Here is a 288,358-nt window from a genome sequence, read left to right as displayed (position 1 = left end):
CGTTATCTACATGCCTCGCAAACTCTGTATTCCCAGTCATGCCGTCCTGCCACTCAACATGAGTCCTGCTTCTCTCTGTCTGTGAGCGGCATTCTTAGAGGAAATGATGGCTCTCAGCGGATTTAAAAAAAATCCATCAGCCCTTTTTCCGAGCTGCCAGAGCTGAAGATTTGTGTTATCACCAGCGCATGCATGTCGAACGAGGCTATTCCCCGCTGAAGAGCATTGTACGGCGGCGGCATTGGCGCTACAAAAGATGACATCACACGCAAAGTGGGTAAACACTTCTTGACATGTTTTCAATATGATTACATTAGAACAAGCAGCGTTTGATTGAAAAGCTAATATTCAAGCCATGCAAATCATCAATCACAATGAGCGCCATATTAATTATTCAATAAAACAGTCTAATTCAAGAATCAATGTTGGGACCGGGAGTGAGACGAGAGGGCTCCCAGCAGAGAGACAGAGGGGGGATAATAAAAAAGGAATAGGGAATTACCCCTCTCTCAGAGCTGTGGCCCCACTCATCCCCAGCTGTCAAAAACAACTGCCACGCTTCGGTTTCATCTCGCCAAGTTTAAAGATGATTTTGGAAATACTTGATTTTCCCCACCAAACTCGTTAGGTCTTTGTTCCTCATTAGTTGCGCTTTTTCTTTTTTCCCCCCGTTCTCCTTTCTCCTTGCCTACCTGCCTCTTTACATTTCCCAATTCCTTTTCTTTTCGTCAAAATTATCATTATTCACTCTAACGCCTCACGCTTGCAGTTTGAAGTTTGGAATTGGGGGCTGTGATCTCCAGCAATTACCGACCAGGCCACAGTTAATATCAGGGTATTCATTATTTACATTCCCTTAAACAAACTGATCAATCGGCCCTTCTGTATGGGACCACTATAACGAAGGGGGCTAGAGCTGGCAGGTCTAATCTCATGTAATACAAAGCCCTCTGATATATTCCACTGATGTACGACCTCAAAGCTCATATGGCTGATTTTTTGGGAGGGTTGTAAGGGTCTCATCTAGTAGTTCTGAGATATGCAATATTGATGTCATAATTGAACCCAGAAGTCCATTCAAAGTTGAAGACCATTAAGGAGCTTAGTTTAGTTGCAGTCCCCTAACGACTATCTCCTGACTTCATCTGTGATTGACTTGAGTTGAACACGAACAGCTTTCCTTGATCACACTTTCTAACTTTCTTATATTCTGATGCTGTAACCCAAATCCAGTGCTTAATTGTGCAGTTATACATATCTTTAATGACTGTACATTATATACTGGAAATAAATTGAAACAAAAGAAATTCATACAATTTTTTTAACTAGAAATGCTAATTTTGTTTCAGAAAAGTTTGAACATTGGCAAGAAGTTTTAAAAGTATTAGTATGCCTAGTTTGTATGTTTTATCTATCTATCTATCTATCTATCTATCTATTTTGTTAACTCTTAAAACCTACACTTTTTTGGAACCTGTGATTTCTGTTTTGAAATGCTGTTCTGTAAGAGTTTTTAATCCATTAACGTATCCTAAAAAAAAAGAAAAAAAAAAAAAGAATCGCGGTCCAAAAAAATATTAAGCAGCACAAATGTTACCAACATTGATAATAAATCAGCACATTTGGTGTGGGTGTGGGTGTGGCATCAGGCCTCGGAGAGGCTTTTATTAAACAAAATAAAATAAAGTATCCAAAGGGGGTAAAAGTGTCCAAAAATAAACAGGGGGGTCAGGTGTCCTCGTCGTGCTGCGGGGTTTGTGAAGGAAGGCAGTGTTCTGAAAGGAAGGGTCCGGGTATGGGGCGGAGTCCGGCGGCTGCATGCGCTCCCCTCTCAGGACCGGGGCGCGAGGGGCGGCGGCTTCTTCTAGCGGCTTCGTCCTTCTTCGGCCGCTTCCGGGGGGATAGTACGGCCCGTCAGCCGTCTCGCGGGTGCGGAACTAGATCCATTCTCGACGGGAATCGTCTCCCGAGGAGCGGCGCGCTCGGCATTTAAACAGCGGCGGTGATGAGGCTCTATTCAGATCAGGTGCGCCTCATCACACGCCGCCAGCCCTAGCTGTTTCAGCGCCCCTCCTCTCTCACACACCCACTCCCGTCGGGAACCTGGTGAAGGGCGACGAATACGGGACGGGGTGGTGATGATAATAAGGGGGGAGGCAGCCGACTCGTCACTATATATATATATATATATAAGTAAACTGTAAACTAAATGTCTTTCAGATCTGGGCAAACAGAGGTCTGAGATTCCCAGACTTTGTATATCCTTGTTAATAGAATCCAAAATAGAATCAGTTGCTATTTTGAAATGCAACTCTGGTCCTCAGGGTCCTTATGTAGACAAGGTCATTGTCTATGGGAGTGCGGAAAAACCAGGACGAGGGGCATTAGTGCAATTCTTTGACCAGCCTGGAGCCTTATACACAGAGTTGCATCTGAAAGGCTACACCACAGCCCCTCGCCATGCATGTTAAACTATACACTGACTGTCAACAATCACACAGTTATTAACAGCTACAGCCTCCACTGTATTTATTTCTATAATTATATCCCTAGAGGGAATCTCCGTGGCATGTCAGACCTAGCCGTCTGTGGTATTCATGTGCAATTGTTTGTGTATATGAGCATACATTGTTAAACTGAGCAGTCTGACAATATAAAATGGAATTGTACAGCTGGACCTACACTGAATTAACATCAGATTCACAGATACGGTATTATGTCATATTTCACTGTCAGACCATGATCCTCTGAGGCTTGGAGAGGGCTGAGTTATTGGCTTACTTCAGACTGATGGATACATAGAACGTTCCAGTCCTTCACAAAGGGAAGTATTGATTGGTGTTGGCTTTGTATTCGCTCTCCATTTGTTGATCAGGCTTTGGGCCTGCACAGCATGACACATAACAGTCAATGCTGGGTTTCGGACATTGGTCAGTAAGATGCACAGAGCATGTGGAGGAGAGTGAACACAAAAAATGGTGCTGATGGAATACTGGTAACTCGTATGGACCAATGGAAATAGTGCTGCTGACTTTGCAGCTTTGCAGCTCTTACAGAATACCCATTAGTGTCTGAATGTGATATAGATTTATTTAATACAACTCAAAAGTGAGACTTATTTTATTTTTATTTTACAAAACTTCTCTTAAATATGTACTTATTTATTAATTGGTAACTTTTTAATTGCAGGTCTTACATAATAATACCCATATTTGTGTCCGAAGTGAGATTTTTTTTTTTTTATTTACAAAAACCCTTATTTTTATTTATTTATTTATTTATTCAGACCAATGTTATTTTAATATAACTGAGACAGGATTATAGTTTTTATTAATATTTCTTTTTTTTATATATATAATTATTTTTAATGAGTCATTGAAATAATATAATAATTAATCATATATAATTAAATTAAATTAATTATATTTTTTATATTTTAAAATTATATTGTACTTTTATTAATTATTATTTTAATTATAGTTTTTATTCATTTTATTTAAGTTTTAGTTTGAGATATTTTAGTACATTAAACTGAATTAAAATGAATTTGAATAGCTGAAATAAAATGTTTTTGTATTATAATCTGTTAACTTTTTTAATGGTTTTAATTTTTTCTTAATTTAGTTTCATTTCAATTTTAGTTATCTATAATAACCCTGATTGATTCAGGCTACTTGGATTGAAGGGTTGAACTGGAAATAGCTTCATTCCACTAGTCTATTACATTATTGCAATTTGAAACTTTGCGTATGGAGTCCCCACTCACTGTTCTTTTCTTTTTCTTTCTTTCTTTCTTTCTTTCTTTCTTTCTTTCTTTCTTTCTTTCTTTCTTTCTTTCTTTCTTTCTTTCTTTCTTTCTTTCTTTCTTTCTTTCTTTCTTTCTTTCTTTCCTTTCTCTTTTTTTATACAGAGTTTGTCTAATGTAAAATAATACTAACAATAATAGTAATTATTCCGTTTAAGAAAATGGCAAATCATTATCCCAAACTCTAAACTGAAAAAAAAAAACATCAGAATTGTCAACACTGTATCTGTGTTCCACAATTTATAAACAAAGAGAAAAAAAAATGGATTCTCCTTTTCATGTCTGTTCTTGGAAATAATTATAATGAGATGAAAGAGTTTAAATTCTTTGCCATGTTCTCTGCAGTTCAGAAATGTCCCCATTGTCAAAAATGGAGATTGTATTTTATGTGGCTGTCATCTCCTGTGCTCTCCCTGTCTCCTGTCTCCTCCTCATTCCCACGCCAGAGAAATGGAGCAGGGATAACAGCGGTAGCTAGAGACGGTGAATTCCCTGACAGCGTGGCATGACGGGAGAGGAACTGTATTGGCATGTTGATACCATGCTGAGTTCAATCTAAGTGCCAGGCTCTCCCTCCTATGCAACTGCATAGAAAACAGGTAGACGTCTGCATAGGCTGACACAGTGGACTACGATTATTAAAAAAAAAAAAAAAAAGTAAATATACACAGTAGGAGGTGTCAAAAGACCTGAACAATATCCTAACTGATCAAACAAAAGGGTCAAAATGGCCATGAGTTTGTACCCTCACACCCATGTGAATCCACTCAGCTAAGTCTCACTATACTTACCTTTAAATAAATTATTTGATACAATTATACTTATTGTGTACATACATGATATTACATTGTACTTCCATTAAAAACAATAGCTGCATTCTACTTCTACCCCTTTACCGACCACGAAACATGTCCTCAATCGTAACCATATCCCACCTCAATATCAACAAAAGTGTTCTGCAATGTATTATTATTATTATCTGTATTATTTATTATCTACATAAGGATGCCATTAAGTAGCAACAGATGACTGCTAAATTATTGATTCAATCATTTCTGATTCTAATTGGTTGAATAAGTGAATCAATTGAATATATGAATCGATGACTCACTCGGTCAAAATCGCTGATTCATTCAGAAATGAAACATTTGAGTGAGTCATTGAATCAATCATTTAGCATGTTGATTCAAAACACTGATCCAGTCAGGAACACTTTGTGGGCTACTCTGTGAACTATTTTCGTTGGTGGAGCAAAAATAGAAAAAAAATGCTATAAAATGTAAGTAACTCAATATAAACTTGTTGCTGATCATTGAACCTGTTTTATAACAGCAATATCACATACTATTGTGCAATTGTGAGTATCACCAGTATTGTGATCACCTGTGTTCTTGTGCCTGATTGAGCTTAAAAATATATATTTTTATTGTATCTATTTATATTTTAATTGTTTCTGTATTCCTTAAAGAGGTCATCGGATGTCCATTTTCCACAATTTGATATGATTCTTTAGAGTCTTTAGGCCCCGTTTACACTAGTGCATTTTCGTTTTAAAACGCATAACTTTTGCTACGTTTACATATCGCTTACACTACTCCGGAATTTTAAAGGTGAAAATGCTGCAGCCCCCGTTTTAGTTTGAAAACTCCGGGGTTGCGTTGAGACTTTTGAATGTGCGTGTGGTACAAAGTGCCTATTTTGGAGTGCCTGTGTTTGAAAGTTAAGAATAACCAAAAAAGATACTGGAGACTGTCAGGATTGGCTGTTTAAAGCTGTAAAAGTCATTTTCCTCTGTGCAGGGTCTGTGCGAGGCCCTTGTGTTAGCTTTAAGTGAATCCCCTGTTGCTGCTGGCTCTGAAGTGGAAAATGTACTGGTTCTTATTTAATAGGGAAATCAAGCAAACTGCTTATAAAATGGCCATTTATCATTCTCTGGCCCTAATTGGTTTCCTGTGTCCATGTGGTGCAGTAAATTGAATGTGTCCTTTCTTTTGCAGCCCAAGCGTTGCGAATGTGGTAATCAGTTGCGTTCAGCTCTAGTTCATATGGGCAGAGAAAATATCAAGCTAAACATGCACACCACATTCCACTGGCAATTAATGTTCATTACGACTTCAAGGAGGAAAAACAGTCAGGTTGCTTTGTGCAGAATTTTTTGTTTTATTGGAGAAGTGCTGCCAGGCTGTGTCGAGGTATTTTGCATCATTAAATATCCATGGATGGGCTCCTACACCAAGAACTGACCCTATGAGTAGTGACCTTGCAAAACTTCAACGGCATATGTGATTATGCTGGAATTTTTATTCTTGTCGAATTGTCAAATATTGACTCAGCCCTAATTACTTTTACAACACTCTGTGGGACGTATATTCCAGAATATTCCACAGGTTGTACAAGTTCCTCTGTGCGCCATATTTTTTCAGCAATGCATATTTAGCAGGTGGCACAAATCTTCCCATGCAAAGCTGTAGTGTTTATGTAGCAAAGTTATAATGAGGTCTGTAAGGGGACCTAGTGAGGTGGGCAAGATCACGGGGTGTCCCATTGGATTTATTTGGCTATGTAAAGCACGTGGACAACACAAAGCTTGTGCCACTATAAGAGAGGTAATTGGTGGACTTGGTGCTGATAAAATAATACGGTTAAAACAAGCCCACATCCTGCAAATTCCCAGGAATGCTGTGGAGTTAGTGAAACCATATGAAAACATAACAAAGCACACGTCCCACAAACTCATTAAGCAGCACCAGCAGAAGTCATTCATCATAGGCCTGTATGAGAAGGCTTCACACCCTTGGCGAAGACTCCGGAGGGAACCAGACGGGGCTCGTAGGTTAATGAAGGAAAGAGGGAGCTCCAGCAAGCCAAAGGCTCGGCTCGCTGATGGCCATTCCAGATCAACCTGGCCCACTCGCAGCTCTGGAGAAGAGTCAAGACGTACAGTACCTCTACATTAGCTTCTACCACATGTTCGAGTCGGTCTTCTGTCCGGTGCAAGAACAAGTTGTCATTTTACAGGAATGTCCATATGGACTGTGTCTTGAATAGATTACAGGTGTGTATGGAGTCACTGAGTACTTTTGCACTGCAGGCAATTATAATGTTTGGAGCTGTCAAATACATGTCTATATTGGATGTGTCTCTTTCCTGAGGATACACAGGATATTTTGAATTAGTGGAGACTGGGGCTAGTTGTCAAAATGGCTATGTTTCATTAAGTATAAAGTTTTAAAAGTCAGATTTTGCAATTCTATGTTTTCTTTAACAGCGGTTTTGTATGTTGGTATCAAACACTTAATTCAAGAAAGATAATTTAAGGACTTTAAGCTAAAATTATAACATTGTCATGTCTTTGCTGTAGCAATAACAAGTAAACATAATAAGCAAGCTTCAGGAAAGGGTTATTGTAACCAATGAGCATAAATTATAACTGAAAGGTTCAACTGAGTATATTTCATAATTTGTTTTTTGTTTTTTTTCAGTAATTAAAACATTAATACTGTTTAATGGTAGGTTCCACTGTGACAACATGCCGCTATATTGATTAACATGGGTTCTTAGGCTTTAACAGTGGGTATATTCAACAGCTGTTTGTAATCAAGACTTTAAAGTATGTGCTAGAAATTAGTTACTTTCGTAAATGAATGAGCAATTTTACTGGAGTAAAAAGTGTGACAACTAGCCCTGTCTCCCCTAACTCTCATTTTATTTTTGTCATGTGTAATACAATATTTGTTGACTGAAACAATGGATTGATATTTTTGTATGTAACACTGTACATTTTTGATGTTGTCATAAATTGTTTTGGCGGTTTATGAACTCTTCCTTTTCTTTTTCCAGTTTTTCCAGTGGATATATTCAACAGTTTTTTGTATTCAAGACTTTAAGGTATGTACTTAAAATTAACTTAAAAATAAGTGAGAAATTTTCACTAGAGTAACAAACTCCAGTCTCTTCTACTGTAAATCTCATTTTCTCATAGCAATATGTCTTTTTTATTTTCCTCACTCTTTTAGAGAATCTATCATTGGATATCATGGAACGAATGAAGTCTAGTCACAAAAGGCTTATGCGAATTCAGTTGTTGTTGTAACGTAACTAAGCAGGCTGTAAACACCGCATAAACATTGTTTGGAAATTGGAAAGAACAAACATGGTAAGAGGCATGATGATGAACAGCTCATGGTTTGTGTTTTGCCCTGCTAGGTCACACAATTTAGTTTCTTTTTACCCTTTTTTACCAGCCTTAATGCTAGTTTACAGCCAAAGGGTAATAACTTCAGAATAGGGTGTTCTTTCCATGCAAGTATGAATCTCAACTAGCCAGGGCCCAAGTCCATTGCAGCGTATACTGAATCCTAATGGTCGACTAAGAAAGCCTGACAGCAATACTTGACATGGGCATTAAATCATTGCCCCAAGGAATCCTCCATCCTGCATCTCCTGACAGGAACACTGTCATCTCTGCCAGGGCATTTCCTATGCCTCTTGACAACACTGGATCTGAATTAGTCATTGTATTAGATGTAAATTGGTGCTGTTCAAGGATAATAATGAGCACCAAGATACATGTCGGTGTCACTGACATGACGCCATTTTGATACTGTCTCCCACCGGTTTATTATGTCTAATGGTATTCAGGCCGTGGCTGGCCGGAAAGTTTATTTTCAGTTTATGCACTTGTATTTTTGTGTTTGTTTGGACACTTCTCGGCACAAAGTGTCCATAGCAGAGCTCTTCTCAGAGGGTCAGTCTGGCAGTGTTTATCCAGCTGTCTGCATGATGGCTGACGGCTTCCCACTTGACATGGTTTGGCATTAAGGCTGACTAGCCAACAAGTCCGACTGCATGGGCAGCTCCATGCCACAAAATGGCATCACTTCCACTGCGAGGTGAGACCAGACTATAGCTGTTGGCACTGCATTATTCACCGCGTGCATATGATCGCAGCCATATCATTGCGGGCTTATGTTTAAATGTTTAAATACGTATTTGTAATAAAATGGCAGCTGTGACATTCTCCCATTCCCTTTTTTCTGCACCAAGCTGGTTTACGAGCTCCCACGGTTTAATGTAGATGGCTGTGGGTTATTATTAATTAGGCTCAAATTATAACTAAGTGCAGTGTAATTAAAATCTGATAAATATTTGATGCTATTTTTATTACAATAATCGCAGCCTCGTTAATATGTAAGCAATGTGTTCCGAAAATAATTTCAAATTTGTTTTGTTTTTTTTTCATTGAGGATTTTCTCCCCCCGTCGAATGGCTGACAGACACACTTTTTCATTGAAAAGAATGAAGGGCATAAACCGATGGTTTGAGCGAGATGGACAACATGTGCTTTATATGGAGAGAGGGAGGTCTTCCTGCCAGACTCCTAATTGAGGCCATTTAGCAAACATACATTCAGGAGGCTGAATGCTGAAGTATGAGCCAGAGGCTCTGTTGAACCATTAGCATGTATTCCCAGTTGCTCAAGTTAGCGAAGGAAAAATAGAGGTCTACCACTGAAATAATGTCTGCCAATTACCGCAGTACATAGTAGATAAGGATGTGTTTTACCACTGAAAACTGACAAAATCTGCTGGTGTGAGAAACTGCCTCAGCGCTGTGAGTGGAGACTGTGATCAATATCGGTCAGCTTTGTCCTCTATCAGGCTTATTTAGTATTCAGCTAACCGTTGTGCACTGTTTTTGTGCATTATAGCTCATATGAGTCTTTATGAGTGCTTTTCCTAATAAAATATGTAGTGCAAGAAGTCGGTCTGCTCGTAAGGTGTAAAATCCCGGTGGCCTCGTAGACCTGCGCCGTGCTCAGGTAGAACTGAGGTAGAGCTCTGATGAGTTCCTGGGAGCAGTCAGAGGGCAGAACATGACTTTTGTCAGATTCCCAAATGGAAGGGAAAAATGTGTCCAATGGTGAACAAAGGCGATTCGTCTCTACGGAGTTTGCCCCCACATGATTTCAGGTCTAAGTTGTCCTATCACATGTCTGAGTTAATTTCGTGCAACAGTGCTAGACTATGGCAGTTCTGTCAGATTTATGTGGAAGTTGTAGGTTTCAATTCTGGGGATTCATTTCTGCAGGCTAGCACATGAGCACTTGAAAAGCTGTGAGATCGCCCCTTTCAAACATTATCATCCTCCTGTTGTATAGATTTTCCTCCCTGATGGCCAGCATTTGAAGAATTTATTTTTCTCGCTAATTACATGACAATGGATTTTTTCCCCCCAATCCGAATGCAGAATCGAATAGATGGTACTGAAAAAGGTACACTCGCTCTGCCCTTTATGTGTGCTTTCCTAGTGAATGTGCTGATTGTGTTGCCTTGTTTTTTGTTTTTTTTCAGATGTTGCTTTGAAATCCCGTCCTCTTGTGTCTCCTGCTGTTTCCCTGTGTTTTAAGTATCAGTCATACAGGTTAGGTAATGCACAATAGTGACTTGGATGGCATTGCGTTTATGATGGAAATACTTGTTCACTTCCAACCCTAGCACTCTGTGTAAGTGAAATTGACATGTCTTTCAATACATGCTGAAAGTGTGTTATTGAAAGAGACATCTTTTATTCTCTAGCTTTTGCATCACATTCACTTGGCCACATACTCTGATCATTGTTCTCCGTAGGGGAGGCAGGGCAAATTCAGCAGACTCAGTCTAATAAATAAATAAACAAACAAACAAATTGATTGATGAAGTATGTGTTCAAAAGGTTACTTTTTTGGCTGGAAAGTTCACTGCTTTTTTCTGAGGCATTATCAATATTCAGCCTCTGTTATAACATGTGAAATGGGATCATCGCATAAGATAGACAATCACACATACAGTATAAAATAAGAAGCCTGTACACCGACTAGATTCACCAGCTCTTATTAATATTTAAGCATGAAAAAGTTGACTTTGGTCTTTGAAGGTGCCCTCTTGTTTTGTTTTTTTAAACCTTTTGGTTTCATCGTCTGTGCTGTGCACATTCCAAACAACTCCTTTAGAGTTCAAATAATCTTCAGATGTGTATAACTCACTATAAAATATGTATAATGTACATACAGCTTGGGGTCATAAAATGTTTTAATGTTTTTTAAAGTCTGTATTAATTTGATCAAAAATACAGTAGAACAATATTTAAAATAACAGTTTTCTATTGTTAATATATTTTAAAATGTAATTTATCCTGTAATCCTGTAATGGCAAAGCTGATTTTTATGATAGTTCATAATAGAGTTTTTATAGGTTTTAAGTGCTTTTTATACAATAATAAAATACATAGTGCAAGGAGCTGTTGCTCAAGAAACATTTCCCATTATTATCAGTGATGAAAACTGATTGAAAAAGTTATTTTTTTTTTTTGGAGAAACCATGGTAATTTTTTCATGTTTCTTTGAATAGAAAGTTCAAAAGAACAGCATTTATTTGAAAGAGAAATCTTTTAACATTATTGATGTCTTTTCTGTATTTTATTTTATTTTATTTTTTTATCACTTTTATATGCTCTTGCTGCACAAACATATAAATAAATAAAAATCTTACTGACCCCAATTCTTTGTGTTTATAAGACTGGAAGAATATTGTAACAAGAGCATGCTATGTGTTGGGATGTGCCTACTTTTTATGCTAAGTATTTTACTGGTATTTGCACTGTTTCTGTGGGTGAAAGTTGTTGCTTATTGACATTAATCAATAATAATAATCAGTTTCTCTTATGTTATCTTATTTTTGTATGTAGCTAACAATTGGATAACCTGTCTAGACTGACCAGTTAAAACTGCATTTTTCATGTTGTTTAAAAAAATATATAGTTTAGTTTGTTTTGAGCTTGGGTTAGCATTAACCCCCGTTAACCCTGACAGCGAGGAAATCGCTGGAGGTCACCAATGCATTACAATGTCAGCCGTAGGCAGCAGATCTGCACTTGGTAGTTGCTGTATAACGTTTGCTGCTGCTCATATGCAAAAAGTTCAACTTTGCTCATGTCACCAGAAATGGCCAACTCTGAATGGCTTGTTGCTGCAAATTGCTGTAATTGTGAACATTCCTTCTGATGCGATTAAAAAAAGATTGATATGTATTTATTCTTGATGTGCTAGCTGTACTTTCTTTTTTCCATACATATACATAGTGGGAAGTTTCTGTACCATCTGGATGGTCCTTCTCAAGGCCTGGATGTGAAGGTGCGGCAGGCAGCGCATGAGAGTGATGGATCTGGAACTGGAAGCAGTGAGGTGAGGGTGGGGCCTCGTCTCTCTCCCCGAGATGTGCATGAGATGCTGATACAGGAAGAATCTGACACGTGTCTTCCTCACGCATTTTAATGAGTGTACTGCTTCTGTGAAGCTATTAAACGAAATGAACCATTTGAAAGTGAATTTTAGATTTCCGGTCAAAGCGCTCTCTTCCAAGAATGGGTGAGAGGATTGGCGATTGTCGAGTGCCCCTCTCCTACCCCCCAGTATCCACACTAGAACCTCTCGCACACAGCATGGATGATCAAAAGAGGCCAACGGCAGACGACCATTATGCCAATGACACTACGAGTAAGAGTCTGGAGAACAAAATGACATGACAGCCATTAGGGTTTGAAAGTGGGACTTTAAAGGGAGGCTGAAGGATGAATGTCAGGAGGAAATCAAAGGGAGAAAGTTAAATCTTCATAACGTTCACCACTCTCCACGAAAAAATAAGTTCTTTGCAAACTAGCTCCCATTCAAGTCCAAAAACACGAAGACGAATGTGTCCATGTAGAATAAAGCAGATGAGGAAGTTGAGTCTGGAGGTTCATACATGAAAGCTAATAGGGCAACGAAACTCCATTGTGCAGGTGGTTGATCATTAGCGGACAGGTTTTTTAGTCAGTGAGGAGATGCACAATGATATGCTGTGCACAAGTATCAGGAGCTCAAATGATGTGCTGGCTTCTAGACATGAAGTTATGGAGAAAAGAAAACATTTCCAAACAAAATTGCCAAGTTGAACATCAATTGGATAGAACAATGAATTCTGAGATGCTTCCCCAGGCCTTTTTCTACTTCTAAGCCTCCTTTTTAACTTAATTGCCAACAAAATCATAGGCCTCTGCGTTCTGTAATGCCGTTTGTGCAGTTTCTAATTCCCCTCCTCAGTCAAACGCCACATTATGCCAATGAATGTGGCTGATCAGCTGGTTTTTCTGGCGCTGTCCATGCGGCTCATCTCTCCCTGCCAGTGCAAAGAAAAATGCATCTAATGTGTCTCCATGTCACATAATCAAGGATTTTAGAGTGTAAATCTTTGATCTGGGAGAACATTTTCTGATAGTATCAACCCCCCACCCCCTCTTGGCTGAAGTCTTCTGATCTCCCTCCAATTACTGGTGTCAAATGAGTCTGTTTACAGGCTGATTGGATGAGTGCTGTACTGACAGTGCACCTCCCTCTCCCTAGAAAGCCTCATTCCGTCGTCGGCCACCATCGCACCGATAGCGAGGGCCCCGGCACACAGCTGGAGCTGTTTGGAGCCGCTTCAGAGCCAGTTGTAAGGCGGCCAAGTCGGGGTCTCGTGGGCCGTCCATCTGGTGTGACAGGGCAGGCTCTGGGGCTTGGCTGACAGAGAGTGAGAGAGCCCACAAACCGTACAGAGCCTCACAAATCTTTTATTTATCGGCCTGCTCGGCTCACATTTGCAGTAGTTAGTTAATATGCAGACTGGGCTCCAGGACTTCAAATGGCGCTGTGGAGTGAAGCTGGCTGGATATTAGGGGAGGGGAGGTGGGGGCTCCTCAGCCAGGCGGCCCGCTGAGAACTAAAGGGGGGAGGAGGTCACTGTCCAGCTGCAGGGGAGATCTGGGGCTCTCGTATTCAGTCGTCTTCATATTCATAGCTCCCATCATCATCATCATCATCATAATGAGAATCCCAGCTTGCTTGCGATGCAAAGGAGATCTTAAAAACCATATGACTTGCATCATCACTGATTTTTATGCTGTTTGCTGTGCCCTTAAGGGCAACTCCTGAGGAATTTGTTTTTATACGCAACAAACGAAGCCTGCAATTAAGGTTTCTTAATTATTCCAGACCAACATAAAGGAAATACATGCTTTAAAGGGATAGCTCACACAAAAATTTAAATTGTGTCATTTACTTCAAATCTGTATGGCTTTCTTTTTTCTGCAGAACACAAAATATTTTGAAAGATGATCGAAATATGTTTTATATAGATACAATTAAAGTCAACAGAGTCCAAAACAACACTGAACCCCATTGACTTTTAATGAATAAAAGTTATTTATAAAATAAATAAATACAAAACATTTTCTTTTTTGTTCCACAGAAAAAGACGATGAGTAAATAATGACAGAATTTTCATTATTGGATTCATTATCCAACCCCCGCTCATTGGAAATATTTGACTCTGGCTACATTTTTGCAAAACCTGAAATACATTGCTCCAGGTACATTGCACTGCACATTTCAAGCGACATGACCACAAGAGGCACTATAAGCTAAATATTTTTTCTCCATTGCAGATGCTAAATTGTTAAATTTTCTCTGAAAGTTCAATTTGATTGTGGCAACATTTTATGTATCACAAACATTTTATTGCAACCATGCTACTTTAGCTTCCTTCCAGCTCGCAACTCGTGTTTCACTTGTACCTAAGGACTCTGCAGTGCTGTACCAGGTGCACTACTGAGCAATTTTACTACATCAGAAAAGTCTTACATATGGAACTGGTTATGTGATCCAAATGTCAAAATGTATTAGTTTACAAATCATGCACTTTGATAAAAGTGTTTTGAGGTCATAACATAGTATTGTGCAAGGAACTATGTGAAAAACATTGCATTATATTAATCAATATGTAGTCCTAATCAACCCCTGTAATCATAATTTGTTGATGTTTTGCTGCCAAAGCATATTTTTGCAGGGCTTTGCAGAAATGTAGCCAGATTCACAAATTTCCATTGAGAATGGGTTGGAACTATTCCTTTAAAAGTAGTAGGAAAGCATGTGCAGCTCTCATTTGCATAGTCAGTGTCAAGCATTAGCATGAATTCTGGGATATTCCGTGCTGCCATCTAATGTTTTGATATGTGAGTGCATTTGGGCTGACGCTAAGTATAAGTAATCAGTGCTGGGAAAATGTGTAAGATGTCTGGATTAGAAGAAAAAAAAGAGTAAAGCTAATAATAGTTTTTTTTCACTCGGTAAGAAAAAAGCCTTTACTTGAGTCAAAATATTAACATTTTATTTTTTCACTTACTAAAAAGTCCTTTAAAGAAATACATTCTGTTCCAGGGAGACAGTTCCATGCTAAAGGAAGGTCAAAACAGAGCTCCGCGTGACATTTTCTTCAAATTTATGGAGTAACAGCATGTCACACTGAATTGTCATGCGATGACACCAATTTGACGTGATGGCTCTTTACGGCTGTCCCTTTCCTGTCATATAATGCATGCACAGCAGATACAAGAGTTCAACAAGCGCTCCAAAGGGGCTATCTTATCGCTCACAATGCCACATACACAGACATTGATGCAAGTGAAAGCCTTCACCAGCCCACCAAACGCTGAGAAAACAGATTTGACAACAAATTTATAAAATATAAAATCTCCAGCGCGCACATGAACGCACATTTTATTCAGTAGATATATTGTACAAACGCTACGCCATTAAAACCGACCACTCGTCGGGCCACTGGGAATTTAGAAAGAGGTGAAACGGTGCAGCCTTTCTGTGGCGTTCATGGGAACACAGATGCCAGTAGCACGTCTGTGCTCAGAGCAGCCAATCTCAGCAATTATTAACTAGGTGGCATCGGGAGCGCTGCTTAGGCTCTTCAACAGCTCCCTGAGCTCTTTAAGGAGCTCAAGACATATTTTCCTGCAGGCCCTCTGGAGCATCGCTCTTCACACATACACGCTCTCCCTCTCTCGCCTTGTCACTCGTCCCTCTCCTCCTTATTTCTCCGGTTGTGTCCTCTTGGATCCAATTTGCAACTTAGCATCACCCCTGTTTGCTGGTTTTCTTCTGGTCTTATCTTATCTTGTTACACACTCTTCAGGCTTTGTGGTTAAATTATGTATTAAGGTCAATGTCAAAACATGGAAGATATGTAATCTACAGGGAGTTTCCTTTTATTCATTATTACAGTGAAGGCTGAGCACAACTGTCAGAGAGCCGAGGATGTGCGCAGCATGGAAGCTTGCTGCACAGAGGGGCTCTTCATAGCCCCTTCTCCCGCCTCTCTCCCAGGACAGACCCCTTGATAGATTTACCCAGCTAACCCATCTCACTTAAAAAGTTCTCTCTTCTCTGCTCCAATCTGAAAGCTGTCAAGCGCACCTATATAGCGGTGTCATTTATCTAAAGGAAGACGCACGCACTTGAGACGCGGGAAGATGTCATCCGTTCAGTTGCGTTTTGGGATCTTCTAACGGGAGACTTGCAGTTGGCTTGCGGGTGGGATGCGCTTTCTTTTTGGGAGGATCTCGAGGAACGTGACACCTTTGTACGTATATATGTCTCAAATTAAACTTAAGTGAAATTGGGAATGGGACACCTCCGCTGCATTTGTCTGAAGGTGTACCGCTCATGCAAATGTGACCCCCTGGCAGGCTGGCGTCCGCTGTAGGATCCGGGACCCGGACTGATGAGTAAATCCCATCTCTTCGGCATGCTTAGCAAAAAAGCAAAAAAAAAAAAAGCTTGATAAATTTGAGCCAACTCTCTCTGGGGCAAGCATAATTATTTTCTGATTAGATTAATTCAGTTATACTTTGGTCCTTTCCAGAGCCACCGGCGTGCCTGGAAGAAGCGCACTCAGTCATGCTAACAATTACACAATTAGCTGTGCAGTGCAAACCATGCAGGGAAATTCAGCTCCAGCTAACAATCCACCCTCCTACATGCATCGACCATAACAATTATCATTTGTGGGGTTTTATGGTTCTCCGATGCTGATGGGGGTTGGAATAATGTGAGTTCACCCTGATGTTTATCCCACCCACTCCTCTCTCATTATTTCTGCTCCATTGTGAATACCATAAACGTCTTGATAACCGCAATGATAAACAGTTGAGACCGAGAAACAATTGTTCCCATTATGGGGAGAGTAATTGAGAATATCCCTTTCTCAGTGCTTTGTAGATGCTCTTCAGGGACACATTGTCCAAACGGTCAACAGCAGCGATATTTTTTCATTTAGATTCACTTGTGAATGTGATTACTTACAGAAGGATCCTTACTGGCTCTCATTATGCCTGTAATATAAAATCAAGATCTTTATTTTATATTGTACAGACACTTTCAAACACAATTACGTCAATGTAGAATCTAATATTAGCTGTCAATTACTGATTTTCATTATATCTTCCTTTGTTTTCCTCACGAATAACTCCTGCAGGTTTGGAACGATGTGAGAGTGGGCAAATGATGACAGAATTTTCATTTTAGGGTAAACTATCTCTTTAAAGTGCAACATAAAAGTGTAGTGTCTGGCCGCTACCCTGTGAGACTCATTTGGCGACACCATAAAAACGTTTTAGATATTTATGTATTTGTTGACTTGAATACAGCCATGATGCAATTATAATGATGCAATATTTACAGTCGCTAAAAATGCGCTCAATCCACCACCCAGATTCAGTGAGCCGAGCTCGTTCTTGTTCAACACGGCAACGCAATGCAGCAGCTCTCAAATGACACAAATTTGTTTCTAAATACCAAGTGTTTGACATGGAGGCCAGGGAGAAGTCTGAATTTTTTTTGCAGACGGTGGACCTCCTATACATACCTGATCTCATGTCTCTCTGGAGCATTAGCATCTCTTTGTTTTGCTGAGTAGTTTGATGATAAACCCTCTGTAGCCGAGCCAGAATTCTCAGCAAGCTCATGACCTATCCTGAGGTTTTTTTCACAGACCGGACATCCGCAATGAGCATGCATTTTAAATTAAAGTTAGATGAAAAAGTAAAAACCTTCACATCTGGCCAAACGCAAATGAACATAGCCTGCTGAACTAATCACGCTCGTCCAATGCAACAAGACAGGCGATAGAAGCCACGTTTTCTTTTTATCCTTGCTTTCTCTCCTTCCTCTCGTCCTAGTGGAGTGATAGCACCGATGCGTTCTTAACCTCGCGTGTAGAGCGTGGAAAATAACTTGTGACTTGTAAGCCTAATTAAGGAGTCCTCCCTGACCTGCACACCCAGGCCTTGTCAGAAATCTAACACCAGAGCTGATTCAACATGAGCTACACACCGGGCAGGACCCAGCACTAATGAATACTAATGAATAATAATTACAGGCTCTTTGGCACCCAGACGCACTACAGGGACAAATGCTAATACGCTTTAAATGTACACGGCTAGGAATGACTAGCGGGTTCAACATGCGGCAGATTAGCCGAAGGGCCGATGCAAACTCAAGGTGAAGGATGAAACATTTCTCGCGGACGAAATTATGAGCATATTGGTTTGTTTTTCGGTTATGCAGGCGAAGCCATTGATCTAGAGAATTTAGGCCACATGAGAGCAGACGAATCTTGGGATGTGGCGCTCCTAGCGTGTCTGTTTGTGACACCTTTTAATTGGCAGCATTAGAGCTCATCAGCGAGCAGACTGTTGTTTGTGAGAGTGCTCTCTCCTAACGCTTTTGTACTCATTCTCACATGGCAGGGAAATTAAACTTTGTGGTGTTATTTTTTTTCCCCACTGTTTATTCTTTTGATCTGTGTGTACATTATTCGCAGCTCTTTGAATTTAAATTTCACTGTCATGTTTCTCTTTTCATCACACTAATGGTTGCAGCTCTAATAATATTCAGCTTTTAAGTCACTGCAGAATGTTAATTAGATTCTCTTTTTTAATTAATACGTCCCTGCAGGTTTCCTTATCAAATCATTTTTACCACCGTAAAATCACGCACTTTGTGTCAATAAATTACTGTAAGATCTTAAAAATAAAATGACATTGAAAACAATAAGGTGTATGAGAGCTATGTTTACATACGCAGCATATTGCTTAATGTACTGCATATGTGATTCAGAAACTTCCAAATCTAACCTGAGAAGTCATAATGCTTAGCATTCTCTTGCGAGGTTAGTGCAATGCGGTTACCTTACGCTTGTATTGCTGGGGTATTAGTGCTAATGTGTGTTGCTCTGCCTCCCTAAATGCTAGTGTTGTCCAGCAGCTTCTACTGTCCCATCTATCATCTTCAGCGGTGAGCCAAGGATTCTGGGATAGAGGAGCCACGTACTGGGCTGTGATAATGAAAGGTCACAAAGGGGGTGGAGTGTTGAAATTGCTTTACTTTACAATGAAACATGCTCAGCCCAAGCAGTGCCATACCCGAGGAACGCGGTCTGAAGCAGAGGTAGAATTTCAAATGGTCTCATGGCCGCTTGTTTTTTTCAGCACTGCACTGAATGGAAGATGCCGAAGCCCATTAGGCATTCACGTGGGTTTTGGGTTGTCACACTTTGTATATTATTCGTAAGTGAAAATTATTTGTTCTTGTAGTTTCGTTCATTGGCTTAATTTTTCTAAAATTCTGTGAAAAGTTCATAGTCTTGATTAAATCAAATTGAATTTTCAGTGCTTATGGCAAATATAATCTGTTTGCTGTTTATTTGTATATTTTTTAACTTGATTATAACTATTTGAATTCGGAATTAACATTTTATGTTTTTGACATTTAGCACCATTTTCTGTTTTTATCCTAATGCAGTAAACACTGCATGTCAGCAAAATGCACTTTGTGTTTCAGTTTAACGTAATGGGCTTCCACATATTTATTATCAAAATTTGCTTATATGCATTTATATAAATAAACCTGTCTTCAATGTGAAGTATCAAAAAATAAATTGGCGAAGTTTCTCCCAAAAATATGTGTGGGGGGGGGGGGGAACATTTCACTGTGTTCACTGAAGAAAACTGATATTCACAGACCAGAAAAAAATATATATATTTGGCATTTATTATACTTTATAATGAACTGATTCACATCTTGCTGAGAGGTAATTAATACGGGGAAATCTTGAATTAAAGATGTAAATCTTGACACTTTGGCAGGGGGGCCGGTAAGGGACAGTAGTCTCCAAGGCCTGAATTATTCTTAGCATAGACCAATTAACACCATGTATCTTCTTTTATGTTCAGTTCAATTAAGAGCCTTTACGGTTTTTAAGTTCTTTTCTTCTTTATAGTTGGAGAGTGTCAGAAACACAGATCAAAGCCAAACGCAGCAGTCCGTACACCATAGGTAAATCTGCTTTGCATAAGAATCTGCATGTTGCTACAAAGGTTTTCATTCCACTTTTGCATGAATTAAAAAACAGGAAGGGAGCAGAAATGAGGGAGAGAACCCCACAAAGCAGTCTATTAATCTGCTCTCAAATTTCCCTATATGTACTACTCTGACAGCTGAGTACCTCGATAGCTCAAACCCCAGTAGACCGACACCGGCTGTAGAGAGCTATTTTATTTTTTGTCATTCCACGACCGTTCCTTGTGTTTTATTTTGATTTGCAACGAGCCGGCCAGAGTTGAAAGTAAATGAATAGGCCTAAATAACTGGATTGTGTCTTTTTTTTTAAACACTTGAGTTAAAGATAATGATTTGTAGTTTATTTGTTAATAGTGATACGGGATCAACAAGCTGTTATTTGTGTTATTTTTGGAGGCAACCAATAAAAGAGTATTTGTCTCTGTCCTCTTCATTCTTTTGTGTTTTAGTTTTCTTTTTTATTGGACTGACAGTCATGTTTTTCTCACCACGGGAGCTTCACACTTGATGTTGAAATTCAATTTCAAAACCTGTTTAGAAAATTACTGCACTCACTAATTTTCCTGCTGAGACGAGTGTCATGACTGCTTTTTGCTTATATTTATTTTACATTGGCCATTAGATTTCATTCTTAATTATGCTTCCCGGGCAGATGGATGGTTTCTTGAAAAGATCTCTGCTGCATGCTGTGTTAGAATCATCCAATGATATGGTATGGTCAACATATATCATAATCATATTGAGAGATGACGTCCAGGGAGGGGCACAGTCTCAGGGTGGATAGATGCTTTCAGGGCAACATAACACAAACAACCTGTTTTTCAGCACCCTTAATTGCTGCGCTTTAATTGTATTAAGCAGTGAAATATCAATAAATCAATGGGCAAATGAACTGGGCAACTATGAGCAATGACTGTTTAGTGTTGCTCTGTATTATTCTATTGATGGTCCACTAACGGCCGTCCTTGAGATATTGAATGCTATTCAACCCAGGCGCTGACATCATAATAGAAGGCAGCATTGAGCAGTCTGGCCGTGTGGACAGTCACTCTCTGCGGCATGTTTTTCTCACATGTAGACTTGCTTTTGGAACCCTAGAGTGACAATAGTTTAATGAAGTGTACATTTGGACTTTTATGTGAATAAATAATAAGTAAAAAAAAAAAAAAAAGTAAAAAAATCCATTTTTATCTTTTCATATAATATACTGTCCTTATTTATAGCTAACATGCATTGTGCTGCTGATCTGTCCCAGATTGTCGCTTAGCTGCGAGATCTGGTTATATGGAACTGTTTAATGACACAAGAAAAGAAATTGTATATATATAAAAATGTGTTAAGACCATTACATAAGCTGAATTATTCAAGAATCAAATGTTTCAGCTTTCTGGACCTATAAAATAATGTATATAAGATATAAAACAAACATGGACAACTAGACCCGGTGTGCCCTAAATATAGCCTATATTTCCATTTCAGGACAAAGAAGCAGTCAGTGACCCTGTCTCACTGGTAATAAGTTTGACAGAAAGGCTTTTAATGTTTGATATCTAGAGAAATGTAAAAAGTCATGTAAAAAAAATGTTGTCAGTTTGTTCTTGACCCACTATTTTTTAAGAATTTGTATGATGTGTGTTGTAATAAAAGCTTTGATGTTTTTTGTTCTTTGGCAAGTTTATTTTAAGCCTATTTTAGTGCTCTTTCACCTTCATGTGAGTGTTTTTGACTGTTGACAATTGCCATTTTAATCTAATGTTCAAAGAATATTTTTTATAAGATAGCAGGCTAGTTCAAATATCAAAATATTTTGGCATGTGTGATTTCTTTGTTGGTTTGTTTTCCTAACCTCGGTGTCTCTTAAGTATTATTAAGTAAAAAAATCTTTGCTCTGTTGTCTTTTTGAAGATATAAATAGCGTGTACTGCCATCTAGTGGAGTAATTATGCAACAGCGTTTTTCAATTGAACTTCAGACACTGCACGTGCTAGTCATTCAACTTCTGATGAGATGTTCCAGTGACAATACATACATTTTTTGCTATAATATTCAATCCGGAAACAAACAGGCTTAGCCTGAGAAAAACTGGCAAATATTTCTGGCACTTGTGTAATTATGTATAATGGTGCTGTGGCTGAAAACAATTTTAAGAAAGCCGACGTTGATCTGTATTAACGTGCGTATCCTTTAATTGTCTCGCAATTTGAGTAAACAAGAACAAAGAACTGCGAAAACGAGCAAAACATTTATTTATTCGAGGATTTATTCGCATATCCTGCGTGCACTAGCACAGTTGGAATCAGTCAGGCTTGTTCTCGATGGCCCTTTTTCCCTGCTGTGAACAACGTGCTCTGTCAGTGATTAGCAATAACATACAATGGATGCAATTTCTGTAGGAGGGCACACGTGCAATATCACACCTTGAGTAAGCACAGGTATGCGCACACATTTCTGTTGCCTGTGCCTCCCATACACAGGTACAGCCAGTTTAAGACATGTTTTTGATATTCCACATCTGAGTGATTTCATATGCCTGTATACAGCCTCCTGCAGATGCAGATTTCCACAGATGCTTGAGAAGAGCAAAGCAGGCCATCACTGCAGTCTCCACTGTCTACATGCTGCACAGGTACACATGCTGCCTGCTCCCAGGGTTGCTAATGTAATTGCTTTACATTGATTCTGTCTGACTAGACGGCTTGTTTTCATCCTTTTTCAAGAAGCAGTGCCAAGGCTTTAGCCTCTTGTGACGTGAAAAGTATGTGTCCTTTTCAGCACGTATCAAACAGATACTTCCTCACACGATACGATGGCTGAGAAGGGTATACTGTCCTCGAAAATATTTAGTTTAATGTCTCATTTTACCATACAGTCAGCCATATCTGTTTCCATGGTATCGTACATTTGTAACTGAAGCACTTTGAGTGGATTGACTCACGGCCTAATTATAAGAACTAGATCTTTACATCCCAGACGTCATGACAAACGTCTCTGAGAAGGTGAGGTGGAATAATGTTTTAGGAATAAGACAGAACACGTTTCCATGAGATCATGTGATCTGACAGACACAAGGCCCCTGAGCTGCAGATATTTATACATATATTTCCATAAAGCATTGAAATTTTGAAAGAAAGAAAAAATACTAGTACATTTGAGAATGAATTACAAAGAACATTATATATTTATGTTTTTAATTTAAGTTAATATATAGCCTATATACATATACACACACTCACACTATATACACAGAGACCCATACTGTATAATATGTATGTAAAATTCACATATATATATATATATATATATATATCAACCTATACATATATCTCTGCACATGAACCAGATGGAAATACTTGTTAGGGTGAACATTTGGAATTTTTATCACACGTAGCGAAGATGCTCACAAATTAGATCCTGCTGTGGTCAAAGGAGACATTCTTTGGCAGAGATAAAGAGAATATTGCCTCTATTGAAAGATCACAGTTTGCTGCCTTTGATAAGACATCACTGAATTTTCATGCTCATTAAAAAAATTACATTTCAATGTGTGATTAATTTCATGACAAATTGTTGCCCGTTTAAAATAATAATAACATAATCTCTCACATTAAATGGTTATTATTAATACTTAGGCAGAAAAAGTCATTCAACATGGTATTACTGGTGACAATTTGCCTCATGTTCAATTCAAGCTCTAATTCTGTGGGCCATTAATGGTTGTTAATTGCAGTCTCTTTCATTTTATTGCTAGCTACTTATTTTCCTGTGCATATCGGTGAATAGATGGTGCTTTTTACCTACACAAAAAGCTAGATCAACTGTAAAATGTATAACTTTAACCTGGTCTGCCTAATTGGATCAACGGTGTTTGAAAAACAATTAAAGACTATTTTCAGATCCCTCCTCTTTATTTCTGTTATAAATGTGACTAAATAAACTATGGCCTTTTAGTTTGCCCACTGTACAGCATTCAGCTCAAATTCTGCAGATGATTCATATTCTAAAAATCTGAACGTGAGCTGTGCTGAGCTCAGACTGTAGCCCTGAATGACAGCGTTTATGACATTTAAACTGTATTTATACTTCCATTGATTTTCATGATGCAGAGGTGAGTTCAATTCTCAATCTACTCCTTGTCGCTCACATCAATGAGACATTACACCACTGTAAATACATCTGAACCACAACCACCACAGTCTGCCTGAGCACAGATCCACTGATAACTATGATGGGAGTTGTTGGACTGATTCTTCACGCAGTCAAATCCAATGCCGTCAAATCTTCTCCTGCTTTTTCTGAATTATTCAAAGAGATCTTGAAGCAACAGAGGCGTCTCGACAGCGAGCAAAGCTCCCTATGAGAGAGCTTCAAATAATGTGAAATGAATGATGAAATTCTAGGAGCTGAAATGAAAGAGTGATATGATGCGTGTTCAAAGGTGGGGCCCTGGTCCCCAGGCCCCTGGGGGCTCAACCAGCTTCTTTTACCTTTCTTAACCAGGGATGAATATGCTGTAACATCTTTGGCAAAATTAACCTAAACCTATTTCCACATTCACATGGCACGTCAGGGAAAGAAACGGTTCTTTGTCCAGCATTATGGGGGCAATCGCATGACTTTTGTTCTCATGTTTGAGGAAAAATACCTAGATTGAAATCTCAAGTCAATTAATAGATGAAACACATTTTTCTAAAATAGGTTACTCACTTTTGTAGGAAGCATTTAGGAGGCAATTTAGTTAATGCATGAAATAATTCACACCGTGATGTAATGTCCATTGCTTTTTATCTTGAAAGGAAACTGGCTTATCTGCCTTTAAATACAGTTAATAACACATCAACAAACAAATAGCTTTGAATAGCGCAATGTTCTTCGATTAATATTGATGACATGCTACTTGACCTTGGTACTTGAGTGTGATTAAATAAAAGGGATATGCACATAATTATGTTTACAGTTCAGTACCTTGCTGTAGAACAAATATAAAACTTCTATGTAAACTCAAAATGGAAATGTATTTTTAGTGTAGTTCTCATGCAACATGCTTGTGAATCATATCCAGCACTCAACAAGACCTGAAAGGTTTTCCAAAATTAAAAACAAAACTAGATGTTGTGGTCTTGCCTGGTGACTGTAGCCACAGAAAGATGTGTTTCAGAAATCTACCCTGTCATCTGATATATAGGTAATGTGTTTTAGGCATAAATGTACTAACTGATATATAATTCTTCTTTAAATGTTGTATGACCATACAGGTGCTGTGGGTGTGTGTTCTAGTGAAGTACGATCTCTGCAAGTCATACAAACTGTAAAAAGTGATAACCTGCAGCCATTTTTATTTATTTATTTCATTTTGTCAATGTACTCATTCCCAATATTCATTGTTTATACAGACACAATGTATTTTCTGAAAAGTAAAAATAAAAAGACAGGTGCAATTAGAGCATAACTAAAAGATGGTGTTTTTCCAAAAGCATTGTCTTTTTTGAGCAATACAATTTCCCTCCGTATACTGTACCGTTAACATTAATACAGCATGAGAAAATCTCCATGGATTTTCAAAGGCATAAGCGTTGTTCCCTTTTCCCATTGTGATCTCAAATAAAGAATCCAAACATCTGAAAGCAATTGAAGTGTCTTGTGAAATCCATTCTTCCCACCAAGCATTGATTTATTATGTGAATTACATATCTAAATGTTTTTTTGAATAAAGAGGGCGTCCTTTTGTGCTTTTATTAAAAATGATGAGGTACAGGGTGGAATAACTTTTTAAGGATTTCAGACTGTGCTGTAGATCATATGGTTTTTGTGTTTCCTTAAGCATGATGTTAATACAGTTGTAGTCTAGTTTAAACAATTTATACTATGGTTGCAAGAATATCATTACATGAACAAAAAAATTATTTATTTTAGGTACAATGCCTAATGTGGTGTTATTGTAAATTTCAGGGACATTGTAGGGGGCTCCATATATGACTATTTTTTCATCAGTCTAATATCATTAGAATTAATACTTTTTTTCCGGATTAATACTTTTTTTTTCATTTCAACTGCACTTCGAGACCTTTTTATTCAACGTCCAATTTAAATAATAATCTGTTTTTAAACAGAATATGTCTACATTTGAAATGAAATAAGTAAAGCAAGTGAGAGTATTCAAATAGAAACTTAGTTTACTTAATAATATAAATACTTTTGGGGAAGCACAATAGATGAAAAATAATAATAATAATTTTGTAGTTGTGGTGATTTTGTCAGCAAAATCTAAATGCTGTCCAAGAACATAGATTGAGTAGGCTAATTGTGTTTGAACAAGAATATTTTTTCTTTCACTTGCTAATGATGGCAAAACATTGCATGGGACTGCTGAGTAATATTCCTCCAGTAACTTTACCTTCACCTTAAATCTTTCCTTTTAAACAGTGATTCGTTTGGAGTCGAGCAAGATCAGAAAGCGTTCGCTTCATCAAGTGACTCTCGTTATTCAAATCTCTATTCCATTCAAACGGTAACAGTTCGAACACGTTCTTCTTGCGAATCGGCTCGATTGATTCCTTTAAACGAACCGCTTCAAACGAACGAGTCGTTCACGCATGAACTCTGCTGCTCTCGCGATATAAACTTTCCCGGTTACCTGAGGAAACGAGAGTTTGATTCAAAGTGTACCCATTTGAATGAACGAAAACAGCCAAAACTCATCCTAATAACAGAAGGTAGAGTAATGCCAACCAGTTACCTTTAATTCTGTGGACTTTAGCGATTAAAAATACGTTTCTTTGTCTAAGTTATGGAATACTGGCGGTGTTTATTGAGTTATTTACTCGTTGTCCGTTAGCTGTGCACGTTTATGCTGCGTGTAGTCCGCTAGCAACAGCAACAAACCATCTTATTCTGACACAGTTTAGCTATGGTTCTGTTTAAACGCTTTCCTTTGGTTTATGTGTGGAATTGTGAGAAAAATAAAGTGAATTTAAATGAGAAGATTATTTTCGCTGTGTTCTCTAGTTTCGTCCTCCTCCGCGGTGGGATGTTTAGAAACCAGTTTAACGTTACCATAGTTACTGCAGTTATTAATATTGTAACATGCGACATCCCTAAAACCTTTCTGCCATCGTGTTAAATATGTTAATTATGACAAAAGATGCTAATACCAAGTCACCACAGTTTTTCAGTGCGAACACTAAAAGTAACTAATGTTTTGGTAGGACTTGACGTTAAGTTACTAATATTGGTAAAGAATACATTAATTCAAGAAGCTTGGTTGAGAGTGAAGATGAGCAAGCAGCTGTTTATGTTCTGAGTGGCTTGTGTGTAAGCATGAAAAATAAAGTTAAAAAAATTCAGCTAAAGCTTGGGCCATTGTAAAAAGTTTCAGTTTTTGTATGTTATGTGGCAAATATTTCTATGTGTTAGAAAAAAAAACATATTATTTTTCATTAACATGTAGCTTATATTTTCATATGCGTAACAGTTATTTTTTAGTATATGCAGACATAAAGCTGCATGTGTGTAAATAGAAATAACGATCAGTAATCTGTGAATTGCGTAGTGAATGCTTCAAACATCTAAATTTGAGGGTTTTGACTGTCCTTTCTGATTTATTCTTTAGGTTATCTTTATCTGTTTGGAAGGATCTTGGCTGCATGACGCAAACCAGAAATGGCATCACCACAAACGCTTCAGCCTGTCCTGAAGATGAAGGTCGATGAGCTCTTCCTCTTTTGGTTGAGTGAACCGAGTACTCAGGCAATGCTAAAAGACTACCTCAACAAAATCAAGAATGGAGAAGAAATAGAGCTAAGCCATGCTGATTTCAAGGGCACAAGCACTTTGGTATTAACAGAAAACAACAACAACATTGCCTCAAAGATTAATGCGACAGATAGAATGACTGCGGCCCTTGGTGCCCCATGCAGCCCTCCTTCAGCCACCCTGCCATCTGCGAGTGGCAGCAATAACCGAGTGGGAGCGAATGCGAGGGCCCTGCGACGCTCTGTCAGCACTAAGAAGGTAAAGCATCCGTGCTCAGCACTCTCTTTGCAATGCAGTAAGACCCCAGTTCTGTCACCTTGCAGACTTTTATATCCAGGCCTGATTATCAGAGCTTGATGCTTGCTTTTCACCTGTGATTCTAAGTTTAAAAATGTGGGAGTGCAATCAAAATTGATCAAATAATAAATTTTTGGCATTCCATATACAAGACTTTTACAAGCAAAATTAAGTACAAAGAGTACAATTTTAAAATATTTCTGCCTCAAACTGTATTTAATAATTATGTAAAAATGTATTAAATAATTACATTATGTTTGTCTCATATGTAGAACATGTAATGGATGGAACCACATTTTGACTTTGAATGTGCAGCACTCACATTTAATAAAATCAAAGCCTTTTAAAGTTTATTAATCAAATTAGGCTGTATTGCGATTCCTGTTTTTCCATCCCCAAATTTAAGACCCCTTAAAATAAGACATTTATTATGTCATTTAAAACACTTAAGACTTTTTACAATCTTAAATTTAATAAGTGATAATTCTCCAATTTTTAACGACCTACAGGTTTTTTTAATTCAAACACGTGCTCCTAAATACATTTTACATTTTGCACACAATCTATTTTGAGTTGCAAATGCATGTGAAAAGCTGTCGTGCCCTGATTAGTCTAAAGAAATGTGTGTTATGTTAACTTTCATATAAGACAATTTCAAATCCATTAATCCCTCATATCACACTAAAACAAACATTTTTCTTTTTTTTTCCACTAGTTAATATTTAATGTGGTAAAAAGCATTTGCCAAATGTGTTTCTACATGTTAATATAGAAACCGCTCATTTTAAAGTAGTTTTCTAGCACAGTTTAATAGGAAATTTCAATGAATGTTCTCATCAGTGATGGTTCTACACATTTTTAACAGCCATTTTGCCACGAAGAGAGGGTTAAACTACTTTTTCCCAGTTTAGCCACAAGAGGATGCTGAATGGCTTTTGCAGCTCCTGGTCAGTGCATGTAGGGCTCCTGCTCTGGTCAGATGAGCCCTGTGAACCCTGCTTGTCTTTTGTGTAAAGAAATCCTGTTCATGTGTGGCCAGAGGTGGGCGAATCTCTATGCTGTCAATCCCTGGAATGGTAATGACTCTGTCATCATGAGCTGTCCAGCGATGCTGGTGGACTTTGCTGCTGAGGTTTCAGAGCCTGTAAATTGGATTATGCAGGGATATCTGTAATTAAAGCAGTGCCTCCATGATACTTCCTGCTGTCAGCATCACATCAATGTGTCGTTAAATTCACACACATCTTATTGGCCCAATAGGAAGAAGCTGATATCAAGAAGGCTTATTCATAAGTTACATTGATGCACCCATGGAAATGAAAAAGATTGAGATAAAATTAGCTTTTGATGTGAAACGCAAGAAGTCCCTGTAATTTGGACACAACACAACAGAGGACATTTTCTCTGTCTTTGAAAAGTCTTATTTCAGTCACATACGAAATTTGTTCAAAGTTTGAGAAAAGATAATATAGCAAAATATGAGAAGCAGAAACTGCAAACTTAGATTTTCTTTAAGGATGACAAATAAAGTTTCATTTTGAGGAAAGACATCTGTTTGCAGTGAATGTAAATCATGAGTAGGGACATTATCTGACCAGTGAGATACTTTGTGAAATGCTAAGCAGATGTGTCTAGGCTTTGATTTCTATGTCCAGTTATTCGCAAATGCTTTGGTGATCTTACGTGCCGATGGAACAACTGTTGGGATTTTATGTTTTTGGCATGGTACAATCAACATGTGCCCACAACTTGTCACAATGTATTACAGAGATTTTGATCCCATATGTTCTATTTTAAGAGGCTAAAGGGAATTCCAGAATACAAATACATTCTCCAAAGTATTAGTTAAAAATTCAGCTAACGTCATGCTGATGCTCGTCGGAACAACTGCTCCAACTCTGACACAGGACACCGGTAAAGATAGCCTTGGTTCCAATGTGCAGGAATTAACTACTGGAAATTTGGCTTACACTTCATAGGCAGTTTACATATTTGTTCATGGTGTAATACAGTATGCATAAATTCAGTCAGATGCTGTTAATGGTCAGAATAATTGGGTGTCCGTCATCCCTGACTCCTGGTTGCAAGGTGAGAGGTCATTAAGGCATGTTGCTTAATTAACTTATGTTATACATTAATGTCTAAGGTGGAGAACTTGCCTACATGGTGAGAAATTTTTTTCATTAATTAAATTTTTTCCTGCTTTTCATTTCTAAGTTTTAATATTCAACATTTAATATTCATAAAAAAGTGAACACTAAAAAGTCAGTTTAGTAAAAGTAAAAAAACAAAATACTTTCTGCATGTACCATCCCTGCAGTTTAGTATCTTTCCTTTAAAGTATGGTTAATTAAAAGGATCCATTTTGTCAGAAGTGTTGGTTCTAATGAAGTTGTATATTAGAAATCAAGAGCATTTTGTACTCTCTGAAGCACATTTCTGCCTCGTTTTGGTTCTTCCCCCTTTTTCTACGTTCAATTGATCTGCAGTTACAAGGGGATTCTGACTTATAGCTTTTATTTGAAAGTTTGGTTTGACTTTTGATAGGAGTTTATAACTCTTACAGCCTCCTATCGGAACAGTTATCACATAGTGTTCATATTTTTCTCCCCTCCAGCACTTGAATTGTAGAATGTTTGTTAGTGCTCCTCACTTTTGCCTTGCTGGTCATCCTCTCTTCAACCACTTGGCCTTACTGACTGGACACAGAGCTTTGTTTGGAAATTGGCACTGTCTGCGCGGACAGCTGCCACCTCTTGTTCAGGCAGATATTTTTCTCGTTCTGTTAGTACCAGCTTACTCTGACAGTGGAGAGTTGTTTTACGTATAGCACAAACAATGAGCCAAATGGAGGGGAAAGTGCTGGTAGGAGAAAACTTTCCAATAGACCCAGATGACAAACAAAAATATTGATAAGTTTACTTTGGCCCTTATGTTGTTTTTCCCTGTTTATTTATGGACTGATGAGCAAGGACTTCAAAAGCAGTTAGTGAGAAAATTGGGCTTATCAAATGTGTGCAGTATCCTGCAATTGGACAACAACAGGAACTGTTTCTACAGGAATGAGTGGAAGAATGTGGACTTGATGATCTGACATCTAAAAATACTTATTTAAGCCAGGCAGGGCTTTATTTTTGCACCACTTTGTTTGTTAGATGCTCTGGCTCCAAGCCTTTGGTGCATATTCACTCACTTTTATGGCAGATCAGTTGTCACTAAAGTCTGCTTTTATTAATCCAATTAGTTTTCAAAGCAATAATGGGCATAAGAAAGGAATTTTCAGATGCACAACACCCAGCCTCAGAGGTTGAGTTTCTTTGGATCAACACGGTTATAGAGAATTGATGTAATTGCAGTCAGTCTGGGAGCGGATGCTTGTTAAAGGACTGAAGATACATTTGTTTCTTGGGGTTGCCTAAACAGAGCATGTTGGGTCTTTTAATAGTCCTCAACTGCTTCAGCCATCATTCTTTGAATTCAATACTTCTACTCTGTGTTACTAACTAAGACTTGTCATCTATAATAAGCCACGGAATGGCTGGAAGCTGTAGCCTTGGAAAGCAAAATAAACAAAACACAGGCAGTAATACATGTTTAGGTTTTTTTTATTTTTTTTATTTTTACATTTCAGAGAGGGCCAATTCAGGCTTTGTGCAGTTTTGCTATAAAGAAATTAAGTTGACCATGGGCAGATGGTTAAAAGATTCATTAATTCATGACATGAGGATGCTATAACTTCATGTTAATTGAGTTCTGTGTGGGACTGGTGCAAATTCCTTAATAGAAATTAAACTACATTAAAGCTCAGTAATAGTGTTTTTCCTAGAAACAACTATCTTTGTCGGTCGCATACATGTTAGGGATGTGCATCTCCATAACTGAGCCCGATGCAATACGCATCTCTGCATAGCCAACAATACAATACATTAAAAATACATGTGAAGCAGCTATTGATGTGATACGATTCACCCCTATTACAATGCAGTTCGATTCAACACAATGCGGTTCAATGCAATGCGATGCAATGGGGAAAAAAATATAATGCTATGCAATTCAGTATGGTACAAAATAAATGGATTGCTTTTATTTCTTTGATTCAGACAGACAGCCATGTTAATCTACATTCTATGTGACTCAGGACACGCCTTGGTCTCCGTAGTGTTGTGATACGTCTTATTCATGTAGCAGCAGTGATGATGAGAGAATGCACTTGAGAAACTGTTTAGAGAGGAGCAATCCGTCTACATATAAAATATTGGTCACAAATTATTGGTAACTTTCTATATAATAAGTATAGTGTATCTACTAATAATTATAAATTAATCGGTTTTACAGATGCAAATATGTTAGAAACATGCAATACAAATGCCAACTTGTATCCGGTGCACACTTTTTTGAAATTGATGCATTGCATCGTTAAATTTTATGCAGATGCAAATCAGTGAATCTTACCATCCCTAATACATGGTGATCCAAATGCCTTAGGTGGGCTAATTACTAGGGCTGTAGTCAACCAAAGAAATGCTTAGTCGACCAAAGTCCTGTCCTGCGCAACGATCAGTCGACTAAAAAAAAAAAAGACGCGATGTTTTGCATTTTGATTGAACATTTATTAAACAATTTTCATAGAGCAATTATAAAACAACAACGAAAAAACATCAATACATAAAACTATAATAATAATAGCTACAATTCTTTGAAAATTAAGTGATTTTTTTTTTTTAACTGCAAAGTGAGGAGCTCTGTCCTAGGTCTATAGTGACAGTCACAATCGCGCACCTGACCACACCACACGCTACAAAAAATATAACTGCTAAAACTGCCAAATAATGAAAAATCCTAACAAAAGCTCTCGTTTATACAGGCTGTATATTCTTCTTTACTTTCAAAGCTATGGGTTAACTTTTGTCCAGCCGATCTAGGTGTTTTAAAACAAACGCACAAAAAACCCAAATAGCCTAAAAAACAACCCTAAATAATAGGCTGCATGCCTATAGATTTATTTTCGTTTTGTTACATTATTTAGGCTATTTTCAAACGCGTCAAGTGTACAAATAAAACAAAAACATAAGAAAACACAATCCTATATTCCTTACTGAGCGCGAAGCAGCAGTGCAGCCAGCCACAGGTGAGGTTCCCGAGTGTTCGTGGTGCGCTAAACTGTGGCGCTGTTATAAAATAGCCTAAATTAAAGCATTTAAAGTTGGGGATAAAACATAGGCTAATTATATTTAGAATACAGTCATATATAACTGCTAATAAAGGAATAAATATCAAGGAGTAAATCAATGAAAATTTATTTATTGGTGAAAAAAAATAAAAAATTATGCAACTGGTCGACCAATGAGAATGTCAGTCACCAAGACGGCATCGACCGGTTAGTCGACTAAACGACTAAAGTTGACAGCCCTTCTAATTACTGATGTTGGTTTATTAATAATTATAAATCATTCATAAAATTGCTTTCAATGTTAATTATCTAAACATGGTGCTTTTTGAATTTGGCTCAACAGGTAGCTGCATTACACATGTTATACAGTGAATATTGTATTGAGATGTTTTAATTCCCCTATATAATGACTCCGATTCAGAAAAGGCCCATGTTTAGTGGTCTGAGCTCTGCACTATTCCTCTAATATCCTGCACATCTCAGTCACTCCATGCAGATGATTGGTTGACATTGCATGTTTCAGATGCAAAGTTCTCTTATATCAAATTAAAAAAAGAAAAAAACTTGAGGGGAACTAAATGATGATTCAGTTTCAATTTTGGAGGAATCTGTTTCTTAGTAGCTGATTAATCTTTAGTTTGCTTTTGTAGATTTGAAGTATGCTAATCTATCAGAATGTTGCATCCTATTGCAGTTAATCTGTGTTGTTCTTAGTAGCTGCTGTATCTCCTGGATACAGAATCACAGGGTTCCAAGTGAGCAGGTTTGTCTCTTTACTTAACCTCTATGAGAGCAGTGGAATGCACACTGAAAAGGGCAGATCCACACCCCCCCTCCACCGCTCTCACACAAACACCCTCGTACTATCTCCCCAGTGACTTTTCAGGACAGGACTGCATGACCTCTGCCAGCCACTATTGAATGTATGGAGCAACAGGCAGGGCTGTGATTCAGGCTACTGCACGGCTGAAGCGAGCAGCTGCCGTTCACCATTAAGAGAGCTGGTGCTCTGATAAAGACAGGCAGAGGAGTGTCCTGTGGTGGGACAGTCACTGAGCGAGATTATCCTGACCCTGGAGTGCGTACTGTCTGCCACACTGGCTCCATTAGCTGACAGCAGTATGAGAATGAAGGAGATCTCTTTACGGCAGGACCCTGACCTAAGGAAGGAGCTGGCACTGCTGGCACGCGGCTGCGACTTTGTGCTACCCTCTCGCTTTAAGAAGAGGCTCAAAGCCTTCCAGCAAGGACAGGCAGGTTGTCTTATATGTTCTGTGTGAAGCCATCAGACTGATCTTGTTTGCGTGATGCTATTACTATCAGTCTCATTAGGGAAGTGATATGATGTTAGCGTTTTGTGGTATTAGCTGTACCATTGTAGTTTTTTTTAATAACTGAGCGGCTAGAGGATTATGTGTGGTTTTAAGAGCATCCAAATGTTTAGGATTGAGCAGGAGGCTCGGTCTGCCCTATGCTGGAGTTGATGATGGTCATTCCCTTTTATAGACATGGCTGACACTGACTGGAGAAGGCAAGATTAAACGCATCATCTCTCTCAGTGGGTTAGACTGAGCAGAATTCCCTGCATGCCACATCAGAGAAAGACTTTCCAAATGCGTTCAAAATTCCATGCAGGGTCCTAAAAGTTAGTGAATTTGAAAGCTGCTTTTTGTTCTGTTATTGATGAGTAGCAGTGGACTAGATATATGTTACTAGACATATGTTATGGATGTCTCTAGAATGAGATGAGGTAGTAAAATAGTTAATCTATCACAAGAGACTGAAGCAATAAGTAAATGGTCAAAATTACCACATGACACCTAAGCTCCAAGTCATCAGATTTTTTATTTTCTTTGGACATGTTTACGGAGAGCAGATACGGCTGCATGTGATCGTCTTATTTCTGCATAAAATACAGCTGCACAGTTAATGACAATTGAATTTTCAGAATGGCCATGTGATTTTATTAAACTACAAAAAGCGCTGTTCTTTTCGTAAACTTAATGATGTTATCTATATTGTACCGGTTTTTGTTGTTTGTTTGCTTGTTTTTTTCAATTGTGTAGTTGAAAATAATTTTATTACATGGTCTTTTTGTAATGTTTGTGTGTTCTAATTTGACCCAATTGCGATTTAGCTTTTTTTTGCTATATTTAAAATGTTATGAAAAATCTTGGAGCTGGTTTTTGTTCATGGCTTAGAAATATTTACAGAAGTTTTTAAAATCCCAGTTGGAGAAAATAATAAGAAATATGTTGGGATCCAAGGCTGCTAAATAATTGGGCATTCATTGTTGCTTTCTATGATATAAAAATGCGTTTTGTGTATACATGTCATGTTTTTCCATGCTGAGTTAATGAAATGTAATGTGAAGACTACATTAGAGTTTTGTTGACCAAGAGGTTAATAATGGATTTGGAACAAATAGCATATTAAAACTGGGATCACAAATGGGATCATTATTTATGCCAGAATGAAGTATGACAGTGAAGGTTATGAATATCTGCTTCTATATCACAGTAAGCAAATATTTGCCACCTAAAATATTGACATCTCTCAGGATAAAACGGCAGCACAGAAGGTCAGGTTGGCTGGAGCCTACATGTCCATGTTTTTGTCTAATACAGAAAAGCCAAATGGGTCTTGTTCAGTGTAATGTTGCTTATTCTAGAGAGTGGGCTTTGATGGATTTTTTTTCCTGTGTGGAAGTTCTACGGGGTCAAGATCTTCACAGCTGCAGCCTGACACTCAAATAGTTGAGGTTTTAAGTTACTCTGGGAAGCTGAGCCTTTGGAAAATCAGTGATAAGAGGAATTTAACCACAAGTGTTCACAAAACATTTGGGCATGAAGGATGTTTTGTCATTTGATAAAGCCATCATGCTGTTGTTGTGCACACTTGGGTCACGTTTTCTCAAATTCCCCACCAATTGTTTTTAAAAATGTCTCCGTAGAGTTTTCATCCACCCAACCTTAAAGCCTGTTCTGCAAATTTCAAGGTTTTTTTTTTTTTATTCTTGAACATTTCAGGCAAGGCTTTGTCAAGTCAACATCAACATTTGCCTCTGATTGTTCCTCTTCTTTTTATAAACTCCATGCTTTAAACTGATTTTTTTAGACCATGTCTAAATACTTGATTGTCGAATGTATAACCAGTCCAGTAGTTTATTTCTGATGTTGTTTACCATACCAAGTTAATCTGTTTCCAACAGTAATGTTTGAAAGTCTGAACCTGCAGTCCATCACAAGTTATCAATTTTGTAACTGTTTAAAACTGTTCTTTTTACAACATGATAGCAAATAGATTTGACACAAGGACAACAGGTTAGCACTGGTTATCACACTGTAGAGAGATTCCTGTTTAACTTCAACCAGACTCAGCCAAAAGTCATAGTTGTTTGTGCATTATGTACTAGACCTTTTTTCTGTCAACAGGTGGAAGAGTTTTTTTTTTGTTTTATCATTCTGTTTTAAGGAAATGTAACAAACCTTAAGGTAAAAAAAATTAACATTTAAAATGCTGAACGAAAAGGGCTTACCCTCATTTCGTATTTAGTTGTCATGAATGAGTCACAGCTCATGTTTCAAACCATTATCCACGTTAAATTTTCTTATCCTTCATGTCATCACATGGTACAAATATCCCAAAAAATATTTCAAGCCTTCTCCTGAAAGTCATCCACAAGGGTGTGCATCTGTCAAAATTGTTTTAAACTGTGTGTTTTACGCACTGAGGCGATTTAATTAAGCCATCACTGTGAAATGCTGATTGAGGTGCAATTTTCAGAGTAACCATACATCTCCCCCACGATGAGTCTTGTGGCTAATGGTTATTATTTCTGTCTTTTTCAGCTGGCGCAGGCTAAGAAAGAGGAGCCCGTTACACCAGCTTTAAGTGAAAGCATTCCAAAGTTCTACTTCCCTCGAGGACAGCCCCAGGCCAATATCAACATAGACAATCTTATTTCCAAGATAGAAAAAATATTTTCTCAATTTCCTGATGAAAGAGTCACTTTAAAAGACATGGGGCTGGTCGCCAAGGTAAGTGTGGTTTGTAACGTGCCACCTTTATCCACTTGGCAAATTGTTCATTTTGTGTAACTAACGTATAACTGTTTACAAGTTTGAAGGTTTTACTTTTCCTTTAGCCAGTGGAAAAATATCACCACTGTTTATATGTTGAATTACTTATCCTGAATAGAACCCGTCTAGGTAAACGACGGGATTCAGGAATTTAAACAAAATGATTTCTAAACACAATCATTGCTAATTAGCCCCATTTATAGTTTCTACAGCACATGAAAAAGATGTAGTCATAATGTCCTAGCACTTAACAGAAACCTCTGATTGAGCTCAATTGCCCGTTTAAGAGAGAATGGTTAGTGTTGCAGTTTATTTCTGAACTCTGTTACATCCAGATCTCAAAACTTTGTGGTCTGTTTGGCACTTATTTGTTTAGATAGAAATATAACAGTCATTTTGAAATTCATTACGTCTTGATCTATTTTGTCATCCTGACGTTGCAGTAACAATCTATTTCTGTGACACTTTTTTCTCCTTGCAGGCCTGCGAGTGCCCACTCTATTGGAAAGCTCCATTGTTCCATGCTGCCGGAGGAGACAGAAGGGGATATGTGTCCGTTCACAAGTTTGTGGCAATGTGGCGAAAGTAAGACAATAGTTCTCTTCTGCCCTCTCACATTAATATCGGCAGGGGTCAAGGGCTGCACATGATGCTTTTTAACAAGTGTGTTAATGTCCTCTTATCAAGAGCTGAAGTGCATTGAGCTCTGTGTGTACAATTTTGGTGATATTATTTTGTACAATGATACTGCTGTTTATTTTAGGTGTCCCTGCATTGCTTTGTGATTTATTTATTTAAAATTTTTGTGTGTGGCTGTCTTGTATATACTCATTCAAGTTTTTAACTGAGGGGGTGTGAAAATTCTGCAGAGAGCCCTTAATATGCACTGGAAGTTTCTTAAATTATAATTTAATGAAAAAAATAAACACATACCTATAATGATATACCTTCTATATCATTAATGTATGATGTCTAGAAATACATTGACGTAAAGATTTTTAATGAGATTAGTGTTTGACTGAGCATCTGGGTGGGAGGTCTATGAATCTGTAAAGGTTGAAAACTCTTGTTTTAAATCATTATTCTTCCATCATTGCATGTCAGATCTGGCTGAGCGTGAATTCTGGAGCCTCATTTGTAGATTCCAATAATCCGAAGACATATATTTGAAGTGAAGGGTTTTGGAGACCATATTGCTCTTTGAAAGGGTGAGAGGGAGCCTGAAACCATCTGTTTCCTCCCCACAGAGTGCTTCAGACCTGTCATGATGACGCATCCAAATTTCTTCACCTTCTGGCCAAGCCTGGCTGCAATTATTTGGAACAAGAGGACTTTATTCCATTCCTGCAGGTACAGAGTTCTGGAATAAGAGACCTACCACGGCGAACACAGACACACACAGGTCAAAATGCACCGAGCATTGATGATTTCAGCATTATTCCTTTATGTACTTGCAAAATTCCAAAGATGACGCTTAATGTTATAAAATAATTGTGCACAGAAGTGCATTCTTTGAGTTCAGTGATGGACATGTCATTTATATTCACTGGCAGGATTGGCCGTGCACACTGGAGATGTATTCTGGCATCCGCACTTTAATTTGTATTGTGTAGCTTTACCAATTGCTTTGACCGTTTTGATGAATGAAAAAAGTATTGTTATGGAGTAGATTGGCCTGTTCCCGTCTGCTCCTTTACAGCAGTGATTTATGTGTTTTTCTATTGTTTAATTTCACACGGGGAAGGGTCAAAGAGTCCCGCACCTCCCCCAAAATAAGTTGTCGTAATTTATCGCCTTTTACGCTTGTATACCAGTTTTTGACTATGAAACATGCATGAGTAAAATCTTTGTTTCTCTGCTGAAGAATGCGCTAGATGGAAAAGCCAGCAGACCATATGTATGCAGAGAGTGAGACTGGATGAAACTGATGCACAAGCTAAAAACTGGACTTGGCCTTAAAATCACCCCTTTGTTCTTCAAAGTTTAATACCTTTAACATTTCCACACATCTTGTACCAACGCATTAGCCTCTGCAAGTGGACAGACAAAAATGATTCGCCTTTTCTCTGTAATCTAATCCAGAGCCTCTTTGCACACAAATGGATTTAATATTGCTGTTTTTTTTTCCTCTCCTGTAAGCCGTGTCAGTTATTATATGCTGACTTTATATTGGTGTGTGAATCATTTTTATACCTTTTTGTTTTTTTAATAAAAAGGATGTGGTGGATTCACATTCAGGTCTGGCATTTCTAAAGGAGGCTTCAGACTTTCACTCACGCTACATTACCACTGTAAGTAATCCTTTCAGTTGTGTATTTTTTTAGTAATTCAAATGCTTTTTGTATATTAAGCGTGGATTTGCACCATTTAAATAAAACCTCAAATAACCTGAACAGACTGTATATATATATATACACTGTTATTATTTTAGTGCACCATAAGTCTGGACAGTTTACAGATCAGCACCGTCTTGTTGAATTACTTCAATCAACCTGATGTTCAACAAAGTGCTTTTTCTGCCAACAGGTAGTCCAAAGGATATTTTATAATGTAAACCGCACATGGACTGGAAAAATAACATGTTCTGAACTCCGGAGAAGTAGTTTTCTACAGGTAAATATGTTATGAGTTTACATCTAGGACTGCAGTGGACATTTGTCAATTCATTTTCATGTTTATTAATAAACGTAATTGGAACCAAAGTAACAGAAAATAATTTGGTTGCTGATTTGGTATTACTTTTATTATTATTATTGTAGGTTTTAAGTAATATGATTTTGTTGAAAATAAAGTTGTTTTGGAATTTCTACTACTGATTTTTCTAAAATCAGGCTGGCCAATCTACAATTTAGGTGACTAAGCTTTTCCGTTGTGTAATGGTGAAAATGTTTCCCAACAGAATGTGGCACTTCTGGAAGAAGAGGAAGAGATTAACCAGTTGACAGAGTTCTTCTCTTATGAACATTTCTATGTCATCTACTGTAAGTTCTGGGAGCTGGACACGGATCACGACTTGTACATAGACCAGAGAGACCTCATGCGACATAATGATCAAGGTACCCATCCACCCGCTGCGCCCTTAAGACTATCACACTCTTCTGACATGCTGTTTAATGATTGGCTGCTTATTGCTGGAGGTGACGTTAAATATCCCCTCCAGAAGCACTTGACTGCATATGTTTCTGTTTGCTGCAGAATGAGTTTAGTAAATCGAAAGAAGTGCAGTGAAATTTTAACATCAATTTCCTCTAGCATGACGGCATGTCTGGCACTCTAATCATTTTATCTCCTTTCAGGCAGGGTCAATAATCATTGTCTTTAAAATGATAAAATAAGGATATTAAATCACTTTTCTTGCGGTTGCAATTTATAATATTTACAACCTTTGACGGTGAATTATTACCAAGTTTAAGCATTTTCTATGAATAAAGGAGAAGACTGTGATGTGATTTTTCTGCTCTCTTTGACAGCCTTATCCCACCGAATGAGTGAGAGATTATTCTCAGGAGCTGTAACCAGGTACTATCTCATTTTTCAGGCATTCTTTTGTTTCTCTCCCATTTTTGAACGTTTGCGTGTCATGTTGCATTATTATATTATTATTATTATACTCTGATGCTCAGGAACAGAAAGGTTCAGAAAGAGGGCAGACTGAGCTACGCTGACTTCGTATGGTTCCTCATATCTGAGGAGGATAAAAAGACTGAGACCAGGTAACTGAAACTACCTTCCTTCACCTTTTTTTTTTTTTTTTATTATTGCTTATAGATGGTCTAAAAAAATTGGGGGGGGGGGGGGGGTGTTGAAATTCATAGGACTGCAGTCGTGGCCTAATGGTTAGAGAGTCGGATTTGTAACCCGAACGTTGTGGGTTCGAGTCTCAGGTCCGGCAGGGATTGTAGGTGGGGTAGTGAATAACCAACACGCTCTCCACCCTCAATACCACGACTGAGGTGGGACCCTTGAGCAAGGCACACCGAACCCTCAACTGCTCCCCGGGCGCCACAGCTATGGCTGCCCACTGCTCCGGGTGTATGTTCACTACTGTGTGTACACTTGGATGGGTTAAATGCAGAGCACAAATTCTGAGTATGGGTCACCATACTTGGCCACACACCACTTTCCCTTTTTTCCCCTTTCAACTTTCTTGATAATTTATCAAGTCTTTCTTTGATTAATCTGATAAAACAATCTCCCAAAAAATGGAACACTAACATGTAAAAACTGAAGGCTATAAAACAAAATTACTTTGAATATAATTTTCGTTACATTTATTTTTACAGTATTATTTACATAATCTGCTTTTTATTCTTATGATTGTTGATTGTGTAGCATAGAGTACTGGTTTCGCTGTATGGATCTGGATGGGGATGGAGTTCTGTCTATGTATGAGCTGCAGTACTTCTACCAGGAGCAGTCTCAGAAGCTTGAGGCCATGGCCATTGAACCACTGCCTTTCGAGGACTGCCTGTGCCAAATGTTGGATATGGTTAAGCCAGAAATCCCAGGTATTGTTTGAAATTATGAATAACTTAATGTGTTGGATTGAATTTCTTAGACTTGGCATGCTCATCTGTCATCATTCTGAAGTAGTCACACATCCTAGCTAAAGTGAGCACAACCGTAAAATTACTTGCGATGTGTTTGCTTTATTTTTTTTGTCAGGAAAAATCACTCTCAGGGACCTGAAGAGATGTAAACTTTCCCATATTTTCTTTGACACCTTCTTCAACATTGAGAAATACCTAGACCACGAACAAAGGGATCCCTTACTGGCTGCAAGGGTAAAAAATAACAGATAATGTTTTTCATTTTATGGTTGTTTTGGTCACTTTGATTTAATACAATTGGTGTTCTGCATATGTAATTTTATAGGATGCTGAGACAATGGGACAGGAGATTTCTGACTGGGAGAGATATGCTGCAGAGGAGTATGATAACTTGGTAGCGGAGGAAACTGCAAACGAGCAGTCCAACAATTGGTAAGGCTGTTTCTCACGGTTGAACTGCCCACAGACCACGATATTATCACTGTGCAGCATCATAGATGAGCAAACAACACTGAACTTCAGCTGCGAACAGCCTCTTTAAACTACAGGACTTCACCTCATGCAGCAGTTTTAATAACATCAATCCACTTTTGTCATTTGCTGCATTGTCACTGTACTAAATCAGTGATCAGAGAGCTGATGAGGTATTATGTGACGCTTTTAGGATCAGCACAGACTTCTAATGGCAGGATGAGTAGAGTTGAAACAGGTAAGACACTGTAGGTGCAGGGTTGAGGTTCCTTCTGTATTCTCCCCCACTTCTGTTTCTCGTGGTGTCACCTGGTCACCGTTTAAATCATCACATAACAGATTAAAGTATGTTTTACAGTTTCGGAAAACTAGTTTTGTCAGGTGTCTTTTCAATGGCATGCGTTCACATGTCAGTTCCTTAACTCTTTTGCCCTCCAGTTGGTTCTAGAATTTTTTTTTCCCCATGTGTAGTTTCCCCATATTAATATCCCCTCTCCGATTTTCATAAACTTAAGCGTTCAATCAAAGTGCAGGACTGTGTATGTTATAAATTCCAATATAAAAGTATGAACTGCTCTTCCCAAGGATTGTGAATGATATAATTGAATAAGTCTGTTACAAAACATTCAAACTGAAAGGGCTGGGCGAAATGCATTTTGTCATTTACAATTGTTTGCTTTCTTTTCAGCAATGACAATGTTCTAGACCCAATTGAGCACATTACATGTGCTTTTGGCCTGCGGAATGAGAAGAGACATCTCTTTGAGATACCCAACCCTCACTGTAACCTGGACCTGGATGAATATGAATACGAGGATGATTTTGAATGACAGCCACCACCACACAACACAAGTAAGGCTACCATCTGCTAGTGTGTAGAACAGGAAGTGGACCAATCCTGCTCTCCAGTACTGATGTCGCCTGGTTCAGCTAACCAAGGCTTGAGAGTGTACAGATAAGCTCCCCCAGCCACTGGATACCAGACAGTAAACCAGCAGTCTGACGAGGATCTGTTTAGCAAGACAGATTGTGCTGGCCCAGTCTATCAGTCAGTCTGACATCAATGCACAACCAGCTTTTTGAAACACATGTAGCGGCACTGTAGGTTTCAAGCAACTACACTGAAACCAAACCGGTACACTTGAAATTTTGAATGTGCACTAAGTTTATAAATATTTCAATATTTTTATGCACAGAGTTGGCCAATAAGACATTCCAGAGATTCACCAAAGTGATTTCATGGATGGCTTATTTCTCATGGAGCTCTGTCGACTTGCCTTATGTGTTTGAGGGTCACATTAATATGAAATAATACAGTAACTAGACTCTGACATTTTACTGTCTGTGTGAGAAGCGTTTCTAAATTATAATGTATTATGTATTTGTAAATATTAGTTTGCCTCGTTTGTTCAAACATAAGCTTTAGTCCAGCTAAATGTTTTCAACAAATCATGTTTGTATTATTTCTATAGAAGTGCTTCCTAACAATGTGCTTTTATTACTGTAAAAATGAACTTTTTCATCTGTTTTAAAGAGTTCAATAAAGTATTGAGACAAAAGTCACACATTCGCTGCAGGATGTTATTGCTGTTTAACCAAGGTTAATGTTTACATTTCTGCAAGTCAAATTCATTTGAAATATTTATGGAGCAACCTGTTTTCATTTTAATTAAGGCATAAACATAATAGCCGTGACCAAAAATATAATATAATAAAAAAAATCTAGCTGCTCCTCAATTTACAACACAGGTGTATCTTATTTGAATGCCTGAATAAACGCCACGTTATGATTCAGCAATGCACAAAATGTGTGTGATTTAAAAGTACACAGGGCAACAAATATTAAATAAGATTGGTCCAAATTGCAGTATTTTTCTTTTTGCACTACAGTTAGCAATAAATGAGTGTTTTACACATCAAGATTTGAAAGTGCATCATTCCGTCTTTTTAAGCCCACATAGGCTGTGCAAAAACTTCATTAATAGCAATGCACCGTGAATTTACATTCTTTACTAATATTTCAGCACCGCCTTTTTAGATCTCAATATGATCATGATTATCATTTTAAATTTTCATATACAGAACATTATGTAGTGCAAATGTTGTCCTTTAACAACATTAACAAGACAGTAAATACAAAACAAACAAAAAACAGATCCATGATGACAGATTAGCCATCAATATCTACAGTATCCACATCCACTTCATCACTACTCCTTGGAACTTTATCAGACATGAGACTGCTGGTCAACTGTTCTCTGCTCAATGGGGCTTGTTGGACTTTTGAGTCTTCGGAACTTCACATGGAAGAAAAATTTAATAGTATGTTATTCAATTGACAGACTTTTCATAAGGTCAATAAAAAAAAGTGTATTTTGACCTCACCTTTTCAGAAGCTTGTTTCCCTTTGGTTCTGAAGAAGGGGAAAGAAACCTTTGGTCCCCTGTTAAAAATAGAAATCAGTCAATTATAATTTTAAACTTCACATGAAATTCATAATTCTTAGTAATGCTACTGGATATACCCTAAATTGTTTGTGGATATACTTTCTGATATTTACTAGTGACATCAGCAAATACTGCTGCATTGTTATTTTGATCTGCTGACTTGCAAATTAAAGCATGCAATGTTACACCAATTGTTTTAATTTGTTTAATTTTGTAATCTTTTGTTTTTACTAATTTATACTATTATGAATAAATGTGATATATATATTGTGTGTATATATATACATATATATATATATATATATATATATATATATATATATATATATATATACACACACACACACACAAAATGATTTATGCAAGTATAGTACAAATTAATAAAACATTTAAATGATAAAATTAACCTAAAGCTGAAAAAGTTCTTGCCCATGTTATTTGTCAACAACCCTTTTACATATTGCATTATTAAAAACCTGGACCTAGGGAGTGACCCACTGAGAGTTCATACCTTCAGAGTTGATTTGTTTGACAGAGGGTGATCTGGAGCGGTTGGTGAGGGAGGGCTGTTTGTTGGTGTCAGAGCTGATGAAGGAGATGGCATCTTCTCCCTCAGCCGTGCCCATCAGAGACGCTCTGTAGTAAATCAGTGGCATCCAGCTCTCCTCTCTGTTGTTAATGACCTGCTCACCAGCAAACTTCTGCAAATAACTGTAGCTGGGGAAGAGACGACCAGTTTAAAGATGTTAAGATCCAAATTGCAAGATGTCAAGGTTGCAGAATTCATTTTAACTTTAACTTACATAGTCTTCTTGTCCGGTTTGAGCAGTTTGCTGGAGAATTCGCTGAGGATGGTGAGGTATGAGATGTACGGTGGAGAGTGTTTCTCAGACTGCTGAACGAACCCTTTGAAAACAAACTCAATGCCGTCCCTGCACAGAGAAACCAGTAAGAGAACATTTCCTTTTAAGACCTCAATATTCCCTCTCCTATCTATCTATATCTGAATCCTAATATAAGACCAAAACTACAGCAGGCAAAATGAATTTTTCAGGCCTGAAATAACCAAAGACAGGACTCTTCTGTACTGGCTAAATTAAGCATGTGGTGCAGCATCTTGACGTAACTATTTTTATTTGCGGTCAAACATCAGACTGTTTTAGCTGTGTCACTATGCCAGACATGTGATGTGAACTCGCTGACACTGAGTCAGCAGCAGAGTGGACTGTGCTACCTGTGGATCATGGCCAGGGACTCGCGGGATTTGATCTGGTCCCATCCGAAGGTGAGTGAGAAGCGTCTGGCCAGCTCCTTGATGCTGCTGTAGGTCTGAATCCTGGAGCTGCATGTGTTTCCTCTGTCCTGCTCCTGTTTCAGCCTCAGATACAGCTGAACACACAGAAAATGCATGTAAGTCCATGCACATGACAGATAACAAAATCGGTCCTTATTTTTATCGCATTATTAATGATTATCTGTGATCACAAATATATTGCAGCTTAATTTTTCTTTTGATAATTAAATTAATAAAAAATGAATGGAAAGAATTGTACATTGTTACAAAAAAATTATATAAAAAAGAAATAGTTATTTTCAACTTTCTATTCATTAGAGAATCTAGGTTTCAACATGTATATAAAGCAGCCCAACTGTTATCAACATTTATAATATTTAAAACTGATAACAGAACGGTCTCTTGATATCAGCATATTAGAATGATTTCTGGAGGATCATTTGACACTGAAGACTTGAGTAATGACTGCTGAAGTGAAAAGAAACGAGTGAAATAAATTACATTTTATAATATAGTCATGGCCAACAATATTGGCACACTTGGTAAATATAAGGAAAATGAATCTGCATTGTTAATCCTTTTGATCTTTTATTAAAAAAAAAAAAAAAATCACAAAAATCTAACCTTTCATTGGATAATAAACATTTAAAATGGGGGGAAATATCATTATGAAATAACTGTTTTTCTCTAATACACATTGGCCACAATTAACGGCACCCTTTTATTCAATACTTTTTGAAACCTCCATTTGCCAGTTTAACCAGTTTTCTGACCCCGAAACTCAACTATTTTCTGCAATTCTCCAACTGTGGTCCTTGGAGAGTCTTTGTCCACTCAAACTCTCCTCCTCACTGTGCATTAGGACGATATAGACACACATCCTCTTCCAGGCAGTTTTGTAACATTTTATGTCGATTGGAAAGTCTTAATTATTGCCCTGATGGTGGAAATGGGAATTTTTACTGCGCTAGAGCTTTTCTTAAAGCCACTTCACTAATTTGTGAAGCTCAATTATCTTTTGCTGCACATCAGAAATATATTCTTTGGGTTTTCTCGTTGTGATGGATGATTAAGGGAATTTGGGCTTTGTTTTCCCTCCTATTTATATTTCTGTGAAACAGGAAGCCATGGCTGGATAATTTCATGTTCATAATCACCATGGAGTGCACAAAATTGTGAATATGAATGGGAATATACTTCAGAGATATTTTACTCATAAGCTTTCCTGTAGCTCAAATAGTAGAGCACGGCACTAGCAATGCCAAGGTCATGGGTTCGATTCCCAGGGAAAAGCAAGAGCTGATAAAATGTAAAAACTGTAACTTGAATGCAATGTAAGTCGCTTTGGATAAAAGTGTCTGCTAAATGGATAAATGTAAATTTAAGAATTTCTAGGGGTGCCAATAATTGTGTCCAACGTGTATTTGAGAAAAACATTTCATAATGATATTAAATTCTTATCCAATGAAAGGTTAGATTTTTGTGAATTTCTTAAAAGATCAAAAGGATTAACAATGCAAATTAATTGTCACAGCCTTCTTTGATCATATTTACCAAGGGTGCTGATATTTTTGGCCATGACTGATATAATATTTTTTATCTATTAAAATTGATCATATATTAAACAGAAACCAGTTATTTTAAATTCTAAAAATATTTATATTTAACAATATTACTGTTTTTATTGTATTTTTTCTTAACTAAATACGTAATAGATTACCTTCAAAAACAGAACAGTAGTGTACAACGTATAATTTAAATCTATATATTAAATGGAAGCATTGCTCACACATGCATACACAGCTCTTTAGACTTTGCTTTGTTCTAATATATATATATATATATATATATATATATATATATATATATATACACATCTCAAAATATTTATATATCAACAGTTTTTTTTTTTTTTAGAACAAAGCAAAGTCTAAAGAGCTGTGTATGCGTGTGTGAGCAATGCTTCCATGTCGTTCCTCAGCACAGGATCTACCATTAAGTGATTCAAGGAGTGAAAGAGCTGCTAGAACATTCCCCACTGAGCATGATGGGATGGCAGGAGGGTGGATTCATTGGGTCTCTGAGGTGTTGACAGCTGTAGGGGCCCATTCGAGAGCAGAGAGCACAGGGGCCTTGGATAACCGGCTGAGCAGATGTGCCACACAGAGGCACATCACATGAGAGAGAGCGCCGGTGAAGGACTGCAGCCTCCATACCTGCTGAAGGCACTGCACCAGCGTGCGAGCGCTTTCCATCTTATCCATCTGCCGTGTCCTGTTCAGGGTCTCTTTGATGATGTCGCCGAAGTCATTGTAGTACTGCAGGGGAGATATGACAGCAGTGAGCGATACAGGCTCCATGTCTGCCATATGGCTTCACGCCTAGGAATGCATGCCTGTGGCATACTGAAAGCACATTACCCATAAGTCTGTCTGGCCCTCAGGATAAGATTCTGGAAGTGTAGCCTATTAGTCATGAGAGGTATAAGGTTTTTTTTTTTTTTGAACTTCTAATATGGTGAACAATTATGCTCAAACATACTGTACATATGTCATACTCATGCAATGTATCATACTCCACTTCATGACTTCATTATTAGAGGAATAATCTGGTCAAAAACTATTTTTTGATGTCAATTATCACAGATAAGTGACTAATGCAATTCTGGACATCTTTGGGGTAAGCAGCATCAGGCTTGTATTTTTGTTAAAGAAATAACATGAATTCTTCTTCAAGGGTGCTTTCACACTTGGTTGATTGCCTGGTCCGAACCAGAGTTCGATTCCTCCCCCGCTGGACTGCGTTCATTTTATTTTATTTGGTCCGAACCGCGGTTCGTTTGCGTCATCAAGCCAGCAGCTGTTTACCCCGTTGCTTTGTAACGACGGCGCAGGAGAAGGCGGCAAAGTGCATAACATTGCTCTGCACTCTTATATATTTACGTTCTTGAACCGTTCGTTTTGTTTAAAAAGCTTCAGTGCATAACGGCACTTGGTACGTCTGTCTTACGATTGTACTGCAAATGCTCTAAAGAACGCTAAAGGCGAACAGAAATTAGACATAGCACAGTCACGCTCGTCAGGAAAGTGAGTGAAACACACACAAACAGACATTTTTATCAAATAAAATGTCATTAATAGCAGTTCACTTCCGCGATTTGTACGATTGCGTTCACATCAGCAGCAAACCGTACTGAGTTCACATGAACCGTACCCCAGACCACCTTTTTTTAAGCGGACTCGGGTACAGTTCGCGGGTGCGCACCTGTGTTCAGAAGACAGTGTTCACATCATCCAAACCAGGGGTGTCCAAACTCGGTCCTGGAGGCCCGGTGTCCTGCAGAGTTTAGCTCCAACCCTAATTAAACACACCTGAAGCAGCTAATCAAGCTCTTACTAGGCATACTGCGTCCATGCAGGTATGTAGAGGCAAGTTGGAGCTAAACTCTGCAGGACACCGGCCCTCCAGGACCGAGTTTGGACACCCCCGATCCAAAAGAACCGAACTCTGACGTCAATCGAACCCGGGTGTGCACCAAAAGTGCTAGTGTGAAAGCACCCTAAAAGAACTTAGCTTAGACCCTTTTTCTGTTAGTAAACATTGTGGCGTTTTTCTGTGGGCGGAGCTTAGGTGGAGCCAGAAAGATTCCCCTGACCGCTTCACTAATGCTATCTATGAAGTCTGTTTAGCTTGTTTTTTAATAATAACTGGAGAAATTCTGATTTTACCTGCATATGTAAAGTATAGATGCACTGTCCAGGACCGCGATTGATATTTGAAAAGGTTAACTTTAACGGATGAAACCAGATTGGCTGACCTGCACACGCTTTCAAAGCATGGACGATCTGACAGGATTCCAGTTGAGTGACTCTAACGTGTATAGTTAAGACAAACTCACAGTGTCCATCTAGTCATGAAGACGCACCCAACATCACAACAAGATTATATTTTAAGCTCCTTGTGTAGCCGAATCTGCGCTGGTTTGAATTTCCCGCCTCCATGTTGCGCTTTGTTTTGCCTCCAGCTAGCGCTGTGACGTAATTGTGACGTCGGCCCTAAAAGGGTCTATATAAAGCTTTATAAAGAGTTAAGATATTCAGTTGTTCAAATTATTCTGCTGAGGATAATCTCCTCTCTGATTTTAAAGTTTTAGATTAATATACACTTGCCATTCATAACTATGGAGTGGGTAAGATTTTTAAATGTTTGTAAAAGAAGTCTCTTATACTCACTCACCAAGGCTGCATTTATTTTTATCAAAAATACAGTAAAAACACTAATATTTTACAATATTACAATTTAAAATAACTATATTTTCTATTCTATTTTTAAATATTTTACAATGTAATTTTTTCCTGTGATACAAAAGCAGAATTTTTTAAAGCTGAAACTTCACAAATTTTTCAGGATTCTTTGATGAAAGTTCTACAGACAGTATTTATTTAAAATATATTTTTGTAACGTTCTAAATGTCTATACTGTCACTTCTAATTAATGTGTTCTTTGTTCCAAAAAAATGAAAAATCTTAATCACCCCAAACTTTTGAACTGTAGTGTATGACATGACAATGTTTACACAGTTTCTGTGTTTTGGCTTTTGGAACATATTTACCTTGCATTATTAATGAAATATTTAATCATATTAAAATATTACTAAAATGTATGTTTTAAATATGTTTTTATACTGTAAAAATTTTTTTTTGTGAAGAATGATAAATTATTATATTTGATGATAATATTTTACACAGAATATTTCTTTAAGTGAAGTGTTCTCAGAAAGTAAGATTTCCGACATATCTCTGCTGCTGAAAACTCAGCTGGTTCACACAAATCCACTCTTACACTGAGTGGCTTTGAAACTTAGGCCAGTTAATGCCGTATGCTGTTTATTAAACCCAAACACTGTAGGTGAGGGTCTGCATTATAACCACCCTCAGCCACTGACCCACCTATTGCCAAACAACAACCTTCATTTATTACCATCTATTTGCTTTAATGCATATTCTAATACATATTAGCTCTAAGCGGTCAAGAAATGTGCCACTGTCGAACAGTTCAGAGAAGTGACCACTTGCTACCGGGAGGAAGCTGTTCAAATGTGGGGTTTGCGGCACTTGCCAACTTTGCATCATTTGCCTCAACTTTTAAAGCTGTCGTTCAAAATGATGTCATTCAGAGTGAGCATGTGTGCGTGTAGTTTTCTCTTCGAAGGCCTCATCAGGGAATGTTGGCTGCTCTGTGCTGGCTGAGCCAAACGGGCATTCCAAACATGTCAGCATGTCAAACACACACAGCACTGTAAATCCAACCTATCGTAAATTCCAAGCCTAAGAGCTCCAGTTATGAAAAGAGGAGCCAAATGAACAAACCACCTCCATCTAATACTAAACAATATGCTAAATACAATTTTTTTTTACGCTACTTATAAATGTAATACTATTTCATATATGTGTATATTTTTTAACTAGAATATTAAAAGTTTGGTAAAAAGTCATATTAGCTGTGAACACCGCTAATTCCTGTTGAATGCATGTTGTGGTGCTATTCCATCAAACTGCGGTGCTTATCTGTAGAACTCATATTGAGAAACAAACTACAGATTAAGTATAAGATCATCTCTGAACAGATTAGAGTGAGAGAGACAGGAAACCTGCGTGATGAGTGAAGTGTCATACCTTCACATACTGCTTGAAAACCTCAGCAGCCATGCTCATCTCTAGCACACTGTGCTCTATCAGCTTGCAGTACGCCGCCAGAAGATTTCTCCGCCGGTGCAAGTCTTCCAGCCGTCCGTCTCCACACTCACTCTCACTGACTGCACAGACAGACACAGAGAGAGAGAGAGAGACAGGTTGAAACAGAGGGGTTGAGATTCAATAAGAGAGCACTATAATTATGATACTCAAATCTTATAAATGAAATGCTTTCCTGAGGTGAGCTAAAGTTAACAACATTTTCTGCTCTGGAAACAGAATGTGTCTGTCGTCGTCCTGCCTGGTCCTGAAGCCATCACTTAATAGAGAGGTTTGATAACAGCATTAGTGACGTGAAGAAAATCCAATAACTAAATTGCTTTTTATTACATGTTACCAGCAAAAGCTTATATTGCATTTTTCAAGAGGTAAGGAATTTGTGCCAGCACGAATCGACGACTCTCTGAAATATTTATAGAATTGATACGATTTGCTTCACTCACACTTGATTTCTAATCAAATACTCCAAAATCTGATGTCATCTCATACACTGCTTGTGTTTCTGCAACACACGGCCAAAAACAACACAAAAACTAGTTTAGGAGAGCTAATATTGATTTTTCAGCATATGTAGTCATTTTGGATATGCCAACCAAAGCTTCTTGGCTTTCGTGTGGGCTTCTAAATATAATTCCACAGGGCTCTGTGTTGATCAAATTACCTGTTCATTTACAAGTGCAACTTCTGTAAGATCTCACCTAATAACATCTTATGGGATTATTATCATAATGCATTATCTGTTAGATTTACACTCTTTGATTCGATGGCATGTTTGATAGGTCAGTGAGAAGGTGGGGGTGCAATTGGATTAACTAACCACAAACAAATACTGTGTTCTGCTACAATGATTTTCACTAATAGAAGGAGAATGAGGCTGATTGTGTTTCTTTATGTGATTATTTTGTGCCCAACATAGGCAGGTGTAGGAGCAGACTGCCATCTGCTGGTGAAACTGAGACTATTCTTATCTATCAGGACATCTTAGTATATATATATATATATATATATATATATGTATGTTTGGGGTTGGAAAGATTTTTTAATGAAAAAAGTGTTTTATGCTTATGTATTTTTCTGCATGTATTTGATCAAAAATGAAGTTTAAAAAGTACTGCATAAGTAAATTAAATATTATATTATTATTTGTAAAATAGCTATATTATTTTATAATATATTTAGAAATGTCATGCATTCCAGTCATGTAAAAGCAGAATTTTCAGCAGCCATTACTCCAGTCTTCAGTGTTACATGATCCTTGAAATCCTTATCCATTTTAATATGCTAAAAATAATTTCTCATAATGTTATAAACATTATGTGTATATATACACACACACTCATATATAGATGGATTTAGCATTTTTGTTTTTATCTATTTTAGTCTAGAAAAATACCTATTTACCTCTATGAGATAGGAATTATGTAGCTGTTTTTCCTTGCATATTTCTGACAAACAGCACATGTCACTGTGTCACTCACAGCATCACATATAGAATGAGACAACCTCTGTCTCTCAGGGAAAGTGCGTCTGTCACAAAAGCATCAAGAGCGGTTGTGATTTTGTTCCTCATGTTTTCGTCTCTGTGGTTTAATTGGGCCCAGGGGAGGGGGAGCCCACACATAAAAAGTTTGTCCCTGGCCCTGTGAATTTTATGATACCCATTGGTATTCCAGATAATCATGTAATGGTAAATTGTCCACGAAAAATAAATGGCATCAATGTTTTCTTTAGTATATAGTTTGATTTGAATGCAAACTGCTCATCAAGTTATCGGCCAACAGGGAAGCACTTCATCAATTTCATCATTTTATCAATTCGCCACAGCTACTTTTTATCCTTTGGGCCCTCCCTTAAAAGCATCCTGTGCGCACATCCAATGTTAAGTGTATCATTGATTTCCAACAAAATGAAAGTTCTTTTGTTTTATACACTTTTTCAAAGAAATCTCAGTTAAATCTTAAAAGAACATACAAAAAAATTATCTAAAGGGCAACAACTCTCTAAACACTTAACTAACACTGGATCTGTTGAGGCCGCCCACATGGCAACCCACAGCAGAGCACAGGCCAAACAAGAACCCTTAAGATTTTCGGAAATGAAACGAGAAAAAAACCTTTACTACTGTGGGTGTCCTGCTCAGGGCTGATGAAGACATGCTCCACGACGAAGGAAAGAATAGCTTTCTGGAGTTTGGGATCAGGGGTGTACAGCAATGGAGTGCCTGCAGATGAATCCCACATCTGAAGCTGGTAATTATGAGCTATGAGAACATCACTCAGACACATGAAGGCCTTTGTGAAAAACAACATAAAACAGACAGTTCCTGGTCAACAGATGTAAAGTAGACAATATAACATAATAAATTCTTATCTAAAATCTACTATAATCCTAATCAATCTAATTATATCTTTCTCTTATATAAATAAAACTGAAATAAACAATTAATCAAAAACTCATGGCTGGAGATGCTAAAAAAAAAAAAAAACAAGATGCAATGCAACAGCTGAAGCTTTCAGTTTTGTTTTGTTTTTGTTTTTCATTAAAACTCAGTGCTTTACTCGTCTGCTACAATTAATTTGGATGATTACCTGACATAATTCACTGATATAATTAACTTTATTAAAATTACAGCCCTAAAAATCTATCAAATCAATTCACTGAGAACATGGACAATTCAAAGCGGTCTTGAAATAAACAAAGATTGTCCGGAACTTCCATTTGTTTTAGTTTCAAGTGTGTTTTTCTGCTGTCAGCTGGCCTTGGCATGGAGTGAGGATTCATTAAAACACAACGCAGGTGCCAAGGGCACTCCGCAAGAAATTAAAGTCAAAACAAACAGGATTCAAATCATTCCAACGCATCGGCCCACTGGCACACATGCTACAGCTTAACGCACACAATACGCTAGTCTGATGTGCTTGGAATAATCCACTTTAAAGAAAGGGCTGAATCGAGTGCTATGCTGTGAACAGAGAGATAAACATGATGCTCACTTGCTCTCGTACAAGCTGCTCAGCGTGCGAGAGACAGCGGTGACATTTCTCACAGAAGGCACGTAGATGGCTTCTCTGCTGGAGGGCGGACTCCTAAAACCACACACAAACACACATATCCATAACGATGACAATTATTTTCCTATGCAGCTTTTGATTTATACTACAATTGTAGTTGTAATGAGCATTTTGCTCAATTTATTTAATTATTACGCATACATATGACCATAATGATTGAGAAAGTACACAAAGCTTTGACATCTTGGGGAAAAGTCATATGAGGAATAGAGAGAATATAACAGTAAAATAACAGACTGCAGCAGGGCTCTAACTGATGTAGACTGATGAAAGTGTCATTGTGTGCAGTGCTGCCAGTCTCTTGTGTAAAATATTCTTTCATAATTATGTGGACGTGCCGGATCGGTTCCTCCATCCCACGTAGTCACAATATCAATTCAGCTAAATGACTCTTTTGAATCGGACATACATCCCAATTTTATGCTGAACACGTCTTTTTTTCCCCCTCACCTCAGGTCGCCATTGACATTAGAATTGCAGATTGAGCTGAGCTGCCGCCTGGGCCAAAAATTGCCGCCTGCGCTGTCAGTTATTGATGACGAGGCCAGAGGAGAAAGCGGGCATTTCTGAGCCAGCACTGAGCAAATCTTACCTACAGCAGCCTTAATGGCCACCAATATTTCACTGCATAAAGGTTAGAGGTGGGGAGATATGATTACCCCGTGCACTGCATGGAAACACAGGTCTAATAAGAAGCCCAGCTATTAGCAGTGAGACGTCCACACGAGAGCGCAACCATTACGCCCCCTACAATCCATCACCAGCACCGACTTTTCCTAAAGACTCACAATCAATCGCTTTCTATCACTTATTAAAGTCCGCTGGACATCACCCCCGAGCCTCTGTGTTGATATTTGAAATGCAATGTGGCATGTTTAAAGGACACGGCGCTTTGTGATGGATCATACGGCAACTCTGTAGACAGAGTCTTGCATGCCTAAAAACGCTTGTTTAATTAATCACCCTGAAAACTCTGGCCTTACGTCTGTGCTTGTAGATATTACCATTCAAAGCATGATCTCAGCCGTTTATGACAGCAGTCACAATTCAGTCGGAGTGGAAGAGAAAGGTAGATGGCTCACCCTGGAGGTCAAACCTTCTCCAAAGGTGTTGAGCTTCCAAAGGATGCAGCTATACATGCAGCGCACAGCCTCAATTGTCACCTACAAGAAATACAGATTAGAAATTAGAGACAAAACCTGTTGAAGGAATAAAGGAGTAGAGGGTTCAGCACAAGGCTAATAATGTTACCTCCATGGGAAGACCACCATGTTTTATCTCCACATCCAGGAGTCTGGTCCCCAGCTCATACAGGCTCCGTTTAGACAGATCCTGAGCACTAGACAGATTTGATAAAGCACAAATAAAATAAGAATAATACATTTGAATGGCATCAGACAAAATGAAGACACATTAAGACACAGATTTTATATTGAACTCTTTCTTTGTACAGATCCGAACTGATCAAGTAGTTGTTAATGATGTAATTAAAAGCATCTGTGCATCTCAGTATCTTGGTGACATTTCCAGAATGTTCATATAACCGAAGTAAAATGTTTACTGAAAAACGTTGCAGAAGTGGTGTTTTCACAATGTAATGAGAATGTTAGGAAAACATTCTTAAAACATAGCTTTGTCAGCAGGGATGTAAAATGCAGTTTGATAATTAAATTGGTCAAAGAAATGTGCTTATCGCAAATATTGCAGAGTGTATGTGGATAGAAAAAACTAGAAACTGCTTACATATTGAACGCATTAAGTTTCTTCAGTGTGGACAGAATTTCCAAAGTGCTGTCCTCGTTTGCAGTGAAACAACCATCCTGTACATGAAAGGAAGAATGTTTAATTAGAGTCCATTCTGCTGTATAAGATTCAGTCATAAATCTGTCATGAATCAACTTGATGTCAAGATCCATTTAAAATGCACGTATGTATCTGGTACAAGCTTGTATAAGAACATCTAGAGTTTTTAGTGGTCCATTACTGTACTCACACTCAGTGATTCTCCTAACCGTGTTCCCAGTGTGTCTGTCCAGTGCTGGATGAGCCGGTCAAAGCTGGGCCGGGCCAGAGAGTGCCAGGGCAAATCCTGAGCACAGAGGCTCTGGTAAGAACGAGCAGTTGCCTCCAGCAGACCAACATCTGTGTGTCTGTCCACCGCAGCCTCCAGCTCAGCCAGCAATGCCTGCACACACTACACAAAACACAAATATATATAAAAACCAGACACGAAGTGCTCTAGAAAACTCTACCAAATAATACATAGACTACCGTTCAGACGTTTGAGGTCATTTTTTTTAAGGAATTAATAGTTTTATTTAGCAAGGATACATTAAATTGATCAAAAGCGACAGTAAAAACATTTCTATTTCTAATGCATGTTCTATTGAAATTTCTATACATCAAAGAATCCTGAATTTTTTTTCTTCAGCATTAAATCATACACATATGCATAAATAACACAGTGAAGTCATAAGTGCATCAGATGACACACAAACACTCACCTGTGAGTTTTCATGATCACAGGTGTCCGTTTGGAAATACTGAGGTATTTTTAGAAGGGAGGTGAGTTTTTCAGCATCCTCTGAGTACTAGAGGATGAGATCAGACAACAAGTTAATTAATGAAGAAGCGGTTTTGGTATAAATGAACAGTGCAGTGATTTCTCTTTTACCTTGGATAACAGCTCAGGCAACACTTTAATGAAGTGTTCAGTGAGTTTTGTGCAGTCATCAATCTGTAACTTTTTCTCTTTAGTATTTATCACCTAAATAAACATAGATATGTAACTAGCAACAAGTAACAGTACCACAAAGTGTTGGATGTGTCTGTAAGAAAGTGAACAGCTGGAGTATAAACATATAAATGTAAAATATATCTGACAGCCCTGTGGCATCTAATGGAAGATGCAACAGGAAGTCTTACCTTTTTACCTGCTCCTCTCCCTGACAAAGGAGGACCCTCTGCAGCCTGCCTTACTGACGCCAACATGAGCTCAATCACAAAGGCCTCCTCAGCACTGCTCAGAGCTGTAGTTAATGCAAGCCGCACAGCACAAAAAAGTCAGTTTGCTCTCTCACAGTGGAGTTTCAAATAGAGGAGATAATGCTGATAGAAATCAGTTCTTTTTATTTCTATTTCTAGTAATCATAAAAACTACATTATTAGAGTTATTTGAATATTTAACTTATTGTAGTTGTACATATACTTGTAAATATTTGTTAAAGGATGGAAATCTCTGCTTAGCTGTAATAAAAGCTACTGATAATGCAGCATTACAATAAAGAAGCATACTGGAGTGTATACTGGAGTGTGTACTAAAGTTCTAGTACTAGCCTTGTTCCTGACAGGATGTGTGAGGTAAGAGCAATGAGGTAAGACCGGTCCAGTCCTTCAGCAGAGCTCCTGCACTGTCCCACAGACTATCCACGAGGTACAGCACATGCTGGTGCAGCTATGACAGAAAGGAGAGAAAAATAAATCATCATATTAGTGATCAAAATAGCTCCATGAGCCTACAAACCCAGGAAAACGCTGCAAATGTGTATATATATATATATATATATATATATATATATATATATATATATATATATATATATATATATATATATATATATATATTTATATACACACATATACATATAAATATATATGTGTTTATGTGTGTATATATATATATTTTTTTTTGCTTGGACAATAAGTATTTAAATTTACTAATAGGAAATAAAAATGTTATTTAAATATCCTGTTTAAAAATAGGAAACAATATATATACAATATAGTTTAGATGATTTTCTTCTTTACATTTTATCTCTTATGGATGCCCTTTTAAAAATGTGGAAATAAGCAGAAATAAATTAATGCAAACTCTTATTTACGTGAGGTAAACATTCGAACAGAGGTCAATTAGCAAAATGATTAGTTGTGCAAACCCTAACCCTAATTTATATAATATATATTTTAATAAAACCATTTCAATACCATAATAATAGCCTATTTAAAAAAATTATGTGATTACTTGATTAATAAAACAATTAAATTACCACACAACCTTAATGTTTGTCACAGGAGGTAATCTGTCTAGGGCTTTTGAAATAATGCTTATATTTATTTCATTTCGTTTTTTAGAATTTTATTTCCATTTTAAATCCAGGTTTGCCAGCACAAACACCAGATCTCAGAGCACATGTACTTATAATCTTATTTTTAAGCATGGCACACTTTGAGTTAACATACCTCATTCTCGGTGTGGAAGTGGATCAGGGCTCGGACTCTAGCTAAGACTAACTCTCTGTGCCTCGCCTGATCAGAGGCTCCATCTCTGGGCTTTGATAATTCATGGTTACTGAGCAGCCTAAGAGCAGAGAAATGACACCATGATAGCAAATCAATTAAACTAAGCAAATTACTTACAGCTATCATTTACATATGTACATGTGGCACACAAAAGGGGTAGGTTTTATAGAATGACAATGAACAAAGACCTGTTATAGAGGAATTCACCAGCAGTGGTAGCTAGAGGTCTGTGGGAGCAGTACACAAATTGGAAGACATTCTTGTGGTCATCAGGACTCAGAACATCCTCACAGGATCTGACACAAAAGGGAACCATTTCAACAATTACATGAGGAACAGTCAAGCATACGCTTCACAGAGGAAAAGTTAAAGCATGGATGATCAAACTCAATGAGAAATAGTCAGCATGAGGAGCAAGGGGAGATACTTACTGAGAGATGACCATAAGCAATCTCATGGCCTGTATGGCCACTTCATGATCTTTATCCAGAGTCATGGAGATCATCCTCTCCTACAACAGAAACAGCATTCAATCGCTCATGTAAACACTTTTAACTACCCGCTATGAGAGCAATTTTGTCTCGAAAACCTACAAAAGGACTTGAGTTAAAGACCCACGATGCACTTAAACAGCTCTTTAAATCACGGTTGTGCTGATGCGCTTGTTGCCGTTAGTGAGGGTACGGTGAGAGTGGGGTCCTGTGGGAAGCTATCAGGCCAGTGAGCCCAAGGCAAAACCTGAAGGGCTTTACAGCCTGTCAATCAGCAATCATGCCCTCCTGCTGTCCCAATGCAGCTTTACTGGACCTTAACTTAAAAACTGCCAAAGAAGTTTATGGACCGCGTCCATTTGAGAAGTTTGGGCAAAACAGCAAGACCGTAAGAGCTGGAGGACAAACGTACAGCCAGTAAACAACTCTATAAACAAAGTTTATTTTTCTACAGCAGTTACTCTCAGGTACAGTTTGAGCTTAAAACTTCACTATGTCCTAACCGCGTATGTGATAGACAGTAGTCATGAAAATTTGATATTTTATTCTAATCACCTGTGATGGCAACAAGTTGAACTTTTGTAAGGTGCTTGGTTACTTTCTGTAGCATCATGTTAAGTAGCTTCATCCATTTTTAAGTATCTTTGAGCCATTCAGCTGTGATGCACACAACTGTATATCACACATCAAATATGTTCTGATTGGATGTGAATGTGCCATGGCTTACAGAATTTTTTGAGTAGAGTTCACAGACACATTTTGCAGAAACTGTTGTGCCTGACTAGGAACATGACGAGTAGTTCATGCAGCCATTTTGAGGTGTGAATAGTGTGTTCACAATGAAAATTACAAGAAGACACAAGTGCACTTTAAATACACAGATGATGCACTTAATTGCCTGAAAAAAATTAAGTGTGCACTCAGCAGTCGCAGCTTTCCTAACTTAGTGGAACGGAAGGGGCTATCAGACAAAATAACCTTTTAAAATTCATACACTACAGGATACATAGTACATAGTGTGTCATTTGGGACACAACTATAGTGTGAGAATGTGGAAGCAATCGTTACCTTAAACCGTATCGTGAAAAGGTCCATTTTGGAACTACTTTGATCCTGATAAAGTGCCTGTAGACCCAGCACGCATTTCAGACGCACATCAGGTTGCTGTAGAATATACAAAAAATAAAACAGGCAGTCAAATATCAACTCAACTCAACAACAACTGACATTGGTAAACGTCTAAACATTTAAAAATAAATTGTTCTTTAAACACCTGGCTACTGGCTCACCCACCTTGTCATGCATCATCCATCCCACATACTTCAGATAGCTGTCGTTCAGAAACACTGAACTATACAGCTTCATCCACACTGTCAGTTCCTCCATGCAGATGGCCCTGATTTCAGGAATCACGTCTCTGGAAGTCACAACGCAGTTATAATGGTACGTAGTTTTTATTTTATTTTCAAGGAAATGAAAGCTAGTGTGGTTAAAATAAAATCACCTGTATCTCTTCAGGAAGACTCCTTTGAAAATGGCATCCATCATGTTCTCAATTTCACATTTCCTGTCCTGTAACTGAGGAATGAAAGTGATTCATTCAGTTTGTTTATTCACATGATCCTTGTCTTTCCTCTGGATTTTTCTGACTTTACTGTTTCCTGTACAACACCACCACCATTCAAATGTTTTGTGGTCAGTAATATTTTTTTTCAGCAAGGATGAATTAAATTGATCAAAAGTGATTGTAAAGACATTTATGAAGGATGTACTTTTAAACTTTCGATTCATCTAAGAATCCTGAAAAAAAAAAGTATAATGGTTTCTGGTTTAAAATATCAAGTAGCACTGATGTGAAGAAATATTTCTTGAACACAAAATCAGCATATTAGAACGACTTCTGAAGGATCGTGTGACAATGAAGACTAGAGAAATGGCTGTTTAAAATTTAACTCAAATATTTCTTTTAGTAGACATTTCTAAGCCTGTTTGAATTGTGCAAGTCAGTTACATCAGGAAGTGTTAGAGTATCATATTTACAATGTTATTTAAACCATGTATTACATTATTTTAGTTATATTTACTCGCCAAAGCCAATTTTTACTCAAACTTGGCGAGTGTGAAAGATCTGTGTATAGAAATGTTTAACTCTGTAACCAGACATGCTGTCACTGTCTAACCTCACTGATCTTTCTCTGGATCCTGTCCAGCCTCGGAGAAGCCTGTTTGCTGGCCATCTTGGCCAGCTCGACCTCGTACAGCCGCTGACTGTTATCGACACTGACACTGAGGTTGAGAGCCACATTCACCAAAGCACTGAGCAGCTTCACTGCTGCAGAGACACACACAACAGCAGCAAAACATTAGCTTTCGGAATATCTGTGTGTGTGTGTGTGTGTGTGGTTCAGGTCAAGTGGAATTAATCATCGGGGCGACTTACCTGCTAGCGTACAGGTGTGCCTGAAAGCACGAACTCTGGAATCAGAGAGCTCTGTCAGCAGTGAAATGAGTGTGTTCAAGAGGTAGTCGTCAAAGATTACACAGTTCTGACACTGGGCCACTAGCACCGATACAAATTCACAGAAGTGTGAACGAAACCTCTTCCAGTACAGGCCGGACATGATGAGGGGATACTCACCACTGTCCTAAGGAGGATGGAAAGAGGATCAAGATTGAAAAATAGTTTTGATTTTAAACTGAGTTATACACTACTGTTCAAAGGTTTGGGCTCAGTAAATGTTTTTCAAAGAAATGTATACTTTTATTTAGCAAGGACACATTAAATTGATCAAAAGTGACAGTAAAGATGTTAGCAGTGTTACAACAGATCTCTATTTCAAATGAATGCTGTTCTTTCAAACTTTTTATTCAAAGAATCCAGAAAAATGGTTTCAACAAAAAAAAGCAGCATACTGATTAACAACACTGATAATTAACAACAAATTTTCTTCTTGACCACCAAATCAGCATATTAGAAAGATTTCTGAAGGATCATGCGACACTGAAGACTGAAGTAATGGCTTCAGAAAATTCAGCATCACAGGAATAAATTGTTTTAAAATACATTAAAATAGAAAACTATTTAAATTTAAATTGCAATAATATTTCACACAAAAAAAGTCAAATGAGGCACCAAGGACAACATGATCATAACTTGCAAAATTATGTGAAGTGCCCTGAACCGTACCATGTCAAGAGGCCAAGTGACAGTTAAAATCCATGGAAATGCTAGGAACTTCTTATATTGTAAACCTGTGTCCTGTGATTTAAAAAAAAAACACACACACACACACAAACTAGTAAGAGCAAGAAACATGGGAAAATAATCAATTATGAGCACGCTGGATGTCTAACCTCATCCAGATCCTCCACCAATTTACTCATGACATCTGTACCCTTTTTGCTCTGAAACATCTCTGCTGTTACCATCCCTACAAAAGCACAAACAGAATTCACATCCTGAACTACAATATACAACACACGCTACAGAACAAAAACAAACTACTGAAAATGAACTACTTCTATTTATCAACACTGCTATGAAATGAGGTTCTATTATGAAAGAGAGTACAGACATTACGAAACTTGCCTTTGCATCCTGAACACTGGATAAAGAAGCTGATGAGATCGAGCAGTGCTGTGTCTCTGTCGCCAGTATATGTGTCAATCCAGTCATCCACCACAGCCTTTCACAAAACAAACCAAACATCCATATAATAAAGATTTGTATAAATCAGTATGGCCTAAAATGAACTTTGTGACCTTCCAAGTAGTTATCTGTAGCAGGGCTGATCACGCTGGACACACCTGCATTGCATTCCTGCCCATGCTGACCACCTCAAACAGTGTGACGGCCTCCACGTCTCCATTTTTGAGCTGTTCGTTCTCTGCTCTGCCCAGGCTGCCATTACTGCTCTTTGAATGCTTTCTTTTGGAATTCTCAGAGCATTCCCGGGCTTTCCTCTTTCCTCTCTGCACATGACAAAATATAGTTCTAAATTAGAAATGTTCTTATAGTAAATCTCAAAAGAAGTCTGTTCTACTGCAATAAAAGTATTTGAGATGTAAAACCCTTTTGTTAGTTTTTTTTTTTTTAAGCATTGTGGTTTTAGCAGCTCTTACCACAGTCTTTTGTCTGTTTTCATTTCTCTCACTTGAAACGTGATGCACCGATGCACAGGAAGAGACGTCAACTACTGAGTTCTCTCTGAAAACAGGATGAACAGGCAGTTGTTTATCTGTAGAACACCTTGAATAATAAAATGTAATTAAATTGGGATATTTCAGAATAAGCCTGCATAAAATCTAAAACTGCATTGAGTCTGTTTTATGATGAAAATGCAGAGGTAGTTTTCAGGTGTCTCACTTTTGCACCGATCTGGACAGTAAAGTTGGCTCTGCTATCATCTCCTCTCAGATCATAGCTGGACTAGAAACTGATGCTCTTCTAAATTGCAACAAAAGAAAAACAATTTAGAAATGTTAATGATAACTCAATTGAGTATCATGCGAGTGCATCAATGTTCCTATATCATTGACAAATACTACTGTTAATATTTGTTAGACACCAAATATCACATATAAATACACTGTCATATGCAATTTAGAATAAAACTTAACACTATGCATCTAGAAAGCGATCACATACCTTTTATCTACCCAGTTCATTTCAAATCGAAAAAACAAGATCTAAAATATTGGCATCTTTGGTATCTTGTTACTTACCATCAAGGATGTGTGTTCATACTATGCAGCCTAACCCAGTGGTTATCAAACTTTTGGCATTAGCAGTATTATATAATTTATCAATATAAGGCCATATTTCAAAGCAATACTTCCTTAGGTACTGTGTGATGTTCGCAAAGTTATTTGTTTTTAGATATTTTCGATTTCACAAAAACTAGATTAATACATTTAAGAGCTCCTGTTGCAGTGGTTTTCCGTGATTATTATAATATGCAGAAAAACATGTACTATACTAAATGCAAACGTGCAAAATGTTTGTCAAAATATTTAAATAAAAAATATGTCGCTTCTACTTAAAAAAAAAAAAAAAAAACACGTCTTAATATACAGTTTGGATGCAGACATGAAAATAAATTCGGGTTACACACAAGGTGACCTAATCTTGGATGTCATTGGCTGAGATGCACGTCAACAAATCAAAACCAAACACCTGATTGGCTAGTTCGAGTGTCAATCGGAATTCTTCCATTTCTCTGTTACTGTGCCACATTGAAACAAAAGCCTCTTATGAGAACCTGCAGTTCATTCATCTGAATGTGTGAACCGGCTCGAAACATTAACAAAACTGTCAGGTTAGGAACAAGGCTAGCATGCCCCTGAGTTTATTATTTAATAAGCACAGAAAGGGCAATCGGGATTTAGTGTTTGCTGACCTCTTGGCTTTGTAATAGACTTTTTGTTATATATATCAAAACAACTATGCAAAACCGCGAATGTAGCTTAATAAATCTTACCGTCATCTTGATTGGAGGATTAATGTAAACTGCACATATAGATTTGGCTACTCCCAGTTCAACATAGCCGCGTGCACGTCAACGAGAGCGCGCTTTACGTCTGACGTAAACCCATTGCATAATTAGAGCAAATCAGTTTACCAGCAGTACTGCTACTACGAATAAGGTTAATTTATACAATATTTTAAATGTATACAAAATAGTTTTATGCAATAGCATAAAATTATAATGCATATGATCATTGAATAAATTCTAATATGTAATAACAAAAATAAATCCACAGATTTAGAAGATCACCGTGTTTGAGTTTATTTTGGATGTGTGATGCTGATGAACAATGCTATAGCACCATCATGTACAGAATGGAAAAAACGTGCAACAGTCACTTCAAGTATACAGATGCGTTATAAAATACATTATTTTAGAAACGATCATTTTCATTTATTAGAACTCAATCATGAGCCTACAATCCAAAAAAATATCTAAAATGGTTCAAATAAATTTTATATAAGTGATAGTACTCAATGTAAACATTTTTCTTTTCATTTTTCAAGGTCTTGAAATATATCTGGATTACATTGTGACAGTCTTATCCGTGATGTGTACAGATGATTAAATAGAAAAAGACACACGCATAATTTTTTTTTTTTAAATAATTATTTTCAAGGGAATCACTCCAATCACTTCATTACGTGACAATTTCTCACCCTCCACTTCAGGCACTGTAGATCCAGCTGTTACGAGAGGTTAGAGACCAATTCCATGACTGGATTGAGGTCTTCGGTGAGCTCTTCTGAGATTGACAGTACCGTTGATATCACGTTTTGTGTTAATTCTGACACCCTGTGAAGAGTACTTTCATTAATTATGCTGGATTACTTTTGGCTGATTCCAACAAATGGAACTAAAACCACTCTCACCAGCTCACGTGATGTGCTGGCAACTGAGGAACCAGCTTGGACCCTTCCTCAATCAAAAGAGACCTCTTCAGCTGCTTAAAATTAGCCTCAATATCCTTTCTTATGATGGATAATGGCAAAACATCTTTGAGAGAGTTTAAGACTTGCTGTACCAGAAACACATTTGAATGATACACAGAATCAAACTTTTTTATGGGCAAATCACATAGATATAATGTGAATGAAGATCAAGTCAAACAAACTCACATAAATTGCTGATAGCTGATGTGCGATGTACTTATGACTGCCCAGACGCTTCACATCTTCATCAAACTGCTGACTGAGAACCAGCAGCTGATTCAGCCTCCCAATATGAGGAAAATAAGATGGAATGATAAAACATTTCCTAATCAAACTGATTAATCTGCTATGCTGTTTCGGTGCAAATACTTTTGATTCTAGCACTTTTTTAATCGTTTGTTTGTTCCTTTCAATATGTTGTATATATTATACATGTAGAATAAATGTATTAAGGAGGCGAGCTCGCTAAATATTTTTTACACTTTTTTTTACTTTTAACTAGCAAATTCCTTTTCTGAAGCTTTCTATGTTGTCTTTTATTATTACTATCATTATTTCCAATTTGGTTGTGTATTTTATGTTTACTAATTTATTTTTATTATCATAGTGAATTTTTAATCATATTAATTTTGATATTTGTTGTGTTGGGTCTGTTGTGTTGGGCCTGATCTAAAGGTGATGATACACGAGGCAACATTTTGAGCAATGTTGCCGGGCAACTTTGGGCAATGTTGCCGTCAACCGGCAACCAGGTGAGACACAGGGCAACTAATTAGGGCAACGGACAGTTGGCAACAACCAATCAGAGAGGAGCAAATCTGTTGCCAAGGAGACGGACACAGCAAAAGATGGACGCGGAAACTTTTGCAGCTGTTACTGTTGTCTTTGGCTTCAACAATTTTACTTAAGTAAAAAACTTCTTATGCTTCCTCCACACTGTAACAACCTCAACCAATTTGTTTAATGTACAGAACACAAGAAGATGATAATAAATGAAACACTACAAATCAAATACATTTTTTGTTTATTATTTTTCACTTCAGCCACCTTTGCAAATGTAAAACATAAAATACAAAATAAAATAAGTTAAAATACTATATTATTATATATTACTGTTATATTAAATAAATTAAAATTACAGATTAATATACACACTAATATACATACTAGTCCTCATCTTGGACAGCATGAGCCAGCTCAATTATCTGCCTTTTGAGCTTCTTCACCTTGTTGTCAGGCAGAGTTTCTAGACAGCTCTCAAGATAATTTAAAAACCCTGTGTGTGGTGAGGAGGCCTTTTTTTTTAGGAAACCCACAGCATACTGCATGGCCTCTGCAGCTTGATCAATTTTTTGCTTTCTGGGCTCAGACACAGCTTTGTGGCACTGGGGTTGAGGTGGAGTAGTAGGAGTATGTGTTGAAGGAAAGAAGGAAGGAGAAGGAGAAGTAGAAGGAAAAGGAGAAGATGTGATGTTCTGTGGAGGCTGGGATGTTGAGGGAGCATCCGAAACAGTCAAGTTGTCAGAGCTTTCTTCAGGGGTGCAGGGGTCACGTAGAAAGGACAGGATGTTGTAATACTTCCACTTGGGGTGGTAAACATCTTCAGCTCCGGACCCAGATTTGCTGCTCTTCAGCACCATGCTGTGCTCCCTCAAAAACATAGTACGGAGGTTTTTAAACTTCCTCTTGATGTCTTCCTCTAAGAATAACAGTAACATATAAATACTCTATAGGTGATATGACAAAGTAGGGCTGTGGCACTGACAAGCTATGCAATATTGCATTCATTATTATAGCCAGGCTTATTTCATATGCATAAAGAAATTTTCACAATTGGATGTACCGGTAACTTGCTGAACATCTGACAGTTGCTGACAGAGAGTCTGGAAGGCTTTCGTTTTAAGGTCCCGGTGTTTATATAGTTTTGATTTTGGGTTCCACAGGTAGTCATTCTCTGTATGTGTACACGGACAGACAAAACAAGACAATGTTAGATAAACACTGTTAATGAAATAAGTCAGCTAGCTAGCTAACTATGTAGTAAAATCACGAATTACAAGATGAGCACATTAAAGGAGCAATAAGTGATCTCCTAGAATTGTTGCTGAACACTGTCGATATTTGAAATGAACCCAAACAAACACGCCCCCCTTTGCTCCACCTTCAAAATTCTTGTAACGTTACATGCTACTGCCTGGTCTCAAACCCCGATCGCATCGGGCTAAAAAGTACGCCGGTGTACCTAGATCAGGGAAGATAGGTTTACCTGCACAGCTCTCACCAGCTCTGGCCTCCATTTCACACGCAATGCAAGAGTGGATGTCGCGAAAAATAAAGCTAATATAATAAATGAATGAAAAGGAAGCACAAACAACACAGAAGACCTAACTTAACGTTACACGAGAATATACAAGCAAGAGTTTGTTGTTGATCGCCAGCAGCACCAGCACCAGCTCCAGACAAACAACTCAAAACTAACATTACAACAACAGTATTTATTTTTTTCAGTGAAACCGCAAATCAAGTTAATACTCATGTATGGAGATTAAACATTTCCGTTTTCAGACATTACCGCTTAACTTTAGGTCTCTCTATTATCGCGTGTCCCAGAGCTCTTGCCTGATCATAACCCTTCATTTTACAGTAATATTTATCTGAACTTTTCTCTTTTGTATACTCTTATCTCTTTTTCTACATACTTTCTGCAAATCGCTCTCTCCTATCGTTTGCTATGGTGCTCCGTCCGACCAGTTTTTAAAAATCGCTTACTGCATCTTTAAGTTGGATAACTGTGAAGGTGATGATACACGAGGCAACATTTTGAGCAATGTTGCCCGGCAATGTTGCCGAGCGATGTTGCTCAGCCACTTTTCCATTGAGAATGGGCAACAAAATTGTATCTGGATCCGTCAGATCTGTAGTCGGCAATTTTTGAGATCCTCCAATCAGAATGCAAGCAGCGAATCACGTGACCAACTTGGAGCTGTCAGAAAAATTCAAACAAGATGGCGGTTTCTCAGCTGCAGTGGAGCGAAGAAAAGGAGCGTTTTTACGCTGGTAAGTTGTCATGTTTCAACCCAAAACAGATCATTTACCTTATTTAATGCTTAAAACACTTACAGTTATCCAACTTAAAGATGCAGTAAGCGATTTTTAAAAACTGGTCGGACGGAGCACCATAGCAAACGATAGGAGAGAGCGATTTGCAGAAAGTATGTAGAAAAAGAGATAAGAGTATACAAAAGAGAAAAGTTCAGATAAATATTACTGTAAAATGAAGGGTTATGATCAGGCAAGAGCTCTGGGACACGCGATAATAGAGAGACCTAAAGTTAAGCGGTAATGTCTGAAAACGGAAATGTTTAATCTCCATACATGAGTATTAACTTGATTTGCGGTTTCACTGAAAAAAATAAATACTGTTGTTGTAATGTTAGTTTTGAGTTGTTTGTCTGGAGCTGGTGCTGGTGCTGCTGGCGATCAACAACAAACTCTTGCTTGTATATTCTCGTGTAACGTTAAGTTAGGTCTTCTGTGTTGTTTGTGCTTCCTTTTCATTCATTTATTATATTAGCTTTATTTTTCGCGACATCCACTCTTGCATTGCGTGTGAAATGGAGGCCAGAGCTGGTGAGAGCTGTGCAGGTAAACCTATCTTCCCTGATCTAGGTACACCGGCGTACTTTTTAGCCCGATGCGATCGGGGTTTGAGACCAGGCAGTAGCATGTAACGTTACAAGAATTTTGAAGGTGGAGCAAAGGGGGGCGTGTTTGTTTGGGTTCATTTCAAATATCGACAGTGTTCAGCAACAATTCTAGGAGATCACTTATTGCTCCTTTAATGTGCTCATCTTGTAATTCGTGATTTTACTACATAGTTAGCTAGCTAGCTGACTTATTTCATTAACAGTGTTTATCTAACATTGTCTTGTTTTGTCTGTCCGTGTACACATACAGAGAATGACTACCTGTGGAACCCAAAATCAAAACTATATAAACACCGGGACCTTAAAACGAAAGCCTTCCAGACTCTCTGTCAGCAACTGTCAGATGTTCAGCAAGTTACCGGTACATCCAATTGTGAAAATTTCTTTATGCATATGAAATAAGCCTGGCTATAATAATGAATGCAATATTGCATAGCTTGTCAGTGCCACAGCCCTACTTTGTCATATCACCTATAGAGTATTTATATGTTACTGTTATTCTTAGAGGAAGACATCAAGAGGAAGTTTAAAAACCTCCGTACTATGTTTTTGAGGGAGCACAGCATGGTGCTGAAGAGCAGCAAATCTGGGTCCGGAGCTGAAGATGTTTACCACCCCAAGTGGAAGTATTACAACATCCTGTCCTTTCTACGTGACCCCTGCACCCCTGAAGAAAGCTCTGACAACTTGACTGTTTCGGATGCTCCCTCAACATCCCAGCCTCCACAGAACATCACATCTTCTCCTTTTCCTTCTACTTCTCCTTCTCCTTCCTTCTTTCCTTCAACACATACTCCTACTACTCCACCTCAACCCCAGTGCCACAAAGCTGTGTCTGAGCCCAGAAAGCAAAAAATTGATCAAGCTGCAGAGGCCATGCAGTATGCTGTGGGTTTCCTAAAAAAAAAGGCCTCCTCACCACACACAGGGTTTTTAAATTATCTTGAGAGCTGTCTAGAAACTCTGCCTGACAACAAGGTGAAGAAGCTCAAAAGGCAGATAATTGAGCTGGCTCATGCTGTCCAAGATGAGGACTAGTATGTATATTAGTGTGTATATTAATCTGTAATTTTAATTTATTTAATATAACAGTAATATATAATAATATAGTATTTTAACTTATTTTATTTTGTATTTTATGTTTTACATTTGCAAAGGTGGCTGAAGTGAATAATAAACAAAAAATGTATTTGATTTGTAGTGTTTCATTTATTATCATCTTCTTGTGTTCTGTACATTAAACAAATTGGTTGAGGTTGTTACAGTGTGGAGGAAGCATAAGAAGTTTTTTACTTAAGTAAAATTGTTGAAGCCAAGACAACAGTAACAGCTGCAAAAGTTTCCGCGTCCATCTTTTGCTGTGTCCGTCTCCTTGGCAACAGATTTGCTCCTCTCTGATTGGTTGTTGCCAACTGTCCGTTGCCCTAATTAGTTGCCCTGTGTCTCACCTGGTTGCCGGTTGACGGCAACATTGCCCAAAGTTGCCCGGCAACATTGCTCAAAATGTTGCCTCGTGTATCATCACCTTAAGTGTTTTAAGCATTAAATAAGGTAAATGATCTGTTTTGGGTTGAAACATGACAACTTACCAGCGTAAAAACGCTCCTTTTCTTCGCTCCACTGCAGCTGAGAAACCGCCATCTTGTTTGAATTTTTCTGACAGCTCCAAGTTGGTCACGTGATTCGCTGCTTGCATTCTGATTGGAGGATCTCAAAAATTGCCGACTACAGATCTGACGGATCCAGATACAATTTTGTTGCCCATTCTCAATGGAAAAGTGGCTGAGCAACATCGCTCGGCAACATTGCCGGGCAACATTGCTCAAAATGTTGCCTCGTGTATCATCACCTTCAGACAACGACGAGACGGCCTACATACAGGAGATTAAGAACCTGGAGAGTTGGTGCCAGGTGAATAGTCTACACCTGAACATCAGCAAAACTAAGGAGCTGATAGTGGACTTCAGTACGAAGCAGGAGCGGTCATACCAGCCGATCATGATCAGCGGGACTCCAGTGGAGAGAGTGGACAGCTTCAGATACCTGGGTGTTCACATCACGCAGGACTTGACTTGGTCCTGTCATACCAGCACCCTGGTGAAGAAGGCCAGGCAGCGTCTGTACCATCTGAGACGCTTAAGGGACTTTAGACTTCCCTCTCGGGTGCTTAAGACTTTTTACACCTGCACCATCGAGAGCGTCCTGACGGGCAGCATCACTTCCTGGTTCGGGAACTGCACTATGCAGGACAGACGAGCCCTCCAGAGGGTGGTGCGTTCAGCGGAACGTACCATCCACACCGAGCTCCCTGACCTGCAGGAGATCTACAGCAAGCGGTGCCTGACCAGGGCCAGGAAGATAGTGAAGGACCTCAGCCATCCCAACAATGGACTCTTTTCTCTGCTGCGTTCAGGGAGGCGCTTCCGCTCCATGAAGGCGAATACAGAGAGAATGAGGAGGAGCTTCTTCCCGCAGGCCATTCGGAGTCTTAACCTCTCTCCACTCTAATCACATCACCCCACACTTCCACTTTGCACATTTTCATTACATCTGCACTAATTTGTAGAAGGTCACGTAAGGATAAATGAGTGGGACTTACATACCATTTGTCTTTAGTATTCCTTTACTCACTTATACACTTTACTGCACTGCACAGCACAGCACACAGACACTTTATCACTGACATACACTTTACTTTTACAGAATCTATATAGAATCATATTCTATTTTATTCTTCATATCTATTTTTATTCTCATATCTATTTGTTATTTTATTTTATTGCTAGTTTATTTCTATATATATGTTTACTGTACTTTTTCTATTTGTATTTTTGTAAACTTGAGGTTTTTTTCTTAATTTTGTTGGACAGTCGTACAATACATTTCACTACATGTCGTACTATGTATGTATATGTATGTGACAAATAAAATTTGAATTTGAATTTGAAATTTGAATTTGAATTTTTAAATGTTTTAATGTGAAGTACATGGTGCTTTTTGTAATGCTTTTTCACTGTAAAGCACTTTGAGCTATATTTCTTGTTTGAAACGTGCTATATAAATAAAGTTTATTATTATTATTCATTATTACCCAAATCGAGTCAACCATTGGCCAGTAAATGTAACTGTATCCCATTATCATTCTCCCATTCTGTGGTCTCACCATCTGAAGGTGGTCTTTCCAACATGTCAATAGGGCTACCATGTATCATATAAACTTCCACTCGAGGGAATAGAGTAGATAATCCTACAACATCCAAATACTCCTAAAGAAATGGAAACACATCATGCAAAAATTCTAACTGGTTTAAGAGAAATGGTTAATTGGTGATTAGTTACCTCAAGCTGAAGCCCCGGTTCTTTGAGATGTTCAAGGCACTGGCTCATCTGATATATTATCTCTGCCCCTACACACAAAATCAGAGGTTGTTCATACATTGGATAACAATTACCGATTTTGATTTCCAGGAAAAATTATTTTAGTCCTAAACTTACCTTGTTTTTGAAAACCCTCAGACTCTTCAGGACTTTTGTCCTGCTTGAGCTGCTCCTGAAACTGCTGATTCAGATTAGATACTTGAATGAGACAAACACACGAGTAGGCTATGTTCAGTGTTCAAAGATCTGAGCATCAGTCTCACCTGATGGACCTGAGCTCTGATCAGTAGGTCCAGCTGGATGCAGAGACTCAGCATCTCCAGTGCCATCTGCTCACTGCTCAGGTGGATGGGCATCAAGGGCTTCCTCACGCACACCTCAACTGCAAATATAAAATAATCAAGAAATAAAACATGAATGTGTTATTCAGTCAGAATGTCATAAAAACGCAACTATTATCAAAGAGATTAAGTTACCTTTAAAATGTGGACTGTAAGGTCTGCAAAGACTCACAGCTACCATTATCACCGTAATAATCCCAGCGGTGACAGATTCATATGATTAATACTGCATTTATTGGTTTATTCATCCATTAATGGCGTTTGTTACTCTCATTGCAAAGGGCCTTTTCAGTAGCCCTCCTCTCCATGGTGTTCATTCACACAGTGGCACAAGATGTAAATAAAAGGCGTGGTCAAATCTGCTAAAAGACGAGAGACCACGAAACGTACCAAAGTTGTGTGAATCCGCATCGAACTACCTGCCATAGAAATTGAATGAAGTGGGTAGAATGGACATTTTTCATATCACAAGTGTCTGAATGGGCTGAGCTTGTGGCCCAGGCGTTGTATTTAATTGGTCAGGTACGATGAGGCGAAATAGATTTTTTTATTTTAACTTTAACATTGTGTATTTTCAATTCACTTGCTTTTAACGTTTAATATTTATATTATTTAGTTGGGTATACAAATTTCTACAAACCGATAGTAAAGCAACACATACATAGAACTGTCACGAGGTGCTGGTTACTTTTCTCTGCGCTGTTAAGGATGGGCCAATCACAGTCGTTTAAATGAGGATTTCTGTAGTGAAATACAGGTGTAATTATTTAGAAATCGATTTAATCGCATATGTAAGGCAAAGTTTGCATGCGCCTCATAATTGTCGTTTTGAAAGATGATGCATTCGTTACAAAAGATTTAGTTATAAGCTTGTAAAATTCTCCACTCTGGACCTTTGTGTGCTTGACCTACATTGTCTTAAATTTTAAATACGTTTTTAATTGTAATTACTAAATAGTACCCATACAAATTTATAATATACAATAACGAGTCTTTAAATGCATAGAGAAGGATAACTGTTCTCATTTTGTTCTCTAAATATATTTAATATCGCTTAATCAAACAAACGAGTTATTAATGAAAGGATGGAGCTATTTTCAATGTTTATTAAATAGTAATAAACACAGACCAGAAAAATCTTAGACCTTTTCCGTGATTCCAATGAATGACAATAAAACACTGCTTATTTAGGTTTGTCACACATATTTAAAGTGACAGGTATACTAAGAAGTCAAAGTAATGCAATCAAAAGAAAAAAAACAAAACATTTAAATAGTGTGCTGATAAAGAAAACATCAATACTTACACAGTACTGATATCTTGTATTACAAAAAAGACAAGAATTTTTCTGCAGTTTCAAATAAAAAAAATACAGCTGTAGTTAAACATTTTTTCTAATCACAATCATTTACTTAAGAAGTGCATCTGAAAAAAATAAATCCATAAGCAGAACTTTGCCGAGCTATTTTAAAAAAAGAAGTCCTGCTTTTGTCAATTATTAATTTACATGGTTCATAATACAATAAAAAAGTTCCATCATATTTCTGCTCCCTTTTATGACAATATGATACACCAGCAGAAGAGTCCATCGGCTGTAGCAGAAAACCTGAATTTCCCTTAACTGATCGTCTGGAAAAGTTTCCTAAGAGACAAGTTATGGCCGTCCAACAGGGTTCAATGTGAGATTAGCCATGAGCTCATGAACTGCAGCAAATATTGTGCACTCTCCTGTAAAAAAGAAGAAAAAAAAGGCTAGCATTAATATTGAAATGCAAATATAGAAACACACAATGTTAAATATCTGACTAATATTATATACTGATTTCCATATCAATTTAAAAATTCACATTAAACAAAACAGATGTGTGAACCTTGTCGTGGTGGATGGTGCTCATTGAACCTCCTGAGGATGGAGCTGACCATCAGGGCCGCGGCTCCCGAGGAGCTGTGCTGGCGGGGGATATCAGCCTGCTGGGTCAGTCCAGTAGCCATGTCATACACTATAGGCACTATGATGTTGATGGGCTCCTGGGGTACCGGTAGCCTCTGGGTCAGCTGGAGCTGTAGAACAGCATCACTTTAAGTTAATACATGTTAGGAATCCATAGTAAACAAACCACAGATCAAACAAGTTGCTGGGCGTACAATGGCCAGAATATTAGAGTAATAATCAGAATTCAGGACATGGTCATGTATGGTGAGATCATTTTTTATCCATTGGGAACTGGTTGTATGGTGAAAGGGGACATTGCAAACCAGAAAGGAGTGGCTGAAGCACTTACAAAGAAGAGCATCTTGGTCTTAAGCACCACAGCAATGGTTCCTGGTGGGGCAATGGGAGGAGCGCTGGGTGGGATGGTCAGACAGAACTGCACATTCCAATTCAGCTGGGCCGCTTGGTCTGGGAACTGGAGGAAAAACGATGGGCCAGAGTTTCCAAGTGTAAAATATTGTTCAATAGTTCAGGAAGTCTCATATGTAATATTGTGAAACATTATTGCCATTTAAATACCTGTTTTCTGTCATATTTATGTACTTTATTGCTGTGATGGCAAAGATAGATTTTTGCTTAAAACTTTAATTTTTTTTCAGCCTTTATTCCAGTCTTTAGAGTTGCATGATGCTTTAGAAATAATTATACTATTCTGATTTGGTGATTAAGTGATACTTTTTTTTAATCATTATTATAATTAAAGGTCAAAAGAACAGCATTTATTTAAAATCTTTACTGTCCCTTTTGACCATATTAACATATCCTTACTAAATAAAAGTATTAATTAAAAACCTAACTGGCCCCAAATGTTTGAAACTTAGGCCCCGTTTACACTGTCAGTTAAATGTGACCTAATTCCGATTTTTTTGCTCATATGTGACACAGATCGGATCTGTTCTATGACGGTGTGAACAGGAAAAAAAATGCATGCATTCGGATATAACGAGATCGGTTTCAGGCCTCATTCATATGTGGAAATAAATCGGATATGTGCCAATGCGACTGTCATGTAAACAGGCAGATCGGATTTTCTGAGGCATCGCGTTCTGTACGTCATTAAAACTGTGACAATTTAGTACTTCGCCGCAGTTGAATGAAGTTATATGGGACCCATGCTGGTAAAATTTATGTAAATGTGCATGGGCTATTTTGAGCTACAGGCAAAAAAAAAACAAGTGAAAAATTTAGATTTTAGGTTCACAAAAATTTGTTCATTAAGGCCCATTTAGCGATCCCAATGCTCCAACATCTAAAAGTATTTTTAATTGTATATTTTCTGAGGATTACCTTTTCTCCGCTCGCTTCTTGCGCTGACTGCCATCTGACGGCGCGCAATCCCGATAAATACACAGAATTACAGTTTTTCAGTATTCACGCAAACATAAACTTCTGTTTTAAGTGAACGCTTGGGGAACTGATGGGGAAAAACATCTTGATATGTAACTTTATATGATTTGTGCATTAGTCTCAACGTTATCTATCAATAGCCTAAAAGAAAAAAGGGAATCACTCGTAGCACTTCATTTAACTGCTTTTGTAGTTTTAATAATCAATTAATTTGTAATGAACACACTGAAGTGATTTTTACATTTGATCATTTGTTTTTCGTAGGCTACATGAATGCTTTTGTTTAGATTTAAAATAATAAAGGTAATGCATTACTTGTTTCGTTCTAGGCTATTTGTTCCTATAATGTTTTTTTTTTTTTGCGTCTGTTCTAATTTATAAAACGAAAGATAAAATAAAAAACAGCTATATTGTGATTATTAATATAGCAGCCTAATTATTAATAAGAAAAGAACTGGAGGAAAACTTTAATCTTTCTCATAATTAACCTTGCTGACTCTATATCGACTTTAAACGGGTGTAGCAGTAATTATTTGTCCGATTCCAAAATACATCATTTTGAAGGTCTTTTAATTGAGAATATGAAAATAAAAATAACTAATTTTTCAAATTTGCTCAACTCGTTGTGTCAGCACATGTCACATTATCGGGAGGAAGCACGTGTGGAGGCGCTAAATGACAACAATGCATGCGGGATGTTTCAGATGGTATGGCAAGGAATTGAGCATCAAGACCTGCAGTGTAAACGAGGTCATAGTGTATGCTTGCACAAGGTCAAAAAAAGAAAGATTAAATAAGCATGAATGTGCTCACCAACTCCAGTTTCATGATGCGAACACAGTCTCTGAGTATGTTGGTTGGAGCTCCCAACAGCTTTGTAAAGGCATTTAGTGTGTTGTATTTAAAGGGTGGTCCTGCAACCTATGGTTTAAGTAAAAGAAAATTACTTGCACTTGCATAACTGCACAATACCTGACTTGATGGCATTGCCAAGAAGGCCACTGAACTGAGTGATTTGCTTTAAAGAAAAAAAAACCCAATGCACAGCTAATTGCACCAAGCAGAATAGAAAAAATAAGCGTTTTCAAACTAGTTTTAAACAGGTAGTCTCTAATCATGACATTAAGCCAGTGTTGTTAAATCAAGACGAACAGGGCAATTTTAAAATACACATTACAATTCTCTTCAAAAGTTAATTTCATACCCTGGTCTCAAAGAACTTCTCCAGGACCTGCAGCTCCTCCTGCGACCAGGGTCCAGTGTTTTCCGGTGTGACTTTCAGCTGCAGAGTCTGGTAGGTTTTGGGGTTGAGAGCCACTCTACATTTAAGTACTTCTGTCTTAAACATGATAACGCCTGGCTCGTTGGAATTCACAATAGTGAGCTGTGAAGAGTAGGTAATCGAGAGTGATGCAAATACAGTGTGTAAGCAGAATTATATTAATCTGACAGGTTGAATGATGTGGTTGTAACATGTTGGTTTCTGACTCACATTGGGTTCTAACTGTATGATTCTCTGTAGGTGCCGCCTCATGATGACAGAGCCCAGGAAGCGCTCCAGAGGTGAGCACAGGTAGCTGCCCGCCAGCCCTGGCACTGGGCATGGCATGGGTGATGGCAGAAGCAGAACATGTAGTTTGCTGTGGGTGAGGATGGTGGGAATAGAAGCGGCCCAGGACCGCTGTGGCAGTTTACGGGGTGGGGGCATTGCCTGTGAACCTACACACACACAAACACACACACACAGTGACTGACTGAACAAATTCAATTACTGCTTAACGCAGTCGTGAAATGTAAATAATATTAAATTCTCTCATTTACACTACTTTTTCTTAAAGAAATTTGTAGTTTTACTAAGCAAGGATAAATTAAATTGATCAATAGTGACACTAAAGACACAATCTTACAAAAGATTGCAGTTTCAAATAAATGCATTTTTTTTACTAACTTTCAATAAATCTCGAATCCTAAACATGTACCATGGTTTACACAAATATATTAAGCAGCTCAACTGCTTTCAATATGATAAGAAAAATGTTTCTTGAAAACCAAATCAGTATATTAGAAAGATTTCTAAAGGATGTGACACTAATGGAGTAATGGCTGCTGAAAATTCTGCCTTGCCATCACAGGTATAAAATTACATTTTAAATATAAAAATAAGCTATTTTGAATAGCAATATTGTCCAATATTACTGTTCTACCTTGGTGAGCATAACAGACTTTTAGAAACATAAAAAAATCTTTAAAAATCTAATTTTTGACCAATAGTGTACATCAAACCTAGGACAAACTACGTAATTATCGGGTTAATCACACAAGAAAGTGTCAAGAAAATCTCCAGGCACTATTTAACCCCAAAATCAAAAGAAATCAATAAATACTGAGCAATTTATTTTTGTTTACTTTTACAACCATCAAGATATTTTGCATTGCAATAAAGACAATTAAGCAGAAAAATTCTAACTGCAAGTTAATGATAATAATAAAAAATAATTCTCATTACTGTAAAGTGGGAAAATATGTAGAAGTAAATTACTGATTTTAACATGTTCTGATAACACGGATCTGTCTTTAGACTCTCTGGACTTACTGGTACCAGCTCGAGGGGAGTGGGATGGATCTGGAATAGGTGAGTGCAAAGAAGGGTTGCCTGGTGACATGCCAGGGATTCGGGCCCCTGGGGAGGGTCCAGAGACCTGCGGAGAACCTGGCCATGGTCCGACCCTTGGGCTGACGGACACCATCGTGTATGGTGAACTCGGGTCAAGGGTTCCTGCAATACAAATTAAAGACATTTGGACGGTAACTCACCATCTCGATAAGTCAGTTTCCATCGATGTACACAGTTTTTAGTCCATGACAGTAACAGTACTCAACATAACCTACCAAAAACACACATATCCCTACTGCAAAGTCAGAGCTGTTTCAACAACAACCAACAATGATTTCGTATGATTAAAACAAGGCAAAGAGATTTAAACCAATGACTCTGATTCACTTTCACATTATTTCAACTGCACACCAATTAAGATATTTTGAAGCATGAAAATGTACTAAATCATGACATACTGTGACTAATGTGAGACTGACAATAAAGTACAAAAATACACTATAATTCAAAAGTTTGGGGTCAGTAAGATTATTTTTTAAAGAAATTAATAGTTGTAAAGACAATTATGTTACAAAAACACTTCAAATTAATGTTCTCTCTACATCACGAAATCCTGAAAAACAAAAATCATGGCATCATAGTTTTAACTTTTCTTTCTTGAGCACAAAATTAGCAGGATTTCTGAATGATTATGAGACACTGAAGTCTGGAGTAATGGCTGCTGAAAATTCAGCAGCCACAGGAATAAATTACATCTTAACAATATTAAAATACCAAACAGATATTTTAATTGAAATAATATTTTACAATATTACTGTTTTATTGTATTTTTGACCAAATAAATGCAGCCTCGGTGAGCATATGAGACCTCTTACAGACCCCAAAATTGTCAAATAAAATTTTACAATCACAAAAAAAATAAAATAATTTAATTAAATATCAGACTAAATCCCAGTACCAAGTTCTTCTTTATATTTTTTTTTCTTGCATTTAATCATGCATATGATTCTGACATGGATGTTTTGTTTTCCCAGTCCCACCAGTCAAAGAAACAGAAAGAATCAAGAAATAATACAAGAAGTATCAAGCAAGAGATAATTTAAGCTGAGTACATCCACCATGCACAAAGTCAATCGTCAGCAACAAAATCAGATTTCTTTCACCTGCCCATCAAATATTGAAAGCCCTGGAGCGTAAAAAGGAAACCCAATCAACAAAGCCCTGGATCCAGGCCTCCCGTGCACTTACCATGTGGGCTAGCAAAGTTGGAGGTCTGCCCGATAAAAATGCCCAGAGAGGAGGGAGAAGGGGTGGGCCCAAAGGGAGAAGGGGCCCGCAGAGCTCCGCTAGGGGAATTGGCTGCGTGGATGTTCCCTGCACACAATTAACCAATCAGTGGCCTCATCAACACCTGACAAGAGCATGTCGCTCCTGTTCCTGCACGCTCACTTTCACACAAGCTGCAGCCAAAGCGGGACAGGAGCTGCAGACCCCGAATAGAGATGGGTGGAAAACTGTGGACATGCTTCTTCATGAGGTGCACGGTGATGGTGTCATCAAACACAGACTGACCAATAAAAGCATGCATACCAACAGACAGGAAGAGCTGGTGGGACGCTTTTGCAATGAGTGAGACACCAATGAGAAAACACTTCCTCTCCTTTTGTTTCCGAGACTCCATGGTGGCATGACCAGGATGGTACAGGCAGCAAAATGACAGCATTTGACATGATAGAGACACAGATTTATATACCTGGAGACTGTGTTGTCATCATGGATGGTGAGGGAGGCACGTGGTACGGGTTGGGGGGCGATGTGAGGGGTGGATAAACCCCCCTGCCTGGAGGCTGCGTCTGGGTGTGGGGCATGAAGGTGTCATCAGTCGGGGAGGGAGGGTTGTCGTCCTCGTTGACCGAGCGTCTGCGGGCGTCTTGGTTACTATCCACAAACATGTTCAAGAACGTCTGTGGAAAATCATTGAAAAGTGACAATTACGCCCATGCACAACAAGAGTTAAAGGGACAGTCCAAACTAAAATAAACTTGTGTCATCATTCACTCACGCTCAAGCTGTTCCAAATCTTATTTTCTTCTGTGTAACATAAAAGGAGATATTTTGAAGTATGTTCGTAACCCGACATTTTAGATCCCAACATTCTTCATATTAACTTTTATGTTCCACAGAAGAAAGAAAACCATACAAGTTTGGAACGACAAGAGAGTGAGTAAATGACGATAGAATTTTAATTTTTGGATGACTATCCCTTTAATATGTTTTATATTTTTGCTCCACACACCTTTAGTCCTGGGGCAGGGTAGAAACCTTCAACTATCTTGGTGTTGTCAAAAAGACTATAGGCCCCATCACGGATGGCCACCACACCTCTGCTACGGCAGTAGATGTCAATGCAGTACATGTTGCGGAAGGCCAGACGGATGTGAGTGGGTGACTGAGGCAGGATGGAGAAGCACTGGTACGCCGTATTGGTCCTTTGGGTGAGGCCCAGCATAGGCACTGTGGGTAGCTTGTTGATTGCATTTAGAGGAGCTTGAGTGTCTGAGAGGACCTGAGAACAGATAAGTATGTGAATATACTTCCAGCATCTACTAATGAATAGTGATATATTGCCAATATCCACTACAAACAACAATTTGATGTTTTAAAAAACATATTGACAATATGTTAAATGTAAATAAAAATACAACATGGTGAATATGAACACAAATATGAATTTTACTGTGATGATTTCTAGTGTCAAGGCTCCAGATACCTGTAAAAGTTGTACAACATTGGTTGTCTTGTTGAACATCTCTTGAAGTTGGTGGAGAATTATGTTGTGACAGTTGCTACAGCCTGAATTGGGCCCCACAGTCCCCAGGGCCAGATGGTAACGCTGGGATAAGGAGTTCCACTGTATCGTCACCTGAAAGAAACAGGATTCAACTTGTGGTAAATTAAACCAGTGTGATTTAAACGAAATCACTAAAAAGGCGGCATTAAGAAACTTTAACATCCACATTTTAACAAGATGAGAAGGTTTTTACCGAGCTGCCTTTGGTGCTGCCATAACATAGAACCAGCTTCCGATAATTGTATAGCCGTATCTCTAAGAAAAGGCTCAAATAGGAGGGCATATCTGGAAATTGCAGATAATTAATTAAATTACAAGCAATTCAAGTTCTTCAAACCATTCATAAGTCAAGTATTTTAAGTCAAGTATTATGCTTATGAAAGAAGTCTCTTAAGCTTACAAGTCTGCATTTATTTGATAAACACACAGTAAAACAACAATATTGTGAAATATTATTGCAATTAAAATAATAAAAATTATATTTTAATATATTGTAAAAGAATCTATTCCTGTGAAGGAATTTAAAATTGATGTAATAATTTAATACTTTCAATGTACTATAGCGTCAAATTAATACAAATAATAGCTGGTTATCAATTAAAAGTGATGTGATTTACCTAGTTAAAACATAAGTACCTACCAGGTAAAGCACGTGAGAACTCCAGCACACATTCATAAAGCTGACTAATGCTGTTCCAGTCATTTAAGAACATCTCTACCACCTTCCTGCCACCCACCGGCTCCGAAAGAGGATTCTCATAAGTCAGGTAGACATGCCGCGTAGAAGCTGAATTGAAACAGACAGAAAATTATGTAAAAGACACATACATTATTGTTTTGAAACCTGTTAGAGGACAATTAACTGTCTTTACCTTGTTCTTTGTTGGCTGTGCTGTTGAGTGGGCAACTGGAGAAAACCAATTCTGCCACCCAGGTGCGATTATTCCGGCCCTGTAGTCTGAACGTACAATCCAGCAGGGAGCGCTCTAGAGCTTTTCTCGTTTCCTCACTCACTCCTTTACAAGGTGGAACTCTGAGAAAAGAAAAACATTTAGTAAACTATCGCCAAAATGTTAAGTCGGTAATATGTTTTTAATGTTTTTGAATGAGGTCTCTTATCCTCCCCAAGGTTGCATTAATTTTATAAAAAAAAAATTTAAAAAAAATATATAAAAAAAAAGCAATATTGTAAAATATTTTGTATATTAGTATATCTGTTTTAATATTTTAAAATGCAATTTATTCCTGTGATGCAAAGCAGAATTTTCAGCAGTCATTACTTCAGTCTTCAGTGTCACATGATCCTTCAGAAATCCTTCTAATAATCATATTCTAAGGCCCCGTTTACACATGTGCGTTTTCGTTTTAAAACGCATAACTTTTGCTACGGATACGCCTATCGTTTACACTACTCTGGCGTTTTCAAGGTCGAAAACGGAGACTTTTGAAAACGTTGCAGACCCGTTTTAGTTTGAAAACTCCGGGGTTGCGTTCCAGTGTAAACGGACCAAAACGGAGACTTTTGAAAACGATGGCGTGGTTGCCCACATTCGCTCTGAGTATCCTTGACGACCGTGTAAACAATAACATCATGTGCATTATCGTACCCATAGATATGTATGGGTAGATTCCCCATTCGACCGCTCCAAGCACGCAGACGCGTCCGCCATCTAAATAATAGGGAATCTACCTATACATATTGGTTGTACCTGCATGAATGGTCATGTGACATGCGTTTTCGATTGTGTAGAGTAAATGGAGAAACGCAGCGGAAACGTTGATCGTTTTCATTCTAAAACGAAAATGCACTAGTGTAAACAGGGCCTAATATTTGATGCTCAATAAATATTTCTTATTATTATCAACATTTAAAACAGACGTGCTGCTTAATATTTTTTGTGGAACCCATAATACATTATTTAAAATTCTTTAATGAATAGAAAGTTTCAAAGAACAAGCATTTATTTGAAATAGAAATCTTTTGTAACATCATAAAACATCTTTCTATAATCAATTAAAGGGATAGTTTACCCAAAAATGAAAATTTTTGACATTTTGGAGAGTATCACATATCACATAGTGACGTTGTTTATGCTTTGATCTGAACGTAAACAACGTATCTGCGTATATACGTTGCATACGTTGCATACGTATGTGATACTCTCCAAAATGGCGCTATAGGGTGACGCGGAGGAGACGAATAGTTGAATAGTCTTTTTTTTTTTTTTGCGCACAAAAAGTATTCTCATAGCGTCATAAAATTACGGTTGAACCAATGATGCCACATAGACTATTTTAACGATGTCCTTGCTACGTTTCTGAGCCTTGATCGTGTAAGGATCCTTGCTGTCTATGGGAGGGTCAGAGAAGAGTTCATCAAAAGTATCTTAATTTGTGTTCCAAAGACGAACGAAGGTCTTACAGGTTTGGACCGACATGAGGGTGAGTAATTAATGACAGAATTTTCATTTTTGGGTGAACTAACCCTTTAAATGTGTCCTTGCTGAATAAAAGTATTAAGTTGATATGCATCGATCATATGTGCCAGTCTGGTTTATTAACTTCAGAGACACTTGAACTGACAACCAAAGATAAATCTTACTTCAGAATACGTATGGCATGGCTACAGCCGTCTCCTTCGACCTGAACCCCTTGATGAGGAATCTCCATAATGGACAACTGCGAGAATAAAAGACCATTCAGTAAACACAAAATGTGACATTTACAACTGATAGCTTCAGATAATAAAGCACTGTTTTCACCATCTAATGGATATGCAGTACCTCACAGCGTAATCCGATGAGGGGCATGTTGGTGTCACACATGGCTACCAGGTGGGCCAGCTCCTTATTGAAGGCACACATCTCTCCTGACCTCTTGGGTTTCTTCGGTTCAATGGCACTTTGCTCTCCTAACAACTATGGAGTGACCAAAACAATACTTTTTGAGTTATGAAAATTGAGTTATGACATTTCAATAATAAATCTGAATTTCAAAAAAAAAAAACTAATTAAAAATTAATCGTATGTATGGATGAATCGTTCACAATAAAATCAATAACAGGCATTTAGAAACCCTTTTTAAATACAACAAAGCGGTAACAAATGTTAACCGTTCAGTTCAGTATATTCCGTTGAGTTTCCCACCTTCCTCTTGGACCCAGGACGAGCCATTCGTCCAGATGAAATGTCCTGCACAAGCTCCTCCAGGTTAGCCTTAAACTGCTGCAGCAGCTGAGCCAAAGGCAGCCCATCCTCACTCTCAGTCTGACTCACAGACAGGAAGTAGTATTTATACTGGAGCTCTGTCGGATTGTTGGACACATCAAACATCTCGACCACCTGAGAAAAGACAAGTTAATTAAATGTTTAATGTGTACACAAAAGCTTTTATATGTGAGATAAATACAGTAAATATTAAAGTATTTACAATATAGTATTGTGGGAGGCGAGTGAGTTTGATGAAGAGGCGATGTTTTGCCAGGTTGCCCACAGGATGCGTGGTTGAGTTAGATAGGTGGAGTGTGTCTGTGCACAGTGTGGGAAGATGTTTCACAGACTGTCGACATCTCTGCTCACCCAACCAGAATCTGTTTAAAACAATGTATTATCATCACTGTCACAACATGAAACGCACCAAGAACGGGTCGCTTGCCTGCTTACTTTAGCTGCTGTAACCATGTGATGATACGCTTCATGTCATCGTTAATATTCTTCTCAATGTCGTCTAACATTGACTGATCTAGAAAGAGACAAGCAAGGATAGTTAAGTAGTTGATTTGTTCAAATTATCTGATGTGCATCCGATGGATATGTGACTTACCGACTCCAAAGAGCATTGGCTGAAACATTCCTGAATGCAAATCGACAAATATGTGGAGGCACTCCGATCGGCCGCAGGGCTCCAGAATTGGTATGACTAGTGTGGGCAGTGCAGTCTCTATGAAAGCTGGAAAAATAAACACACAAAATCAATCTCTTAAAGCATATAAAATAAATCAGTGATTTTGACTCTTGATGTTTTCTAAAAAAATTATCATTTTAAATGTACGCAATATTATTTTATTTACAGTATCAATAATAGCAGCATGAAAATTTATCATTTTGAGATTTGCTTCCCCACACAATATAACGCATCCTCTCATAATTTATTGCTTAATTTATGTAAATCAATTTAGTAACCAAGAACAGCAGGCAAATGATTATATTCCCTCTTTCAAAAAAAAAACACAGCAAGCAGCACAAGAATGGTGAAGATCATTGTGGTGTAAAATACTCACAGTTATCACTTGGGTTGCAACTTTTTAGGATGGCTTTGAGTTCTTGCAGTTTCTGATGCGAGCGGGCATGTACACTATCAATTAAAAGCTTTTCAACTGAGAGATGATCAATCTGAAAGAACAGCCCACAAACAGACATAAGCTCAGTTATTATGCACTACCATTCAAAATTTGTGGTTGGCAAGATTTTTTTAAATGTTTTTGAAAGAAGCTTTACTTATATGAGAAGCCATTACTCCAATGCTGATTTTATGCTCAAGAATTTTTTTTTATTAATGTTGATACAGTCGTACTATTTAATATTTTGGTAGAAACTGTGATACATTTTTAATAAATATGAATAAAAAGTTCAAAAGAACAGCATTTATTTAAAAAGAAATCTTCTATAACATTATAAATGTCTTTACTGTAACTTTTGATCAAATAAATGCATCCTTGTTGAATAAAAGTATTAATTTCCCAAAGACCCCAAGCTTTTGAATGGAATGTACATTATAATCAAAGAAAAGCCCATACAATGATCATCGTTATGGAACTATCAATGTTATTAATAAAAAGGAGACTATATTAACCAATGATACTCACCTTCATGGCTCTTTCCATTAATCTGGAATCACAGGCAGGGAGTGGAGGCTCATGGGAGATCTGCAATGGCTTGGATCCATCAGTCTCGTCAATTCTGATGGTGACCTTGTGCACAGATGCACTGCCAGTCTTTCTACCCAGGACCAGTTGACTGCAAGGCAAGAATCATGAAATGCAAAACCAAAAGAGAAAAATTCTATTAACTCTGTAGCAAATTGGCCAATTTTGAAACCTACTTCCAGACAGACAACGTGAGGCACTTGGCAGGGACGTAGCGCTCCACCTGCACTAGATCACCCCACCGCTCTCTGATCAACATCAGAGTCTGAGAGTGCAACACCTCCAGCTGTAGTGATAGGCAAAACGAGTCTGATACCAATCATTCAGGAAACTGTTTCGATTTGTTCACTTTGTGTAACTACATTTTTTTTTTTTTAACAAAACTTCCATTTCATAGTTTTGCTAATTTGACTATTATTCTAAAAGTATTCTGGAAAATAATGATAAAAAAAAAAGAAAAAAAAAAAGAGTTGCGTCTAAATTGACTAGTAGCGTATTGCAAAATATCGGAGTTGGTTAAAAAAGCTATGGGCTGTAACCAATCAAATGTTCTACTAAAACACAGAAACCAAATTTAGTCTTGATCTAAAAGGATACGGAGGCAGTTGTACATGTCCTGAAGAGGCTTGTCATCTCCAAACAGTCGGGACTGCACCAACTCATGGATATAATTCACCTGCATGCTGTGGACCAATGCCCGGCCATCTAAATAAATTATATATCAATATTTATTATTGGTACTTTAAAACATCTATTTATCATCAACTATTAATACATTTTTACACATATAAATTAAAAATATACACTCCCATTCAAAAGACTTTTACATCGTTACAAAAGATTTGTTTCAAATAAATGCAGTTCTTTCTTTCTATTCATCAAAGTATCCAGAAAAAAATGTATTACCATTTCCACGACAATATTAAGCAGCACAACTTTTGATCATTTCTAAGCACCAAAACAGCATATTAGAACAATTTCTGAAGGATCATGTGAACCTGATGACTGGAATATTTTGCTGCTTAAAAAAAAATTATAAATTACATTTTAAAATATTTAAAAATACAAATCAGATATTTCAACTTGTAATAATATTTCATAATATTACAGTTTTTACTGTATTTTTATCAAATAAACAGTCTTGGTGAGTCTTTTAAAACCATTTTTGAAAATCTTTCCACCCCCAAACCTTTGAACCACAGAATAAATAAAATATGTAAAAAAATATTTTAGATACATTTAAATCAAATGTATGGAAAACAAGGGTACATGCACAGGGGTTCCATCATATCTAATTTCATATGTCTTATTATTACCTCCAGTTTCCTTGTCTTCAACTAGAATCTCTAGTTTGAGTAGTCTCCAAGGGATATCAGGATCATCCCCCATCACTGTCAATGTGGCTTCAAATTCCCCCTCAACTCGAAACTTTACTCGCCCATTGGCTTCACACAAGTAAGATCATTCATAATCGTAACAAAAACAAAAAAACATACAAAACAAAAATATAGAATAAAATGTCTGGAAACATACTTATTACAGGGCAAAATACATCTTTGCCAGTAGATGAGTGGAGCTTGGAACTTACCCACAGTTAAGTTGGCCAGCTGCGGGGGCAAGTCAGTGGTGACTAGTCTGTGTCGCAGAATTTGATTGAGCTGATTTAGCGTTGTCTGCTTTTCTGCTTTGGTTATAGGGTCAGGAGGAATAATTTTGTCCTGTAAAAATAAAATGTCCACCATTGCTGTCTATTTCACATTTATAATATCCACTTTAAGCTCTTGATCACTTTGTTTGACTACTCACTCGGATACAGGTGGGCAGACGCGGATAAGACCCTGTGGTCAATACATCAATGGCGAAAGGGATGGCAAAACTAGGCAAACGTGCATGTACCAAGGCGTCCCTGGCCAGTGATGCCAGTCGATCAGCCGTGTCAACAAATAAATACGCTTGTTGATCCAGAAATGATGAGATCATCTGCAATCAGAGCTAAGAATGAGTACTACATCAACAAGAATGAAAATAACACAGATTGGAGGTGAGAAATAAATCACATACCGCACATTTCTCCACTTTCCCAGCATTACTTGCCCATTTCACAAGAGCAAGCAGACGCACGAAGAGCTGCCGTGTCCGACTGGCAAACTGAACAATTTCAATTTTCCTGTAATAGATGGATTACATCAGTTACGTTCATATGCACGCATAATGTAACTCAGGGGTTTTCTATCTTTTAGAAGGCAAGGACCCTCAAATCCTGTGAGGGACCCGACCCCCTTCCTAAAGGCATATATTTTATATAAAATGTGTGTTATATTCTACTTTATGTATAAAACCCTAATTTGTATTGTAAAAACTTAATGTTATAAATGTGTCTAAAATGTTATTTGGTAAATAAATAACATTATTGCAATTATTTTTTGCCACTCATTATAGTAGTGTTCTTTATTATTACTTATTTATATATTTGTTCATGCATTCATTCATATATTTATCTAAGTAAATAAATTAGTAATCATTTGTTTTTGACTAAACTTTTCCATGAACCCCAAGCACTGCCTTGCCCCATTTGAAAACCCCTGGTGTAACCAATATTATATTCATGTTTTCGACATGGCAGTTTCTTACCTTTCCATGTCTGTTTTTCGAGGAAGTCTGTGAAAATCATAAAGATAAGGTTAAATAATATCAAATGACAGCGCAAAATACATCTGGAAAAATTGGATACAGATCCATAAACGCAACAGAACAAGAAGATTTGTGCACATCTCCATTATGTTCTTATAGCAATAACAGTATACTTGATATTAATAGATTGCTTCATAGATAAGACTTAACACCTGTCACCCACTCTACCCAACATAAATTCACCTAGGCTGCTAGAAGCAGACCGTTCAAATAAACTAGCTTCATGTTAAAATATTACTTTGCCCTGACAAATTTTACATGGTTAACCAAATAAACAGCCAGGTAAGAAGTCATACAAGGGTCAGCAAGAGTTCCCCACATAATACACCCCCATATAATCTACTCTACCAACTTAAAATCAAGATTTATAAAGGTGATCTGCAAAGTAAAACATTTGTCGAGGAAACACATGGGCCAGTGCTAAACTAAATCTAACCTGATTTAAACAAGCCTGATAAATGAGCAGAACAGGTCTGATCTCTCATGAACTCACAGCTCAGCCAGAAGAGTGATCTCATGGTAGGTTCGCTGCAGAAGGAACTCGATCAGGAGGCTCAGCCGGACTCCCTGAGTGGCCGGGGCTCCCGGAGGAGGCTGCGGGGCTGAGCTCGGACCCCCGGCGGGGACCAGCTGCCCGTCCGAACCGATTTGAACTGGAGCCATTTTAAAATACAACGGCCACGGATCCGACCCTTTCCACTCGCGTTTACCGCAAACTAGCTCGAGAGAATATTATTACACGTTCGTCCTAATGTTTATAGGCGGCGGTAACAATTTCAACCCATGGAAAAGAAGAAATGAGTTTGTAACATGTAAGCTGTGGAGAGATGGAGCCCCGCCATCACCCACAAAACTCTTCTTTCCCTAAATGGCGCTGGATAAATTATTTAAAATAAAAGTCCGAAAACCAAAAACGCGAATTTAAAAAGTTTAGATTTGATTTATTTATGTTTTATTTATTTCACATTACATTAAAAATGGAAGACTAACTTTTTACACTTTTGTGTGTATGTGAAGCCAAATAAAATTTTAAACAACAATAGCTAACGAAATAGGAAAGCATAGGGGTCTTTTATTTTGCCAAGGTAAACGGCCGGAGAAGAGTATCCGGTTTGGAATTTATATGTATTTTTTAATTTAATACATCGAACATGACAAAGTAAAATTAGTTTTAAAAACTCGTTAATTTTATGAAATGTATGCTAATTATGTTTCACGAACAAATCAAACAACTTCAGTGCTACTCATTTTTTTCATTCTGAACAGGATTTCTGAAAACTAAATATAATATCGAGAGAGAATACTTTGCCAAAATACTAATGTTATGTACCAAAACCACATTTATTCAAATGTTTTAAATGTTATGTTTGGATTATTTTTGCATGCAGTTTTAAATGAGTCAAAAGTGATAAATATTGGTGCAATTCATATTGTTTATTAATAAATGTATTATATTTTAATTTAATATCATATTATGTATTAATAAATAATCAATTATTTATAATAAATATATAATATGAGTCTAAATATTTATTAAATTATTATAACAAGTAATTTAAAAAAACTAATATAACCTTATAATATAATCACATAATATAATTAATAATAGGCCTATACTATCTCGTATAGGGTTGGTCTTTGCCCTGTATTTTCAGAGCTTTCCAACATCCACTAGATCAAGTGAACTGCATGAATTATTTTGAACCTAACGACCTAGATTCAGTAGTAATACTCAAAACAAATATGTCAAATGGTTAAAACGACAGACATAATACAAGGATACACACTATAAAATCAAACATGTAATGCGCCAGGTTCCAGTGTAGGGGAGGAGTTTATATAAACAGCTCAGCTCAGTAAAAGTGTCCGATGGAAGAGACGCACTAAACTCTACAGACATGGAGAATCACTTTAATGATCAAAGGACGGGATGTTCCTCCAGTTCAGACAGCAACGACTGCCAGAGGTATGACTTTATATTACTATGATGAAGTGATGTTACTTATAAAATAAAAATCACTATATTATGGATAGTGATGGTCCAAAGCACCTCTGCGTCAGGTGATGTTTGCGTCAGTGTCAATATGAACACTTAAACAAGTAAAAGACATTTCAGAAATTGTCATGTAAAAATAATAATGATAAAAATAATTATATAAAATGATACAAAAAATAATGATAATAAACTGTTATCATAATTTATGATATTTCTATTAAAGTTTCGGTTTTTCTTCTTAAACAGTTCTCCCACAAGTCTTTAAATGTGTCTCTAGGGTAGACCAGTATGGATTTGAGAGAGCAGAAGATTTCAGCTGTGAATCCTATGAGGAGTTTATGTCCAGGCATTTAGCCGTTGTCTCTAGAAGGTCAAAGAAGTGGTCGAAACTTTTGCAGGGCACTGTAAAAATTGAGAAAAATGTCAAAGGTAGGCAATTTAATGTAATTATTTATATATATAGTTTATTATATTAAATTGACACATAAAGGATGAAGTTTTTTCACTTTTTAAAGCTGTCATTTGGGTTTGCAGTGAAGCGTTATGTGAGGAAGGGGGTTCCGTGTGAACATCGCACTCAGATCTGGATGGCAGCTAGTGGAGCCCAGGACCAGTTGGACAGAAATCCTGGCTACTATCATTCTCTATTAAAGGCTGAGCATGACCCTAAAATAGAAGAGGTTATACGTGCTGGTAAGTTATTTCTCCAGTCATGAAACCATGTTTTATTTTAAAGCATGATTTTAAATCAGATTGAATAGGACATATGGGAAACAAAATATTTCTGAGATTTATTTTTTTTTTCCAGATATGCACAGAACTTTTCCTGACAACATTCAGTTCCATGCCTCCTCCCAGCCATGTTTACAAAAAGCCCTGTTTAATGTACTTCTGGCTTATGGACACCACAATAAGGATGTTGGTTACTGTCAGGTACACATGCCCTTTTACACACATGCCACTGAAGTGTCTCTTGAATCCAGGATGTATTGAAGTTCCTACTGTAGATGAGAATCTAAAACTATTGTTGTGTATATACTAGAGAATAGTCAATTATAACGAGTGAGGAAGTACGACACTCTAAACTGCTGTAATTTTGTATTGTTTACCCTGTCAATATAATGACTGAACCTGTTGTACCCGTCTGCATTCAAATCAGTAGGCTGCTGAAACGTATCCCTTGTTGTCCTTTTAGGGAATGAACTTTATTGTCGGATACCTCCTCATCATCACCAAAGATGAAGAGAAGTCTTTCTGGTTAATGGATGCTTTACTTGGCAAGATCTTACCAGGTCAGGCATTTTTACCCATATAACCAGGACTGCATAGGCTAATCTAATCATTCTATTAATCAAAATGACCTCATGGACGGGGAAAATAATATTAACCAGTAGCCAAATATCTGTTTAGCCATTGTTTTAGGCTAGTGCTGTTAAGCTTAAATCTTGTCATAGAGATAGTAACACACACACATATATATATATATATATATATGTATGTATATTCACCAAACCGTTATGGCTTTCTTTCTCTTGGAAGATAAGACAAAATATTTGAGAATTAGCTCGATACATGTCCTTATTGGGGAAGTCAGTGGTCACCAAAACTATTTGGTTACCAATATTTTGTGATCCGCAGAAAAAAGAAAGTCATATATGTTTGAAATGGTTTGAGGGGGAGTACATGAAGACAAAATAAAATTTTTGGGTGAACTATTCTTTTAACACAGCAATTTCATATTTGTTAAGTGTAAGTCAATGTAATAAATGCTCAAAACAATGTTAATGATAGTTTTGAAGTGCTCCAATCACCCACCACATACATCTGAATATCCTGTTTAAGTTATAAATACTCAGAAATTATGAATTCATCTTAAATCCATTCTGTATCATGTTCCATATATATATATATATATATATATATATATATATATATATATATAATCTAGATTATTACACACCAACAATGCTGGGACTTAAAATGGATCAAGAGGTGCTTGGAGAGCTTGTCAGGATGAAGGTTCCTGCTGTCTGGCAGGTCATGAATCGGCACGATGCAATGTGGACCCTGGTGGTCTCGCGCTGGTTCATCTGCCTGTACATTGACATACTTCCTGTAGAGGTGAGGATGAAGTCAAAGGTTGTACTTTGTGAAAAGAGTTCAGTGGTAAGCTTTGCAGTCATTGAATTGATACAATTCTGAAATCTTATGAAATCATTAGCCGGTTTTATGTAGCATAAGTAGAGTTTGTAATGCCAATATTGAATGTAATGATTGGTAGCAGTGTGTTTTTCTCAGACAGTGCTGAGGATATGGGACTGCCTTTTTTACGAGGGATCCAAGATCCTGTTCCGAGTGGCTTTGACACTGATTCGTCACCATCAGAACCTCATCTCACAGGCACAGAGTCTCCAAGAAATCTGCGAACGCTTCAAACAGATCACTCACGGGGAATACGTAGAGGACTGTCAAGCATTCTTGCAGGTAAATTCTATGGATGCTGTTTATTTAGGCCTACTAACTAAACTAATACTTATAGACCTCTTTATAATGATGTTTTGTTCTGAAGATTGTTTGTTTGTCATCTCCCTTCAGAAAATCTTTATGGAGCCTGGAGGTCTCTCTACAGCAGCAATTACTAAACTCAGGAACATGTGTAGGAATCGCATTACTTCTGTCTAAAACCCTCCTTTACACTAAATGGTGAACATGGACATACAGTTCTGCATGTGATATGAGAATCTATAACTTACTGTGTGGAAAAACTTTATGGTTTGTTAAGCTTTTATATGAATATTTTAAACATAATGAAAGGGATACACTACCTTTCCAAAATTTGGGGTTAGTAAGATTTTTTTGGAAAGACATCTCTTAGGATTACTAAGCCTGCATTTATTTGATCAAAAATACAGCAAAACAGTAATATTGTAAAGTATCATTTACAATTTAAAATAATGTTTTCTATTTCTATAGAAAGGTTTAAATATGTAATTTATTCCTGTGATGGCAAAAGGTGAATTTTTAGCAGCCATTACTTGTGTCACATGAGCCTTTAGAAATCATTCTAATTTGCTGATTTGGTGTTGCTTAATATTAATATTTCTTGGATACGGTGATAAATATTGTTTGATAAATGGAAAACCAATAAAGCATTTATTGAATGCTTTTCAAACATTAGAAACGTCTTAAATTTGACTTTTGATCAATTTAATGTGTCCTTGCTGAATAAAAGTATTCTTTTTCCAAAAATATACTGACCCCAACCCTTTAATGCATGGCATGGCATGCCATTCCAAACTTTTATGATCTTTACTGTTTGTGTGTGTGAAACGCAAAAGTAGATATTTAGAATTGTCATTTTTGGGTGAACAATCTAAGAGGAATTAACTTTTTTCTTTTTTTACTAATAACAATCAATCAACTAAATAAAGATATTTAACAAGCAAACTCTTTTTCTTGTCTTATACTTTTCACTTTATTTAGAAACTTAGAATCGCATTCCCTTAAAACAACATGAACTTCATAGCACTCAAGGAAACACTTCAATATCCACAACAATTCCATTTATGCAGTCATTCCATATGAAGGCGCATCAGAAAGGAGAGATTCATCCACCATATCAAGCGTGTTTTTAGGGCACTCCTTGTGTTTGTAACAGTTAACCATTTACCTGGGTCTATAATAGTCTAAGCCTACTTTAAGTTATTCAGAACTTCCTGTTGTGTTAGTGCGAATCATACCCTTTGTCCATCCAGTAATGCAAAAAAACATATTTCCTCACTCTAGCAGAATTTCCCTTTTCCCTCATTTTTGAATGAGTGCTAATACAATGCTAAATGGAAGCAAGCAGGCTATATAGTTTTCATATGTAGTATGAGAGGGAAAGAGAGCTATTTAGTGTTATTGAAGAGTATTCTACTCTAGAAAGTGGAAATTCCATTTGTATAAGTTAACAGAGTCTCTTCTGTACCCACTGCCTCAGTAGATCTGGAGAGATCCAGGCTAGATGAGGAATTTCTTTTCATTAAAACTTAGTACCAAACTGACATCTGACTCGACACTATTATGCAAGGCTTTTTTAACAGTATTAAATTAATAATATTTCTCCAATTTGTTGAATCTCAAAAGCTGAGTTTTGTATAGTGTTCAACTCCAAATGAGAACTTTGAGATCAAGATCAGGAAGTAGTGTTAAATATCTAGTCCCTTTTAGACTGCGCAGTAACAGCAACATCAGTTTTCCCTAAATCCTTGTATTTACATAAATAAACGCATGAGGTTAAATTTAAGAATATGAGGTACCAAACAGATCATATGCTTTCTAACCCAGATTAAGCCTAAATAACAACAAACAAGGCATTCCTCTAGATAAGCATAATCTGGTTCCTAGAAACAATACCTTAGCATGACCTAGAGCCTCAAATACACCTTTGATTTTGCCCTGCACCCGTAAGTATGCATTAATTTTACTATGTTTAACATAATACAACAAAAAGTCCAGGAAGCGCAGGTTCACCTGAGCAATGGCAGGTGAGACACCAGCAGGGGGCCGGGTGAATGGAAAACTAGGTAGCTGCAGTTGTAGTGGTGTTGTGGAGTCCAGATGAGAGCAGAAATCGGTGGTGCACATCCTGGCTTGAAGAATACATGAGGTTAGATGGTCTGGTAGCCCGCATGACTTCTGTTCCTGCCAATAAGGTAGGCCAGGATCACGATGAGCACTAGCACAGCCAACGAAGCACCCACAATAATGGGAATCAACATGTCGTCCTCATCTAGATCACACTCCTCAGCTAGAACAGAGACAGATCGGGAGGAGAGTAGGGGAGACGGTGGTGAAAAAAACAAAGAAAAATTGGAAAACACAATTTATGAAAAAATAGGTGTATATATATATATATATATATATATATATATATATATATATATATATATATATATCAATTGTATGCATGTGTGTGTGTATATATATATATATATATATATATATATATATATATATATATATATATAAAATTGTGACGAGTCGGCTGCCTCCCCCCTGTCCATCATCACCACCCCGTCCCATATTCGCCGCCCTTCACCAGGCTCCCGACAGGAGTGGGTGTGTGAGAGAGGAGGGGCGCTGAAACAGCCAGGGCTGGCGGCGTGTGATGAGGCGCACCTGACGTGAATAGAGCCTCATCACCGCCGCCGTAAAATGCCGAACGCGCCACTCCTCGGGAGACCGGTCTCTCCCCCGTGCATGCACGCTGGTGTCCTCGTGGGTCCAGGAAGGGAGCGTCGAGGAGGACTGCCGCACCCGTTAGGCGGCTGACGGGCCAGGAAGCGCCGGGATTTCCGAAGATGGACGAAGCCGCGCAAGAGACGCCGCCGCCACTCGCTCCCGGCCCCGAGAGGGGAGCGCGTGCGGCCACCGGACTCCGCCCCTTCCCTGGACCCTTCCCTCCTGAACACTGCCCTCCCGCACAGCCCCGCAGCACGACGAGGACACCAGATCCCTGTTTATTTTGGACACTTTTCCCCCTTTGGACACTTTATTTTAATATATTGTTTAATAAAAACCTCTCCGAGGCTTGACGCCACGCCCACTGTGTCTGTCGTTGGCTCCTCCCGCCACAATATATATATATATATATATATATATATATATATATATATAAAAAAATTTTTATGAAGAATTTTTGGGTATAATGTGTCACAGTTTACTTTTGCTATCCTCACTTACATAAATGAACTGTAGTGTCCTGCACCCACTAGTAAAAAAGGAATAATTTTTGATTTGACTGAAATTATTCAGACACCAGATATAATTTTAGATCTTTTTTTTTACTAGTGTGTGCAGGACATTATAGTTCTTTTTTTGGCCAAAAAATTTTTTTAAAACAATATACGGCAAAAAAGGTCAAGATTTTATTTTTTAAATTTAAAATTCCAGTAATATTGTTGTGTGTCATTTTTATTGGAGTGGATGAACGACACTGTAACCTTCTGCAAAAGTTATTGAGGTTATCAGCTTCGCATTATGACAACTAAGCATTTTATGCTGCAGATTAATCTTGTGTTGAACCCAGAACATTCCTTGAAGAGTTAAAGGACAAAACAGAGAAATGTTAAAAGAGAGAAAAGAAAAAGAAAAAACCTGCTCCAAAATCTCCATTGACACCAAAAGGCTGCACTTGAAGCTGGAAGGTGTTGAGAGAGAAATCCTGTGTAATGTTCAAGGTCTTCTCCTTCTGACACATGTAAGAGTGGCCCAGCGTTCCCACCATGTAGTTCAGAGTGACGTTCCTGAAAACAAGGCGCTCTGGGCAAAAAAAAAAAAAAAAAAAGAAATTAGCTCAGATTTTAAAAACAAACTATTAAACATGGAATAGTTAATACTGACTTACTAGCCATATCAGGCAATGTAGCTGACAACTCCAACCCACTAAGATGATACTTGTTTGATGTGGAATTCTAAAAAGGAAACAAGCGTATTTTATATGTTATGATGACACCAACATGGTCTGAATAATTTAAGAGGGCATTAGGGGAAATAATTGGAGATGATGTGAAATTTACCAAAGAAAAGCTGAAAGTCAGATTAATGTTGTCCTCAGAGAGTACGAGAGTTGCACTGTCCGGATCGCAGGATCCAGAGGATTTAACCAGGTCTGGATGCAGGTTCAAGACCTCCTGGACAGTCTGGAAAGAAAGGTATGTTTACATTTAGATTACATTTACAAATGAGGACTAAACCTTCATTCCTCTGAATTATAATCATAAAATAATTGATGAATTTCATCATAACATGAAATTTTCTCTACCGATTCTCGATTATGGGGATGTGGTTTACCAGCATGCCCCCTCTTATCTTCTTTCTTCCTTGGATGCTTTATACCACGGTGCTCTGAGATTTATAACTGATTGTAAATTTTTAACCCATCACTGTGAATTATATGAAAGAGTTACATGGCCTTCTTTGAGAATTCAGAGAAAAATGCATTGGCACTTGTTGATATATAAGGCAATTTTGGGTCATTTGCCAAATTATCTCTGTTGTTTTATACAAAGGACTTCATTACGTTCTCAATCAAATTATAATCTCTGTGTGCCCTGTGTCAGAACTGAGCTTGGTAAAACCTCTTTTAAATATGTTGCCACCTCAGATTGGAAGGAACCTTCTCCAAAAGGAGATGAAGTTACAAAACTTGGTGTCTTATAATTATTTTAAGTCCTTACTATGTAATCTAGAGAGTAACTCAATGGTGTGTAATTGTTTTTTACTGGTTATATGTTGGTTTGTAATGTTTGTCGTAATTATGTTGTTTATTTGTATATGCAAACTCGGCTGCCTATCTTGGCCAGGACACTCCTGGAAAAGAGATTTTAATCTCAGCGAGTCTTTTCCTGGTTAAATAAATGTATATATAAAATGGTCATACAAATCCCTTTATTTACAACAACCCAAGGAATTTTAATAAATGGCAAAATAAATGGTATTTGTCATTGAAATGAAGCACACAGGTCCTTTTTCTATGCATCATCTCAGGTGCACAACAAGCTAAGAACGGAAAATTAAATTGTCATTTAAAAAATGTTGTTTGTTTACCCACTGAACATAAAAGGAGACATTTAGCAGAATATTTCAAGTTACACCTGTCCAATGAAAGTGAAAGTTGCATGTGCAAGTACCTTGCCATGAGAGCTCGAAATAAAGCTAATGTTGAGCTGCAGTCCCATCCGTGCCAAGAGACAGACAACATCAGTGGCATTGGTGATATTGTAGCTGCCTCGCTCAGGGGGTCCGGGGGTTGCAGGAGAAGCCGGAGGAGAGCTGGTTTCAACAGCGACTACAGTCGGTGGAACATCAGCAGTCAAAGTCTGATGTATAGTGAGAGCTGGAACGGTAATGTCATCATTTTTATAAATTACTATGCTTATTCATTCCAATAGCATAAGTAATTTTAGACTTTATACTGAGATCTATTGACATGGATGCATTGTATTGGTTTACTAAATGCTGCTGCTTCACCAAACCAGTTTATATATTTTTTGTTATTATCATAATTATTTGATGAAGCTAATTGTTTGACAGGCTGTTCAGTTAATGGCAATATGGTGGCACCCATGAGGGGGCGATCTCTGACGTGTACACGGTAAGTTACGGTTTCTTTTTATACTGAGCCTTATTAAAAAGTATATATTCATCTAATTTCTTAATTTTACGTGTTTTTTAAAAAAATACTGAACATCTGCACTTTTAAAAGTTTATAAACTGGTAGTCAAAAAACAGCACGGATATGGTCGTTTTACAAGTTATATCTGTAAATATGTAAACATATTGTCCTCCAAATGAGAAACACACAGCTTTTCTTACACAGCAGACATACGTAGGCCACGGTTTTGCAGGAATACACATTATTACTTTTAAAAAAATATATAAGAAATAAACATTACATAAAGACAGAAAAACACTGTAACGTTAGCATCCTCCATAAATATATGGACTGGACCGTTTCTTATTATTAATTAACCAAAATATAACCAGACCAAATAGTCCTGCAGCCCAAAATACACTAACGTTATATTTGAATCAAACTTACCTAACAGCAGGCTAAAAATGGCCCCGGAGGGCATGTTTTGTTTGCGGATGATGGGGATCATGCTTCTTGCCAAAGTAACGTTAAATCAAAACACACTCGATAGACAAACAGATGATGGCAGATTGTGCAATATGCGCCTTCAAACGGACTCTTCAGATAACTGTCGTTATGGTGCAGACGTTAATACCGCTTTGAACTGCCGCTGTGCCAAATCTACATCTGCATCAGCATAAACGCACTCAACCAGATTTGTTTAGTTTCTCGTAACCGCAGCAGAAACACTAGCGTCACGTGAGCGACTGATAGCACTGCGCTTGCGCATCTTATTCTTTTTCCTTTTTTTCTTTTTTTTTTTTTAAATGCATTTTGTTGTTGTTGATGTTCTTTTAGAACAGATAGAAAACAATGTACCATGGAGTGCTGCAATCCATATCGATGCATTAAATAATAATAATAAATGATTCATGATGCCACATTTCAATACAGGCGCATCTCAATAAATTAGAATGTCGTGAAAAAGTTAATTTTTTCTTGTAACTTATTTCAAAAAGTGAAACTTTCATATATTTTAAATTCCTTACATGTAAAGTTTTAATTTTGAGATTAGAGTTTACAGCTCATGAAAGTCAAAAATTAGTATCTGAAAATATAAAAATATTTACATTTGAATATTATAATAATAATAATAATATTTACAATAAAATATTTACACAAATCACGTTGTGTGTGTGTGTGTGTGTGTGTGTGTGTGTGTGTGTGTGTGTGTGTGTCGGGGGAGGTGGGGGGGCTGCAATCTGTGATCTCGTGCAGTTGCTGACGCTCGCTAAAGCGTGCAATCGCATTATGTGCGCTGTTTTAACGGTACTTTCGCTTTCAAAATCGATCGCGTTCAGCAAGGAGGGGAGAGGATGGAAAGTGGGGGGGCACAGTAACTCGTTTGGGCGCCTTGGTGCCGGTGTTGTGCCTATTTTCGACTCCCTGCCAAATTATTACCCCCCTCGTTGAAATCGCTACCTGATTGCCTAATCCTAACCCCACCCCTAATCATAACCCCTCCCCCACACCTAACCCTAAACCTAACAATACTAGGGGGGTAATAATCTGGCGGGGGTCAGAATTCGGCACTACACCGGCCCTGCATATTTACTGTGTTTTATAGGAAATGAACAGAGACATATAAGCCTAATAAGTGCTGTAACAGACCCAAATCATCACTGCTGCATAGTTGCATTTTTCCAGTAGCCAAATATGTTAATGTAGTGATTTCTGGCGCTATGGCAATTCTGCGTGGTGTCTGAGATGTTAGCATGTCTTTAATAAGATCAGTCACAAACATGATCCCTGCACGAACTAATGTGTAGTGTCTTATTAACTCACTGTCATGCATTGTGTGCAACACATTTCTTCTCCCTCTTCATTTTCGTCCATTTTCTCCGCTGTTAAAGAAACTCTTAAGCCCCTTAAAAGTCCTCGTGCATACTCCTAACAAGTTTGACCTTAAGACCTCTTTTAAGGGCTAAGATGCTTTCTGAATTACTTTTTTTTTACTAGGATTTTTTCTTTAATTTTAAGAGTAAACGCCCACATTTCTAAGATTTTTCTTAGAATTTTGTCACTAGGAGCTACTTTTTGCATTAAAATTCTTCATGAATACGGGCCAAAGTCCTCTTTTCAGATGAAAGTAAATTTTGCATTTCATTTGGAAATCAAGGTCCCAGAGTCTGGAGAAAGAGTGGAGAGGCACAGAATCCATGTTGCTTGAAGTCCAGTGTGAAGTTTCCACAGTCAGTGATGATTTGGGCTGCCATGTCATCTGCTGGTGTTGGTCCACTGTGTTTTCTGAAGTCCACAGTCAACGCAGCCATCTACCAGGAAATTTTAGAGCACTCCATGCTTCCTTCTGCTGACAAGCTTTATGGAGATGCTGATTTCCTTTTCCAGCAGGACTTGGCACCTGCCCACACTGCCAAAGGTACCAAAAGCTGCTTCAATGACCATGGTGTTACTGTGCTTGATTGGCCAGCAAACTCGCCTGACCTGAACCCCACAGAGAATCTGGGGTATTGTCAAGAGGAAGATGAGACACCAGACCCAACAATGCAGATGAGCTGAAGGCCGCTATCAAAGAAACCTGGGCTTCCATTACACCTGAGCAGCGCCACAGGCTGATTGTCTCCATGCCACGCCGCACTGATGCAGTAATTAAAGCAAAAGGAGCCCGTACCAAGTATTGAGTACATATACAGTAAATTAACATACTTTCCAGAAGGCCAACAATTCACTAAAAATGTTTTTTTATTGGTCTTATGAAGTATTCTAATTTGTTGAGATAGTGAGTTGGTGGGTTTTTGTTAAATGTGAGCCTAAATCATCACAATTAAAAGAACCAAAGACTTAACTGCACTGCACTGAATTTATTTAATGCACGAGTTTCACAATTTGAGTTGAATTACTGAAATAAATCAACTTTTCCATGACATTCTCATTTATTGAGATGCACCTGTAAATTAATATTTCTGTAAGCATTGTGATAAATGATTAGTTCCTGGATAGTCAGTGTATCATAAAGTAATTCAAATAATCGTAAAAATACACATCAATGCATAACATTTCCTGTAGTGTAGTATTTCATCGTGTGATTGGATAAATATAACGAGCCACAGAAGCAACTGTGTGTGTGTGTCTTGCATTTTGTTTAGTCATGATTAATATTTTGACAATTATAAACAAGTAAGTTATTAGCTATATTGTATGTTCCCTATAGTTAAGCGGTACTTAAAGAATGGTGAAATATCGTGAAAATGTAGGTTAGATAGATTTAAAAGTAGCTACACATAAGTGATCTAGAAATTGTCAGGGGCTCTCAAACCTGTCCTGGAGGACCCCTAGCCCTGCACATTTTGTATGTCTCCCTTATCAGACACACCCAATTCATGTCTTGCAATCTCTACTAACCAGCTGATGAGTTGAATCAGGTGTGTTAGATAAGGGAGACATACACAATTTGCAGGGCTAGGGGTCCTCCAGGGCAGGTTTGAGAACCACTGGCCTAAGTGATGTAAAGCGCAATGGAAAGAGGATATGTGACTTAAGATACTCCTAAGTGTCACATCACAGAGACAATTTACAAGGAGGCGAAGATTTTAGGACCATTCCACAGTGCCATCACAGAAGTGTGATGCCTGACCTTTTACCCTTTTATGCTGCTTGCAATGGTTTATTTAAAGAGCCATAATTATCTTATGAAATGTATCTAACACTTGCAGCTGCTATGAGGGAGACTTGAGCTAGTGGTCAAACTTTTTACTCCAGTGAACATTTCTCAAGGTAGATTTATTTTGAAAAATCAGTTTCTGTGATAGTGGTATAGTGACAAGTAATAGAGACTTTTAACACTTAAAGTTAAAAGTAAAGCTACTGAACATTTCCAACATTATTACCCAGGAAAAAAGGTACAGTAACAAAAATATGTTCTAAGAATGTTTTGCTAAAGGCCTCATTATAAAAACATTATTTCAGAATTTTCTTTGAAAATTCTAAATGTCCAGTTTTTTTTATGTTTTTAAAAACTTTTCTTCATGGTTATGCAAATATTAAAGGAACATTCCATTAGATGATTCTGCAAACATTATAGGAACGCTACTTTTGAATAGTCTCTATGCATTCTGAAAGTAAAGTAGTAAAGTTTTTAAAGTAGTAAAGTTTTTTAAAAGTAATAATATTTTAAAAAGGTTAGATGAACATCCAAAGTAAATATTTCAGAAAAAAATGCCATGAACAATGGATAAATAATGTTATATCAAAGACCACATGACTTAGAACAAACATTCTTTTAATGTTACTTTAAGAATGTTTGTTCATAACTTTGAGGGAACTTTTCTGGGAATGTTCTCTGTTAGCTGGGCCCTGGCTAAAGAAAAAATATTCTAATTTAAGCTAGTCTTGTAGCTTAACCACACCAATGGCAAATGCAAAACAGCAGGGGGCACAACATGTACAAACTAGCTTGTAAAATGAAAGTTGCAACCTATTTTAATAAAAAAAACAGAAGGAAAAAAAACCTTTGATTAATTTTTTATAAGAGTTACAGGTGAAGTTTTTGATCTCTGTTTTGAAGATGTTGCCTGATTTAATTTTTTTCTTAACTGTTAGAACAAATATTTCTATTGTATATGATTTCCTGCAGGGGAAAAATAAATGTGATTCAGATTTGTTATAAATACATCAACCCAATGCTGTTAAAATGGAAAAATCAAACTCAGCAGTGTAACTTTCGTAACCTGGAATACTGATGAAAGACACATAACTGTTAGTGTGAAGATGGTCTAAAAATATACAGGAAATGCTGAGACTTTTTTGAGATGATAGGACAAGATACTCTTTGGTGGAGGCAGGGGTTGTCATTCACTAGAACAGAAAACCCAGGGCTAGGGCCACTTCCTGTTAGGTAAAAGGCTGACACAGTAGAAGCAATCAAAACAGAAAGGCTAAAAACTGTTGCACATCACTAACAGGCCAAGCAAAAGGAAGGTACGGCATCCAAAGAAACTCCATTGTTTCAAGGAATGTAATGGAAATTAGCAGGATAATCACTCTTTTGTTCTTGGCCTCACATGTGTCCTCCTCAGGTAAAATCATTTCTCTTGCTATCTACATACTTATTGCATAAGGTGCCATACATACATAGATCTAACGCATTCAGCGCAGAGTTTTGATGGTTTACTATATGGGTTGTGAAATCTGTATTTGTCGCTGTCTGGAGTGAATGTTTGGAAATTGAATATTAGAATTCTTTTGTGTGTTTTCTGCTGTAAAGATCATTGAGGTCAAACATCAGGACATCTTCATGTGGCCATTTTAGTTTCACTGTACAATCAGCAAGACTTGTAACATAAAATGTAACAGCTGTGACGACTGTGCAATACACTATTGTGTTCGCAACATAACGTATGAAAAGATGAAAGGTTTACTATAATGGTTAGAAACTGTCATCTTCATTCTTGAACATTGTTTCCTGAAATTCAAAAAGAAGGATCCAAGAAAAGCAATTCTGACACTCTAAAACCCATACTCTCCTTTTACCAAACTCGAGGTCAAAATTGACAGAATCAGCAAATGGCAGCTTTTCAAAAGTCAACAACATTAATGGCCGCTTAGACACACTTATTGTAGCATACTTTGATTATTATTTTTATTTACCTAATTGAATTTAAAGCAAACAAGTTTTTATATTTTTCTTATTATTGTCATTAATATTATTATTTTATTGTAGTGGGTGTTGTAAGCGTTTTTTTTTAAGTTATAGTAAAACAAAAACAGCAACATATCACGCAGAAGGTGATTATATATTCAGCATAAATACTTAATTTAAATAATTATTTTAAATGATGGAATAATTGTTTTGATATCTGTTTGCCAGGTAAATTCAATGGGTGCATAAGTTTTAGTACAAGCAAATTCAACCATAGAGGTGATTCAGTACAAAAGCTGAAAGCAAAAGTTTTTTTTTTTTTAGGAAAACAGTATTAGTATTACTTAAAATGAATGTTTGGTTGGAAAGTAATATTTTAGAAACATGCCAGAATTTTACTAGAGCATTTGTACAAATACACAAAACGTTTGTGTTGCGAATTAATAACAAAACATGGCAAAAAGACAACAAACAAATTTTTCGATATCTATTAAATATGTCTGTGTTTGCTGCCACACCATAATTGGAAGAATTTATGTGCAAGTTTGAGGCAACAGTGAGAAAAATAGGTAACTGACGGCATAGCCCCTTAAACAGTTTGAATGTACAACAATTTTAACCCAAATTCAAATATACATCTACTAGATATTTTTAACATTTGGAGCGAACTGCAAAATCATTGAATCTGTTGCATATGATAATGCTATCTTAGGAGTCAATGTGGCCTCGTTTAAAAAAAATAAAATAAAAAATTATATATATATATATATATATATATTTAATTTTCTTAATTCATCATGATTCTATGTTGCTGTCATATATTGAATAGAACCACTAGGTAAACAACTTTATTTTAGTATTAATAGCTTCTTCAAGGTAATTAGGGACCTAAAATAATAATTTTAAAAAATTGTCATCAATGACGACTTTAAATTTGCAGTGAATCATTCTGTTATATTGAGCAAACAAAATTCAGTAATGCATTAGTGATCCATGCAAAAGTAATGCATTAGTAATAAATGTACACTGTAAAATAATCTGGCAGGACGTTATCTGTTAATTGTATGCAATGCGTTAATGCTAAAACGCAGTGCAAAATTCTTCACTTTAATACAGTGCCACTACATTGTTTTTTGAGTGTATAAATATTTTATTTGTCAAGCCTTATATACTGTATATTGTCCTTGTTTCTGTATGCAATGATCTTGCAGAAGAAGAGTGCTTTTTACCCCTATGGCATGTGAAAGGTGTGTGGTCAGTTTGCTAACTTTCATCCACCAGCCCCCATAAACACCTACTTGATCTTCAGTGATGCAATGGGGGCTTCACTGTATTGTGCTCGTTCTTGCACTTAACTAGACCCATGCAGAGAAACCACCGAACTAGATGACACACATTCACATTTACACAGAGATCACAGAGAGACAAATAGAGGAGCCTGGGCCCCTTTTGCCTCAAACAGGAAGGCATGAGTACAGTTTTTGTTTTTTTTCATAAGGATTTGTTTTGTGAACCACTAAAGTAGAAACAAATTACGGATGAAAGTGAGGAATGAGACTTATCCCTTTTACGTTCAATTATGCAAGAATCGGTTAAAATAATATTTCAATAGGCCAGCGAACAAGCAGTTTAAGATCACAGTAAATGCCGAATGAACTGTTGATAAAGCATACCGTTTTGTGCATGTTAGTTTTACTATATATCTATAATTTATATTTATGTATTTCAACAGCGGTAGAGTGTTGGGTTAACTAGACCAAAGTTTATTTAATAGCAGATTCCTGCTTGCATTACAGTTATTTTTATCTCAATTACTTGACAGGCAAGTATCGTTAGTGCAGGTATGTCTTGATATCTTTGAGAACTGATTACATTTAGAAATCATTGATTAAAGTTAAATATGGTTCGATATGGAAGTTTATCAATAAAACCTTGCATGCACAATTCTTTTCATCTACGAGGAATGTAACTGTAACTTGAATTTCTGTTGTTTGTACCATTTGTGTTGTGCAGATACGACAAACCATAGTGCAAATACTAGTATTCAAAAGATTTTCATATACACATTTACGTTATTTAAAGTCACGCTCTTTAATAATTACATTTTATTAGAAAACACATTGTTCACGATTTTACGAATAAGAGAGTCTGCGGCATATTGAGCAGTCTGATTAAATGTCCCATACATGTGTGCCCTGTTTGTATGTATTTATTATTAACTTATTTATTTGAAAAGGGACAGTGTACTATTTTTAATAAATGTTTCCATTCAATGCATTGTACCGGAATTAGCCAGTGGCTAATTTCCATCCGCAGTCCCTTGGCAGGTCGTCACTAAACCACCTTTAAGAAATGACACAAAACAAATACTACACAACATTGTAGACATACATTAAGACACCTTCTTAAATATTTAGGCTAAAATGCATATCATTTATTTTTCAGTGTTTTGTTGGATTTGTCTTAAAATGTCAGTACATTTTAACTGGTCTCTGTGGTTGTAAAGTCAGTTTGTATTATTTTCATCTAATCCAATAAATTGAAGTATATAATGTGTGTCGCTTTTGAGATGTCCCTGTTTCAACTCTAATTTAAATAATTGACAAGAATTAACATGAGAGAAAGTCATTGTATATTAATCAGTGACTCTAGAACTAGACATGAAAGCCTTGGTACTGGAAAGTTGTATCAACATCCCATAGATATTTAGGCATATCAAATTTTTCAGATGTTTTCCAACTTCTTAGGTGCCTTAGAACTAAACTAACATCATCTAATCGAAATACAGATTTTTTTTCCTTTCTCTGTTTGCATGGTGGTTTAGGTACTAGAGGTGTTTTTCTCAAATTTTTCCATTCTCTTTGTATTCTTGCTTTTCAACATTACAAAACAAGCAAAGAAAGAAAGAAGACAAACATTACAAAACATCCATAAATAACCAGAACAAGCCACCAAATTCGAAACACCATGTTTTAGTTGAGTACTTCATGAAAGTCTTTGAAAAATGTCTGTTCTATTTGCAGATGCCGTGTCTGCCAATGACCCAACGTATTGCTATATTTTAGATGTTTTTCTGCTGCTGTATTCTATCATTTTTACTGCTCTCTACTTCAGAGAGAAGGTAAGTTTAGCTCTAGCATGCACCATTTGTTCCAAGTGACGAAATTTACCTCACGGTTTTAACTGCTAACCTGTGTTCTGCCTTGCATTGCTTAGTTTACAAGGCAAGGGCCTGTTCCTCCAGATCCCGCGCCCCCGGTCCGTAACCCCAATGAGCCTGTCTATACAGTGAGTTCTCATTAATATATAAGTTTATATAGAGGTTTATGTGTTGATGTGTATTACATTGAATGGGTCATTCCTACTATGAAGTGCATTTTCATCTCCTTATCATGGGTGTAATATCTGATAAAATATTAACCCTCCAGTTTTTATAGATGAAGTTTGAGCTTACTTGTATCCATATTTTTGATGTGCATGGTTGCTTTGCACTTCTGAAAATAAAAACTTGCAATTTATTAAGTCCCCTCTTTTTTCCCCTTTCTATAGGCTAATCAAAAACATTACAAAAACAAGTATTATTTTCGCCATCTGTTATATCTCAAACAACTCTGATGGTCTTTTGGTAACCACAGAACAGCTAAAACACAATTTTAAATATCAAAGAAAACTCTTAACATGCTTCGTTCTGGTTGCATATGGTTACAACACGGTATCTGTTTGCAAGAGTCTGTTTACCGCCAAGTACTGATATCCACTAATTTTTAATCTAACATTTTGTGGGTGCTGAAATGGTTGAAAAACTTAAATGTTAATACTTAAAGGTAAAATCAAATATAGGCCTGTACGTTTTTCCTTAATTCAAGGCTCGATAATTTGCACCGAGTCTGGCCAGAGCTTCTAAAAAGTCTAAAAACCTTTAAATTACAAAAGAAGCATTTTTTTTTTAATCGTGACAACATTCAAAAGCACTGCCTAATTGGAATGACCCAAATAACACAATGTGCGTGCTGTATTTCTTAGGATTTGGATCTGCCTCAGACGAGTTCTGATTATCAGCAACTGGATAGACCGGTGAGATTATCTTATGTTTTAATTTGCAATACAAATTTACATTAGCCACAATGGCAGAGAGCATAGCAGTGCATTAACTGCAAATGAATGTTTTCTAGTGTGTTGTACACATACTTTACTTCCTGCCTTGATCTCTTGTTTTTAATCTATGATACAGTATGATAAACTTTAATTGCAGTTCTAAAAGATATTTTTAGATGCCTACCAACATCTACCTCATATCTACATATTTCAGATAAGAAGACGAGAGCCAGAGACACATTATCAGGTCAGTAACACTACTACGAACCAGATGAAAGTTTCTTACCTTGGTAAATTAGTACGACATTTTTTATTCCTGCTGCCCTCCTGTGGTTGTTTAGAGTTGAGCGCTTATATTTGTAATGGTTCTGCAATCGTGGTTGGTGTATTTACTTTGTTTTGTGTATTTTATAGGAATTGAGAGCACATACAAGTGATGAATATCAGGAAATAAGAACTAAAGGAACCAAAGTAAGTGTAACAAGCCAACGAATATGAGAAAAGTGTGTGGGTTGTGGGGTTAGGAAGTGTTTTTGATGTGAGGTTTACCCAGCAGTGATGCATAATATCCTCAATATACTCAGTTGGCAAATCAATCTAAATATTTATGTTCTATTTCTGCAGCCTCGCAAAGGCAAGAAAAAATCTAATGAGGTAATGTACCAATTACTAATTTTAGACACTTTGTTTGATATGTATCCTAATGGCATTCACATATTTATACATAAAACACCTTTTTATGACCACTTTGTATATAATATTTATGTACAAATATGTTCATACAAGCATCTTTTTAACAAGATTCATGACTTTATCCTCTAAGTTAAGTGTCCTGTAAGTGTTCTAGGTAATTACAACATAGTAGGTTTAAAACAGACTACAGTTTTGTAAAAAAAAAAAGAAAAGAAGCCAAAATACATCAGTTTAAGTCATTGGTTTATTCCTTTAAAGGGTCGAACAGGGAGAAACAGGGATGCAGCCGAGGCTGTGGAGATGGAAACTTTTCCCATTGATGCATTACACAAATAACACACAGCACAAGCTCAGGAGCAACCTGTATATCTGCCAACTAACACACAAATTGTATATCTTGTTGTATGTTGAATGCATTTATATGTTTGTTTGTTTGTTACTTTGCCCTACCTATATTTTGCAGACTTGCATATACTACAATCCAATGGTTTGGTGTCAGTAAGATTTAAAAAAATAAAAATAATACTACTATTTAGCAAGGATGCATGAATTTGATCAAGGGTTGGTAAAGGCATGTTTATGATGAATGATAAAGATTTCTATTTCAAATAAATGCTGTTCTTTTGAACTTTCTTTGCAGAGAATCCAGAAAAAGTTTATCATGGTTTTTATTAAATATTAAGCAGCACAACAGCTTCCAACATAAGAAATGTTTTTTGGGCACTAAATCAGCATATTAGAATGAATTCTGAAGGATCATGTGACACTGAATTCTGGAGCAATGACTGTTGAAACTGCAGCATTGCCATAACAGGACTAAACAAACATGTTAAAATAGACAAGTTATTATACAATTGTATTATTGTTTTACAGTACTACTCTTTTGCTGTATTCTAATTTAATGCATCTTTAGTGAGACTTTTCAAAAACATTAAAACAATCTTGCAGACCCCAAACTTTTGAACAGTAGTGTGTGTTATGTATAGACACTTTTTTTATTAGAATACAGGATATTGAATGTTAATGCAAGGCATGAACAGATCATTTTTGATCAAATTTTATAAGACAATTTAAGTACTAAACCTCTGTCTGGAGATGTAGTACGGTTTTCTTTTTTGTGTGTACTACCGTAAAGCATAAGGCTATAAATAAATTTTAAATGATATCAACTCCATAAATTCATTAACATGATCCAAAATATTAACAGACCAAAGAAATGTAAGAATATTAAAACACTTGGAAAATGGTTTAATGATGTTTACAACAAAAGAGAACTGTACAGTTACAGTAAAAGATTATCTTTATATATATATAAAAAACAAACAAAATACAGCAGACAAATGCATCAAATCTACCATGTATCCTGATTCACATACTTATATTCTACACAATCATTCAGTTCTAAGCTACAGCGATGTAGCCGTTTAGCGTTCAGTCTTGGGTATATGTCGCTTGATAGGCCAAGAGTGGCACTAGAGTTCAGGTCTGTAGTGATACTCAGAATCCAACCAATCATCACTATTACAACAGTGAGTTACAGCGTTCTGAAGGGAGATATAGAAGTACAATCTACAGTATGTGACAGGGTGAAAATGGAACACATTCCTTGAGCTTCAGCCGTAGGAAACATGGAAATGAGAGTATAGAGAGGGATTTCTTTTGAAATCAGTGACTAAAGTATTATGTACAGTCTTTTTTCTTAACCTTTTTTCTCTTTTGCTTTAAAAACAATGATAAGTTGGGCAGTGAAACTGATATCACACACATTGACGTCCAAAAACATACAAAAATACTATTTCTTTAACCTACAGTAAGACAGTTTTGCAGTTAAATTCCATGCTGTGACAGAAAAAGAGCAACAGATCCAACGAACAAGAAAATGAAAAAAAAACTTTTTTCTCCCCCATAAGCATCTCAGAAAAATACCAAAATATACATCTAAGCTTTGGATTTACTGAGGTTAGGACTACTGTCAGAGCTGGGTTCTGTTTCTTAATACACAAGCTGAAGGGTTTGGGAAGGAAGAGGAAAAGAACAGAGTAATCTTTGGTATCTGCACTTGTAAAACATTTCATATTTGGATATTTTTGCTTTGGGATAGAGCTTATAGTTACTTTCGACCCTCCACTCGGCATAAAACTATTAAGATCCATCTGAAAAGGGCCGTGTAGCACAGACGCCACCCTTGCAGGATGGAGGACAATGATGCATAGTTGCACAGCTGATCAAACCAATTGAAATCATGATGTGGAAACAGCAAAGCTAGATAAAAGACATTGACAGAACAGCGAAACCACGGGACAACGGCACCTAAAAGACGACCATGGAGAGACATTGCATGTTTTCAGTAGACAATCATAGAAACAGTGTTGCCTTGCTGCAGCCACAGAGTGGAACTCCAGAGGACAGTTTATCCTGAGCAGGTTGCAGGGAGCCCAGGACATCCTTCAGCGTGTATTAATAAACATCACCCAGCCCATGAGGGGTTACTTTTAGTCCTTCCCAGAAGCCGGCAGAGCTGTTTTGCTTCCTCTTTCTACTAAACCCTGCCCACTTGGCCACGAGTGACCAATGATCTAAAACCTGATGGTTGAGGCAGGGCACTAGAAGAGAGTTTAGTCCATACAATCACATTGAAAGTCTTTGGTTACCACTGAGAAGGTGAGGAACAAGCAGATCGCAAACCCAGAAGAGTAAACGGCACAAACCCTGCAACAATTAAGGGTTAGGGGTTTATAAAGACGACGGTTGTCAAATCATAAAAAAAGCTTTGGTATAAAATAATAAGGGGCTATAGTGTGAACTTAAATTTGTGTTAAAAGCAAAATATAAATAAGTGGGATGGGTTTCTAATATGCATGAGCTTGTGCAGCCTTCTGGGTATCCATCCGGTTCCTCACTCAAAACTATAAACAGACATCTGCAGGCTTCCGTTCTAGGACCGTTTTTTTATTTATTATCATTTCATCTTTTGAAGTAGATTAAAGCAAATTTTTACTCAGTTTCGAGTTATAAATGAGGTATACAACAGCTCCTTTACTCAGACCAGCTCTCGGGAGCATGACCTCTTCTGCAACTATCCTATTTGGACTGAGGGTCTACAGCGGCAAACCCCGCTACAATCGTGAAACTATCCAATCACAAGTCAGAGCATCCACACACGCCAAAAAGGATCCGCAACAACTTCAAATGTACAGAGCTGTTGCCAGGTGCAACATCCTTGGATAAATCACATCCCAAACATTTCATGAGCACACAGGTTAAAAAGGATATCATTTACAGCCAAGTGGTCAATTGCATCAAATGATGTACGATGCGTCCTTATATCCACTTAAAAAAATCAGTTTCCTGTATTTCCTACCAATGAGTCTCACTAAAAAGTCTCACTTTTAAGATAACATCTCTAAAGTATTGTCTTTCAAAGTAAATGCACCACTAGCTCCCCCTACATATCAGCTGGAGTTGAGTTATTAGTAAAGCTTTTAACAGGTATCCAACAGGCTTGAATTTTAGCTACAAAAAAAGGTAGCAACGCTTCCAAAATATCACAAAACAAATAAAACTCACAGCGTTATTTTTATGGTTGATATGCACCATGTGAGTTTTGACATTGATGCATGCTTGGTTGCATCCCCTTTCACATGCGCGCGCACACACACAAACACACACACAAAACCAAACAAAATCATCTCTCACATCAACATATTACAGTTTGCTACAATGTGTCAAACTCAGAAATAATAGTAAGGCATAAATGATAAATGCAAGTTTTTGTCAAACAAAGAAAGCCAGTGACGTTGCTCCCTCATGATATACAATAAAAGGCATAAAGTAATTAACCTCAAATGATTGTTAAAAAGCAACATGGCAAATGAAATTCATAAAAAGTAAAGCAAAAAAAAAACAAAAAAAAAAAACTAATTTGGTGCTATCAATTCTGTTACATCAATGAAAGCTTGGGACTTTCCTTTAGGAGCACCATCACAAGCCCCTCCCACAAAAAAAAAAAACATTTAAATGTGGGCAGGGCACACAACAGCCACTCCCACATCACAAGGGTGTGGTTGCAATTTTTGGTCTTGACTTTTTTTTTGTTTATTTTTTTATTTTTTAGAATAGCTATAATATAAATGAAGTATTTTTTTGTAATTTTTTTTTCCTTTTAGTGAATAAGCATGACAAAAACACTACATTCAAACTAGATATTAGTTCAAATATAAAATATGAGCATCTTACATAAGTGAATATATATAGAATTTAGAAAAGAAGTTCTCTAATCTTTGAGTCATTCCTCAGATAAATATATCAGTAACTCCCCACAGTCCTGGCGACCACCGGGTCGTGACACTAATGCGCAAAACAACACATAAATCTACACGTCCAGAGAGGCTATGTTGAATTTCCGGACAGAACCAGCGGAATGAGCAGCAACAAGACCCAGCCGCAAAGACAAAGGCTTTTTTTTTTACTTTGGCAAGTAGAATAACAAAATATTCATTACAAGTTAACCTGGACATACCCTTTAAGTAGTAGTACTTGAAATAGCAGTAGTAGACTTATGTGACATTATTATTACAAATTTTCCTGTTATACTTTGTAGTTTTGTTCTACACGTTGGTCATTTTAAAATGGACTGTTAGAAACGGCTTTTGTACATTGGAGTTGACTACTGGTGTCTGCTTAAAGTGAACCTTCCATGTAAGTGCCGCTGAGGTATTTCAAATCATATTAACAATAAAAACACAAATAGCATCGCTAACAAACAGTCGTAACAAAAATGGACAGACAGGGCCACAGTAATGAATGACAAAAGGGACAGTAAGAGGATACTCGGACCTCTTCGTCACAGAATTTAAAATGTGAGTGTTAAAAGCAATGCTACGGATGAAACAGGACTGTAGTTCTCCCAGAATACCTGTTCTCTATTGCTCATTAACAAGAACAAAAAAGAAAGTCTAAACAATGTACCAACCCAATACTAAAAATCCACCTTCTTGTCAAATTAAGCCATTTTAGAGCCTTTTGCACTTCCACAGGTTCTTCTGGATTTTAAATTAATAGTTTGGTGGATTCTTGATATTTCTATTGCTATTCATTCGTCGAAACGCAGCATGGGTGTTGAGTCCTATGAGATTACATCCAAAACAAAGACTCGCCATAAAGGTAAGAGAATGAAATGAAGGACACAGCCTCCCAAAATCTCAACAGCACTTGAACACAAGGCCCTTAAGATTCTCTTTGGATCGTTAAATGCTCAGATATCGAGAGCTAAAGCAAGTTAGCACTGTGCTAGAGAAGCTATATTTCTTCATATTTGTCGGACAATGCGAGTCAAAAAGAGTAGGGTTTAAAAGAAGTGTAATAGATGGTAAAGTTTGTCAGTAGAGAGTAGTGAAAGTGTGGTCAGCATTACGCTGGTCCACACAGGCACAGCAGCTAGTGAGAAATCGACTTTGGTTCAAGCTTTACATCATGGCTGCATTACATTGGTAGGGAAAAACAAAACAGACCATCCGACTAAAATCCCCTTATTACGTTCTCACCCCTTTATAACGGATATTTCAGGCCCGCTACTGTCCTCCATGGTACAGCCTACACATTGGGCTGGAGTGAAATTTAGAGACGGCCCTGATTTCAGATTATGGAGGACTGAATCTGGCACCTTACAACTACAAAGAAGGGAAAAATGTTCAAAAAGCCTGTTAGGTAAGAACACGCTTGCTTTACTTCCACGTTTACAATTTTCAATTATCTGAACAGAATGGGAAAACGACCCCCCCCCCCCCCCCCCCCATTTGTCTCACTCAAAGTCCTCATCATTGGCCAGCAGAAAGGACAATCCCAAACCTCAAACTGGTCCTTTACTGTAGCATCACGTCCTGCCCTCACCTCGGATCAATTTGGTTAGTTTCACTGACACTACAAAATTGAGGAGGGACAGCCATCTCAAATAAAATAAAAAACAAAAAGAACTATGTTTTCGTCTTTGGAAAAGATCAAAATATTGCATTATATTTCCTGTGGTCTACCGAGAGCCTCCGCTCATAAATATTTAGGCTTAAACTACGCTACAGTAGCAATATACAGCAACAGGTATAACAAAGATTTTTGGTATATCTTGAAATAGAGGCAATACAAAGACCTCCAAAATAAAGACCTCTTAAAGCGTGACAGAAGTTCTGCTAAAAACCGAGCAGACTGCAGTTCTCGAATCCAGTTTTTTTTGGTACAGATACTGTGCACAAGTAGAAAATCAAAGACCCTAAAAAAAACAAAAACAAACTTGAACATCATCCACCTCAACTTTATCTCGCTTGACTTACACCTTCACAATCAGGTGGTGATACCGTAAGTACATCCCATGTTAGGAAGACCGTGAGGAGGTTTACCTTACGTGGTTACACAGTCCTGATGCTAACGTTGCGAGCTTTCAGTTACTGAAGCTTCAAAGTAGATGGTACTGCTCAGTTACTTTTGGCCACGCCGAACAACTCCTCCTTGACGAATCATTTCATAATTCGTTAAAGCTTTTAGTATAATAAATGAGCCCGTTACTGGGTGAGGATTCAGACCCAGACTAGTCTTCTGCTACCGAGTAAACTACGATATGATATGAAAACAATATCTGAAAGTGTTTCACTAGAAAGAAATGCCAGTGGAACGATTCCTTAAAGCAATGAAACCGCATCACAGCTGCTTATTACTCCATTTAAAGCCTTGTAACCACAAGTTAGTAAGATACTGGACATAAAGCGAACACATTATTTGACAAAAATAAATCATGTGCATCTAAAAGGAAACATTCCATGGGTACAGGAACGTCTGTAAAGCAGGATCTCCAGTGAAATCATAGACAGAACATTTTTCTACAGTGAGGAAGAGGAGTGTCAGCAGTAAGAAGGTATCATTCAACAGAGTAATTTGGTTAAAATTACCAAGATTTTTGGTTAAAAGCATTTCAGAAATACCTCTGAAGAAGAGGTTTCATGTGAAAATGGGAGAAAAGAGCGAGTTCGCTGAAACGAATATGTCTTTGCGTCGCACAGAGACTTGGCACATTGTCCAGGGACATTGTTTCTGCTCTCCTGATGCAAGCTCTGTGGAGACGCCAACATTCGCTTACGGTTGACTTGGTTGAAGTCAACCCATCAATGAGGTCCAAACATCGCAGATTAAGGTGTAAAGTTAGAACATACAAACTTAAACATTAAAATAACGTTAAAACAACATTAAATCCTATTTAAAAGGTTTGTTTTTGGTGGTAGCACGAGATTAAAGAAAAACTTAGAAAGAGAAAGGAGTGGGTAAAGCTTTCACTGGGCCTTAGAGGCCGTGGTGATGGTGGAGGCGGGCATAGTTGCTGTAGTGACAGCGCTCTGGTGGGCATCGGTGGTGATGTGCAGGTTGAGGGCTCCCGCAGCCCCTCCCGCAGACACCAGGCTGACCGGGTTACTGGCGAGCAGTGATAAGTTCTGAGGGTTCAGAAAGAGCGGTGCCGTCACAAGGTTAGGGGTGCTGCCGGCGCTGGTGTTGGCAAACAGGAAGTTCCCGCTCCCGTCCAGAGATGTAATGGGCAGAGTGCCACTAGATGCAAGAGCTAAAGAGACAATGAACAACATTTTAACTCCAGGTGTTCAAAAAAAAAAAAATCAAATTATTAGAACAGAGATGCAGCAATATAGAAATTCTGGGTATGTGACTGTTCTTCACATACCCAGCCCCTTGCATGTTCATTTATGAAATATTTTAGCTAATTTATACATTCAGATACCGACAAAGGTGTAGTACTATTATACGTTTAAGCTTTTTTATTATGTTACCAATTATATCGACCAAATTGGACTCCTTAATTTTATTTTTATATTAATTATTATTAAATACCGAATACACTATTGTTATTATTATTATTATATAAAAATTGATTATGATTATTCTTATTATCTGTTAAAGAGTTGAAAAAAAAAAGGTTGAGACAATATCAAATGCTTAAACAGGGGCCTTCTGAATGAATGTTGTGGGTGTTAGAACTTCTGTAGTTCTCAAATTACACAGTTTTATATTACACTGTATTACTGTTATTATTATCATTTATAATATATATTATTTTAATAATAATGTAATAAAGTACACTATTACTACTAATAGCAACAAATAATAAATTTGAATACAAATATTTGAAAATATTATTATTAATTAGTTGTAATAATGTAACAAAGTACACTACTACTACTAATGAACAATAACATCATGTAATATAAACCTCTTTAAACTGAATTAGAGAAAATTTAAATAATATAGATAAAATAATGTTAACATAATGAATAAACAATTGCCATGAAAGGTAAATCTTTGAACAAATAAGCCTTTTTATTATGTTACCAATTATATCGACCAAATCAGATTGATACTAATCATTAAAAAAATTAAATATTATTATTATTATTGTTAGTATTAAGAACAATTTTATTTGTTTTCTTTTATTATTATTACATAATAATGAAATACACTTATTATAAAAAAATAATATTAATAAGAATAATCATCATAATCTACCTATTTAAGAGTTTTTTTTTTTAAATCCATAAAACCTTATGCACTAAGATGGTCAAATGAACTTATAAATTTAAATATAAAAGGGTTTGCACAGTATGCAAATATGTTGTTTACAATATTTTCATTGTATGCAAATACGTCATTTATAATCTTGGAATTGTATGCAAATGTTGAATGCAGAAAGCTTTTGAGAGTGTAGAGTGACACAAGTGCACATCTGTTTTACTGCCACATATTCATCTTGCTTGTGATGCCAAGATTAATAAGCACATGCAGAGCCATATTGTAAATATTGTAAATATAAGTGTACTTGCCGCTCCACACACCTTGGATTGTGGCCAAGGTGCTGTTGCTCATCAGTGCTGGACTCAAAGCGCTTCCGAGACCACCGGGTGCAAAACTTAGAAGAGCCCCGCTGCACAGGAAACACCAGAGAAAAGTATTAAACACACAGATATCAAATCACAAGCTTGAGGTTGATGCTCTTTCAGATAACTAAAATGACACTTACCCAGGAGTGAACTGTGAGGACGCCATGAGCCCAGGATTGAGGCCTGCGGCTGCAGCCATGGCAGCGATGCTGGCACTGGTGGGCAGCTGGGTGGCTCCTTGCAGAGCGGCTGAAAGGCTGGGAGCCGTCACCATCACCTGCCCAGTGCCCAGAGTTGGCGCCAGGGAGGAAGGCACCTGACTTACTGCTGTCAACATCTCCTGAGCTAAAGTGTGCTCTGAGGAGGACGTCTGCGCTGCAGTGGGAGAAGGGCTGAGCGAAGGAGAGGATGCTGCGGTGGTGATCACAGGTGCAGTGGAGATGACCGATGCAGTGTTAGTGGTAGCCGAGCCAATAGTTGTGCCTGGAGGAAGAAAAGACTCTTTTAAAGATTGTGAGGTGAACAATAGGAATGTTTTTGGACGTTTTTTTGGCTTTTCTTGCCTACCAGTGAAACCGACGCTGGAGACACTAGTGCTGGTGAGAGGCAAAACTGGGTTTACAGTCATCGTAGTCGGTGTGCTACTGGTCACAAGACTTGCTGTACTCGGTGCCTGTAACAGGGGAAAGGAGGAGGAGGTTTTTTAAGCACTATTTTAAGCAGTCAGATCTGCTGTGATGAATGAAGGGAGGCAGTTTGCATGTCGCGTACCAGAGGTGTGGTGGGAGAGAAGATTGCTTTGATAGGAGTGCTGATGGCGCTGCCACTGCTGGGTGGGTTGATCCTCTTCTCTTTCTGTCTGCGGTTACAGAACCATACTCGGATCACCTCTTTCTCCATGCTGAGCTGGTCCGCGATCATGGTGATCTCCTCAGAGGTAGGTTTTTGGTTCTGCTTGAAAAGGGCAAAAGCACAAGAAACGCCCTTACGGCAAAAACAAATCACAAAGACCTACAAGCCTTCGGTCCATGGTTTGAGGAGGTAATAATTCAGATGGAACCTTTTAAGTTGAGACAATATCTAAACATTTAAATATTTAAACAAGACCCTTTGAATGTATGGTTCCTTAAAGAAGGGGCTGAATGTTGTGGGTGTTCTGATAATGTAAGAAGGTAGAACATACAAACATTATCTCAATTTACAGTTTTATACTACAGATTTATATTACCGTATTATCATTACACTACTATTACTATAACTAATAGCAACAAATACAATTTAATTGAAAATATATTTAGTAATAATAATAAAGTACACTACTACTAACAATAAACAACAACAATAATAATGTGTGTAAACTGAATTATAAGAAATTATTATTAATATTTTTTAACAGAAATAAAAATGTTATCATAAATAAATATACAAATAATTGTATTATAAAAATATTTTACCACTACCTCTATTACTACTACTAATGTATTTATTATAAATATGTTCATAAAAAAAAGAATTGCAGTTTAATATTAATAATGTAAATAATAAATTATTTTACATAATAAAGTGCAACTATAATAAAATATTATATAAATCTGTGTATAAATGACAGAAAATATTAATGTGTAAATAATTATAATAATTGAAAGTACATAAAAAAAATAATACAATACATTGAATTAAAGGAAGTATTAATTGCATTATTAATAAACACTAATTCAATATTTAATTGATACTTCCGTCACATTGTCACTAAAAACCAGTGGAAGATTTTGCGCCAGTAAAACTTTAATAACGGCTTATCAAATAAGCTCTAATGCGAGATGTCGCTCACCTCCAGAAAGCTCTTTTCTAAGGCCACTCTGATGTTGGTCTCAATGCTGGTCCTCTTCTTGCGGCGACGGTTCAAGCCGTCCATGCCCAGCCCAGGTAAGCCGAGAGAGCTGGGACTGGACAGGGCCTGGTCAGACGTCTGGTTCTCTGCACAAACAGCGCGCACAAAAGCACAAAGGAGGAGTGATATAAGCACCTGTGCCACACAGCACTGCAGATGTCCCTTAAAGCATGAGCTCGACTACTTGGCAACATTAAGTAAAACATTAGCTTTATATTTAAAATAAAAAATGTCAGAAAGGAGAGCTGAGACCTGCAATACCCTGAGAGGAACTCCAAAACTAAAGAGGAATGCGGCAGGAATCTTCATATCCTTTCTAACATTCTTCATGGTATACAGTGTTATTTTGAGTGAGGGCAGCAAAGGAGAGAAATGGCTCAGAGCAGAGAAAATGCATACCTGCATCATTGAGCCATTTTTCAAGCAGAGGCTTCAGTTTGCACATGTTTTTAAAGCTCAGGTTCAAGGCCTCAAAGCGAGAAATGGTGGTTTGGCTGAAGTCATTTCCATAAAGTTTTCCCATGGCAAGGCCAACATCCCCCTGGTACAGACAACACAATAGCATTAAAGTTTGAAAAAATCAGGCAGAATTTACAAGTCACCATATGAGTCTCAGATGAAGGAGAATGCAAATAATTAGAAATACATTCTGTGATGACCTGGATGATTAAATACCATTGGAGACTTCTGAATAGTGAAATCAACAACAGCGTGCAATAAGACAAACTGTGTGATGAGGGAAGTCCCGTTTACCTGCGTGAAGCCCAGTTTGATACGTCTCTGTTTGAAGGTCTTGGCAAACTGCTCTAGCTCCTCCAGGTCACTGGGCTCCTCCAGGCTGGGTGTGTCGATGTGCTTTGGTGTCGTCTGGCTGTGAGGAAGGGATTGTATGGGGGTTGCTGCTATCGTGCGTGTGGGTGTAGCAGGCTGTGAAGTGGAAGGAAAAAGTTGTTTAGCAGTTTTGGTTTTGGAATGTATGCAAATCCACTCTTGTAGATCACTAACAGATTTATTTATTTATTTTCAAAAAATAAAATAAGCTAGATGATGTGTACAAATGGATCCATTGGGTGAATGGGATGCCCCTGACCTGTGTGGCAATTGTGATGCTTGGCTGGGTCTGCAGGAGGTTGGCTTGGCTTTGAGGTAGTTGAGTTAGAAGGTTCTGGGCCTGCAGGAGACCTGGTTAGAGCAAGAGGAAAGACGAAACAATCAGATAGGCTGATCACATGGAGGAACGGAGAGATCCGAGAAGGTTAAGACGACACGGGACTCACTCTGCTGGCCCTGTGGTGTCTGTGAGATGATGAACTGCGCGGGCTGCAGCTGTGTTGCGATGTGGTGGCCCGGCTGGACCAGCACAAACTGCTGCAGGTTGAGGTTCTGCTGCTGTTGCAGCTGCTGTAACTGCTGTATTGTTCCAAACAGAGAGTGAGAAGAAAATAGTATGTCTCACTATACCAAGTGCACCAGTTAAGCTATGACTGCTATAACAATCTCACCAAATAAAACGAGTGGGGTTCAACAGTAAAGACTTTTTAGATTTTGTTGGAAAAAATAAATGTTGCTGTTGCCATGACAATCAGCAAAGTAAAACATTTAGGCAAATGATAGTGTTTTCTGCCATTTTGATCCTAGTGGATTTGCCAATTTAAAAGTGTTCAAATGCACCCACTTTTTTTTATTGATTTAATAATTTCAATAGAAACACACTTCAGTTGCAGCTTCCTTCGTATAAATAGCTGAAGGGCCCGGAGAACAAAATCCCTTATAATTTGTCTAAATGTTAATGTTTTTTTGTTTTTTTTCATATTTTGTTGCATTTTAACTATACACATGTGCACATATATTTCCATGTAACAGAGAGAACAAGACCCCCCCCAAACAAAAAAAAAACCTTCTTTATTTTATATTAGTATATATACAATATCACCTCTTTTCTTAGTCTTTTATCAACACATTTCCAAGTCCACCACATTTTAAGAACAATTTGAAAGGTCCGCAAACTTTCAATCAAAATCTTTTCCACTGACATACTTGTTACCATTTCTTTCAGCCAACATCCTATATTTGGCTAAATGTTAACGTTAATTGAAATGTTAATTAAAAATGAACTTTGCTTGTGACAATTGAGATTCTCAGGGCAAGTCAAAATACTGCCACGGCAAAAATACAATACAATCAAATAAAACAAGGCCATTACAGTACTGAGACTCGGATGAATGAAACCGCGGCTCTCTTACAGGTGTGATCTGGATGGGTTGGGAGAGGGGGATCTGGGTGATGGGGGTGGCAGCGGAGGCAGAGATGCTGGCTCCTGTAGTGCTGCTCTGCTGGCCGGCTGAATGCTGCACCGCTGCTGCTAATAGCTGAGCCTGAGCCTGCTGCAGCAATAACTGCTGCTGCGCTGGAGTCAAAGTCAACTGGAAAAAACAGAGCAAGACAAAGAAACAAAAGACAAGAATTTGTTTAATCTTTAAATCACCATATTTGGTACTAAGCCCACTTTCATAAAATTCTCAAGGTGGAAATTACCCCGTTACTCAAAGATTTCCCCTTGACTCAAGCGTGTGTTTTTTACTAAATCGCAGTTGCAGATGTTGCCATTGTCAAAAATTACAGATAAAATTTACTATTTACAGTTAGCCATGATTAATTATATTGAATAATTTTTTATATTTATTAAAGTGGCTGATAATCCTGTGGCCCCCCGTGATAAGCGGTTTGGAGAATCGATGGACTGGGATAAACTAGTAGTATCTGGCTGATCATGTGATCTTGCCAGGTCTGCCCCCATGAGGTGACAAAAAATAAATCAACCTATACTAAAATTCTTATTTAAGTGTGCATGATTTCAAACATTTCCCTAAATCCACAATTTGTGACCATGGACCATAAAACCAGTCATAATTCGCACGGATATTTGTAGCAATAGCCAAAAATACATTGTATGGGTCAAACTGATCAATTTTTCTTTTATGCCAAAAATCATTAGGTTATTAAGTAAAGATCATGTTTCATGAAGATATTTTGTAAATTTCCTACCGTACATACATCAAAACTTAATTTTTGATTAGTAATATGCATTGCTAAAGACTTCATTTGGACAACTTTAAAAGGTGATTTTCTCAATATTTAGATTTTTTTTACACCCTCAGATTCCAGATTTTCAAATAGTTGTATCTCGGCCAAATATTGTCCTATCCTAACAAATCATACAATCAATGGAAAGCTATTCAGCTTTCAGATGATGTTCCAGTTTGGTAGCAGAAGCAAATAAGGATTAATAAGGAGGGCTTTTTACCTTTTGCTCAACCTATGTGGAAATGGGTGAAGAGAAAGCAAATACAGAGGAAGACCATCCCAAAATTCCTCTCCAAAATCAAATATGTTTTGTTCGACGCATGTACGGTGATATAAATATACCGCAGCCTTCTGAGACTTCAAGCGGAGAGCAAAGCGGGTATGCTAATTAACGAAACTGTTATGCAGTACATGTAAATTCTGCATAGATTTGCATATTTTCAACCATCTGTTTCCGAGCAACTGCAGAGCAGCTAATTAGCATATGGGGCCAAATAATTTCCCCTGTAACCAGGAGATAGCATGTTGTGCTTTAAATCTCTAATCTTCAGAGTTATGACAAATCTCACACATTATTTTTGAATAGACACAACAATGCATGGCATCAGGTGGAACGCCTCAGCAGCCACACTGAAACATGATAATGACACACGCAGGTCAAGACAGTGGCAGTTTTGGGACTCAGACACAGGCCCTGGGGACATCTTTAAATTCCTATAGCTCTTTCATCCATGTCACAGACCACAAATGTGTGTGTGAGCTCAGAGAAACAGATTTTACCTGTTGGAGCAAGGCCTGTGCGTGTGCGTTGGTGATTGCGCTTGTTGTTTGCACAGTCTGCCTCTGAAAGTCCAGTCCATTTGTTTGGGCACCTGGAAGAAGAAAAGCAGTCAATGCCACAATAGATCACAGCCACACAAAAAGGTATTTTCAACCAAGTTATTCAGCTCCATGGCCTTTCTTATTTCAAACTTAAAAAAAAAAAAAAAAAAACGTTCTGCGATACATATTGAGAGACATTGTCCTACATGTTCAACCTCAGTCAAAGCTGCACAAGTGACCCTTTACAACTTACAAATTGTGAAGTGATAGTCATTCAACTCACTCGGATGTAAAAGAAAGTTGTGTTAGAAAGATCAAAGCAAAAGATCTGAGCAGACTACTGGAGAAAATAAACATGCAAGTCTCTAAAGAGCCAACTCTTCCTTGGGTAACCCACCAGTGTTTTCGTCCCCGCTCTCCATTGCACATTTACTTGTTTCCGATGGATTACTCATTCTAGAATCTGGAACAGACAGAGGAAGGTCGGACTTTCAGTTTCTCTTCAAAGACCAATCATTCAGTGACTTTCAAAAGTGAGATAGCAACATTGTAAAAAAATTAATCCAAACCATGACGCAATATTTTTTCACTTCGAAAATATTCCTACTTAATATGCTAGTGACCACACAGAATGTCTCAGTTTTGTTATGAGAAAATCTGAATGGTGTAAATTAAACCAAACACATTGACTACTCAACTCCACATTGCATAGCATCGCTATACGGTAAAACAGATCTTAAAATGTTGTTGCCGACCACAAATATCACTCACCAGCAGCTGCTGCACCTGACTTGTCAAGCGTCTCTATGAGCATCACAACAAACTTAGCACCCCTTTCGCAAAAACCCTCAAAAGCAAAGAAGTCTCTCTCAGTGTAACTAAACAGTTTGGAGTGGAAAAACAACACGCGTGCAGAGCACAGCTAAGCTTCAGTGAAACTGTGGCTGCCTTCTCTCTCAGTCTCTCCGGCTTGCTTGCTTTGCTCTCTCTCTCACTCTCTCTGTGCCATGATTGTCATAACAACTAGAGTGTGAAGAAGTTCGTTTTCATTCTGGAACGGAACAGAAGCGAAGCGGCTGCCAGCGCCGTAATAAAGCATAATCAGTATGCAGCTGATTAAAGCCATATGCAAATCTCCCTCACTTCATTAGCCGAGCAACACTTTGAAGTCCTGCAAGCAATTCATTTCGCATGGCGCTCTGAGAGCTTTCTCCCTAATATAAATGTTCATAAATATTTATCATCTCATTAGCATATTAATTGGATCGCTTTGGAGGGGAAAAAGGAGGAATGGAAAAAAAAAATCCAGAGTGTCAATGCACAAGCCCAATTACCTACGGAGCACTGGTTAAATTATGTGAAACAGGTGAGCTTTCTGTCAATGCGATCAAAGCGCACAAACCGGCAAGCTCTGTATCTGGCCATAAAGACAGCAGGTTGTGTTCAGAAGCATTTCTTATACATTCTATGCACCAGAGGTTGCAGATGGAGCTGTTAGGGAAGTAAATTACTTTCCATTCTCCACCATGCTATTCACAAAGCCCCCTGTGGCCCAAACACTTCACGGATCAAATTCCGTGACTTCTGTGGCTGTATTGTCTGGAAAAGAACATGAAGTCTGCTTTGCATATCCAGATTAACTGTGCACCTCATTAACTGATATTTTCAGAGCTTGGCCTAATTACAACAGAGATTTACACATTAGAACAAAGATCTGACAGAGTAAGCATAAAGAAATCCGCCTATCCAAAAGGAAGTAGTGCTGACACTTAAAATACTTTTTCAGAGCGCTAAACTTTACTCAGAAAATAGCAAGATTACAAGACTAGTATAATCCAACAAAACAGCTATAGTTTCATAAGTTATAGCTGTTATTTTCGTTTAACTTCTTATCCAAAGACAAACGTGTGTGAAATCCACTTGACAGTTTAGTTTAATGGCAAAACTAACCTGGAGAGTAATATTCAAATTAGCAAAAAAAAAAAAAGTTTCCTCAAATTAATGCAAATATGATATTTCATAAACAGGCATTTGGGGCATTTTATGGAAAAGAGAACTGAATTCAGCACAGAGGACAACATAATTTCAATATTTCATTACCAGCAAGCAGGAACAAATAACATCATTCATATTCAAATTGTGCATTTGAAAACACATTACATTTGAGTTTCAGAGAGGAACTCATGAAAATTTAAAGTCGCTTGATAGTACGATAGAAACCATTCACAGATCATAAGTATTTTCATATATTATCATTTAATAAGACAAAACCATTTAACTGAACAACATGAAGTCATTCCAATCTGCCACATATAAATACAAAGAGGATTGTTGCACATCATTCTTGAAGGCTGGCAAAAACCACAAACTCTCACTTGATTTTAGGACTATAATCATTTTAATTAATAGACTGTTAGTCTGCAGGTACTGTTTCTACATGTTCACATCAGCAGAGCATGAAGAAAAACTCAAGACAGTTGGTCAAAGAGAGATGCAAAATGCCATGAAGTTTCACTACTATGCTTGAAAAGTGTCAGTTACTACAAAAATAAAAGTAAGGATTCATGCAGGTAATTTACACTATAGGTATGAGCTGTGGATACAAGAAACAAACAAGTTCCAGCACGTCATTGACTCTCTAGGCCTTACACACAGAGTGAAAATGTTATCAGTTTAAAAGCAAGGTCTGTTACACCTGACTCCTTCATGACATGTCTAAAGCCAAACAATTATATGCTAATTTAAATTACAAACCAAATAGTTCTCATGTAGTCAGAGAATTCATGTTAAATGAGAGAAGGGTGATGCAAGGTGATAAGATTTCAAAGCAGATTAAATAAATAACTAAAAAAATTGGTAAATTTCCCCAAGCTTCTCTTGTAGTGAGACATCAGGGTAAAAAGTTTTATGATATAATTTTTCAAGTTAGCTCTGGTCTTTGATTTGATGAGCCAAGACATTGTTTTTCCTTAGATAGTACTCTATATTAATTACGGGAACAACTGTAAAAGCAATATTATAAAAATATGGAAAAATGATCAAAATCTTTAACCCAGATAGGCATCATGTTGTTACTGTTAACTAAAACCTTAGGTAAATGAAATAAAACAAAATATTATATTAAATGAAAACTTGATGATAAATCCCACCTTGCCAACTAACTGAAAAATAATTTAAGTACTAAAATTACTAAAACAAAGTAAATTTAGAGCTAAACAACTAACTAATAAAAACAAAAGTGCATAACAACACTACTTTAGAAAATTACAATTAAAATGAAAATTTAGAATTTAAATAAAATCTTATTCAAAGGATTAGGAAATATTATAATAGAATATAATCAATACTAAAATAATTCTGGCATCATTTTCTTTATACAAGTAATACACCTATTAGTAATTATGTTATCACTACACCAAAACATTATAAACTAAATCCAAAACTTTTCAGATTTCATAATCCTCAATTTAACCACAAAATAAATTGCAAACTTCAATTGTTATACACATACCCACATTAAGTGATATTTACCATATAAAGCTTTAAACTGTCAAAAGTGGACTATTACAAACATTAACATTATGAATTTCTGTAAAGTGCAAAACGTCATAGGCCTACAAATACGATATACAAATAAAACTACCAATCATGAATTAGGGGTGTGCGATATCAATAAAATCCCAGAAAATATCGAGATAATTAGACAATATTTTGCGGAGTGTGTTATTGTGCTGGTAACTTAAGGATTGCTGTGGACAGCTGACTCCTAAAGTTTTTGATATTCTTCATTTTCTGTGTGGTGGTCAGTTCACACTGATAGAAATTAATCCTTTCCAACAAGTTTAAACTGATTTTTACATTTTATGGGCATTTTTACCTTTATAAAGCCATTTAAGCCATTAAAGTGTCCATTATCTTTTCAGTCAAATTCTCACATTTAATCAGTGAATTAGAATAATAAGACATTTGGGCTGACATGAATGCATTTAACCTGCAATTACAAATGAATAAATGATGTTTTGATATATTAAACATAAAACGTTGAATACTGATATTTGAAATTTAAAAAAAAAGTTTAAATGTGAAATCACAGTTAATAAGTGAGTCGTTGCGATTGAATTGAATAATTTAAACGGTTGATTCATTCAGGAACGAAGCACCGTCAAGTTGCTCAGAGACGCAAAACAGTGGCTGTGTTTGGAACGATTTTTGTTGTCGAAATAGAGAAAAAACAGCCAATATGGTGTCTAAAACGTAAGTCTCTTAACTTCTTGTTTATTGAACTATTGTAAAAATCAATATCACATTTGTAATTATGGAAATGTTTGAAGAAAAAACGGCACTCTTCGTGTGAAATTGATTAACTATGAAGTGGCATAAATATATACATTTTCTGCCCCTATATCTTGATTTTGTGATCATTCTAAATGTATTTTGCCGTGAAAGAACACACTCTAAATGCGCGCGCGCACTAATCTAGACTTCATGTAGCCTAATGTAACTTGTTACTTGTGCACTGCACTCTGTAGGGGTGTTTTGAATGGGTTTTGCAAAATACTCGATACCGTCACGATTTAGAGTTATATTAATGATTGTAAGCAATTTGATGACTAAAGTACTAAAGACTATTTGTCACAAGAGAATAAAAATAGCAAAACTGACTTTTTTGGCGGTTAACGATTGATGAAACAGTAGAATGGCTAAATACACAAGCATACAGCTTCTGGAACAATAGTGGAGAAGCTGTGCTCTATTTGAGGATCACCTATTAGACTAGCAAATAAAGCTGGCATAATGCCTGCATACATCTCCTTGAGCAGACAGACTGATACAACGTTACAGAAACACCGGCTGTGCTACAAAGTATCAATTTGTCACAACTGTACTGGATACATTCTATAAACTGCCGTCAGAGTTCCATTTTGGCACGTTCCACCATCCTTCGACAATGAAATGGATTCATTCTGATAGAATATGCTGAACAGCGCATTCTGAGCTCTAGAAGGCCCACATGAATAACATAACAGGGCTACACGCCTGCAATGGGCACAAAAGGCAAGAGAATAGGCATTAAAAATAATCACGCCGTGTCCTAACTGTACACCAAGCAAGCCCCAGCTGCTCTGCACTTTCATATTTTCACCGTAAACACGTTGCGCAGACGCCGGCTGATTGCGAGCGAATGAATATTCAAAGCGTTATATGTGGGATTGGCTCACGGCACAATACAGCAACACAAAGCCGCTGGAGTAGCATTAGCCGCTTAGCATGCACACAGTAGCCTTTAGTTATGATTAACTGTAAAATTCTAACAACCTCTGACCGGAGACAGTGCAAAACCCCGCGAGCTGTCGCCGATTATGACTAATAAAATATGCAAAGCGACGATTTCTCGGCGGCGGTATGAATATGTAACGCGGCTGCTCTAATCACACAAAGAAGGCATTTTTCCTTTAATTTGCCGTCGCACTGCATCGCCAGTTTCATCGTCGCACAGACAGAGAATTATTCCCCGATACGTTTATTTAAAGGGTGCATATGATTGCAACATCTGGTTTGAGTATTTTGTTTACGCTTTCCCTACCGCGCTTTTCTGGGTTGAGAGAAACAGTGTTTGAATATGAATATGAATATGTAAAATGCAGTAATGATTACCTGGTCCTGAACTCTCATCTTGACTCGCTGCTCCTCCGTCCGCCATTTTGAATATTTAAGCCCAAATCCTCAAAACACAATACAGAGGCTCACCGATGCACTCTCACAGCATCAGCATGGCAGATCTGCGAGTTCCCATGTGTGCGTCTCAACTCACCCACAACCACCTCCAAAGGACACGCTGACATTGATCGTTAACATAATTACAATTTCTACTTTTAAATACACTTTAGACACATGTAGACCTTGCATGCGTAATTGGTCATATGCAAAAAAAATAAAAATAAAGAAATAAAGAAATAAAAATGCAAAAGAACGGGAGAAATTAAGAAAAGCTTTGTTTAACAGACAATGTTGTAGCCTAAATTAAAAAGAAAGATAGAAATGTATAACATCTTTGTTACATGGAATGATGGAAATTTACTGAAATTAAAAATGAACAAGGAAAGAAAGGAATGGGTGGTCTATATTACCACAGAAACAAATACATTTGGCTTGTCTCTGTAGTGAAGAGGAAATATGTTTAAAGTGTCCCTTTTCCAAATTAATTTTAATCACTTTTTAATCACAGTTTAACCACATCTCACATATTTATACAAATTTTATTATTCAACTATTTGTAAAATAACAGTACATCTTGCTATAAGTTAATATTAAATGATGCAATAAAGTAATAATAAATAAAGCTGTATAACATACCGAAAGACCAAAATGCCATGACTGCTTCTGTACTTACTATGTTACGGGTCACATATGAGTGTAAAAAGCAGATGAAACACTATTAAAACACACACACACACACACACACACACACACACAGTTTATATATATATATATATAAAAGCAATTTTACAAAAAAAGGGAAAATTTGTATATTTTGATATTTTTGACAATGTTACAGATTTTGATTCCGTTACCAAAAATGATATGGTTTTACTGAGATCTAAAAGAAATGATCCGAAAACAATAAAAGGGCTTAAATGAAATACCCTATATGGAAAGAGTGAGAGCAAGTCTGTTAACTAACACCGTTGAGCAGTAAATAGAAACGGATGTTTTTGTGAGCATGGTGTCTGGGAAAAATTACCCGTTCACAAAGTGCCTGTAATTTCAATTATGTCTCCTGCACTACCATCTGCTGGTTTTGTGTGTCAATGCACCACAGCTGGGATACACATCCAGTTAGATCAGCTATGCAAACATTCCCTTCCCCTTGCATGTCAGTTAATTTTCCAGCAATGACTCCTAAACTGTGCTAATGTCACATCTGCCATTTTGTTACAACCTAACTTGTAAAATTCTGAGGAAGAGGATAAGAGTCCAAAGTGCAATAAAGGTGTGGTAGACACAGGTACAGAAGCAAAACAGTTTCAGTGAGCACACAGGAAGCCAAGAGATAAGGATATATATAAAAAATCTATATGAAAATCTACCGGAGAACCACCATCTATTGCAGTGTGATTGGAAAACGACAAAATGACCAACTGGAAGCTGATTTTCTGCAGCCTGTGTTTAATATCAGGTGAGGTGGTCGGTTTCTTATTCACAATGATCACAGCAGACATTATGTTAGATAAATTAGTTTGTGTCAGTGATTTGTTTTATTTTTTCCAGTTGCTCTATATGTAATATTTGTTAAAGGATATGTTTTTAAGTATTAATGTTCTTGATGTTTTCACAAGGGCTACAAAATGGCGGATTTTTCAGCCACTTATTTCATTCATTCATTTACATAAATACACTGCATCAGCAGAATTATGCATTCTTAAATACTGTAATGGATTAATATAAAAGAATTGAATAAATTGTATCATTCAATAAAATAATATTTATCAGCATGTGTAATAATATAACCACACCGAGTTTACTGATAAACTAAAGTTGTGATGTGTTATACTGTAAGTGAGAATATTTTCAAATGTAGAAAAGAATTTTACTCAATATTGTCAGATCATTCCCTTTTCTTTTATGTTTCCCTTTTATCTTAAAATAATTTTTAGATTCTGTCATGTTTTTTGAAACCTTTGTGAAATATTATTAAATCTTGCATTTAAAAAATCATTCAGCATTTACAATTTTGCATTTTGAAAATGATATTCACGAAGTTCTCTCTCTTTGCCTCATAGTGATGTCAGCTAGTTTTGGACTGGAAGTGACAATGAGTCAAGCTACCATGGAGGCTGCCAGGGGTGATGATGTCACCCTTACATGCAATTTTAAACCTAAAATTGAACAAAATGAGCTTATCGTTATAACATGGATTGGTGATGCTGATGAGATATCTGGGGAGAAAGTAAGCCAGAAAAACTTCAACTGTCTACCAAAACACCATTAACCATGATTAGTGTAAAAACAATAACTTTCACAATAAAGCCATTAAATTGTTCTTTGTTTTGGCCTCATAGGTCAGTTTCGGTAATTATTACTCCAATGGTAAAGTAGACATTGGACCAGACTATCAAGGCAAAGCCTTGATAGAAACTGACCTTACTGCAAAAACATCAAAATTGACACTAAAACAAGTCACTCTTAAAGAAAGCAGAAGAATTCGATGTTATGTTCAGATTCCTGGAGACATTGAAGGCAAAACAGCTGACACTACTTTTCTTTTGGTTCAGGGTAAGATCTTTGGCACTATGTTTCAAAAGAAAAGTCTGTATATCTTTACACGGTGAGACAAATCCTTCTCAAATGTTGAATGAATATTGACTTTTTTTTGTTTACAGTTGCCCCATCACAACCCATTTGTAAGGTAGTAGGCACAGCAGAATACGGACACAATATTAGCTTAACCTGTGTCTCTGAGGAGGGCTCACCTACACCAACATACAAATGGGAGAGATATAATGTCCAAAATGTACCTCAAGCATTTGCTCTCAAAACCACCGAAAGTAAGTTCTGTCTCTCCTTCAATTGACTAGAGTAATTACATATGTTGTCACTCTATTTAAACATTATTTTGTATAACAGAGGATGGAGTTCTGTCTTTGGTCAATGTGTCCATGGAGACATCAGGTTTCTATATTTGCCTGTCAAGCAACAAGGTCGGATCAGCCAAATGTAACATGACATTGTCCGTAATGCCCTGTGAGTATTGTCACATTTGCCTGCTTTCTTTCTTTTTTAGGTGATTTAAGGTGATAATTTATTTTATTCAGATTACCAGTTATTTTATCATGTATTGATATTAACGGTCTTGATATTATAGCTTAATGTCAATATGACAATTGACCTGATTTACTGTATAAACTCTTATCAGCAGTGTTGGGTAAGTTACAAAGTAATCCACTACAAATGACTAATTACTTCTTTAAAATTGTAATTTGATTACATTACTGATGACCGTATTTAAAAAGTAATCAGATTACTAATTACTTTACTTTCAAGTTTACTTTACTTTTCAAGTTATCAAACCTTAAAAATACACTACAAATAGTTCTTTCATTAATTTTAAATTGACAGAAAAAAATAAGTAGGCCTATTATTTGTATACCCTGATTCACTCCCAATATCAACAAAACTTTTCTTTCTTTCTTTTTGGTTTTGTAAAATAAAGAAAACAAATAAGGTGCGCTTTCTGCATTCTCAGTCTCCGTAAATATCTTCCTGAAACAAGTCACTAGAATGAACGAAAATTACATGAGAAATACAGTATATAAAGCTTGAAGTGTCTATTATTAAATGAAGTAGCCTAAGTCATGGCGAAAACAAATATCCTCTGATAAAATAATCCATATGAAACCAACATGAGGTCTTTCCCGTCTGAGCTCAGCTATAATGTAATCCTGCCCACATGCGCGCTATAAAATAATCATCCACGTGAAACCTTTCATTGCATGTTGTAGGACTCTCATTTTAGCTCGCATTCACCGGTGATTTATTAAAGGGCATACTGACAAAACATGATTTTTACTTAATATTTTTTAACACTGCATTTGTAACTTAAGTAACGTAATTTTATTGACATAAGTAACTGTAATCAAATTACAGAAATTTAAAATGTAACTCATTACTTTACTGCATTACCAGGAAAAATAGGCTAGTTAGATTACTGTAATGCCTTACTGAGTAATGCCTTATAGCCAACTCTGCTTATCAGTTTATGTTACTCCAAAACACTCTCACAAAAATTTGTAGCTATTATATGTTTTGGTGAGTTTCAGTGGTGGACCTTCATGCGTACCATTTGGGTTAACTGTTATTTTGATATGTGCAAGTATCCTAACTATCCTAAAATGTTTAATGTGTGAAATATTGAACTGACTGATTTTCATTTCCATGTCTTTCTGTTTTTACAGCCTCTATGAATCTTGCTACAATAGGTATTGTGGCTGGTTGTATTGCTGGAGTTGCAGTGCTCATAATAGTCATCATCTTCTGCTGCCGCAAACGGAAACAGAAACCAAAAGACTATGAAATGGAGTAGGTCTCCATTTATGCTCTCAAACTAATAGATGAAGTGATTGTTGGTTTTTGGGTGGTAGGTCCTGGTTGTTAGGATGTGTTTTTTACCCATCTGTATGTTTGATTATTGCCTCAGGAATCCAGTGGTGGAATACCATGACAAACCAACACTAGGAAATACTGAGGACGGGAATACAGACATCATGGCGATCACTGAAGAGGGAACTGACAAAGCTTGCATTGATGACCTCAAAAATCACTATGACGACCGCAGAGGTAGTCCTGATGACCTCAAAGATCGCTATGATGACCGCAGAGGTAGTCGTGATGACCTCAAAGATCGCTATGACGACCGCAGAGGTAGTCGTGATGACCTCAAATATCGCTATGACGACCGCAGAGGTAGTCGTGATGACCTCAGAGATCACTATGACGAACGCAGAGGTAGTCGTGATGACCTAAGAGATCGCTATGACGACCGCAGAGGTAGTCGTGATGACCTCAGAGATCGCTATGACGAACGCAGAGGTAGTCGTGATGACCTCAGAGATCGCTATGACGAACGCAGAGGTAGTCGTGATGACCTCAGAGATCGCTATGACGAACGCAGAGGTAGTCGTGATGACCTCAGAGATCGCTATGATGACCAAAGAGATAGCTATAGATAAAATCAGGATGGTATGCTGTGTTTTTTTGTTCTGCAGTTGTTTAAACATATGTTGTAGCTACTATATTGTTCTGTTGTTTTATAATATTTTTCCCTGTTTTGATAATTAAATCAAATTGTGCTGTATACCAATGAATCATCCTTTTGATTTCCTTTTTTATTTGATTTTACAGGATTTTAATTGAATTTTATATACAGCAAAAAAAGTGGTTTTGTTATGTCTGTTAGCTAAAGTAATTGACATTTCTATTCGGACTGTTCTTCTGAATCATGGATGGATGGATGTACAACTTACATTGCACTGCTGGTTATACTCTGTATAATTGTGTATGTGACAAATAAAAATCTTGAATCTTGTATTCATTTATTTTTATAGGCAGGGGTTCACATGTAAATACACACTAATGTAAACTGCCCTCTTAAGGACATTTTTGTACATTACATGGCTGGAACTAATACAGGTGCTGGTCATAAAATCAGAATATCATGAAAAAGTTGATTTATTTCAGTAATACCATTCAAAAAGTGAAACTTGTATATTAGATTCATTCATTACACACAGACTGATATATTTCAAATGTTTATTTACTTTAATTTTGATGATTATAACTGACAACTAATGAAAGTCCCAAATTCAGTATCTCAGAAAATTAGAATATCAATTAAGACCAATGCAAAAAAAAATATTTTTTAGAAATGTTGGCCAACTGAAAAGTATGAACATGAAAAGTATGAGCATGGACAGCACTCAATATTTAGTTGGGGCTCCTTTGGCCTGGATTACTGCAGCAATGCGGCATGGCATGGAGTCGATCAGTCTGTGGCACTGCTCAGGTGTTATGAGAGCCCATGTTGCTCTGATAGTGGCCTTCAGCTCTTCTGAATTGTTGGGTCTGGCGTATTGCATCTTCCTCTTCACAATACCCCATAGGTTTTCTATGGGGTTAAGGTCAGGCGAGTTTGCTGGCCAATCAAGAACAGGGATACCATGGTCCTTAAACCAGGTACTGGTAGCTTTGGCAGTGTGTGCAGTTGCCAAGTCCTGTTGGAAAATGAAATCTGCATCTCCATAAAGTTGGTCAGCACCAGGAAGCATGAAGTGCTTTAAAACTTACTGGGAGACGGCTGCGTTGACCTTGGACCTCAGAAAACACAATGGACCAACACCAGCAGATGACATGGCACCCCAAACCATCAATGACTGTAGAAACTTTACACTGGACCTCAAGCAACGAGGATTATGTACCTCTCCTCTCTTCCTCCAGACTCTGGGACCTTGATTTCCAAAGGAAATGCAAAATGTACTTTCATCAAAGAACATAACTTTGGACCACTCAGCAGCAGTCCAGTCAAGACGCTTCTGACGCTGTCTCTTGTTCAAGAGTGGCTTGACACAAGGAATGCGACAGCTGAAACCCATGTCTTGCATACATCTGTGCGTGGTGGTTCTTGAAGCACTGACTCCAGCTGCAGTCCACTCTTTGTGAATCTCCCCCACATTTTTGAATGGGTTTTTTTCACAATCCTCTCCAGGGTGCGGTTATCCTTATTGCTTGTACACTTTTTTCTACCACATCTTGTCCTTCCCTTCGCCTCTCTATTAATCTCCATCTTCACACAGATCTTCAATAGATCACTGGAGCTGTGTGAAGTCCCCTCATGCTTCAAACGCTCCACCATCATCCCCGTCCCAAAGAAACACAAAATTACTGGACTTAATGACTACAGACCTGTGGCACTAACGTCTGTAGCCATGAAATCATTCGAAAGACTGGTTCTGGCTCATCTGAAGGACATCACTGGACCCTTACTGGACCCCCTGCAGTTTGCCTACAGAGCAAACAGGTCTGTGGATGATGCAGTCAACATGGGACTGCACTTCATGCTGCAGCATCTGGACAGACCAGGGACTTATGTGAGGATCCTGTTTGTGGACTTCAGCTCTGCTTTTAACACCATTATCCCGGAAACCCTTCAAAATAAACTAACTCAGCTCTCCGTCCCCACCTCCGTCTGCCAGTGGATCAACAGCTTCCTGACAGACAGACAGCAGTTAGTAAAGCTTGGCAAATTCACATCCAGCACTCGAACCATCAGCACTGGAGCTCCTCAGGGCTGCGTACTCTCCCCACTGCTCTTCTCCCTCTACACCAACGACTGCACATCTAAAGACCCCTCTGTCAAGCTCCTGAAGTTTGCAGATGACACCACACTGATCGGCCTCATCCAGGACGGTGACGAGTCTGGTTACAGACAGGAGGTTAAGGAGCTGGCTGTCTGGTGCAGTCTCAACAACCTGGAGCTTAACACGCTCAAAACGGTGGAGATGATCGTGGACTTCAGGAGAAACCCCCCTGCACTCCCCCCACTCACCATCATGAACAGCACCGTGACTGCAGTGGAGTCATTCAGATTCCTGGGCACCACCATCTCTCAGGACCTGAAGTGGGATATTCACATTGACTCCATTGTCAGGAAGGCCCAGCAGAGGTTGTACTTTCTTCGCCAGCTGAGGAAGTTCAACCTGCCACAGGACTTACTGAAACAGTTCTACTCTGCCATCATTGAATCCATCCTCTGCACCTCAATAACTGTCTGGTTCAGCTCAGCTACCAAATCTGACCTCAGAAGACTACGGAGGGTAGTCCGGACTGCTGAGCGAATCATTGGTACAACCCTCCCCACTCTCCAAGAACTGTACTTATCCAGAGTGAGCAAAAAGGCTGGTAAAATCACTCTGGACCCCTCACATCCAGCACACAACCTCTTTGAACTTTTACCATCTGGTCGACGCTACAGAGCTCTGAGCACCAGAACGACCAGACACAGGAACAGTTTCTTCCCTCAGTCAATACATCTCATGAACACTCAATAAATAAACGTAGAACACACAACTAATACATTATCCATTCACCACACTCACTTATTTTATTTTCTCATTTCTAATTTGCACATACTTGACCTGTACATACATAGTCGCCTATATTATATATTATATATTGTGTATTTTCTTTTTTTTTTTTGCTGCTTTGTACATTGGTCATTGGCTATTTCCTGTTATTTGTTTCATTACCTGTGTCCTGTCCTGTTACTGTCCTTCTGTTGCACTGTGGAGCTTCTGTCACTACAACAAATTCCTTGTATGTGTAAACATACTTGGCCAATAAAGCTCATTCTGATTCTGATTCTGATTCTGATTCTGAATGTGCTTGGACACAGAGCTCTGTGAACAGCCAGCCTCTTTAGCAATGACCTTTTGTGTCTTGCCCTCCTTGTGCAAGGTGTCAATGGTCGTCTTTTGGACAACTGTCAAGTCAGCAGTCTTCCCCATGATTGTGTAGCCTACAGAACTAGACTGAGAAACCATTTAAAGGCTTTTGCAGGTGTTTTGAGTTAATTAGCTGATTAGAGTGTGGCACCAAGGGTCTTCAATATTGAAAATTTTCACAATATTCTAATTTTCTGAGATACTGAATTTGGGACTTTCATTAGTTGTCAGTTATAATCATCAGAATTAAAGGAAATAAACATTTGAAATATATCAGTCTGTGTGTAATGAATGAATCTAATATACAAGTTTCACTTTTTGAATGGTATTACTGAAATAAATCAACTTTTTCATGATATTCTAATTTTATGACCAGCACCTGTAGATGTTGCACACATGCCTGCTTTTCATAGTCTAATTAAAAGGTGATTCGACCAAGCCTACTTAGCCTACTTAATAGCCTACTAATTGGGAAGTCATGGCCTAGTGGTTAGAGAGTTGGACTCGTAATTGCGAGTTCGAGTCTCGGGCCAGCAGGGATTGTAGGTGGGGGGAGTGAATGTCCAGCACTCTCTCCACCCTCAATACCACGAGGTGCCCTTGAACAACTGCTCCCGGCCGCCGCAGCATAAATGCTCCGCTGCTCTGGGTGTGTGGTCACGGTGTGTGTGTTCACTGCTGTGTGTGTGCACTCTGGATGGGTTAATTGCAGAGCACGAATTCCGAGTATGGGTCACCATACTTGGCCGTATGTCACGTCACTGTTACTTAATTAAAAGTAAACTGTTTCATTTATTTTTCCCCCAAAAAATGTGTATTTGGAACAACAGCATAGACATAATAAACACATAATAATGCTTTCAACTCACACTTGAAGTCACATTAAATTATCTTTTTTTTTCTTTACCTTTAATGTAAGATATTGCTTTATTTGTCTGACAGACGCGTCCACTTTAAAATTTGGGAGACTGTTTCAGTGGCTGTTATATAAAGTACTTTCTCATATTTCTTTGACATCCGTTTCATTGAGTACAAAAATCACACTCGGTTTTTATTTTCAACTCAGAAACAACCGTTTAGCATCTTTTAATATATGAGTTTTTAGTATTTAATTTCACAGTCGCCTCCCCCTTTAGTAAAGTGGTACAGTCCGCTCATTCTCACCAGCGCAGCAGACAGAGATGAATTTAAGCGAATAACAGTCCGGGAGAAGATGGACTACATACCTGTAAACTAAAGCGCACTAAACCGGATCATGGTTTTGTTAGACGGATTCTGGATTCTGCTCATGCTGTTTTCACGTGAGTTATTCTGTTTTCTATTTGACCGCCATATAGCAGAAAACTGGGACACACAACTAAAGCAACAGGTTGAGAGCTTAGAAAATCTTGAGCCCGGCTTTATTTTTAGATTGATCACGGGGCCCTGTGGCGGTTTTTACTATAATCCACACCTGACAATGCATTTACAATTTACACATTTTATTTATTTAGTAAAAAAAAAATCTTTTTTTTTTTACACTTTTTATTGTTAAATGTGTCCGTTACATTCTAACTTTTGACAAGTTTCAAGTTAAGCTAAACTAAAATAAACTACTTAAACAAAAAATAAATAAAATAATAAAATATATTACTCTCATTTAAATATGTATCTCTGTTCAGCATAATATATTAATCTTTATTATTATTGATTATTTTAAAATGTCTGCATATGTGTAATGTATAAAAGGGATTTCACAACTAAAGTTTTAACTAGCCTTCTTTAATTATGTTTTTAATAATGTTACAGCATAGACAAACATTTGAAACTATTTATCATCCCAAAGTTGTTATTGTGGGAAGTGCTGCTGGAATGTGTGTCAGGGAGTGCAGCTGCATTGGATCAGTTCTTGAAGGGTGGATGCAACAGAGACAATACAATATATGATGATTTTTTTTTTATGAGTATGTCAGTGGCCAACTTTGAGAACGAAACCTACACTCCATAAAAACCCTCTCAGAAGAGGGAATGTGCATACATTTTTTTTTAGGGAAAAGTTATTTTGAGCTGGTAAAGAGCTGAACACTGTTTTCAATAGTAGCCTATGTGATAGTTTGGTTGGCATTAGCAATTCATTAACACGTATAATCAAGTAAAGTCTGCTAGTAACGGCTTGGTTTAAATCTCTTTAACCTAATTGGGTGTTCATGGATGACTGAGTCAATGAGTGTGTCTTATTGGTGGGACCTCAACACCCCCCGCACTGAGTCTTAGTGGGTGGGGTTCACCATAATAGCAAACAATGAGTCAAACAGGCAACAGAGAGGACAAAAGGAGGACCCCCTCTACCCTGAACAGAGAATTAATGAACATATTCCAGAATTCTCCCCTATATTCCCCTCAGCAACACGATCATTCTAAAGTACAGTTGGAAAATGCTCAGGAAGTTGCTCCATTTCCTCTAGGGCAACAATGAATGAGTGAAGATCTCATCCAGATATATGTGGTGACTGGTTGTTGTATATTTTTATGCAGTGTGCTCCACCCTTTGACAAGAATTACAGTATCTTTGTGTTTGTGGGAGAGACCTCCTCCCTACTTGTACTCAACTTGATCTTTTGTAAGAGTTTTCTCAGAATATTTCAGTTTCACCACCCCACCCCAATCAAACAGTCAGAGCCGGTGACGTCTCTCCAAAAAATGGCACCTCTCCCCCCACCTCTCTGCGCCCCCTGCATAGCATGGAATTTAACTTTCTTTACTCACACTTCTTTCTTTCTTTCTCTCTTTGTTTTTCACACCATCAGATCATCCTCTTGGGTGCTTCTCTGATTTTGTCCAGTGTTCTGTTTCGTAATCTCCCACACAAGGCTGGACAAACACACTCTTTCATGCTTATAAACACACACACACACACACACACACATTCAAATGCTAACTAACTGGATCCAGATGTTTTTAGGCATTTGTTTTCAGGTCATCTCACCTTGTAATCCCTAGCTGATGAAGTGAATTCCCTTTGGAGTGGTGCGACTAAGCATTCTCGAAAAGAGGCACTGAGCAAATCTTTTTTTTTTTTTGATCCACTGGTTGGTTAGGCCTAGACTGAGAGAGGGTTTTTGGTAATGATCACATGCCTGTCTCTGACACTATGAAACGTACCATTAGACTCAAACACCATAATAGTAATCATGAACAGGTCAGTAGTTATTACAGTTGCTGCTGAAAGCTCACTGTATCTTGGAATTTGCATTACTCTCTTTGCTCATCGGTGTTTACTTAAAATTGTGATTTTAGTCTGTCTCAATTCTTACTGTGTCTAACAATTTAAATAAAAAATGGTCAGAATTTTGACATAAATTGCTGAAATGATATTTAATTCAAAACGTTTTTTGTAACTAATTCTAATGACCAGTTCTAATCTACAGCATGAGAATAAGCCAAGTAAAGTATTTTACTGAATGAATGAAGTTTTACACAAATTGTAAGATCAACCTTCAGTTATGTTACCCAAGTTATTACAAAACAAATACAAGTTCGTCAGTAACTAAAAACTAAATTTGCATCGTTCTGGCGCAGTTTTTGTCTTTACTTTTTATATTTATTTGCTGGAAAATAACATCAAACAAAACAGGGTTCTATACAATGTATTTAAATGTCTCAAACTTTTGTAGAATAATATTTTGTCTTAATTCTAACTGTCCTAATGGTTCTATAGAAGCAATCATGAATTTGCAATACAAATATAGCTTTTGGAAATTCTACATATCTCAGCTTTGTGTCTGGTGCTCTACATAAGGGCTGGAGAACACTACACAACTTTAACAGATTTTAAAAAACGCTAGCGATCATAGACTTGCCGACCTTAATAATTGTTACAGAGATAAATAAGCCATCATACACTAAATGACAGAGGATCGCAGACTTTTCAAACTGTTCCAAACACAACAACATCATTCTAACACATACCTCATTACAAGGAGATGCATGACAAATGAAAACAATATGATATCCTCCAACTGGATAGCCAATGAATTAAAGTCTGTGCATATACTCGTTTCTGTGAAATCTGCAGACTAGCTCTGACTTTCATCAACTAGTATCGACTTGTGTGTAATTGTGTTACTGTCATTAAGTAATGTTTACTGGGTTTTTTTTCTCACTAAATCTCTTTCTCTCTTTTTGGCACAGTGCAAAGTTGTAATGGTGTACAGGTGACTGTGAAAGATGAGAAGAAGTTTGCTATGCTGTTCTCCTCCATCGTTCTTCCGTGCCATTACACCACCCACTCCTCTCAAACCGCCGTGGTGCAGTGGTGGTACAAGTCCTACTGTACAGACCGTACTCGGGATTCCTTCACATTTCCTCAGTCCCTGGGAGTCCATGTATCTGATCTGGGAGCCTTGTCTCATCTGGACTGCTCTGACAACAGCCGCACTGTCCGCATAGTGGCCTCAGCACAAGGATCTTCCATGACCTTAGCAGAGCATTACAAAGGAAGAGACATCTCCATCATTAACAGTAATGAGTTTCTGTTGTCTTATAAGTGTGTGTGTGTATTTTTTAAGTGATTTAGCTTGATTGAAGGTGAAGTTAATCAAATAAAAGGCAGAATATTGAATAACCTTATAAACCTTTCAGTGTTTACGGATTAATAAGTTGCACAAAATGACAACATTGGTCAGCTGGAAAGTGAAATTCCAACTTAATGGCTCACAAAGGGGACTTCCATGGTCATTTATTAATGTCAATCCAACAGGTTAGTCTCAAACACAAAACTATAAAAAGGTCAACAATTTTCCAGACTAATAATCAATTTAATAACATCAATATTAGATAAATTTATAAAGCAACACTGTCCAAAATATGGATCTAATCTACAATTAAAAATATATACATTTAATTGAATAGATCTGATTTCTTGAAAAAAAAAAAAAAAAAAAAAACCAGCTCAAGCAATACACTGTAGATATTTTGACACATTTGGGGTGTCAAATTTACAAAACCATTCAGACCTTTGGTTTGGGTAATTGTGTGTACCAAGGCTACATTTATTTGATCACAAAATGTAATATATTTCAAATATATATGGTTACTCTGCTAGCGCACTTGTGTGAACTTGAGGGGAACTAATTCATACAGCCACAAACACTGGTATTCAGTTGGTTAAAAATAAATAACATCAATTCTAAAAAAAAGTCTGGCATAATTTGTTTTTAGATGCTACTTATTTAATATTTCGATTTAATGCAATGACATTCATAAAAAGACATTTAACTCTGGCTTAATGGTCCAAATACTTCTTGAGGCCACTGTGTAATAAAATCATCTTATGTTATTAAATTTTGAGCCTGCTCTACTCTCAAGTCTGCAGTCTTGTGCGTAATTCATCTTCCCCTTAGGAAACCCAGCCGATTGTGCTGTGTTTTCCTGTTCCTTAAATAGGGCTGTTTTTTCTAGGTTGCACATTGGTCAGGGGGCTGGACCCCCACAGCTTTCCTTATCAAATACAAACACCCTCTCTTCTGACTTAGGCATCAAAGCTTTTCCTCCTCCAGTCACGTCTCCAACAAAGACTACGATTGTTCTGACAAAATATTTCAGAAAGATAATAAGTATGAATGATGTGTTGTTCCTACACTGATTAAAAATGTTAGGTGCTAAAAGTAAATTGTGCATCTGACAGCCTAATATGTTTTTATGTTACTGTGTAAATCCAAAAAATCTAAAATATTAAAATTAAACATTTACTCCACTACAACTGCAAATACCCGCCCCCCTTCGTTACTGTTGCTATGTCCGACAAGCCATGCCGCTCACTCCACATATCATGTTATCATTTGTTTAATTTAAAAATGCATTGCGGAGAAAAGAGGACACTCTCTGAGAGAGCAGGTTACTTTTGGTATGAACCATTTTCATTTTGAAAGAAATTGAAACAATAAAACTGTTTTGTGGCTCTTTAAGAATCAGAATGAGCTTTATTGGCCAGGTATGTTTACACATACAAGGAATTTGTTATAGTGACAGAAGCTCTACAGTGCAACAGAAAGACAGCAACAGGACAGGACACAGATAATAAAAGAATAATATACAAATAGGCAAATAGGCAATGTACAAATAAACGCTATACAACGCTAATGTACACAATATATAATATAGACAACTATGTGTGTACAGGTCTGATATGTGCAAATGTGAAATGAAAAAATAAGTATGTGTGGTGAATAAATAATGTATAATAGTGTTGTGTGTTCCACGTTTAATGTCAAGTGTTCATGAGATGGATTGCCTGAGGGAAGAAACTGTTTCTGTGTCTGGTCGTTCTGGTGCTCAGAGCTCTGTAGCGTCGACTAGACGGTAACAGCTCAAAGAGGGAGTGTGCTGGATGTGAGGGGTCTAGAGTGATTTTTCCAGCCCTTTTGCTCACTCTGGATAAGTACAGTTCTTGGAGAGTGGGGAGGGTTGTACCAAAGACTATAGAATACCTAAGACATGTCACTCGTATTGTTTTGAATGGGGAAAAATGCAACGCTCAATACGGCCGCTCAATCGCAGGAAGCCCCGCCTTCTGAATGAAAGAACCAATCGTTAATCAGTAAAGTCAGCGCGTCACTGCAGCTGCCGTTAGAAGTCCCGGTTGCTATAGAAATAGTCAGCGCTCTGAGACGCGTGCTCAGGACTGCGCATGCGCACTGGCTGATCTAGCCTGAGAAATAAGCTATTTATAACGCTATTTGAGCAAAAGAAACAACATTTATGACACAGTTGTTGTCCGATTTCATTGGTGATTTCAAATATTAAATTTAATCGTAAGCTTAGTGAACTGTTTTGGAGAATTTGATGGTTCCCCATACAAAGAGATAGGAGCTGCACTTGGATGCCCGAGAGGCGTTTCAAAGATGGCTGCCGAGTGACAGGACTTGTCTTAAAGAGACTTTGGTTGTACTAATGAATCGCTCAGCAGTCCGGACTACCCTCCGTAGTCTTCTGAGGTCAGATTTGGTAGCTGAGCTGAACCAGACAGTTATTGAAGTGCAGAGGACGGATTCAGTGATGGCAGAGTAGAATTGTTTCAGCAGCTCCTGTGGCAGGTTGAACTTCCTCAGCTGGTGAAGGAAGTACAACCTCTGCTGGGTCTTTTTGACAATGGACTGAGAAATTGTGGTGCCCAGGAATCTGAATGACTCCACTAAAGTCACGGTGAGTGGGGGGAGAGCAGGGGGGTTTCTCCTGAAGTCCACGATCATCTCCACAGTTTTGAGCGTGTTAAGCTCCAGGTTGTTGAGACTGCACCAGACAGCCAGCTCCTTAACCTCCTGTCTGTAGGCAGACTCGTCACCATCCTGGATGAGGCCGATCAGTGTGGTGTCGTCTGCAAACTTCAGGAGCTTGACAGAGGGGTCTTTAGATGTGCAGTCGTTCGTGTAGAGGGAGAAGAGCAGTGGGTAGAGAACGCAGCCCTGAGGAGCTCCAGTGCTGATGGTGCGGGTGTTGGATGTGAATTTTCCCAGCTTCACTAGCTGCTGCCTGTCTGTCAGGAAGCTAGTGATCCACTGACAGACCGAGGTGGGGATGGAGAGCTGTGTCAGTTTATTCTGAAGGGTGTCCGGGATGATGGTGTCAGAATGTGTCGTGACAGATTGTTGTAGCATCTCAGTTCAAGCAGTATGTGAACTGATCATCTGTGTCTCTTTACTAGTTATTTCATGAAATAAACATGAATGAACATCAGAAGGTATCTTATTTCAACCACGGAAAGATGTCAATACTAGTGCTGTCAAATGATTAATTGTGATTAATCGCATCGAAAATAAAAGTTTTTGTTTACATAATATATGTGTGTACTGTGTATATTTATAAATATATATATATATATATATATATATATATATAAATACACACACATACATGTTTATATTTTGAAAATATTTACATGTATTTACATGTGTATATTATATTCTTATAATTTATATTATATAAATATATTTAATATATAAACATAGCATATTTTTCTGAAATATATACATGCATGTGTGTGTATGTATATATACATAATAAATATACACAGTACACACACATATATTATGTAAACAAAAATCTTTTATTTTTGATGCGATTAATGGCGATTAATCGTTTGACAGCACTAGTCAATACACACGTTTTTTCAAGTTCAAGTCCACCGATGTTAATCTGCTTTCCTGTCTGATTTGTTTGTCAGACAAAAATGGCAGATTCGGCACTATCATTGGTCAGATCTCCTGTCAATCAAACTCCATGTGAAGGGTCAGTTAAACAGCTCAGGTTATAAGCAAATATTTTCTGGCTTTTTCAGAAGCAGATCTGCGCATTGGACAGCTGCAGTGGGGTGACAGCGGTGTGTATTTCTGTAAGGTGATCATTTCTGATGACCTGGAAGGGAAAAATGAAGGCCAGGTGGAGCTACTGGTGCAGGGTGAGTCTCACGAGTTCAAATGTTTTTCAAAAACTGAATCAACATTACAAAAAAGCCCGTTGTTATGGTATTAGAAAAGTGTAAATTGCTTAAAAAAGTGCCATTGAATGCTGTGCTTTAGGGACTCTCAATATTTGTGATTTCTTTCAGAGTTTTCTATAAATAAATAGACCTTGTTCTCTAAAAATGTTTACTTTTGTGTGTGCATGCTTGGTTATTGTGTCTAAATGATTGTTAATGCCAATCCCTGTCTGAATTCCTGAGTGCACTTACAAGCGCTGCCAAGACGACAACCAAACGGCGCATGCCTCTCGACAGGGCTCAGATCCTTAATATGAGACACTATTGTTCATTTGTGCCCTGGCAGATCAGGAAAACCTCACATATTTTGCACCTCCTGGGCAGGAACACTGCGGAGAGAAACAATTTGTTTGGTTCTGTGGGACTGACCCTAACAGCATAAGTTATTATTGCGTCAGCTGGACAAAGCAAAGTCAGACGCCTCATGCCAGACAAAGAGTAAATAACTGACTTTTATCGACATGAGCAATATAAGCCACTTCTTAAGCCATTTCCATGGGAACGAAGGGGGTCTCATTGGCCAGGGGATGCCAGGGCCTCCAGAGCAGTCCTGTGCGGTGAAGAGAAAAAAAACATGAGAGGGTTAGAGCTTACACAAGAGGATCAATGAGAGTGTTATGTAAACGCTAAAAGTGGAGGAAGTCACTGCTGCCCTCTAAGCAATTAAGATTGAGTTGGTTTATGAAGTGGAGAGTATAATCTGGAGTATTTGGTGGTTAAAAGTTTGACTTTGTACCAGACACTCCCCATTTCATCAAACTTGCTGTGTAGTCATGTTTTACTTACAGTTTAGCTCTTGATTGTTAGTGGTGGATGCCAAGGAAAGCAACACTATTATTACTTAAGATTGCACAGTAAAAATGAACAGTATTTAACCGCAATTTCTTACAATACTATATTCAGAATTCTGTCAAATAAATTAATAAAATTTTACTGCAAAATCAAAACATCAACCAAAAAACCTCAACTATTTAGAATGATAACCCACTTTATTAGCAAACTGTTGTCTTACCAAGGAAGTGACCACATTTTTCTTACAGTTTTTTACAATCGCTATGACAATTTTTTCAATTCTCATAACAAATTTTTCTAAACTCTTAATGCACCAGCACACCTACAACACACAATTTGCAAAATGATTGATTCCATGCTCAAAATCACACATTGTAAACTAAACTCCAACACTAATTTTCAAAATACAATAATACACTAACACAAAACACTGTCTACCAAAACACTGTAAACTTGTTTCAAAATCAAATAATTATTCCAAAACACTAACACATGTTATCTTCCAACAGGAACATTTTAGTCAATCATAGCACAATATCATAAAAACATTAACATCAGACGGAATTACAGAAACTGCATTATTTTATATGTGTCAGATCTGCCCTTATACAATACAATATTTTATTGATCATAAATTGTGTTTTGCTGTTTTTTTGAAGCCTCTCTACATTGTTCCATTGGGTTTGGTAAATGCATGCATTTTGTTTCTTTTGCTACAAAAATTCAATACAAAAAATGAATGACCCATCTCAGAGTAGCTTTATAGAATGTACGGTTTGTGAAAAAAGAAGACAGAGACAGAATTACTGAAGTAAAGGGTATATTTGCAAAGGGAAAGGGAAGGGAAGTGGTGTGTGGCCAAGTATGGTGACCCATACTTGGAATCTGTGCTCTGCATTTAACCCATCCAAGTGTACACACACAGTAGTGAACATACACCCGGAGCAGTGGGCAGCCAATGCTGTTTTAATGAGTTCTCTCAATAAAACTCTCTCATTTTTATTGAGAGAGTGTTGGTTATTCACTCCCCCCACCTACAATCCCTGCCGGACCTGAGACTCAAACCCACGACCTTCGGGTTACAAGTCCAACTCTCTATCCATTAGGCTGCAACAGGACATTACTGCAACATAACAAAAATATGCAATACAGATGCCATTTATTATATGAAAGTACAAAATATACAAACAGAAAAAGCCACAGAAGAACAAAATAGAAATAAAAAAGTCATCTTCTAATCTGCCCGGTCTTCTGCATTTGGCCACATGTTCTCATCCACATCACACCTGATATCTTCTTCTCTGGCAAGGTATCTTTTGGTATACCTTATCTACCCCTGGCAGTGTTCAGCTGTGATGTCTTGGCATGCAGCATCCATTGCATCCAGGAGGGACAACCTTCCATCTCCAGGTTGAGAAAAACTCCCCAATGAGGTTGAGGAAAGTGGAGTAAGGGGCAAGGAAAATGGACATCATTCTCGAATGGGTGTCAAACCAGTCTGTGACTGCACGGGAATGGTGGAATGCCACATTGTTCCATGTGATCACATATATTGACAAGTGGTCTCCCACTTGTCCCCTTTCTACCTCTGGCACCAGTCTTTCGTGCAGGTCTTTTACAGTTTTTTTTCAATTGCTAAAAATCGTTTACCAATACTTAAAATACTTTTTCTAAACTCTTAACACAGCAACACACCTACATCACACAGTTAGCCAAATAGTTCATTTTCTGGCCAAAACCACATTTTGTTAAATAAATACAAACTCTACATTTCAAAATGCTGAATACCTTTTTCTTCATATACTAACTTTATCAAAACACAGCAAGCCTGAGTATGTGTACAGCATAGTGAAGGATCATCAGTACTTTATGGGATGTAAAAGAAAAGTGATAGAATTGCAGCAGTAAAAGCTTTACTGGCAAAATGAAATTGCTGTCAGTGATTTAAAAAAAAAAAAAAAAACTTTAAAAAACTTTAAATTAATGTACAGATATGTTTTTTTACAAGTGTGCAGTTCACAAATGAACAATTTTCGTTTTTCTCTGTATAAATGTGTAAAAGTTATGATGGACAATGTATTGTTATGAATGTTTTACAATTGTTCAGGCTGAATATAACCTGCATTAAGAAACTGTTCTTGTGCCTGGCTGTTCTGGTGGTTGGTATTGCTGACCAGAAGGCAACAGTTCAAAGAGAGAGCGGGCAGGGTGTGTGGGGTCCAAAGTGATTTTCTTAGCCCTTTTCCTCACTCTGGAGATGTAAAAATCATGGAGGTTGTGCAGGAGGGCACAAATATTCTTCTCAGCAGTCCTGACGGTCTGCTGTAGTCTCTTGATGTCTGATTTGGTAGCTGAACCAATTATTCCTCTCCCTCGTCCAACTCTCCCTCCTCCAAACATGTTCTTTCTTTTTATGCTTCTCTGTGTTGTTCTGTATTGTTTTCAACAAAACCAATCCAGAGAGTGCCTTTTTATTGTGCATGGCCATGTATGGAAAGACTTGGAATTATTCATTACTGTAAGATTGGAATCAGCTATTTCTCTATTGTTAGTAGTTAAATCATTCTTAGCAGATCTTTTAAGCTGCTTTTGTTGCAGAAGTAGAGGCTTTAAACTATATTTAAAGTTTGGAACATTATGTCTTCATTTCTGTCATGCTGTGTTTAAGCATTTGTAAAAAAGATAAGAAAGATCCATGATTTTTGGTATGAGGTAAGCTTGTATGAAAAGAACATTTAAGTTGTGTTTATTGACTGAATATTAGGTGAAAACAATGTGCACTTTTCCACACAAGATCAGCCCAAAGAGGTCCTCTTTTACTGTATACTTTATGGTCATGTGATTGAAAGAACCTCAACACCTGAGTGTGTTTCATAGATGGGTATCAGCTGTAATTTATATATTTGCAAAACATATATTTGAAAGCAGCTATTTCTCTTTAATGAATAAAAAACAGTATATATGTGTTTCAAATTCACAATATGAACAGCTGTTCACTTTGACTTTAGCCTATAAGTTAGGTTTAGAATATGATGTTATCTGTTCTGACATATAGTGTGAAATCATTTGTAAATTTGGCAGTAAAAATCTATTGTTTTGGTCTTGGTTGAGCTTGTATGTAAAAGTTCAAGCATTTTAAATTTGTGTTAAATGCATGCAGTTTGTGTCAAAGCAACAAGAAATGCGTTAATTGTATAGCCTACTGAGGTTGTGCTAACTGCGTGTCCGCGCTCTGGAAGCGCGGACACTTGGGGGCGCTGCCGTGGAGTGGGCCCTGGGGGGTGCTGCCGAGTAACCGGCACCAGAGGGACTCTTCTTTCATTTTCATTCATTTTTTTCCCGCGGACGGCAGCGTAGAACTCTCCGCGGACAGCGGGCTAGGGAGGAAAACAAAAGACTGCTCGAACACCAGAAAACAAAAGGAGAGATGGGGCACTGCTTATTTTTTGTAGGTCCGGTATTTTGTCACGTGCTCTGGGAGCAAGAAGCGAGGAGTCGAGGAGAACAATCAACGCCTTTATTTAATGGAGCAAAATCACAGGGATCACGGGGGTTAGATGAACAATACCAGACATAAGACACGGGGAAATACAAGGCTTAAGAACACTGGGAAATCAAATGAGGAAGAACTGAAACTGGTGAGGAGTAATCAAACACAGACGGAGACTAATGAACTAATGATGACACCAAATGAGGACAGGAACAGGAAGACCAAATAAGGGCATGAGGAAACAAGAGGGAGGAAAAACACAGGACACAAGTCTGACATCACGCCCCCCTTCAGAAGACGCGTCCCCTGAAAACAAAAGGGCACCGCTTATTTTTTGTAGGTCCGGTATTCTGTCACGTGCTCTGGGAGCAAGAAACGAGGAGTCGAGGAGAACAATCAACACCTTTCTTTAATGGAGCAAAATCACAGGGAAACATGGATCACGGTGTTGTGCAATACCGGACATAAGACATGGGGAAACACAAGGCTTAAGAACACTGGGAAATCAAACGAGGAAGAACTGAAACAGGTGAGGAGTAATCAAACACAGACCGAGACTGATGAACTAATGATGTCACCAAACAAGGACAGGAACAGGATGACCAAATAAGAGCATGAGGAAACAAGAGGAAGGAAAAACACAGGACACAAGTCTGACACTGCGTTAAGAGTTTAGGAAAATTGTTAAAAGTATTGAAAAAATTGTTATAGCGATTGTAAAAAACTGTAGGTAAGATAACACATTACTGTGGAAAAAAGTAGCTTATTATTCTACACAGAGCAACTGTATGTAAGTTTTTTATTTTGAAATCATTTTCAATTCACCCTGATGATACATTTACTTCTAATAAAGTGAATTTCTTTTTCATGCTTCCCCTCAAACATCTGTTGTTTGGTGAGCGGGTACGAAATTCTGCCAAATTGGCAGATTGCATTACAGCAGCAACAAATGCACGTGTACAGTTACACTATAATTACAACAGATATATTTACGAACATACTGTTGTTTTAAAGTGCCCCTTTTATGGATTATGAAAGGTTCATATTTTGGTTTTGGGAGTCCCCAACAACAGGTTGACATGCATGCAAGGTCAAAAAACACTTTCATTGTCTTATAGCATTTATTTTTACCTTATTTGCTCAACGACTCCCAAACGATTCGTTCACCGATTCATTTTTCCAAACCCCTCCTTTGTGTGAAGCTAATCTTCGGTGATTGGTCTGATTGGTCGAGTTCATTTTCATTTCATCATGCCTGTAATGCCTGCTAATGCAGTGTTTGTGAGGGTAGTTTTACTTACTTAATTACTTTTGTCATTTAGCAGACGCTTTTGTCCAAAGCGACTTACAAATAAGAAAAAGTAACTAAAATTTACAACTCTATAAATACTATATACCCACATATTTAAGAAAATAATGAAATTAAATAAAATTGACACATGCATATAACAACATTTCAATAATAAACATGAAAAAACTCAAATAAAAAGCGATACTTCTATCCCTTGCCGGTGTCCCTGCCCGTTTTACTTTGTGTGTGCAGCTTTACCGGGGAAACCGCAATTTTTACCGCTCTAAAAGCGGCACCTTGTGGCAAAGAATGAATTTACATTTTCATTCAGACCAACTCGAAAATCAAGTTCTCCCAGATCTGCTCGCACAACAAGTGGGCGGACACTATGCTAATGTTTCATCATGTTGATGTCAACATGAAACAGCTTGGGATTCGTTTTAAAAATGTCTTGTTTAAATGATTCCGAGTCGACTCTTTCTTTTGAGACAATAACTTTATACACGGTGCACTTTCAGATTTAAAATTTTGTAGGATGTTTTCATTCACTTAGAGCTGTGTTACACACTACATGAAAGGTCATTTTCAAAAATCCATAATAGGGGCATTTTAAGTTTTATGTGACTTTTTGGTTATCCCCTTCAGCTGAAAACTTTACATTTAATTCATTTTTTCTCAGTCAGCATAATAGTGTTAAAGAAACACAAACAGTTGAATTATATGCAAAAAAGCTTAATGATTGGCTCTTAAAAAGTGATAGTTCACCCAAAAATTCTGTCATTCACAAAAGAAACACAAATTTTGAAAAGATTTTGTTTATACACTGAAAGTCATTTGGCTTCAGTGTTGTTTTGGACCCCATCAACTTTTATTTTATGGACAAAAAAAACAGTTCTTAAAAATATCCTGTTTAGTGTTCTGCAGAAGAAAAAAACCTGCAGAGGTAAAAACTTTTGAAATGAAAATTCTGTCATTAATTACTCACCCTCACATTGTTCCAAACATGTAATACCTTCATTCATCTTTGGAACGCAAATGAAGACATTTTTGATGAAATCTGAGAGCATAGACAGCAATGCAACTACCACATTCAAGGCCCAAAAAGGTAGTAAGGACATTGTTAAGATAGTCTATGTTACATCAGTGGATAAACCTTAATTTTATAAAAAAATAACGACTTTATTCAACAGTTGCGTGTGGTGCTGCTGATGCAGGAGCCGGCATTCTGATGTAGAACACGCATGCGCTATGCCTTGTTTAGAAGCAGAGGAATGCACATGTTGTGGTACTGTCATGAACACGTGTCAAAGACTGACACGGAAGAGAAGAAATTGCTGAATCATTATTTTTGTTTTCTTTCAACATAAAAAGTTTTCTTGTAGCTTCATAATATTACAATTGAATCACTGATGTCACGAGGACTATTTTAACAATGTCTTTACTACTTTTGGGCCTTGAACGTGGTAGTAGCATTGCTGTCTATACAGGGTCAGAAAGCTCTTGGATTTCATCAAAAATATCTTATATAATTTGTGTTCTGAAAATGAACATAGGTCTTAGGGGTTTGAAATGACATGAATTTTAATTTTTGGGTGAACTAACCCTTTAAAAAGTCTGATAATGATTTGCAATCTATACTACACAACTTGCCTTCCTTATATCTCTCCCTGTCTCTCTCTTCATGTCTCTACCTCTCTTCGTGAGGTCCCCTTTACTCTCAGGTTACGGTTGGTTTAATGACTGTAACAGAGCAGTAGAGGAGTTGGATATTATTCCTCTTCCTGTCTGCCACCTCAGCACTTCCTGTTACTCAGGGATAAATCTGCTCAGACAGTGGGCAGTTACGTTTATGGCACCCTCTCATTCAGTTTAAAGACTTGTGGCATTTTGTGAAGACCTGTAAATGTGAATGTGTATACAGAGTCACAACGAAATGAAAGTAGTGACAGATCTTTTATTCAGTTCATTTCTAAATGTTAAAATGAAGAGAAAAAAATTACAAAACAAAATTGTTCAGTTTAGAAAACATATAGGATGACTTCATCCTGAATTTAACAGATTCCGTCTCCTGCACACTTGCTGCGTTAGGAATTGTATACACTCAAAATTGTGGGTCTTTTTGGCTGAACACTGGCCAGTTTAGGTGATGAGAATGCTCTTGATTTTTGGCACTATGCCAGTCATTGACAAAGTACACTCGGTGTAAAATAGACTGTACATCTAAAGCCACCCCTTCATTTCTCTCTCAGGGAAGACGTTTGTTGAAAGGTAATTGGACAGTGCTCTGGGACACCTTTTAATTCCAAACAATGCCAGCACTGTCTCCATGGCGATGATGTACCCTTGCCCCACTTTCAGGATGGTTAATGAGGCTGTGTGATTAATTAGTCTCATATATTCCTCATCTGTCTCTCCCGCTGAAGCCCCCTCTACCTCATCACTTTCTCACTCTCTCCGTTCGTGCACATTAGTGAACCTGATCTGTGCTCGGGCCAGATATAAATACTGAATGAATGCACACATCTACATTAGCATAAGCCCTGGGAACCAGCAACATGTCAACGTATCATTACTGCTAGTTGCTGAGCTGTGTAAAGAAATTATGTTTAGACAAGAGCTCTTTTTGTCTTAACCAATTTTTATAAATCAGTTTCATTGCTTCCAAATCACTGCTGTTTGCATCTTTTGTATTATATAAACATATTTTATCCAGTATAATAATTCTATAATTTAAGAATATATAAATGGTACATACATCAAACTGTATATACTGTATATACAGCTTGATGTTTGGACTTGGAAGCTTTATTTTAATTTTTAACTTTTAAATTAGTTATTTATTTATTTTTATTTCAATTACTTTTGGCTTTAAATGTTCATGTGTTACTTTGATCATTTGCATACACAAGTTGCATGGTCATACATGATCCTTACAAGTAATGTTATGCACCAAAACTTCACAGAAAAACAGCACTGGCCTAAAATTAGTTTCTCATCCAGAGACAAGTTTGACCTTTCACCCTTTTCTTGGTATCTGTCAGGGACTGCAAACACACACACATGCATGCATTATCAATCAAATGATTGGACACACCTATGTATGCATTCTTTATTTTTTATATTTTTACACTGTAGAATAATAGTAAAGCCATCACAGCCATGAAGTAACAAAACTGAAAGAATGGAAATTACGTAGTCACCAAAATTGTTATCCACTCATGCCTACAAAACTAATTTCAAGTATTTAACCATCATGAGAAACATACATTCAGTGAAGTGTGTCCAGAGCTTTAGACCAGTACTGTATACAGTGCCCTCTATAAGTATTGGAACAGTAAAGACAAAATTGCTCTGTTGGCTGTGGAGTCAAGACATTTACAAATATGATTAAAAGATGAATATGAGACAAAACTACAGAATGTCACATTTTATTATTAGCCGTTTCAACACATACATGTTTTACCAAATAAAAAGAACAGCACTTTTAGAGTTCATCCCACTCATCGATGTGAGCATAAGTATTGGGACAGTTGAACATAAGGCAGATATAAAAGATTAAAAGCTATTATTTAGTTGCAGATCCTTTGCGCACAATCACAGCAGTGAGTCTGTGACCCATAGACATCACCAGACTCTTGGTCTCATCCTTTGAAATGCTTTTCTCAGCCTTTAATGCAGCCAATTCCAATTGTTGCTTGTTTTGGGGACTTTCTGCCTTTACTCTCCTCTCCAGCTGGTGAAATTCATCTTCAATCGGATTTAAATCTGGAGACTGACTTGGGCAATCTAAGCCTTTCCATTTCTTTGCCCTTATAAATTCCTTGACTGAACTGGCAGGGTGTTTTGGGTCATTGTCCTGGTGCAATATGAAGCACTTCCCAATGAATCTGGTGGCATTTTCTTGAATATTGGTAGGCAAGATGGTTTTGTACCCAAATTCATTCTGCTACTGTCATCATACATTAAGTCATCAGTAAAGTTGAGATGGCCTGTTCCAGAGACAGCCATGCATGCCCATGCCATGACACCACGTCCACCATGCTTTACAGATGCGACTGTATGCTTGGGATCATTGCAGTTCCCTTTTTTTCTCCACATTTTTGCTTTCCCATCACTTAGATAAAGGTTCATCTTTGTCTCATCGGTCCATAAACACAGTTCCAAAACTCTTCTGGCTCACCTTTGTGCTTTTTTGCAAACTCTAATCTTGTCTTTCTATTTTTGGAGCTGGTCAGAGGTTTTCATCTTGCTGTGTAGCATCTGTAATTCTGTGTCAAAGTCTCCTGAGGACAGTAAATTGTCAGAGCATCACCCCAGCTTTCTGGAAGTTGTTGGTGATTTTACAGACACGTCTTTTAGGATTCATTTTCACAGCTTTTATGATTTGTCTGTCATCAACTACTGTTGTTTTCTTAGCCGATCAGGTTGGTTGCTGGTGTCGCTGGTGGTTTCCAAACTCTTGATTTCTCCATGCCCTTTGTTTTTGCTAGAGCTCTAACTGACTTCCTCTTTTCTTTTAGCATCCAAATTGCTTGCTTTTCTCTCAAAGTCAGCTCCCTCATCTTCATCCTGGTTTGTGTGTGTCATCATCGAATGCAAGATTCAAAATGCAGAAGTAATGGATATAACTGATACAACACATTCCCTGCTTTTAATATCTGAAGAATTAATGCAACAGGACACAGCTGATCACTTAGAAAGACCTGTGAGGCAACTGTTCCAATACTTATGCTCACATCAGATAGAGGGATGAAACTCTAAAAGTGCTGAACTTCTTAGCTGGTAAAACATCTACAGTGCCCTCCAAAAGTATTGGAACAGTAAGGCCAATTCCTTTATTTTTTCTGTAGACTGAAAACATTTGGGTTTGATATCAAAAGATGAATATGAGATGAGAGACTAACATTTCAGCTTTTATTTACAGGTATTTTCATCTGGATCTGATTCACAACTTAGAAGATAGCACCTTTTGTTTAAACCCACTCATTTTTCATGTTACCAAAAGTATTGGAACATGTGACTGACAGGTGTGTTTTGTTGCACTGGTGTGTCCTATTAATTGATTATTCAAACAATAAATAGCACTGAATGTCTGCACTCAGTTTCAGATCCGTGCAGACTGCATTTATAATTAGTTAGACATGTATCCAACATGAAAACCAGAGAGGTGTCTATGGGTGAACAGCTAGAAATTGTGAAGCTGAGATAAGATGAAAAATCAGTCAAACCATTGCACAAACACTGGCAATGGCAAGTACAACCATTTGGAGTCTCCTGAGGAAGAAAGAAACCACTAGTGTACTAAGTAACACCTCGAATGGGTAAATCAAGGAAAACATCAGCAGTTGATGACAGAAACATTGTGACAGCTGTAATGAAAGACCCTAAAACAACTGTTAGTGACATCAGCAACAACCTCCAGAGGGCAGGAGTGAAGGTATCACAATCTACTGTTCGCAGAAGACTTCATGAACAAAAGTACAGAGGCTACACCAGAAGATGCAAACCACTCATTAGCAAGAAGAATAGGAGACGAGCCTCAAAAATTCTGGGACAAGGTTTTATGGACTGATTTTATGGACCAAAGTGATGGAAAGGCTAAAGTTTGAAGAAAAAAGGATCTGCTCATGATCCCAAACATACAAGCACATCTGAAACACAGTGTACATTATAGTACACATTATACAAGTAATGTAATGGCTGGGGCTTTCATCGCTTCTTCTGGGACAGGCTCATTAATCTTCATTAAGGATGTAACACATGATGGCAGCAGCAAAATTAACTCAGAAGTCTACAGAAATATTTTGTCTGACAATTTACAGAAAGATGCAACCAAACTGATTGGGAGATCCTTCATCATGCAGCAGGATAATGACCCAAAACAGTGCCAAAACAACAACACTTAAGCCATGTAGAGTATGCATTTTACCTACTAAAGAAGAGACTGAAGGGAGTAACCCCCCAAAACTGAAAGAGGCTGCGGTGAAAGCCTGGAAAAGCATCACAAAAGAAGAATGCAAAAGTTTGGTGATGTCAATGGGTCACAGGCTTGATGCAGTTATTGAAAGCAAAGGATTTGCAACTAAATATTAAGTCTTTTTCACTTTAATCTATGTTAATTCTATCTGTTCCAATACTTTTGGTAACATGAAAAATGGGTGGGTTCAAACAAAAGGTGCTATCTTCTAAGTTGTGTATCAGATCCAGATGAAATACCTGTAAATAAAAGCAGAAATGTTCATCTCTCATCTCATATTCATCTTTTGATGTCAAACCAAAATGTTTTCATTCTACAGCAAAAATAAAGGAATTAGCCTTACTGTTCCAATACTTTTGGAGGGCACTGTATGTGTTAAATCACCCAATAATAAAATGTTCTGTAGTTTTGTCTCATATTCATCCTTTAATCATATTTGTAAATGTCTTAACTCCACAGCCAACAGAGCAATTTTGTCTTTACTGTTCCAATACTTTTGGAGGGCACTGTATATACAGACTTTGTTTATACTTTTGCATTTGATTTAGTCTCTGAAAAGACAATCATGCTTAAAACCACAAATCAAGTTTTCAAATCAGCTTTCAATTTACACTTAATTAATCCACAGCCACTAACAGAGTAACTTTTTTTCATAATAACACATAAGCATTTAAGCATTTACCTACAACCCTAAACTTTGAACTTTCATCTGCTGCCTACTGCTGCTGTTTATGTCTGATCTTCTCCCTTCTCCAGGTAGGACAGGGGTGCTGGATGACATCCTGCCTGAGTTTGATTTGGAGATTATGCCAGGTACGCCTGACATACCTCTCTCTCCCCTGTCCTTTTCAGTGGGTGCTCTCACACAGGTCCTTTTCAATTCATTTGCTTCATCTTTTGCTGCAATCAGCAAACTCCAAAATGCTCCAATCTGATCTGTTCCCTCTGAACAAAAAGAGATAATTAAAATTACAGGACATATCAATGATTGATGTTGCATAACATAACTGCAGATTATACTATATACTGCATAACTTTAAGTAACTAATCATATGATTTTTAGTTTTTATAGTTACATTTACATCTTGCCCTCTGCTGAAACTTTCTCTCTTTCAGAATGCTAGCAGTATTTCTTGCTTTTTTGTTTTAAGCCACTTGTGTTAAAGAAAGCTTCACTGATTATAAAGGGAGTTTTGCTGCATCGCATCATGCAGCTATCTTGCAGTGCAGACACACTGTCATGCACACATTCACTGTGTAGGTCTTTAGGCCACCAAATTATAAGGAAATAAGAGATCTGATGGCAAATAAAATAAAAGAGTAACACATTTCGTACATTTATTGCGTTATATTTAAAAAGTGTATTATGTTAGGTTGGGTAAAAATACAGCTTTTCAGATCTCAGAGTCGCTTCTTCCAACCCTGTCGGCGATGTGCCAGTGTTTCCTGCATTGTGCAGGAAAATAAGTCATATTTCACCCGTGTTTATAGTCCAAATCGAACATGCTAAGAAGACAGCGTACCACAAAATAATAGCAAAAAAAGTGCATTTACATTGAGTTGTCTTTGCAGATTGCAAGCAAAAACATGCTGTCTGATTCACCAACAAATGATTCTAATGAAGTGGTTCATTTTAGTGAATCAAAAACATGCAGCAGAATTCACAAACAAATAACACTTATGAGCTGGTCTTTTTTAAATGAAAGTGTATATACAAATATAGAAGTATATGGACGTATGTGTGTGTGCATAAAAAGCTTTGTTGCTACTTAACATTATGCCGATGTGCAGATGTAAGCAATCAGACTTTTAAAACCCAGTCCTGCTATTGTGGTGTAAATTCAAAAACAATCATTTCAGCTTCTACAACAATGTCCTGTTCATTACTCCAATCGGCCATAAGTGCTCAGAGGCATATAATTTTGAACATTCTTGGGTTGAATAAGAGGTCTGCAATGTATACTGTTGGAATTTTAACACCACACCCAGAGGAAATTCATCATTAGGCCCTTAGAGAGTCCAGATAAGAGGTTGTGCATCATTCAAGCTCTCCCTTGTGGTTGGTCATGATCAGAGAATTCATATCCTGTGGGCAAAAATGATTTCAGGACAGCACTTCCTTCAGGATCTGCTTTTGCCACAGAAACCAAGTTTCCTGATGAGTCTTTTTTGTCTTCCTTAGAGTGGGTATTTGTGGGAGTTGTCGTCCTTGGTAGTGTGCTCTTCCTGTTGTTGGTTGGGATCTGCTGGTGCCAGTGTTGCCCTCACTCCTGTTGTTGTTATATACGCTGCTGCTGCTGTCCTGATACATGTTGTTGTCCAAAACACTGTGAGTACACAAACTAAACATACATACTACATGCATTGCCTGTATTCACAACCTGAAATTTTTTTTCCATTTGCCTTCAAAGTATATGAAGCAGGGAAGATGGCAAAGAGCGGCCAGCCTCCTCAGATTGCCATGTATCAACCTTATTACGTTCCTGGTGTTCCTGTGCTTCCTGTGGTCCCTCCAGCCGCATCATCCATTATTGTACCCAAGTTGACTGTAGGGGCTCCTTCAGTAGAAAACAATATAACTGGAGGTAAGTGACAATACAACAGCATATACAAATTAAATGCTAAATATTTTAATTACTTAGCTTGTTCTTTGAACACATCTGTCCAAAGTCTGTGCAATGAATCTGCATTTGTAGAAGCAAGGCTGCATCATCTAACTCAAAGCAAACTCAACTAATATCATCTTCAGCTGCACTGTAACTTTAATCTCAGGCTGTCCAGAGTATTTAAAATGTTTAAAGGAATTGTGGTCAGATGAGATGAGAGTGTTGTATTTGAGTATGTGAACATGAGCTGATAACATTAGAAATGTTTGTAGGAAATAGAAGTTTTAAAGATAGTGACAGTGCAGAAAGCTTGCTGGCATTATGAAGGTATTATAGCAGTTGTGTTGTCAGTGAAGATGGTGAATAGTTTCACAATGTATGTGTGAATCAACAAGTAAAAATGTGGCAAACACTTAACTGGTTACTCGTACATTTAAATGGCATTTTTAAACTTGATTGACCAATTAATATTTATTAATATGTTAATTTAATGTTATACTAACCTATCATTTTAAACATTAAATAAATTAGCATTTTTTGTTTTGTTTTTCACTATACAATGCAATTTAATGTGAGAGCACAATCCCATGAAAGCACCGATGGAAGTGGAAAGTTCTGCAGGTGATTTACTGACAATGCTCCAATTAAAGAACACAGCCAGATTGTTTCCATAATCCAAACCTGTATTTTTTTTATCTTCTGTGGAACACAAAGATGATATCTTGAAGGATGTTTCAGTTGTTTTTCAATGAAAGTCACATTGATGACATTGATTGACGTTCCATACAATGAAAGTCACATTGATGACAGATTTTTTATTTTTAGATAAACTATCCCTTTAAAATACATCTGTGGTTGTGCATGTCAGACAATTCATAATATTCTAACCAAGTTCAGAATTTCTCACAAAGACTCACAGACCATGACAACAGATTTGTTACTGCAATAACAAAACATCCAGTCTATAATGATGTCATTGTGTCAGCAGCTGGCAGCCTATCAGAACTGAGCTCTCTGCATGATGGTGACGTAGACTTCAGGCAGACCTATCACCAGGTCCAGAGGAAGGCACTACCACCCATCAGTGACCACATGGAAGAGCTGCGTATCCAAACAGCATCGATCGGCCATGGGCTTCGTCCTTCTCATTATCAGAGCAATCACTCTCTGGACGAGCATGACAACAGGTACAATTCAAGTGTGTGTGTGTGTGTGTGTGTGTGTGTATGACCTTGTAATTTAGGACAGGGGTTTTCAAACTGGAGACACGAGAGAAATGTTTCTTGAGCACCATTTCAGCATTAGAATGATTTCTGAAGGATCATTTGACACTGAAGACTAGAGTAATGATGCTGAAAATTTAGCTTTGATATCTCAAGAATAAATAACATTTTAAAGTATATTAAAATTATGGTGGCCAAGAGAGCGCAACGCGATGCAAATGAAAAAAACACATGCAAATAGAAAAAAACACCTGCAAATTAAGAAAACATCTTTATCCATTTGACAGCACATGTGCTGAAAATACTCACAACACAACCAAAAACAGAAACGCACTGTAAATACTCACGACACAAACAAATACGAACATGTTGCAAATGTGCACAGACTACATCAGAAATGACAAGTGACAAACCTGGGACATGCTTACAAATGCACTGAAAGGTGAGATTTTTGTTTATTTTAACATCCTGATAATATGATTCCTTAGCTTTTATTTTTTAATTATTAGCCTAAATAAGCTGATGAAATACACAATTACTGTAACTGAAACATTATGTAAGCTGTCTACTTTTACAACTCCCCTTACAAAAATTAACCATGGTTTTACTATTAAAATAAATAAATAAATAGCCTATATATATTATATATATTTATTATTAGCCTACTGTATATGAAAATAAATACAAATAAATAATGGTTACTATAGTTAAACCATGGTAAAGTAGCTACATAAACCATAGTTTAACCATGGTATTTTTACAACTGTGGCTACACAAATGGTAATCAATATGGCAAAAACTTTAGTAAGCGTTGTGAGGATCCCCCATTGTGGTCTGTGCTACTTGCAGCGCATGTTTGTGTTTGGTTGTGTTGTGAGTATTTGCAATGTGTTTTTGTGTTTGGTTGTGTTGTGAGTATTTGCTATGCGTTTTTGTGTTTGGTTGTGTTTTGTGTATTTGCAGCGTGTGTTTGTGTTTAGTTGTGTTGTGAGTATTTGCAGCGTGTTTGTCTTTGGTTGTGTTGTGAGTATTTGCGTTTATGTTTGGTTGTGTTGGGAGTATTTGCAGCATGTTTGTTTTTGGTTGTGTTTTGTGTATTTGCAGCGCGTTTTTGTGTTTGGTTGTGTTGTGAGTATTTGCAGCGTGTTTGTGTTTGGTTGTGTTTTGTGTATTTGCAGCGCATTTCTGTATTTGAATATGTTGTGAGTATTTGCAGCACATGTGCTGTCAAACTGATGAAAGTGTTTTCTTAATTAGCTGTTGCTGTTTCTATTTGCATGTGCTTTCTTAAACTGCAGCACATTGAGCTCTCTATAAAATAGAAAACAGTTACTTTAAATTGTATATATATTTGTATAAAAGTATATATGTGAGCACTAATAATATCATGACTGTTTGTACAGATGGAACTGTCGTTCTGAGCACCTGCCCCGCAAAGCCTTTGACGCTAGGGGGCGCACAGGGTCACTAGATGAGCTGGAAGAGTTTGCTATGTCATACAGCCCACACGGTCGTCGGAGAGGTGACTTTCGTGGACCTCAGCGAGACTTTGAAATGGGTCCGAGGTCGCGGGACCATCCCAAGTCTTACCGAAATGGGCCACGGTATTCTCGAGGTGATGATGACGAAGACGACTGGCGCCGTCGAGGCTCACCACCTTCCCCGCCAAAAAGGCGCAACACTGCCGACAGTGAGCGTTACCTCGCTCGCCAGAGATCTTATGATGATACCTACCTGAACACTCTGCTGGAGCGCAAGGCTAGGGGCCAAGGAGAGCGAGGTGGGAGAGTTGATGATGACAGTGACACACCCTCAAAAGGCAGTTCCAAGAAGAGCAGTGACTGTTACAACAGCAGGTCACCTAGCCACCGCCCCGAGGAGGATGATCCTTTACCTCCGTACTCTGAGAGAGAGGCGGAGAGGTTTAGAACTGAAAAGCATATAGGGAGGGAACGGTACAGGACTGCTGATCCTGCCATGCGGCCTTTTTCATACACACGTCCGGCCCATGGACTGGCCCATACATTACAAGAGCGCAGGGAGGACAGGGACAAATCCAGGAAACTGGTGAGTTACTTATAATCATCTGCCATGGTTTCTGTGCATTGAAGGGTGGACCAAACTTCCTTCAAGCCTAAAAAGAAGAGACAGATGAGATTCCATTAATACGAAATGTAAAGTCTTAAATGTTAAAGAGCACAAATAAGTGTTCTACCCTTGAAAACAAGCTATATCTTGTCAAAAAAATCATCTCAGCTCACCAACTAAGTATTATGTATTCATATTTATATAGTCATCAAGTAATTTCAGACATAATGCTCTTCTCAGACCTGTGGCCTTTTGGGTTAATAAGGTTAAATCCAACTTGCAACATCTCTCAATCCCATTTCCTGTGATAATTGTGGCATATGGGGCAACAATATTTAAAAAAAAATCAAACTTGTTACAGCTTCAAAATTTAGGGAGCTACTAGACTGACTGGTAAAATTATGATGTTTATTTTGAAATTATCTGTTTTTATATGTTGTATATGTTAGATTGAATTTCCTTTTTCCTTCTCAGTCTTACCGTTCAAAAGTTTGGGATCAGTACAATTTTTTTTTTAAATAAATGAATATATTTATCAAGTAAGTATGCCTTAAATTGATGTAAAGTTACGGTAAAAACATTTGTAATGTAGCAAAAGATTTCTATTTCAAATAAATGCTGTTCTTTTGAACTCTCAAATTATCAAAGATAAAATCCTGAATATATTTCGTAAATTTTAAGCAGCACAACTGTGTTTAACACTGAAGACTTTAATTCTTTAAGTAATAGCTTCTGAAAATTTAATTTTGTCATCACTGGAATAAATCCAATATAAATAAATATATAAAATATATTGCATATTGCATATAATAAATATATAATTTTATTTGAAAACAATTATTTTAAATTAGTATTTTACAATATTACTATTTTTACGGTCTTTTTGATCAAACAAATGCTGCCTTGGTGAGCATAACATCTTACTGACTCCAAACTTTTAAACGGCATTGTATATAATAATGAAATATAAAAAAAAGTTTTCAAAATTTTCTCTCAAAATTATGATTTTACATCTCACAGTGTGTCTGTTGTTCTTATTTCATCTCAAAATTACATTTTAAAAATATTTTTTAACTCTGAGGATCTATTGTCAGCCTATATTTAATTTTATACTTCTTATATATCATTTGTTTTCCAAAGAGGGATTCAAAGAAATCTGATTATGAAATTATTTTAACTGTACAGTATGTTATTTTTTGTATGCTTAAATGTAAATTGTATTCTTTACAAGAATGTATGTAAATGAAAGTCCGCTTTGAATGATCAAAACGGTTGATTTCTCAGGCAGGTTTTATGTGTTTTTGTTCTGTTTGCCTGATTGTATCATAAAAGGCATCACTAACTCTAATGGGCTCACAGTACAGCAATACACTGACACACTAACAATGCATCTGCAAACTCATCATGCTAATGGGTGTCTAATGTATGGCTCTTGGTGTTTTTTAACAGACCACTCATCTAAGCACAGACTCACTAATTGTGTGACGTCGTCAGACTGAGCTGACATCATACTAACATCACCATCCAGCTGAAGAGAAATGCCCCAAACACCAAGTATCAGTCTGTCAGAAAGACACATTTAATGCAGGATCACACAGACATGAAGATCTTGGGAACTTTTGCTGGTCAAGGGCAAGAACGTAGTGTGTGTTTGTTTTTATTTTCTGTATTGATAATAATGTAAAAAAAAAAACATTATTTCCTAATTAGTCCTCAGACTGCCGCTGCACTAAGAATAACTTAGAAAGGAAATTAAATTGTTCAAATGATATTCAAGTGCTTTAAACGTTCCTTGATATTTTGTATATCTTCAGTACTGTAATGGGACGCTGTCTCTGGTATTTCAATATTGCCATTGTTTGCACTGTACTGTACATTTGTGTCTAATGAGTGCTAATCAGTTGGCACTCGAGGGAAACGTGAATGATTGTGCTTTTGATAATGTGCCTTTTATTTGTATTTCACGGTTTTAAAATAATGACTTTGATATGAACACTTGCTGTCTGGGTTTTTTTTTTTTTTTCAGATAACCTTAGTGTATTCATGATAAAATATATCCCTGTTCTTTATCATATATCAATATCAGGGCATGAACACTTGCTTCTTTGGTCTTGCTTCAACATAAGAAAACAAATACAGTAAGGCGGGTTTTTTTTTTAGCAATAAAGAATCATGGCCATGCAGGAAACTGGACAGGACACAGAAAAGGAAAGGATTATTCTTTCCAGGATGAGATAACAATACCAGGAAACAATCTGATACAAGCCCTCACAGGTGTTTAGTGGTCACACTTTATGTTTAGATCTCTGTATGTCGCTTTCTTTCACATTGTGCCATAGTTGATAGTTACATTTATTATTGAATATTAGGGCTATGTGTGATGGCAGTTTACAATAGTTTGAAAGAACACAGCTCATTCAGAACTTAGAGCTGGAATTTATTTTCAGTTTGCATTTTTTAAAACAGAGTTCCATTCTGAGAACAGAAACAGCCACAGTTGACCTTTTCCTTTAACCAGTCTAAGCTTGTTGGCTGGTCTCCACATCTAGTCAGGTCTGTCTGTTGGTCAGTTTTACATGGGTTTTAATATTTTTCAGCTGGTGAGGCAGTCGTTCATTGCTGCCAAAATAGAACGTTGGGGATACCCATTGAGCCGGCAAGTGACGCCCCCTGGTGGTTAAATGTTAATTGTACAAATATATTTCTGCATTCTATCCAATGAAGTAAACAACGCAATAATCCTTTCACTTTGAGCGATGACACATATTTACAATAATAAAAATGTGAAAATAATTTAATTTTGAACAATAATCTACAATAATTTAATAACAACAATACTTTAAATAAAGTAACGACCCAATTCGGGTGCTGTGCACCTGTTGGTGGGTGGAGTCTGTGGCGTCATCGTGGAATGGGGGAGGGGAATCAGACGAGCAAAGGTGTGTTTACATTGACTCGAGAGAATTTAGGGAAACTAGAAAATATCTGGATATATTCGGGTCGCATGTTTTACGAAGATATGATGGCCAGCGTACATCGTCTGTATTTGTTTGAGTCGCAAATATAGGATTTTTCTGTGTTTTGGAAAAACAATTTCCGTGTAACCGAGAAACATGAAAGAAACACTGAAGCTCAATGTACTTGCGCTCGTGCTCTGCGTATTTCCAACAGGTAAGTCGGCATTCAAAGTGACTGTCAGGGTTTAAACTGGAATATTAGGAGTGTTTCATTTAGCGGCATACCACTTTTAAAGAATTTAAAACATTTCTGGTAATTCTATAAATTCAGTGGCGAGGTTAATAATCAGCAGGTGCAAACATGATAGGCAGATAATCCCGATCACGTGATTTACAAGCTTCATGCCAGTCAAAATGTTAATATTATGTTTTACTGAAACTTGATTTTGTTTGTATGCATAAGAATTTGTTAAATATAATTTTTCAGGGCTAGAACAGGAATAGAAATTAAATAGTCTTTAAAAATTATATTAGTGAATATCATTATTTTTGTTATGCTCAGCTCTAAAATATTTAATTTGCAGAATTTTTCTTTGTGACTATGAAATTGTCAATGTTGTGAAATTACTAAATAAATAAAATTACCGACTGGGAAAGTAATGAAAGCTTGTGGTCAGAAGGTGTGGAACCCAGATGCAAACGGTATGTTAACTGATCCTCGCCCTCTATTCTCAGAGCTTTTGTCTATCCAGGTTGCGGTTCCTCATACAGAGAGACACACAATGCTGTTTGCTTCTGTCACTCTGCGATGTGACTATTCCACTTCTGCAAACCCACAAGATGTCCTGGTCACATGGCGGTACAAGTCCTTCTGTTTGGATCCAGTGCTGGACTATTACTCAGCTGGTGAGTGGTGTAGGTGAACTGAATATAGAAGGCTTTTTAATTTTTTTATTTTTTTTTGTCTGAATAGTAGACGTGGTGATTTATGCGACCATGTACGTTTCTTTCTTTCTTCAGCATATCAAGCAGCTCTGGGTCTGAAACAAGACCCAGCCAATGACTGTCCAGACAGTCAGCGCACTGTCCGCGTAGTGATTCAGAAAAGAGGCCTCAATGAAGCTATTCTGGGGACAGAATATCGAGATCGCAAGATATACGTACAAAACAGTGAGTCTCGACATGCAGGAGCAATGACATAAATCAATGACATTTTTATATTAGTATAGCAGAACACTTAAAATGCATACAATTCTTATAAATATCAGTTGTCACTCTCTCTCAATAAAAACAACCAATAAAAAATGAAGTAAACGTAGTGTAGAGTAGGACAATTTTATAATTATCCTAAGAGGCTTCCTAAAACTTACTATTAAAAAGTATGATCAATCAGAACAGGTTTTTCAGCTTCAAGTTTTGATCACGACACGTTGATAATTTAGAAGCAATAGAAATTCATTTATCAAATATGATATAGCAGGCTTTATAGGTTTAAATTAATTACAGTGTAGACAGCTGTTATGTGACTACCACAGATGCTGGCATTTATAGAATCACAGTCATAGGAAACAATTTATTACGTGCTCAAATTGGTCTTAGAAATTTCATTAATCAGATCTTCTCATGTAGTTTTTATATATATATTGCTGATTCCTTACAATGTACAATTTATGCTTGCTTGATCAAGGTTTCACTAACAAGAGCCAGTAATTTAGCTTTTTGTATGTGTTTCACAGATGCTGACCTGGTTATCAATGAAGTCATGTGGTGGGACAACGGCATGTATTTCTGCTCCATCGATGCAGCGGGTGATGTTGTAGGAGACTCCGATAAAGAAATCAGACTCATTGTGTATCGTAAGTATCAACACACTGAAGACTTGTGTTCAAACCACAAAAACATTATAGATCCCGATGCTGGTCATACCCCCTCTTCCTCTCAGACTGGCTGACTGTGCTGCTCATCGTCCTCGGTGGACTGCTCCTCCTCATACTGATTTGTATCTGCTGCTGCCAGTGCTGTCCTCAGAACTGCTGCTGCTATGTCCGTTGTCCCTGCTGTCCTCGCACTTGCTGCTGCCCAGAAGAAGGTGCATTGATTCTTTTTCACTTTAATATCTTTGTCTGTGCATCTATCACACCAGATAATGTTACAATATTTTTATTTTTTTTTACAATATTCAAAGTGTTCTACTTCTGTTGGATATCAGTTCCTTGAAATAAATGTCTACTGATTACAAAATCACATTCGGCATAACAATTACTTAGTTTGTCAATAATAATAATAATAAAATGTTATATAATATATGTATATATGTAATATATTATATAACCTATTTTATTTTTTCTTTATTGCTTTTTTTCAATGAAAACTAAAGTAGACTGTCAATACAACAAAATATGCATTATATATTTTTATTTTGTATTATTAATATAAGTATTCTTTTACATTATAATAGGAATAAAAACAGAAATATTTATAATAATTTCGTATTATAATTTAGTAATATAAATTATCATTATAATATGTGGAATCGTGTTTTTTTTTTTTTTTTTTAGCATTTTAACAATAAAAACTAATCTGTGCATTATGACAATACAACACAGTGTGCTTTATAAATATTATTATTATTACTAAGTATTATTTCAAATAATAATAAAAAATATTTATAATAATTTGTTGTCTTCTAATACCAGGTAACTTTCTTCACAGTTCATCCTATAAAATGTAATTGTATTGAAAAATAAAACGTAGTGAAATATTTCTTCCATGTTCATTTGTCTATTTAGCGGTGATGCGCCACAAGATGATGCGTGACGCTCAAAAAGCCATGGTACCGTGGCTCCATGGCCACCCCATCTATGCCCCCATTGCCTCAAAGGCATCCTCTCAAGCAAACCCTTTACTATATTCAGGTCAGTATAACTTCCTCTAGTAATATGTTAATGTATGTAGTGCTGCTTCTAATCAGTAATGACTTGACACTCATAATTCGTCCTCCACAGGGTCTTTTTCTGAAACTTCATCCAAGCACAACCTTCCCATGGCCCCGATGGTCCTTCCTCCTCCTCAACCTGTCCTGCCATTCGTACCTCCCCATGGATACCATGCCAATGCCAGCATAAATGGAAGTGTACGTGGTAATAACCAGGTGTTAGATTTTCTGGAGAACCAAGTAAGAGGAATGGATATGGCTGCCCCAATGCTTCAGCCTCAACATCACTATACCGCAGTCCCTTTCCAAAGCTTTCCTCATCAATATGCGGCCCCACAACCACAATATGCAACTCCACCACCTCAACCCATACCCCAAGCTGTGCCTATATCAGCCAGGCCGCCCAGCATGCTCTCAGCCCTGGACGAGATGGGTGTCCAAGGTGTGGAGCGCAGGGTCATCCAGCTGCCTCCCATCATGGGCCGAGCGAAACAGAGCTCTCGGCGGACCAATGATGGTGGAAGACACCGGCTATCTAATCATTCCAGCAGTAGCTCTAACCGCAATGGTCATCATCGTGATGATTCCTGGAGGGAGCCGTCATCTTCACGGAGAGGGACGCAGATGCAGCGCAGCTACAGCGACGAGTCGGACTGGGACGACAGGCGTAGAGGCCGAGGTTCATCAGGACGCAGGGGAGTTTCGAGTTCGGATAGGTCTCGTCCACGTGTTCGCAGTAAAGGGGAGCTTCTGGAGGAGCTGGAGCGCGCGACGAACCGCAGAGACAGGAGCAATTCACCTTCTCCACGTAGAGCCTCCTGGAGTTCAGACGAGGAGGACAGTTATAGAAAGGGCAAGCGATCTCAAGGGAGATTGTCTGAGAAACCACCAGCTTATTCTACCATTGAAATTTTGCCTGGCCACAGCAGGAGGAGTGACCACTTTTCGGTAAGAATGTAGATTTATGATTTGTTCATCACTAAGAGTCTGTGATTTATACTGTGGTCCCAAAAAGGACATATTTAAAGGGAATCATTCACCCAAAAATGAAAATCCTGTCATCATTTACACACCCTCATGTTGTTCCAAACCTGTATGACTTTCTTTATTCTGCTAACACAGAAGAAAGTATTTAGAAAAAATGTCTCCGCTTGTTTGACTTATGAAGAAACATATTCTTCAGAATAACACTTTTGTCTTCCCTAAAAGAAAGTCATACAGGGTTGGAATGAAATGGTAAATAAATTACAATTTTATTTGTGTTTAAAACTATGCTTTGGGTTTGCTGAAATGAAGATTTGAACACAAATAAAACTGCATTTTTAGTATTTTTAAGTCCCTTTTGGTAAAAGTGTCTTCCAAATGAAGAAATGTAAATAATTATGGTTTGTCTCATAATAAATCTTTATTTTTTTAATTTAATTTTTTTTACAGGATAAGAGCTCTCGCAATGGCACGAGTGTTGTGATCTGAGTACCTGCCTTGTCCTTCATTTCTAACCTGATCTTTCATTACTCACCAGTCACCACCTATAAGTGAATGTCTTCTGGACTACTGTCATTTGGACTAATTGTATAGTTCAGCTCAATAATTAAGCAGTAACCACAAATGGCCTGCAATAGACCCCTGGAAGACAGTAAATGCACTGTACATAATTTTTTTTATGCTTTATTTTATGTTTTAATCTGCTTTTAGATGTTATTTTATCATTTAAAAAAAAAAAAAACAATTATGTGTGTATTTTTTCCACTGTTTTCACTGTACATTGTTTAATTATTAACCACAGCAAGGTTTTTGGTATTTGATCAGTACAATTTATAGATGAAGTTAATGTTGATGGCACTTCAGCTGAAGGTTGTACATAAAAGAGCCTCTTTATTTCATCTAGTTTCTCTGTTTATTTTTTAGTTCATCTTTGTTTTGAGTAGTTTTAATGTTGATTTAGTTGTTTTCTTTGTCTTTTCATTGTGTTGTTATCCAAATATAATCCTTGGGATGATTTATATTTGAGTATGTATGAGTACATATGTATTGTTATTAGTTGCATTGCAAAAGAGCAGTATCATTCTTTTACCTCGTAATCAAAAGCTATGTGAACAGTACCAGCAGTTTCCCAAACAAAGATCTTTGTTTTTCTCATGTACTGAGAATTTATGGAAACACTGGCTGCAATAAAGTAACTTTTTACAGTCTTTTATACAAGAGATCTTACATTTTCCAGCGTGTTTCATGATTTAATGTAGAAACGTGCACTCATATGTGACCCTGGACCACAAAACCAGTCTTAAGTCTCTGGGGTATATTTGTAGCAATAGCCAAAAATACATTGCATGGGTCAAAATTATTGATTTTCTTTTATGCCAAAAATCATTAGGATATTAAGTAAAGATCATGTTCCATGAAGATATTTAGTAATTTTCCTAGCGTAAATATATCAAAACTTAATTTTTGATATGTAGCATGCATTGCTAATAACTTTATTTGATCAACATTAAAGGCGATTTTTCTCAATATTTAGATTTTTTTGCACCCTCATATTCCAGATTTTCAAATAGTTGTACCTCAGCCAAATATTATCCTATCCTAACAAATCATACATCAATGGAAAGTTTATTTATTCAGCTTTCAGGTGATATATAAATCTCAATTTCGAAAAATGGACACTTGTGATTGCGGAAGCGCCAGACAGGCCTACAAAATTTTCTGTTTGTATGAAAACGCCGTCATTCGCATCGCCTCATTCTATTGGCCACTTCTGCCCAAAAGGGGGCGGGTCCAAGGCGAGAGAGTTGGGAAGCGAAAGTGTCAACGTCATACAAACCTGGATCGCTCCTATCAGTCGATTACAACATCATCTACAGATAACGCGAGTCAGTGGAGACGGGCAGCAGGTCAGCGTTTGGGTTAAACCTAGTGAAGCAGAAGCTGCCGGTGGACTGGCTGTTCTCAGGTAATTACTCGGCTTTGTTTGTAAACAAATGTCTCATTATAGAACAGTGCCAATGCTAAGCCTCTCCGTAATGTGCATTTGTTCTGAAACATATAACGTTACTATTGTTCAAATAAAGATGCGCAGCGAATACAGATCACAATACAATACTTTTTTGCGTTGTTTTTTTGTGTTATAAAGGCCTTGTTTACAATTGTAGAGGACGAACTAGCTGAACTTGCAAAAGCTAGTTATGACCAGCTCTTCATAATAAAACAACTATCCTGGTAACCAAAATGTATGTACCAGTTTTACTGCAGTGACTGTTATTACTGTAAAACCCTGCTTAAGTTGGTGCAGTAGCTGGACATGTTCAATAAACCAGCTTGACCATCTGTTTTGTTGCTGGTCTAAGGTGATCTACTGACTAGAAACCAGTCACCAAACCAGCATAAACTGGTATTTTGGTTATCAGTATAGTGAGCTTTCAAAAAGAATCTTCTCTGAACCTGAATTTTCTTATTTTGCAGGAATCATGAACTCTCTCTCGGGTAAGAGTGTGCTGGCGCTGTGCAGGGTTTTCACCAGCCCCCTGTCGCTCCCTCCAGCTATCGTAGGGGCAGTGAGGGTCTGTCACTCAGGCGTGAACTCCAAGGGCACGGTGTTCACCAAAAAACGAGGTTATGATATCACCAGGAACCCCCACTTGAACAAAGTAAGCATCTTTAGGGTTCGAACTCAGTGACTAAGCAGCTATTAGATTGTCAGCAGCCGGTGCTTTGATGTGGTTTTATAACATTTAGCAGGGCTTGCAAAATTTCGAAATCCCTTGTACTCTTCAGATTTTGGTAGCCCGAAAATTTATTTAACTAGCCCAAATAAAAAAAAGACCATAAATGTCAATCAAAAACATTTCCAATACACAAATATCAACGAAATGAACACCGTATGAGTGGGGTTGGACAATATCTGTGGTAACATTAAGCCATAAAATGACATGATTTACAATTCAGATACAGGTTTTCACAAAAATAAAAATCTTATAAAAAGGTATTTCAGCCTTTAAATCATTTTTATGAAAAGGAATGTCAAACATATGAATTATTATATTAATTTAAAACATAAATATCACTGTCTAAATTGTTTAGATTTTTAGAAGGCACCACACATGAAAAAATGCTATAGTGTTTTTGAACCATGCTATAGTAAAGTGTATTATACTGTATATATTATAGTATTTACAACACTTTAATGAATGCTACAGCATTAACTATAGTGAACATATAAACTGTATATTGTAGTATACTTTAGTTTTTACTACAGTAAACTGTAGTGTGTTGTAGTATACCCTATAATTGTAGAAAACTTAGTACAGTATATTACTATAGTTGTTATATTACCACAGCATCTATAGAATTACCACAACAAATTAATTCAAGTACTTTACTATAGTATGATTCAAAACCACTATAGCATTTATTTACTATATATTACTATAGTATTTTTTCATGTGGGACATTAACTTCTTTCACATTTACAACTCTATGTGTTTGCTGCGTAAAAACATGGGTCGATCTAAACATAAGATACACTTTTTGGAAATGCAAATTCATTCTCTGCCATGATGTGGCGCTTTAAGAGCAGCAGCTGAAATAAAGCTATAAAATAAAATAAAATAAAACTAAAAGCTAATTCTTCAAAGACTTTGTCCCCTACCAAGCATTAAGAGGAGATGCTCTGAATGTGCTTAGGCTTCTTTTAAAATCAATGCAGAGTTGCAGGATATGACTCAGGAGTTTTGCTAAACACTTTTTGCTGGGTCATGAAAATGTATCCATTTAAATGTTACTTCGCAATCTGTATCCTGTTTACAAAGACTTTCAGGCCAAGATGAGGAATGGGCATGATTGAGAAGTGTAGAACTTTAAAGCCATGATGGATGGAAACTGTTAGAAGTAAACAGTGAGGGGAGAATCCAACAGGGGAGGGTGTCCATGCTTACTTCCCATTGGTCAGAAATAAATAGATCCAACATGTGATGCATCTACCCTAGGCTGGAATGTTGCCCGGTGCAGACCCAGTTGCAGGGTGGTAATTTGTATTTAAACCAGACTGTAGGAAGAGTGCATATTTTTATTTTTCATTCGCAGCTGTCACGTGTTGTTAATGAAGTTATGGTGCTGTGTTAACAGGGCATGGCATTCACCCTAGAGGAGAGGTTACAGCTGGGTATCCATGGCCTGCTGCCTCCCTGTTTCCTCTCTCAGGATGTCCAAGTGCTTCGTGTCATGAAGAGCTACGAGACACGCAGTAACCCTCTCGACAAGTAACCACACTTCATCTGAAACGTTCTGTACATACTCTGTATGATCAAAGCCAATGAAAAGCACAGTGACAATAATTTTCTTGGTCCATTTCCTATTTATACTAAAAAAACATTCTGACTCTGCAGATACATATTGCTGATGACACTGCAGGACAGAAATGAGAAGCTTTTCTATCGTGTGTTAACCTCTGACATTGAAGAATTCATGCCTATCGTCTACACACCTACTGTGGGCCTGGCCTGCCAACAGTATGGCCTTGCTTTCCGAAGACCAAGGTGAGGTAGTATATACATACTCTGGACCTGGAACGACTTGTTTAGCCAAACCTATTCTGAATCAAATGCTTTATAAACACTCAGACCAGTCCAACCAGTTTTTCTTAGCTGCAAGGTGAACATACAGTATAGGGCCCATATGATTTTGACTGTTTTTTTTTTTTTCCCCTTGTAGAGGGTTATTTATCACTATCCATGACAAGGGGCATATTGCCACCATGCTGAACTCATGGCCGGAGGAGGACATTAAGGTTTGTTTAGAGGGATAAAATGTAATTCGGTGCCAGTTAGATGGTTGTTTCATTGTATGTGCATTAATAGGCCATAGTGGTGACGGATGGAGAACGAATCCTGGGATTAGGAGACCTGGGGGGCTATGGAATGGGGATCCCAGTGGGCAAACTAGCTCTGTATACAGCATGTGGAGGAGTGCCACCTCAGCAGTGCCTGCCTGTACTGCTGGATGTGGGCACTGATAATCAGGTAAAACGAGAATAGCATAGGCACACCATGTTTTGAGTCTGTAATTATTTTTATTTTTAAGTTTTTGAAAGAAGCCTCTAATGCTCTCCAAGGCTGCAGTTATTTGATCAAAAATACAGTGAAACAGTAATATTGTGAAATATTATTTTTTATATTATTATTGTAACAATGTAATTGTATTTTTATAACAATGTAAATGCCTTTACTGTCACTTTTGATCAGTTTTATGCATCTGGGCTAAAAAAAAGTATTGGCCCCAAACTATTGAATAACAATGTGTATACTGTACTCTGTTCATAGGTTGCATTGGGTTTAGAAACATAGATGTCCCTATTTGTAACCTTGTTGTACTTTTTTAACCCTTTTTATTTGTTGTTATTCAGACCCTCTTAGATGACCCCTTGTACATCGGCTTAAAGCACAAAAGAGTGAGAGGCAAAGAATACGATGACCTCATTGATGAGTTCATGCAAGCTGTCACCGACAAGTATGTTTGAAACTAAAAATTCTGAAATGAAAGATGATTTACTTACCCTTATGATTTAGTTATGGTTTACTTAACCTTATGATTTATTTACAACTTCTGTTGTTCATGTCGTACTTTTAAGCCAGATCTTTTTAGTAAATCAGTTGATCCTGTTAATAAATCTGTTCTGAATGATTTGGTTCACCAGCTCAACTGACTTAATGATTTGGTTCGGTGGTTCTCAAGTTAACAGTTAACTATAGGGGAAGATTATGTGTGTGAAATACTTACAGACTGTACAAACAAGTCTTCATTTGTTTCCATTTTCATCTTTTGTTTCAGGTATGGGATGAATTGTCTAATTCAGTTTGAGGATTTTGCCAACAGGAATGCCTTTCGTATTCTCAATAAATACCGCAATCGTTATTGCACCTTTAATGATGATATCCAGGGTAAGTATGCACACTCTAATATCATACCATAAAGATTTTCGTTCTTTATAATGGAAAATTATGGTATTAGAGCCATAAAATTATTTTCTAATCTCTTTCCCCACTTTTTCAGGCACAGCTTCTGTTGCTGTTGCTGGGGTTCTTGCTGCTCTTAAGATTACAAAGAATAAACTCTCTGACCACAAGTTCGTATTTCAGGGAGCAGGAGAGGTAATGTGAATTGAATTGAAAGATGCTACAAATTCTACTGAGAAATAGCAAATAAAAGATCCATTATGAAACACTCTTAAGATTACACCAATTAAGATGGGATTATCAGATGTGTAATTTGTTTGTCACATGACCAGGCTGCCTTGGGCATTGCTCACTTACTGATAATGGCCATGGCCAAGGAAGGTATATCTCATGCTGAGGCTGTCAAGAGGATTTGGATGGTGGATTCTAAAGGCCTAATTGTCAAGGTAACACTCAAACCCACAGTAGTTTGTCTTTTTTGGCAATTCTTTCCTACAGGGTACATTTGTCCTCCTACTCATCATCTGAATATACAAATGTATGTAGGCTTAATTAAAAATGTCAAAACATAAATTAAAGCAATAAACTGCATTTGAACAGCTCTAAAAATAACGTTATACCAAAACTGTTATTTTGTGTCATTTGGCCCATTAGGGCAGAAGCCATCTGAACCATGAGAAGGAAGAATTTGCCCATGAGCATCCACACATAAAGACACTAGAGGAAGTGGTGGAAACCATCAAGCCCACAGCAATCATTGGTAAGGAGGGATTGATCCCATTCTATATATAGTGTTATTTTAATATTATTTAAATAGGTACTATTATAGTACTTATTAATAGTTTGAATTAGCTTTTTATATTTTTTATTTTAATTTGAGTAATTTCAATATGTGCGTTTGTCATTTATATTAGTGTTTTTTAGTAAAGTGACAAAATCACAAGATTACTAAAACCTAAACTAAACTTACAAAAAACTTTGCTTTTTAATAATATTTCCATTTAGCTTTATTTTGATTTTCATTTTGGTAATTTTAGTACTTCAACATTTGCATATTTCGGGTTAGTTACCAAGGTATTTTAAGTATGAAGGTATTTAAGTATTAAGTATATTTTTCCATTATAATATTTATATTTTATTTAATTTTTATTTCAGCTTTTAGTTACTTAAAATGATTTTTAATAGTTTAGTTAACAATAACAACACTGTTCTTATATATACATTTTATTTAGGGGTCATATGATGCAATTTCAAGTTTTCCTTTCTCTTTGGAGTGTTACAAGCTGTTTGATAAGATAGATAAGATTCCTGAAGTTGCAAAGAATAAAGTCTCAAAACCAAAGAGATATTCTTTATAAAAGTTAAGACTTGTCCACGCCCCCTTAAACAGAATCATTCAAACACGCCCCCACATGTCTACGTCACGATGTGGGGAGATTTTCATAACACCGTCCAAACGTATATGCAATGAACGAGGGCGTGATTTTTATTCTGGCTGTAGTATTGTTGCTGCCACTGGCGCCATGCCATGGAGACGCTGTTTCGTTGTGAAAGCGAATCTACTTTGTTTGGGCTTCCAAAAGAGGACACAACTAGAAATCAGTGGTTAAGTTGTATTTACAAAGCTGTTTTTACGGAGGACTATTTCCTGAACCTGGCAGGAGAGTAACCTTGCTTGCTGGCTTGCACAAAGGCTGTTTCTATAAAGTGGGGCAATTCCAACTTTGCAAGGACAGTCTGACGCTTCTGACTCACAGCCTGTAAGTACGTTTCTGCTACTGACGAGTCAAACACGAGTTTTGAGCTATGTAGATTAGTGCTTGTCGTTTGTCGTTTCTCCATTCACAAATGCAGACATGGTAATGTTTAAAAAAGTAAAAAGACAGTATAAGTCATTATAATCAGTAATTATGTCCCCACTGGATGCAACAAATGCTTCGTTTGTAATGGGTTTTATTGTTTTAGTCTCATCGGCGTTAGGAAACACCATCACATTACGGTAAGGGGCGTAACATTTCTGTCTCACGCTTGAGGTATTCGGCCAATCACAACGAACTGGATAGCTGGCCAATCAGAGCAGGCCTCGCTTCTCAGAACGATGAGCTTTGTAAAAATCGACGAGTTTCAGAAAGGCGGGGCATAGAAGAGCAACAATAATGTACAGTATGTGGAAAATAATGTGTTTTTTAAACTTTAAACCACATAAACACATTGCACCAAATACACAAAATAATGTTCTTTTTAGCAACGTCATATGACCCCTTTAAATTTTTTACAGGATTGACAATGAGAACTGATTGCATATACTCCACCCCAGTCTCATGTGTTTTTATAGCTAGAATGGTTCTTTGTGCATCTTAATGTTTTTTTAATTCATCCTGTATGAATTGCACTGGCATATTGAAGCCACTAGTAGGCGTAATTGCAGAAAACATTCAGATTTGAACAAAAGTATTTTATATTTCTGTTCATTATGCTAAATGCAGCAAAATCTTACTATTTGAAAATTATATGAGATTATAAACACCATACTTCAATCCATCTACAGGTGTGGCTGCCATATGTGGTGCTTTCACTGAGAAGATCATCAAGAACATGGCCACTTACAACGAACGCCCAATTATTTTTGCCCTCAGCAATCCCACAAGCAAAGCTGAGTGCACAGCAGAGCAGTGTTACACACTTACTGAGGTAATACTCACTGAAATCTAATGGATAAAACTAGTGAAAGTGGTCTTTACTAAAACAATCATATAAAGCATCCTATAGAGCAAATTTTTCACATCAGTTTAAAGGGCATGTGTATGTATCACAGGGAAGGGGCATATTTGCCAGTGGAAGCCCCTTTAAAAAGGTCACTTTGGCAGATGGGCGCAGCTTCTACCCTGGCCAGGGAAACAATGCTTATGTGTTCCCCGGGGTAGCACTGGGAGTCATCGCCTGTGGTGTTCGCCACATCTCAGATGACATTTTTCTTACTACAGCAGAGGTAAACGAGCATGAAGAGTCAAGAGCCAACAATAATAAAAGTGAATGTGTGTTCCGTGCAAAACCTCTTGATTGCAAATTTATTTACAGTGCGAAAGCTAAAATTAAGGCTTTGATTTCACTCCAGGCGATTTCTGACATGGCTACTGAGGAACATCTGGCTGAGGGCAGACTGTATCCCCCTCTGAAGACCATCAGAGAAGTGTCCTTCAAAATTGCTGTTAAGGTCAGTAACCATTGTCATATGTAGAGGATGATTACTACAAGAACAGGTCTTATTAGCCAATTCTATATTTTGGCACCCATAAGAAATATGGAATGAGATCATGCTAAATTAAGAGATTTATTAATATAGCAAAGTAGGTTATAAGAACTGTCAGGTCAGATTTGATAGGGCTTTACAGTTACTTTTTCATGATTGCACTAAACATCATCAGTACAAAATCTAAATTTGTTAGCTCACAAAACAACATGATTGAAATTGTTTTATTAAATTCAGATATTAATTCTTAGCCAACTCTACAATTCAGCAACCATAAAATATGTAATGAGATCATGCTAAATTTAGAGTTCTATTAATTTAACAAACTACACTATACTTTTAAAAATTTTGGGGTCAGGAAGATTTTTATAATTAATACTTTTATTTAGCAAGGATGCATTAAATTGATCAAAAGTGACACTAAAGACATTTACAATATTACAAAATATTTACATTTCATAATTATCCAGAATCAAACGTTGTATATAAAAAAACAATACAATAAAACACCAGCATGCAACAAAGTATCTCATTTGAAATTCCTCTCAACAATAATCAGCTTCAAGAAAAACTACTAAGTGTCTACCAAAGATTTGATGTCATTAAGTTTGTAAACATGGCATACTGTAAATCATTGGTCTCAAACTTCCTGTAGGGCCACAGCTCTGCAGAGTTTAGCTCCAACCAGTTCCAAATCACACCTGCTTGGAAGTTTCTAGTAATCCTGAAGAGCTTGATTATCTGGATTAGGTGTGTTTGATTAGGGTTGGAGCTAAACTGTGCAGAGCTGTGGCTCTCCAGGAACTGAGTTTGAGACCAATGCTGTAAATTATATTCCATATGTGACCCTGGACGACAAAACCAGTCTTAAGTATCAATTTTTTCGAAATTGAGATTTTTACATCATATGAAAGCTGAATAAATACGCTTTCCATTGATGTATGGTTTGTCAGGATCGGACAATATTTGGCTGAGATACAACTATTTGAAAATCTGGACGAAGGTGCAAAAAAATCAAAACATTGAGAAAATTACCTTTAAAGTTGTCCAAATTAAGTTCTTAACAATGCATATTACTAATCAAAAATTAAGTTTTGATCTTTACTATATACTAATGATTTTTGGCATAAAAGAAAAATGTATCATTTTGACCCATACAATTTATTTTTGGCTATTGCTACAAATATACCCCGGCGACTTAAGACTTAAGTTTTGTGGTCCAGGATCACATATAATACCAATAAAAGTTATCACAAATGGATGAATTTTGACTTTGCATAAGAGTTTAATAGCAAACAGTAGCAAATCTGTCACACTGTACTCTATTCATTCAATATATTTCACTCTTTCTTCCCAAACCCCTCTTTTTCTTCAGATTGTGGACCATGCCTACAAACAAGGCATTGCCTCCTGGTACCCTGAACCCAAAGATAAAGAGGCCTTTGTTTTATCCCAAGTTTATAACTCTGACTATGACTCCTTCACTCTGGATTCATATACCTGGCCCAAGGATACCATGGAAGTTCAGAACGTGTAGATTATTCATCTACAGCCCACTAATAAGGATAAACTCATATCAGTCACATGCCTTTTTTCTCAGTTCATAATCATCTGACAATATACACTCCAGCTCCAGTCCACCCAATCCTTCAACAGAAGCTGCTATAAAGTTATAAAAGACTAATTTCTTTTATATCTAACTAGTGATCTACTCCAAATATTTAGCGTTCCTGGAAGTGCAAGTATCAATGTAGGGAGAAACTATTTTTGTACAGCGACTCCCACTTGGAAATAACAGACTGCCTGGGTTGAATGTTTGTATGAAAAGGGATTTTCATTAGATGGGTAGGTAAAGTAGTTATCCAGTTGACTGCAGACTCCCTTTGCCATTAATTTGAAACATTTTTTACAAGTTGTCTATGCCAAAGTTGATCTAATTTTAAATGTATTATTGTCATGTATCAATGAATACTGGAAATTGTTAGCTTGAGTATATCAGTTTATTTAAGTGTTCATCTGAAAAGCAAGCTATAAATGTGTTCATTGTAGCATGTGGAATTGTTTTCAACATTTCTCCTCATTTAGAAATAGGCTTTGCTTAACGCACAACTATGGAATTATATTTTCAGATATTCAAGGAGATTTTGAAGGGACAGTGACTTTTAAATAAACACTTTATAAACTCACCCATTTCTTTTTTTATTTAATGAGAGTGAGCTGTTATCTTGGCCTATAGTTTTTGAATATGGAGCGTCTACAGTGGTTTGCACTTCAGGATTGAGTTTTTGTTTACTATTCAAAAAGCGACCACAAGTTTTCAATGAGAAAACCGATTTAGAATAAAAAAACTATATCTAGTATTCTAAAAAATAAATTGTAAAAACACAGAAATAGTTGTTGTTTTGCTGGGTGAATATAAATGCGTAACAAAAAGCTTAAACTTTAATACTTATTATATATTAGAAACTCCAGATTAATTTAGGGTATAATGTTAAATAGTAATAGTGAAAAGGCTTTACACAAGTGCTCAGTCAGTAGAAAGGCACAGTTCCTCCTGCAGGTGACGGTGTTGCTGAAGGCAGGTATTTTGTTCTTGTGGAATAAGACAAGTTTTCTGAAAAGGAAAAACATGTCCTAGTTCAGGGGCCAAAATATCATTAAAATGCCACATAATATCTATAAAGTAAAAAAAAAATTAATAAAAGGGGGGCTTTTTTGTGTTGTATGTTTTGGGTTCCATTTACTATTGTTATAATAGTAATTATGATGTTTGATGGTCAAACTGACCCTAACTGGTTTTAATACAATTCAGCAAAAATCACACTGTTAACCAATGTTGCTCAGATATCTTGCAGTGTATTTTTAAGAAGTGCATTTTTGAAAGTGCATTTGGGAAATGTCTCCCTTAAATAACCAGTTTCATTTCTTCTTTCTTGCTCAGTTCCATTATGCTCAGTTAAGTTAAAACTCTAAATTATAACTCTGTTTCCTTAATGAATTGTCATCCATTTAAACAATTTCATGACAAACAGTCTATATATTATTAGCACAAAGCACAGTGGGAGATTAGCCTCTACAAATGAGTAACTATCAAAAGTGGTGTATCCAAAATGTCACTTTTCATGTATATTATCAATTACTCTAATACTCAATTAATTTGTATCTCTCAGATAATTGTCTTTTATTTTCATTATCAATATTAAAAAATAAATAAAAATAACTTTCACATTTGGATCACAATAAATTGATCTTTAATATCATAATTTCTCATCTGACTGCACTACTGCATCAGTAAATATCAAGTTCCATAAAGATATTTAGAAGAATTGATTTGGTGATGTGCTGCAAGGATTAAAATAGTGAGGTGAGTGAACACCTGTTTTTTTTGTTGTTGTTGTTTTTTCTCTCGTTGTATGATATGAGTCTTGTCCAGTCAGTCACTACTGGTTGTCCTTCAGTCTAGTCAGCTCCTCTCTGCTTCAATGACTCGGTTGTTTCGTTATTTTTTAGACAGACTGTTGGTTGTGATGCTGGCGTCATGACGGATAATAAGAAAGCGGTCTGCAGCAGCATCTGTACAGAAGGTGAGTAAATAATGCTTTTATTTTTTGAGTGAATGATGCTTCAATCTTTCGAGATTATAAACACAAGAGTTACGTTTTCAGTCGTTGCGTCATTGTGTACATGCAGCGGCATCTAACCCGGATCCGATTTGGTCTTACACCAAAATAAAGTTAACTCGACGTTTAGCGTTTCAGCCACTAAAACATAAATAGTTTGACAGAGATAAAATGGGTATGTTTTCGAAATGCGCTACAAGGATGCATATCCTGTTCCGCCTTGACATATTGCAACGCATGATGCTAGCTGCTGCACAGCGGATGAAACAAGACAGAGACCGCCTTAATTGGTTATATTATATATATATATATATATATATATATATATATATATATATATATATATAGCTATAAATTATGGTGTGTATGGAATGTAGGTGTGTGTGTTTGTCTCTACAATCCAGTGTTTCTCACAGATTTTGTGAGACTATGGGGGGTGGAATTGTATATGGATTTTAAAGTGTCTCAGATTACATTACTTACTAATAGTACAAATAATATATACTACTTCTAATTAGTGTTATGTGATGGGTGTCATGAGTCCGGGCTCTGCAGTTCTTCCTTTCTCCACCAGAGGTCACCATCTCCCGGACTCCGTTCCCCTAGCTCCACACACCTGTCACAAATTACACTCCCAGCTGTTCCCCATTGTCATGGACTATTTATACACCACACTGTCTGGTGTGCTCTGTCTGGGTGAATTAGTTGTAATTATTTGTATTGGTGGTAGTTGCTGTTGAACTCTGGGGATACATGCACTGTGTTGCCTTTTTATGTATCTCATTTCCGAACCCGTTTTGTTTTGCCTTGTTGGCCTTTTTGTTTTATATTAAAGAGATTCTTACCTGCATTTGGACCCAGACCTCGTCTTTCCACGGTGCTAAGTGTTCCGTGACAGAATTCACTCAGCAAACATGGGTCCAGCAGGGAGGTTGCTCAACATCCGCCAGGGAGACTGGAGCATTGATTAGTATGCCAGGGACTTCGTTGGAGTGGCTCGTCGGTCGGATATTGAGAAGACCTGCCTCATGGTCTTTTTCTACGGAGGCCTGGCCGAGCCCTTCAAATCCCTGATGCCATACTGGACCCCCGAGGAGTCGCTGGAGGACTACATCAACCTGGCTCTGCATTTGAGCGGCTCGGCCTTCGGGGTGGAGTTAGCTGCGGAGTCTGCTCGCAGTTCTCCTGAAGTCGCCTTCCTGAAGCGGTGGAGTCTGCTGATGTTGCCTCCGAGGCCGTGGAGCTCGCTACAGACCTTTTGTTAAATTATATTTGTGATGTATTTGTACATCAAATTTAGCAATAAATGTGTTAAGAATATTTTCCATTTGAAGCGATCTTTGTTGTCCTACCTTAGATGTTTCAAAAGTGGGACAGCACGTTTTGACTGATGTGGGACAGTCAAATATTCTATGTTAGTCAATTTATAAAATGTTCAAAATATTTTGTTTAGCTGAATTTCATGTGTTCTTAAACCAACATCAGAGAACCATTAACATGACAAAAACACTTTGGGAATAACATGAATTTGTGAATTTTAATGTCTTTAAATGAAATACAAAAGCCTTCCAAAGACATAGTAATACAATACTCACTGTGATCATTCAAATAAAAAGAATGTATCAGCAGTTGATGCAAGAACTGGAAGACTTTCTGAATCTATATTAGGTAGACTTTTCGAAAGGAAATTTAAAATAAATAAAGGAGAATCGATAAATTATAAACAATATAGGCTATTGCTATTATGTGAATAAGTAATAATAAAAAAGTAACTGTCGAGTGTGTTCAAGTTCAAACGGAAATAGATTTCTATCTATTATTCCGTACCAATAACCTAAGTGAGTAAAATTCTGAACCGATGTAATATCAGAAAATTTGATATAGATAGATAATGCTGTGTTTGTGTATCTGAAATGATCCAGGTTTTTGGATTTAATGTAAACTCTCGCTGCGTTCAAATTTAAAATTAAATCAATCACCGTTAGGACTTTTCGGAGTGAAAACAATCATGGCCGCCATACTGAAGGGACGTCATAGCAAACCCGATATAAAAACTCTGGCCCCTTCAAAGGGACCTGCTGAATGAAGGATTTCGAATGGTATAACTCATGGACATTTGGCTCCTATAATTCTTTGCGCCGGTTTAATTGTGCGATGATGGCGCGTCCTTAGCTTGGCGATGTGAAGCAGAAGTGCGTTTCAAAGGAACAGTTTTTTTGGTCTCCTACATCCTTCATCCCTTTGAGGTTGTTTTGCGACGTCACAATTACGTCACAGCACTAGCTGGAGGCAAAACAAAGCACAAACTGGAGGCGGGCAATTCAAACCAGGGCAGATTCGGCTACATAAGGAGCTTAAAAGATAATCTTGTTGTGATGTTGGGTGCCCAAAAGCGATGTTGTAGAGGCTCCAATTTGAAATTTAAGGCATACCTGATGCCACTGCCAGACAAAAAACCGACGACAGCTGTGCTGAAACGAGATAAAACGAGTGGACTGGACAGAAACGATCGTTACACTTCTTATCAGAAAAGTATTATTGTCTTTTGTTGTTATGGGCGCGTCTAAAGATTTCTTATGCATCTCACTATGTGGTGTATGAAATAATGCCTGTGCATGTGTGTAAAACAACAAACTGACGAGTTATATCTAATCATATGTAATTGTTATGATTTATAAAGAATTGTTGTGATTTAATTGTGGCTTGGAATAATAATGTAGCTGTAAAAATAGTTGCCTGCTGAAACTGAAATATATATATATATAGCTACATCATGACTAGATGGACACTCTGAGTTTGTCTTAACTATACACGTTAGAGTCACTCAACTGGAATCCTGTCAGATCGTCCATGCTTTGAAAGCGTGTACAGGTCAGCCAATCTGGTTTCATCCGTTAAAGTTAACCTTTTCAAATATCAATCGCGGTCCTGGACAGTGCATCTATACTTTACATATGCAGGTAAAATCAGAAGTCCTCCGGTTATTATTAAAAAACAAGCTAAACAGACTTCATAGATAGCATTAGTGAAGCGGTCAGGGGAATCTTTCTGCCTCCACCTAACCTCCGCCCACAGAAAAAGTCACAATGTTTACTAACAGAAAAAGGGTCTATAGGAGCCTGATTTGACATAAAGCCATCATAAATGTATTTGGATACTGATGTTTACATGCTATTGTGGTCTGATCTGTTTGATTAGCGTGTAATAATGGCCAGCCATGATCCACTGTAGTGCTGGAGAGGAGGATGACAGAGACCATGGAGAAATACCTTCCCAAATATGTCCCATTCTTCACTCTGCTGGCTCTTTCAGGACTCTTATTCCTGCTCTGGAATATCACCTCATTGGAAGTGAGTAAAAGTCAAGGCAAATCACCTTCATCTTTATAGTGCTTTATACAATATAGATGGTGTTACAGCAGCTTTGCAGTGATAAACAGGAAAATGACATTATGAGTGAGTTACGGAATGAGTTACGGAAACACATAGGGCTGCATGATAAATCATATTTTAATTGTGATCACGATTTCTGCTTCTCTCGATTTATTTAGCAAAATCATCTTCAGTATTTGCCCGCTGGTTATTTGTACTGAAAAAACGTTTCATTTTCATTTTGCATTTGCGTCATCTTGCAGTGGTAGCAAGTATCCACAAGCTCTCATGGTTGCGGTTGCCAGATGTCAAGTGCCTAAATCCCCCAATCAGTTTTTCTCTTAAATTGACACATTTTCTAATAAAAAAGTCCTATCTTGTGTTTTAGATTGTTTTGTGGACACACTATACAGTACAGCCATGGCCAGTCATGATCCACTAAAGTATTGTTCTAGTTCGTGAACAATACATCAGTAATCCATCTTATTTGCAATGTGGAAGTAAGTAGTTCGTAGGGGTGGCACGGTACATTTATTCGTATCGAACCGTCACGGTATAGGCATCTTGCTTTGGTGCATGAGGCCGCAAGGCCCAAAGGCTATTGCACGCTTGAAAACAAAGCCCCCAGACAGTGACCATGTGCTGATTCTGAACGCATCTCTCACATAGACTGACAAAGGAGTATATTTAAAGGCTTGTGCACTCAACTGTTTGCGACGTGGAGCTTTGTGCTCGTGTATCCTACCTAGCTCATTCGGCATAATCCAAATATTCCATAATATTTCCATATTTGCGATGTAACGTATCTGAATGCTAAATTAATATTTATGTAAATTATAGGCTTTGTTCTTCAGTCGTGTTTCAACGGTGACACAGAGGCGGGCACACTGATGTTTGTATTTTATTTTGATAAAGTACCAACTTTAGCAATTCTGGAACTGATGTGTGCGTGTGCACGTGTGACACGATCACTTCAACTGTTTCCTTATACCAGCAGAATCAAATTTAAACACTTATCGTCTTAATAATGCATCACTGTATAAAGGTCTGCTTTTATTTGTGTACACTCACAATGAAAACAAAAACATTTAAGTTTCCTTTCTGTGAACTAATTAAGCCTGTCACAAAAATTAACTGAAACTCAGCATATATAGGCTATGTTACATGTCGCACAGATTTTTCCCCTTGTTTATCTGTTAACTAAATCAAATATATTTCAAGAATTTATTCCTTGTATGTATATATGTACTGCAGATTATATATATATAAAATGTAATATATTTAGTATTACTACTGTACTACTCTGTTCACAATAAATGAAAAGAAACCGAGCATAGTAGATTTGTTGTTTTTTTTCCTGTTGTACCGAAATCGTATCGAACCGTGACCCCCGAACCGAGGTACGTACCAAACCGTGACATCTGTGTACCGTGCCACCCCTAGTAGTTCATATTTTTATTATTTGTGCAAGGTGAATGAAAGGTGATGCATACATTTTAAAAAGTAAAAAAAAGAGGCCTGTATAAAGGTAAATAAAAATATGCAGATTTAAGTATGTAAAAGCTGATAGAACACTGAAAATATTGCTTCTGAATAATTTATTACACCACTAAAAATCTCAGTGATGGGGTAGTTTTGTGGGGATATTTTGTGTGGAATATTGTCTGCTGATATGAAGATATATTGTAGTGAAAAATATAATTTATGACAGCGTTTTAATTATTATTATTCTTTTTTTACATTAAACAGATTAAATATTACATATACGTATGTAATATAATGTGTATTTCCATTACAGGTTTTGGTCTTAAATTTCATATAAGGTGGTATTAAAAAGGTCTTAAGTCTTAAATTTCACTTGTAATATTTCATGATCATGCATTTGTTTTTGAAGGTTATTGTAATAAACCAACACAGATTAATCTTGCCCTCTGGAAACCTTCTCATGCTTCTCTGTAATGAAATTTCACATTAAAGCTTCTGTGTTTTGTCTTCTGCAGAGCTGGAACTGTCAGACAGTATCTACCTTCTATCAGCTTCAGAACAGCATCCAGTCACTCTTAAAGACCTCAGACTTTTTTCTACCGGTGGAGTTTAACTACTCCTCCTGTGCCCACCTTGGCCAGGAGCCCACTGCAGAGGAAGCCAGGGAGGAGAGCTATCTTCTCAAATCCATCTCCTGGCCAGAGCCGTTGGTCCTGGGACTGCCGTTACGTCAAAGTACCGATCCTGCACAGAGCTATTATACGATCCAAGACCCTGGAGATCTGCAGGTGGGTCGGCAACTGGTAGTGAAGGTGCAGATGCACAACTTTTTGGGTCAGCCCAAAAAACATGGAGGAGACTTTCTAGTTGCGCGACTTCACACGCCAGAACTGGCGGCAGGTGTGGCTGGCCAGGTATATGACCACAACAATGGAAACTACGTAGTATTTTTCCCGCTGCTTTGGGCAGGTGTTGTCCAGGTGGAACTGACAATGATTCACCCCAGTGAAGCTGTGATGGTCCTCAGGCGATTGAGAGAGGAACAATCAGATCGAGTGTTCTTCAAGAGCCTCTTCCGTTCAGGGTACGTCTCTGAGGCCACTCTGTGTAATTTGTGCTTGCCGAACAAACAGCAGCCGCTTTGCAACTACACAGACCCCCAGACCGGAGAACCCTGGTTCTGTTATAAGCCCAAATTGTTGGACTGTGATACACGGATTAACCACTCAAAAGGGGGGTATAAGAAACAACTTCTCACTGTTTATGAGTCACAGTTCTTCCAAAGGTGAGTGAGAAGTTAAACCTATTTCTACATTTAGAGTAGTGGTTGAGCGATATATTTATTTCTGTTGGCTGATGCCAACATCTACTGTGCATAGAATGCAGATTATATATATTATAAATATTTCAGTTTAATGATGAACATATACTTTTTTTCTACTTTCTTCATGTATGACACTTTAATTTTGTTTTGTTCTAGTGGAGTAAATATCAAAATTCCAATACACTCTGCAGGGGTGGACAATGTGACTGTTCAACCTGCTAAAGGTATTGTGGCACGTGTAATATTATATTTAAACTGCCGTTCAAAAGTTTGGGATTGGTAAGATTTTTTTTTTTTAAGTTTTTGAAGAAAATCTCTCACCAAAGCTGCATTGTTTTGATCAAAAACACAAAGATTGATTTGTTGTTGGTTCTTAACAATTGTCTTTGGCTGTATATGGGTTTTCGGCGGTTAATCTCCAAAGGTACCATCAGCATGACATTAATATAATAACTGTGGCTGTCCACATTACACAATAAGTCAGCTATTAATTGAAAATTATTTATGAAGATGATACAGTTAATAGAGACAATGACTATTATGTTTGAGGACTGCTTGCATGGCTTGTCACGATACAGTGATCTGAAATGGAGAGAGAAACATTGCACAGCAAGTGCATAGAATATAAAATATGTGGAAGAAATAATACTGATGTCAAAAGAAGGGGGGTTGAAGGTTTGTTTGTGAGCTTGGCTAAACTGAAGAGGTATTAATAGTGCTATGTATACTGCATAAATCTGGCTCAATTGGGGATCACAGTGTTTGGAAAAGGTGGAACAGCTGATAAAGAACTTATGTCAGAGATATGCCTTAAATAATACTTGCAATTGATTGAAAGTGCTTTATTTTCCGATAACAACCAGCTGGCTGTAAATTATCCTACTTATTACTCTGCGCTTGCCACAAAAGTAGCCTAAATAATTAGACATGAAACACTGATCAGCGACAGCGGAGTGATACATGGTCAAGATAACTCCTAGTACTTGGATGAGCCTGTGTTATATATCTGAGGTGTGTTATCGGGGAATAACACACCTCGAATTGTCGTGTCGTGAATCAACCAGAATCAAGTATCACTCTAATATGCTGATTTGGTGCTCAAGAAACATTTCATCATTATCAGTGTTGAAAATGCCGTGTTGCTTAATATTTTTGTGGAACCCATGATACACTTTTGTAGCAAACTGAAACTGTCATTAATTACTCACCCTCATGTTGTTCCAAAACTGTAAGACCTTTGTTCATCTTCGAAACACAAATTAAGGTATTTATGAAATCCAAAAGCTTTCTGACCATGTATAGACAGCAACTATATAAAAAAAAAATTTTATTTTTGTTTTCTTTGCACACAAAAAGTATTCTCATAGCTTAAAAAAATTGCAGTTGAACCACTGATATCACATGGACTATTTTAACGATGTCCTTACTACCTTTCTGGACCTTGAACGTGGTAGTTGTGTGTTGCTGTCTATGTAGGGTCAGGAAGCTCTCGGATCTCATCAAAAATATCATAATTTGTGTTCCGAAGATGAATGAAGGTCTTACGGTTTTGGAAAGGGTGAGGGTGACTGACAGAATTTTCATTTTTGGGTAAAAAACCCCCCAAAAACTTACTGACCCCAAACTTTTAAAGGTGTATCATTTTAAATATACAAGAACAGTATTAACAGGTTTAAATTTAAATTAAGTTCTTATCAGTTTTTTTTTTTTTCATTTTTTCTTCTGTTTCCTCTTTCCTTCCAGTGCAAACTAAAGGAATGCACCTTGAATTCACTCCTTCCGGGTTCTACTACCAGGGATCATGGAGGTCTTTGAGTGGTGTTGTCATGCATCAGTTTAATGGATCTTCAGTCATAACACAGTGTCTTCGAGGGAAAATGGTGTACATGTATGGAGACTCCACTGTGCGACAGTGGTACGAGTATCTCATTGCCCATGTTCCAGGTCAGTAATATTTTTGAAACTCTTTTAAAGGTGCTGTATTGATTTGTAGTCTTTATTGATTTGTGGCTTTGACCACATCTCCAATTTGTTTTTCAGCCAACCCAGTATCAAAAAAGCAAAGTATGAAAAAAAAAAAAGAAAATATAGTATATTCATATTAAATAGCTTACTTATAGACAACTGAAGTACAGATATTTGTTTGTAGTCTAGGGTGAGTTTTTCATATATCTTTATGCCAAATAAGTATTTTACACATTTTATTCCTGAGTGGGCATGAATCTGTTGTCTTATCTACATCTCACCCTCTGTTTTATCTCACAATACAGAGTTTAAGGAATTCAACTTTCATAGCCCGAAGAATGTTGGCCCGCACATGGCAGTGGACAGCAATCACAACATATTATTGAGATACCGCTGCCATGGGCCACCAATCCGCTTCACATCCGTGTCCTCAGCTGAGATGCACTACGTCTCAAATGAGCTGGATAGCTTAAGAGGGGGCTCGGACACGGTGGTCGTGATTGGCATCTGGTCGCATTTCAGCACTTTCCCAGTGAAAGTGTACATACGGCGCCTGCGCCACATCCGCAGGGCGGTAATCCGACTTCTGAACCGAGAACCGGCGACTTTAGTGCTGATCCGCACGGCCAACCTCCAGAAACTGGACCCCGAGTCCAGCTTGTTCAACAGCGACTGGTTCTCCCAACAGCTTGACGCAGTGCTCCGAGCCATGTTTAAAGGTCTGAACGTCCAGCTGGTGGACGCCTGGGAGATGACACTCGCTCACCATCACCCTCATCAGCTACACCCTCCACCTGACATTATATCAAACATGGTTAACTTCATCCTATCACACATCTGTCCAGTGAGGAGAAAGAGAAGGCGGGGCTAAACTTCTCAAGCAGTATCTTAAGGAACTGGTGAGACCTAGCGCTAATCTTCCATACTTCCAAAATGCAAAAGCACCATAAGTTAATGTAGCCCTGTATACTTTAATGGCAATATCCTGAGGTATGCAGAAAAGAAATGGAGCACTTATTATTGGTTTTACATTGGACTCTGGCAGAGCTCTTAATCTTGAATGAAATTCAGATTTCAGTAATGCGCTTTTTTCCCAAGTCCAGTGGCAACAAATGATTGAGGTTCTGTTAATTATTTATAAAATGATTCTCAAATCATTTCAGCATATTTACGTAGTCAACAGACAAAAACTAATCAAACGTATTTGCTTGTACTCCAGTCAGGGATTTGAGTAGGGATAGTTCGGGAGTAAATGATGACAGGATTTTCATTTTTGGATAAACTATTCCTTTAGGGAAAAAATTAAGCCATCAACCTCAAGGCTGAAACGTTATAAAAAAGATTAAATTATTTATGTATAAAACAGTTTGTAAAATAAAAATAGAAAATTACAAAAGAATAATTACTATTACAGAAGATATATGAGAGTATTATGAACTGAGTGCAAGCACAATGGTTTCTGTGCCTTGGTAAACAGGGATTGTTTTAACTGGTTATTATCTGTATCTGTTCAGCTGATACGTAGGCCAAGTGTGGTCACGTGACAAAAGTATAAAGAGCAAGCAGGTTGCAGTCTTTGGTATACAAGGGGCACCAGTGTCATCCAGAGATATGAATTATACTTAGTCACTTATTTAAATATACATTTGACCATTTTGTTACAGTATGATTATTGATGTTAGTATTCATTTAGTCTTTTATGCCCTGGATTAGTTTGAATATACTTTCTCCCATTCTGCATTTACCTCTGACAGATCTGAAAATGTATACATTAGTTATGCCATATGTTCTGTCTCCAGACATCACAGTCTTTTGTTTACAAGAGTAATGTTGTATATTATTTTATTACAGTCCTGTAGCGGCTGCCTATTATTTGTTTACCACTGGCATTCAAACAAGTGAGAAATATATTCAATCATTTTTCAACCAATGTTATATGTGTAAACAACCTGTAGGTGAAGCATTGTTTCACCTTGTGGATGAAGCACCTTTCATGGCCAAAATGGCTCCCAGAAATCTGTTGTATGTGGATCACGCCCTCTGCATTTCCATTCACATCTCATTCTACTGAATGCAGTTTCTTGTAGAACCATAAGGTGCCAGCAGTGTACTGTCACAAAAACATATACAGTAGGCTAAGCGGGAAAGTAGTGTACTACTGCTATTTTAGTTTACAAATAATATTTTAAACATAATACAACAGTAAAAATTTCAAACAGTTTTATGTTACATTGTTGTTGAATGTGAGTGATTTTAAGAGTGATTTTTAGTTGTCATCTAAAAAATATTTTATAATAGTTTTGGCTGTCTGATGAGTCAAAAATGAGTTGTTAAAAATCATAACCGATAACACCTCATATATCTCACTGGAAACAGGCGAAGTTGTGTGCATTGCATTGTGGGATACATGTGCTCGGGTTCTGTGCAGTGTACAAAAAATGCATAATATGAGTAGAATAAATAGTAGAAATTGTATGAGTAATATGATAGTATGAGACTCCTTAATTGTTTCAAATAATAAGTACTTAAAAGTATGTAATTTATTTATAATGCTGGATAAAGGTGATTAATGCATAGATGAACAGTACACTTGATTATAAGGGCAAGACGCTTTTAATACATTTGATTTTAATATCACTTTATTTTGATGTTAATTCAATTTCCAATATTAAAGTACAGTTCAGTGTGCGTATTTTGCGAAGTATGGGTTTTGACAAACAATTTCATGTTATGGATAAGTAAAAAAAAAAAAAAATATTACGGTTCAATAAATATTTCCTAAGAAATACATATAATGAAAGAGACTTTTCTAAAATTCATTTGGAGACATTCTGATAACAGTATGACAGAAGCGGAGTGAAGAAATTCACTCAGTGGTAAGAATTATGATGGTAAATCAAGTATACTAGATGGAAAACACCTTTATCAAGATGCATTTGAAACAAGCCTTTTAAAGAATGTACAATCTTACTAATATGAATATGTAACATTTTGTGCGTTAACCGTATTATTTTGTGCTATAGGTACAAGTGGCACGAGACAATGACCTGAACTCTAAAAGAATCAGATGATCTCTGTTCATGAAGAAAGTATGTGGAGGCTCTACTGCAGGGATAGGCAATTTCGGTCCTGGAGGGCCGGTGTCCTGCAGAGTTTAGCTCCAACCCAAATCAAACACACCTGAAGAAGCTAATCAGTGTCTTCAAGATCACTAGAAAGTTGCAGGCAGGTGTGTTTGATTAGGGTTGGAGCTAAACTGTGCAGGACACCGGCCCTCCAACACCGAAATTGCCTATCCCTGCTCTACTGGATGACTGATGATGGAGGGGAAGTTTCTGGGGTACCAGGCGAGGAGAGTCCCTTTCGGTCCTCTGGATGCACCTTACACAGCACTGGTATCAAGCCTGAGCTTCTTTCTCCTTTGCCTTCTGTTCCTGTTTATACCTGTGGGGAATGGAATAAAGAGCTCATATATTGAACATCCCCCAACTTGCTCACACACCTAAATTACACAATGTTGGAAGACCCAGTCTGCTTTATTGCTACCAGTCTTGTTAAGTGTAGACAAGCAAAAAGTAAGCACAGATAAAATGTGAAAAAGTTGTTCTTTAATGGCACAACAGCAATAAAGCATACCATTTTATTTAGAGAGGGGGTGGAAAATGGTCATGAGAAATAAAATGAGCGCCCTTGGGTGCAAAAAAACTTCAATAATCAAAAAATAAGTACACTTCAAGAGGGAAAACATTATATAAATACAGGATTTTAGGTAACATTTAATTAGACAATGTAGCTGTTACCTTTAATAAGCTATTTTATTATATACATCTACATAGCTGGCGCCCCTGTGTCCTACTTGACATGAAATGGAAGTTATGTTCCTCTTTTCTACCCTAAGTGATGTACATCCAAGTGAAACAGCTTCTTGATTGAATGAAAATAATGTAGGCCAGGATTTAATTTGGTCCAGCAGGAATTGATTGGATCATTGTTATTTGCTATTGCTGTGATTTCATTTGAGTGACAGATTGCTGGAGGGGAGATGTTATTGTCCCGCCCTCGCAACAGTGAACACGTTGTCAGAGAGGAGAAGAGGGGGAGGAAAGGTTATTTTGATTGAATATTACGAGGGCATGTGAATTAAAAAAAATAATGTGCACATTTATAATAATAAAAAATATCCTATTAAAAAAATGTTGACTTTAAGTTTCACTTTTTTGTCACAGTCATTGATGGATCCAGAAATGAATCACATGTAGCTGTTGTGAATGACGTGATATTAGATGGCATTTAAGCAAGACTTGATGTACTTCACTGCCAGACTGTTTGCGTCAGCTCAAGGTTTGTTTGGAAACTGGACAAAAGTCTAAAATCAAGAACATTCACCTTTTGCCTGTTTCCCCATTTACGTGATTTTATAGCATGTATTGTGTTGATTTATGAGAGTACTCACTTCCATATTCTGTAGAGCTGTGATCCTCCTGCACCTCCAAGAAAAAAGTTTACAGCAAAGAGATTCCAGTTCTTGGGTATAATAACTAAGGAATACCTGGACCAAATAAGACCTGAAATAAAGAGAGTGAGGTAGATTGTGATCTTTGAATTGTTCAGTTTTTTTTATTGTTTTTTTTTAAAGAATTGGTTACTGTGTGAGATATACCTGTGGCTGTCAACACGGCAGATTGGGAGGTACTGAGTTTCTCTGCTGGACGTGTCATGTCTGCTAAGCCAGCTAAGACCAGACCCTGTGTGAAATCAGAAATTAAAAAATTATCTATATACAGGTCCTTTTCAAAAAATTAGCATATTGTGATAAAGTTCATTATTTTCTGTAATGTACTGATAAACATTAGACTTTCATATATTTTAGATTCATTACAACACAACTGAAGTAGTTCAAGCCTTTTATTGTTTTAATATTGATGATTTTGGCATACAGCTCATGAAAACCCAAAATTCCTATCTCAAAAAATTAGCATATTTCATCCGACCAATAAAAGAAAAGTGTTTTTAATACAAAAAAAAGTCAACCTTCAAATAATTATGTTCAGTTATGCACTCAATACTTGGTCGGGAATCCTTTTGCAGAAATGACTGCTTCAATGCGGCGTGGCATGGAGGCAATCAGCCTGTGGCACTGCTGAGGTGTTATGGAGGCCCAGGATGCTTCGATAGCGGCCTTAAGCTCATCCAGAGTGTTGGGTCTTGCGTCTCTCAACTTTCTCTTCACAATATCCCACAGATTCTCTATGGGGTTCAGGTCAGGAGAGTTGGCAGGCCAATTGAGCACAGTAATACCATGGTCAGTAAACCATTTACCAGTGGTTTTGGCACTGTGAGCAGGTGCCAGGTCGTGCTGAAAAATGAAATCTTCATCTCCATAAAGCTTTTCAGCAGATGGAAGCATGAAGTGCTCCAACCTCCTGATAGCTAGCTGCATTGACCCTGCCCTTGATAAAACACAGTGGACCAACACCAGCAGCTGACATGGCACCCCAGACCATCACTGACTGTGGGTACTTGACACTGGACTTCAGGCATTTTAGCATTTCCCTCTCCCCAGTCTTCCTCCAGACTCTGGCACCTTGATTGCCGAATGACATGCAAAATTTGCTTTCATCCGAAAAACGTACTTTGGACCACTGAGCAACAGTCCAGTGCTGCTTCTCTGTTCAAAAGTGGCTTGACCTGGGGAATGCGGCACCTGTAGCCCATTTCCTGCACACGCCTGTACACGGTGGCTCTGGATGTTTCTACTCCAGACTCAGTCCACTGCTTCCGCAGGTCCCCCAAGGTCTGGAATCGGTCCTTCTCCACAATCTTCCTCAGGGTCCGGTCACCTCTTCTCGTTGTGCTGCGTTTTCTGCCACACTTTTTCCTTCCCACAGACTTCCCACTGAGGTGCCTTGATACAGCACTCTGGGAACAGCCTATTCGTTCAGAAATTTCTTTGTGTGTCTTACCCTCTTGCTTGAGGGTGTCAATGATGGCCTTCTGGACAGCAGTCAGGTCGGCAGTCTTACCCATGATTGCGGTTTTGAGTAATGAACCAGGCTGGGAGTTTTTAAAAGCCTCAGGAATCTTTTGCAGGTGTTTAGAGTTAATTAGTTGATTCAGATGATTAGGTTAATAGCTCGTTTAGAGAACCTTTTCATGATATGCTAATTTTTTGAGATAGGAATTTTGGGTTTTCATGAGCTGTATGCCAAAATCATCAATATTAAAACAATAAAAGGCTTGAACTACTTCAGTTGTGTTGTAATGAATCTAAAATATATGAAAGTCTAATGTTTATCAGTACATTACAGAAAATAATGAACTTTATCACAATATGCTAATTTTTTGAAAAGGACCTGTATATATATATATATATATATATATATATATATATATATATATCTATCAATTGATCCAAAGAACATCCCGATCCTGTGTGTTATTAATCTTACCCATTTAAACATTGGCGCCCAGAAGAAAACAGTCTTTGGACCTAAACAAAAAGCAAATCAATACAAGTTAAACTCATGTTTCACAGGTCAAATATTCACAGAGAATGTGTGTAATTGTGACAACAATCAAGTGTTTCAACAAAACAGTAAAAAAAAAAAAAAAAAAAAGTACTGATGAGAATTTTAGGTGATTTTTACACTAAATACTTCTTGCCAGTACACTTTTTGGTTGTGTTATGTATAATATCTTTCTAAGATATGAAGGTAAATGTAAATAATTTTTTTTCTGCGTTGTGAATATGTCCACCAGACCATGCCAAAGCTCAGACTTTATTTGATTTTCAATACGAAACACTATATACAGTGGCTGATGGTACAAATGTTTAACCAATTATGGATTATCTGTAAACAATCAATGTTTAAATATAAAGACTAATTGCACTGATCCGCTTCAGTATAGTTCCAGCCATCAGTGATCTACATAATACAGCAGGTTTGTTTTAGAACATCTAAAAACTGCATTAAAGACCCATATTAATATAATTGAATAAAAGATCAATCATCTTTAGTGCTTAATATGATTCCTGTCAGTCTACCTCTGCTCATCAACATGCAATTTGATCTCTATTTATTCTACCACCAATGACTAGAACTATAAACACTTTAACTCCCTTTAGAGAACTCGTGTGAGATTATTAGAACAGAAAATATTTTCAGTTATTCAGTAATACAAACTATTATAGAGAACGATTTCTGTTTCTCAAGGGCACTTTCCACGAATACAGTACACTTTGGTGACCTTTTTTTGTTCGTTTTGTTTTACTTTCTCTTTTATTACATATACAATTTAAATCTTTAACAATGCATTACACTGAAGATTTACAATGGATTGTTTAAAATCATAAATATATAATACTAACACTTAGTAATACTAGTTGGAAAACTACAATCACATAAGTCCAGACTTTAAAAGCATTAGTCATGTCCCAAAATTTAAACACACACACAAAAGTTTAAACATTTAATTAAACAAGTTTAGGCACATCCTTTCACTGACCAATTGGTCAAATGAAAAAAAAAAAGTGTTAATTCTCACTTGTGAAATGTGTAAATACTTTTTTTTTTTTAAATATATAAAATCATTGAAAGAGCCAAAAACAAGTATAGCAAGACCAGAACTGCAGACCAGTGTCAACAATACATCAACAGTGTTGGGGAAAGTTACTTTTAAAAGTAATGCATTACGATATTGCGTTACTCCCTAAAAAAGTAACTAATTACGTTACTTAGCTACTTTTTATGGAAAGTAATGCGTTACGTTACTTTTTAAATATGAGCAGGGCTTGATTGTTTTTAATACAAGAAATTACATTAATACAAATATAAAAGCCCTGTATCTTGTGAAGGAAAAGTCAATTCACGTCTGTAAAGTAAAACTCAGGATAAGAAGGTTTAACACTCTTTGGCAATAAAAAAAAACAATGAAGTACAATTGTTAGTTTATCTAAAGTCATTTTTGCTTATTAGTATGTATGGTTGAACTGGATCATCAAAGGTCAGCAGCAAAGACATCGTTTAATAAAATGGGATTAGATACATTTGTGTTGTTTAACATATTTAATTATTGCAGTTTGCGTCATATTCTGAGTTTGCATTTCACTGTTTTAAATGATTTTGATGAATACTAAATCTGTTTTTTGCGAGTGGGATTAATTCATGCACATTCACATTTAGATCTATAGTAACAGCATGCTCACACAGCGCACTGTCAGTCAATAAATGGGAAAAAAGTAACTGGCGTTACTTTTTTGAAAAAGTAACTCAGATATTTTCTTGTAAATTAAATAGTAATGAGTTACTTTACTAGTTACTTGAAAAAAGTAATTATTACGTAACTCGCGTTACTTGTAATGCGTTACCCCCAACACTGCATCAATAAATACAAATAATAATGATACAATTCTACATATTATACAGTGGCTAGAATTCAATACCATATAGTTACACGTAAAGCACCTTCAGAAAATATTTTCTATATCTAAAACTTCAATTCCATTCTAGGCTATGCATCTAAGGAGGCTAATTCTGATCTATTCGTGCACCAAGTTTATTATTACCTTTATTTTAAAGCACATTTAAAGCACAGGAGTCACTTAAACAATTAGACAAAAACACCTGCTCAGGTAGCAGTCTCTATGGCTGCACCACCACCTCAAGAGCTTAACAGGATGAGTATCAGTGACAAATAATCTGTCACGCTAACAGCATTTGAGTTACCTGCAGGGTGGTTATAAACAGGTCTCAGTTTAGCCGGCAGCATGTGCTCGATCCTGCCGAGGATTCTGTGGTAAGAACCTCTCAGCCCCACCATAGCCATGATGACTGCTAAACACGAAAATACTCTACTGCTATTGCCCCGTGATGTTACCAGAAGGCATGGGCCCGTAGTCAGGAAAACAAGACCTTTGGACAAGCATAAAGTACAAAGTATACGATATTGTCCTACTTTCGACCTTGCTAATGCAGTTTACTGCTCTGTTGTCTTGTGAAATGGGGACGCGTCGCATAGCTAATTGCGTCATGACGTGATGAGCCGTTGAGGTAAAGGATTGGTTCATGTGGTCACGCCTCTTTGTGTGATTGGCTGGAAGGAGTTCGCACGCTCTTAAAAGGCGGGGCCTGGTCAGGACGTTTCTTTTTTCTTTTGGTCAGGACGCTTTGAGTTTGAGGAAAGAAGTAGGCTGTGTCCAAATTCAGGGTCTGCATCCTTCGGAGTACTCATTTGAAGGATGTTACGTCACAGCGCCGCGACGAAGGCTGTCCAAATTCGTAGGATCCTTCAAATGCGGCCCACAAATACGTCCTCCTTTTCCCCGAATTGGAAGGATGGGTGTGGTGGATCCTTTCCCGTCCTATCTATCCCATAATTCTTTTCGGCAGAGCGTAATGGCGGACGAAGCGAGCGGTAGCGGAGTGGGAGAGGAGTTTCTCTGACAAAACAAGCTAAAGTTTATGCTTCGGCTCAATGAATTTGTAGGAGAAATTAGTAGAATACTTAAAAACAAATAAAAATAGGCTATAATGGCTTACCTGGATGTGACTGTCTTGTAGTCTGATATAAAAAACTCTCCGACAACGAGCAAAGAAAGTATTTAATTTATTTAATTGCTTTATTTCTTCCAAAAGAATTAAAATGAGGAGAATAACTCTTTGTTTGTCCGTTTTCCCGCTTCTTGCTTGGCGCTGTCACGGTTGCTAGGCGACAGGATATGAGCAACGGGTAAGGGAGGGAACTGAAAGAAGGGTAGGCTGTCCAAATTCACAAACACCGACTTCCGGGTTTTGCGGACGTCGGAGGATCCCTCCTCCTTCAACCGGGTAGGAAGGATCCTAAGGAGGATGCAGACCCTGAATTTGGACACAGCCTTTGTGATGGGATTTATGGCTCTTTGAGGGGATCCGGATCTTGGCGATCCGTTCCTTTCAAAGAGCCGTTCAAAAGAAGGCTCTTTTGGCTCTTTTTAAATATTTAGTCAGTTTTAAGAAGCCAGCATGGGGGCATCTCAGTTTATCCTGGAAATAATCACTGGGAGGAATGATGAGGTGAGATTTGTAGTCAAATAATTAAAACTCAGATATCACACACCAATATCTGAGTTTGAATTATTCTGAAATATTGATTATTACCTCATGTGACGGCAGCGTGCACAAGTCATGGCTCCGCTCCTACCCAATGACAGAGGCACGCTGTCACAAAAGAATCGGTTCGTTCGCGAACGTCACAACTCTAGAAAGAAGCTGTTTTTGCGGTTACATGGAGGGTATAAAATTCCCTGAAAGATTATCGTGGAATACTGAGCGCGGAAGTTAAAAGTTTCCATGCATGTCCATTCATTTCATTAAATAAATCAATCTTCCTTCACAGTGTCCTTTTTGAACGAAGAGAGTAGCACGGCAATAGCATGTTCGGAACAAACATTTATTGATTAATTGGTTGTTTTGTTTTGTTTAATACAATACTATGTGTTATTCAAATGTAACCCTGGACCACAAAATCAGTCATAAGGGTCAGTTTTTTGAAAATGAGCTGTATACATCACCTGAAAGCTGAATAAATAATATTTCCATTGATTGTATGGTTTGTTGGGATCGGACAATATTTGGCTGAGATGCAACTATTTGAAAATCTGCAATCTGAGGGAGCAAAAAAAAAAAAAAAAAATTAATACTGAGGAAATCGCCGTTAAAGTTGTCCAAATGAAGTTCTTATCAATGCATATCACTAATCAAAAAGGTTTTTATATAGTTACGGTAGTAAATTTACAAAATATCTTCGTGGGATCGTTACTAAATAATCTAATGATTTTTGGCATAAAATAATAAATCAATATTTTGACTATTACCACAGATATCCGTGCGACTTGTGGTCCAAGGTCACAAATATACTACATTGCTTTTATATTTGCAAAACGTGTTTTGTGTATTTTTATTTCTGTAAGGGACATGCTACTTTTCCCATCGTTTTTAAGTAGGGACCAATCACCAATTTCCTTTTTCTTTCTTTTTTTAAATAAAGACATTACAAAAAAAAAAAAAAAATTGTAATGTCTTTATTTAAAATTTTTAAAAAAATGGTAATGTCTTTATTTAAAAAAATAAATAAAACTGGTAATTTACCATAGGTGTTTTTCTTTCTATCTTCTCAACTTATAGATTTAAACTAATGTTTTTAAATTTTAGTGTACAAATACTGTAGGTGAAAAAAAAATTGTGTTGAGATTTGAATGCAGTCGGTGATTCTCGAAGCGGCGTAAATGTTGCGCACACTTGACGCTCTCCAGAGCGACGCACACATTACAGTCAACACACAGCGCGTCTCGCGCTTCCATTGGCTTTGGGCTCGAGATGGATTTGACGTACAAGAGCAGCAGAGGCTAAAGCGGATAGCCAAACAAGAAGCGCAATATTTTTACTACACCTCAAAGCAATCATGCACAAAGTGTTGGAAAAGGATCGCCGCGGGGGTGTTGATATCGAGGAGTAATATTTTCTCATTCGTCCAGTATCAGTTGTCGATGAACTTATAGCGACTATTAGGCGCCGTAAAGGGAAACAACAATAATCAAACGCCACTGAAGAGGAAGACAAACACACTAGAAAAGCGTCTGCTCTCCCCTTTTCATCCATGCATGTCTCAACATTAGAGGTTTAAACACCATGTCCTGCTCTGGCAACCTCATTTGGGATGTACGAAAACGCACTATTGGATGCACAGATCCATATGCGGTCAGGACAAATTATTTAGGTAAGGAACCACAATCAATATAATACCATTGCACTTGAAATCAGCTGGGAGACTTGTTGACCAAGACTTTCTAGGTGACAGCTGTCATTTGAGCTTGTACACAGGACAGGGACACTGGTTAAAGATCATCTGACCTGTTACTCTAATGCTGATCTGTTTTAAGAATGACATGTTATCGGTTTTATTGGTTATATTTCAATACAGAAAAAACTGAAATGTCCAGCTATGTGTCTGGGAAGAGCTCTGTGCTAAATTGCGTTGTGTTGATTTTTAGATTGTACCAGAGGTGGAAAGTAACGAATTACATTTACTCGCGTTACTATAATTGAGTAGCTTTTTTGTGTACTTCTACTTTTTAAAGTATTTTTTTTAAATCTGTAATTTTACTTTTACTTAAGTATATTTTGAAGTATTGTACTTCGCTATATTTTAAAACACATTAAAAACAGAGTAAAAAAAAGAAAAAATCACTCCCTGGAAACTACTGCAGTATATACAGGTACATCTCAAAAAATTAGAATATCATGAAAAAGGTCAATATTTTTTGTCACTCATTTCAGAAAGTGAAACCCATATATTATATAGATTCATTACACATGGAGTGAAACATTTTAAGCCTTTATTTCTTGAAATTTTGATGATTGTGGCTTACAGATAATGAAAACCCATAATTCAGTGTCTCAGAAAATTAGAATATTACATAAGATCAATAAAAAAAGGATATTTTAAACAGAAATGTCAGGCTTCTGAAAAGTATGTTCATTTCTATGCACTCAAAACTTGGTTGGGCCTCCTTTTGCTTTAATTACTGCATCAATGCGGCGTGGCATGGAGGCAATCAGCCTGTGGCACTGCTCAGGTGTAATGGAAGCGCAGGTTTCTTTGATAGCGGCCTTCAGGTCATCTGCATTGTTGGGTCTGGTGTCTCTCATCTTCCTCTTGACAATACCCCAGATTCTACAATACTCCAGAGTTTGCTGGCCAATCAAGCACAATAACACCATGGTCACTGAACCAGCTTTTGGTACCTTTGGCAGTGTGGGCAGGTGTCAAGTCCTGCTGGAAAATGAAATCAGCATCTCCATAAAGCTTGTCAGCTGAAGGAAGCATGAAGTGCTCTAAAATTTCCTGGTAGATGGCTGCGTTGACTGTGGACTTCAGAAAACACAGTGGACTAACACGAGCAGATGACATGGCAGCCCAAATCATCACTGACTGTGGAAACTTCACACTGGACTTCAAGCAACATGGATTCTGTGCCTCTCCACTCTTCCTCCAGACTCTGGGACCTTGATTTCCAAATGAAATGCAAAATTTACTTTCATCTGAAGAGAGGACTTTGGACCACTGAGCAACAGTCCAGATCTTTTTCTCCACAGCCCAGGTAAGACGCTTCTGACGTTGTCTCTGGTTCAGAAGTGGCTTGGTAGCCCTTTTCCTGAAGATGAGCTTTTCCTGAGCTTGGTGACTCTTGATGCACTGACTCCAGCTTCAGTCCACTCCTTGTGAAGCTCTCACAAGTGTTTGAATCAGCTTTGCTTGACAGGATTCTCAAGCTTGTGGTCATCCCTGTTGCTTGTGCACCTTTTCCTACCCAAATTCTTCCTTCCAGTCAATTTTGCATTTAATATGCTTTGATACAGCACTCTGTAAACAGCCACACCTTTCAGTAATGACCCTCTGTGACTTACCCTCTTTGTGGAGGGCATCAATGTTCGTCTTCTGGACCTTTGCCAAGTTAGCAGTGTTCCCCATTACCGTGGTTTCAAAGAACAAGAGATACCCGGAATTTATACTGTAGGGATGGTCATTAAATGAAACTCAAATGTAAATATTTTTATATTTTGAGATACTGATTTTTGACTTTCATGAGCTGTAAGCTCTAATCTCAAAATTAAAACAAAAAAAACCTTTGAAATGTTTTACTTTACATGTAATGAATCTAAAATATATGAAAGTTTTACTTTTTGAAATAAATTATAAAAGAAAAAATGAATATGATGATGAAAATTATATTCTAATTTTTTGAGATGTACCTGTAATGGGCAGGAGAACAAACTGGCACTAAAATCACAAGAAAGATGCTGACGAACAAGACAGGTGTTGGCGGTGCAGACCCAGCTGAAAACCAAACCCCGTCGTATTCTGCTGAAGTTGAACTCAAAGGAAATGAAGTCAACCCCTGGCCATGTTTATGCACTATGATGCAATGTAAGCTGTGTTTGCCTAGGGAGATCAAACTAGCAGCTTATAAAATCTCAACATCACCCCTTTGCAAGCATGTAGAGGTAAGGTAAATACTTGCATCATTGCATTGGTGGTTAAAATGAAGCTTTGGCAGTTTAGCAAAAGTTTTTTGCACAAATTAGCCAAAAAGACAGTGGTGCAGGGTGTGCGATATCGTCTGCGATAATATCGTAATTGTTCTATATCACAAAATTGATATTGTTCAATATCACAAAATTGAAGATATAGGTGCAGAAAATGTATATCATAAATAAATATCACACGAAGAGTGCCGTTTTTCTCCAAAAATCAGCATGATTGCATATAGATTTTTTTTTACAACAGTTCAATAATCAAGAAATTAATTAAGAGACGCGTTTTAGACACCATATTACCTGTTTTTGCTCTATTTCGACAACAAAAATAATTCCAAACACAGCCACAGCACTGTTTTGCATCTCTGAGCAACATGACAGTGTTTCGTTCCTGAATGAATCAACTGTTTAAATGATTCGGTTCAGTCGCAATGACTCACTTATTAACAGTGACTTGGTGACACCTACTGGCGGTTTTAATTTCGTATTTAAAGTATCTTTTGATTTTTTTTTTATATATAATTTCATATTAGAAGTAAACATTTTATGTCTTATATATCAAAACATTATTTGTGTGTTTGTAAGTGCAGGCTAAATGCATTCATGTCCTGCATTAAACAGTGTGTAAATACGTCTGAATGCCACTTCAGATGAAGCTTCTGTGTTTCCTCTGCACTGCAAAGATGAATTTTGTTTATACTGATTTAATTTGCCTGGTAACAGCCCAAATGTCTTATTATTCTAAATAACTGATTCCTTTAATTAAAAACAACTAGTTTGAGATTTATAGGCCTATGCCAGGGGTGTCAAACTGGAGGGCCGCAGCCCTGCAGAGTTTAGTTCCAACCCTGCTCCAACACACATACCATGTAGTTTTCAAATAAGCCTAAATGATTAGATAGCTGGATCAGATGTTTTTAGTTAGGGTTATATCTATACTGTTGTAGGGCTGTGGCCCTCCGGGAACTGAGTTTGACACCCTTGGCCTATCACATTTTTGCCTCCCTCCCACTGTTAAAATGTAAATAAGTAATTTTTACTCTGAGTAAATTTTAAATGAGCTACTTTTTACTTTTACTTGAGTAGAGTTTTAGACTGGTACTTTTACTTGTACTTAAGTCAAATTTCATCAAGGTAATGGTACTTTTACTTGAGTAAAATATTTTCGTTCTCTTTCCACCTCTGGGAAGTACTACAGTTGAATTGGCTACAGTATTCTCCTTCCTTTTCTGCCTTATTATTTTACCTATTTAAACTTTTAAAATATGCAAATGATGCCTCTTATTAAATATGCACAATTGGATATTATTTCAAAAGTGAAATAGACCCCACAGAAAATGTCACAAATGTTACTATAGTTTAATGCTATCAATCCTTCACGAGTCCTTTGTGCAAAAGGTTATTTTCCAAAATATATAAGCAAACATGATGTGGCATATAAAAATGAACCATTTATAAGTTGTAGGCCTAATGAACTGTATAGTGCCTAGAAAAAAGATTTTCAAAAAACGTTCTGACAATTAAGAACAATATAGTTTAAGTAGCAGTGTGTAAAAGTATAAGGAACTACATGTCATGAGATATTAATAGGTTTGTGTTTTTACATTTTACAGTAAATATGCAAATTGGTGTATGCATTCATTGAATGTCAGCACAGATCTTTTGGGCAACAAAGTGAGAAAATGATTTTCAATGTTAAGTACATATGGTTTGCAGATATATTTGATTTATTGCTGTGTAGGACTGGGACTGCCAATGACATTTAGCTACCTGGCTAAATCTGGCACATTTTGCGTAGATATTTATGTATTATTAATGTGTATTGTCTCTGATTAAATAATTAAAGAAATTAAATATAAATTTTAGATCTTATTTATTTTTTGATGGAGATCCTCAGTATATTACCATATCGGGATTGTAAAATGTTTCCAAAAAAGTTCATAGGTCTCACACACACACACACAAAATAAATAAATATAATTCTGTCATTTACTGACTCTTACATTGTTCAAAACCTGTATTTAATTTCTTCAGTAGAACACAAAATGAGTTATTTACTGGAATGTCCATACTGTGCTTTTCTGTACAATGATAACGAAGAGAGACAGAAGCTGTTAGGCTCTAAAAAACAGCATAAAAATACCTGTGAGGGTTTGAAATAACAGCGTTTTCACTTTATCTAGGAGAGGAGATGCATTTTCACTCAGTATTACTATGTACCTCCATAATCTTAATATTATGCTTTATATGAATAAATAGAAATTGTGCTCATGGCTTGACAGTGAAGAGAATCTGACATGATCTGATCTTTAAAAGTCATTTTCATGCAAATCACCAAATTTTAACCCAAATGGTGAATTTGTAGCTCAGTTATGTAGCCCTCTGCAACGTAACACTTGAGCTGAGAGACCTGAGAGAAGTGTCAGCCAGTCTTGGCCGACTTCAAAGCACGCTTATGTAATAGAATCCACCTAGTCTGACCCAAATATGTATTTTAGACAATACCAGCTAATTTCTTCTCTGTACCCTAAGAATTAAATGCGGAATTCTATGTGATTAATGGATTGTGCCAATATGTTTAGTCTTTGCTGTCTGTGAGCTGTTTTACTCTGGATCTCACATTCAGATAGTGATGATAGCATATAGTTCAGAGTGTTCTATATTTAGCTCGGCTCTTGTTCATGTTATAAAGCCTGCCAATGCCATCGGTTAGAAACATATCAGCCAAAAAACAAGGAGTTTCTCTGTTTTATGCATTTGTGATTGTGAATGGATTGAGAGTGGAATTTAACCTACATTCTTACAAATGTAAACAACTTCTAGTTTACAAATTCTAACCCAGTCAAAATTCAGAGTTTAGCATGAATTTCTTCTTTTGTTTTCTTGGCAGACCATGCTCTGTGAGGTTGTACCATCAGTGCATAGAGCAGTGTCATCTCAGGCTACTGCTGTTCTCCAGGCTCGCACCATTGAAAATGGTTGACCTAAGTTTGTCACTTGCTATTTGTAGCTCCTTATTACACAGGCTGAAAATACAGCCATGGAAAGATCTGTCTTTTACCAGCCACACACAGATATCTGCTTGTCAGGAATAGAAACAAATGCTATTAATGTTTCTTAATGCAAACAGCATTGAATGTGACTTGGTATTGTAGTTGTAAAGCACCAGTATTGTTGGGTTCTAAATCACAGTATTTGCATGTCAAATAAATCTGAGGTAATTTATAAGAGATTGGACAAGCAAAAAACAAAACAAGAACCAACTTTCAGCATCCATTAATCCAGTCTTCAGTGTCACATGATCCTTCAGAAATCATTCTAATGTCTTAATTTGGTGCTTATTATTATCAATATTGAAAACAGTTGTGCTGCTTAATATTTGTGTAGAAGCTGTGATACCTTTTTAAAGGAATTTTACGACATTTATTTGAAATCTTTTTTTTGTAAGAATTATAAGAAGCATTTACAGTCACATCTAAATTTTCTTCTTAATTAAAAAGTATTAATTCCTTTAAAAAACATCATACTAGAAGATGGGGAGAAACCTGTTTGGAAACAGTCAGTTGTGCAGTTATATTTGGTGATGGCAGTGGCACAGAGATGACAGTTTTAAAGAACTGAATTGAATGTGGGATAAAATACGGTTTAATCTGTATTTAACTGATTAAATACTGTTCTTATTCTCTTCTGTAAATTAACAGACAATGCAAATGACCTTGGGTGTAAAAACTGTCACAGTAAAATGTATAATGTTTTTTTCTTTATAGGCAGAAGAGAGTTTGTGCAACGACTGAAACTCGAAGCTGTTCTCAGTGTGCACGATGGATGCGTAAGTCTTTCAAGTCTTTGTTTCACCTGTAATGAAGTCTCTCATTGTGTCTGATGCTCTTGCCCCCCAGCAGTCTTTTTATGTAGATTATTTTTTTTCCTTGATAAATGTGCCTGTCTGGGTTATATTGTCTCAAGGGAATCAATGTGCTTCTATTTTGTGTAAGTATTGTGTGTGTGTGTGTCTCTTTCTACCCACTTATCAGTGGCTCCTGTTCTTTATCTGTCAGTGATTTTAAACTCAAAGCCTGATAGGTGCCAGGCAGCCATTGGGGACATCATTTTGTCAGTGCTTTACTACTGGGACATCCGACGAAGCCATGCACTCTACTTTAATTGCAAGCCTCGCAAATAAACACTCCAATATATCCGTTAACAGGCAGGTTTCAATTTGTTTGTGTCAGTGAAAATGACTTTGTATTTTGCTATAGTCTGGTAACATCCTTCATACTGAATATGTTAGTAATAATTAAGTGACCTTTGTGAGCATTTGTGACCTAAAGATGGGTAGAAACACAGCAGGAAAAAAATTGCAGTACATTTAATATGGTCTACCAAGGGCTGATCACAATATGCAGATACAACACATGACCTTTGTAAAGCCCCCGCTGGTAGATGCCATAATTACACCATCTGGCTGTATTTATTATTTATTCTGATAAACTATCATTCAAAAAGTTGGGGTCAGTAAGATTTTTTTAAACAAATTGATTAATACTTAATTAATACAAAAATGCACATTAAAGTAGATTTTTATAATACATATCATACATAATATATTTTATTTCAAATAAATGCCATAATTTTGACATTGCTGTTTATCAAGATATAGAAACAATCACAGTTTCTAAGAATGTTTCTTGAGCAGCAAAACAGCATATTAGAAAAATCTGAGAAAAATCCTTTCTCTATTTTATTTATTTTAAAATCATTTTAAATTGTAACAAAATTTCACAATATTACTGTTTTTACTCCATTCTTGCTCAAATAAATGCAGCTTTGGTAAGCATATAAGCAGTGGGCAGCCAATGCTGCGCCGCCTGGGGAGCAGTTGGGGGTTCGGTGCCTTGCTCAAGGGCACCTCAGTCGATGTATTGATGGTGAGAGAGCGCTGTACATTCACTCCCCCCACCTACAATCCCTGCCGGACCTGAGACTCGAACTCGCAAACTTTAGGTTATGAGTCCGACTCTCTAACCATTAGGCCACGACTTCCCCAATAATAATAACAGAATGTGTAATTGGGTTGCTAGTAAAAGGTTGCAGATGTAGCATCTAGATAGATACCCTAGCATCTAGATTGTTGATTCACTTTGTAGGGGCTAAATGTTGATTTATATTCCCATAAATTAATGAAAAGTATGTGTTTGACTATAAACTGCCTTTACATAAATATTTAATTCTATCCCTAAAAAGAACATGGAATTTGTTCCTTTATAGCTTTATAAAAGCTATTCCTATTTATGGAAATTGCTAACAGATGCAGTTTATAAACCGTTTGTTTATTCTGATGGCCTTCCTCTTTCACTCTTTTTGAGTTGTGTTAGTTGATGTGAAAAATCAGAACAAATGCACAGAAAACCTGCTGTGCATTTTTAACTGCAAGAAGAGATAGGTGTCTTTTATCACCTGAAATTTGGGGTTCCATTTTAGTCTAATTTAAACAAACTCCCTGTTCACTAATAACACAGTTCAGGCTTTCAACACTAGTTTTTTTAACATGCAATGCATCTTACTACATCTAACACAATCTATTTCCATCTCCCCACTACAAAAAGCAGAGCCGTAGAGTGAAAAGCGTAAGAGCAAAATGCGACATAAATGCTTAATCCCTCCCAGTGATGTTATTTTAGAAAGGCAGAGGTCAAAGGAAATGGACCCTGTGTGATGAGGTTTGAGCTGCTCTAGAAAGAGGAGGAAAAGCGTGTATCAGCCTTGAGTTAATGAAATATTGATCACTTGCTCTTAAAGGCACAGGCAGCACACACTACCTCAGTCCATTTCAACTCTACAACCTTAAAACAGGATTTTATGTGATGGTTAAAAGAATGATTATATCAGTAGTTAGGGCTGGGTAAAAAATATCAATTTCTCAATTTTAACCGTTTCTCATTTTTACGAAACAATATCGATTCTTAAATCCTGAATGTCTGAAGGTATGATAAAAGAAAGACTAAACTTACCGAAATCCGTATCCTGTCTCATGTAATTGCTCAATTAATGTTTCAACAGTGGAAAGATGTCAATGTAACAGCTTGTAAACATTAAATCACGTAACGTCATATTTACCTCAGAAAAAAACATATTCGGTGACCATAAACTTAGTTAGGTAGAGAAATGAACTCTAGAGAGGAGCATTTTGCTATATGCACCATATAATATATTAATTAAAATTGTTACTGTTCTTCAATGTTTAATTTATGCTTTAATAAATCCATAATATTTTTATGACAGCCACCATTTCAATGTTTAAACGAATTGGAGTAGAAATTTTGTGGGTTTTGTATCTATAATGACAGAGTGTTTCATTCTGGTGAGCTATTTCTTTAAAGCAGCAGTCCGTAAGTTTTGCCTCTTTGTCGCCATCTCTGTTTGAAAACCTGGAATTGCAGCTGCTTGCGGAATTTTCTTCCTTGTGTGGGGTTGTGAGTCGGCACGGCTTCAGCACGGATGAATCTAATGTTTTGAGGAGTATGTGTGTCGGTCTGTCAGTCACCGCACCGATGTGGATGTTTACTGTACTTCGCAATCGCAGATTCTAGCCTAAGTCTTGGAAATATGACCCAAATAATAATTTTCACCATATATTGTCATCTGAACAAGTAAGAAAGAAGTCTGCCACGTTTGTTCTGCCCAACTGAGGAAAAAAGCATTACCATAAATCGCGCTACCAATGGTGATTAAATCTAAAGATCGGTTAGTTCATGTCACATCAAACCGTACAAAGTATTATTGTTGTACTTTATTCTCAAATTATTCATGTTAACAACATCAGCATTGCATGACTATGTGTATTAGCGTGTAGATTTCAATTTCTGTACAGTCTAATCTAATTGTCATGCCATTCAAATTTCATATTAATAAATTATTTTAACCCAAAAAGCAAACTATGCTCCCTTCCAACTGGTTTTCTTTAAAAAAAACAAATCTTGTGTAATTCCAGGCTATCTGTAATCAGAAGCTTTTAAAACTGGAATATAATTTAATTTCATTCACATGTGTTTCATAAACACATAATCCTTTCTGGATTACAATCTACCATCAAAATGATACATTTAATTATTCTAGCTGCTGTGAGAAAAGGCTATAAACTATCTGCCACCAGCAGGATCCTCACATGCCATAGCCTAGTAGCCGGGACAACTTCTTTATGTTTACAGACGTGACGTAATGACGCAATGCCATGCTTGAGTTTCCCGAGAAAACCTACCCGTACCACTTAAATTAGAAAACATTATTATAAGCTAACCGTTGTGACTCGGGCTAAAGTAAGGCCATAGTTTTGAACACTGGCTGGTTAAGTAATCGCTCAAAAATTGATTTCGGATCATTTTTAACCAAAAAAGTTACAGACTGCAGCTTTAAATAAATTAATGGAGCTATGCAAAATTGTGGCACAGTTTATTGAACAGAAGAAATTAGCCTTTTGTTTTAAGAATAATCAACATTGTTGTTTATATTAGCTGGTATTTGTTTCTTTAAAGGTTAACACCATATCCTGGAATGAGACAGGAGAATACATCTTATCAGGTTCTGATGACACTAACTTGGTTATCACAAACCCTTACAACAGAAAGGTAAGATAATGACACAAATTATATATATATAAAACTGTATTTTATTTTAGTATTGTGTGCTAATGTAGGTATTGTCTTAAAATATTGGATTATTTTTAATTTCTGGTGCACATGTTATTATTGGAATGTATTTGAATTTTTTAATTATCGGTATCGGTGGATATTGGATATAATTTAGTCTAATTTACATACATGTATAGATGACCTTTAATACTCATATAAAGTTAATCTTTAAGAACTAAGTCAGAATTAAATAGCTTAACTGTTAAATGTATTTTTTTCATGCTGTCTTTTTTTAAAATATTGATTTTAAGTTTACAGTGCTTTATTTTTTTAATTTGTTTAGATAAAATACCATTTAAAATAAATTCTATAGAATACAGAATTTTTTTTTATATAATTCATTTATTAGTTATAGGCCATAACAGGAAAATAATTGTCATCTGTATCCATCAATATTTGCCAGTAATTTCTAGAAAATAATCTAAAAATGTTGATGCATTGAATTCTGATCATTCTAAAATGTTCAAGCTTGATTAAACCAACCCTGTGCAAATAAGTGGCCTTTTTGTTGTTGTTTTTTGTTCAGTTAAGTTAAAATGAACATACTGTACTTTTGTCTTTAGGTCAAGACGACTATTCGTTCAGGACACCGGGCCAACATCTTCAGCGCAAAGTTCATGCCCCACACTAATGATCAACAGATTGTGTCCTGCTCAGGAGATGGCATCATTTTCTACACACACACAGAGAAGAGCCAAGAAATCAACAGGCAGTGCCAGTTCACCTGCCACTATGGCACTGCTTATGAGGTACAATGTTATGTGAAGAGTGCAGTGAGAAGGAATAAAAGCCACAAAGAGGGATTGGTAATATTTCTGTCAGCCATGTCTTTGTTTGCAGGTGGAGGTTAATGTCTCATATTTTTCTCTTTCTGTTTCTGTCTACAGATAATGACGGTGCCAAATGACCCATATACATTCTTGTCCTGTGGAGAAGACGGTACAGTGAGGTGGTTTGACTTGCGGATGAAGACGAGCTGCACAAAAGAGGACTGTAAAGATGTAAGAAGGTTTTGAATATGTAGTAGATACATACATCATCAAACACTGTATACCCAAAAGCTCAGCATGTTTCTTTTTGGTAGTGCTCTGGGGAGGAGCTGCTGTACTGATCTGAGATCAGGCTCCCCTCCCACACCCTTCAGCCTCACCATTACAGCTGGTGAATAGCGCTGATGCAGAAACTGCACCTCAGACATAATTTTTGAGGAAGCAGCATCCAACCTTGATTTTTCAACCCACAGAGTGTGTGCGGTGAGGATGCTGGTAGCCTGAGGGCACAATTGCTTTCTGTTGCTATCAGAAGGCATTTTTGTGTGAGGTAGAGACAACAAGCACACTGCTTATAAGTGCTGTTTGGATCTCTGCTTGGGTTCTGCCAGTGGCAGGGCTTCGGCTGTTGAATAGGTTTAATATACACAATACATGTGGAGCAGAATTTTGAATGAATTCATAATAAATAAATCAAATAAATGTCATTTGGTTGGATTTTTTGTTGTCTAATGGCAAGGTTTTTAACCTTTATTATTTGTGAAGATACTTCAAGGGGTCCTTGAGAACCTAGAATTTTTTTATACTCATAACAGTATATACTTATACCATTACTGATCTCATGCTGTAACATTTATATCTTTTTTTAAAAGAAAAAATAAATATTTTTTTATTTATCAAGGATGCATTCAGTGATTGAAAGTCATAGTATAAACTATTTATAATGTTACATTTATAAATATATATAATGTTATAATGTACAAAGATGTATGTTTTAAATAAATGCTGTTCTTTTAAACTTTTATCAAACAATCCTGAGAAAATATATCAGTTTCCACAAAATTATTCAGCAAAATCTGTTTTCAATAGTGATAATAATAAATGTTTCTTAAGCACCAAAAAGAGCACCAGAAATCATATTAGATTTATTTCTGAAGAATAATAAAACTCAGAAAACTGGAGTAATGGCTGATGAAAATTCAGCTTTGCCATCAAATAAATAAATTACCCTTGAATAATTATTAAAACAGAAAACAGTTCTTTTTAAATTATTATATTTAAACAGTTTTTATTGTACTTTAGATCAAACAAACACAGCCTTGGCAAGCACAAGAGACTTCTTAAAAAATTATTACCCTTTTAAACATTAGTGTACATTATTGATTATATTCCAAACAATACTGGCAATCAATCATGTATCTAAAAAAACAGCATTATTCTTTCCATTTGACCTTTGTGTTTGATTCAGTAATGTTTATTAAAGTTTTCCTGATTGATAAGTTACTATCCACATATTTATTCCTCTCTATGTCATTCCCCATTTTCTCTTTTTCTCTGCTGTCCCTTATCAGGACATTTTGATTAATTGCCGGAGAGCTGCTACCTCAATATCCATTTGCCCCCTGGTCCCCTACTATCTTGCTGTGGGCTGTTCAGATAGCTCAGTGAGGATCTATGACAGAAGAATGCTGGGAACAAGAGCTACGGGTAAGAAATGATTCATGCTCAGCATTTCAGCCTTTTGCTCTTCTGTGTATCAGGTTCACGGTGGAACAAATATGTGCCACGTGATTTAATGATCTTTTATATTAAAGATCTATATATTATTATATTATTTTATATAAACTCTCAGAACTGTATGAAGCATTCTGTTCCTTTTTTAGAAAGAAGCCCAAATTTTTTAATGACTTTTTCAAATTTTCCTAATACAGATTTTCTGTTTCACTAGGTAACTACATGGGCAGAGGGACAACTGGCATGTGTGTACGTTTTGTCCCAGCCCACCTGTCCACCAAATCCTGCCGGGTCACCTCCCTGTGTTACAGTGAAGATGGACAAGAAGTGCTGGTCAGTTACTCCTCTGACTACATCTACCTGTTTGACCCCAAAGATGACCAGGCCAGGGAGCTCAAGGGCCCTTCTGAAGAGCGGCGAGAGGAGGTAAGCAGATATCAGGAGGACTTTCACTGGCTGTTTTTACAGTTGAGCTTATAGTGTGTACCTGAGGTAATTTGTTGACAGATCAGAGGTCGCATTGACTGCAATTATTTTGTTTAGAACATTGAGATTTTGCTTTACGTCATTTAGATAAATAGTTAAAAAAAATACAGTATCTGCTTTATTGCATTTCCCTACTTCAGAAACATTCCATTAGTACAGGATGCTAATAGCGATTAGCAGTGAAGAAAATAAAGATTTAAAGCACCCTGTCAAAATCTAGACAGAGAAAGATGTGAGTGAGGATTTGTGTAGAGAAATGAGAGAATTCAAGTGTAGACCAGTGGAATAATTCTTGGGAAATTCATTAAATCAGATGACCAGATCACAAGATCATTTTCACATTGTGAGAGTACAACAAAAAGGAAAAACACATGAATCTGCAACACAGCACTTGACAAGACTGTAACAGCTATTGCCACAGAAGTTCTTGTGATATCAGTGTCACACTGAAAATACCAAGCATTCAAATGTTTTCATGCCAAATTAAAGGAAAAGTTCACTTAAAAATTACAATTTGCAGGCCATTGAAGATGTAGATGAAGTTTCTTCATTGGATCAACAGATGTGGAAAAATGTATCATTACATCACTGGATCGTCTGCAGTGAATGGGTGCCATCAGAATGTCCAAACAGCTGATAAAAACATCACAATAATCCACAAGTAATTAAAACAACTTCAGTCCATCAATATAGTCTTGTGAGGCAAAAAGCCGTGGGTTTGTAATAAATAAATCCATTTATTTATTTTTTATTTTTTTATATATATTTTTTGGGGGGATTTTATGCCTTTTTATTATTAGATAGGACAGTGGAGTGCAGACAGGAAAGTATTGGGTGGAGAGAGGGGGACAGGATCGGCAAAGGACCTAGGGATGGGAATCGAACTCGGGTCGCTGTGACTTTGTGTTATATGTCGGCGCACTAACCACTAGGCTATTGACGGCGGAATACCAGTACATAATCCATAATAATGCTTCTTCCAGTGAAAAAGTCCATTCCCTGTTGTCCTCTCTCATCAAAATCCTGTTTTTGACTGCTCTTTTTTTTTTCTTCTTCTTTTAAACATCTGTGCCTTTTTACTCTCTTGATTCAGACAAGACAACTTTTTCACTAGAGAAGGAAATATTATGGATAGAGGACTCGTTTGAAATTGAAAAATGTATAACTGATAGATTTGTTTCGTACAAACAGCTTTTCACTTCACAAGGTGTTAATTGATGGACTGGAGTCGTGTGGATTATTGTGATGTTTTTATCAGCTGTTTGGACTCTCATTATGACGACAACTATTCACTGAGGATCCATTGGTGAGTGAGTGATGTAATGCTAAATTTCTCCAAATCTGTTCTGATGAAGAACAAACTCATCTTCATCTTGGATGGCCTGAGGGCTGAACATGGGTAAATACCTAGCAAATTTTAAAATGCGAATCTTCATGGTAAACAAGCACAATTTTAAAGTGACCTGTACTAGTATGTGAAAGCATGAGACCCATGCATCCTCTGAGTGCATTTACTTGACTACAGACACCAGAGTGCTGCTTGTTCACTCTGAAGTATTCAGACTATGTATCATGTAATAAAATTGCAGCCTTTTGTGGTTTATTAATTGCATAAGTCCATATCCTACTTTCGATTTGAATTCCATCATTTGTGCAGCCCTAATGGAAATGGAGCCAGACATCTGAAAGTCAAGAGCGACTGGTCTGGGGGCAAGTGTGTCCTGTTAGTCTGTTCATGCCTTAAGCAAAATCTAAATAAAATACTTTTGAAGTTCCCTGGGTTCTTGTCTCATGCACTCTGTATAATCCTCAGCAGTACTGTATTTCAGTGGTGCAGTTTGAAATTAGTTTTGTAGAGGATGTCAGAGAGGATGGATCAAACGACATTGATGCTATGGTTTTTTTAGGATGTGGATCACTGCTTGCTGCGCTGCTGAGAGATATTTCCTTGTTAAGGCTTATTCTGGCCAGGTAATAAAAATATGCAATAGGGAATTTTGTATCTAAATACCATATTGATGTTGTAACAAATGTATTCAGTGAGTGAAATTGTACAGTAACACGGCATGATTACATGAACCTAAATATATTTTCAAAGCACAATTCTTTAAAAAAAACTTTTTAAATGAGGCGATGCATGACTGAGTGCAACTTTAAGGGAGAGAAAAAGCAAAGTAAGATAGACAGGCTTTGTGATTGTTACATCGTGTACTAACCGGGCGTGCTACACGTTTCTAGCAACAATTATCTGTCACAATGTATCACATTTTTGATACCAGTGAAGACAATCACAGCCAATCCATGAGAAGCATAACATCCATGCAGATTCATTTAAAAATAAGTTTCTTTCTCTTATGCTTATTTATAGGGTTTGGGACTGAAACCCAGAACCAATATGGCACCGGTACCTATGTAACCGGTATGTACTAGAACCGAATCAGAACTCAGATTTAGGCACCTCATTTTGGTGCCATGCCTGAGTGATCAATTGAAATATTTGTCCTTTGTTTCTCCGAAACAGACGTAAGAAGCATCGTCACCGGCACCGCACGTGAAAAATAATTTCCAGACTGAGAAAATGCACGTGAACTCAATTCGGAAAACTCTAATAATACAAGTCCAACAAATCTTCGTAGTAACACGAGTGTGCTGTTTTCACATTCCAACTTAAAAGCACAACTCGGGAAATGAGAGCATCTGAGGAGTGAATGCAGAAATTACACTTGCTCTGACGACAGCAGGTAGCCTTCCATTAACTAGTTAAGCTACCACTACTCCATACATCGATTAGCAATGGATTATAAATATACTTAATTATTATGAAAATACCAGAGATGGCTTGAATAACACCGATAAACTAGGGTAAACGTACCTATTAAGCTCACCAAAATCTACATTGAGAGATTTTTAGTGTACAAGATATTGGTTTCAGTACAAAACGTTGTTAAAATAAAACATTAATCTCTCACACAAAAATATTTAATCTTATTTTAAATGAGAAAAGCATTTCAATTAAGATATACATCATTAAATTCAAAAAGTCTGGCAGTTACCCTTTAAGCACACCTCTGTTCCCATCATGTTTTTATTAAAAATTCTTGTTTATTGTAAGGACATTTTTTTAAAGAATAATTGTACAAATATAATCAATCACAAAAAAACAGAACACTAAAATCAAGCAACAAGGCATTGAAGTCAATCAGTTATATATTCATAATGAAATGTCATCTATACTAGTCCACATTCAGCTAAGTAACATTCAAAAATCTAATAAAACATTTAATTCAGGGGGATGAACACAGAAACTAGCCTCATTATAAACCTCTTTTTAAATTGATTTCAACATTTATAGTCTCTTAAGGCTGAAATACACTACATATTTTTTGCCCTGATTTTCCACATATTTACAGTCTGGAGAAGTTGATATAGTTACCAAAGATCAGAGCCAGTCTGCAGATTTGAGTCGATAGAATCCATAGACAATCGTTTAACTTATCTTAAAGTGACAACCATCAGTTAAAACGTAAAGTCTGTTTATGAAGTATTTATATAGACGTTCAATGTGGAAGAGCTTAAAGAGAGCACTCTGACCTTAATGGGAGCAGCAACAATTTTTTATAAATTGAATGTAATATTTATTAAAATGACAGGATTTTGCTAAATAAATAGTCTAGGTCATGTATTAAGTTCATACATATTTTAATATGAACAACTATTATAAACAATATCTATAAAATTATACTTTTTCTTATTGATGTCACACTGAAGCTGGGTGATTTTTATAGTAGTGCATATGAATATGAAATCTAAAAATTACAGCACTGTAAAACGACAGACCAGCAATAAACTGTCAATTTATAATATTATGAATGTAAAAGTACAAGCCAGTAATGCCTGTGAAGTAATATATTAGCGATAATATATTCTGATCTCAAAAATGGAAGTGTGCTTAATGGGTACGTGAGATTAATAGTTTACTCTATACATTGTCGTAGTCGAGTGTTTATTGTATTTATTTTATCATTCAAAACGGTAATATCTTCTGTTTACTCCGTTACAGCAATAGCAATGCCTTTGTCCATATCCCTGAAGCTTCATGATTTCTGGCACCGTTTAGGCACCGGTACGGTTTTAAAAGTATCGATTTGGCTCTGGTATCGAAAAAACCACAAACGATACCCAACTCTACTTATTTATTTGGTCAAACATCAAAAATATGTATATTTTCTTTTGCATGCATACTTAAACAGAAGTCTCCTTAAACTAGTCTACAAACTCCTTCTGTATCGGGACTATAGTGGTGAAATTTGCTGGGTCACTGCTCTGGTCCCTTCAGCTGTTGTACGGTGTGATCAGCTGTGTCCGGATCCCCCGCGATCAAATTCCTTTCCAAATAGAGGTGCAGACACATGTAGAGCTCCACAGCTGAGACAGAAATAGGCACCAAGTGCACAATGACTGCCAGAGAGAGTGAAGGAGCTCCTGTTGACTTCAATAAATCTTTGCTGCAACACCAAGGTTTACTCAACTCTTTTGAAATCAGTGAATGTGGAGCTAGAGCAATGTGAAATTGTTGAGGGCCTTAGTATGGTTTACTTGTATGTATGGTATTCAAACTCCAGACAGAGATATTTCTTAGGACCTATATAGTATAGCCTATTCATTATAATGAGGCTCATCTATTACAAAAAAGGTCCTGCTGAGGAGGTATTGTGAAGTAATGTACTACAATTACTGGTTAAATCAATAAAGAATTCAAATTTACATTTGAAATATTACTTTTTTTTTTTAAAGAGCCAATCTGAGTACTGCAGGTTTTTCTTAAAATAAATGCCACTTTGCATTAAACCACAAGCACCTTAACAGGCATGTGTCCTTTCCAGCCTCTTAACCAAGTAAAAAAAGAATAGCTCATTTTATCCCTCCATGTGAAGTGGAGAGAATCTGCAGTGCTCATTATTAGATTATTTTTAGAATGAACGCATTGGTCTCTGATGTGCTTTGTTTGGTCTAATGTGGCTGTGTTAGAGCCGGTACTTGTCTTGTTAATGCACCCTAGCACCCAAAATAGTGTCCTGACTGACTGAGATGGTAAAAGTGAGAGTGAGGCACGTGGCAAACTGGCCTCAATAGTTCATCCCAACAACATCCCAAGGTCTTTCACTTTTTTCAGATCAATGACCCTTTGTTGAATGCAGAAACCACCTGATACATATTGTTTCAAATTGAGTGTTGCTTTTTAAAGGGACAGTTTAGCGCAAAATAAGAACTCAAAAACTCATTATTTACTTTCCTTTTACTTTTTATCAAACGATGTAATAATTGGTGAACCCCCTGTGACACCTCTGGTTTCAATCCATGATGGCAATTATGTTTCACTTTGCATTCTACAGTAGCCAAGCCCTCTCTTACCATTATGAGATCTGCCCTCATTAAAATGTGTATTGGTCATACTTCCTGCAAACGTACCGGACTAGATGATTCTAAAGTGATGTCAAGTCTCGGGGTAGAGAGTTATTTTTAGGGCGTGTGAGAGGTTTTGACTGTGACTGACAGCTTGTTGATGTGTCTTCCCACAGCTGAGGCAGCCCCCGGTCAAGCGCTTGCGTCTGAGAGGCGACTGGTCGGATACAGGGCCACGCGCTCGGCCAGAGAGCGAGAGGGAGCGTGATGGTAAGATGAGAACATGCATGCATGCTCTATCGGTGTCACAAATACTTAACACACAGCAGCACGGATGGTACATATACACAGGCGAATAAACACTGAGGGGTCTGTTTACAAACACACTTATTGGGTGACTTCAGATTAATGCACCAGGAATAGATCCACAGATATGTGTGTTCTTGTACTAGTCAGAAATCACAAATCATTGATCGATTTAGATTTTTTAAATTTTATTTTGGACTAACAGATGTTGTATAAAGCAGCTTATGATAATCAGCACTTCCTAGTCTAGCTAAACTCCATCACTAATCAATTCTGTAAGACCTGAAAAGTTTAACCCATCCCACACTGTTTATTATACCTATTAGCAGCATTTCATAGTTAATCCAAAATTGTAGTTTTATTTTATTTTATTTATTAGCACTTTCTACTTAGCCACACCCCTTCAAAAATGTATTTTATACTTTAAAACTGTATTAAAATTTTAAAGCATCAAGGCATTGTCTACCATAGTTGTTTACCACAACTCATTTGCACATCCACTTCAGCTCCAGCTGTCTCTGCCATGAACAGAGCTGTTGTCCGCACTGGCATTCTCCTCCATGTTTTTAACGATCTGAGGCCTGCAGTCTCTAGTGTCTCTCAATACATCTTTAATCTCCCTCAGTACCTCTGACTTTCAATATCAACAGCTTAGTTTGTCTAAAGGGAGCTTGTTAGCTTTTCACAGGGATTTAGTCCAAAGACTGCTTTATTTCACCACTTCCTGGCATATTGCAGCTTTCCCTTGATGTGAACAGCAGGCTTCCAGTGCTTCTGCTTTCTGTGAGTGGAGTGATTTAGGTTCTGATCTGGTTTGATGTTGATCATGAAGAAGTTTGTTATTTTTGCAGGAGAGCAAAGTCCAAATGTATCGCTCATGCAGAGGATGTCAGACATGTTGTCACGCTGGTTTGAGGAGGCCAGTGAGGCCCAGACCAGCAGAACACGTCCTCAAACTCGACCCAGAGGTAAAACAGCTCAGATCTACACTGAATATAAACACTATGAATATACTGATATATCCTTCAGAGTTCTTTTCAAAGTTCTTTTTTTTTGTGTTCTTTTATTTGGGACAGAAAGAATTTCCGAATATGTAAGCAGCAGTATACTATGGAAGCCCATTTGCACCACTGAATAATAAAAAAAGGTACTTGCGACTTTCTAACAATTCTGACTTTTTTCTTGCAATTGCGAGTTTACATCTCACAATTCTGACTTTTTTCTCACAATTATGAGAGATAAACTTGCAATTCTTATTTTCTCAGAATTGCGTGATATGAATTCACATTTTTATAAAGCCAGTATCGTGTGATTATAAACTCGCAGTTGCGAGAAAAAAACTCAGAATTGTAAGATTTCAATTCTGACTTTCTTTCTCAGAATTGCAAGAAATAAACTCAATTCTGAGAACATATCAGTCTTTTTGCCCCCTCACAATTCAACTCGCAATTGCAAGTATATGTCCCACAATTCTGAGAAAAAAGTCAGAATTGTGAGATACAAACTTGCATTTGTGAGAAAAAAAATGTGTCTTTACAAATTTATCTTACAAATCTGACTTAGGACAATTCTTAGAAAAAAAAAAGTCAGAATTGCAAGATGTTAACTTACAATTGCAAGAAAAAAAAGTCAGAATTGTGAGATAATAACTCACAATTACCTTTTTTTTTTTTTTTTATTCAGTGGCAGAAACGGGCTTCTATAGTATACTGTTTGCGAACATAACAACAAACATAACATACAATACTGACCTCTCAATAAGAAAATAGCATCTGGTAACAGAGATGTGGATATGTTTGCGCAAGCTCTGTAATTCGGCATTTCAGTCGAGGCAAGTGAAGTGAAGTGAAGTGAAGTGACATTCATCCAAGTATGGTGACCCATACTCGGAATTCGTGCTCTGCATTTAACCCATCCAAAGTGCACACACACAGCAGTGAACACACACACACCGTGAACACACACCGGAGCAGTGGGCAGCCATTTTATGCTGCAGCGCCCGGGGAGCAGTTGGGGGTTCGGTGCCTTGCTCAAGGGCACCTCAGTCGTGGTATTGAGGGTGAAGAGAGTGCTGCACATTCACTCCCCCCACCTACAATTCCTGCCGGCCGGAGACTCGAACCCGCAACCTTTGGATTACAAGTCCGACTCTAACCATTAGGCCACGACTTCCCACTAAAGTCACGTTTATGTAACTTTTTAAAGATTGCTTGAAAGCAAGCAGTTTTACTGCATTAAAAATGAAGAACTGTGTCAGTGTTGCTTTCAGTTAGAATTACAACTTCAATAATTTACAATAAAGCAGCTCTGTTTACAAGTTTTGATTTGCGTCTGACTTTGATGTGGAAATGTTCTCTGGTTGATTTCTTCTGTTCAGTCTGTCAAAGAACCCCAGAGCACACGTTCCTATTGTTATAATATAAAAATCTTCATGGACCTTTGGCAAGCTGTTTCGAAATCCAAATAATCTTTCTTTGGACCTGATGCAATGACATCAGACCAGATCATTCTTCTATTTAGCTTGAAGCATATAAGGGCCTTAAAAGCTCTTCCATGTGACTTACATTGACATTGCACAATGGAGGTTTCAATGGTTTCAACTTTGATCCTCTTCGTCAATAAACATGAAAAAATGGTGCATTGAAGCATGTATCACATGAAAGAGTGTGAATCGTGGAATTAAATTTCCTCTATTAAAAAAACTCCATGAATTAAAAATTTACTCTTAAATATTAAACTCAAGGTTTGATGATTTTTCTCCAGGTACGGCCGCTCGACCAGGAACATCTGCAACCTCAGAAACACACACTCAGGCACAGGAGCCGACTGAGGTCTCAGCTGAAGGCGCGATGGAGGTGGAGACGCCCTCCTCTGATCCTCCACCTACACCTGCTGCTCCTCCTGCACCTGCAGAGCCTCTCCCCAAGTCTATCTCCTCCTCCTCCTCAGGCTCCTCCTCCACTGTGACAGCTCCTGCCCCCTCTAGCTCGTCCTCAATGGAGAGTGCTGCTTCCTCCTCGCTCCTCTCCTCCCCAGACACAGAGCAGAAGAGCCAGGATGAAGTTACGCCCACTCCCTCGGCCACATCCACTCCTTCAGCCACACCCACCCCATCTAGAGAGGCAACTTTATCTGGTAAGTCGGTCACAGTTGGCAAAACACTAAAGAGTGCATTCGTCTTTAATTTGAGACAATGGCCATGTTTACATGCACATAATGTTCAATTTAAAGTCCATGTATTATGTTTAAGCTTTTAATTTAAAAATAGATTTTTTCATGCTTCACAGCTATTAAAAATGGGATTTTTGTCCACATATACTTCTGTATACAAATGTTTGAGGCCAGTAAGATTTTGTTTAAAATAAATTAGTACTTTATTCAGCAAGGATGCAATCAGTTGATTAAAAGTGACAGTGAATATATTTATAATATTACAGAGGTTTCTATGTATAATAAATGTTTTTTTTAATGTTCTGTTCATCAAAGAATCTTGAAAACTATGTATCTCAGTTTCCAGAAGAATATGAAACGGAACAGCACAGCTGTTTTCAACAATTATAAGACAATCATAATAAGAAATGTTTTCTGATCACCAAATCATATTAGCATATTAGAATGATGTCTGAAGGATCATGTGACACTGAAGACTGAAGAAAGGGCTGCTGCAGTTTTGCCATCACAGGAATAAATCACATTTTAAAAATATATTTGAATATAAAACAATTATTTAATTTTAAGTACAATAGAACGTTTTACAATATAATTTTAAAACGTTAAAATTTTACAATATAATTGTTTGTAAAAACCAAAGTAGTAGCTTAATTCAGATCATATGATCATATTCCAAATGTAATCAGAATTTTCTTGTGCATGTCTGCTCCATAAAGACTATGTGCTTATAATGAACTTTCAAATCAATTTCATTCCATTTATATAATTGGTACATTTATCATGTCTGCTTGCTATAAATCTTTCAACCATCAAATTCTATGCAATTTCTTTTTTTAAGACCTACGTGTTGACTGATTTGTTGTCTTTAGGTGGGGATTATTTTTTTGAACATTGTGTGCCGGAATCAACAATCACATAAACAGAGGCAGTCTTTTTGTCTTCTTTTTATTGAATGATATATATCCTTTTTGCTCTTCGTGCCATTGCAGGCATTTTTATGTGTGCGTTTCTGTTCATGCCCCTATAGAACATGCGTGGACGTGTAAGAGTATTGCACGCTTTTTTTTCTTTTTTTTTATGATGAAACCCTGCAGTCTTGTGTGACATCTCTCAGCCTACAGCTTCAATCTTTAATTTGCTCTTTTACCCAGCATTCCTCCTTATCTATGATTTGCCTCTCTTCTTTTTCCCCATTGCATCAATTTTTCCATCCTGCTCTTCTCTCTCCCTCTGACCCCACACTGTCAGAATATGGTCATCGCAGGCTGCCGGTAAGTTTAGTGTGTAGACGTTTGCAGAGGCTGCTTCTCCTGTCTGACCCCCCAGGACAGGGCAGACGCTCAGTCCCTTCTGTACCTGCGAACTCCAGCACAGAGAGCTCAGCCCAACAGGCTGCTGCTGCTGACGCAGGCCCCCCTGCAGGTTACCATCTCCTCCCAGCCTGCATCCCTGCTCTCCTTTAACCTCCTGACCCCTCTGGCTGCCTGTTTCATGGCTGTCCTGGTTTGCTGCTGCACCTCTGGCTATGGAGTGTGTTCCTCTTCCCCTCTGCCTCACAGACACACACACATCTAACTGCTGGTCATTCACGCTCACATTCACCAACAGCAGAGTTCTGCTCCAAAACCTAGTGAGCTGCCCACCTAGGTGACATTTTTAGACATCACAGATACACACCTGACCCAAAAGCAGCCCAAAGTTTTGATGCCGTGTAATGTACTTTGCTTTGGTCAATATATTAGACAGTATTACACATATATTATTATGAAATATAATCGCTAGTTAACGTAGCCTTCATACTCTAGACTTCAGTCTCACATGATACTTTAGAAATCATTCTAATACGCTGATTTTGGTCAAGAAACATTATTATTATCAGCGTTGAAAACAGTTGTGCTGCTTTAATTTTTTTTGTGGAAAATGTGATACATTTATTCAAAAGAACAGCATTTATTTGAAATAGAATTTTGATAACAATGCAAAAATCTTTACTGTCACTTGTAAACTATTTAATGTGTCCCTATTTGGACAAATTGACTTTATGGAGAAGCGTCCACATCAAATGCACCTTGATTTAGGACAGGGCTTTAGAAGCTAGCTGCCTGTGTAGTCAGTAGTAAGTGAGGTAGCTTACTAGATCTTGGAACAGAGCTCAAGATGTCAAACATGCATATACTGCCATCTGTTGATTGATTCACCTGAAATGCAATCACATAATTACATATAAATTTGGTTTGTACTGTTTGATGTTGGCAGTTTTTTAATCTCCATTTTAAACCTTGAACATTGATCCACGTTTATCTTGTTCTTTTCATACCTTCTCTTGTTGAACTTCCCTTTGCAATATTCCGCAAAATACTTCATAATGCTATCAGCGAGTGTGATGTGTTCATTATTGTAGAGACATATGAAGCGTTTAGAGGCAAACTGAACATATTTGTTGCTTTTTGAGGCCAGGCACTTCAGGAAAAGTTCATTTTATTCCATAACCCTACTGTGTGCAATGTATTTTCTGTGCTTAAAGCATTGCACTATTAGTTCAGCAACATCCTGACATCACATCTTGCTGGTAATTTGCAGACTCTTTGCAAAAATTTGTGATTTCTGGTTGCTTTGTCATTGCAAGGCACTGCCAGTGTGGTCTGTCATCTGAATAAACGTTTCTACCACCATCATTTTGACCCACTGAACTGCAGATTGCTGTGTGACTTGTTTATTCTGCCTGAATACTGCATTAAAAGAAGGCTATGCATCAGTTTGTTCCTGATAAATTGTGCTCTTGTATTTGCTCACCTCCTGGATGTCATTTCACGTGTTTTAAGGAACCGCTTACTCAATCTGTAACCCTTGGTTTTGTGATTTTAACTCAGAATTAAGCCTCCTAGACTCATCTTTACAGAGTTTGTGGCTTTTCAGTTTGTTGTGGGAAGGTTTTTTTGCCGTGTGTTTCCTGAGGATTTAGTTCTGCACTGAAATATTTGTACTGGCTCTGTTGTTGTTTCAGTTGTTCAGTACATCTTATTTTTGTTTCAGATTCTCCCTCATCTGTGGTAAACAAACAGCTTGGATCCATGACTCTGGATGAGGAGCAGGGTGCGTCCTTTCCTCTTTTTTTTTTTTCTTCTTTTGCTAATTTTGTTCAATCCCTTGCGTCTGAGCTCTGTACATTTCTGATTGAAGCCGCTCTTGTCTTCAGTCATCTTAAGAAGACTCTGCAGATCTGCCTCTGTAAACAGAAACTTCAGAAAGATACAGAGGCTTTCTGTCAATCATTTTCAGTCAATGGACATACTTTTTCTCCCCTCCTGTGGGGCCGAGTTCATATCAAGCTTATCTTTCAAAAAATGTCCTGAACACAGGGACACATGACTTTTTCCCCCTCACTCTCTACTTAATGAGTTCACCCTCTATGAGACTGATGTGGGCCTGTAACATCAAAAGGGGTCATATCACTTTTTTTTAATGTCCTTTTGAAGTAAGCATTTATTATGCTATAAAAAAACATTCTGAAACATACTAGTAATTACAGAACTTTCATCCCAGTTCAAAAATAGTATTTAACGAAACTAAGCTATAATTTTTTTTAAAATGTTTTGAAAGAGTGCTCTTATGCTCACCAAGGCCAAGACAGTAAAAATAAAAACAGTAATATTGTGAAATATTATTACAACTCAAAAATAACTGTTTTCTGTTTTAATGTACTCTAAAATGTAGTTTATTTTTGTGATATTACTCCAGTTAATACTCCAGTCTTCAGTGTCACATGATCCTTCAGAAATCATTCTAAAAAGCTTATTTGAAATACAGACTTTAGTTTTTTGCATTTTTTTTTAAATTTATTATAAATTAAAGTGTTTGTAACAATTTTTTATAGTCCTTGACTAACATTTATAAAAAAATAAAAAAAGTATGATATGACTCCTTTAAAATTACTTTGCTATTCTGCTTTGGAATATGGAATTTTTCCTGAAAACCAAGGAAACACCAATTTTGGAGATATTTCTTCTTTACGGCAGTCCTCTTTTCTCCGTGCCCATACTGGTGTCTGCACTTTTTCCCCTCAGAACAAGAAACCTTAAATCCTCTCATTACTTTCACTTGCATTGTGCTAATTCTCTTTGCTTTGAGTTAACTGCTTGCAATTGTTGAACTTTAACAAACTATAATCACATTTTTTTTTAGCCTGAAGTCTATCTGAGCAGCTCGCTGTGCCACACATTCTTTTTTTTCTCCTTTTTTGTCTACACCAGGCACCATGTTTGACATATAAATAATAAATAAATGACAAATAAATAATGGTGAAACCGCACAATTCTCGATAGCACAGAAAAATGAATATGCTGTTATGCTCCTTAATTAAAAAAATTAACCATTATTGTAAACATTAACAAAAAAAATCATTAATATTTCTCAGTGAAATCTGAGCATCTGAAGCTGCCATCTGTGCCATTCTGAAACAAGGTATTTCTCAGTACTACAATACTTCAGAAACAATAGTATTGGTACATTGCTTTGTTTTAATATGACCTAGGCATCCCATGATAATTACATTCTAATATTTCATAAAAGCTGCTTCTGTGATTAACTGCAGTTGTGACAAATGTAATGTTCCTAAGGAAAGTACTCTTTCTAAAAGCTCAGTTTTACATCACACGTTTCCTCTGTCTTCCCTCCAGGAGGTGCAGAAGCAGCAGAACATGTAATCAGTGATCAGAGTACAGGTGTCAGTGAAGCTTCCCCAGACACTACAGAAACTGTGCCATCCACATCAGCGCCTTCACTTGGCACCAGCCCCGGCTACAGCGGCGGGAGCAGCGGCACTCCTCCAGGGCCTGGGCGGACTGGCACAGCAGAACCCGTCCTTAGTCTGCATTACAGCACTGAAGGCACCACCACTAGCACCATCAAATTGGACTTCACGGATGAGTGGTGAGTGACCAGAGAATCAACCTTGACCTCAGCACACACATTTATGCCCACAAGCCCTTAAGAGGCTTGCTATATAATACAGAGTTTAAAAAAAATGTGTACCACAAAATAATGCAATGAAATGCCTTTCTGTTGCATTGCTCAAACAATGAACATACATTAGGCTACAACTGGTGTGATCCGATTCACAGGCAAGAACTGGTTCTTTTAATGAATCACTCATGAAGGCTCACAAATTCACAATATATTATTTTGAACCCATCTAATAAAACCTAAAATAAAATTATTTTTAGTCATGTTCAACTCAAAAGGAAGTTCTGCATTTGAAGTATACATTTTTCATGTTTTCTCTGAGAAATAAACTGCGTTGTTGTTGACAACCTATAATTAAAAGCCAATTTTATTAATTGAAAGAAAGCTGAAATATAACAAATATTAGTTGAAATAAATTTTAAAATTTTTAATTTGCTTAAAACTATTTTTTTTTTTAAGTTTGGCATGTTGCCATTAAATGAAATAAGTTGAAGTTGAAGTATTAAAAATGGCTACAACTGAAACATAAACAGTAAATAAAAATATTGTTAATGTTAACTAAAAGGAAAAAAGGCTAAATTAATTTGCATTTATTGAAATAAAACTGAAATGAAATAAAAATAAATTCTAGATGAAAAAAATAAATAAAAAAATGAAAATAAGATATATTGCCTTTGCAACTAATACTAAAATGACCAAAATATAGTAAAAAGAAAAAAAATGGCAAAAGCACATTACAGTATGACTAAAACTAAAACTGAAAATATAAACATTATAATAAATTGTTATTGTAATATAGTAATAACATCATTATAATTATAATATTATAATTCAAAATATGAATGAATACTATAATAGTATATAAATAATACTTGGACAAGTCAGACGTCAAGTTTGTGGATATAAAAACAAATTATAAAACCAGTTCACAAAGACCCATTCCTGTGAATTGCAAATGATTGTCTGAAATTCTCTTTGGCGTCCTCCTTTATTTAATTGTGAGTAAATTATTTTTAAGTAAGACATTTTTTTCTAAGAACGAATCACTAACCTTTTTTTTTTTGGACTATGCACAGGAGCAGTCCAGCGTCCAGTGCCAAAGGCAGCAGTGGAGGACAGAAGCCTGGGGAGGTGGGTGAGAGCCAGACCAGAGAGGAGGAGCCCAAAGGTCAAACCTCAGAGCAAAGTGAGTCTACAACCACATGCCCATTGCTACAGAATTTGCTTATTTTTGGAGGTTATCTTAACTTTTCTCTCATAATCAGGTTCAAGCTCACCTTCAGGGAGTCAACCCACATCCGATGGGGGCCAAACTGTAGACAGTGGCACAGAAAAGGCCTCCATCAGCTCTCAAAACAGCACTCCACCGGCAGCACCACCAGACGGCCTGTCCACTGAAGACACAGCTCGTCCCAGCGCTCCATCAGAGGAGCTCCAGGCTGCTGGTTCGGCAGAGCTGAGTGAGCAGTGCAGGAGGAGTGAGACCGCTGGAACGGGTGGCCAGGGTTTGACTCAACCATCCCGCAATCAGGACTCTGATGACAGCGACGACGACCCAATCCTTATCCCTTCGGCCAGGTACAGAGGAGGGCAGGGACAGAGGTATGGACTCTCGACATGTCAAGATGTTTAATGATGCAAATCGTCACAACAGACGGGAAGTCCCATAAAACATGAGAACATGAGTTTATGCTAAACAGTGTTTATCTTTTGGACAGTCATAAGTAAAATGCTACTCTTCTCATTAGATTTAATTACAGAGGATCAGCTGTAGGTGATAGGATGATAAGGTACTGTAATATTTCTGAGATGGACACTAATATAATCTGAGTGCAGATTTGATTTACTTTTCATTAACCTGGTATTCATTTTGTGTGGCTGTGTAAAATATGCTATTAATTATATAATGTGTGTGATTTAGTAGTTCATATTAACTTTATTTCTGCCTGAGAGTGTACAAAATGTTTGCATAATGACCCTTTGTTTAGTTACTAATCAAGTAAACTAATTTCATGCATGAAATTACAAATTTCCTTAGGTATAGTTGTTTGGAGTTCAAAAACTGTGTTCAGATTTTCACACACACAAAAAAATGTTGAAAACAGTTGTGCTGCTAGATTTTTTGTCGAACCCATGATACTTTTTTCCAGGATTCTTTGAAAATAACAGCATTTATTTGAAATAGAAATCTTTTATAACATTGATTAATGTATAAATGTCTTTTAATGTCTTTTTCGATCAATTTATTGCATCCTTACTGAACAAAAAGTATTAATTTTTTTAAAAATTCTTACAGATGCCAAAAAACTAAACTTCCACAGCTCTCTAGAGACATCAGTGATTCATCAGATTCACTCAATAAAAATGTGGTTCTTTTAAAGAGACTGTTACCAAATACAGCTATAAGTCACACTGTTATTCCATGAATTATCAGCTATTGACTGTTATCAGCTATTAAATGAAATATCAAAAACACATCATTGTATGAATTTAACATGCACATAAAAGTTAATGCTGTTATGTCATGATAGGTGAAGCACCATCTATATTGTCTGCAAAAAATCAAAAAGATCAAATATTATCTCGCACAATGCTGTAAGACTTTGTAAAACTGTTTAAGCTTGTGAAAATTTGACCATCCTGGACTAATGTTGTGTTGAGCTGCTGTTGAGTTGTAATGTGTTTTAAAGTTGTTGTGCATAGATTTTTCATGAGCATTGCTCTGCATGCTCTGTTTTTCATAGACGTTCCGCCGCAGCTCGGATCCAGGAGCTTTTCCGCAGGAGAAAAGAACGGCGAGAGATGGAAGAGAGCGAGACTCAGAATATCAGGAGACCCTCTGTCAAGATGATGTACAAGGGCCATCGCAACTCCAGGACCATGGTACGCTGTCTGTTTATTGTCTCATGCATATTGTATACAAAAAGCAGCTTTCTGTCACTTCTTATTAGTTCTAGTCCAACATATAAACAATCATGTAAAAAAAAGGATTAACAGATGTTTCAATTTAATGACCTGACTGTGCATGTAGATTAAAGAGTCGTGTTTCTGGGGGAATAACTTTGTGATGAGCGGCTCGGATTGTGGCCATATCTTCGTCTGGGACAGACACACAGGAGAGCACCTGATGCTGCTGGAGGCCGACAACCATGTGGTCAACTGCCTACAGCCTCACCCTTATGACCCCAGTGAGCAAAAAGATACCTGAAAACAATAGATAGAGACCCAGATCATTTGGATCACATCATTTGGTCTGACGTTGTGTTTTTAATTTTTTTAACAGTTCTTGCTTCATCTGGAATTGACTATGACATCAAGCTGTGGTCGCCTTTAGAACAGTCGCCGTCATTTAACAGAGTCCTTGCTGAAGAGGTATGGACAATATTTTCTGCTTAATTCTGTGAGGAATATCCTGTTTTGATTCTTCAGACTTTAAAATGTGTATTTAAATGTATATAGTAACACAAACCTGTTGTTAGTTTTGAGATGTAATTAAATCCCCACTAGATGGCGCTAGAGCTCCAAGTACTGTGGTTGTTTAAGGAACGGTGTCTGCTTTTATAGAGGAAAATACATAAAATAAAGGCATTTTTGAGGCAGTTGTATTGGTACCTCTATGCTGTTGCTATAGGAGTAAAGTGTTGGCAAACTCGTGGATTTGATTTCCTGAGTTATTTGTGTGCTGTAGGTGATTGCTCGTAATGAGTTAATGCTGGAAGAAACGAGGAACACCATCACTGTCCCTGCTTCCTTCATGCTCCGAATGCTGGCATCATTAAATCACATCAGAACAGGTGAACTTCCTTATGTCCCTTTTTTAACTCACCGGATCAGAAAAGTTCATCAAAATTGTCTTAAGAACGCATTTTGGTTATAGGTTTTAGGACAACTTTGATGAAAGGTTTTTATCCACTTCTAATGTTGAGTACTATACATTCAATGAGATCCAAAAGACCAAAATTGAAACCTTGGATTTTTCACTTAAAGCTGGAAAAAACAATTAAAATATATATATTTTTTAATTAAATTAAAACAAAGGAAGTTAATGAGCAAGAAATATTTAAGATTTTGAACAATTTCTAGATCATTTATCAAATATTGTATGTACACTACTGTTCACATTGAAAATTTGGCTTTTTTTCACCAAAAAAAGTTGTCAGAGTTAAAGTAAAATATATCAAATGCTAAGAAATTGTCTATCTTTTAAGATAAAATCTGATTTATCAATGATATTTACACTGCTTTTTTTTTAACTGACCAGCATTTGTCACTGGATACTTACTCTAGCATTTGGTTTTACTACCTTGAACAGGTGTCTAAATGACCGATCTTTCTCCCTTCTGTTATCCTCAGACCGTGTGGAGGGTGATCGTTCAGAAGGCTCTGGACAAGAGAACGAGGATGAACAGTAGCCCTTCTGCTACAAGTGAATGGTTTTTTGCTACAGTGCACTTGAGATTTGTACAAGTTACAAAATAAGAGTATATCCTTGTTATTTCAGTTTTTGGCATTATTTTTTAATGAGATTTTCGTACTAATTACTCTATATGAGAGTAAACTGTGTCTGGGAAGTTCATGCAAACAAAATGATACGTAATAAATTGAAAGATTTGAGTAAACGGCTGGTGATTGAGAGTATTTAAGTGCAATATTAATTTGTTGAGCTTGGAACGGTGTTAAGTGTGAAACTTTATTGTAGCCTCAAATGAAGAGCTCTGATGTTTGTATACCAGGAATTATGCATGTCAAACATGAGTTTGCAGAAAACATGTTCTCTTAGTCTTTACCAATGTTGGCTCTTTTTTTGTCATTACTAAATCTTGCGTTGCACGGGGATCTTCTGCCTAACCCCAATTACAGGTACTACTTGCAATACTTCATTATCCAAACCAGCCATTATACATTGTTACATTGCAGAATGTTTATAAAAGTTTATTAAAATGAGAACAATTTTTGACTCTGTCTATACACAAAACCCACTGCTGTCTAGCCAAATGGCTCTAGCATTAGTTGGCAGGTCGTGTTTCTCTCTCCTAACAGCACAGATGGCCTTTGTTGTGGCAGCTGTTGGCTTGAGTGTTCTGCTAAGTGACTAGTGATCGCTGGGAAAAGCTAAGATGAAATATCTCCTCATCTAATAGCGTGCCATTCTATGCTAACCTCATTCAGCAGCACTGTTAAGGAATGTAAGCCATCTTTTTAAATGTTTGTCCATAGATTTTCAGATTAAGTTCCGGTTGCTTTTCAGTCCATGTACCAGAGACATTAAATGTGTTGTGATTCAAACAAAACATGACTGAAAGCTTGTTGAGTACCCATAAAGAATTTTATAACAGTACAAATAAAAAAAAATTCATTATGTGCTGTGGTTTGCAAACAAATAGTGCAGCCAGAAGCATTGCTGCAATTGACAAAGAAGCCTATTAATATTGGTATATAACTGATTGGCATAATGCAAAAAAGAAAAGAAAACTCCACAGGAATGATTAATCCTTACTGAGTAAATTTTCATAGTAGGAACAAAAACAGATGTGAGAAGTCACTGATCAACAAAATCTTCAAGTGCAATTGTACCAGTGACTTCAGCATATGCTTTCTCGCACCATAACATTCAGTCAAAACATTTTAATCAGATTTCCCTCCAAAAACTATGGATAAAACAGCATTTCAAGAGGTATTCTACCTTTTATCATGCCTAGTATCTCTCTCTCTCATTTACATGATGTTAATTCAATGCCTGAAAAAAATATTTTGTAAGGCATTTTTTTTTTTTGGCCACATCAATGTAACCCTAAAGACATTTGGTATATTTTCAATAAACCTGGTGGCACTTATAATAATATAATCTATTAATAGACCTGAACGTAAAACAGTGGAGAGGAGCTGTAGGATAATCATTCTTACAAACAGTCAGGATGTATAAAACAGAGTGGTTACAGTTTCCTTATAAGAAAAGAGTAAACATAATACACACAGTACCCAACACAGACAAAATACCTGATAATACATGAGGGCTCTACATGATTTTACTATAACTTTTATGTTACAAAAATATAACTTAGTCTGGTGAGTGACAGAGCTAGTACCTGACGACTTGCTAGTACAGCCATCATTGTAGGTCTCTGGCCTCACCAAGGCAAGTAGCAGCAGTTGCTAGCTAAAATCATCAAGTATACGTTCTTTACCTAGTATGTAAATTACACATAAATCACTGTAAACATTTATCTTATGTGATCCTTGTACCTTTAAAAGCTACACAATCTGGTCTATTTACAGAGTCAAAGAACTACATGGAAGTGTCACCTATTTTTTCCTCGTGCTCTTCATCATCGTCATCATCATCTTTAACTATTCCTTCATCGATGCTTTCCATCCTGAGTCTCTGTCCATCCAGGTAACGGGGAGCTCTCTGTGTGTTTCGTACTGTGAACAGACTTGTTGGAATTTGAGTCCATTCCCCAAAGAGTTGAAGCTTGGCATCGTTCTCTATAGCCTTAGCCAGAGATGACGCAAAGCTGTCCAAAGACTTATGGATGTCTGCCGTCACTTGGACTATCGAGGGGTCATCTTGAGAAAAAGAAACGGTAGAACATTAAACTGACACTTTTAAAATGTTTCTTTGTCAAAGCTCTAAAACATGCTGATGATTAACAAAAAAAATTACTCATTTTGCAAAACTGCCATTTATAATAGTGTCTTTACAATTGAGGTTTGTGAGGCAAGATGGAACAGCAGAATTATAAAGTTTCTTCTGTATAAAACTTTAAGGTGGGACAACTGTTCTAGGCATAAACTAGAATGAACAAATGTTATTTTGTAAGTCTACACTTCCTTTAATGTATCATGTAAAAAGTACAAATTTTAATGGCTTAACATGGCCATGACAGTTAAATACTGTAAGTGATTTATCACAATCTCAAGTTAGCACTTTACTTTTGAATAGCATTGTTTATGTAAGATTTCTTTTCATTAATGAAATAAATACTTTTATTCTGCAAGGATGCATTAAATTGATCAAAAGTGATAGTAATGACCTTTACACTGATTTGAAATGGAATACTTTTTGTAACATTTTTGTTGTTTTTAAATTTCTATTTATCAAATATCCATAAAAAAAATATCACGGTTTAATTTTTTTATTATTATTAAACAGAACAGCCATTTTTTCAACATTGATAACAATAAGAAATGTTTCTTGACCACCAAATCAGCATATTATAATAATTTCTGAAGTAATAGCTGATGAAAATTCATCTTTGTCATCACAGGGTTGAATTATATTTATTATACATATCTTAAAATATAAAAGTTATTTATATAATAATAATACAAAAAATATTGTTTTTACTGTATTTTGATCAAATAAATAAAGGCTTCTTGAGCATACGAGACTACTCTTTAAAAAAAAAAAAAAAACTTTTTCTTACCGACCCCTAATATTTCATTATTAGTGTACTATTATATTAGTAGTATACTGTATTATATTAAACCTAATAGTGCTGGTCCCAAATAAAATTTTCTAGAGCCACTTTCTATTTGCTTGGTTTTGTACTGGTGGCAACTGACAAAAGACATTTTTGCATTAGATGTAAAATAAGAACATGTTAGATACCTTTAGGAATCTGATCCACTTGGTCCTCGAATGTGACAGAACTTCTCCTCTTATTGGCAGCACAGTGGGCTGAGTGGGAGGGCTCTGAGGTGTAGCTGTCCAACAGCATGACGTCTGTAGCTAGAGGGTAAATCACAGCAGGCATCTTTCAATCAAATATCAGTTTTAACACTGCTCAACACCACCCACCCACACCAGTCTGGACACTGTGGGAGAGCCGCTGAGCAGTGCCGTCTGTCTGTTATGCGATACTCAGGGGCTCTGTGTTTCCTCAAATGGCACACCCTGATAACAACAGTCTGCAAGCCAATAAACCACCTCTGCTGACTGCTAAGAGCTGTGGGAGTTGATTCTGTTTGCTTTCCTTGTGTCCAAAGAGGTAAGGATGCAACAGTATGCAAAAAGTATTATTTAACATGGCCTATATTGATAAACAATGATATTAAAATTAAATTTAGTTTTGTCAATTAAAACACTGAATTTAGTCATCACAACATTACAATGTATAGTTTGAATTGAGGTTTTCTAAAAATTACATATAACAGCTACTAAATTATTAGTGGTTTTAGAGTGCAACTTTAAGTAAGCATTAGAGAAATTCAAATTCAAATGTAAAAATGGGGGGAAAGAGCATACGCAATTAAATATCCAATAAGAGCTGATAATGATAAATATATTACCAATATCATCCAAGATGGTACTAGTATATTGTGCATTCCTGCAAAAAAAGATATTATTACAAAACCAAAAGGGTGTTTTAATAATTCTTTTAAAGGCAAAGTTCACTCAAAAATGAAAAATTGCCTCCATTTACTCACCTTCACCGAAATTCATTTAAATATTTTTCAAGAAAAAGGAAAAAGGTAAAAGTTTGTCCAGCTCTCTTCCATAAAACAAAACTAGGAGGCAATGGATGATATTGAGATTCAAAAATGATGAAAAAAAAACCCTGTATCACAAAAATATGTTTTTACCGTTAATTCATTATAGGAGTCTTCTATATTTGATTTTGTGTGAGGAGTTATTTAGGTTATTTAGGTTGTTACTGACTGAAGGCCTTCCAGTTTGTTGTAACTCAAATCTGCTTCAGTTTTCAAATATTCAAACTGGTGCATGGTCAATAATGTCAAACCATATTTGTTGTATGAATGCAACACATCAGTTTATGCAGAAGTGAGAATGAGATTCAAGAACTACAACGAAAGAGAAGATTTTCAGTGAATAGCGACATACATTTTGGCCTGTTCCTCATACAAAATTGATCTAGTATGGCTTCAGAAGACTTGAAGTACAGCCCACAAGTAGCATGGACTATTTTTGTGGTACTTACATGGTACTTTTTTAAAACAGACAGGAATTGTCCCTAAAAGACATTATGCTAAAATACCTCCTTTTTTTGTTCCACAGAAGAAAGGAAGTCATCAGGTTTGGGACAATGTGATAAGTAAATGATGACAATTTTCATTGTTGGATGAATTATTCCCTTAAATTGTTTTAAATTGACATGTGTTATAAACAGCAGAAGGTCTACCTGAGTCCTGGGTGTAGCTGAAGCCAGTGTCTCCTGTGCTGCTTCCACGGCCCAGGAGCTGTCCACCGCCCGCTAACATGGCCGTCAGGTGAGGAGACATTCCCAAATCTGTTAAACAACAAAGATCCTCAGACATCTCATCCAAACATTAGATTACGAAGAGTCCCAGGACACAAATAACAGCAGCAGCAGGCTCACCCGTTATCCGGTTAGAGATGCTAAAGAGACGAGAGGTCCGGTGCCGTATAACAAAAGACTCTCTGTAGTAGCGGTCGCCAAAGCACATGCCCAACAGCTCCTTACGTACGGTCTTATTCCACAGCCCATAAATAAGTGGATGACACACGGCACTGGTGAAGGACAGCCAGGAGACCAGCGTCTCCATCTGTGAAGAAACACTGTCTTTACCCCACAGTGCTTCAGTGCTGATAACTACCACATATGGACCCCAAGTGGTCAGAAACGTCCCCAGAACCACCAGAATGGTGACGAAGGCCTTGCATTGGCTTCCAGAGTAGACCAGGCTCTTGCGGCTTCCACTAGAAGATGTGGACGTATTGGAGTTCTTGCGACCATTCTTCTGAGAACTGGACTCCTCTTGAGGCACCACCACACTTCCGCAGTAAACCTTGCGAGCTTTGATGCGGGCCACACGGAAGATGACGCCATAGCAGATCAGCATGGCCGCCAGTGGCAGAAGGCAGCACCACGTAACCCAGAAGGCAGTATAGCTGATCTCCTTGTGCCAAGCCACTGTACATGTCCACTTGAAGCGGTCAAACTCAAAGGCGGACCAACCAAAAAGTGGCGGTAGGCATCCGACCAGGGAGTGGAGCCACACATAAACGATGGCGACCACAGCTCGGTTTCCCGTGATTTTCATGGGGTAGATCATGGGATATAAAACGGCGTAGTACCTAGAATGAGACAGACATTGATATAAATCAGATACAGTTCAATCATTCCCTCATGAGAGACACATGTCAAGCCAATGGAAAGACAAGGGGGTCTTTCTCTAAGATTCTCAAGCTGCCAGAAATAAAGTAGAGTTTGGTTTCTAGGTTTGTGTCTTGATAAAGCTAAATAGGTCTGGCATTTTTCAGTGTGCATCTAGTTCATAAAAACAGTGGATCTGTTCAAGCAAGACAGGACTTAAATGTCATGGTGAACTACAGGCTTTAAGAAATACAGTATGGCCATTGATAGCAGCAGTCAAAAAATGTTTTGCAGAGAATTGTTCTTGAATTAATTTGAATTTGAGATTTCATAATAATACAACTGACTGAACAGCAAGTATATTTACTTATGGGTTAATCACAAGACACTAACGTTTTGTATCTGTCCGCCTATTCATTTATTTAAAAACACATTAAAATGCAATTCATAGATGCAATGTTTTTAATTTCTGTATTGGATTTCTATTAATATTTCATGTAAAGTTTGTCCACCAACTCAGACTCACACAGTCCAACCAAAATGCAGAAAAAAATAAAACAGCAAATTGTATGACAGAGAGGACCCCCGCAAACCCTTATGACCTTGTCAAGGTCAATTAATCTTTTAAAATATCTAATAATTGTAAAATTGTTTGGACATGGCAAGGTTTGTTCAGGCTGTAAAATGTCAATGTGGTGTGACTTTCTTAAAATAAATTATATTTATTAGTTATTATAATATGAATAAATGATTCATATTTCATATTGTAAAAAAACAATATTAAGATCTGTACACTTGCACGTATAAGTTGTAAGGAAAATTGTATCACTTTTTAGAGTGATAATTAATTAATTTAAACTTTGACAATAAATATTTTCCTTTTCTTTATCATAAACACTCTTATTAACCCTTATTTACAAAGATTCCTCAAACTGTAGGATATGCTAACATAACGACTGACCTGTCAATGGCAATGACTCCCAGTGTAAGCATGCTGGATGAGCTGACGAGTAGATGGAGCAGTGCTGTGAAGTTACACCACACCACTCCAAACATCCAGTCCCGACGCACTGAGCTGGCCACAACGAAGGGCAGTGTTAGGACAGACAGCAGCAAATTGGACAAAGTAAGGCTGAAGACAAACTTGTTACTGGGTGTCAGTAAGTAGGGTTTCTTATATAGGGTCACCACAATGACCAGATTTCCCAGACATGCCAGTATGGCTATGATGATGATAGAGACAGACTCCAGGACCACAAGCCCGTCGTCATCCAGGCCGTTAGTGGAGTTGGCCACCGCTGTCCCATTCTTAGAGCTGTTCATTATGGGAGGCTGCTGGGTACCCAGGACTGGACAGACATGTTGACAAACTACAAGATATGAGAGGAAAAGCAGTCTGATCAAAGCTGTCTGAACTTCTAAATGCTACAAGATGAAGAAATGATCTGGTGTGGTGGGTTCATTCAAGGGTGTCCTGTAAAGCACTACAAAGCTGTAAAGCTGATTTTGTTTGTACAATACATTGTACAAATGTGGATTACGCACATTCTTACAATACGCTGTTTGTTAAGAACTGGGCTGTGCTGTGAAAAACTAGTCTGAAGAGACTGTGCTCAGATTTCAAAATAAGACTTCTACCACAATAGAATCACAGGATGTAAATGAAATATGTTTCACAACTAAATGCACACAAAATATGCACGCTTTACATCAGGTTAGAAGGCTTACCACAGACAACATTAAGTTTACAATAATAAGATAATCAGAAATCATTATATAAATGATGCACTTAAGTTAAAATATAATGCAAATAACTTCATATAGTTTATGTGCAGCTTAAATATCCAAATGCGTTTGGGGCCACTGAATGTGGATCATCTGTCATGCCTCTTCAATAAATCGTTCACCATGATGCACGTCCAATGAACATCCACAGCACAGCAATGTGATCAGCTAGCGGAGAGAGCGAAACACAAGCAGATTCTCTCTATTTTTACAACAACAGCGATATTTTGCATTGCACAAAAATGTGTTTCCGACCATTTCGATTAAAAAATGCATAGTCTATCCTAATGCAATGATAGATGCATGGATAACGTACCGGTTTTCCAGGCCAGGCGATATCCCGCTGTAGTCCAGCACTGGTAACTTTCTCCGGCTGGCTTTGTTAGTCTGCGACGGCTAACTTCTATCCAAAAACTTTCTCACCTCATGCAAGATGCTGAGTTTGTTTTCTCATGCTTTCGCGAAACAAAAATGCTTTCCGGAGACGCATGTTCAAAGTTTCAACGCAGTTACAAAGTATTAAATGATCCAGCGATGTTCATTTGTCGCGGCTGCTGCGGTCGGCGGTGAATAAAGAGGCGCTGCTGACGTCACAATGGCGTCGGAAATCCTCCTCTTGAAAACTTCCCTCCATCTCGACTGCAGACAGTCCAGAGGGTCTCACTCTCACCGACTACATATCTGCTCTGCAATGTTCTCATGGGGAATGATATTAGCAAAAATCGTTTTGTACGTTTTTTTATGTCTGTGTTCCACCAAAAATATGTTAAAATTAACAGGGAGATTGTGATTTAGCTATGCTTAAAACAACAGCAAAACAATTTCTTTATTATTTAGTTAATTATTATTAACAATTATCTATCTATCTATCTATCTATCTATCTATCTATCTATCTATCTATCTATCTATCTATCTATCTATCTATCTATCTATCTATCTATCTATCTATCTATCTGCCTGTCTGTCTGTCTGTCTATCTATCTATCTATCTATCTATCTATCTATCTATCTATCTATCTATCTATCTATCTATCTATCTATCTATCTATCTATCTATCTATCTATCTGTCTGTCTGTCTGTCTGTCTGTCTGTCTGTCTGTCTGTCTGTCTGTCTGTCTGTCTAATATTACCTAAGCATAAAAGTATAGGCACAATAAAACTTATCATTAAATCATTTTAAGTCATCTTGTGGTCCCGTTTGTTGAGGTCCTCTACTGTTCTGTTTCTTGACTGTAAAATGTACAACTAACACTAATTTAAAGAAAATGTTTTGTTTGCTCAGTTTGGGTAAAATAAAAAATCAAAAAATTAGTGATGTTCTGGAACATAGATTGAAATATTGTAACCGATTATGAGAAAGGGAAAACTCTTGATAGTGTTTTTATATAGCAGTTAAAACACCATTATTTTGCATTCGGTGTGTGTGTGTGTGTTGGGCTGACCCACAGCCAGCAGACATTAATTCAACACTAGGTGGCATATGCGTGCTGTAAACTGTGGGAACACATTTAACAATTTCTGCATTCTTCCACCTCGTATTTTGGGAAATATTGAATTAAATTATTTAGATGCACTTTTTAAAAAAGTGATTCGGCATTTATTTAACATATTTAATTACAACACATAAAATATAGATTTAAAAACTATTGTTATATCAGTGAAAGCACAGTGTTTATTCAAAATCACAACCAAGCAGTTCAATCCTCATAGTGATGGAGTTCTGCCATTGTTTTGGAATAATCCGGATGAATTTGGAAAATATTGGCGGGTAGATGTAGTTCTTTACTTGGCCATTGTTATTTGTGTTGCCTTGAAATGTCTGTGAAAATAAAAGAAACACTTTTTTTCTCATTCTTAAGGCACAAAACACTGTGGTTTTTCTACAGATGTGTGCAAAACAAACATAAACTAATCCCAAAAAGTGAGACCGCTTACCTTTTGTTCATAATCCTCATCATCCGTGTACTTTGTCCATCTCTTGCCGTCTTCACTGTACTCCAGAGAATATGCTGTCACAAACATCTCACTGCCTAACGATTTGGCCCCCTGTGTTATAATTCCAGTTATCTTTTTTATATCCTTGAGTTCCATCTGGATCCATTGCTGAATGTCATTCGTCTGTAAATTGCAAACAGTTTATTGAGGCTTGAGGTTTGAAGTGTAGTAAATAACTTTAAGGGTTTAATTTATGAGGTATATCTTAGTTACCTTGGCTTGCCATGCATTGACAGTCCCATATTTATTTAAGCGTGCATACCAAGGATGCCACTGGCCAGAGTACCAACTGGAGGCTACAGAACTGGCAGTGATTTGAGCATCTTTAATGAGGCCACTTTCCATTCCCAGTGGCACAGAGCAACCTGCCAGCACAATGAGGAAGATTAGTACAATTGAGCTGAAATTTATTGTCTTATAAGGCAGTATGAGAAAAATCTGTACAATTTATGTCCATACCATCAAGCTCACAACCATAGTACTCCAAACGGACAGTTGGGTAGTTGTAAGAATGTAAAGGATACAGCCTCACGTATCGACCAATCAGAGGTGGGAAAAATATATTCTCCTTCGTGTCATAAGCTTCGCTGTTTCCTTCAAAAGTCTGTTGGGCATTGGAAAACACAGTGCAGATCTTATGGGCTGTTCACACAGAATGTTTTGATTTTGTTTAAAAATAATGAAAATTGAATGACAAAATCCCAAGGCATGTTTAAACAATTAATTTGTTGCAGTGTCTTGGCACAAAAAGATGTCAGTCTAGTGCAATGCTTCTCAACCAATGTCCACACCAATGTTCAAACGCCCCCCTAGTCATAGTTTTGGATTCAAAACTTTTTTAATCAATGGGCACTTCTAGATTCTATAAATTAAACGAAAATAATTATAATTAAAATGAAAACAAAACAATTTCAGGATATCGTAAGTTTTAGTAGATGCAAGTTTTTCTTGTCTCTTAAGGTGGTTTGTGATCTACTGAATTAGGTTTATGGATACAGATTTTTGAAAATATTTTTTTACTTGCAATCTGTTCCCCCAATTTATTTTAGAGCTTTACATAACTAGTAAATGTAATGTATATTCATTATACAAATGCCCATGGTGTTAGATTTTATGGGTTTATATTAATTTGTACCAGGCCAAGAAATAACACTACATGCCAGTCTGGGTTTTCCAAGACTGTGGGAATCCTGGTTTGTCAAAGGAAGCAAACTGTTGTTGAGGAGGTAAATTAAAATGATAAATATCTTGGTTTTTAGTTGTTTTAGCTTGTGTTTTCTCATTTTAAGTAATTTGAAGTTGTCTTAAGGCAAGTTTGCTGAGCCCCCCTGTTTGAGAACCATTGGTCTCTGCATGTTAACATAGAAAAACAACTCAGATATGGTGCAGTGGAATGTAGTGAACAGACCCTAATGCCGAAATGTACATTCACTTTATAACCACACAGAAATAGTCACTTGCCTTTCTGACGGTATCACTGTCTCCCTTGTAGAAAGTCCACTTCTTTTTGTCAGTGCTGTAGGAAATGGTGTAGTTCAGCACAAAATTATGTTTCAATAATTGCTTGGCTCCCTGTGTGGCAATTTTACTAATCACTACCGGCCTCTGGAAGTCCACCTGGAATACAGAATACAGCCTCTTCAAGTAACTAGTCATTAGCATTTCTTTATTTATTGGCTAATTGTCTGCACACCATTATGAGTGGTTACCTGAATGTGCTGTCCTGTCTTTGTCGTACTCCATGCATTGTATTTCCCTGTATTATGTAGTCTGGCCAAATGAGGATACCATTGTCCTTAAAAACAGTTTTAAATGTTTCAATAATGTGACCCTGACTATGCTATAAAAAGCTATACTTTCAAATCCTACCTCTAGAGTCAGATGCTGATATGTGTTCATCTTTCACAGTTCCAGAGATGAGACCAAGAGGATGATCACAGACTGCAAAACAGACCAGGTAAGATTTTAAGACCTGACAGAATCTATTGTTTTCCTTTAATATGATCAGCATGATAAATTACTGTATGTGATACCGTTATCTAATACAAGGAATAACGTCTGCATTCCTCTCTGCTGTGAAAGTCCAACTTCAGACTCCAGCTGCCAGAGACCAGGCTTTGAAGGCAACATTTCCAGAGTGGCAAATCCACCTAAATGATGGGATCTGAGTGTGAATGGCCTTTCTAGATCATCTAGGTAAGTAAGTATCTTCTAACACCACTACATACCTGGTAAAAGTGGGTAAACACCCTGACGGTGGTCCTTTAAGTCCTTATTTATGAACGTTTGACCATGGAAATGGACACTGTGGAGGTCTTTGGGAGAGCCCATGTTAATCAGATGCCACTTCGCTAGCTGATTTGTGTACATTCGTAGTCCTTTGAGACTGTAGATAATACCATTGATAGCTGACAAAAAAAAATATATAAATTTGTCAAGTAAGTTTATTTAAGCAATATTTTTAATGGTCTCAATTATTTGGTCTCTTTATTTAGTTTTAATCCAATTATAATGACTGTAGTATAAATACCCCATTATAATTAAAATAATGGAGATAAAAAAGCTGAAGATAAACGGTTTTCTTACCGTCGAACTTTAAATTATTTTTAAAATTTGGATCCATAACTGCTCGTTTGTTTTTCTTTTCAATCCTTTCCCGATTCTCCTCGTAGTACCAGCTCTTATTCTCATCAAACGTCATAAAGAGCAGGGCAAACTCTCTTCTGTTCAGAGGTTTTATATCCAGTGTCCCCTTTCTGCACACCAGAAGCGGTCCAATCAGCCCAGAATTTATATCTCTCTCCTGCGCAAGAAAGTAAATCAATTGTAATTGAAAATTAATAATAGTTATTTGACATTAGTTTTTATTCAAATTAACTAACAGTACATTTATTACATGGACAGCCCTCATGGAGCAATCTTTTTAGTTAAGTGGAAAATTAAGAAGCATTCATGCTTACAGGATTCACTGCAGAGTAGTAAGTCCATGTTCGACAGTCAGATTCATTATTTTGAGGTCCAGATTTGGAATTTATAGTCCAGATGTAGATAAAAGTGCTGTTGGGTTGTACGGCATCATCCTGTTTGTACCAGTACGGTGACTGATCATCGTAACTCAGGCCTTCCATTTGTTTTAAGTACTTAACTCCATTTGCATGCAAAGAGTACGGACGGCTGGCAAGGTTCCGGAAAAATACCTAGCACGAAAAACAGGAATGTAATTGTTTATGTGTTTTTTTTTCATATGATTTGCATAAAATTTTCATTTGTGCACAAGTATGTTCACATATTCAGTGGTCTACCATAACAGTCTGATCAACTTCAGCTTTAATGACTGGACCCAGAATTCCCAGGTGTTCATCCATTTCCCCTCGGATGTCTTGGATACTAAAGGTGCTGTCCAGGTACTTTCTGAACACCGCTTTTTTGAAAGATGTGGGCCTCTCATTTTGAGATGACTTATCAAGCCTCCTTTGCAAACATAAAAGTGATTTCACAAATGAGTTATTCTCTTTTAGATTCATATATTCATGCTTTTTGTTTCTAGAATTACAAAATTTGGATTATTTGAAATACATGATGCCAACAGTACCTCTGCCCATAACCAGCATAATCCCATTCTTCCTCTTCAACTGAGATGAAAAAAGTTCTGGTATCCTTGTCTCCAGCTATTTTTAAGTAATGCTGGGATGTTGCATCAAGCACTGGGCTTTGAACATCTGCTGTTTTGCTATAAGGGTCTTTGTACTCTACATATTCATATTCTTCAGGGTGATCAACAATATTATTATAATCTTCACTCTGCTCATGTTTTGGAACATATAACTCATAATCATTGAAATCGCGTCTTGGCACTCCCATGATGACGGATTTCCCCATCAGGTCGTCCTCACTAGAGATAGGTCTGCTTCCCCTTGGGGTCAACCCAGAAGGTCCAAAACCTCTTGGAGAAAAACCCTTTGGAGAAACATCAGAACGTGGCTGTGGCTTGTACTCTTTCCTTTTCTTCGTCTTCATGCCATATCCCTTTCTCGGCGTTATCCTATGGTGAACCACTTTTTTTTTCTTTTCAGTTTTTGGTTTATTTGAATTTGCTGCAGACTTGTCTAAGATGTATTTGTTCATGTGATCTGGGATTTCCATAGGAACCAGTTCATGTTTGCCTTCATAACCCCAGTGCTCTTCTTTTGGATCGAGATGAGATGTGAGTATGGCCTCGCTGTGATTGTTCTTCAGATAGATGACTACTTCCTCTTCACTTTCGCTTTCTGAGTCGTTTTTCGTGGACGAAACATTGAAAGGGCCAAGAGAAAAGGACATGTTGTCTGTACTGTCTGAAGAAAAGAACTCTGATGCATTTCTCAAAATTTCACTGTGAGATTTCACTGTAACATTAGTGGGTGATGTTCTGTTCTCTGTTATTTCAGATTCAAGGTCGAGACTGAAATCAGACAAAGTTGCATTTGAAGATTCAGACTCGTTGCTTTGCAAAGTGTTGTTTCTCAAAGGCGAAGACAAACTGAGATTAAAAATGCTCTCAGTTTCAGAATTTATCTGCGAAAACATCTCACTGGTGTAATTCACCTTTGTGCTGTTGAGTTCTTGAATCCTTGTTGTGTTTTCAGTTAATTCACCAATCTCCTCTGGTGTGTCCATTGGTGAGACATTATATTCTACTGCAGTCTTATAATCTGTTGAAACTTCCAAGGGATGACCACCATCCAGAAGCACAAAATCCTCCTCAGTTTGTGGCTCTGACTTGTTGGAGAGAGTATCAGGACTAGGCACATGGTATTTGATGACGTGACCCGAACTATCACGGTCACCATTCACTAAGTCATTGTTATTTTTAGTGTTTGCCTCTTCTTGAATTACTGTTTTGTTTACTAAGGTTTGTTTTGAAAGCAAGAGGTTTGATTCAGAAGAATTTAGAGATGGATTGTCATCTTCCATAGTAATGTTTCTGTCACCAGCTGGAGCATCAGAAAAAGTGATACTGGTATAAGTGGGGAAAATGTGTGTTTCATTCATTTTGTGGGTGATGTTGGTTTCAATTATTGGAGAATGAGTAGTATTCACAGAGACACTGTCTGCCTCTAATGATGAACTGACGTTTTCTACATGAGTAGTATTCACAGAGACACTGTCTGTCTCTAATGATGAACTGACGTTTTCTGCTATGTTGGTATTTATTTCAATATCCAGAGAAACATTTGTGGAGACACTTTCCATTTCATTCACTGTCTTTGTTGGTACACTGCGGACCTTTCTTTCTACAACTGGAAAACGTGAGATAATACTGTCCGTATCATTGTTTGACATGACCTCTGGTTTGGAATCAAAAATGCTTGTCATGTCTAGCAATGCCTCTACTGTGCTTTCATTCAAGACTTTATTTGAAGATTGTCTCTTGTCCAAACCAGCCTCCTCAGCTGATAAACCATGAATCTGATTGAAAGACCCGAATGTAGTATTGTGTGATTTGTCCAACTCATCACTAGGGGCTGGGCTTTTTGTCTCAATAGTCGGCAATAAACCATCGTCAAAATCTAGTATCGAAAGGTCAATTTGCTCAACATCATCTTTAAATTTTTTGAACGTCCTCAAGCCAAATTCTTCTGCATAGATTTCGGTGTCCTTGTCAACCACAATAGGTTTTATTTGTTTTGGTTCTTCTTTTTTAATATCACTGATAGACGCAGGTTTCCATACAGTAAATTTTTCTGGTTCATAATCATATTCCATTACGTAATCTCTGAAACATTCAAGGTCCTTGAATTTCACCCTCATCCCTTTAGTGGAATCGTGAGAGTTCAGTGATGCTAAAAGCCAAATACCTATAAAGTGAAGAATGTTCAGTTTAAATTCATAGTTTTTTATGTATTTCTTTGTATAGTCAGTAAAAATGTCTTGAAATTTAATTAAATCCATTATAAGTCATTTGTATACTCACCTATATTAAGCATGTTCATAGTGATAGTTTCACCAGTCATGGGAAATAGACTGAGCATATCCTCCTCTCTGTTTTTTAGCTCAAATGTATGGCCATAAAAAGTGGCAGTCTGGATGTAATCTTGTTCGCCAACACTTGATACATGCCAGGTCGCGATTTCACCATTACAAAAACCCAATTCTTGGCCACTTTCATATACATAGCCATTGATTGCTGTAAAAGTTGATGCAATAAATACATGTACCAAATATGAATCTATAACACAACACTGATATAATAAATATCAGAAAATCACTCACTGTGCATAACGTTGGATTTGTAAAACTCTGGATCATCTCTTTTAACTCTGTTGAGGTCACTGCAGTATGTGTTAATGTTTTCATCATGGTACCAGCTCTTGTTCTCATCAAAGACGGTAAACATTGCATGCTGTTCTTTGTCTGCTTTCAGCTAAAAAAGAGAATTGCTTTCAGTTTCCAAATCCAAGTGAGCTGCTTTGCTATTATAGGCAGCATGTTAACCATCATACAGTCAAACTTCAAGATTGAGTTATTCAAAACACACTACAAAAGTGGCAACTCCATTAAGCGTTACTCACATTTCGATGTTGGCTTGTCACTAAGCTAAAATTGTGAAACTTTAAGCACAAAAAATATATATACCACTCAAATACTGGTTGAAATAGCATTTATAGATGTGTGAAAAAACATGAATAGATGAATTTTTAATTCAGTAATGCAAATCAAAATAGATCCATATAGCTGTATTTATCATTTCTGCTGTGCTGGATTTGATTTTCCTCAGTTTTGTCTTATCTATGAAGAATACATACAATGCTTCCCTATATTTTGTGCATAAAAGGTAGCATATAAGGCACAATTACTTTGCTGCCTACTGTTTGGAACAGCCTTCCAATAGAGGGTGTTTCAGTGCCTTACACAGTGATATTGTATAGAAGTGATTCATTAGTTTAATTTCAACCATTGGAGTCATATGACTCTGACTCAGTGGCCTAATATATTGCAAATGGAAAGCAGTTACCTGGACATTCTTTTTGTTGAGGGACTGGCTCTTACAGATGAGAAGAGGACCCACAAGACCAGAGGCAATGTCTCGAGGAGTGTCCACTGCACTGTGGTACATCCTGGTCAGACATCTGGGGTCACTGTCCGTTGGTGTATCTTCCTCAGACACACTCCATGTATATGTATAAATCTCACCTGGTTGAATTCCGTGTGTCTGGTTCCCTTTCAAATGAACAGCAATTTTATTTAAATACATTTTCTCATATCAGACATGCTTAATTTTATTTATTTTATGATTTTACAGGTACCTTTTCATTGATAAAGAACTTTAGAGATTAGGGCTGTATGGCATTGGAAAAAACTGAGATTGTGTTATTTTGGATTTTACTGGGATCTATATTGTATATGTTGGGATACATCAGCTTTTAATCATTAAACCATCTAGCATTTATTTTTGTGGTTTGCGATTATCAAATCACAAAGGCTTTGATTTGAATAGATATGCATTGTTTCAGCGTGAAGCGTTTACTTGAGTGCAGCTTATAACAGTTTGCTTTCAGTGTATCAGAGCATCTTAAGTCACAGTAAGCGAAACAAACCACTTTGAGTTGCAAACACCAGATCATGAGCACAGTACAGCGCTTCTGAAGAATGCAACACATATTGCAGCCTTTGTGATTTGATGATTTGATCACACTAAGCCATCATGTGACTTCAGTTTTACTCCAATACATCGTACAGCCCTACATTGTCAGCACATACTGTATATCTTCTCATAATGTTGTCTGCTGATTTACATAAAGATGCATATATGAATTCTATAGAGTGTAGAATTGATGAATATATGTATCAAACAAACCTCCTGCAGGATAACTGGCTCCTTCTGCTGCTTTATCAATGGTCAGTCCATGAGGATAGATACTGTACGGACGTGATGCTTTGTTTTTAAAGACAATCTATAGAAACAACATCACAATCATCATGCATCCTGACCAGAAACATTATGTTCTTAACCCAAAAATAAAATAAAATAGTAATGATTAGTGCTGGGATTATGTGAGAATCTTTATACCTTTATGACATCTCGGATTTGAGCTCTTATCACTGGCCCGAGAATCCCAAGCTCTTTCTTTCTCTGCTTGTCTTCCGCTCTCTCTTTAAACGTGCCATCTTTATACTGAGTAAATACTGCTTTTTTGTATTTTTTACCTATTCGCTGAGGTCCCTGCTTTAAATATTTTGATCGGAAATCCCTGAGTGGATAAAAGGGAGATAAAACATTAGAAAGGAGCACAAAGGCATGTCCTATTGATGAATCACGATGCACATACCCATCCATGTTTTCTGGCATATTTGGAGCATAATCCCAGGTGATCTCTTCTGCTGCTATGTAGTAGGTCCACTCTTGGCTTTCTTGTTTCTGTTGAATGGTAAGCCGTCTTTTTGGTGCTGTGTACTCATCACACGTCTTGATATTTTGGTATCCATGCAAACCACCTGCAAATATGACATCAACATATGACACTGTAATCATTGTAAATTTAATCAGTGCAAACTGCCAACATTAATAGTGATTCTACAAAGCTATGAAGTAGAGACTGTATATGTTGATGTTTTAAATGAATAATTCATGAAATCTTGTGGTTTCTCTGGCAGTTTTTACCTTCCAAGTGCCTGCTAATGTGAGAGGAAATAAGCCAGCGGCCGGGGTGGATACCAGTCATACTGGCACTAGTGGCAGTTCCACTGATGATGCCAACAGATGAGGTTTTGTGGCCATCATGCAGCAGGACTTGCCCATTGAAGTGTACAGAGAAGAGCTCTGGCTCAGAGCTCATTCCCAGCAGGTGCCAGCTGACTTTGGAGTGGGCACAGATGTCCAGATCTGCAGGACGACAAGGAGGAGTTTTACACCTCAGTAGATTTGCAGAAATTATATGTTATGTGTGAAAAGTATCAAACCAACCTGGTACAGAGCCATTTGTGTAGCCATTTATAGTGTATTTGACATTGTGTGCCTGTTCAGGGCCCCCGGTGCTGTACCAGCTCTTGTTCTCATCAAACACTCCAAACAACAGCACAGCCTCCTGATGGAAATTAATCTGATTTCCGGAGCCGTCTAGGGTGCCTGTGGGACAAAGACACATTAATCGTCTAGACAAACAGAGCTGTTTATAGTTGCGTAATTTCTGGGAAGCTCAAACTGTTTAGGGTAGCTGAAGAAAGATGTCCCATTAGAATGGTGTACATTTACAGTACAACACTGTAACATATTTAAAATGAGTTCAGCATGTACAGGTGCATGTCAGAAAATGTGAATATGGTGAAAAAGTTTTTACTTGTAACTTATTTCAAAAAGTGAAACTTTCATGTATTTTAGATTCATTACATGTAAAGTAAAACACTTCAAAAGTTTTTTGTTTTAATTTTGATGATTAGAGCTTATAGCTCATGAAATTCAACAATCAGTATCTCAAAATATTAGAATATTTCCTAAGATCAATCAAAAAAAGGATTTGCAAAACAGAAAAGTTCAAGTTCTTTAAAGTATGTTCATTTATGCACTCAATACTTGGTCGGGGCTCTCTTTAGCACAAATTCCAGCATCAGTGAGGAATGGCATGGAAGCGATCAGCCTGTGGCTCTGCTGAGGCACTATTGAGGCACTATTGATATTACTATCGTCTGGATTGTTGGATTGACTGTTTCTCATCTTTCTCTTGAAAATGTCCCATAGATTCCATATGGGAATCAGGTCAGGCATGTTGGCCAATCAAGCACAGTAATATCGTGGTCAGCAAAGCACATGGAAGTGGTTTTGGCAGTGTGGGCAGGTGCTAAAGTCCTGCTGGAAAAGGAAATCAGCATCTCCATAAAGCTTGTCAGCAGATGGAAGCATAAAGTGCTCTAAAATCTCCTGGTAGACAGCTGCATTGACTCTGGACTTGATAAAACACAATGGACCAACACCAGCAGACGTCACAGCACCCCAAAAGATCACTGACTTCGGAAACTTCCCACTGGACTTCAAGCAGCTTGGATTCTGTGCCTCTCCAGTCTTCCTCCAGACTCCAGACCTTGATTTCCAAATGAAAAGCAAAATTTACTTTTATCTGAAAAGAGGACTTTGGACCACTGAGCAACAGTCCAGTTCTTTTTCTCCTTAGCCCAGGTAAGATGCTTCTGATGATTTTTCTGTTTCAGAAGTGGCTTGGTAGCCCTTTTCCTGAAGCGTGGTGCGTGAGCATGGTGACTCTTGATGCACTCACTCCAGCTTCAGTTCATGCTCCCAAGTGTTTGAATCGGCTTTGCTTGACAGTATTCTCAAACTTGCGGTCATCCCTGTTGCTTGTGCACATTTTCCTTCCAAATCCTTCCAGTCAACTTTGCATTTAATATGCTTTGATACAGCACTCCTTGAACAGCCACCCCTTTCAGTAATGACCCTCTGTGACTTTCCCTCTTTGTGGAGGCTGTCAATGATCGTCTTCTGGACCATTGCCAAGTCAGCAGTGTTCCCCATTATTGTGGTTTCAAAGAACAAGAGATACCCGGAATTTATACTGTATGGATGGTCATTTATTGAAACTCAAATGTAAATATGTTTATAAAGATTATTTGAGATATTTTTTGAGAAATTAAGAAATAATGTTATTCAGTAAAATTAAATTATTATTATACGATACTTTTTATTTTAGAGTACAATAGTATTACTAGTAAAATATTCCAATATTGATTTTACTATATACAGGTCCTTCTCAAAAAATTAGCATATTGTGATAAAGTTCATTATTTTCTGTAATGTACTGATAAACATTAGACTTTCATATATTTTAGATTCATTACAACACAACTGAAGTAGTTCAAGCCTTTTATTGTTTTAATATTGATGATTTTGGCATACAGCTCATGAAAACACAAAATCTCAAAAAATTAGCATATCATGAAAAGGTTCTCTAAACGAGCTATTAACCTAGTCATCTGAATCAACTAATTAACTCTAAACACCTGCAAAAGATTCCTGAGGCTTTTAAAAACTCCCAGCCTGGTTCATTACTCAAAACCGCAATCATGAGTAAGACTGCCGACCTGACTGCTGTCCAGAAGGCCATCATTGACACCCTCAAGCAAGAGGGTAAGACACAGAAAGAAATTTCTGAACGAATAGGCTGTTCCCAGAGTGCTGTATCAAGGCACCTCAGTGGGAAGTCTGTGGGAAGGAAAAAGTGTGGCAGAAAACGCAGCACAACGAGAAGAGGTGACCGGACCCTGAGGAAGATTGTGGAGAAGGACCGATTCCAGACCTTGGAGGACCTGCGGAAGCAGTGGACTGAGTCTGGAGTAGAAACATCCAGAGCCACCGTGTACAGGCGTGTGCAGGAAATGGGCTACAGGTGCCGCATTCCCCAGGTCAAGCCACTTTTGAACCAGAAACAGCGGCAGAAGCGCCTGACCTGGGCTACAGAGAAGCAGCACTGGACTGTTGCTCAGTGGTCCAAAGTACTTTTTTCGGATGAAAGCAAATTTTGCATGTCATTCGGAAATCAAGGTGCCAGAGTCTGGAGGAAGACTGGGGAGAGGGAAATGCCAAAATGCCTGAAGTCCAGTGTCAAGTACCCACTGTCAGTGATGCTGGTGTTGGTCCACTGTGTTTTATCAAGGGCAGGGTCAATGCAGCTAGCTATCAGGAGATTGGAGCACTTCATGCTTCCATCTGCTGAAAAGCTTTATGGAGATGAAGATTTCATTTTTCAGCACGACCTGGCACCTGCTCACAGTGCCAAAACCACTGGTAAATGGTTTACTGACCATGGTATTACTGTGCTCAATTGGCCTGCCAACTCTCCTGACCTGAACCCCATAGAGAATCTGTGGGATATTGTGAAGAGAAAGTTGAGAGACGCAAGACCCAACACTCTGGATGAGCTTAAGGCCGCTATCGAAGCATCCTGGGCCTCCATAACACCTCAGCAGTGCCACAGGCTGATTGCCTCCATGCCACGCCGCATTGAAGCAGTCATTTCTGCAAAAGGATTCCCGACCAAGTATTGAGTGCATAAATTAACATAATGGCCATTCTTTTATTGGTCGGATGAAATATGCTAATTTTTTGAGATAGGAATTTGGGGTTTTCATGAGCTGTATGCCAAAATCATCAATATTAAAACAATAAAAGGCTTGAACTACTTCAGTTGTGTTGTAATGAATCTAAAATATATGAAAGTCTAATGTTTATCAGTACATTACAGAAAATAATTAACTTTATCACAATATGCTAATTTTTTGAGAAGGACCTGTAGAGCCTATCAGTTTTTACCTATAGCAAGTCGACTGTAAATCCACTTTAAATCCGCGTTTCCCATATTAAAGCCTATATTTTAAAAAATTTCATAACCACATACCACTGGCACCCTTTTTGCCCAATTCACTTAAATAAAATATATTTGTTCCTGTACAAACATAAATAAATTATGTCCACAAATCCCCCATTAACGAATAGGCAGTGCAGGGTAGTAATTGATATAATCTGCATTATGTAATCAGATTCCAAGTTAATTAAGTACCTGTATTTAGAGTATCACATTAGCATGTTCAAGGTTCTCTGACATTAGTTAATAGTCACATGACATGCAGGTAAACAAATTAAATATTTCATTTTGTTGTTATTGGTGTTTGATGTTATTTTGAAATGTTTATTTTATCATTTCATTCATTATTAGCTTTTCATTAAACTCACAAACCCCCTGCAGTTCGTTTATGAACCCCAGTTTGGGAAACATCGGCATAATGTAATGTTTAATGTACTTAAATTGAATATATTTTCTTACTCTTTATATTTTTTATATCAATATGGTACAAGATTATCCTATTTAAATCAACGTGAAAAATGAGTTTGATGAGATGAGGTCAAAGCAATCTAAAAGTAATCAGAAAGCAGTCTTATTATATTACCTAACATGTGTAATGTAATGGATTACGTTACTCTCTACAGTTTTTGTCATGTAATTGGAATCAGTAACGGACTACAATTTGCAAATCTACCCAGCTCTACAAATAGGCATAAACATGTCTAGCATAAAATAAATTAAAATATCACTATAATCCAATGTAAATAAATATATAAATAAATAAAGACCTCAGTTAACAAATCTTGTGTTCACAAGGTATATGAGGTATAATAAATAAGAGCATAGCCATTCAGTAAATGTGTTGAGATGAGATTTAGTGCTCAAGAGGAAAATGAAAGGGAATCATAACCCATCTAAGCATAAATGTCATAATAAACATCACATTGTAAATCCAGGATCGTGTTTCTGCCCCACATACCTTCCTTGCAGATCAGCATTGTGCCTATTAACCCTGTATTGTAGTCCTTGACTATGTCATAGTGGGAAAGATATGTGTAGGTGATGCATGGGGGGTCCGCAGCCGTAGGGGTCACCTCAGACGTCACCTCCCATTGGTATGTGTGCTCTTGGCCGGGTAAAATTACGTCATCTTCTTTCTCATAGAGTGACGTGTTGTCAAAGTATAAAGATCCTAATGGGAACATTAGCAGTGTGAGAAGGATGCAGCTTCAGATGGTGTTTATTACAATGAAACCAACATCCATTTATCTTGGGGGAAAAAAGATTTTGCGTTTAGAAAAAAAAATGAGGATAGTGTATCTGTAAATATTTATTTTATAGACTCGCTGCTTTGGACTTGGGTACAGCCTGTGGTTAATTTGTATCTTGGGTTAACATTTCCAAAGAAATCAAACACAGATGTTTGTGTTACGCAAAGTGTTTACTCAGCTAAATGATGAGCACTAAAATAATCCATAATGTCCTCTGAACAACATTCCTCTAGAAATGTATCTGTCTGTTATTTCATAGCACAGTGTCTATTTTTTATTTTGTTACTAGTGTGCTGTATTACAACTCTCTTGCGTCATTCATACTGTTACCGCAATCACATCAGAACACACACCCTCTGACTGCTTCCCGTAAGCAATGCCATGTGGGTGGATGCTGCAGGGATGATCTGCCATGTTCTTGAATGTGACAATGATTGTGTCACCCTCTTGTCCTCGCAATGTAGGCCCAAGTAACCCTAGAACATTAGTTTCGAATAATCACGATTTAAAAGTTAATGTAATAGTAATGTAAATGACTAATGCATAATGACTTATGGATTTTAATGTTGAAACAAAGACATCATCTTTGGTATTCAAAATACCTGAAGACAAGGGATGTGATTTAGCCTGTGTGAATCCCTCATTGTACTCCCTGTATACAACCTTTTTATATGATGGTCCAGTCCTGGAATACAACAACTACCATCAATAAATACATCTCTAAGATGTTAAACAAAAACAAAAAAACACAACAACTCCCATTTGTGTGAAAATGCAGTTTTATTTTAGTATCATAGAAATACTAGTTTTATATTTTCCTTTTAATTTCCCTTTTAATTTAAAGTTTTACTAATTCAGTATTTTTTTTTTTTATAAAGTTTATATAATTTTATTATTAACTCAGTTTTAGTTTTCATTATTTTAGTACATTAAAACTAAATGCAAATGAGAAATGTTACCTCGGCAACTAGCCAAAATAAAATAAGTTTTACATTTTTAAATATTTTATTTCAGTTAACTTTAACTAAATATTTATACATGTTGAATAATGTCTTGACATAATTGGTCTTAGATATACTATATATTATTTTATCAAACGTTTCTGGGTACTGGTTTAACATTTTGTTCATTTGGGGTCATGTAAAATATCGTTGTCACATGTCCTAATGTTTCCTTACTCATGAAGTTCATTCAATTTGAAATATTTTCATTGAATACTATTTCTTGTCAGTCAATAAACTGTTTTAGTTTAGATATGTAATTATTTGTTACATTTTTACAATAGTGAATGACTTATCTGTGATATACAAGAACCAAACAAGCAAAAGGCAAACAATCAATCTGAATCAATTTAAACCGTAACAAAAAATAATCTTTTTCATACCTTTGCTGTCCAGAAGATGTGTAGTCCCAGTTAATATTAACAGCTGCAATGTAATAGCGTCTCTCCACAGCTGTGGCACAATTACACAGGAATGCCAGAAGGGCCAAACCGTAAGGGGCCCCTGGCCAGGAGCAGAGTTTCATATCTGACAATGAAACTCCAGGTAGAACGGTCTGTTCCGGAGTGCAGGGAAATCTGAACTTTCAGAGAAATGGCAGTGAGCTTTATCTCTCTCCGCCTCCCTGTTGCACACGTTTAAACACCGTGTTCGAGGGAAGTGCATCATTATCAAAAAAACAGAAACTTCTAGTTTTTGTTTAGTCATTAGTACTCTGAGGCTTTTTGAACATGTAAAACCTTTTCATTATTGTGAGCAAAGTTACCATCTTTACATATTTGCCAGTTCAATCCTATCCATTGGAAACAAATGATAGTTAGTGTCAAAATGCAGCCAATTTAACGGCTATCTGCACAAAATGAAGAGGTGTTATTCTATTACAATAATTGTAATTATCATGAAATCTGAATTAAATGAATATGAGTTTCAGTTTGTAAGAAATGTCCTCATTACACTTTTCTGCTCCAGACAGAAATGTTATCATAAGGATTTACTCATAATCCCAATGATTTCCTTTGAATAGTTTCTTCATACATTGCTTGTTTACAGTGTACAAGTTTGTGTGAGTAAAAGTATGTGCATTTGAAGATTAAACAAGTACAGTCTGGACCTTGTTTAACACTTAGAAGTGTTTCATGTTACATTTACATTTATTCATTTAGCTGACGCTTTTATCCAAAGCGACTTACAATTGCTATATATGTCAGAGGTCGCACGCCTCTGGAGCAACTAGGGGTTAAGTGTCTTGCTCAGGGACACATTGGTGTCTCACAGTGGATTCGAACCCGGGTCTCTCACACCAAAGGGTGTTATTATATGACCACCCGTCATATAATAACATGAAAAATAATAAATAAATAAATAAAACAATATTTGTTATTACAAACTGAGCTTTATGTAATATTGCACATGACTCATAACCACATTTCCCTTAGAAGTGTCTGTTGGGAAAAGACTTAAACTTGGAATTTCCTAACAAACCATCCATATTACACTTTCCAGACAGATGCCGAGAAACACAGAGAGTATGGAAAACACGTTAAAACAATAAAATGAACATTAAACATTACATACTGTACAACATGAAACACACTTTAAAATGTAAAACATTCAGCATGCCTTCAACTGAATGGCTTAGTGACTGGAAAATGTTTACAACAGCTAATTTAGGCATTGTCATTTGAAAAGAAAGCACTCTACATAAGCATATACTATAAAAAATACTATAGCCTATTTACAACCCTAACCCTAAAGTAAAAAAAACAAAAAAAAAAAAACATGCTTAAATCTTTTAGGCTAACTTTACACTGTTTGTTCTTCTGCACACATTCAAACAGTTTATTCCTTATCCAACAGACAACAAAAAAATAGTCTTCAGTTGACCCATGCCTTGAGAGGACTTCAGATGAAGCTGACTCTGAATAAACATACAAAACTGCTCAATTTTCCTTGCACGTGACAGATCGAGTGTTTTGAACTGTTTCTCAACAGCTCTAGCAAACGAAGAAGTAGCTTCATTATACGCATGCGCAAAGACGCGGAAGCTGTGGACGGGTTGTTAGTACGAGTGAGAACATAGGGACATAGCCACATCCACATTATAATAGATACTTTGTGAATATTCTGTCGTTGAACTGGATTATGCACTTCTTTTTTATTCTTTTTTATAGCATCGGAACATCATAACAATCACGCTGAATTCCACAATTACTGTGATGAACCACACCACTGTAAATCTTATAATCATTTTGCTTTCTAGTGGTTGCTAATTATTTAGCATCAGTGTTTCTTTTACATTCAGAATGTATTTAGACCATTTCTTTTTTTGTAATTTGATGTTTAAACAGTGCTGGACTAAAAGATGTAATATTGAAAACAATGTCACTGCCTTCACAAAAGACAGAATGTTCATGTTCCTTCCTCTGAACTGTCTGTAAACACTGAAACACAATAGTCATCCCACATTCCAGGACTTCATGTCTGCATGTTTTGTTGGATGGCTCATCATTTGTGCTTGTGAATCATGTTGACGACAAAGCGCTGGATACAGAAGGTGGCACGTCTTGACAGTGAACTTTGAGGAGTGAAAGTGCTGGAGAGACCGATTTATTGTTTGATTTCTTATTTCGTGAAAACTTTTATTGGTGCTTCTGTGTTGTGATTGATATGATTGTCTGATGTTTTCTCAGTGATCCTGTTTGTTCTCCTATGAAGAGCTCACGCTTTCCATAATGGCCCCATCCTCCTCTTCTTTATGCCGTTGCTGCTGTCCTTGTTCACGGCTGTGCTCAAGATCTTCAGCCTACACTTTGGTTCTGGGTCTGGGTTTTGTCACCTTGGGAACCAGTCGCATCCTATTACTAAAATTCTCGGCCAATGAAGGTAACATAATATTACACCACCATAGAGCACATTGACGTATGATTCCTTACCACTAATAGTCTACTTTTTGCAATGTGCCTTTTAAATATTGTTGAAAGAACTATTTTATTTTTCTTACCTACAGAAAACAAATATGACTTTCTTCCTGCATCTGTGAATTTAATGGCAGAGGCCATCAAACTATTTTTTTGTTTAGTGATGTCAGTACGGGTGGTCATTCGAGGTGAGTCAGATTCATTGTGCCAAAATTACTTTCTCAAACCATACTCATTAACATTCTAGTGAATATACAGTCGGTTGAATTGTGATATATGTTGGAATTTTAGCTTACGGTACATGTTAATTGTTATTGGACTACAACCATTGCTTTTGTTTTCCAGAGGGCCACTCTTATAAAGATTTGGGGTGTTCATCTGGTGCCTCTTTTCTCAGCTACCTGAAATGGTCCGTTCCCGCATTCCTCTACTTCCTTGATAACCTCATAATCTTCTATGTGATGACTTATCTGCAACCTGTACGTTGAATTATTAAAAGTTGATAGTTATGGATAAATATTAGTGGGGAAAGTAACTCTTTGCATTAACTATTTTATAAAAAAAATAAACAAATGTATATGTTAAATAGATGTATTTATAAGCTTTCAATGAATTGGGATTTGCAAGATCGTATTTTGCATTTGCTTCATTAAAAATACAGTGAAATATTATAACAATTTAAAATAACAGGTTTATTTATTTCTGTGATGGCAAAGCAAAGTTGAATTTTCAGCAACCATTATAGTCTTCAGTGTCACATGATCATTCACAAATCATTGTAATATGCTGATTTGGTGCTCAATGTTAATAATAATAATGTTAAAAACAGTTGTGCAGCTTAAAAAAATTTGTGGAAATCATAATACATTTTTTGATGAATAGAAAGTTAATTTATTTGAAATAGATGCCTTTTGTAACATTATAAATGCATGTATAACTTTCAGAGTAAAATCATTTAATTTACTTCAAAGAAAAAATAATATTGACCCCAAACTTATGAATAACTACATTCATATTTTTCTCATGTTTAATAGGCCATGGCAGTTATGTTTTCCAACATTGTAATTTTTACAACAGCCATTCTATTCCGTTTTGTTCTGAAGTAAGTATTTCCGTCATTTCTTGATAATTGTTTTTTTTTATTTTTTAACTGGTACTGACTTTCCATCTTTTGACCTGCAGGAGGCGCCTGTCTTGGGTGCAGTGGGCATCTTTGATCATTTTGTTCCTGTCCATTGTGTCGTTGACGACTGGCAGTGGTGACCAGCATGCCATTGCTGTACATGGCATCCACCCAGCCCACATTTCCACCCCTTCCAACAGCTGCCTAAAATACGCCCATCCCGAGCCGGAGCATCAGAACTATAATGAAACATACTGGAACCGTGAGCTGTGGGACAGCCAGCTCATCCACAAGCTGAACAGCTTCGGCCTGGGTTACGTCCTGCTGCTGCTGCAATGCTTCATCTCTGCACTGGCCAACATATACAATGAGAAGATCCTCAAGGAGGGGGAGCAGCTGGTGGAGAGCATCTTCATCCAGAACAGCAAGCTGTACATGTTCGGTTTGATCTTCAACAGCCTCACGCTGCTTCTGCACTCTGACTACCGTGAACTGACGCTACACTGCGGCCTCCTCTACGGACACAATGTCTTCTCCATCGCACTGGTCTTTGTCACAGCTGCCCTAGGCCTGTCGGTGGCCTTCATTCTCAAGTTCCGTGATAACATGTTCCACGTGCTTACAGGCCAGATCACCACAGTCATCGTCACTGCGCTCTCTCTCTTCCTGTTTGACTTTCGTCCATCGATGGATTTCTTCCTGCAGGCGCCTGTAGTACTGCTAGTCATCTTTATTTACCACAGCAGCAAACTGAAGGATCCAGAGTACGCATTACAGCAGGAGAGGCTCAGGGTCATCAATGGTGAGGTGTTTGAGAGGTCAAGAGGGGTAAGAGTAATTTTGAAAGATTCTGAAAGATTTAAAAATGTCCCTTTGTATCTCAGCTGATCAATTATTCCATATGAGTTATTCGTTTCCACCTTCATTTTTGAAGTACACTCTGACAGTTTAAACAAGGAGTTCTTTGTAGAGGAGGTCTGGCAAACTATAACCCAATTAAGGAAGCATGAATAAGAAACCTGAATTCTCTATAATGAAAACACAATTTGGAGAAGCAAAGCCCTACCTTAGATTATTGCATTATTTAGATCAGATATATTATACAGCAGGAAATTCCATTAGTGGCATGTTGGCACTTTTTATAGAACTATTATAGAACCCTTGTGAGACAGTAGAATGGGAATAAAGTTCGCTTCAACTTTTTTTTGAAAACTTTGGTAACACTTGTATAGGGACCAATTCTGACTATTAACCAGTTGCTTATAAGCATTCCTATTAACATATTATTATTAGCTGTTAATTAGTACTTATAAAGCACATTCTGCATGACCATATTCTACATCCCTAATCCTACCCAATACCTAAATTTTACAACTACCTTAATTAACTATTAAGCAGTAAATTAGGAGTTTATTGAGGCTTTTTTATGCATGCCTATAATACAGATGGATCAAAGTCTGGAGAACCAATGTCAGCCGCATAAATTTGTCCTTAATCATCATATACATGGAAGCAGAATTCACAGTCAGAGTTTAGGGTTAACCACTGAAGTCAATGCTATCATCTAAGCATTAGACCATAAAAATAATTTCCTGATGATAACAAACTTAAAGTCATGTCTTGCATCCCTTACAAGTGAATCACCCAGCACTTGTAAAAAATCTTATCCAAATTGTATATAATTGTACATAATCAACAAATGGCAAAATGAATGGGATCAGTGTACCAACAACAAACTGTATGAAATTAACCCTAATGTGAGTAAAAGTTGCATACTTATGAATAAATAATCACTGGAATAAGATCTCAGTTCATAAACAAACAATGCAGAATAGGACAATCCAGAATGACACAAGTTCTTAGTAGTGCTGTCAAACGATTAATCGCATCCAAAATAAAAGTTTCTGCTTACATAATATATGTAATATGGATAATAATATATATATATATATATATATATATATATATACATATATATGTGTGTGTGTGTACTGTGTATAATTATGTATATATAAATACAAACACATGCATGTATATATTTACGAAAAATGTTATGTTTATATATGAAATATATATTTATATATAATGTAAAATATAATAATTATAAATGTATATACATGTAAATATTTTCTATATACTGAATGTGTGTATTTTTGGATGCGATTAATCGTTTGACAGCACTAGTTCTTAGTATCAGATATAAGATCCACTTATATTTTTATTTTTATTGAGTTGCTCCTCATGCCATAAACCAGCACAAAGTAATAAAATATGTTTAAGAGATACTGGACTAAGTTCTTTTAGAAAATTCAATTAATCTGTAAACACTTTGGAGACAATCTTGAATACATTTTAGAGATTTTATCCGAAGCAGTGTGTTTAACTATTCTGTTGCTATTCTGTCTTTCTGTGTCTTGCTTGAGTACATTTTTAACATTTAAAAATGCTTTATCAATGTTTTGATGGCCTGCATTCTTTTTCCAATCTGCTGCCTCACACGTTTTTAAAATGCAAGGTTGTCTTCTGTATGAACAGTCCCTACAAATAAATTCCAGAACTTGTACGAACCTTCTTCATTGGATAGTACCACCAATTATCTATCTATAAAGATATATCTATAGTCACTAAAAGCTGTCATGTTTTTCTGTATAACTGCAGTGGTCTGAAAAGAATGTATGTGGTAGTTCATGATTGTGTTTCATGTTTTTATTTTAGGATGGGGAGGAGTTGGAGAGACTAACCAAGGCTAACACAGAGAGTGAATCTGAAGAAGAATCTTTCTGAGTCTGTTTTGAACCCTTCTCTCTAATTATTATGTAAATATTCTGGAATCAGCCTGTATATGTATTATGTACATGTATTATAATGAATGATAATTGTTTCAGTTACATGGAATGTCTGCGTGACATGCAAAGGGTTCAAAGAGTTGTTTATTTTCTTCTCTTACAAACTGTGTAAACACGAGCATGTATCAACATCATGAGGGTTTGTGAAAGTGTTACTTTCATATTTATTGTTTGGATTATTCTTGGTTCCTTCATATTGTAGTTGACTGAAAGACATTAAGTGACAGTGCAGGTATTAAGGTAAGAGGAGCTTGTTTAAATTTTAATGTACTTCTGTAATGGGAATATATATATAAATATATAAATTTTTATATATATATATATATTTATATATATATAAATATATATATATAATTGTTTCAATGCTTGAGCCATATTGTGCATAATGTGTTGTATTTGTTGGCATATGCCCAAAACAATACTTGGATTTGTGCAATAATAAACATCCGTATTTTAATCCTACATGATAAAATATTTGTACAGTTTTTATTTAAATTAATAATACTGCTATTTTGTGGAAACTGCTAATATATTACTGACCAGCAGAGGGAGCAATGCAAAGAAAATAATAACTACATCATCTGACATAGTGCTTAACCCTCTACTGCATAGGAAAGTTTTTCTTATGCCCCTTGTTAAGTGCATGTTTTTTTAAAATGATTGCAACCAATTAAAATGTTTGAAAAGTATCAAAGAACAGTGGGATAAGTGGGAGTCACTATCAAGCACCATTTGAAGGTGGGACGGCCTGTTTTTACACATGGTCACAGGAGCACATGGTGTGAGAAGGCGGCAAGATTATTTGCTTTAGTGATCTTACTTAAAATGGCATGAACTGTACATAAAAAAATGTGTGTATGACGGTGTAGAGAAGACTTTTGTCAGGTTTTATGATTTTTTTATTTTATTTTGCATGTTCAGAAAACGTTGCGCAATAATGGGTAAGGAGGCAGGGGTCCACAGCTCCCATCCCTAACCAGGATTTCCCATTATGTGAGACAAAAAGGGAAGATGCAAGGTTCCTGGGTGCAAAGGAACACCCAAAGTGATGTGCAAAAAGTGTACCTGTTTCACAGCAGAGAACTGCTTCTTTGAAGTTTAACATGGAGTAAAATCTCATTCCATGAAGTACATGATGACACGACACACTACATCAGGGCTGGGAAACTTCGGTCCTGGAGGGCCACTGTCCTGTAGAGTTAGCTCCAACCCTAATCAAACACATCAGAACAAGCTAATGAATGTATTTTAAGATCACTAGAAAGCTACAGGCAGGTGTGTTTAATTAGGGTTGGAGCTAAACTCTGCAGGACAGTGGCCCTTCAGGACTGGAGTTTCCCAGCCTCGCACCACAACACAAATCTACGTCTGAATTAAATGCAATATATCAATGTGTTTAAAGTGTTTTTCCCTTTTCATATAATGATTTTTTGACAGATTTGTGATTTTGAATTGTTCTCTGGCCATTGTCTTATGATATGTGAAAGTAGAATTTCCTCTGTAATTCTGAAAAAATATTTTGGGATGGTGGGGGTGGTCAAAAAATGTTTTATCAATAAAATGTTCCCAAATAAACCAAAAAATGATGTGGAATAATTTTTTATCATGTACCACCAAAATACATGCAGTAGAGGGTTAAGGAGATATTTGATATGCCTATATTTGTGTGCCTTTATAAAATTAGGGTGGAAATACCCCTCAAAGATCATATAATGGAAGCACTTAAAATTAAATCTCATTTATATTCTACAAAAGTTCAGTTAAAAAAATAGTCTAAAGCCATGATAGCAATGTATTTTTATTGAAATTAAAGTACAATTTATACGTTTATAAATAAAACATACAGCGACAGTGCTCTTTAAAAATAGAGTAACAATATCAAAACATTGTTTAACAAGAAAAAGCAGGGTGTGACCTTTAAAAACGATCACTTCTTATAGAGAAGACATCCAATAAACACAAATGTTTTGTTAACATTTTTATCTACAAAAGATTGTCCATAGATGTGAAACGATATACACCAACAAGAGACAGATTTATAGCAGAGGAGATGCATCTTTAAAAATGAACAGCTCTATACGATAAATGTAACACCAGTTAAAAGGGAAGTTTTCAGTTATTACTCTTACCCTGACACTGTCTTATGTGTAAGTGTAAACCCTAATAGCCATAACCCTGATGATAGCCATCCTGGTACCCCTCATGATAGCCATGGTGGTAGCCATAGCCACCGTACTCATCCTCTGGGCAGCGCATGCCTAGAGACTGCTGGATAGCCATTTCCTGTCTGCGGAGCTGCATGGAGTCGATCAAGTCATAGATGATGGCCATGGACCACATGGGGGACGGGTACCAGGACTTGACATTTCCGTCTTTTCCCACCAGCAGCATGGAGAAGTACTCTGGGCTGATCTGGAAATAGTTTCTAATGTCCCTCACTAGAGAGGCAGATATGCCCTCGCGCTCCACCGTTGCACTTCCTGAAACACATAAAAGTGGGTGCAGAAATCAGGTGTGCAGCTGCACATAAACAACATATGGTGGATATACAGGTAATTGTGCCATTTATTTACCAAAAATGACTTGGCAGTGATTAACAGGATACTGAACTTCACATTATTTGAAAGATTTGAGTTCAGAGCACCAGTTTGTTTTAGCTGAGCCGATGTGTATGTCACCATTCATCATCACTGCAATTTAATGGGTTATATAAAACATAATTATACCTAAATTTTGCTTTTACTGAAATAAAAAAAAATCTTGCTTTCACTGTTCACAGTTTTCTTTTTCTGAAGTGCTTTATGCACTTTCTAAGAGAATACTGAATTAGTTTTTGTCCTGTTTTCAACCCAGTTGAAACCTCTGCCATCTTTAAGGGAGTTTTTTTGTAAGCATTTCATTTTGTTTCCACTTACACTGGCCTTGTCAAGCTTGATAGTTAAAGTTAGTATATAGTTAAATAGTTACTGTTCAAAAGTTAGGGGTCGGTGAGATTGTTTTATGTTAAAAGTACAGTAATAAACAGTAATATTGTAAAATATTATTGTAATTAAAAACTGTTTTTTTTTTTACAAAGTACAATTTATTCAGAATCCATTCTAATATGCTGATTTGGTGCTCAAGAAACATTTCTTATTATTATCAATGTTGAAAATAGTTGCAGTGTATAATATTTTTGTGGAAACCGTGATACATTTTTTCAGACTTGTTTGATTAATAGAAGGTTCCCAAGAACAGCGGGTATGAAAAATTATTTGTAACATTATAAATGTCTTTACTTTCACTTTTGATCAATTAAATGCACCCTTGCTGAATAAAAATATCATTGTCTTACAAAACTGTTCAAAAGTGTCTTTTTAAAAAAATATATATATTCTTTATGGCACTAAGCATTTAAATATTGACAAAGTAATGCAGTCAAAAATCAGTGGTGGTTACTGCAGTGGTACCATGGAAAAATTCTTGGATTTTTAGGAAACTTCTGAACTGTCAAAATAAGCAAATCAATACATAATTAAATAAAAATGTATCGTTCTATCTGTCCACCAACTTTCCATCCTTTAGCAAAACTCATATATGCACATCTGACTTTAAATAAAGGGCTTTTTAACATAAATAATATTGCAAAAATCTCAGACAGAACATTTTCATAGAAACCAGATTTATTTTTATAAAACCAGCATGTTTTGTCAGATATTGACTTTGCTTTCATCTTACATATGGGTCCTGCCTAGACGACTTCAATGTCAGCACTCTAAATACAGCTTACAGAATCATTTTTTGATCTTAATGCATCAGACAGACTGCTGATGCAGCCTTTCAAAACACACAGGAGCTTCGGTGCCAGTGAGCATAACGCTGTCTGAAGTTTCAACAATGATGCAAAATACGTAAACACCTGAGTCCTTCTTCATTTCTGTCCTGCAAAATATTATTTCTGTGAGAACTGTTTAGTCATTTCTGAGCCCCGCCGGAGCTGGAGAGGCTGACTCATGCAGGGAGGGGCCTGAAACCAAAGGCCACTGGCTGCTTTTGACTGACACCTAAAAAAGCAGCCAGTGTCAACACAACACCACCACATTTAACATAACGTGCTGATTAACCCTTAACGCACTAACTAAACACCTGCCTGTTTTGAGGTATATTTTAATCTAGACTTTAAGAATTTGTTAACCATTGCTACAAGTGTTTGCATACCTGTTAAAAGGTATTCTCGCACCTCAAAGTGTAGACCACATTTTAGGAGTTACTGGTAAGTCTCACTTCCCAGAAGTGTAGGTTTTCTTTTTTGCTAGTATTTCAACATCAGTAGTCTTACCATTGATGGGGTAAAGCTCCAACACTCCTCCCATGTCTATCAGCTCTGTCCCCACCAGCTTCAGTAATGATACATGGCGAAGACCTGCAAATCAACACAGAAAGAATTTTTTCTAAAATCTGAACACCACAGTTTTTGAATGTGTCCCCTAAAACAATATTCTATTTGAATGTCAATAAAGTTCACATACTCTATGCAAAGCTATATCATTTAAAAATGAAGGGGCCATTAAAGAGCTTGCTGCAATGCTGAATAGTTAGTTAATTGCATAAGTTATGTGTTTGTCAGGATTTCTGGGAAAGAGACAAAATGGCAAACATTAACTGCTGTTGTGTCAAGCTTATTTTCTGGGAAACATTTCTGAATGCAAGTATTATCACAATTACACATTGTTCTTGGGAATAATACCAAGAAAAATTCCAAATCCATAACTCAATGGAGTTTATGAGAGCTGGCTTAGTCTGAACTACAGTAACAATGATCTGGTTTCAATCTTCACAGAGTGACAACAGAAAATCAATGTGAGATATTATCTTGGCAAACTTGAGACGCAAGAAAGAAACATATGCAAAACCCTCTGGAATAAAAAGGTCCATCTGTAGTCAAAATCCTCCCCAATAATGCAATGTGTATTTATGTGCAATAATCTGGCATTTTTATTTAAATTCTGAAGGTTTAGTTATTGTTATTCTCACCCAGGTTGCACGCTTGGCTGTTTAGTGCATAGAGCTGTTGCTGATAGGCCCATTCCTCATCATTTGGTGCAGATATGACAAACAACCTGCGTCTCCAGCGGAACCTAAAATTGAGTAGCCCAAAATCATTAGAACTGTACATTACTTGTAAGATTCCCAGAAATTAATCTTTTCAATAGAAAACGCTTATGAACTACCTGGAAAGGAAGTTCTCCAATGATCTTGGCTTGTCTTCTTTTTTACACGTCACCCCATCACGTTTCTGTTGTTCCATCTCTCTGATGCGTGATGAAAACGTGTCGATATAATCAAACACAGCCTTCATCGCAATTGGCACCTCATAATATTGCTGGAAATAAAAAGATACATGAAACAGAGTGTTAGAAACCAAGTAAAGGGTTTTCTCAATAGGTTTTGAGCAGCCAAGAATCTGAACCCAACATGATGTGTCAAATCGACAGAGCTGTGAAGAATTCTTGACATTTTTCTGCAAACCACAACAAATATGCTGTTCAAGCAAGAATGTAACCCAAAAAAACAATGTCCAGTATCGCATTCTTTTGACTTTGGCCATTGTATTTTTTAATATTATTCTTTTGAATTACATTTTTATCATCTTATTTCATTATGTAAGTTCAACACTTGAATTTAGTGTAAATGCTACATTTGCTATGAATTTTATTTAATATATAGCGACCATTACATTAAACCCAGTTAATGAAGGCATACATAATTAAATTACTATGGATGTTAAAACATGTTCTTAAATCAAAGACTAAGACTCAATTACAGGGACGGTGATGATTTGTGTTTATTTGTGGGCAGTTTATTTATTAACATAGTCAGTTACATCAACATTCAGCCCTCACAATTCAGTTCAAACACTACATGCCCAGAATTAACCCAGTATTTGTGGGTGTCTGACTACGGTTCTGAGGATTTTCAGTAGATTTTACTGTCTATCCACCGCCTGACTGCACAGTGGCTTCTTTGTTTATTCCAGCTGTCTGCAAACAGGACTCAGCTTTGCACTGGCACACCTCACATACCCCTGAAAAGTACTGGGGAAGAAGAGCGCTTTAAAGTGGTGAAAATGTAATATGTGCCAAGTTACGGGTCTTTTACCTTGGCTTTCATGTCCAGATCTGTGAGGACCATGTAGAAATCGCTGTAGGTCATTCCGTACTCTTTCCTCAGCTCTGTGATGAGATCCTGGTTCTCCAAATCCTCCTGTTTCAGACCTTTCATGGGCTTGTCATTCTCTGCAAAGACGCCACACAAAATCCCATAGACTGATCAACCAACCAGAGAGATAAATACAGAAGATTACAGATTGCTCCACAGTCTGCTAGTTTTGTTTTGACTGCAGTTCAAAGAGACACGCGTGTCTTTCATAACATGCAGTACACGGAGCGACCCCTCTGGTGGGGTCAACGCTGGTAGAACTCGGGACACTGAGGCCCTCGGCTATATGAGGAGCTCAATGCTGTTCTGCTGTTTGTCTAAATGGAAAATCACCAGACATGCAGTCTTTTAATGAAGCGCTGCAGGGCCTTAGGGATGGCAGCTCTGTGTGCCTATTCTGGGAACATGGCTTCCTTTTGCTATACAAGAGACAGATAAAAACAGAGCAACTCATATGAAAGACCCTCTTTGCTCAGTGGAAACTCTGTGGGTGCGTGAGACAGCATGGGAGGACGCGGCCAACCCAAAGTATTTGTTTTCCTTTCCACAAAATCCAAAGAATTTCTCACTCTGATTTCCAGTGGACAACAAAACAGACAATTTAAGGCACTCCACTTTCAGCACGGGAGATGAACTACAATTAAAAAAAAACAATCAAAGTGGAGGCAAAATGCTTTTTCTCCCTCTAAACATGTGGTTTTCTTTAAATATGATCTTTATTTATCTCACAAGGCCAGAATATATAATGAGGCGGCTTTAGGCACATGCACTACTTGACTAGCACTATATAAACAACAACTAGGAATCTGAATATAAAACAAATAAATACAATTTCTAAATAATAATGTTAAAATGAAATTCCCTCTCTGCGGAGTTACATCATAAGCATTACAAACGGAAAATGAGAGATTAGGTTTATCCTCAGCAACGTTCCTAATTATATATGCCAACCATAGCCACAGCACAGGACCTTTAATTGTGGTTTAGGAACCACTGATCATACAGTCAGTCATGTTTCCTTTTCTAGTACCTCTGATGCTGCACTAGAACCAGTCACAGTGAGCTGGCAGGCTATAAATGCTCAGAACGTGCCAGGCTGATATATGCCTTCGTAGACAGCCTTATGTGTTCTCTTAGCTGCCTTTAAGAGAGAGATGTTTATGAGCACCTTTTTGCTTCCATTTTTCCATCCTGCGGCAGTGAAAGGGACCCCTCACAGAGAACTATGTGACGCAGACCAGACTGATGAGTATATGGAATAACAGTCAAAGCACCGACTCATTCAGAGGTAGTCTGGATGATGATGATGTTATTGTTACCCTTTCACAACATTTTGTCTTAACACTTCTAGAATCTAACTGTGTGATGTCTGGTAAATTAACAAGTGACAACCAGGGTTGCGTAAAAATGTGAACTAAATAATAAGCTTGCTTTCAATTGATGATTTGAGCTGGAACTATCTGTCTATCTAGCTACACTGTATGGACAAAAGTATTGGGACACCCCCTTCTAATGAACAGGGTTGACTACTTTGATTTCCATGAGTACAAATCTTAATGTTTAAGCTTATAATGATATTCTAGGGAATTGTGTGCTTCTAATTTTATAGCAACAGTTTGGACAGGACCCTTTTCTATTCTACTATAACAGTACCTCTGTGTATAAGGCAAGGTTAAAAAAAGAAATGATTGATTCAGTCAGTGTATGTGTATGTAAATGCAGACCTTGAGCCAAAAACTCATCACCAAACATCAAATGACTTTTACATAAACTGTATGGACAAAAGTATTTGGACACCGCTTCTTTTATTTCCATCTCTGTTCCATCGGTTTTGGAAGTGTCTAAAATGACTCTAACCAAATGTACAAGTCATTGGTGTTTGGTGATGAGTTTTTGGCTCAAGGTCTGCATTTAAAGTCACACCAGAGGTGTTCAGCTGGGATTAGGACTTGGCTTTCTGCAGACCAGTCAAGTTCTTCCACACTGACTGAATCAATCATTTCTTTTTGAACCTTGTCTTATACAGTGGGGCAAATAAGTATTTGATACACTGCTGATTTTTCAAGTTTTCCCACTTACAAAGAATGGAGAGATCTGTAATTTTCATCGTAGGTACACCTCAACTGTGAGAGACAGAATATAAAAAAAAATCCAGAAAATCACATTGTATGATTTTTTGAATAATTTCCATTTTATTGCATGAAATAAGTATTTGATAAAATAGAAAAATAGAACTTTTGTTTACAATTACAGAGGTCAGACGTTTCCTGTAGTTCTTGACCAGGTTTGCACACACTGCAGCAGGGATTTTGGCCCACTCCTCCATACAGGTCTTCTCCAGATCTCTCAGGTTTTGGGGCTGTCGCTGGGCAACACAGAGTGTCAGCTCCCTCCATAGATTTTCTATTGGGTTCAGGTCTGGAGACTGGCTAGGCCACTCCAGGACCTTGAAATGCTTCTTACGGAGCCACTCCGTAGTTGCCATTCCTCCCCTCAATACGATGCAGTCGTCCTTTGCCCTTTGCAGAAAAGCACCCCCAAAGCATGATGTTTCCACCCCCATGCTTCACGGTTGGGATGGTGTTCTTGGGATTGTACTCATCCTTCTTCCTCCAAACACGGCGAGTGGAGTTTATACCAAAAAGTTATATTTTGATCTCATCTGACCACATGACCTTCTCCCATGCATCATCCAGATGGTCTTTGGCAAACTTCAGACGGGCCTGGACATGCGCTGGCTTGAGCAGGAGGACCGTGCGCACGCTGCAGGATTTTAATCCATGACGGTGTAGTGTGTTACCAATGGTAACCGTTGAGACTGTGGTCCCAGCTCTCTTCAGGCCATTGACCAGGTCCTTCTGTGTAGTTCTAGGCTGATCCCTCACCTTTCTCAGGATCATTGATACTCCACGAGGCGAGATCTTGCATGAAGCCCCAGTCCGAGGGAGATTGACAGTCATCTTGAATTTCTTCCATTTTCTAATAATTGCGCCAACAGTTGTTGCTTTCTCACCAAGCTGTTTGCCTATTGTCCTGTAGCCCATCCCAGCCTTGTGCAGGTCTACAATTGTGTCCCTAGTGTCCTCAGACAGATCTTTGGTCTTGCCCATAGTGGAGAAGTTGGAGTCTGATCGATTGAGTGTGTGAACAGGTGTCTTTATACAGGTAATGAGTTCAAACAGGTGCAATTAATACAGGTAATGAGTGGAGGATAGGAGGGCTTCTTAAAGACAAACTAACAGGTCTGTGAGAGCCAGAATTCTTGCTGGTTGGTAGGTGATCAAATACTTATTTCATGCAATAAAATGGAAGTTAAATATTTAAAAATCATACAATGTGATTTTCTGGATTTTTTTTAAATATTCTGTCTCTCACAGTTGAGATGTACCTACAATGAAAATTACAGATCTCTCCATTCTTTGTAAGTGGAAAAACTTGAAAAATCGGCAGTGTATCAAATACTTATTTGCCCCACTGTGCACTGTCATGTTAGAATAGAGAAGGGTCCTGTCCAAACTGTTGCTATAAAATTAGAAGTACACAATTCCCTAGAATATCATTATATGCTTTGACATTTGTGCTCATGGAAATGACTAAAGTAGTCAAACCTGTTCTTTAGAATGGGGTGCCCCAATACTTTTGTCCATATAATGTATCTGTAAGGCCTTTAAACCTCTTTAAATGGCATTATTAATTCTAAATGGCACACAACCCTGGTAAAAACAGATAGGTAGGAAGCATTCAAAGCTAAATTTCAGGTAAAAATCTGGTCTTAATTATCTTATCATGTCTGAGGGAGTGAGCTATTTGAATGAATCCAACAATACTCAATGTTTTTTAATTCAAGCCATAGGCTTCCCTGCTTTTGGAGCAGTTTCACAATAACACTGACAATGAAGAAATTGTAAGAATGTAGATTATTTTATGCTTTACCAATCTACCCACCCTGCAAATCTGTCTCATCTGTCAAGAACTGACTGCTGTTTCTGAGCTAAAACTCTTCAATCAGAATATTATCTACAAAGGAAACAGACATTTTCCCATGTCTTGGATAACGAACTAGAGAGAATAACGTGCCAGGGCAGACTCTTTGCACTCTTCCATTTGATTCATCTAGCAGCATTCCGTGACACTTGAACAAGTACCATTCACTCCATTCCCAGACCAAACTTCAAGTTCCTTTGCTGTGAGGTTCTGTGTCATATGAGGTCATAATCTGGAAAAGTGCTTCCCTAACTTACAAGTGAGAGCCAACTGCTGGATAAAAGGCGCTTTTTGTTTGGCATATTAAAAGCCCTCAATCTCCAGCATAGGAAAATGGCTTGAGTTTATCAGATCCATCTTTAGCCTAATCATTCATAGTTCCATGTCACAACTAGTAAAGCTCTCAAAGAACAGGAAACAGTTGTTCTTTTTCATGAACGTTGCAGGATTTTATGATGGGTGGCCTGAGTTCAATTTGGCTTATTGGGAATGGATGGAATGCTTTGACCGGAACTTCCAAAACCTGAGTTTAAATTCCATATGTCAAAACAGGACATGGATATTCAGCAGTGGTTGTTTAAGAATGAGGAAAGCAAAACAATAGGAAAAGATAACAGGAAAAAAGCAGGTATCAATGAATAAATTCTCCTATCATTTTTAAAGTTTTTTAAATGCTATTTTGTGGTTATAATATATATTTGATTTACTGCACATATATATTCTTTCCAACAACAATATATCATAATATTGTTACATAACATATACCATCATTTCCATGAATGTGGCTTACCAAGTTGGTAATGATCTATTTTCATGGTGCTGTTTGTAAGCGTGCCGAAGATGGTGATGATGGAGACCTTCCTGATGGCCATCTCACACACATGCTCCAAGTATTCATCCCTTTGCTGAACATACATGGTGTTCTCCTCTGTTGGAGAGGTGATCAACTGAAGTAAAGAGTTTGAAACAGAAGAACAGTAAATAATAATACAACACAGAAATACACATTTCTTAATCAGACTACTTACAAAGCTACTCACAATTAGTCTCCTTTTGCTTTCAAAATAGTCCAAAAAGGTTGCCAGAGTTCCTTTAGGTGGCGGAGGGGGTGGTGGCGGAGGTCTTTTTGTTGGTTTCTGATACTCTTCTTTCTCATGGATCTTTGATTCTTTCTTTCCATTTTTCTTACCACCCTTTCCATCCTTCCCCCTCCTCTCCATCTTGTCCTTCTTGTCCTTTTTCTTCTTTTTATCTGCCCTGCCCTTGCCTTTCTTGGCAGGCACAATTTCTTTCTCCTTCTCTTCAGGATAGACATCAGTGGGCTCACCCACATCATATTTCTCTTCATATGGATTGCTAATTTCCTTATGGCCATTTTTTTTCTTTGTAGGCTTAACTTTAGGCTGTTTGTGTTGTGTAGGTACAATGCTGGTATGTTTGTGGTTATATTCTTTTTTATCTGTGTGGTTGTCCCTGTATTTTGCTGTGTCAGCTTTGGTGTAGACGGGAAGTGCTGTGGGTGAGGTTGTCTGGTATCTGTCTCTACGGTTGTAATAGTAAGGCTCAGTGGTGGTCTTGTGGGCTGGGATCCATTGTGGGGTTGTATGAGCTCTGGTCGTCCTTGGAGTGGTGGTGGTCCGTGTTGTGGTTGTGGTCGGCCGCGTTGTTGTCGTCGTTGTAGTGGTGGATCGAGTTGTAGTTGGGATACGTGTGGTGGTGGTGGTAGTTGCTTTGGTAGTGGTCGTTGGTCTAGTTGGTGCTGGAGTAGTTGTTGTAGCCGGTCTTCTAATGGGTTTCCGCACCTCTTTTCTCCTCTCCATTGGCGGGTCCACTTGGGGGTCAGTGCTGGGGACACCCTCTACCACCTGACCCTCCACCCCAGCCCCTTTACACTTCGGGACAAAGCCTTTCTGCCTAACTTTCTCCATTTTGCGAATGGGCGACCGGTCGATAGCTTCGTACATCGCTTCCAGTCTGACAGGGTATGGGTAGCGCTCTTCTACTTGAAGTGTCTTCTTAAGAAGGACCATCCCAAACTTTCCTTTTTCTAATTTAAGAAAGTTCATGAGCCTGGGAATAATAGTCGTATCTAAAGGCTCTTCCATCACCTTGCCTTCGTTAGTAATGCGTCTGATTTTCCCACCCAATTCCCCTTCCTGGTGAAACATGACAATCTGATGCACGTGCCGCTCTGCCAATTCGCAGTAAACATTAGGTTTGAGAAGACTCATCATCAATCTGTAGTAACCATCAGAGTCGTGCGGTGCGGAAATAACCAGCAGGCGGTTTTTCCCTGCAAATGACGCCAGTAAATTTGGAGAACCAGCGCTGCTTGGCATGCGGGATATTCTGGCCCTGGCTCCAGGTGTTCCATCATCTTGCTGGATTGGATTCTTAGACTCACCCTGTGCTGGTCTTTGTGTCAAGACACTTCTGGATTGGACGTTGCTGGTAACGTTTTCACCTTCATCTACCTGCATCTGCTTGCGTCTATCATTGATCCAATGAGAACGGGTTTTGATGATCTGACCTTGTCGTGATTTGTTTTGTCTTGCTCCTCTTATGGAAATCTGTCTGAGTTTGGCTTGTTTATCGGTCGGGCTGCTCTCGGACACGTACACAGCCCATGTCAACAGACACAAAACACCGAAACCAAGCATGTACCTTCCCCTCATGTTTGATAACTTTAGCAACACTTAAGTCAGTAGAGAGATACAATCCGGGAAAGCGTCATAAGATCCTATTTATTTTCTAGAAGTGTTTATAATTCTGATGCTCAGTGCAAAACAAAGCTGAAGTTATTTAAAACCATCTTTGGGTACTTAACAAAGAAAATAATTTTCTTTAACAAAAAGACAAAATCGGTCAAGTTGGATCGACCGTAGTTTTACCTGTAAGTGCGTTTAGGAAACATTTCTTGAACGCGAGATCTAGCTGTATAAATGCAAATAGGTATTTCCTGCTACCCAGCGCCAGATTTTCTCATCTCATCATTCCTGTATTAAAATGCATATAATCCCTTAATCAGATGAAAATAGATGCCAAGAAGTAACGCTCCGGTCTTCAGTCAGTCTCGAGAAGTTTGACACGCGCCACTTCACCATAACGCACGTCGAGAAAAAGTCATAAATACTTCCAAAAGTTTGGTAAATACTCTGTGCGCCTCCTTATAACTGGAAGCTTTCCCAGACATGTCAGAAAGTAACAGCACAGCAGCCTCCGTATCCTCTGACGAGCGCACATGAGCTGAGGGGTGCCAGTGCGCGGAGATTTACTCCTGCAATCAGATTGAACCGTAAATTTAAAACAGGCAAATCCTTTCAAGACCCGTCTCATAATTATAAAGGTTGCAATATTTACGAATAACAAATATAGCAAGTGATATCATAAAGACAACATGTTGTTTCTAAAACGATCAAAATAGTATTTTCTTTTTTCACTGCTCTAAAGCCAAATAAAATTCTTTAAATATTATCTGGAAAATAGTTTGTTTTAAAAGTTGGCTGTGTATATTTGTCCCTACCTGAAGAGAAACATTTCCAGTAAATATTTTTCTAAGTAGTTTAAAAGAAAATGGTGCCTGATAAGCAAGCTAAAGGCAACAATAGTGAAGTGAAACTAAATAGAATGGCACAAAAAACAAACATTGAAAATGTCCTTTGATGCATATATGCATGTGGCATTCACTTAAATTGCTGAACTTCAGAAGTTTTCATTTTTAAGTTCGTGTTTATGGATTGATACGTTACACAGATAATCAACGACTGGCAACCCACAGAAACATGAAAAACAGTAATTCTGGTGATATGTGAAGGGGTCAAATTTCATTCAGAAAAAAAGAAAGAAAAAGAAAATAGCTTTAATGCAAATCTAAACAGGATTAGGATCACTTCATCATCTATATATTTCAGAACATTTTTTAACATACAGATTTTACTATCATAATTTGTGTTCAGCCTATTCAGACTAATACAAGACATTTTTGTCATCAGAACATTTGAATAAAATACCACAAATTTTTTTGACAAGTCACATAACTTAATTAGTTAATAATAAGTTAATTTGTAACATAATACTTAATCTTAAGCATGAAGGATAATAGGTAAAACACCTGAACTAAACAGTCTTAACAATTGAGGTGGACTTTAACAATGGAGCTGTGTAATGTGAAATCAAAATCACATGTAGGCCCCTGACATGTATACTGGGTCCCTTAAAACAGCCCCAAACTCAGATGATGTAACTGGATAACAGCTGCACAGAATCCAGGGGGTATGTGATTGTGGAATAGCTCACCCTGAAAGATAATATACTGTGCCATTACCATTATATACCATTATATACCTGATACAGGTTAAAATATTAAACCCCCAAATTCTTCTCAGCAGTTGTTTATCTAGTTACATTATGTCTCTGATCATTATGCCTCTTGTAAAAGTGAAACTCAATTATTTTTGTTTATTAGTAGGTTTAAACGTTTAAAAGTAGGTCTAGTGCACACATTCCATTCCAAAGGCAAAGTTACTGTCTAGTCTCAACTGATATGAAAACATCTGAATGTATGGAATGATCCACATCTGACTCTTTTTACTGCAATTTACTGCTTGCTGGTCTTTCTTACCTGTTACTTTTGTGTTTGACTTTATTAACAGATGCTTCAATGTGAGCAGCACATGCTTAAGGCTTTTTCCCAGCCCACAATCCTCTACTCCCCTTCATGCTCGCTTCCTGACACATGTGGATCTTAATACAGTGTATCAGTCTGTAATTAAATCCATTTGCGTAAACGGCTACAAAAGATCATCACATCATATAAACAAAGCCCTTTAAATGATGAGAATCTCGGAAACATGTAATTAAACTTAGAAACCATAACACTTTACATCTTTATGCCAGTATTAGACATATACCAGGCTCAGATGGAATCAGCAGACTTTTCATACATTTTCTGCGCTGATATGTGGTAAATCTGAACTGTGAGAAATGCCTATCAAAATCTAAAACTGAATATATTAAATAATGAACATGCAAGGAGTGGAGGATGTGTACAATTTTGAAAATGATGACCATACAAATTTTTGGAATATTTTGAGGAGTTCTAGATACAGATTGAGCTGGGGCATAAATTAAAACAATTAAACCAGACATTGGAGAATCATATTTATTTTACAACAACATAATGAAAATAACTAAAAAGAAGACAACAAAAATGAAGGGTATGAGGACTGGAAGCTAAAATTCATCCAACATCCAGATCCTGATACAAGGAGACACTGGCAATGTTCCTTCAGTTCTACAGAACTGTAATTGGAAATTGCAGTAATGGTGTCCAGAACCCACAGTCCCCTGTTATTAGATTTGATAGAAGAGAGTAGATGCAGCTACTCGAAGTTGAAAATAGAATGGACAGAAGCCATTAAATTAACCCTATGAAGAGTGGTGTTCACTACCGTTTGTAGATGTTTAAAACATATTTTTTAAGGTTACGATTTTATTGTATTATTATTTCTGGTCATTGAATCTGATAGCAGCATTTAGCAGTTCGACAGAATTGTCAGGAACGAAACAATTGACTGAGTTGACTTGTCTGAATGAATCATTGAATCTTTTATTCCATGGATTTGATCAAACATTCAGTGACAAAACACCACTACTTCTTAAAGCTGAATCACATAGCCATGCATACATGTCCATCAAGCACTCTGCCATATATTTCTTTATTAACTAAAATGATTAAGAAGGGTAAATTACCTTTTTCATTGGTGTATAACACTGCATATTGAGCTCAGTATAGTTCAACACACCAACTGTTCAGTAACATAAAGTACAATATTAATGTCACAGAAAGGAAGATATATGCTCTCAGTCTATATTTGCCAAGAATGAAAGTGTCTATTAGGACACAGACCTCAACCGAATGCCTAATGCTTTTTCTCAAACCTCACCCATGAACTTACAGTCCTCTTTCAGTCTAATACACAGCAGCTCTTGTTCCCGAATGTGAAGTCTTTATTGTAAGCTTGAAGGGGAAAGGTAATATATGTCATCAAATTTAAATTTAAGGACAGAAGCATTAAACAAGCAATGAAAGTGACCCAGGCTAGGCCCAAATAGACTGCTTTGATTCTCCTCTACTTTCCACAAGGAGCCATAATTTAATTATTAATAATATTAGGAGCATTTAATATACAATACTGCAAGCTTTATTTTTGTGGAACCACTTGCTTGTAAAAGGCTTGATAATATGATTGGCCCTGCTACCAAGTAAAGAGCAAAAGCTACTGGCAAATGAGCCATGAAGCAGCCCAGTGTCTTGGCACATGTTGAATAGCTGAGAACAGCTTTAAAACTAGCCATTAAGTTTGTCTTTATAAAAATAAATGGCCTGAGCAATGCTTCAGATCAAATGTGCCATAGTTCTTTTGGCACATTACTGCATCTCTTACATACAGCATGAGTAGCTACCTGTATTTAAAAAAAAAAATGTCTGAAATCTACCCACACTAAGACAACACACCATACAAAGTAAAAGAAAGTGTTTTATTTAAGTTTAAATGCCACTGTACCAGAGCAAAATATTTACTTATGATAAAATGAATTGAAGTTATACATGCTCTGGTTTACATATGCTGTTGCTTAGCCTGTTAGCAATGATTTGTGTTAATATTTTCACAATGAATCAACTGTTGTTCCTGTTTGTTTTACACAGATCATCTGAAGGCATCTCAAGCATTTGTTGTTCCATCCTGTTTCCAGTTGCAGTGACCTCAACAGCCCGTAAAATCTAGGTAAAACCTGTAATCTCTCCAAGGATTGTTCTGTCAAACAGATTGTACGGGAAAAGCAAAGAACGTGAAGAGCAGAGAAATCAGGAAATCTGTTCTCCATGTGAAATTAAGCCCTTAGGACAAGCCATTAATTTTCCTAGCGCTGTTTGTGTACCTGGAGCGCTTGCAACGGTGTGTACATTCGACCTTGCAAACATTACAGCAGAGTGCCATCACTCTTTGTCAGGCGTACAACTTGACCATGTAGTAACCCAGAGTCATAGTGTAAATGAACATTATAAAGTTATGTATAAAAAGGGATAGTTCACCCAAAACAGTGCAATTTTAATATAATTTTATAGACTATTATAGTTTTTATTAATATTTTGAATTATGTTGTATTTCAATTTGTCAATTTTAATTTTATTTAAAGTTTTGTTGTGTATTTTTTACCATTTTTAATAGTTTTTTATGTCTATATACTTAAATGACAATGAGAAATGTGGAATCTAATGTGGAATGAAAATGAGACATGTTGAACTAGCTGAAATATTTTTTTATTATTATTTTATTTCAGTTAATATACATTTTATGTTATGAAAATGTTTTTTTATGGTTTTAGTTTTGGTTAACGATAATGAAACCGGGCCTGACTCAAAAATGAAAACTCATAATTTACTCACTCTCATGTCATTCCAAAGTTGTATGGCTTGCTTTCTTCTGTTTTGGGCCCGACTGACTTTCATTGTTTAATTTAATAGGATAGTGGAGTACTACGTAGGTGAACATGATCCAGACTTGAACCAGATTAGACTCAAACCAGGGTTTCCATGGGCCACAGTTCTCATGTCATGTGTATAGTCCACTGCACTATAGCTCTGGCTATGACAGATTGTTAATTTTATTGCAATATGTTGTTAATCAGATTAAAATAGTAATAGTGCTGTTTGCCTTAACAAGTGGCTTGATGTTTCTACTGTAGCTCAGTTACACAAGCCTGGCACTATCAATGCCAAAATGATTGGTTAGATTCCCAGGAAAACATATAATGTCTGGCAAATGCATACATTTTAGTTAAGATATTGGACGCCCAGTGCGTTTAATTACTTGATTAAGAATCTGCTTTCAGGGTCTAGCACTGTTGCTACAGACCACAGACTCAAGAAATCTTATACCGTATTCCAGCTCTGCTCCAGACAGTTGTCAGTTTTCAGTCTCTGAGTTAGTCCATAGTGTTGGTTTTATTCATAATACGACTGGCCTACCTCTCCCCCCCCCACCCCCCACATTCACCTCTCTCCCAGTTTTCATTCCCTTTTCGCAATACACACATGCACCCACACACAAAAACTCACACATACACAGAAAAGGCCATGGTTACTTGTGAACACAGCAGAAAAGGTCCAGTCAGTCCAGAGTTGTAATGTTAGCATTTAATTGGCTGTGTCTGCACATTTTTACTCTCCTGTTAGGTGTACTTTCTGTTCTTTCTTGACAATTTGGAGTAGGTATGTTAGTAGCTAGCAGACCTCCAGCTTGCTGTTTAGAGCAGTTTTTTAAGCAAATTTTATCATCTTTTAATAAAATGCCACATGCTACAAAACACTACTATGCTACATATTGTCACAATATAAAATAACCTCATCAATTTGCATGTTTAATTCAGCGAACTGAGGTTATCATAGTGGAAATAAAGGATTATTTTGTATGTGTAAAAACATCTAAATCTAAAAAAGTCAACATTTGCTGATTAAATTATGAGTTAGGATGAATCACGCTACAAGGACAAATCAAGTGCATTATAACTTCTGAGCACAAATCTATCATATACAGTACATTTGGCAGATACTTTTATAACTTACATTGCTTTCAAGCTATTTCATTAATTCACACAAAACAAACCCATGATGATCTATCTATCTATCTATCTATCTATCTATCTATCTATCTATCTATCTATCTATCTATCTATCTATCTATCTATCTATCTATCTATCTATCTATCTATCTATCTATCTATCTATCTATCTATCTATCTATCTATCTATCTATCTGTTCAATGCCCAAAACAAATGTTGCTATATGTCATCATCATTAATGTACAGTAATTTATATTTACAACAATTTATTTAGCAGATGTATTAAAAATAAAGATTTTATTTATTATCCCATTTTCCTTTTCTCTTCTTTTAGTTTTACCAGTTTGTTTGTTTTTTCTAAAAATTGTGATGTAAATCACAACTGACCCCACTTTCTACTCCTATACAGTTGCCAAATGATCACACTTTAAAAGCACATTTACTCTTCAGAGGAATTCCTTTATGAGAAGAAAGCACTCAGACACGTTAGCGTTAGGGATGGTCTGTTGTAGTTCTCTAATAAGAACCATCAGTGGTGGTTTTGTCTCGTGGGCCTCTGACAGACATGTGGGTGTTTGTTCCATGAGTGCAGCGGACCAGAGCTTTCAGGTTTGTGATGACACACCCATCAACAAAAGCAGATCTGGTGGGTTACAAACACAACTGTTTTGTTGCAGGAAAATGATGAAAATGATGGTGGTCTTTTAAATATCTCGGGGAGGGACTTCAGAACAGGAAGTTGTCAGCCAATTATGCATGTTGCCAGTCAATTTAGGCAGTTAGAATCTCATTAGGACTTATATTGCTTAACTTTTATTTTGATTAAAACAAACTATTGATTATTGAGGCTAATGTTAAAGGTTAGCGGTGTTGCGGGTTAGACATCTATGGATTTGTGAGGCCATAAAAACTTTACTGAGAGCCAATGTAATTGATTTCTCATGGACAGAACCTCGAGGAACATCTGTTCTGTATTTCCTCAGAATTGGAATGATGGTGAATTGTGTGTGATATCTGGAGTGCAGATCTGAATTAAACTTGATGTTCAAGACAAACTGAACCTAACGTCATTGGATATCAGAATAAATGGAAAAAAGACTTTCTAGAAACTATTTATTTTATAAATGTATCCCCTTTCCTTTTGTTTCCCCCCCTAGTTTGCAATATTTAGGTTTTCCTTTGATTTATACAGAAAAAATAACCATAAATCACCTGAGTGAATGAACAGTGTCTCAGTGTTACAATTATGAAGTTTCTCTCCAAGTGCTCAAACCAAATTACATACCACATTGCCAGCTCTCCTGATTTTGTCAGTGGGTGCTATTTCCCACGGCCATAAGAATAGCTGTAGACGATGCTGCGTTTCTTTGCTACCATGCAGTGGGTTATTCATATTGCTTACATCACTAACTGACTCAGGACTGAGTGTTCTTCTGTTGTTGTTGTTTTCCTATTAACATGATTCCCTCGTACAGAATGTCTGAATCTGAAAATTGATGAGTTCTGAAATTGCTAACTTGCATGAAATGTCTCTGGTATTCAAGAATTTGATTTGTTACACTAATTTGTAAAACTCACTTTTTATCTGAACAGAAATTTGTCGGCACTGTAGAAGAGCTTAAACAAACCTTGCATGATTGCAAAATGACAGGATGACAAAGGCTAAATGATCTAACAGACCTCTTTGTGGAAACTTCATAAGGTCAGCTCACGGGCCTACTAGCAGTAAAAGCCAGCACTGACAAAAAATGGAAGTGAATCATCCAACTATAGAACATTCTTTCCAATAACTAAATACTGAAGCAAAGAAAAGGCTGTGTGATTCACTTAGACCATCACACATTTTTTGTGAATCTGGGAAAGTATGAGAATTTCCACTTTAAATGATATATAGAGGACTCTAACCCAAATAAAATGGAGATGTGGTTATTAAAAAGAGAGGAATGTGGTGGGAATGATTATAATAACGTGTCAGCAAGAGGGAAATATTTTATCACACATAAATTAATACAGATGCCCTTAGGTAAATAATATTAAATTGAAGAATGCAGGAAGACATAAAAATATGTTATAATCAATTCCATGCACAGGTGTCAGGAGTTACTAATGCTCCCTTAAGAGTGCTTAAGGAGTCCAATGTCTGCTAGAGCAAAATGCACACACAAACCACTTCTCACATACAGAAACAGTCAACTGCTGATAAATTTGTGTTCTTGCCATGGATAAATAATGCAAAAACGTCAGTAACTGGATCCCATATTCAAGTATGTTTGTCAAAATATGTGCTGATTTTAATTTCGTGGAACTGTCTCACAAAATCAAGTGTGCTAACATTTAAGTTCCAAAATGTACCACAGATTACGTATTTTAAATAATTTAAAGCACACAGCTTGTTCATAAAATCCAGACAGCAATAAATGAAAAAAAAAAAAAATTTAAATAATTAA

At 37.2% G+C, this 288,358-nt stretch overlaps 18 protein-coding genes and 1 long non-coding RNA gene across 33 annotated transcripts; 10 read left to right on the top strand and 9 right to left on the bottom strand.

The window, feature by feature from the left end:
- The first annotated feature begins 26,691 nt into the window (after positions 1–26,691).
- LOC306876857 (serine/threonine-protein phosphatase 2A regulatory subunit B'' subunit beta-like) lies at positions 26,692–46,396 on the top strand. Of its 4 annotated transcripts, none has more exons than XM_079428291.1 (15): positions 26,692–26,779; positions 27,676–28,076; positions 37,137–37,325; positions 37,849–37,952; positions 38,615–38,717; positions 39,584–39,658; positions 39,894–39,980; positions 40,267–40,423; positions 40,838–40,886; positions 40,991–41,080; positions 41,700–41,875; positions 42,033–42,151; positions 42,243–42,349; positions 43,077–43,240; positions 45,665–46,396. In XM_079428291.1, exons 2-14 carry the CDS (start codon positions 27,726–27,728, stop codon positions 43,216–43,218), a joined length of 1,749 nt encoding a protein of 582 aa, XP_079284417.1. In that variant the 5' UTR covers positions 26,692–26,779; positions 27,676–27,725; the 3' UTR covers positions 43,219–43,240; positions 45,665–46,396. The 4 variants fall into 4 exon arrangements, with proteins under 4 accessions (XP_079284417.1, XP_079284418.1, XP_079284420.1 ...); XM_079428292.1 differs by lacking the exon at positions 45,665–46,396 and adding an exon at positions 42,582–42,626 and having other exon boundaries at positions 26,695–26,779; positions 43,077–43,951; XM_079428294.1 differs by lacking the exons at positions 26,692–26,779; positions 27,676–28,076; positions 45,665–46,396 and adding exons at positions 34,132–34,538; positions 42,582–42,626 and having other exon boundaries at positions 43,077–43,951.
- On the bottom strand, positions 43,950–65,325 carry LOC306876856 (cohesin subunit SA-2-like). Of its 3 annotated transcripts, none has more exons than XM_079428288.1 (32): positions 65,224–65,325; positions 64,110–64,190; positions 63,866–63,992; positions 63,551–63,715; positions 63,333–63,429; positions 63,098–63,174; positions 62,931–63,002; positions 62,184–62,388; positions 61,924–62,075; positions 61,248–61,321; positions 61,037–61,160; positions 60,812–60,907; positions 59,684–59,763; positions 59,441–59,548; positions 59,193–59,310; positions 58,290–58,407; positions 57,879–57,982; positions 57,628–57,720; positions 57,458–57,544; positions 56,947–57,147; positions 56,697–56,773; positions 56,205–56,292; positions 56,036–56,116; positions 54,876–54,968; positions 53,996–54,173; positions 51,805–51,944; positions 48,346–48,447; positions 46,070–46,224; positions 45,639–45,767; positions 45,347–45,552; positions 44,774–44,831; positions 43,950–44,685 (listed from the first exon to the last, which is right to left on the bottom strand). In XM_079428288.1, the coding sequence occupies exons 2-32, from the start codon at positions 64,148–64,150 to the stop codon at positions 44,559–44,561; spliced, it is 3,573 nt and encodes a 1,190-aa protein (XP_079284414.1). In that variant the 5' UTR covers positions 64,151–64,190; positions 65,224–65,325; the 3' UTR covers positions 43,950–44,558. The 3 variants fall into 3 exon arrangements, with proteins under 3 accessions (XP_079284414.1, XP_079284415.1, XP_079284416.1); XM_079428289.1 differs by having other exon boundaries at positions 63,866–63,950; XM_079428290.1 differs by having other exon boundaries at positions 54,002–54,173; positions 63,866–63,950.
- A 9,380-nt stretch (positions 65,326–74,705) lies between these two features.
- Positions 74,706–90,943, bottom strand: LOC306876759 (mediator of RNA polymerase II transcription subunit 14-like). 2 transcript variants are annotated; one of them, XM_079428158.1, is made up of 30 exons: positions 90,543–90,915; positions 89,990–90,016; positions 89,420–89,525; positions 89,165–89,338; positions 88,947–89,076; positions 88,675–88,803; positions 87,956–88,063; positions 87,535–87,667; positions 87,299–87,449; positions 86,714–86,825; positions 86,257–86,382; positions 86,097–86,175; positions 85,864–86,023; positions 85,581–85,775; positions 85,218–85,352; positions 85,037–85,113; positions 83,307–83,467; positions 83,075–83,221; positions 82,628–82,719; positions 82,354–82,506; positions 81,880–82,149; positions 81,337–81,547; positions 80,832–80,957; positions 79,563–79,745; positions 78,462–78,688; positions 78,174–78,353; positions 77,783–77,890; positions 75,912–76,037; positions 75,501–75,690; positions 74,706–75,357 (listed from the first exon to the last, which is right to left on the bottom strand). In XM_079428158.1, the coding sequence occupies exons 1-30, from the start codon at positions 90,710–90,712 to the stop codon at positions 75,284–75,286; spliced, it is 4,260 nt and encodes a 1,419-aa protein (XP_079284284.1). In that variant the 5' UTR covers positions 90,713–90,915; the 3' UTR covers positions 74,706–75,283. The 2 variants fall into 2 exon arrangements, with proteins under 2 accessions (XP_079284284.1, XP_079284285.1); XM_079428159.1 differs by lacking the exon at positions 80,832–80,957 and having other exon boundaries at positions 90,543–90,943.
- Positions 90,944–91,868: 925 nt separating this feature from the next.
- LOC306876647 (growth hormone-regulated TBC protein 1-A-like) lies at positions 91,869–95,489 on the top strand. Its single transcript, XM_079427982.1, has 8 exons — positions 91,869–92,015; positions 92,323–92,474; positions 92,580–92,738; positions 92,854–92,978; positions 93,241–93,337; positions 93,994–94,166; positions 94,344–94,529; positions 94,641–95,489. Exons 1-8 carry the CDS (start codon positions 91,948–91,950, stop codon positions 94,725–94,727), a joined length of 1,047 nt encoding a protein of 348 aa, XP_079284108.1. The 5' UTR covers positions 91,869–91,947; the 3' UTR covers positions 94,728–95,489.
- Positions 95,490–95,502: 13 nt separating this feature from the next.
- On the bottom strand, positions 95,503–100,942 carry LOC306876648 (lysosome-associated membrane glycoprotein 1-like). Its single transcript, XM_079427983.1, has 6 exons — positions 100,633–100,942; positions 99,722–99,927; positions 98,609–98,731; positions 98,437–98,503; positions 98,187–98,351; positions 95,503–96,837 (listed from the first exon to the last, which is right to left on the bottom strand). The coding sequence occupies exons 1-6, from the start codon at positions 100,691–100,693 to the stop codon at positions 96,698–96,700; spliced, it is 762 nt and encodes a 253-aa protein (XP_079284109.1). The 5' UTR covers positions 100,694–100,942; the 3' UTR covers positions 95,503–96,697.
- Positions 100,943–105,066: 4,124 nt separating this feature from the next.
- LOC306877255 (T-cell surface glycoprotein CD3 zeta chain-like) lies at positions 105,067–111,964 on the top strand. Its single transcript, XM_079428903.1, has 8 exons — positions 105,067–105,260; positions 108,847–108,944; positions 109,040–109,111; positions 109,847–109,897; positions 110,133–110,165; positions 110,333–110,389; positions 110,543–110,572; positions 110,870–111,964. Exons 1-8 carry the CDS (start codon positions 105,203–105,205, stop codon positions 110,945–110,947), a joined length of 477 nt encoding a protein of 158 aa, XP_079285029.1. The 5' UTR covers positions 105,067–105,202; the 3' UTR covers positions 110,948–111,964.
- On the bottom strand, positions 111,845–131,033 carry LOC306877256 (POU domain, class 2, transcription factor 1-like; the record flags this gene model as incomplete). Its single annotated transcript, XM_079428904.1, has 14 exons — positions 111,845–118,208; positions 119,491–119,579; positions 119,676–120,018; positions 120,103–120,208; positions 120,307–120,486; positions 121,367–121,512; positions 121,826–121,967; positions 122,180–122,353; positions 122,517–122,608; positions 122,704–122,836; positions 123,670–123,849; positions 125,291–125,382; positions 125,730–125,795; positions 130,988–131,033. 14 exons carry the CDS (start codon positions 131,031–131,033, stop codon positions 117,925–117,927), a joined length of 2,073 nt encoding a protein of 690 aa, XP_079285030.1. The 3' UTR covers positions 111,845–117,924.
- Positions 131,034–132,463: 1,430 nt separating this feature from the next.
- LOC306877430 (cell surface A33 antigen-like) lies at positions 132,464–136,059 on the top strand (the record flags this gene model as incomplete). Its single annotated transcript, XM_079429205.1, has 7 exons — positions 132,464–132,509; positions 133,114–133,280; positions 133,393–133,606; positions 133,714–133,878; positions 133,958–134,074; positions 135,286–135,409; positions 135,528–136,059. The coding sequence occupies 7 exons, from the start codon at positions 132,464–132,466 to the stop codon at positions 136,057–136,059; spliced, it is 1,365 nt and encodes a 454-aa protein (XP_079285331.1).
- Positions 136,060–140,481: 4,422 nt separating this feature from the next.
- LOC306877169 (immunoglobulin-like domain-containing receptor 2) lies at positions 140,482–167,302 on the top strand. Its single transcript, XM_079428736.1, has 9 exons — positions 140,482–140,627; positions 143,497–143,826; positions 147,641–147,760; positions 160,148–160,204; positions 161,574–161,720; positions 161,803–161,976; positions 162,986–163,184; positions 164,624–165,287; positions 166,758–167,302. The coding sequence occupies exons 1-9, from the start codon at positions 140,582–140,584 to the stop codon at positions 166,791–166,793; spliced, it is 1,773 nt and encodes a 590-aa protein (XP_079284862.1). The 5' UTR covers positions 140,482–140,581; the 3' UTR covers positions 166,794–167,302.
- A 912-nt stretch (positions 167,303–168,214) lies between these two features.
- LOC306876581 (immunoglobulin-like domain-containing receptor 1) lies at positions 168,215–173,410 on the top strand. Of its 2 annotated transcripts, none has more exons than XM_079427874.1 (8): positions 168,215–168,479; positions 169,001–169,171; positions 169,286–169,435; positions 170,002–170,121; positions 170,208–170,354; positions 171,055–171,180; positions 171,271–172,148; positions 172,635–173,410. In XM_079427874.1, the coding sequence occupies exons 1-8, from the start codon at positions 168,422–168,424 to the stop codon at positions 172,671–172,673; spliced, it is 1,689 nt and encodes a 562-aa protein (XP_079284000.1). In that variant the 5' UTR covers positions 168,215–168,421; the 3' UTR covers positions 172,674–173,410. The 2 variants fall into 2 exon arrangements, with proteins under 2 accessions (XP_079284000.1, XP_079284001.1); XM_079427875.1 differs by having other exon boundaries at positions 168,217–168,479; positions 169,018–169,171.
- Positions 173,411–173,977: 567 nt separating this feature from the next.
- LOC306876577 (NADP-dependent malic enzyme-like) lies at positions 173,978–183,582 on the top strand. The gene is made up of 15 exons (XM_079427870.1): positions 173,978–174,150; positions 174,660–174,844; positions 176,322–176,455; positions 176,582–176,731; positions 176,907–176,982; positions 177,053–177,214; positions 177,598–177,701; positions 178,023–178,132; positions 178,245–178,342; positions 178,480–178,593; positions 178,802–178,907; positions 180,696–180,838; positions 180,963–181,136; positions 181,263–181,361; positions 182,773–183,582. Exons 2-15 carry the CDS (start codon positions 174,665–174,667, stop codon positions 182,932–182,934), a joined length of 1,812 nt encoding a protein of 603 aa, XP_079283996.1. The 5' UTR covers positions 173,978–174,150; positions 174,660–174,664; the 3' UTR covers positions 182,935–183,582.
- Positions 181,766–185,114, bottom strand: LOC306876580. Its single transcript, XR_013784840.1, has 3 exons — positions 185,055–185,114; positions 184,774–184,970; positions 181,766–184,011 (listed from the first exon to the last, which is right to left on the bottom strand). It is a non-coding gene; the product is annotated as an uncharacterized lncRNA (long non-coding RNA).
- LOC306876578 (NXPE family member 3-like) lies at positions 184,828–197,349 on the top strand. Of its 2 annotated transcripts, none has more exons than XM_079427871.1 (7): positions 184,828–184,981; positions 188,216–188,367; positions 190,389–191,158; positions 191,354–191,421; positions 192,941–193,141; positions 193,468–194,061; positions 196,186–197,349. In XM_079427871.1, exons 2-6 carry the CDS (start codon positions 188,263–188,265, stop codon positions 194,031–194,033), a joined length of 1,710 nt encoding a protein of 569 aa, XP_079283997.1. In that variant the 5' UTR covers positions 184,828–184,981; positions 188,216–188,262; the 3' UTR covers positions 194,034–194,061; positions 196,186–197,349. The 2 variants fall into 2 exon arrangements, with proteins under 2 accessions (XP_079283997.1, XP_079283998.1); XM_079427872.1 differs by lacking the exon at positions 184,828–184,981 and adding an exon at positions 187,336–187,549.
- On the bottom strand, positions 195,760–202,201 carry LOC306876579 (mitochondrial pyruvate carrier 2-like). Its single transcript, XM_079427873.1, has 5 exons — positions 201,889–202,201; positions 199,612–199,652; positions 197,823–197,907; positions 197,616–197,727; positions 195,760–196,606 (listed from the first exon to the last, which is right to left on the bottom strand). The coding sequence occupies exons 1-5, from the start codon at positions 201,986–201,988 to the stop codon at positions 196,561–196,563; spliced, it is 384 nt and encodes a 127-aa protein (XP_079283999.1). The 5' UTR covers positions 201,989–202,201; the 3' UTR covers positions 195,760–196,560.
- Positions 202,202–204,450: 2,249 nt separating this feature from the next.
- LOC306877330 (DDB1- and CUL4-associated factor 6-like) lies at positions 204,451–237,207 on the top strand. 6 transcript variants are annotated; one of them, XM_079429043.1, is made up of 21 exons: positions 204,451–204,916; positions 211,005–211,066; positions 214,770–214,862; positions 215,489–215,674; positions 215,813–215,926; positions 217,267–217,402; positions 217,644–217,855; positions 223,495–223,588; positions 224,476–224,592; positions 226,388–226,759; positions 228,044–228,217; positions 229,829–229,888; positions 231,472–231,724; positions 232,834–232,943; positions 233,023–233,359; positions 233,506–233,547; positions 234,502–234,640; positions 234,789–234,945; positions 235,041–235,129; positions 235,446–235,551; positions 236,111–237,207. In XM_079429043.1, exons 1-21 carry the CDS (start codon positions 204,829–204,831, stop codon positions 236,167–236,169), a joined length of 3,000 nt encoding a protein of 999 aa, XP_079285169.1. In that variant the 5' UTR covers positions 204,451–204,828; the 3' UTR covers positions 236,170–237,207. The 6 variants fall into 6 exon arrangements, with proteins under 6 accessions (XP_079285169.1, XP_079285171.1, XP_079285170.1 ...); XM_079429045.1 differs by lacking the exon at positions 228,044–228,217; XM_079429044.1 differs by lacking the exon at positions 229,829–229,888.
- Positions 237,062–244,204, bottom strand: LOC306877332 (G-protein coupled receptor 161). 2 transcript variants are annotated; one of them, XM_079429051.1, is made up of 7 exons: positions 243,938–244,204; positions 242,798–243,206; positions 241,099–241,817; positions 240,901–241,008; positions 240,050–240,087; positions 239,370–239,489; positions 237,062–238,324 (listed from the first exon to the last, which is right to left on the bottom strand). In XM_079429051.1, the coding sequence occupies exons 2-7, from the start codon at positions 243,157–243,159 to the stop codon at positions 238,310–238,312; spliced, it is 1,362 nt and encodes a 453-aa protein (XP_079285177.1). In that variant the 5' UTR covers positions 243,160–243,206; positions 243,938–244,204; the 3' UTR covers positions 237,062–238,309. The 2 variants fall into 2 exon arrangements, with proteins under 2 accessions (XP_079285177.1, XP_079285176.1); XM_079429050.1 differs by lacking the exon at positions 240,050–240,087.
- A 976-nt stretch (positions 244,205–245,180) lies between these two features.
- On the bottom strand, positions 245,181–260,781 carry LOC306877286 (coagulation factor V-like). The gene is made up of 25 exons (XM_079428963.1): positions 260,600–260,781; positions 259,818–259,900; positions 259,569–259,691; positions 258,924–259,136; positions 254,563–254,724; positions 254,260–254,481; positions 253,928–254,093; positions 253,669–253,849; positions 253,456–253,552; positions 252,613–252,818; positions 251,871–252,021; positions 251,572–251,784; positions 249,211–251,455; positions 248,921–249,089; positions 248,579–248,815; positions 248,205–248,421; positions 247,847–248,026; positions 247,652–247,768; positions 247,488–247,559; positions 247,328–247,413; positions 247,080–247,235; positions 246,078–246,222; positions 245,832–245,983; positions 245,559–245,741; positions 245,181–245,442 (listed from the first exon to the last, which is right to left on the bottom strand). The coding sequence occupies exons 1-25, from the start codon at positions 260,740–260,742 to the stop codon at positions 245,296–245,298; spliced, it is 6,066 nt and encodes a 2,021-aa protein (XP_079285089.1). The 5' UTR covers positions 260,743–260,781; the 3' UTR covers positions 245,181–245,295.
- Positions 260,782–262,263: 1,482 nt separating this feature from the next.
- On the top strand, positions 262,264–267,169 carry LOC306877289 (UDP-sugar transporter protein SLC35A5). The gene is made up of 6 exons (XM_079428967.1): positions 262,264–263,099; positions 263,224–263,322; positions 263,480–263,613; positions 264,169–264,236; positions 264,317–265,085; positions 266,973–267,169. Exons 1-6 carry the CDS (start codon positions 262,949–262,951, stop codon positions 267,039–267,041), a joined length of 1,290 nt encoding a protein of 429 aa, XP_079285093.1. The 5' UTR covers positions 262,264–262,948; the 3' UTR covers positions 267,042–267,169.
- Positions 267,170–268,883: 1,714 nt separating this feature from the next.
- Positions 268,884–280,499, bottom strand: LOC306877288 (coiled-coil domain-containing protein 80-like). Its single transcript, XM_079428966.1, has 7 exons — positions 278,326–280,499; positions 278,076–278,232; positions 273,242–273,378; positions 272,314–272,465; positions 272,117–272,220; positions 271,422–271,505; positions 268,884–269,583 (listed from the first exon to the last, which is right to left on the bottom strand). Exons 1-7 carry the CDS (start codon positions 279,958–279,960, stop codon positions 269,264–269,266), a joined length of 2,589 nt encoding a protein of 862 aa, XP_079285092.1. The 5' UTR covers positions 279,961–280,499; the 3' UTR covers positions 268,884–269,263.
- Between the last annotated feature and the right edge of the window lie 7,859 nt (positions 280,500–288,358).

The sequence above is a fragment of the Barbus barbus genome (genome assembly GCF_936440315.1).
Source record: "Barbus barbus genome assembly, chromosome: 11".
NCBI classification, from domain to species: Eukaryota; Metazoa; Chordata; class Actinopteri; order Cypriniformes; family Cyprinidae; genus Barbus; species Barbus barbus.
This window is presented reverse-complemented; position numbering and strand designations above follow the sequence as displayed.

Excerpts from the sequence above, each read along its gene's own strand:
- LOC306877255 (XM_079428903.1), top strand. The coding sequence starts at position 105,203 with ATGGAAATTAGCAGGATAATCACTCTTTTGTTCTTGGCCTCACATGTG. Across the intron at positions 108,945-109,039 it reads CTCTCTACTTCAGAGAGAAG|TTTACAAGGCAAGGGCCTGT; the intron begins GTAAGTTTAGCT and ends TGCATTGCTTAG. Across the intron at positions 109,112-109,846 it reads CCAATGAGCCTGTCTATACA|GATTTGGATCTGCCTCAGAC; the intron begins GTGAGTTCTCAT and ends TGTATTTCTTAG.
- LOC306877169 (XM_079428736.1), top strand. The coding sequence starts at position 140,582 with ATGGTTTTGTTAGACGGATTCTGGATTCTGCTCATGCTGTTTTCAC. Across the intron at positions 161,721-161,802 it reads ATGTTGTTGTCCAAAACACT|TATATGAAGCAGGGAAGATG; the intron begins GTGAGTACACAA and ends TTGCCTTCAAAG. Across the intron at positions 165,288-166,757 it reads GGGACAAATCCAGGAAACTG|ACCACTCATCTAAGCACAGA; the intron begins GTGAGTTACTTA and ends GTTTTTTAACAG.
- LOC306876577 (XM_079427870.1), top strand. The coding sequence starts at position 174,665 with ATGAACTCTCTCTCGGGTAAGAGTGTGCTGGCGCTGTGCAGGGTTTTC. Across the intron at positions 178,133-178,244 it reads CTTTAATGATGATATCCAGG|GCACAGCTTCTGTTGCTGTT; the intron begins GTAAGTATGCAC and ends CCACTTTTTCAG. Across the intron at positions 178,908-180,695 it reads CAAGCCCACAGCAATCATTG|GTGTGGCTGCCATATGTGGT; the intron begins GTAAGGAGGGAT and ends ATCCATCTACAG.
- LOC306877286 (XM_079428963.1), bottom strand. The coding sequence starts at position 260,742 with ATGAAACTCTGCTCCTGGCCAGGGGCCCCTTACGGTTTGGCCCTTCTG. Across the intron at positions 247,414-247,487 it reads ATCAGCATCTGACTCTAGAG|GACAATGGTATCCTCATTTG; the intron begins GTAGGATTTGAA and ends ACTGTTTTTAAG. Across the intron at positions 245,443-245,558 it reads ATGAGGATTATGAACAAAAG|ACATTTCAAGGCAACACAAA; the intron begins GTAAGCGGTCTC and ends TTATTTTCACAG.
- LOC306876759 (XM_079428158.1), bottom strand. The coding sequence starts at position 90,712 with ATGGCTCCAGTTCAAATCGGTTCGGACGGGCAGCTGGTCCCCGCCGGG. Across the intron at positions 89,526-89,989 it reads CGAAAAACAGACATGGAAAG|GAAAATTGAAATTGTTCAGT; the intron begins GTAAGAAACTGC and ends CATCTATTACAG. Across the intron at positions 86,383-86,713 it reads TTGCAACCCAAGTGATAACT|CTTTCATAGAGACTGCACTG; the intron begins GTGAGTATTTTA and ends TTATTTTTCCAG.
- LOC306876579 (XM_079427873.1), bottom strand. The coding sequence starts at position 201,988 with ATGGCTATGGTGGGGCTGAGAGGTTCTTACCACAGAATCCTCGGCAGG. Across the intron at positions 199,653-201,888 it reads TGTTTATAACCACCCTGCAG|GTCCAAAGACTGTTTTCTTC; the intron begins GTAACTCAAATG and ends CTTTTTGTTTAG. Across the intron at positions 196,607-197,615 it reads CAGCTCTACAGAATATGGAA|GTATAAACAGGAACAGAAGG; the intron begins GTGAGTACTCTC and ends CATTCCCCACAG.
- LOC306877289 (XM_079428967.1), top strand. The coding sequence starts at position 262,949 with ATGGCCCCATCCTCCTCTTCTTTATGCCGTTGCTGCTGTCCTTGTTCA. Across the intron at positions 263,323-263,479 it reads AGTACGGGTGGTCATTCGAG|AGGGCCACTCTTATAAAGAT; the intron begins GTGAGTCAGATT and ends TTTGTTTTCCAG. Across the intron at positions 265,086-266,972 it reads TGTTTGAGAGGTCAAGAGGG|GATGGGGAGGAGTTGGAGAG; the intron begins GTAAGAGTAATT and ends TTTTTATTTTAG.
- LOC306876856 (XM_079428288.1), bottom strand. The coding sequence starts at position 64,150 with ATGATAGCAGAGCCAACTTTACTGTCCAGATCGGTGCAAAA. Across the intron at positions 58,408-59,192 it reads ACTTCCACACCGAGAATGAG|CTGCACCAGCATGTGCTGTA; the intron begins GTATGTTAACTC and ends TTTCTGTCATAG. Across the intron at positions 45,553-45,638 it reads AAACCGGACAAGAAGACTAT|CTACAGTTATTTGCAGAAGT; the intron begins GTAAGTTAAAGT and ends TCTCTTCCCCAG.
- LOC306876578 (XM_079427871.1), top strand. The coding sequence starts at position 188,263 with ATGACAGAGACCATGGAGAAATACCTTCCCAAATATGTCCCATTCTTC. Across the intron at positions 188,368-190,388 it reads GGAATATCACCTCATTGGAA|AGCTGGAACTGTCAGACAGT; the intron begins GTGAGTAAAAGT and ends TGTCTTCTGCAG. Across the intron at positions 191,159-191,353 it reads GAGTCACAGTTCTTCCAAAG|TGGAGTAAATATCAAAATTC; the intron begins GTGAGTGAGAAG and ends GTTTTGTTCTAG.
- LOC306876648 (XM_079427983.1), bottom strand. The coding sequence starts at position 100,693 with ATGATCCCCATCATCCGCAAACAAAACATGCCCTCCGGGGCCATTTTT. Across the intron at positions 99,928-100,632 it reads CATTTTTAGCCTGCTGTTAG|CTCTCACTATACATCAGACT; the intron begins GTAAGTTTGATT and ends TTACCGTTCCAG. Across the intron at positions 96,838-98,186 it reads CAATGGAGATTTTGGAGCAG|CTGAGGAGTGTGATCTAGAT; the intron begins GTTTTTTCTTTT and ends TCTCTGTTCTAG.
- LOC306877330 (XM_079429043.1), top strand. The coding sequence starts at position 204,829 with ATGTCCTGCTCTGGCAACCTCATTTGGGATGTACGAAAACGCACTATT. Across the intron at positions 215,675-215,812 it reads ACTATGGCACTGCTTATGAG|ATAATGACGGTGCCAAATGA; the intron begins GTACAATGTTAT and ends TTCTGTCTACAG. Across the intron at positions 231,725-232,833 it reads TTGGACTTCACGGATGAGTG|GAGCAGTCCAGCGTCCAGTG; the intron begins GTGAGTGACCAG and ends GACTATGCACAG.
- LOC306877332 (XM_079429050.1), bottom strand. The coding sequence starts at position 243,159 with ATGAACAGCTCTAAGAATGGGACAGCGGTGGCCAACTCCACTAACGGC. Across the intron at positions 241,818-242,797 it reads GGAGTCATTGCCATTGACAG|GTACTACGCCGTTTTATATC; the intron begins GTCAGTCGTTAT and ends GTCTCATTCTAG. Across the intron at positions 241,009-241,098 it reads CATCTCTAACCGGATAACGG|ATTTGGGAATGTCTCCTCAC; the intron begins GTGAGCCTGCTG and ends GTTGTTTAACAG.
- LOC306877288 (XM_079428966.1), bottom strand. The coding sequence starts at position 279,960 with ATGAGGGGAAGGTACATGCTTGGTTTCGGTGTTTTGTGTCTGTTGACA. Across the intron at positions 278,233-278,325 it reads AAAGCAAAAGGAGACTAATT|TTGATCACCTCTCCAACAGA; the intron begins GTGAGTAGCTTT and ends TCTTTACTTCAG. Across the intron at positions 271,506-272,116 it reads CAGCCAAGCGTGCAACCTGG|GTCTTCGCCATGTATCATTA; the intron begins GTGAGAATAACA and ends GTTGATTTGCAG.
- LOC306876581 (XM_079427874.1), top strand. The coding sequence starts at position 168,422 with ATGAAAGAAACACTGAAGCTCAATGTACTTGCGCTCGTGCTCTGCGTA. Across the intron at positions 169,172-169,285 it reads GCTGGACTATTACTCAGCTG|CATATCAAGCAGCTCTGGGT; the intron begins GTGAGTGGTGTA and ends TTCTTTCTTCAG. Across the intron at positions 172,149-172,634 it reads GGAGGAGTGACCACTTTTCG|GATAAGAGCTCTCGCAATGG; the intron begins GTAAGAATGTAG and ends TTTTTTTTACAG.
- LOC306876857 (XM_079428291.1), top strand. The coding sequence starts at position 27,726 with ATGGCATCACCACAAACGCTTCAGCCTGTCCTGAAGATGAAGGTCGAT. Across the intron at positions 28,077-37,136 it reads GCTCTGTCAGCACTAAGAAG|CTGGCGCAGGCTAAGAAAGA; the intron begins GTAAAGCATCCG and ends TGTCTTTTTCAG. Across the intron at positions 42,152-42,242 it reads ATCCCTTACTGGCTGCAAGG|GATGCTGAGACAATGGGACA; the intron begins GTAAAAAATAAC and ends GTAATTTTATAG.
- LOC306876647 (XM_079427982.1), top strand. The coding sequence starts at position 91,948 with ATGGAGAATCACTTTAATGATCAAAGGACGGGATGTTCCTCCAGTTCA. Across the intron at positions 92,016-92,322 it reads GACAGCAACGACTGCCAGAG|GGTAGACCAGTATGGATTTG; the intron begins GTATGACTTTAT and ends ATGTGTCTCTAG. Across the intron at positions 94,167-94,343 it reads TTGACATACTTCCTGTAGAG|ACAGTGCTGAGGATATGGGA; the intron begins GTGAGGATGAAG and ends TGTTTTTCTCAG.